Here is a 288,358-nt window from a genome sequence, read left to right as displayed (position 1 = left end):
GGGATGTCGAGCTCCAGTGGTGCCTTGGGGTCGAAGCGGTCTACCACTGTTGACAGAAGGCGCGTCCAGTCGTTTCGAGCGTCTCACCTGCCTTAGAGACAGGCTCTGCTCTCCATAAGGCTATGGGAAATTGTGGGCCAGGACCTGGAAGCCGACCGCGGAACCAATGAGAAAGTTTCCGTCGCCGCCGTCCAGATCTTCGCGTCCACAAGCTCAGTAGGGCCAGCAATGCAGCCAGGTAACTAACAGTGACAACGATGGCTGTAACTGGCTCCCCCCTGGCAGAAGCCCCATTTTCCGTTCCGGACATTGCAAATAACGCAGCAAATGCAGTAATACACAGAACACCAACAGCTTCATACGTAGTCAGTTCTTGCGATCCCACACCTCCTTCCCTTGTCCTAAGTCCACTCCTGCTTGCCAATGCCACCAACAACCTCTCAAACTACATAGCATCCCTGAATAAAGGCAAGCAGACGACCCATCAACTGACCAAAATCCTCCAAAAACACACCACCTCGACCCAGCCCTCCGCCCGATCCAAATACCTAAAATCCCCCCCCACAAGTCCACTTCATCCAAACAGCGGCGAGCAAGGGAGGACTGAAAGGTGAAGCACTCCAAGAGTAAGAAACAGTCCACCACCCCTACCCCAACCACTCCTTCACCCTCTGAGGAACCTGCGCCCCCAACAGCACCTGTTATCGCCCTGGGAGGGGACCAGGAAACCATTGCCCTGGATGAGAACCACATAACTGGGCAGGACTCGGACGGTTTCGTGTTGGCGAAGAAAACCTTTCACCAGCCGAAGCTTCCGGTGGCCCGGGGAGTAGAACCCACGCCGAACAGGTTCCAGGTAGTGACTAATGAGCCAGGGACAGCAACACAAAACAACACAATAGAAACACAAAAACGCGTCACCCACCATCTCCCTCCGATTGTCGCAGAGTTTCCTCCGAACTACGAGGAGCTCTTTGAGCTGTTGAAAACAGAAGTCGAGGGAGACAGTTTTAAGCCAAATCCTGCTGGTGATGACAAGATCAAAATAACACTTCACACATTAGAAGACTACGATACAGTCAAAACACATAGCCCACTACACATTCCCCACAACAAAAACACGAAACAAGAACATAGTTATCAGAGACCTCACAAGACGACTATCCCCCCAGGCATTAAAAACAGACTTGACTGCCCAGGGATACGTCGTCAAGGCTGTTCAGCAGATGGGCAAAGTGGACAGCAAGTGCCTCCTACACTGCGTCACTCTCCCAGATAACCCGCAGAACAAAAGGGAGGTAAAATGGTCCTGGCTGTTCCTGTCACCACCGAGCCACTGCGCCACAAAAACAAGACGACGCAGTGCTACAGGTGTCAGGGCCTAAATCATATCGCCGCCAACTGCACCATGGTGATAAGGTGCAGAAAGTGCACCAAGGCCCATGACTCGAGGTCTTGTACACTAAAACCCTTGGACCCATGACCAAAATGAAGAGGTAGTCCGTCGTCAACTGGCTGTCTTCATCAATGCTGAGAAGGACCCAGAGGATGGACCCACACTTTTCGCCCCAGAAGACATGGCAAACGTAATTAGGTCCCTTCACACAAAAATGGCGCCAGGACACGACAGTGTCACCAACCAGCTAGTTAAAAACCTTCCGACGTCGGCTATCGAACACCTCGCGAATGTCTTCAACGAGATTACTCGTACCCGCAAGTTCCCAGCATACTGGAAACATGCGGAAGTGGTCGCGAGACACAAACCAGGGAAAGACCCTTTATTCCCGCACCACTACAGGCCAATTAGCCTCTTGCCACCTCTCAGCAAGATCTATAAGCTCCTCCTGCTAATACCCATACAAGATCACAACACCAATAAGCAACTACTGCCAGATTTCCAATGCGGATTCCAACAGAAGCACTCCGCTGCACAACGTATCACGAGAGTGGCTGAAGCAGCCACGGCTGGGTTCAACCACAGAGGCTACTGTGGGATAGTGCTACTTGATGTAGCCAAAGCCTTCGACTCAGTATGACATAAAGGGCTATTATACAAGTTACGCACATAGGGGTTCCCCAGGAGCATAGTCAGGCCAATCCAAAGCTATCTCACGAACAGAACTTTCTCTATCAAGGCAGAAACAGCCACCATCACCAAAAGGAGTATTCATGCTGGGGTGCCACAGGGTTCGGTCCTGGTGTCCGTCTGGTACAGTCTGTACACTGTGGACACTCCCACAGCCCCCCTGGTGCACACCGCACAGTATGCTGACGACACAACCTTTTACACACGTAATGCGAATGAGGACCTGGTCATTCGTAGGCTACAAAGGGTTTTAGATAACACAGAAACCTGGGCCCATCACTTGCACAGCACCATCAACCCTGAAAAGACACAGGCTATGCTGATCACCTGGAGGCTCAGGAGATGCAGACCCCCTCAATGCCCTCCCCCCCCTTCAACTGCATCTACATGGATCCTGACTCCCCTGGCACAGATCCACCAAGTATATAGACGTAACCTTGGACTTGAGACTAATGTGGAAACCCCACACAGACGAGGTCAACAGGGAGGTCCGCACCAGAATGTCCATTCTATACCCAGTCCTCAACACAACCAGCTCCCTTCCCTGCTCTGTAAGAGTAAATGTCTATCGGGCCCTTATACAGCCAGTAATCGAATATGCATGTCCTGTCTGGGGATAAGTGGTGAAGCAGCATCTAGACAAACTCCAGAGGCTGCAGAACTGAAGCTCTCAGGAGGGTACTGCATCTACCCATGAGATTCCCCATCAATGATCTGCACGCCACTGCCGAAATCCCCCTCCTCAAAGAACGATTCTAAAATCTGACAAGGACTTTGTACGAGAGCTCTTCCAGATCTGGAAATAGCCGCATCTACTCCCTAGGTCGGTATGACATGTTACGTGATAAGCACAAACGTTCTATGACGATCTTCGATGACTAAGTCAAAGAGAAAAATCCAAAAATCCCCAAGTCCTAATACCAATCCTTAATCCTTAAAATACCCAATGCCTCGTTAACCTCAGGCAAGTACAAGACACCACCACAAGACCACCACAATACACAGAGAGCAACCACAATCAAAGATAATCACACACACACAACATACAATGTGGAGTAAAAGCCAACAGGCTGCAAACTCCTCAATACACTTCCCCAAGGAGGGGAAAGTAAAAGGTTAGAGAAGAGAGAGAGAGAGAGAGAGAGAGAGAGAGACAGAGAGAGGCAGACAGACCATTCCATCAGAACCACCGGATGACAGGGGAAAGGTTATTCGCCAAAATATCGTGGGTCTTCAATGATCGCATCCGGCTGGACACCTGAGAGCCCTGGAAACAAACGTCCATATTTGTTTTGTTTTGTAGCGGATAGAAGATACTTTCCACGCATTGTGACCCTGATTATGGCTTAATTTGCGTATTTCACCTTCTGAATTGCGTTTTGAACATGTTGCTGATATTCTGTTTGAGTTTTGCTCACATCCATAATACTGGTTGGAGTAAATGATTCCATATTTTTGTTTCCTCTAAAACAGTGGCTGGTTTCATCGGATATTGTTCTGTGGACATTTATTCTTGCCTACAAATCCGTATATAAACGGCTGGATTGAGATACATGTGTATAGTGTTAGTGTTGGTTCTTTGTACTTTCTTGCATTTAACGGAGAATCTCACGTTACCAGATTTTGAGGGAATTGGTACACAACTTTATACATCTTGTCAAAGAATGAGTATTATTTTCATTTTAATGATGTTGCTTCTTGCAATTAAGTATTCTTTGTAGTATTAGTGGTGGAGTATGTAGTTATTGTGCCAGGTACTATTGGGCAGCAAAAATATTCTTAATCAGAAGTGCATATTTTTAAATGAGAATGCGTTACTTAGTGTGAACGTAGTTCCATTGTACTGAATGCTACTCCAGTTAGTTTACTTTAGGTATACAGAATTTGCTAGATGGTCCAATGATGAAAGCATAGCAGTGTGTATTATTTGCTTTTAAATTTTCATTGGGGTGGGAGTACAATGATTTCTGCTAAACTTATTGTTTGTAGTACATGTTAACTTGTGAACACATCTGCGTAACTAAGGTTGCAGTTTCAGAATTGGCTAGGAAGAATACCTTAGTCACTAAGACTATTAAATGCGAGACAGTACGAAGAACAGAAGCAAACTAAAATAAAATAGAATAGGAACGATATATTTATAACACATTTAAATCGAGCAGCTAACACGTGGAGTAGCAGGCAAGAACAAATGTCCACAGAAAGCTGTGCGACAAACCCAACTTCTGTTTTATATGAAACAAAAACTAAATGGAATCATTTACTCCACCAAATACTATGGATGCATGCAAAAATAAATCATAATACTAGCAACATATTCACAATGCAAGTCAAAGATTACAATCACACAAGAAATCATAATTGGGAATGCAATGCTGTGAAACCAGCTTTTGTGTCATGTCATGTCATGTCAGATGATTTTTATCTTTTGACACATGCCAAGGCCCAATTACTTCCACTTGATAACAGCCAATTGGTCGAAAATGCAATATTGGGTTTTACAAATAAATAATTTTTCTTTCAAAAGGCGACCACAGTGTTACGTACATGATTTTACATGACTGAACCCCAATTACGAGAAGTTAATCTGACTTTTCAATTAATATTTCTCGAATTTATTACTTTGCAAGGTAACAAAAACCTTCTAGCTCACAAGCATACTCCTTACTACTAAACTGCGAGACCCACCCACTAAACATAAATGAAAAATAATATCATATAAATCGTGTATTTCGAATCAACAATGCGGATTTTCGCGCCATATTTTCCGTATTCAAAGCCCACTGCCACTATAATCCGTTCAACATGAGATTAAACCTGATGTAAACATTGCACTATGTATTCTTCCGGGTTTTGCTGGAACCTCATTTCACGTGGGACTGCAGCCAAGCCGTCTCGAGTACTGTCAAGTACGATAATAAGGGTAGTTTTGTGCTGTCCGACGTAGTGATAATACGGGACAACAGCTTTACCGGTGCATTTAATTTGGACAGCACTGGCCGGTCAGCTGGTACAGCTTGCCTGCAGTGGCGTGGCCAGCTGCAGTTGACACTTAAAAAAAGACGAGCAGAGGAGCAATACAGCTTCGAATGTCATTTAATTTTTAAGCAGAATGAAATAATACACTGCAAATCTCCCACAATACGCTCCTTAGACGACTAGACGAAAACCGCAACACTGTATCGTTTTTAGCTAATGTACTATTGTCATTAAAACAAGAACAGAACAAAAGTTCCTGATTTAACCAAAGGGTAATTTTTCTGCATAAGCTGTGTGTAACATAAGAGAGTATTGAAGAATATCACCATATAGTTAAATATTGATGCCACTGAAGGTATTACTTACAGTCAGATGTCTGGTAATCTCTTAGCTCCTTCCTTATCTGAATCCGAGAAATACGTTTCAGTTCTGGAAGTGTCAGCTGCTACGTTAATGACGAGCCTATCAACAACAGAATCCATGAAGCCAACCAGCCACAGCATTTTCTCTTCTTTATTTTATGAAGAGCCGTTCCATATCCCGCCACCGTTCGGCAGTGACGTGTGAAAAAGCTACGTGCGTTAGTTCCAGTACGTCTGGCACCTTAACAGTATTGTTACTTCGCGGGTCAACTCCCGCAGCTTGGCTCCGGATCAGTTCTGTTGGGTTCAGACTGTAATGGTACAATAGCAAATGTAAAAATTGTAAGATGTGCCCGATGCTGAGAAAATGATTGTTTTTCATGTTTCTACGATCCTTTATCTACCTCTGTGGTATAAAACGATGGACATGTCCAATTAAAGAAGATTTGGTTTTTCATATTTGCCTTAAAAATTAAATTGTTATGTTTTCTTAATTTAAACAACTTTATGAACAGTCTTTCATTAAACATCGAAAATTAAGAATTTGTATTTGTAGTGGAAACAGGAATGTCGCGTCCAATATGTAATTAGAAACAAGAAGACGTGCATTATTCATAAAAAATGATGATGAGTTTTATAATTACGAGGCGTAGATATTTCACATTGAACGAGAAAAAAAAAATTATACTGGGATGATTTGGTTCACGTTTCATTGTGCTACCGACTGCGCTACACGTTCTACGTGGCTTTGCGTATCAACTGCAGTATATACAGTACTGAGAAAAATTAAAAGCCGATTATCTCGATAAATTTATGAGAACATTAACAACAGCCTATTTCTTGGCACATTTTAATTGTGTTCCACGCGCGTGTTTCACTATGGAACAGAAAGCAGTCTCAGCCATTTACATATTGCGCAATAACATTACGACAGTCAGGGCCAAACTCTGCAGAAACTGTGACTGTACACCATTTTTTAAATAAAAACTACGTAGCTAAAGCGTAATTAAGAAAAAAAAGTTGATGGCTGTTAATACATTTGAATATCGTAAAGTTTCATTTAATGTAACTTAGTACTAAGATATCTAATACATAAGTAGTACTCGCTTCCAAGAGCGTAACAACACCAGTGTACGTGTGCTACAGCTTCTGACCAATAATCGCGTTTGTGTTTGTTTACATCAGGTTTATTCTTATGACGAATTTTAGGAGCACAGCTGTCGTTCTCTGTTCATGCATCGTAATATGAGCCTTGCACTTCTGATATTTTGATGTTCTGTGTGTTGGTCTTCTTGTACAAGTAATCACAAAAACGCAGTATTTTTAATTCAAAATTGTTATTTGGAAACTATCTTTTTGTTACAGGACCTATATCACACTCCAGCAACGAAACACCTGAACTCTAGATCTCTTACTTGTACATTTCCAAATGTAATTTGTGTTGGAAAGAAAAATGAAGTTAATACAAATAGCAATTATCTACAGGACTGTAGGCTAAGAATATAAATGTAAACCTACATCATCATCCCCTCAGTTAGTAAGCCAATTACATGGACTTTTTGCTGAATTTCACATCTCGACCACATCAGGTAACTTCCTGTGGTGAAACTGTCGTAGGTTTGGCTAACTCATTCACTGGTGAAGTGCTGTGTAGATCATTCTGTAAACCACTGATGTTTCGAGTTCACAAGGATGTTAGCGGGTTTCAGTCTGTCAAAGGGGAATATTATGAGCAAACGGAGGGAGTCGCAATGGGCAGTCCATTCTCGCCGGTGATCGCGAATTTGTACATGGAGTACTTCGAGGAGGAAGCCTTGGCATCATCCAATTGGAAACCTACTTGTTTCTCCCGTTATGTCGATGAGACATCCGTCATCTGGCCCCATGGTAGGACAAGCTCCTGGATTTCCTTACAAACCTAAACTCCATACATCCAAACATCAAATTCACTATGGAGACCGAAGCAGAAGGAAGATTACCATTCCTGGACGTCATGGTCAAGAGAAGAGCTGATGGTACCCTGAGCCACGGTGTGTACAGGAAAAAAACGCACACTGACCTGTACCTGCATGCAGACAGCTGCCACCACCCCTCTCAAAGGAATGGAGTACTAAAAGCACTAGTACACAGGGCGCGCAGCATCTCAGACGCAGAGAATCTGCCCCAGGAATTGGAACACCTCCAAACCGTGTTACGAAAAAACGGGTACTCGGAATGGCAGATTAGACGCGCTCTCCGTCCCACCACCACTGCACAACCTGTGGAGACGGATGAAGTCAGGGAAAAAGAGGTCGCCACTGCCTCTATTCCGTACAATGGCGCACTATCGGGGAAAATCGGCCGTATATTAAAGAAACACCGAGTTAAAACCGTCTTTTGCCCGCCCAATAAAACACTGGGAAGAGTGAAAGATGACCTCGGTTTGAGGAGGGCCGGCATATACCAAATTCCCTGTGAGTGTGAGAAGACTTATATCGGACAGACAGTACGCACCATCGAAGATCGTTGCCGAGAACATCAAAGGCACACTCGACTGAGATATCCAAATAAGTCGGCGGTAGCAGAGCACTATTTGTCTGAGAAACACGAGATGGATTATGAGCGTACCAAGATCCTGGCTCAGACCTCTAAATACTGGGACAGCGTTATAAGGGAGGCTATCGAAATTCGCACCAGGGAAGATCTTATCAACCGAGATTGCGGCTATAATCACAACAAGGCTTGGGACGCAGCATTGAATGTAATTAAGAGGACTCTCAGCAAGAAGTACGAACTGGTGACCAGGGCGGACGTAGCAAGCACATCGACGCTACGACATATTCCGACGCCCACGTCTTCGCGACCGCAGGCGCGCGGGCGCGGACGGCGAAGAGAGCGGCCCGCGGGGGGGAAGGGATTTAAATCGGCCGCCCGCCCACAGGAGCTCAGCCGGCAGGCAACGCGCAATCCAGCCACAAAGTTCCTAGTAAAACGACTGCAACGAGAAATTAAGGCAGAAGTAGAAAAACACAGGAATCAAGTCTGGGGAGATAAGGTTGCACTGCTACAACTACAAGACCAATCGGCCTGGAAGATGACGAAGTCCATACTACGAAGCGGACAGAAGTTACCCCCACTACATGTGGGCAACTATATAATTAGATGCCAAAGCAAATGTTTTGGCAGATGTATTCGCAAAAAACTTCACACCGATGAATGACCCTGCCGACTCAGACCACATTGGCCTAGTCAACGAGAGACTTCCAAGATTCCTCGCCAATCGAGCCGAAGATGACCATATTCAACCGATCACGACAGCAGAAGTTACAAAACAGCTCGAAGAATTAAACGGAAAGAAGGCTGGAGGACCAAACCTTCTAACAAATGAGCTGTTGAAGCAATTACCACCTACCGCAGTACCATTCTTAGCGGCCGCGTTCAATGAGATCCTGACAACTGGCGACTTCCCCCTCGCATGGAAACATGCAGAGGTCGTCGCCATACCGAAGACAGGAAAGGACCCTCGATCACCTGCTAGCTACAGACCAATCAGTCTTTTACCTGCCATATCGAAACTTTTTGAACGTTTATACATAAAGAGACTTCAACAGCATGTGTAAGCAGAGCATCTGATACCAGACGTCCAGTTCGGCTTTCGCCAAGGCCATTCCACCACCCAGCAGCTACTACGCCTAGTTGAGGAAGCATTCGGCGCCATGGAAAGGAAATAATTCTTCGGGGCTGTATTTCTGGATGTTTCTCGTGGCTTTGATTGCATGTGGCATGAGGGACTCCTGTATAAACTCCTAGATATAGGGGTCCCTGTGTCACACACAACACTCCTGAAGAGCTATCTAGAAAGCCGGACATTTCATGTCCACACTCAAGATGGTACATCGTCCACCAGACCAATCAATGCAGGAGTACCTCAGGGCAGTGTTCTGGGACCACTGTTATAGGTCTTGTATACATCCGACCTACCATCGACGGCCAGAACACACCTATCTTTATACGCCGATGATACAGCCATTTATTCCCGAAGTATGAATGCTGTACACCTCCAAGCAAGACTACATCAAGCATGTAATAAGCTGAGTGAATGGGCAACGAAATGGGGACTGTCTTTTAACGCCACAAAGACGCAGGCAATAGCAATTTGTAGAAGACCACTTCCACCTAACATCCAGCCCATTGAGATAAGGGGCACCCCAGTCCCGTGGTCAAAAACAGCAAAATACTTGGGTGTGACCCTTGATAGGCGATTGACATGGCAACCTCATATAGAAGATATTCAAGAGAAAGCCGGGAGAAGAATGGTATAGCTTTACCCATTATTAAACCCAGCGTCAACACTACCATCAAGACTGGGGGTGATATTGTACCTTACACTGGTGCGACCAATCTTAGACTACGCCGCTGTCGTGTGGGGCAATGCTGCTCCAACCCACATACAACGGCTACAAAGAATTCAGAATCATGCTCTGAAAAGAGCACTCCATCTGCCATACCGGTTCCCAATGAACGAACTTCACCAACTCACAGGGGTACCCTATTTGGAAGACTGATTCAGAACCACTGCAAAAACCTTTTATGAAAACACACAACAGTCAGATAACGAACTTGTACGAGAACTTGAACACAGGGTGCACTACCTGGCCTCCACCAGATGGCCCAATGACCTATGCGAATAACAAGACTACACATCTTGTGTATATATTTTTTATATAATTTTAATAAATTAAAAATTTTTAATAATTTTACTTTTAATTTTAATTTTAATTTTATTTTTATCTTAATTTATTTTATTTTAATTATATTTTAATCTTATTTGATTGTATTTATTATTTTTTTATTATTATTATTTTATACAAAAAAAGGTGAATGAATGAGTGTGAGAATGTGTTAACTGTAATATGTATGTGTGAGTACAATGTATATATTGCGTGAAAGTGTGAGCGAATGAAAAAAAAAACAATAAAAGAAAAAATAAAAAAAATAAAATAAATAAAATAAAATAAAATTTTACCATACAGCTAATGTATTTTTAAATCATTTAAAAGCAGAAAAAATATGACAACCAAAAAAGCTATTGTTTTAATGTCAATTTTTATTATTGAAGGCGTAGCCACATGGCTTGAACTTCTGTTCTCAGACCGGGCAATCCTTGATGCCCCAATGTATTCTGCAGCGCATCTCAGGAGCTCAGTTCGTCAGCGCACCTGACGATGGCGACATGTCTGATCGCCAAAATATTGTGCCCGTTGGACACTATGAACCGGCAGTATACCCATGGACTGTTCGAGCTACTTCCAAATTGTTTTCCGACCTTACAGTGAAATCATCAGGCAATGTTAGAGGTGTGCCATACAGCATCTCCGCAACTGTTGAGTTATTTTCTTCTCTCACATAGCAACGCAGTTCTAGAAGAAATGTTGGAATTTTGTCACTCCATTTATTTTTACAATGTGCTCTGACAGCTGCCTTCAATGTTCGATGGAATCTCTCTATTTTTCCATTTGATTGTGGTGGTACACCACAGTCTGAGTTAATATAGAATCACAAATCTTAGCTAATGTGTGGAACAGCTCTGATTGGAACAGTGCTCCTTAGTCAATCACTATTTGGTTAGGGCTCCAAATCCAGTGATCCAGAAATTATAAAATGCTTGTGTCACCGTTTCTGCTCGAAAATAACGTAATGGAAGTTAAAGAACCGTTGAAACCTGAAGTTGATAGAAGTGAGATTACTGGGGAAATTTAAGTGTATGTCAAAAGAATAGGCAAATGAGAAATGGAGGTGGTTTATTTGTCGCAGTAGACAAGAAACTCAAGTCCACCAAGGTAGAAATTGAAGCTGCATGTGAGATAGTTTGGGCAAGACTTAGTATGAGGTGTGGCCATAAAATGATAATTGCATCCTTCTATCACCCACCAGACTCATCTCTTATGTAACTGAAAACTTTAGAGAAAACCTCAGTTCACTTGTGCATAAGTTTCGTGATCATACTGAAGTCGTTGGTGGAGACTGTAATCATCTAACAGTTAACAGGGAAAATTACAGTTTTGTTAGTGGTGGACATGATAAGACATCCTGTGAAAATTTTTTTAAATGACTTCTCTGAAAGCTTCTTAGACAGATAATTAGGAAAGCCACTCATGATGGAGATATTTTGGATCTAATATCAACAAATAGACCTGACCTCTTTGAGGATGTTCACAGCAAAACTGGTATCAATGACTGTGACACAGTTGTGACGATAATGATTACCAAAGTATAAAGGACAACTAAAACAAGCAGAAAGATATATTCGTTCCGTAAACTAGATAATAAATTACTAGTGTCATAACTCAATCAGGAGCTTGAAACTTACAACATAGGGCAAGTGGGGCAGCTCGTTTCATGTTATCACGCAATAGGGGTGAGTATCACTGACATGATACGCGAGTTGGGGTGGCAGTCACTGAACAAAGATGGTTTTCTTTGCGGCGAGATCTATTTACGAAATTTCAATCACTAACTTTCTCTTCCAAATGCGTAAATATTTTGTTGACACACACCTACCTAGGGAGAAATGATCATCATAATAAAATAAGAGAAATCAGACCTCAAATGGAAAGATTTAGATGTTCCTTTTTCCTACGTGCCATTTGAGGGAGGAATGGTAGAGAAGTAGTATGAAAATGGTTCGATGAACCCTCTGCCAGGCACTTAAGAGTGAATTGCTGAGTAACCATGTAGATGTAGATGTAGATCTCTGGCTCAAGTCTGAAAGAATAGTTGACCACACACTGGATAGATATGTACCCAGTAGACCAGTTCAAAATGGGAGCGAATCTCCATAGTATACAGTCGCAGTAAAGAAACGTGCAAGAAAACAGAGATTATGGCATAATAGGTATAATACAAAGTGTAGGGTTATAGACAGAGAGGCTACAGATAGTCCCCTATGTACATCTCGCATAGGCATCATGAGGTAACGCATTTGGCTGTCAAGAGAACAACGCGTGATGCCTTCAATGACTACTGTAGCAGTCACGTGATCTTTCACAGAACCCAAACAAATTCGGGTCGTATGTAAAGGCTGTTAGTGGCACCAAAGTTAGTGTCCAGCCCCTAGTGAAAGAGACAGGAACTGAAACTGAGGGCAGCAAAGCAAAAGCTGAACTGCTGAACTCTGTGTTCAAATGTTCCTTTACAAAGGAAACTCCGGGAGAATTGCCCCAATTTAATCGTCATACTACTGAAAAGATGAATTAGATATGTGTTAGTGTCAGTGGTGTTGAGAGACAGCTGAAATCGTTAAATTTGAACAAAGCTCTATGTCCCGATGGAATCTGTGTCACATTCTGTACTGAAATTGTGGCTGAGTTAGCCCCTCTTCTAACTACAGTCTAGCGTAGATCCCTCGAACAAAAAACCGTGCCCAATTTTTGGAAAAAGGCACAGGTCACACCCATCCACAAGAAGGGTAGTAGAAGTGATCCACAGAACTACCATCCTGTATCTTTGACACTGATTTGTTGTAGAATCTTATAACACATTCGATTTCGTAAACATCAATCCTGTCAGACCCAACTCGCACTTTTCTCACATGATGTACTGGAAGCTTTCGATCAAGGCAATCAGGTAGATGAAGTATTTCTTGATTTCCAAGAATCTTTTGACCCAGTGGCACACCCACTCTTATTGTCAAAAGTATGATCATGTGGGGGGTATCAAGTGGAATTTGTGACAGGATGGAGAACTTTTTTGTAGGGAGGACACAGCATGTTATCTTGGATGGAGAGTCATCATGAGATGTAGAAATAACTCTGGGTGTGCCCCAGGGAAGTGTGTTGGGATCCTTGCTGTTTCTACTGTATATTAATGACCTTGCAGACAATATTAGCAGTAAACCCAGTTTTTTTGCAGATGGTACAGTTATCTATAATTTAGTACTATCCGAAAGAAGCTACATAAATATTCATTCAGATCTTGATAAGATTTCAGTGTGGTGCAGAGATTGGCAATTTGCTCGAAATTTTCAGAAGTGTAAAATTTTGCACTTCAGATAACGAAAAAACGATCTATATGATAACTATAATATCAATAAGTAACTGTTGGAATCAGCCAATTTATGCAAATAAATGGGTGTAACACTTTGTAGGGATGTTGTTGTTGTTGTGGTTTTCAGTCCTGAGACTGGTTTGATGCAGCTCTCCATGCTACTCCACTCTGTGCAAGCTTCTTCATCTCCCAGTACTTACTGCAACCTACGTCCTTCTGAATCTGCTTAGTGTATTCATCTCTTGGTCTCCCTCTATGATTTTTACCCTCCACACTGCCCTCCAATGCTAAATTTGTGATCCCTTGATGCCTCAGAACATGTCCTACCAACCGGTCCCTTCTTCTTGTCATGTTGTGCCACAAACTCCTCTTCTCCCCAATTCTATTCAATACCTCCTCATTAGTTATGTGATCTACCCATCTTATCTTCAGCATTCTTCTGTACCACCACATTTCGAAAGCTTCTATTCTCTTCTTGTCCAAACTATTTATCGTCCATGTTTCACTTCCATATATGGCTACACTCCATACAAATACTTTCAGAAACGACTTCCTAACACTTAAATCAATACCAGATATTAACAACTTTTTCTTCTTCAGAAACGCTTTCCATCATCAGTTATTTTGCTCCCCAAATAGCAAAACTCCTTTACTACTTTAGGTGTCTCATTTTCTAATCTAATTCCCTCAGCATCACCGTCTTCATTCGACTACATTCCATTATCCTTGTTTTGCTTTTGTTGATGTTCATCTTACACCCTCCTTTCAAGACACTGTCCATTCCATTCAACTGCTCTTCCAAGTCCTTTGCTGTTTCTGACAGAATTACAATATCATCGGCAAACCTCAAAGTTTTTATTTCTTCTCCATGGATTTTAATACCTACTCCGAATTTTTCTTTTGTTTCCTTTACTGCTTGCTCAATATACAGATTGAATAACATCGGGGAGAGGCTACAACCCTGTCTCACTCCCTTCCCAACCGCTGCTTCCCTTTCATGTCCTTCGACTCTTATAACTGCCATCTGATTTCTGTACAAATTGTAAATAGCCTTTCGCTCCCTGTATTTTACCCCTGCCACCTTTAGAATTTGAAAGTGAGTATTCCAGTCAACATTGTCAAAAGCTTTCTCTGAGTCTACAAATGCTAGAAACGTAGGTTTGCCTTTCCTTAATCTTTCTTCTAAGATAAGTCATAAGGTCAGTATTGCCTCACGTGTTCCAATATTTCTACGGAATTCAAACTGATCTTCCCCAAGGTTGGCTTCTACTAGTTTTTCCATTCGTCTGTAAAGAATTCGCGTTAGTATTTTGCAGCTGTGGCTTATTAAACTGATAGTTCGGTAATTTTCACATCTGTCAACACCTGTGTTCTTTGGGATTGTAATTATTATATTCTTCTTGAAGTCTGAGGGTATTTCGCCTGTCTCATACATCTTGCTCACCAGATGGTAGAGTTTTGTCAGGACTGGCTCTCCCGAGGTCGTCAGTAGTTCTAATGAAATGTTGTCTACTCCTGGGGCCTTGTTTCGACTCAGGTCTTTCAGTGCTCTGTCAAACTCTTCATGCAGTATTGTATCTCCCATTTCGTCTTCATCTACATTCTCTTCCATTTCCATAATATTGTCCTCAAGTACGTCGCTCTTGTATAGAGCCTCTATATACTCTTTCCACCTCTCCGCTTTCCCTTCTTTGCTTAGAACTGGGTTTCCATCTGAGCTCTTGATATTCATAGGGATATGAAATGGAATATTAAGTTCAGTTCTTGGTAAAGCAGGTGGTAGACTTTGGTCTGTTGGTAGAATACTGGGGAAGTGCAATCCATCTACAAAGGGGATTGCTTACAAATCACTCTTGCACCTGGTTCTAGAATATTGCTCAGGTGTATGGTACCAATACCAGGTAGGACTTACAGGGTATATTGAACATATACAGAGAAGGGTAGCATGAATAGTTACAGGTTTGTTTAATCTGTGGGAGACTGTCCCAGAGATACTGAAGGAACTGAACTGGCAGACCCTTGGAGAGCGATGTAAACTACCCCAAGAAAATCTTTTAACAATGGTTCAAGAACCGGCTTACTCTAAGAATATACTACAACCTCCTACAATCTCTCACATAGGGTTCATGAGGGTAAGATTTGAATAATTACTGCATGCACAGAGACTTTCAAACAGTCTTTCTTCTTGCACTCCATACGAGAATGGAACAGGAAAAAACCCTAATAACTGATACAATGGGATGTACCCTCTATCATGCACCTCATGGTGGTTTGTAGGGTATAGATGTCGATGTATATGTAGATTGGTGCACTTTAAACAGTATACAAATTCATCTGAGAGACGCAGGGGGCCAATTAGGTCGATGTGCACCACCTTAAATCGTTCATCTGTGCTTGGAAACTGGCCAATAGCAGATTTAGTATGTCTAGTCACTTTCTTCTTTTGGCACACCATGCACGATTTTTCCCAGGTTTGGATACCTCGTTTTATGTTTGACGAAATGAATCTGCATCTGAGTAATTTCACTGAAGACTTAATACCAGGATGTATCATACTATGGTACTGTTGAAAAACGGAATATCTAAATTGTTGAAGAATGTAAGGACGAATGTTACTTGTTGATACATCACAACATAATAATCATCTAGCAGGGGTTTCATGCTGTTTAAACTTCAAAGACATATGAGGACAAGAGTGAAGTTTCTCAAGTTCTTCATCACTCACTTGAGTGTCTGTTGTCTTCTCATAATAAACTGGTACTATTTCTTCAAGGTTGGATAGGTTGTACGCCACACTACTTTCTTTTCGAGAAATGTGTCCGATATCATCCGTAATTCCTGATATGAAATGTAGGTGATGCAGTTGCGTAGGGGTTGCTTTATTGTTTTGTTGTTTAAGAGCATGTGTCAAAAGAAGACAGTTAGTAAGCACTGCAGATGAACGTCCTTCAGGGAGGTACTTAAAATGCCTTATTGCCATGTACATACTGAAAAGTTCCCTATTGTATACCGAATATTTCTTTTGGGATGGCGAAAAGGTTTTGGAGTAGAAACCAACTGGTTTCCATATTATTCTTCTTTCTGTTGAAGCATTGCACCAGTTGCAAAATCTGAAGTGCCTACAAATAATGCAAGATCATTGTATACAATCGGGAATGTTAAAAGAGCTGTGTATGAAAGGTCCATTTTGCACTTCTCAGACTGTTTTATTGTGTCTTCTATCCACTGTATGTTTCTTTTGTCGTTTTTCTCGGTATTCTTCAAGTAATCATTTAGAATAGCTTGATGTTATGCGGCATGTTCCAAATGCCTTCGTTAAAAATTGAGTATGCCAAGGAAATGATGTAATTCTAACACAGTTCCTGTAAGTTTGAAATAAGTGATAACTTGTACTCATTTTGGGTCTGGTTTGGTACCTTCTGTAGTAATCACATGTCCTAAAAAATTAATTTCTTGAACTCCAAATACAGATTTTCCAACACTAATTCTCAAACCAAACTTGTTCAATTGTTCAAACAAGATAGTTAAATATTGAATACGTTCTTCTGGAGAGTTAGAAGCTATCAGTACATCATCCAGATAAGCAAAACAGAAATCTAAATCTCTCAAACGTCATTAATAAACCTCTGAAAGGTACTGGATGCAGTCTTGAGGCATGAAATTGAATTCATAAAGTCCAAAAGGTGTGATAATAGTATTCTTTTCTTTATCACTATCAGCTCATGGGATTTGGTAACATGCTTTGCGGAGATAGACTTTAGAAAATATTTTCTTGCCCACAAGAATGGAATTTGCAAACGTGTATGTGAGGGATTGGACAGCGGCCAGGAATAATCTGGTCATTAAGACGTCGGTAGTCTCCACAAACACCATCTGGCTTTTCTACTATGTGCAGTGGACCAGTCCACTGGGATTTAGATGGGCGAATTATACCGTGATTCATTAGAAACTGGAATTCATGTTTAGCCAACTTTAGTTTATTTGGATTTAACCTGTAGGTTTTTTAGTACACTGGCAGGCCATTGCTGGTTGCAATATAATGTTTAATATCATGGTTAATTTCTCCCAGCGTAAGGGCGGGTTTTGTCAGCTCAGGAAATTTTTTAAGTAGTTCTGAGTATTTACAGTTAGCATGGAGCGAACTGACAGAATCAGACAAATCAATTGCACATTTTAGTGCAGCCATATGTAACTAAGTTTTGCTGACAACTAATAATTTTGTTTCCTGGTCTACCAATAAGCCAAACCGATGAAGTAAGGCTGCTCCGATTATACCTTTTGTTGTATTAGCTAAATGAACGGCCAATAAAAACTGCGTTTTTGAAGGTAAATCAAGATTCAATTACTTTGATCCATAAGTTTTAATCTCAGATACATTTACAACATAAAGTTTGTAGTCTGCTTCTTTTACCTTATTCTTGGGACACACTGATGTAACAGAAAACATCAGCGGCGCTGTCAACCAGTAGTCTTACAAAGAATCGATATTGTCGACCTAGTATAATCGCTGCGACTGAACGCTCAGCCGCTACTGAGTGTGCCGATGGGAATTTCCCTTAGTATTCCATTGGCAAGGGTGGACACACTTCTCGGGAGTGCATTTTGAACCATAGCGAAATTGAAAATACCAGTACTTCCCTGAACTATTATATCTCGGCTCGCTGCGGCCTCTGCTGCGAGAACGTCGTCGCGATTGATACTGTCGCTCTCACGATCTGGATTTTCGGACTTCAGTTTCCAGCTCTTCGATCAGAATTTCTTTCACTGATAAAGAAGAATCACATGTCACAAGGGACACTTCCGTAGAGGATGATTGAAGTTCATGAGTGTTTTGCATTTCCGTCATTCAATCAGCCATTTACGCTAGAGACTATTAAAACATTTCGGACGCTGACAGGAAGCTTGTCTAGCCAGAGCGACTTTAAAATTTTATCTGAAACTTTCGTTCCTCTATAGCTTTTCATTATCCAAAGCAACTGACTGGGTTTCATATCACCAATTTCTAATTTGCTAACCAATTTCTTAATTCGACATTCTTTCCTTTCCATAAAAGTCATGAACTGTCTTTCTTTAGCTAAAGAATATTTGCTGCTTTCGTCAGTGTTCACGAGATCCCATATATTTTCGACAAATCTGTGCTAACAAATAATTGAGTTTGGTTTCTTCAGTCTGTTTTTCTGTGATTGGAAATTGTTAGCCTGATGAAAGCATACATTAGGCTTTTCAGTCCAGAACAGTTTCACACCAACTTTATCCACTTCAGTTTGCATATCACTGTTCCCTCTATCTGCCACCATATTTGTTTCTTCTTTAGATCACGTCGGGGTCACCAGTTGTTGGTCTCCTTGTACAATTAATCACAATATACAGTATTTTAGATTCAGAATTATTATTTGGAAACTTCTTCTTTGTTTTGTATCACACTCCAACAGCAAAACCGCTGAACTCTAGATCTCTTACTCTGTGCATTTCAAAATGTCGTTTGTTTTGAAAAGAAACATAAAGTGAACACAAAGCACAATTGCTTACACAACTGTAAGTTATGAACATAAACATAACCTTACATTGTGCATCTATGCTTGGTAATGGAAGAAATTCTTCTGTAGACTGTGTTCGCAATTTGTCTTGAAAAAAAATGAAGTGCAAAGAGTATCTGAGAGGTGGGAAGAACGACCTAAACACTCAAAACAATGGCTCCTTAAGCGACAGCCATTTGTGCGTATTAATTTACTTTCCTAGCTACATGACTAATCTGAAGACTCAATGTCGAATCCCATGATCAGCGTGTTGGGAGGTTCGCACTTCTGGCCCAGTCAAGACAGGGGCCAGCAATCAGTGACTGGTATCTGTAGATTTTTTACACAGCGATCCCTTGAATCATCGCTTTCTGAAGATGGCCTAATACACTGCCGAAACTAGTTGCTCAATAAAATAACAGTTGGAAATTTAGACGGCTGAAAGATGTTTTGATTCAACATTCTCAACTGAACAGCCGATGTCCCGTAACTATCTGTATAAAAATGGACATACAGAGAATCTGAAGACTGGTAAAATTATTTGCGGATGGACATGGAGATTTACAGATATCGCAACTCCCCACATTCCATTGCCTTTCCAATTTTATCTTAAATGAATACGTTGAATATATATACAAAGAAGGGTCACAGAATTGTTTGACTCATGGGAGAGAATCTCGGAAATACTAAAAACCTGAATTGCCAGACTCATGAAAACAGATGCCAATTATCCCACAAACACTTATTCCAAAGTTTACAAATCTAGTATTAAGTGAAGAATTGCCCTACAAGTGACTGGAACGGGTGGCAACCCTAATATACGCTACCACGCTAAATACCCTCTCCCATGCACTTCACAGTGCTTTGCAGACTATATATGTAGATGTAGATGACTTTTGTTTGTGCAGGGCCTCGGTATTTACCAATCGATCAGAAAGCATAGGGTATCAAAACAGCACAAACTCGGCGCATACATGGCGGTCAGAGACAGTCTAGAGGGCTAGTAATGGTGATCCAGGGTAGGTTGTGCTCAGGAATAATTGTTAAGAAAAAATTTGATACGTTACGCCGCTCCTGAGTTATTTAACATTGAAGTTAGTCGATCAGGCAAATCCAAGCAGCTTGCTAGAGGCAGTGTCTCCAAACGTGTTCTTCTTTTGGTTTCCTGAAACCGAACAAGAAAGCGATACAAAAATTGGACACGGGATGGTAGTAAGGACTGAACGTGAGCCAAAGACTGAGCAGTATCGTGCGCTATCGTCCACGCAATGGGAGCAACTGACACTATTTGTGTCTGGCGGGCCGCTTGAATTTGCGCTCGCAGCGACCTTATTGGCTAACTTCAGTGCTGGTTAATTCGGAAACGGCGCAATGTATCGAATTTTTTTCTTAATAGTTATTTCTCACCACAACCTACCTTTAACATCCTTACAAGCTTTTCAGACTGTTTCTGACTACCCTGTTTATTTGGACGTTGATCGAATAGATTTCGTTACTTTGCTCGATTCTATGTTGTAAAAGGTCAGCGATCTTTTTTTTAACTTTTTATTGCCGTTTGCCTGTTTGCTGCAGTGTCAACTGCTCCTGTTTTATCTATTACATAATTAAAACAGCTGCCTTCTTACACCGAGCGCTCTATCCCTTGCTCTTAGCGTTCTGCGAAGATGTGTCACCTCCTCATATACTTCCATAAATTTATTAATAACACCTCTTGAATACTGACACGTAACAGCCGTTTTAGAATTCGATGTCTACGCAAAGATGGGAAAAACGGTAGATTTAGCAAACAGCTGGCTGAAACATGTTTCACGTGCTAGGTATGCGGTTTTTCCAATCTACGCGCTACTATTTGTCTGCGCAGATGAGATTTACGCCCACAGATTTTAGCCATTCTGCTCAGACTACCAGCTCCAACTTCCAAGTTTGCGTACATCTCACATACTCGCAAATTTCCAATTCTGTGAAACTATGGAACCTCTGCGTAGACGTTTGCGAACAGATCATTGCGTGCGAATCGACACCGAGTTTAATTTGGAATCGACGCATTGCACTCCATAGATAATTCCTACTCTCTTAATACGACATTGGTGAACGGAATAAGAAGAAACCTTAATGTATGGTAAAATGAAAGGAACCCGCTGTTTTATAGTGATTTGCTGGAAATATATATGAAAATACGAAATCAACTCTGTCAGCGATTATGCAGAAAGTTCCAAGTAAAGTATCTTTATAATTACATAGCCTTGACGGGCTAGTGTCACGTGACAGTGACGTTCTACGAGAATTGGTTCTAGAAAGGTGTAACGTAACATCTCTGCCAGTATAAGTGACAGGCGTCTAAAGCTAGCGAAATGAGGGATGCTCAACTACCGGACCTACCGATAGATGGCTCTAGCGCGTGCCGGCAAGACGTTGTATAATTGAGTGTCCGCCATATCTGAATTTGGCAAACAAACCAAGTGTCAAAACACGGATGAAAATGTTTTTCGTTCTGCGCCCTCATAAGTATTTTATATTGGATGTTCTAGATATCTACACATCAACATAATGAAGTGTTTCTAATCTAGCGAGAAAAAACAGTGACAGTTCTGCTATGAAATTCCTAAATTCGAGTGTGTTTTGAAAGTTTGACAAGCGGACCTATAAATTGTTTACCATTTTATGAGTGCTTTACTTATTTGCCCGTTTTAAAACACTATTTAAGATTCAATGGAGGTCAACAAATTACCTTACTTGCCGAAACTTTTAACTACTGGTATAATTCGGAAAATCAAGTGTGGACAACAGTGAAGACGTCTCTTGAAAAAAAGTTGACATCGTTTGCTGAGGGGTATCTTTACTGACAACAGAAATTACAACTGAACTATTAAAGTATTACTTACGTATAAACAGAAAAAATGTTATTTTTCTTTATCTGAAGTGATGCATTGCCATGCTGACACTGTAATTGCAACATGCACTTACGAATTTGGCTCTCCCTTTGAACTAGGCCTAAGCACAATGAGAAACTCAGACAGGAGAGTACTGCAAATGTTAGAATAAGGAAAGGTTCTCATAAAAATATAATTAAAAATAATGTAAGTATATTTCATCAAAATATTGGGAGTTTAAAGAATAAAGTAGATGAGCTTCTGGTTTGTTTGGAAGATTTAGAAGCTGAGAATGAAATAGATATACTATGCCTGTCTGAGCATCACATTGTTACTGATATGGATAAGGTAAATGTAAGTGGTTATAAGCTCTCTGCATATGTAATGAGAGAAAATATGGAGAAAGGAGGAGTTGCCATATATGTCAAAAGTTATCATTGTGCAAAAAGTATAGAAACAAAAAAGTTTTGTGTAGAGAAACATATAGAAGCATGTGCCTGTGAGCTTAAATTAAATAAAGGCACATTTATAATTGTAACTGTATATAGGTCCCCATCAGGAAATTTTCATCTATTTCTGAAAAATTTGGACTCCTTGTTGTGCTATCTGTCAGACAGGGGGAAGCAAATTATTATTTGTGGGGACTTCAATGTAGATTCTCTGAAAGAGGGTAATAGGAAAAATGACCTTGAAGTATTACTCGGTTCTTTCAATTTGACACCCATTATTGATTTTCCTACTCGGGTGGTAAAGGATAGCAGCTCACTGATAGATAACTTCTTTATAGACCAAGATAAGTTTAACCAGATAAATGCTCAGCCTGTTGAGAATGGTCTTTCTGATCATGGTGCACAGCTAGTTACAATATATGACATAGCTCCATTCAGCAATACTAAACAGTCCTCCAAAGTAGTACGTTCAGTCAACAATTTAACAATTGCAAATTTCAGGGAAAGCCTACAGCAGTTAGACTGGGATGAGGTGTACCGTGAACCTGATGCCAATTTAAAATATAATTTATTTCATGACATTTTTGTAAATGCATTTGAAAACTGCTTCCCCAAGAAAATAGTTAAATATACTCGTAAGAAACCCTGTAACAAACCATGGCTTACTAAGGGTATAAAAATATCTTGTAACCGGAAAAGGGAAATGTATCTGACAGCAAGAAAGAGTAGTGACCCAGAAACTATCAAAAATTATAAAAACTACTGTGTTATATTAAGAAAAGTTATTAAAAAATCCAGGAGTATGTGTATCATGTCTGAAATCAGCAACTCTGATAATAAAATTAAAACAATTTGGAATATTATTAAAAGAGAAACAGGTCAACCAAGAGCAGAGGAAGACAGTATTACCATCAAATTGAATGAAAACTTTACGAACAAAAAGTCAGAAGTTGAAAATATTTTTAATAATCATTTTCTAAATGTTGTGGATATAGTAGGATCCAGGTGTTCATTAGAAGATGCTAGGCTGTTAATGGAAGAGGCCATACCTATGCAATTTGATACAATTGAAATCTCACCCACTTCTCCCTCTGAAATTAGGAAAATAATAAACTTGCTTAAAAGCAAAAACACACATGGAATTGATGGCATTTCCAGCAAAATACTAAAAGCTTGTTCTCAACAGATAAGTAAGATTCTCAGCCACCTGTGTAATAGCTCTCTGGAACAGGGCATTTTCCCTGATAGACTGAAATATGCTATTGTTATACCTTTGCATAAAAAGGGGGATAGATCTGATGTCAACAATTACCGTCCAATCTCCCTTCTAACAGCTTTATCCAAAATTTTTGAGAAAGTAATGTATTCAAGAGTAGCTTCACATATCTGTAAAAATGAAGTACTAACAAAATGTCAGTTTGGTTTCCAGAAAGGTTTTTCAACAGAAAATGCCATATATGCTTTCACCAGTCAAATTTTGAATGATCTGAATAACCGAACACCACCCATTGGGATTTTTTGTGATATCTCAAAGGCTTTTGATTGTGTAAATCATGAAATTCTGCTAGACAAGCTCAAGTATTGTGGCATGAGTGGGACAGTGCACAAATGGTTTAATTCGTACCTAACTGGAAGAGTGCAGAAAGTTGAAATAAGTAGTTCTCGTAACATGCAAAGATCAGCACATTCCTCAAACTGGGAAACTATCAAGAATGGGGTTCCACAAGGGTCAGTCTTGGGTCCTTTGTTGTTGTTATTATATATTAATGACTTGCCATTGTATATTCATGAAGAGGCAAAGTTAGTTCTCTTCGCTGATGATACAAGTATAGTAATCACACCTGAGAAACAAGAATTAACTGTTGAAATTGTCAATACTGTCTTTCAGAAAATTACTAAGTGGTTCCTTGTAAACGGACTCTCACTGAATTTTGATAAGACACAGTACATACAGTTCCGTACAGTGAATGGTATGACGCCATTAATAAATATACACCTTAATCAGAAGCATATAGCTAAGGTAGAATATTCCAAATTTTTAGGTATGTCCATTGATGAGAGATTAAATTGGAAGAAACACATTGATGATCTGCTGAAACGTTTGAGTTCAGCTACTTATGCAATAAGGGTCATTGCAAATTTTGGTGATAAACATCTTAGTAAATTAGCTTACTACGCCTATTTTCACTCATTGCTTTCGTATGGCATCATATTTTGGGGTAATTCATCACTGAGGAATAAAGTATTTATTGCACAAAAGCGTGTAATCAGAATAATAGCTGGAGTCCACCCAAGATCATCCTGCAGACATTTATTTAAGGATCTAGGGATATTCACAGTAGCTTCTCAGTATATATACTCTCTTATGAAATTTGTTATTAACAACCAAACCCAATTCAAAAGTAATAGCAGTGTGCATAACTACAATACTAGGAGAAAGGACGATCTTCACTATTCAAGATTAAATCTAACTTTGGCACAGAAAGGGGTGAATTATACTGGCACTAAAGTCTTTGGTCACTTACCAAATAGTATCAAAAGTCTGACAGATAACCAACAAGTATTTAAGAAGACATTAAAAGAATTTCTGAATGACAACTCCTTCTACTCCATAGAGGAATTTTTAGATATAAATTAAGAAAAAAAAGAAAAAAAAAACAAAAATATTAAAAAAAAATAAAAAAAATAAAAAATAAAGGAAAACAAAAAACACAAAAAAATAAAGTTGTTATATTAACTTAAGTATGTTGTTAAATTAACCTAATTATGTCATATATTGGAAAATTCGACTCGTTCCACATCATTACGAAATATCGTATTCATGATCCATGGAACTAGTATTAATCTAATCTAAATGCCATGATTTTATTAACGCCTGTACATGACACGGTGTATTTAAACTGAGTGATATGGTAGAAGCACCAGTATTTAACAGTGCTTCAGTCTTTGATACGAGACAAGTAATACATTTGAATGAGATAAACTCAAAGCCCAACATTAAGGCTCCTCTTAAATGCATGACTTGTATTGGACTGATCCATGATGATGTAGGGAGTGAAGGAAGTTGTTGAAAATAACCTCGATCACAGCTGTTAATTTTAAGGTTGGTGTGTCTTAAAACTGTAATTTTCCAGTCTGACACCCAAACAAATTTAAAATTGAATTCAAAACATGTCAGTGAGCAAAATTAATTACACTTTGACTTGCAACCACAGAATTCTATTTCTGTGAATCTTGGTTCCAGTCTTTGACATGGTGTCAATCACTGGAATGAGTGGTTGTCAGTATACGGCCCAAGCAAAAAACAAACCTGAAAGTGAAAGCTGCAGAAGCTGGCCAGACAGGCACCCCAATGGCTGCTACAATCTGTGTGAGACAAGGGTGACATTATATTGCAAATTTATTGTAAAAAGTTCCATATTGTCTGAGTTTGTCCTATACTGACAGGACAATCTAGTCCAGTCGATTTTCTTATCAGCAAAAGTACACTAGCCAGTACCAGTGGCACAAAGGTAGTGCCACATTACAAACTATCTGGTAACAACAGAAGTATTAGTGGACAATGTACAGTAAATAATATGTAATAATCTGAGAAATTCAAAATTGGTTTAAAGAAATAGGACAGTATTGGGAAAGAGAGTAACATTTTGAAAATAACAAATGACGCAAGTAGAGTTCTCAGTTATGAAAGCTCGCTTAAATTTTTTTTCCCTCTCTCTCTTTTCGATTATCAAGGGAAAAATGTGATAACATAAAAGTGCAAGAAAGTTGTGTACAATGTTGGAAATGATGAAAAAGAAAATCTCACTATGCTTCCTCCTCCATGTGAAGAGTATTCCTGTAATAATAGCTAATAGCATACCAAGAACATGAGGGTGTCACAGTGGAGATCTGTTTTGTGGTACAGACACCTGATACAACTATTCCACAACAAAACGTACTTTCAGTAGGTGTGGTACCAGTGCACTCCCACAGGATAACAGAATATTATGTACTCCAGGAATCACATTGGGTACACCACATACAGCATAAATTGTACAGCAACTACAATGCTTTGTGAGCAAGTAATAATAGTCAGTATCTTTAATTTTAACATAACTCTTGACTCCCATAATTATACGTGTGCTTGTACTACAGGTTATTGGTAAAGCAAATACTAATTGAATACGTCTTCACACTTTTAATACTTAGCAGAAATTCTGAAAAAAGTAAATTGTTTTATTACTGTATCACCTCTATGGCGAATTAAGAGGTACTGACTGGTTTCTTTGAACGTTTAATAGAAGCCTTCTTTTTTACCTGCTATTGATTACGAGCCATTCCAAGTTCTGTACAGAACAATCTCTCGCATTTTTCATGAGGTTTGTTATTCTGTACACTAACATTTTATTCTTCTAAATGGTAAATAATGCATTCAGACAGTGCTGGTATTAAAGGTAATTCATGAAATAAATTATATTTAAGCCAGAAAATTAAAGGTTCCACATGGCACATGAAAAGTACCTTGCTACACACATGTATGTACAGATTCCAAAATGTATGTGAATTTGAGTTACAAACTTTTTTAAATAGAAATATGAAGATCACAATACTTTGGGTCTGCAATAATTCAAACGTAAAATACTTTAGTTCCCTGAGGGAAACTTTGTTCTTTATGTGACTCGTGCAACTGCTTTCACTCTTAATGGAAAACTAAATGGTTTATGTTAAAGTTAACAAGCAAAAAGTGTAACCATTGTTACATAATTTCTGTGAAGTAAGATTCCTTAATGTTATTTCCTTCCTTTGTCATCATAACTCGATAATTTCAGTTCCGTATGGGACATAAGAACTAACAAAATGAAATGCTTTTATTACTATGACCAAACAAAATCTTTTTAACATGTAGTACACAGTTCAAATCAGCAAAAAGTGTAACCGTATAATTAAGGTAAATGTTGATGAAAATTAGGCATGTAACATGAATACTGAAATTTCCTAGATTTCCACGTGTACCTGTAATCACTGTATTCTGTACTTTGTAATGCTAGAAAGATAATTCTATATGATTATTTGCATTCTCTTTCCCCCCCCCCCCCCCCACTCCTTTCCACAGGAAAATATAATAGAAAGACATCCTAACAAAATAAGGACAAAATTCAGAAAAATTAGGTTTTGCCTGACTCAGGTCCCCTTATTCTAGAATGGTTATAAAGTAATAAGAATGCTTATGATCAACTGGAACATTGTGTTCATTATAGGAAGTATTAAAACAAGAATTAACAGAGTAACAATTTTATTGCTCTTATGTTGCAGAGTATCCACAAACATTACTGTTTGAAACATAGGGCCACTGCATACTTCATTAGATCACACCCATCCTGTGATTAAACTGTTTTCTTAAAGTGAAAAATTCAAGTTAACATAGTTATTGAGGGACATATTTTCTCACACTGAAAGCCATCTGTCAAATAAGTCTCAGCACATTTTTTTCATTAATTTCACAAAAATCACCCGTTTTTAATGCAAGTGCATATTTTGTAACACCAAACATCTTAAAATAAGCTTGTATAATAAACAATTATAATTTTGTTACAATATCTACACAGGATGTAAAGACTTAATTTTACTTCAATGTGATTCATCTTTTGAAGTTCATCATTACACAACAACAAATCTATGGACAAAATAGTTTTAAAAAATCTGTCAAAATGCCGCACCCATCTGCATGGAATGTCCCATTACATAATTTTTCCAATTTGAGCACTATACATGATTAAACAATATGAGTTTATTTAACTTCTGCCTTATACTTGATTTGTTGTTTAAAATTTTCTCAGCAGGCTTTTTTTCCACATGTTTTTAAGCGTATGCAGGAGTATAGATGCAATCTTACAAACAAGTTGAGTCTGATGTAAGTCCTCAATCCTAATTTCATAACGGCAATCATGAAGAGCAGGAAATGGGTAATCTACAAATTTATTTTTAACACAATGCAAAATCTTGGCCTGTATATGTTTGTCACATATCCCCAGCAGTCACAATCATCTGAAAGAGTTTCTGAGTATTCTACAACAGAGTACATGCAGTCACCTGTTTTAACCAGTTTTCCCCGTTTAACAAAATTTACAAATGCATTTTTATTGGCCATATTGGGAAAAGCATAGAGAGTTCTAATGCAGATTTAACTACTGGTGGCTTCAGTATGTGAAGACAGTCTTTGCATGTGATCTGCCTTGAAAGGCGCAATGACACATACCCTGCAATATAATTGAGTATGTTTTACTTGTGAAATGAGAACTTAATCTTATCATCAAGAAGTGCACACCACTCCTCTACTTCATTTTCTGCAGCACTTTCATCACTTTCTACTATATGCTTTCTTGCATGAAAATCATAAACAGGTGGCAAACAACACACATTAAAATTTGAGCAATTCCCATTCATTGCAGTGACACTGTTACCCAAGAGCAACTTTCTCATGGCACATTTGAGCTGGTATGCTTTTGGATTGTTGTTCCAACCACATCTGGACCGAATGCAGGGGAAAAAAAGCTCTATGTGGTCTTGTGACAGTTTATATGTTAGCAAATACTTCAAAGGAGATTCAACACGAAGCATACTTGTCAGAGCTATGTGCCTTACTGATTGCACATTGAAAATTATCCCAAAAGCAAAAATATTTCTTGCATGGAGCAGCAATGGAACACCAATGATTTTTAAGCTTTTGATATAATTTTCAGTGTGTCTGAAAATACCGTGTTGACTGGGTGTTGTGTGATGTCCTTAGGTTAGTTAAGTTTAAGTAGTTCTAAGTTCTAGGGGACTGTTGACCATAATTGTTAAGTTCCATAGTGCTCAGAGCCATTTGAACCATTTTTTTTAATTTAATTTTTTTTTTTTTTTTTAAATACCAAGCCAATAAGATTTGTTGTCAAGTCTCAGGGGGCTCTTATACCCTTTACCTAATGGATTTCTGGAGTTCAGAATATCAATAATCCTATCAATATTATACAAAAATTCTACTGTTGCTTCACTTCCTTTAATATTTGGATCACCAACCCTCCTCAAACACTCTATACTATCTGTCACACTAGAACTCAGTCTGTGGAGCTAATGAAACATTCATTTTTCTATTTACATAACTTATATGTTGTCCTGATAGTTTGTTGGCAAATGTCATACCTTCTTCTTGTTGTACCTTGTTCAATTGCTCAACGAAAGGCCATCTAATAGTGCCAGTTGGAGATGATGTACCTTGTTCAATTGCTCAACGAAATGCCATCTAATAATGCCAGTTGGAGACTCAATACCAGATACTTCTGCTTGAGCATTTCTGGCAAACTTAATCATATGACATGCCCAAGATACAATAAACATTGTAGCTCTTAAAATCACCCTTGGAAAATTTTAAAGTACAGCCAAGTGTACGTAAAGTGCTTATATTTACCTTGCAGCCATCACATGTAACACACCAAACCCTAATGCCAGAACTATGCAGCCTCTCTAAAGCGGATTTTATCAGTGTGGCCTGATTATTTGCCTGTACACCGTTGATAAAGAAATATGCAATCGGGCATATAAATTTGCCTTTAATAGAGACAAGCATGAAAACCAGAGCCTCAGATGCCTCTATTACTTCTTTTGACTGAGGCACTTCCCCACCAAACTCTAAAAAACCTGTGTATTGCTTAGTTCCTTGGTCCCAAACTACTTGCTTCCTAAGTGCCACACTGTCTACAATTAGACATGAATTGCTGAACTGGTCCCTTACAATTGGGTTCGAATCAATGTAGGCCTACTTAAAAACATCTTTTAAGAAGCCAGTTTCACAGTCGACACTTGCCCCCCTTTTGGGAATCAATGATTTATGGGTCAGAGGCATTAATTTTTGCAGGTATTCATATGCTGCTGGTGAATAAAAGTACACAGTCATCGCAAACATTTTCACATTTGTTGTGTATCTATTACCCTTTGACGAGAGAGAGTTGTCCACTAAATTGCACACTAATTCCACTTGTGTTCCTTTCTGATGATTGAGGAAGTTATGTAACTATTCAGGAAGATGCCCCTTCTCCTTCAATGAACTTATGATGTCATCCATGGAAAACACTTTCTTCTCTCTTCTTCGAAGTTTTTCACGGACACACTTCAGTTTACGTTTTAATTCGTGCACAATGTCTGAGAAAAAATTGCAAGTTTCGGTCGCTTGTCTTCCATTTCTACTTTCGGCTGTATACCACAATCAATTACTTGAGAACCAACTGCACTCTGAAATAAAGAAACAATTTCGTTATATATGATTGAAATAGCTCAAGGCTTGATGAAAAAATATTATAAGAAAACTTTGGGGGTGTGAAAACATCCTTATACTAACGATTTCGACACAATTCGTAGCTTCTGCATTGGATAAATGGGACATGCTTTCCACGAAAGAATTCTCATTGACAACATTCTCCACGCAATCAGTAGCTTCTGCAGAGGGCAAATCAAGCACGGATTCCAGGACAGAACGCGAAAAACAAAAATATGGAACTGTATTACAACATTGCGTAGACCTATGTAGCCCATCTGTGTCCGTACGAAATAAATTCACAAGAGTCAAAACCACACACATAGCAAGGAAATTAATTAGCTACCTCAAATGGAGAAGCATCGTAGTCACTCAAAATCCTAAAATGTCGTCGTGGCTGCTTATTTGGTGGCATCAAATGTGTCGGAAAGTCAAAAATTGATGGCACTGCTTCGGATCTGAGACGTTTCTTCCACGTTCCAGGGCTCACTACGTAATCATCTTGTGGGAAAAGGTTTCCGCAAAGAAAACTGCAAGACTTAGGTTTAAAATCTTTCCGCTTCACGGAAGTAATCCACTTCTTTAGCAGCTCTGGGTGCTTTAGAGGAAACCTGTTCAAAAACATCGAATTAGCAAACGCACTAAGTTTGTATTGTTGTCGTATTGTATCGGCAGTCTTATCACCTGTGAAATGGTAAGTCACTTTCCTTACTCCATCGCTTCGCACAATTGAAAGCGGAACAAGAAATCACCATTTCGATAATCCTTAATTCCTTATACACCGTACAGACCGAGAGAAACTTCTTGGCAAATTCAAATATGGCGGGCAATACAGACGATAGTAATCAGCTGGTAGAGCCATCTATCGGTAGGTCCGGTAGTTGAGCATCCCTCATTTCGCTAGCTTTAGACGCCTGTGTATAAGTGTGGAGCCGGAGTGGATCGTGGTATATAGTTTCGTTGTGACTTCGCTTAAATTTTTACCAACGTTTTGTTGAAACTTTAAAAATGCCTCGACGTGGACGAAGTTCTCCTCCCCCAAGGTAAATTAAATTTATGTCGCACCTGAGTATAAATTATACTTTTTTTTTTTTTAATCAAAACGTAGTTATTATTCTGTCCCAGAATGGTAAGCGGACAGTATTTTCAGGTGTATCCATTTTGTGATTTAGTAAGATCTTCGGCTGACAAGGAAGCTTAACAGATGAAATGTTTCGATATAGTTTCTGTAGTTTTGGTTAATCCCGAACCAGCAATCAGCCGCGCTGTTTTTTTTTTTTTTTTTTTTTTTAAGAGGCGTATGAAGCTGATGAACAAAAAATGCTTTAGCTTTCTTTAAAAATTAGACGGTACAAGTGACTAATTACTACATATTGCATCAGACTTGTATGTTCCTGTTTTGTCGCCGTCATGAAGATTGCCCAATGAATAGAAAAGTGAGCTTCAGCTGTCGTTACAGTTATTCACAGCGAAATAAAATATTTCATTGAAATGCTTAGGTCAGAAGTACATGTTCAGAACCTCTGTTTATCATTTATATTAGCGCATCTTAGCCTTTTTATTTGTTGGTGCAGGACATTTTTTTCCCCCCACAATTTGTGAAAGGACAAGGAAGAACGTGACAGTACGGCATGTGTGCTATTGGATTTTTGTTACACATACTAACACTTCGTTAATCATATTTACGGTAAAAAAATTTCCGTAATGAGTACGGCAGATTACGTAATCCAGTCCAGTAACTTCTTATATTAGATTAGGTCACATCAGATCTACTATTCGTTCCAGTAAATTTACAGGGCCTAGTGAGGATTTCACACCATGTTAGACAAAGGAGGATACACAATAAATTTTTACAAAGCAACACAAGTATGTTGATGTATTTCCCACAGATCCTTAGTGAAATGGACCTCGTGGATTTTTAATACACTGAGGTGATATAATATTTTAGCTGTTGTCATGCGTCATCAAATAGAAAAATCATTTAAACAACTGACTGCATTATTGCCCTGAGTTTGTACAGAAGTCAGGTGGTATTAATACTATCATTGTTTGTTATTAATAGTCGTATATATACCAGTTGAGTCTACTAATAAATTCATAAATGGAGTAGGAGTTGGTCACCAATAAATCCTTTAGGCACCTCTTAAACTGAACTTTGATAGTAAAACAACTTATGACCTCTGAAAAGTCACAAAAATGTGTGTTCCAGAAAAGTGAACAACAAAGTGACATCAAATATTTGTTAAGATTATTATTCTTATTCCTAGTACTGATTCTATGAATTGAGTTGGTAGTTCGAAAAAGATAAAGAGCTATGTCATTGAGTAATAAGTAATACATTCAAAGCAGTAGCTAGTATCCAAAGTGCCACTGCAGTATGTTCTTGAGTTCACACTGCAAATAATTCTTAATTCCTGTGTTTGGGCCCGGAAAACTTATGCCCATAGAATTCCATCATCAGTGTGTAACATGCAGTGTCTTTGAGTTACATACTATTCATATGTACACTCGGTTCATAGTTATGGCATTCTTTTTTGGGGAACAGATATACAAAATATGAACAGTTTTAAAACCCCAGAAAAGAGCCTTAAGAATAATAACCAAGAATAGTAGTCAAGCTCATTGTAAAGATCTGTTAACAACACTGGGGATTTTAACAGCTCCTTGTGAATACATTTACCACTCATTTGTACACATCAAAAAAAATTAGTAATTACTGCACAAACAGCTCTGTTCATGACCATGGACCAAGAGCTAGACTCGGTTAACATTTACCAAGGAAAAAAAGCATAAAACTCAATACTGCATTCTCTACCAAGGAATAAAACTGTGCAATAAATTACCAGAAGAGATTAAAGAAATTATGAACATACACCTATTTAAAAAGGCAGCTAGAAAGTACCTGTTATGCAATAAATTTTATACATTGAAAGATCACTTAAATGAAACAGAGTAGGGATTTGGTAAAAAAATGTATTACAAATAATAATCCACATAAAACCTTCACACTGTTATTTCCCTTCTCTAGAAAAACGTACCCTAAGCTATGTGTAGCACAATACTAACACCTATTCCTCTTTCTGAGCTCAACATCACACTCATTATAGAGGGATGCTGACTCAGTTTTTCAGTATAGCATATGGAAAGTTGTGGTACAGAAAATGGCCCAGAGAGATGAGAGAGAGAGAGAGAGAGAGAGAGAGAGAGAGAGAGAGTGAGTGAGTGTGCAGTGAATGATAGTGAGATATGAGTGAACAGTGTAGCATTACATTGTTTAATAAGTTATTTGTGTGTGTGTGTGTGTGTGTGTGTGTGTGTGTGTGTGTGTGTGTGAAAAAAAAATAATTACCAGGTGTAAATCTAATGATTATCTCTAAATAGAAGTGCACATGTATGCGAATTAGCTTAAAATAAATTGGTCTAAATTTGTAAATACTTAGACATGTCCTATACCCTTGTAAAAAGAGATCCACAGATGAATAAAGCTGCTGCTGCTGCTACTACTACTACTATGTTGCCCGCTTCCCTCCCCCCCCCCCCCCCCCAAAAAAAAAATAAATAAATAAAAATAAGCAGATACATTAAAAAAAGATGCTGTGATTTACCAAACAGGAAAGCACTGGTAGATACACAGCAAAAACAACAGAATCACATACACAAATATCAAGCTTTCGCAACCCATGGTTGCTTCATCAGGAAAGAGGGAAAGGCGAAGGGATGTGGGTTTTAAGGGAGAGGGTAAGGAGTCATTCCAATCCCGGGAGCGGAAAGAGCAGAAATAAGCAGATAGATAAATAAATAAATCCTGTCTTGCATTAAGGAATAACAATAAGCATAGTATGCCAGCTTTTTATTTTTATATTGTGTGTGTTGACAACATTTGCATTGCATATATAGATTTGTTTGGGTGCTTTAACAATTATGTAGTGTGCACCTTCCAGTTGAATTTAACAAGATGTAATCCTAAAAATTTAAATCAACTTCTTCTCTTATATAAGTTTTAGTTGCCAATAAGTATTTTTACCAAGTTTAATGAAGAAGAGTTGGCTAGGCACTGTTCATGAATGAAATTTTATTAGACAGTCTAAGACTCCACTTGATTTGCTATTTATTGCAATGTTTGTATCATCTGTAAACAAACCAAACTGTGCAACTGGTAATATTACAGATGAAGGGTCATTGATACACACAAGAGAAAGTAAGGCCACTAAGATTGAACGTTCTGGGATAAATGGTAAACAAAATTCTTAAAAGTATCATTGACTGATTTTCTGCGAATGGTCTTGCCCTCAGCTTTAAAAAGACCCAACATATTCAGTGCACATCTAGAGGTACTACACCAATGATAATTTTAATACATGGCGAGGAAATAATAAATTGGATGCAAACTTCAGAATTCTTAAGTGTCCACCTGGATGAGAATTTAAATTGGAAAAAAACACATTTCGGAACTCCTAAAACAACTTAGTTCAGGCGTATTTGCGCTTAGAATTATTGCAAATCTTGGAGAGAGAAATCGGTAAGCTGACATATTTTGCGTATTTTCAATCAATGATGCCATATGGAATAATGTCCTGGGGTAACTTACCATGAAGAAAGAAAGTCTTCATTGTGTAAAAATGTGCAGTAAGAATAATGTGGTGCTCACCCAAGATCATCTTGTAGAAATCTGTTTAAGGAGTTGGGCATTTTGACTTCTGCTTCACTGTATATTTATCCCCTCATGAAATTTGTTGTAAATAATCTACTGAATTTCAAAAGGAACAATGATGTACATATTTACAATACCAGAAGGAAAAATGTTCATTACTCCACATTAAGGTTGTCTTCAGCACTAAAATGGGGCACACAGTGCTGCAACAAAAATTTTTCATCACTTGCCAACTGTCATAAAATGTCTGACAGTAAAGTAAAACTTGAAAACAAAGTGGAAAAAGTTTTTCCTTGACAACTTCTTCTATTCTGGAGAAGAACGTCTATTATTGTAATGTGGTATAAGGCGGTGGGCAAGACCCCCTAACCCACATCATCTGTATGTCTTCTTGTTTTGGAAAAAACCTCAGAAATGTTCAGAATGTACCATATTATGTGCAAATTAATTTGTGATGTGAATCTAAAATGATCCATACACACACATATATTTATGCAAATGCACCTCCTACACACGTGACTACCGTCAATGGCATGTCAGAAGCTGAGGACTGCCAGAGACAGTGGTCGCGTGTGTCATAGTATCATAATTGGTCTAACGTGAGTTAGCTTTGGGGGAAAGACAACAGTGAAATAAAGTAGGACTTTATTATTAAGTGTTACATTTTTCATTCATGTCATGAAAACTGCACATAGAACTCCAGTTCGTATCTTTGAGGTGTTTTCTGAAGTAATCAGTTTTCGGCTTACTGACTAACCTCTTGAAATTACATTTAGTAGTTTTTTGTGTTGTTCATTGTTAACATTTAACAAGACACTGCCTGTCGTGGACTTAGAGGCCGTTGGCTATTGGTTGTGAAATGATTGTGTTCATTAAACCTTTCTTTTAAGATATTGTCAACGGCTGGCTGTCAGCAATTAGCTATCCTAGTTAGAAAATATATGGTAGGAATTAAGTGATAGTGTTACTGTGGTAAATTTGTACTGGAAGAGTTTGTTGCAAAACCTATCTATATTAAAATCACCAGCAACCACTATTTCTTTGCTTCTATTGTTAACTAGTTCAGTACAGCTTCAAGATGATTTATAAACAGATCAGTCACCTGCAGGTGCTCAGTATACACTTCCTGTATGAAGGATTTATTATGACATTCTACTTCTGTTCCACATGCTGCTCGAGGCAAAATTTGTGAATGTCTATGTTCTTAAATTTGACAATTCCTGAGTAATGTGGCAACTCCTTTTTCCATTTCTGCTCTATCAAAGTGAGATGCTAACCTAAATGCTGTAACACTTACTGCGTCTGTACTTGTGATCACTGATATTTAGGAAGGCAGATAAACTGGTTTTCATGACTGTAAGTTAATTCATCAGTGCGGATAAGTAATTCATTAATTTCACCTTTTAGTCATAGAATGTTTTGATGCATTATAGATAGCCAGCAATTCACATTGACTGAGATAATATTGGGTAGAAAAAATTTATGCCGATAGGCTCTCCTTTACCATAAATCACTACCATTTGGTTCGAAATATGTTATCACAATTAAAAATTCCAACGAAGTGGGATGTGTGTTTTAATGACATTTGGGTTAAAGCTGATTGGGATCCTTGGCTTTTTTGTACAAATGAGACTATAACACCTTGCTGATTGAACTTTCACTCTGCAAGGGTCTCTTTGTTATTGCAAATTGCACGGAAGATGGATATTCTACTCTCTTTCTAGAGGAGCAATTATAGGGCAGAAAAGAATATGGCCCAAATAACTGCGTAAGTCACAGTCTAAGAACTATTTCCAAAATGGAATTCCTTTGACAGCATTTTTATGCCATTGACTGTCATATTATGGAAAAATAATGAAAATAAAAATGTTGTCATTGCCAGAAAAATAACAATACTTCATTTTGACTGTGACCCGATGCAACAGAAATCATTCATTGAAATTTCTCCTGCACCGAATTTTACACTGAAAATTAAAATGTTGTAGGCTGAGACTTAATCTGGAGAACAATATTTGTAGGAAATGCTGTGGCCAGTAGGTACTGATTAATTTTTGGCACATTTTTAGTCTCCGAAGAATTTGTGTAACTGTGCTATGCGCAACTACCTTGAAGCGAAATGAAGTAGATTGTCAAGAGGGTTAAGGGATAAGAAAGAAATTACATTGTTTGTCTATACTATCCTAAGAGTTGGAAATAAATTGATGTAATTTGTTTGAACACCCTACAGCAGAAAGTCTCAGGGCAGAGTGCAAACTAGTTAAATTTTATATGGGTGCTACCTTTTTTACGGATTCATACTGATGGGATGGAGGTGAAAATATTGATACTTGCTTCAGACTTTGCTTCCATGATAGGCATCATGTAGAACATGCTCATACATGTTCATCATTTCTAGAAAAGCAGAAGTGTCATGAAGAGGTAGAAGTTGCTTGAATGATTTTGTTTAGTAAGAAGTTATTTTGGGTTACAACAAATTCCAAAATACTAGTATAGCTAATGAATGTTGGCACTTTTATGCTGACTGAAGATAAAGTTAATACTGCCAGATTTCTCTGCTCCAAGCATCCCTGTAAGAAAGACCAAGTTTGGTGCACATGTCTCCTAGAGCCTATATGGGTAAGCTAATCATCACATTGATACAGAAAGAAAGAAAATATGAAATACAGAAATTACTTAATTACTTACAGCTCTGTTTGCGTGCTGCAGCAGGAAAAGATTTACTTGTGTAATTATCAGTAGTCCTGTCCCCACTGGGAAACATAGGCAACATGTTTTGCTGTGTTATACATTTTGCCAAAATAAGGAAATTTTTTGAAGTTTTCATTCTAATGTTTTTAAAGTAAATTGACACTGGGACTTCTTCTTAGGTCCTAGAAATAGCTGCACCTAGATCAATGTTTCCACACAATTTGTTATTGTAGGATTATTTGACAGCTTCCACAAATTTATCTTCTTAGTGTCAAGTGTAATTACACTGTATAGGATACGTCATGTTGATTGATCTGCTTTCTGCTGATTATTCGCATCTTTCCTGCATGATATTTCAACTGTGTGACTTGCAGTCTTCTTCAGGTGCTGTCTGATACCAATTCCAGTATGAAACGAATCCGGTACTTATGCCTATGTTGGGCTAGGCACTCTGTCCATGGTATGCACTGACCAATGCAAGCAGACTAGCATTTTCTTCTAGCCACGGCTTTGCCGACCACTATGCACATACTTTGTGGTTATTATCTGTTGTCAGTCTTGCTGTATTAAGTTCTGAATGACATCCAAGCCATGCTATTTGTTTTATCTTCAAATTATCATTTACATCCTCCTGTGATCTGGGACATTCTGTTACCATGGTATGCCATGTTAGGTGTTCTGTCTGAAGTCCTTGCATGGCAGGAGCAGCTGCAGTGTTATTTTTCAGGCTGATTGCATTGAAATTGCTGCTCGAGACTCTGAAGAATGTCCTCAGGTATTGTCTGTTGCCTGAGGTACCATTTCACGTGTGTTCTTTGCTACATTTACTGGGCAGTTATTTCTAACTCCATCATCATACTTAGGCCCTTTGAGGTCTTCATGCAATTGCTGACCTTGTTGCCTGTCTGGTGTGCCTTTGGTGCACCTTGCACCTGATGTCAATGGTCCTGGTCATCTGGCCAGTGTATGCCATACCACATTCACATGGTATGTGGTAAATGCACGATTTCTGTTGATGTAGGCCATCCTTCACACTTCTTCGTAGGAGAGCCTTAATCTTGGTAGGTGGGTGGAACATGATTTTAATGTTATGTTTGTGGAGAATTCCCCAAGATATGGCAAATAGGCAACCTTCTGCATTTCTTCCTGCACCTCTTCAGGAACCTCTGACAGGGAAACAGAGCGCAGTGCCTTTTGAACATCTTCAGAAGAGTATCAATTTCTGTAGAAAATAGATTGTAGATATTCTGTGCTGGGTGATGGCAACTGCTGGCTTGCCGGTACAAGTCGGTGTGAGTGAGTTCGTGTTACACACTGTCCACTGAAGGTGCATCTGCCTTCCTCTTAACCAATACATCTGGAATGAGAGTAGTCCATCCTTCTCCAGTTTGTTAGGGTGGCATGAGTTTACGTGTTCCAAGAAAGCATCGAACTTTTCCCTCCCGTGCGGCCATATGAGAAAGGTGTCACTCATGTACCTAGAAAAAAAAGTATTCAGTGTAAATGCCTCATCTTCAAATTTTTCTATAAAGGATATCTAAAACATTACAAATGTAGTATCTGCTTAATTGGCTAAGTTATAATTACATTTAAATATTTTCTGTTAAATAAATGTGTACAGAAAGGTCGGAACAAGACTCCTGAGTTAATTTGTTTCCACCACTATTGAGTTCCTGGTCCAGTTAATATTTATTTTCTAAATGAATTTTCCCCCATTTGTAAACACCTTTAATGATAGAACTTTTGAAATGTTGCAGTTTTGTCATTTGAAACGATTGTTCCTTTAACCTGAAATGAAAACTAAATTCCTTTATTTATACGGTGATGCTTCATACTTCAATTCCATTTTAACTTTGATTTTCATGGCTCGTAATAGGATATTGTTTTCTAAAATACCCAATAAACAGAAGTGAGATTACTACTCAATTTATGAATCATTAAGTGGCAGAAATGGCAGCTAACCTTGCTGCTTGATTCATATTGTTAGTGGGGTAAAGTGAGAGCCTGCCTGGCACAGAGTAGTAGGTTCAGTGTATAGCCCTCAGTTGGAATTGTTAGAGCTTTTTGTTGACAACTGTAAGCATATTCAATGCTTATTGATAGTTAATCACCCTGCTGTCTTATGATAACTTATTCTCAATAAAATCTCTTTGGATTTATTGTTGTCAATTCAGTGTCTCTAGCAGTTCAAAAGGCATATTCTACTTGCATTCAATTGGTTTGAATGATTTGGAGTATGAAGATTCCAATCTAAGAACAGTGATATTTAGGAGCACAAACAATATTCTGTTAATTCATCTTTCATCATTCAACACTCAACAGTTTGCAAAAAGCTTTAAACTGTGTACCACTAAGTAGCTTGAAAACTTTGCACACTGAATTTGTAGAATGTGTGTGTTTTTCAGATTTGGAAATGAGCCTTTACAATTAAATCCACTCATTCTCTGAGATGTTAATTAATCAGAATAACATTTTTTTCATGGCTGCACAGTGCTGTGGCTCACAATGAAGTACTGGAAATTTGGGAAGCTCTAAAACTATTTCTGTAGCTCATAGTCAGTTAGTGACATACTTTTATTTTTTTAGACAGCTAGATATTTTTGACCATCCCATTAAAGTTGAACTCTTACATGTTAGGGTACACTGCCCTTCACCGTCTTCTGCAAATTTACACAAGAAGAAACTCTAGGATATTTTATTGCATTGACATGTTCTGAAAGTCTTCATTTGCAACAGTGTTAGCTAATATTTAAATACGAGAAAATGTTATGTCTTGTGAGAAAAAGTAGCAGTTACAAATATTAAAAATAATTGGAAAATAGCTTTAAGTACAGGCCACAATTCTGTTTAACACTGTAATTCACTAATGTTGTCTACCATGATTTGTTTCAGTAATTGCTGCTAATTTTTGTATGGGTCCACCTGAACATGTCCTCTAAGACTTAATTTTTGGCACTCTTGAGCTGCTTTCATTATCCTTAGTTATCCATTACTCAATGCTGTACAGGGTGTCCCAGTAGGAATGGTCAGTATTCAAGGATATGACAGGAAAGATTTGGGGTCTAAAATCCATGCATTAAGAGCTGTGAACGCTTGTTGATGTGTTTCACAGTAACAAAGGTAAGTGCTCATACCTCAAAGGTATGTATTTCAGTGCCTGTGTTTGCTCTCGTATCTCTGAATGTTGATAATTCCTCCTGGGGCACTCTGTACAGGCTGCTGCATTGCTCACATTGTTTTGTAAACTTTCCATCTTTGCCCAGATCTTCTTGGCTTAATTACATAAACAACCATACCTTGAAAATATGTATGTATAGTGGGTACTGGTTCAAACAATTAGCCTTGTTATGTGTTAGTGAGAATCCTATCAAGGACACTGATGATTTTATTCATCCCTTAAGCAGAAAACTCTTGATCATTTTGAACTTAGTACAGGCTTTTACAGCCTTGTAAACACCTGGAATGAAAGAGAAATATCACTGTCAGTCACCTCCATCTGAATTAGAAATTGAATGGGAGTTAAAACAGTTAAGATAATACTAATGGTAATTCAGCTATTGGCAGACTTGATTACATTTGAAACAGGGTTCAATCTCTAACTGTTAAAATACCTATTCATCTGACAAGGCAGCTGGTGGCATGTATAGAGAAATACAAAGTTGCAAAACACAGAAATGTCTTAAAGTACACCATTAAGCCATAGCTTGGGACAGCTGTGCAATATGAATGCAATAGAGGTGTGATGGAGAGGAGAATATAAAATGGAATAATCAGTTTTTATCTTAAAGTTAGTGGCAAACTTTGATTTGCTAGTAGGATGGATTGAAACTGTAATGAGGTCTCACACATTCCATGAAAGTCACTTCTGTGACTTACACTGAATGGCTAATAAAACATGCAGGCTCCAGATGAGGTTTGAACTTGAAGAAACAGTGTATATACAAAACAAGGCATCACAGATGGGCCCAATCTTGACTAACTTTCATAAATCAAAGAAATGCTGAAAACTGTCATTTGGTACACAATACTAAATACATGGTCAAAAATGTTTTTGATCATTTTTACTGTTGAAACCTCCTGCTAGATTAAAACTGTGCTGTACTGCAACTTTAACCTGAGCTTGTAGTATTGTGTAAGCTATGAGACATCTCCTCCCCCTCCTCCAGTTTTGTGTAAGATGTTCTCACCAATTAAGCCATCCAAGCATTCTTCACATTGTCTATCTGCAAAACATGTACTTGTCATGAGGGAGTTTGGTTGCTTGGCTTGGTCCATGTTCTTCATTAATGGATAAAGATGTGAAAGATTTAATTCATCGTAAAATGTAAATACAAAAACATTTTAAAGTAGCTGTGAATGTAATGCTAAGGATGATAGTCTGACAAATTTAGTCACAAATGATTATATAAGGTATCATGTATCAAAAATAGCTTATGTGATATTTATGATGCCGTTGTTAAACTGTGACCTCCGGTTACTAAAATCTTGACAGCAATCAAATTCTAGATTTCCGTAGACTGTATCTTCAATAAAATTGCTCTTTACATTAAAATGAAGATTGCAAAATATTGTAAATTCATGTGCAATGTTGATCCCAGTCAGTAAAATTACTAATGCCCACATTTTGCAGACAATTGACTTACTCCTTGGAAAATATAAGTCTTTATTTTGGCTGTTGTATTTCTACAAAATCATGTGCATTATACCCCATGGGGTGCTACTAACATCTAAAGTATCACAATATAGTATGTTTTTTCCTTCTTTCTAGAGCTGCCCCAGTGCCTGCTCGTGCACCACAGCACAACCAGCCAGCTCATCCTCATCCTCAACAAGCAGCACCTCCAATGATGCAAGCAGAGCAACCGTCTATGTTTAAGCAGATGGCGGCAACGGCTGGTGGAGTAGCTGTTGGTTCTGCAGTGGTAAGTTCTTTCTTATATTTAGTCAAGATTATTCTGCATTATGAAGTGGAAAATATCAAAATCGTTAATAATATTGTATCACATATTTACAGGGTCATACATTGGGACACGGCCTTACTTCAATGTTCAGTGGGGGTGGTGGCTCTAGTGCCGACGCTGTTCCTGAAGCACAAGCACCAGGACCACAACAGAGTTACAGTAACCAGCCAACGGAACCAACCGGACCTTGTGCGTGGGAAATAAAGCAGTTCCTACAGTGCGCTCAGCAGCAGAGTGACCTTTCACTTTGTGAAGGTTTCAATGAAGCTCTGCGGCAGTGCAAAACGTCAAATCGTAAGTGATGAACCTACAGTAAACTAATGATAAATTTGTAGTTACCTGTTTGAGCAGACTTGGATGGGTGACCATCCAGCCCGTCGTGTGCTGTTGTCATTTTTCGGGGTGCACTCAGCCTCGTGACGCCAATTGAGGAGCTACTTGACTGAATAGTAGTGGCTGCAGTCAAGAATACCATCATAACGACCGGGAGAGCGGTGTGCTGACCCCTCCTACCTGCATCCTCTACTGAGGATGACACGGCGGTCGGATGGTCCCAGTAGGCCAATCGTGGCCTGGAGACGGAGTGGGGTGTTTGAGCTGTGAACAAATTAAATGGGTGCATTAGTCAAATTCAATAGCAGGGCTCGATGTGCTACATGAAACACGCACAAGTAGTCATTGTGCATTGAACTTTCAGTTGTAACTACCCCAAATTGTTTTTAAGATGTAAGACTTTGGTGTTTCGGACTACATATATATTTTTGGGGGAGGGATTAAAAAATCAGCACATTACATAAGTGGTGGTTTCATCATCTTCAGTCTGAAGACTGGTATGACGCATTTCTCGACACTGCTCTATCCTGTGATAGCCACTTCAAGTCTGCATTACTACTCCCACATAAATAGATTGGAAGCTGCTTACTGTGGTCAAGTTTTATTCTTGTAATAAAACTGCTTCCACAATTCCTTGGTTCTTGGGATGTGTCCTATCAATCAATCCCTTCCTTTAGTCAGGTTATGCCATAATTTTTTTACCCAGTTTGACTTAGTACCTAATTAGTTACTAGATAAGATCACTCGATAATCTGGATCATCTTTCTGTAGCACCACATCTTAAAAGCTAAACTACTTACTGTGGAAGTTTCGCTTCCACATATGGCTGCACCTGAGCCAAATGCCTTAAGGAAAGGCTTTGTAACACTTAATTTTATCCTTGATTTTAAAATTTTTTTTTCCAGAAACACTTACATTGCTATCGTGAGTTTAAATTTTGTATCCTCTCTACTTCACCCATGGTTGCTTTCTGTGGTGCCCATATAATATAACTTACATTTAGTTTCTCATTTACCTATCTAATTTCCTCAGCACTGCCTGACTTAATCGGATGTTACAACCCCTCAAGACAATCTGTTCCATTCAGCTGACCTTTGTGGGCCATCTATCAGAATTAGTGTCATTGGCAGTCCTAATAGTATTTATTTCTTCTCCAGGAATTATAATATTTTTTCCCCCCAAATTTCTCCTCCTTACTATCAAATTCTAGTATCCTGTCACAGTTAATTGATCGTCCTCAAGGATCTGAATAATTTATTTAATCTTGTCAAATGTTCTTTAAATCTTTTCATTTGTAGAGCTTAGTTGTCATATAAATTTGTACTACTTTATTGGATGGTGGCTTTGTATCTAGATTGGCTATTCACTATACTGTTCATAACAGCTTAGCCATGTTCCTGTTTTCTTATTCATTATTAGACCTACTCCTGCATTACCTCTATCTGATTTTGTAAAACAGTAGTGTCGATTCTCTGAACTAATTGGGGGAAATGGGTGTGTGGAAAATCAGTTCATTCAGATAATCAAACTATGTACTTTAATTTATTGGTAAAGAACAAGATATAATTATAACATGAATTTTTATTACTATAGAGGTAGGTGCAGTAGGAACATTAGTAGTACAGCCTAAACAAAAAATATGTAATACATGTGCACTTTCTGTTGAATTAACACTTAAAAATCCTTCATTTTGATCAGTCCATGCAAAAGTACCTGCTTATGAGTCGTTAAGTCAGTCACTTTTTTCAGGACAAATATCTAATACTGTTTGCTTTCTTTTGAGCATCAAAACCTTGCAAGGCATTATCTAAATATGGAAATACTTGAGAAGCAGCTGGTATGTTTACCTCTTCATTTTCTGGACCACTAGTTGAAGTGCTTTCACTGAAAAGTTTTTACTGCTCCACTATCATGCACAATTGATGCCCTGGATCTGTAGCGTTGACACTGTCGTATATGTGGTGTCCAAAAGACACACTTTTTGATCCTGCAGCCGGTATGAATTAAGATACAAAGGAATTGACATCAGCTGCCAGTGGGCATTGATTTAAGTCAGTGGGAAAAGTTGAAAATTTGTGCCAGACCGGGATTGGTTGGATGTGGGACGATGGCAGCTTTGCCATAATAGTAATAGCGGTCTACCTATGTGTGTCCTTACACTTTTGAATCGTCTGTGATTGGCTCACTTTTCTTTTTCCGGATTTAATCCCCACCTTTTTTATTTTTGCAGTTTCTAATTTCTTTTGAGTCACCGGGGTTTCATGTTTCATATCACAAGGCAATGCTAACTTTTGATGCCTAAAACACAAAGAAGTTATAAAGAACAGATATTAATGTACCAGCACAAACTCCAGCCTTCACTATCAGCATATCACTTTTCCAACTATTTCCTTTCTTGTCAAGGCTGGATAATTAGTACATCATTAAACCCACCTTGGCATACATATCAAAAATAAATTCAGAACTTAAGCATGTCATCTACTCTTAAAATTCTAATTTTCGTATAGACATGATTCAACATGATTCATATAATAGTTTGCATAGTGTTTTAAAATATTTGGCAAAACCAATATTTGTATTAATGGTTTGTTATTTTCTCTTGATTGTAGGAATTGATATGGTGGACTGGGTTTAAGTGCTAAGCAGCTGTCAGAACTAAAGAACAGAAAAATGCATGTGCACTTCTAGTTTTTGGATCCTACAATAACCATTTGACTTTTGTCTCTTATGTTATTTAATTCTGATAATGGCTGCTTAGCAGTTGGAAAAAGTCAACCCTCTTAATTTCTGTGATAAAATTTCAATAAAACAAATTTTGAATAATAGATTGCATACTCCTTAAACAATGTCTAGTTTAACATTAATTTTTAACTTAAGAAAAATTAAAACTTCGAGAAAGTATGCATTTATTTATACTTCCCAATTACATTTTGCAGACTTGCCTCTTTGAGCGGAACTGGACATCAGCGGGATAGTTGAATTTGCTGTTGAAGCATGAAGTAGCAGCATGAAAATTCTAGTCTCAGTGAACAAAAATATCAAAGCCTAGGTGTAAAATTTCCAACTCTTCTTGGAGCTATTATCCAATATTGCTGTGTTAATATTCACTTGACAACTGAGAAAGTTTTCATTATGATGTAAAACAGAGTACTGAGAAATAAAGTTAAAGGTTGTAAAGTTGTTAGTGTTGATCTTGAATGTATATGTTGAAAATAAAATTGACATAAAAGGCTGTATTTTTTACTAAAACCTGAAAATGTTGGATTTGCACTTATCCACCACTAGTACATTGTCAACAATTGCATGGAAAATTCCAAATGTGCTGGCACTTTAAAACTTTGACAATTTTGTGCCATACTTCTGGGTGGTAGCAGGGCCTGAATAAAGTTGCATCCTTAATTCGTTGTGTTAAACTATTTTGTGGAAAACTGCTATGTAATAAACAGTGCTTAGAAGTGTAGCCATTGAGTTGAGCCATTTGTAGACAAAGTGCAGCTGTCTCACATAGTTGTGTGCAAAAACAATGTATTGGGGTAATTTGATTTGCCATTGTTCTAAACTTTTTCAGACATACAAACAAAGTTGAAGCAAGTTTTCGCTTTTTTGTCAGTAAGATCAAACAAAATAATTTTTAATGCGAGAAGTTTGAAAAAGTGAGTTTCCTGTATATCTTGTACATGGAGCGCGCGCACGCGCGCGCACACACACACACACACACACACACACACACACACACACACACACACACACACACACACACACACACACACACCTAACATTGGAGCTCCCAACTACTAATAATCCCACCCTCTGCAATTTCCCGGATCTTGTAGGCTCTGAAACAGTACAGGCGACGGCATCTGGCTCATTGACAGTGTCAGCCACAGACAGCACTTGGAACCTGTTTGTCTGACAAACTGGGGAGGCCTTAGGTGCGGCTGTCTGGGAAGTTTTTCGCTGCCTGCTTTGCCCCGGGGCGACCTCCCACTCGACCACAGGTGAGGGGTCAAGCTCAGTGCGAGCACTAACTGGGTTGGCCTCTGGTGAGGACCGATCGGAGGACTCTGACGTACTGGACGTCAGTTGGATCCCCACGGCCGGCCCACAACAGTGGTGCCCATCCACTGCAGCCTCAAGCTGTGTAACTGAAGCCATCACAGCCTGAAGCTGAGAGCGAAGTGTCAACAACTCGGCTCGCATCCGCACACAACAATCGCAGTCCCTGTCCATACTAAAGACCATGGAAAACTAAACTATGCAGATAAACGGATTATCAGCATGTGCCGCACAACTCTACTGTAGACCCTGACGACAACGCACGATCTGTGTCTAGTAATTCACAGATATTCAAAGACCTAAGTACCAAAGCACTCAGGTGAAACTAAATAATTTGACACAGATTTGGAATTTGTAATATGTCACAAAATCGGTTTACTTTCCGACACAAACGAAAAACGCGACAACTGTTGCTATTAGATATTAAATTTACACGCAGAAACTCAAGAAACTGAACTATTAAAGCATACAGATGATGAAAAAATTCGCTCCTGTTTAGGAACTCGTAAATGACACAAAAGCGGTTACTTGCCTGTTGCTGGGTCTGTCTTGGTCTGCTGCTGCTACCTGATTGATTTATTTATGAAATTACAATGAAATGAACACCCTTAGCTGCTTACAGGCGTTGACATACATCAACGGGGACAAATGAAAATGTGTGCCCCGACCGGGACTCGAACCCGGGATCTCCTGCTTACATGGCAGACACTCTATCCTGCTGAATATTCCATCCCTCACCCTCCTCCTTCTCCACGTCGCGTACCGGTCCCCTGGTGGACCGCAGCATGTAGAGACGCTTTACGTGCTCGTCGACGTGCTTTACGCACTTTTAAACGCCACCCTACAGTGGCGAATTGTATCAATTATAAACGATTACGTGCTCAGTGTTGTCGTATTATCAAAGAAAGCAAGAAAGCCAGCTGGGCTGCTTTCACAAGCACCTTCAACAGTTTTACTCCTTCTTCTATTGTCTGGGGTAGCCTGCGCCGGCTATCTGGCACTAAGGTCCACTCACCAGTTTCTGGCTTGAAGGTCGCGAATGACGTCCTTGTGGCCCCTGAGGCTGTCTCCAATGCCTTCGGCCGCTTTTTCGCAGAGGTTTCGAGCTCCGCTCATTACCACCCTGCCTTCCTCCCCCGCAAACAGGCAGAGGAGGCTAGGCCACCTAACTTCCGCTCCTCGAATTGTGAAAGTTATAATGCCCCATTCACCATGTGGGAACTCGAAAACGCACTTGGCCGATCACGGTCCTCTGCTCCAGGGCCAGATTCTATTCATATTCAGATGCTGAAGAACCTTTCTCCTGCGGGTAAAGGTTTTCTTCTTCGTACATACAATCGCATCTGGATTGAGGGACATGTTCCCGCATGCTGGCGCGAGTCTATTGTCGTCCCGATTCCTAAGCCGGGGAAGGACAAGCACTTGCCTTCCAGTTATCGACCTATCTCGCTTACCAGCTGTGTCTGTAAAGTGATGGAGCGAATGGTTAACTCTCGATTGGTTTGGCTGCTCGAGTCTCGACGCCTACTTACCAATGTACAATGTGGATTTCGTAGGCGCCGCTCTGCTGTTGACCATCTGGTTACCTTGTCGACCTTCATTATGAATAACTTCTTGCGGAAGCGCCCGACCGCGGCTGTGTTCTTTGATTTGGAGAAGGCGTACGACACCTGTTGGAAGGCGGGCATCCTCCGCACCATGCATACATGGGGCCTTCGCGGTCGCCTCCCTCTTTTTATTCGTTCCTTTTTAATGGATCGACAGTTCAGGGTACGTGTGGGTTCTGTCCTGTCCGACACCTTTCGCCAGGAGAATGGGGTGCCACAGGGCTCAGTTTTGAGCGTCGCTCTCTTCGCCATCGCGATCAATCCAATAATGGATTGCCTCCCAGCTGATGTATCAGGCTCCCTTTTCGTGGACGATTTTACCATCTATTGCAGCGCGCAGTGTACACGTGTCCTGGAGCGCTGTCTTCAGCGTTCTCTTGACCGTCTTTACTCCTGGAGTGTCGCCAATGACTTCCGTTTTTCTGCCGAGAAGACGGTCTGTATTAACTTCTGGCGATACAAAGAGTTTCTCCCACCGTCCTTAAGACTCGGTCCCGTTGCTCTCCCAATCGTGGAGACAACCAAATTTTTAGGCCTTACATTTGACAGGAAACTTAGCTGGTCTCCACATGTGTCATATTTGGCCGCCCGTTGTACCCGTTCTTTAAATGTCCTCCGTGTTCTCAGTGGTCTGTCGTGGGGAGCGGATCGAACCGTCCTACTTCGTCTATATCGGTCGATCGTCCGCTCCAAGCTGGATTATGGGAGCTTCGTATACTCCTCTGCACGGCCATCCATCTTACGCCTCCTCAACTCCATACAACATCGGGGTTTACGACTTGCGATCGGAGCATTTTATACCAGTCCCGTAGAGAGTCTTCATGCTGACGCTGGCGAATTGCCACTCACCTACCGGCGCGATATACTGCTTTGTCGGTATGTCTGTCGGCTACTGTCAATGCCCGACCATCCGTCTTATCGTTCCTTTTTTGACGACTCTCTTGACCGTCAATACGGGTTGTATGTCTCTGCCCTGCTACCCCCTGGCGTTCGCTTTCGTCGCCTCCTTCAACACCTTACTTTTTCCCTCCCTGCAACCTTTCAAGTGGGCGAGAGCCGCACGCCACCTTGGCTCCAGGCTTAGGTCCGCGTTCACCTTGACCTCAGCTCGCTCCCAAAAGAGGTCACCCCCGGTTCGGTCTACCACTCCCGTTTTTTGGAACTTCGTTCGAAGTTCATCGACATGACTTTCATTTATACAGATGGCTCTAAGACCAATCACGGGGTCGGGTGTTCCTTTATTGTCGAGGCACAAAGTTTCAAATACCGGCTCCATGGCCATTGTTCGGTCTTCACAGCTGAGCTCTTTGCCCTCTACCAGGCTGTTCTTTACATCTGCCGCCACCGACATTCTGCTTATGTCATCTGCTCAGATTCCCTGAGCGCCATCCAGAGCCTCAGTGATCCGTACCCGGTTCACCCTTTCGTACACCGGATCCAACGCTCTCTTCAGCAGCTGGTGGACGTCGGTTCTCCAGTTAGCTTTATGTGGGTTCCGGGCCATGTCGGTATCCCTGGGAACGAAGCTGCAGATGCCGCGGCCAAGGCTGCGGTCCTCCAGCCTCGAACAGCTTCTTGTTGCATCCCTTCGTCCGATTTTAGCAGGGTGATTTGTCGGCGCATCTTATCTCTGTGGCATGCCGATTGGGCTGCACTTACCGACAACAAGCTTCGGGCCTTAAAACCTCTTCCCGTGGCTTGGACGTCCTCCTCACGCCCTTCTCGGCGGGAGGAGGTCGTTTTAGCCCGGTTAAGAATTGGACACTGCCGGTTCAGCCATCGCCATCTGCTGACGGCTGCGCCGGCGCCGTTCTGCCCATGTGGGCACTTGCTGACGGTTAGACACATTTTAATGTCCTGTCCAGATCTTAACACACTGCGCCTCGATCTTAACCTGCCAAATACTTTCGATGCCATTTTAGCGGATGACCCACGAGCAGCTGCTAGTGTTCTTCGTTTTATCAATTTGACACACCTCGCTAAGGACATTTGATGATGCTGTTTTTTAATCCTATGCCTGTCAGTCTGTCTTTTATCGTGTTTTCCCTTTTAGTTGTTGTGGTCAACTTGTGCCTCGCGGTGCATTCTTAGAGTAGTCAGGGCGCTAATGACCATTGAAGTTGTGCGCCCTAAAACCACAAAAAAAAAAAAAAAAAAAAAAAAAAACACTCTATCCATCTGAGCCATCGAGGACACAGAGGATATCGTGACTGCAGGGATTTATCTCTGGCTCGCCTCCTGCGAAACCCACATTCTCAACGTATTGTCCCGCACTACATTCGTAGTGCCCCCGCCCATTATACTCATTACTCGCAGCGAGTTGCCGATTCCCGTAAGAGTTCGGGCACTGTTTGTGCATTCGCACAGAAGTGAAGATGGTCAAGTGGCCGTTGAGCCGTAACTATATATATACTAAGATGGTATTTCTTCTTTCGGACATGTCAGAAAGAACAGATACCATCGGTGACCATGCAGCTCGTTAGAATGAAATTACAATGAAATGAACACCCTTAGCTGCTTATGGGCGTTGACATACATCAACGGGGACAGATGAAAATGTGTGCCCCAACCGGGACTCGAACCCGGGATCTCCTGCTTACATGGCAGACACTCTATCCATCTGAGCCATCGAGGACACAGACGATATCGTGACTGTAGGGATTTATCTCTGGCTCGCCTCCTGCGAAACCCACATTCTCAACGTATTGTCCCGCACTACATTCGTAGTGCCCCCACCCATTATACTCATTACTCGTGGAGCATTGCCGATTCCCGTAAGAGTTCGGGCACTGTTTGTGCATTCGTACAGAAGAAGAAGATGGTCAAGTGGCCGGTGAGCCTTAACTACATATATATACTAAGATGGTATCTGTTCTTTCAGACATGTCCAAATGAACAGATACCATCTTAGTATATATGATTTGTTTATTTTGGAAGGATAATTTAGGATGTAACCATGTTTTATCTTCATTTGTATTTGAATGTTTATCTGGAGGGACATGCCACATACCTACCCCTATGATAGGTAACGTAAATAAAGTAAATCACGCTCACAGAACGAGCAATCTTTGGCCATATACCTAATCTGTTGCATGAACAAGAGAACCAACCTGCGAGGGCACGTACCTGACATGGCGTGGCTGGCACCCTCGCAGACTCTTAGTTGTCTAAAGTCGTTCCTTCACATTTCGGTTTCGCGGCCTACACCATCCTACCTACTTTCATCTGTCAACTTTCAACAGTACAACACCTTTTGGAGTCTATTATCTGGGCGTATTCCAACACAAAACTATTCAATCCATGTGGACTAACACAGTTAGGCCTTAATCTGCGCAGATCTTTAGCAAACGGTTGCTGTTGGAACACCGATTACAATGTTTCACGCCACCATGGCTTACTTAGTGTTCACACCCATTTACCTACATTTTTTCTATCCAAAAGTTCTTTCGTGGTCCCTCTGTCAGCTAACTTGCCGGTTCCGTATAATGTATCAAATTGCCACCTCTTAGCGTCTATTGATGACCTCTTAAAATATGAAAAAGGGCAAATTTCTTATGATCGTCTCTTAGCACACTTAAATGAATGGCAAACAGCCACTATACTATACACAACCATTATACCCAGCGCCACAGGAACCCCAGAATCAGGGCGAATATTGCCCATAACTCAAAAACACTAAGCAACTAAGCAGAAAACCTATCAGGCATGTGCTCTCCCTTAGTTGTAAGAGTGCAATTGTGATATCAACTAATGTGGAAAAACTAGTGTAGCATAGTGAAGTGTTCCCTTAGTGATAACTCCTTTTTTAAATGTGTTTGGAATGTGTGAATCTCCCCTCAAACCCCCCTGTGCTGCTACGCCCCTTCCCGCCGGCAGCTTGCGCACTGCCTGCTAAGGACAACACACCACACCACCTCATGCCACTCACTCCCGTAATGACTCATCAGTGGTGATATGTTCAAATTTCCAACTTATTTAAGCAAACAAGGCACTTTTACTTCATCCTAACAACAAGAACACTTGGCATGTTTGCCTCATTCCAGCTATTACGTTTTGTTCTCATGTATTTCATTAATGTAATTTTGTTTTGATGTTTTATGATGTTTTGATGTTTTATGATGATTCTTGTAAACACATAATATTGTTGACATGCGTAAGTCCTTTTGTGACCCCTAGGAGGTCTTTAGAGTCTCTACACTCTCCCATAGTTTAAGGCTCCTGCTGTCTTCTGTGGGAACCATTAAGTCAAATAACATCTACTACGTTTTGTGAACTAAAATTGTTTACATTTAAATAATAATTACATTGAGCAAATTCACATACATTATCCACTCCTACAGACGGAGGAGAAGTGCAAAGGATGAGCCAATCAGTAGGAAAATTTTAATTTATTTTATTAGCTCCCAGTGGTAACTTCAATTTTCCATTATGGCCAAGCCACGGCCAGCATTGTCAGCTGCCTGTAAATTCTTTCATCCCACAGTCTAGCAACAGGAAGTCAGCACCAAGGAAGGGCACCTTGACTACACGCCTCCCTTGTGTGCTGACAAGGGTACGCTATGCGCTCTCGAAAGTTCTATGCCGCCCACACGGTTTTCTTGAACCTGACCAATCAGGGTGGAGGAAGCTGCGTGGCGTGTCGAATATACCCGGCCGTCCATTGCTGGGCCCACTCTCTTGTTTTTCTTGCTCTTCTGCGAGTCGAATGCGCGCCCTGTAGTTGTGAACATCTGCTTCTCCCAGTGCTGTGGCACTGTGGACTTAGTTTTCGCAGACACCAACCTTCGCCATACTTTACCTTCTGGCTCATGCTCACCTCCCTTGGCCCAACAATGTATTCCCTATAGCATAGCTTTTGCCAATAAATGGCCTGACAGAAGAAACTTTGTCCTGCTCTTTCCAAAATGCCCACCGCTGTCCCATCCGCCCATCTTGTACAGGGCACTCCATTATTGAGGAGGCAGAGTTCAAGTCCTGCCAGCATGTCTTCAACTACCCTGCCCCGTCAGCGGTCGCAGTAGCACCCCACAGAGGGTAATGAGCGTTTAAATCCCCTAGGAGAAGGAACACGGGAGGGAGATGTCAAATTAGGGCAAGAAGAGCAGGAAGTGTAGGAGCCCAATCTGGGAGCAGATATAGACTGCATATTGTTACTGTGGAGACTAAATGGATCCAAATGGCCACTGCTTCCAGTAAAGTCCATTTGGACCAACGTAAAGTCACCACCAGAGGCTTGCAAAGGGCTGACCTGGTTCCAGCAGAAGGCTTGGAAATCATGAAGGGTTGGAGAAAGGGTATCCATAAAACAAGATACCTGCAATGCAACACAAGCTACAGAGTAGAGGGCAAGAAGAGACTGCTATTCCAGAAGGTGACAATAGCAACCATTACATTTCCATTGGTGGGAATTAGTACAAGAGGCTGGATGGAAGGTCGAACAGGCCAGAATGAGTAATTGGTCATTGTGCTGAGACAGTTTCTGTCACCGGTAAGGACAGATTGACATCCATGAATGTAAGATCAGATCCTGATTGATAGGGAGTGAGTGCACTCTCTGGGATGTCAGGGGAGTCTCATCCCAAGACTTATGCATCCTCTTTGTGTCTTTCAGAGGACGAGAGGAGGTGTGGTTGTGAAGAGAGCAAGCCGCAGGAATATTGGGATCCAAAAGAGAACAACCAGCCTCAAAGCCACAATGCATGGGTCCCATATCCAACTCAAAGTAACAGGCTTCTTGTCCTGGACACATAGGAGAGGAGAGTTCCTAGAGAGAGATCTATGACGGGTGGGTGGTGGAGAAGAGAATTTATTCTCTGGCTGAGGAGAAGGGGTAGTTCCATGAGGTTAGGGTATGGGGACCACCAGGGAAGAGGAAAGGGAAGGGGCAGGACAGGAGTAAGGATGAAAAAGGAGGAGGTGGAGGAGGAGGAGGATGAAAGGATGCAATAGAAGCAAAGACAGATATTGATGCTGGGTAGAGATAGTCAAATTTTTGTTGGACCTCACAGCAGGATAGACAGTCAAGGGTTTTGAATTCCTGAATCTTCCTTTCCTTTTTATAGATAGAGCAATCTGGCAAGAGAGGAGAATGTGGAGTGGGCTAGAACAGTTCATGCACTTGCCCGATGGGATGCAAGGACGCCCCATGTGGAGAGGGCAGCCACAGTCATCACAAACAGGATTCGTCTCACACTGTGAAGGCATGTAAAATGGAGACACTGCAAACAGCACATGGGAGGTGGCACATAGGGCTTCATGTCACAGTGATAGACCATACCTTGACTTTTTGTGGAAGGTTACCCCCTCAAAAGGCAGGAGAAAGTGCCGATGTCAATGGAATCGTCTTTAGGATCTCTCGACTCGCTGAACAAAATGAACACCGCACTGTTCCAGATTAGTTCCTCATCATACTAAAGGAGGAGTCTTTATGAGAAATAATACCCTGTGTCATATTTAAGGAGTGGTGAGAAGTAAATCTCACTGGGATGTCTCCAAAGTGCTCACAAGCATGAAGGGAAGCCGATTATCTGGTAGAAGGGTTTCTAAGTTCTAATCAGATCACACCTTTCGAAGTGAGTCAACTTCACCAAACTTGTCTTCAATATGTTCTACAAAACTGAGAGGTTTGGTAGTGGCGAAAGTCTTGTCATCTGCCCTAGAACAAACCAAGCTGTTGGGCCTGACACTCCTCTCAGGGGGTGGCCAGGGAGGGAAAGACCAAGGAAGCAAAAGTAGAAGCAGAGAGAGAGAACAGTTCCTGTCTGAAGAAGTGGCCGCAGAAGAGTAGCCAGAAGTATGGACCTCAGCATATTTCTTGTGCAGAGCATCTGCCCAGGTACAACCCAGCCACAGCAAGAGCAAAGGGCCACTTGGTCAAATGGTTCCTGCCATGAGGTACAAAGCCCAAAAAAGATGAGCAACCACTCCAAGGCATACAAGAGATGGTGACAGTTCATATACTTTAACTGTGATCCCTGCTGTGTTGTCAGGGGAATTAGCCAGATGGGTATACAACAGCTCCACCACACAGACTGCCTACACGTGCTGGTGATGTGGGTGGGGGGGCTGTGGTGGGGAAGGAATGGGGGAGGAGGAGACAGGAGAGGAACCCTCACTTCAGATGCTAGGAATGAGCTCTTCCCCAAATGGCTCACACTATGGAAACAGAATTTAGAAAGGGAGGTCAAAACTCCAGGGCTGGGGGGGGGGGGGGGGGGGGGGGGAAGTAGGGAGAGTGGAAACACAAGACCAAAAAGGAATAGCGTAGCTGAAGGAACAGCAAGGTCATCATAAAGGGAAACATCAAGGGAGAAAGAGGGGGAGAGGAGGGGGAGGCACTAGGATGGGAAGCAGTGGATATTGGGGAGGGAATGCAGCCTAGGAGAGAAGAAAGGCTGCAATAGCTAGGGGTGCTCTTGCACACTACACACACACACCCACAAAAGAGCTGTGGGTCCCACTAGGAGCAGTCAGGAGGCTTGGGGCTCAGGGACTGTAAAGGAGAGAAGTTGAAATAGGAAGAAAGACTAGTGAGTGTGTTGGTGAAAAAAAATAATGCACCACAAAGGAGTTATGCAAATTGGTCACAAACTGATATTCATACAGGTATCGGCAGAAAATACAAAATTGTAGACTTTGGCAGCTGATAGTTGAATGTGTGACACTGCAACACAATTTCACTGTGCAGCTGACAAGAATAGTAAACCGGGGACATTCTGATACTGGGGCATAAAGTATTTACAAATTTAATTCCATGCATTCAGCTAGACAGTAAATGTGCCTCACAGATAGGTGCGTAAACAATACATACAGATGTCCGCATTTGAGAGAGGACGTGTAGTTTAACTCAAACAAGCCGGATGGAGTAGTCGGTGAATCACTCAACATTTGAATAGGATTAATGCCACCATTCTATGATGTTGGTGGGAATGGGTGAATCACGGCCGAAAACAGCATCAAGAAGGAAGGGAGGGACCTACAGAGATGACACAATGTCAGGGCTGAGCTATCATCAGAGAGGCACTCAGAGCCCCAGATTTTTCATTATTGTCAAACCGATGTGCATGTGGAGCTTCAGTGACCATGGAGCAATAATAGGTGGCTCACAGAAAGAGGGCTGAACTCAAGGTGTCCCTTGCGCTGACTGCAATTGACCTCAGTACTCTGACAAGCCCATTTGCAAATGGTGTCTGGCACATTCAGCCTGAAATCACATTGACTGGATTAGAATTGTCTTCATTGCTGAGTCCCACTTCAAACTGAGCCCTGATGACCAGCGAAGATGTATGGGAACACTCTGGACAGCAATGGAATACCAATCTATGATCCAAGGCACCATTTCATTTCATAGCAGGATCCCTTTGTTTGTCATCCACAGCATTCTTACAGCACACCAGTACATCGACAATATTCTGTGCCCCATTTTGTTTCCCTTCATGGCAAGCCATCCTGGGCTTACATTTAAGCAAGATAATGCCCATCCACACACAGCGAGAGTTTCCACTGATTGTGTTTGTACTTGCCAATCTCCAGACCTCTCTCCAACTGAGAAGGTTTGGAGCGTTTTGACAGTGCCCTCCAGCCAGCTGAGGATTTTCATGATCTAACATGTTCACTGGGCAGAATTTGGCATGATATCTCTCAGGAAGACATCCAACAATTCTATCAATCAATGCTCAGGTGAATAACTACTTGCATGAGGGCCAGAGGTCGGCCAACATGTTATTGACTTGCTCAATTTGTGAAGCTCTTTCTCTTGATTAAATCACCCAGATTGGCAGAAACTGTAATCATTTGTTTGTCTGTACATGTAATTCAACTGATTTCTGTACCCTTCAGATAATTCCTTTGTGGTGCTTCATTTTTTTTGTCTTAGAGTGTAGAACATTGCACTCTACTTTTTTCATAATTTTGTTGTCCTTCTATCCTAGGCTTTTCATTGTTTGGTCTTAAAGGAGACTGTTGGAAAATAAAGGTTTCTGATAACATTAATTCTCATTGTTCCTATCAGGCAAAGAACTCTTTAGACAACCCTAGTATGAAGTTCAGAGAAGAAGGTATGAGGGGAGAGGATCCAGATGCATGGTCTGTGAAGCAGTCATTGAAGTGGAAACCATTCATTAAAATGGACAGCTGGTTGGTGGTCATGCCCACATGGCAGTGAAATAAAATACAGTGGAGCTGGTGTATGATATTACTGCACCCATAGGAGGCACTACCTATGGCACGACAGATATGACTGACGGGACAGGAAAAGCGTGTGCTTGGTGGGTGAGTCAGGTCTTGCACCTGGCTCTTCCACGGAGATATGGCCCATGTGGCAACAGATAAGAAGCATGTGTGGCATAAGGATGATCCAGGATATTTCGTAGATGGGGTGGGTGGCAGAACACTACTTTGGGAGACATTGGAAGGATTGTGGGTAGAATGTACCTCATTTATGGTTACGATAAGAAGTAAAAACCCTGGTGAAGTATATGGTTAAACTGTTCCAGTCTGGGATGATATTGGGTAATGGGTAATGAGAGGTTACTCCTTTGCAGCTGGTTCACAGAGGTGCTTGTCGGAGGAATATAGGTGGGTGTGGAAATGTTAGGAGAGATTTGCTTGCAGACTAAGTTTGAAGAATAATGCCAGTCTGTCAAGGGATTATTAAAATATCCAGCATACTGGGCAATGGACTGCTCACTAAGCACCTGCTATTTCAGTCCCCAGGCATATATTATCTGACCAGAGGCAGGACCATTTGTGAAGCCAGTCATATCATTAACAAGCTCCAACTTTTGCACAGTCTTTTATGTGGTAATGACCACCAACCAGTTGTCCACCCGAATGAATAGCCACTGTGGCGGAGAACACTGTTGGCCACTGAGAAAGCTGGTTAAAACCTGAGGTTGACAGCAGTGAGATTCTTAGAGAAAATTTAAGCACATATCAAAAGAATAGGTTAATTGAAAATGGTGGTGGAGTATTTACCATATAGGCAAGACACTCAAATCTACCGAGAAGGGAATTCAAGCCGCATGTGAGATTGTTTGGTAAAGACTCAATGTCAGGGATGGGCATCAAATTATAACAGGATTCTTCTATCGACCACCAGACTCACCTCCTGATGTAACCAACAACTTTTATAGAAAACAACAGTACAGTAGTGTGCAAGTTCCCAAATTATACTGTAATCATCGGTGGAGATTTTAACACATTGGCTGCCACTTGGCCACAGTAGAGCCTCAAACCTAACACTGTAACCTGGCCTGCACAGGCGGTGAAACATCCATCACTAAGCATATGGCAGTAAAAGTCTTAATCAACCAACCATCAAATGGGATAGCTGCAGTTTTGTTTGTGGTATGGTAGCTGTGACAAGAAATCCTGTGGAACATAAACTACCCAGAATTGATGGTTCAGAACCCCATTCATGATAGAGCTAACCCCTTTGAGGATGTCTGCATTGAAGCTGGTAACCATTAGACAGTTGTAGCAACAATGATTACCAAAGTACAAAGGGCAACTAAAACAAGTAGGAATATTTCGTAAACTAGATAAAGAAGCAATAATGCCATATCTCGAGGAGCAACTCTTGAACTTTTAGCTCAGGACAGTAGCATATAGAGGAACTAGGCTCAAGTTTAAAAGAATAGTTGATCATGTTCAGGATAGCTATGTACCCAGTAGAACAGTTTGTGGTAGGAGGGACCCTCCATGATAGACAATCAATGTAAAGAAACTCCTAAAGAAACAGAGACTTCTGCATAACAGGTGTGAAAGAAAGCAGGAGGCTATAGATAGATAGATGCTGAATAAAATGCATCTAGCTATCAAGAGAGTATGCTTCAACCCTCAGTAACTACTGTAGCAGAATATTGTGGAAACATCTTTCACAAAACTCAAAGAAATGCTGTTAGAGACACCAATGTTAGCACCTGGTCACTCATGGATGAGACAGGAACTGAAACTGAAGAAAGCAAAGTAAAAGCAGAAATGCTTAACTTCATTTTCAAATGTTACTTTACAAAGGAAAACTCAGGAGTATTGCTCAATTTTAATTCCCACATCACTGAAAACATGAGTGTAATAGATATTAGTGTCAGTGGTATTGAGAAAGATCTGAAATTGTTAAAATTTAAACCCTCATAGCATCCAAACCTATCTTGCCAACCTTGAATGAAGTTCCGCTCTGCAGAAGAGTGCGTGCTGATATGAAACTTACTGGCAGATTAAAACTGTGTACCGGACCGAGACTTGAACTCAAGACCTTTGTCTTTCGCAGGCAAGTGCTCTACCACTTGCCCGCAAAAGGCAAAGGTCCCGAGTTCGAGTCTCAGTCCGGCACACAGTTTTAATCTTGCTGATCTTATACATCTGTCATATCCCCAAAATTCTCTCCCAATATCCCACAAAACTCAGAACCTAAACAAACACAAAACACTGTTATCAAGTGATCTGCCACAAACCTCAATCCTCTCCAAAGACTTCACCTTAAGCCCCACCCACAAGTTCAATCATGTGAGATTCGTCAAAGATCTGTTCTCCATATACTGATTCCTACAGTGGAAACACTATTTTGCTACCAATTTGTCTAACCAAAGCTATCACAATCACAACATCGAACATGGTCTCTACCAGTAACACAATCCAACTTTGACTGCCACCCTCTCTCACCTAACATACTGGAAGTCTAGCATGATCTCCAATCCATACTCAAATCTTTAGGCCCATCCCAGCATCTTTCCACTGAATCAGTCTCCTTATCCAAAGACCCTCCACACACACACTTGCTACATACTTCCCAAAACCCAAAAACCTAACAATGCTGGACACCCCGTTATAGCAGGTTTTACCACCAACCGAAAAAGGGTATAGTCATGGGAACAACTGAATGAAAATAATTGTTTCAAGTGGTTGTAGTTTTATTACCAGTTGGATTATCATTCTTTCATTTGTTACAAGTGAAACCAGTCAGTGGGAGCAACCATATGAAAACAATTGACAGTCCATTGTAGTTTTGCACACTGACTAAGTTATTCAATCTTTCTTTTCACATGAAACCAGTCTGCAGTACTTCCATTACTTGAACTAAGGTAGTGGTATACAACTGGGATAGCCCTATCCCTGGGGATACGTGAAGTGAAGATATCTCACATATGCCGAAGTTGAAGTACGGATTACACATATATCTTCATTTAAATATGTACTGAATAAAGTAATTCTTGTTGTCATCATTCTAAACTGACTAAAATATTGTTGGATTTAAGTTGTACCAGATGCAATTAACATATAATTAATGAAGCTTGGAGGTACCAAGTTGAGCATTAAAGTTCCCTTAGGGGTACAGGAAGAAGAAAGGAACATTGCTATATTTTAGCAACTGTTTACATTATGTTTTACTGTAAAGATGTGACAATGTCCATTAATTCAAACAATTCGAATCTAGCCCCCTCAGACTGTGTGTTCTCGTACACTCCATTTCAGCCCCATGTTGCCGCAGTCACCAAGAGCGCAGCTGGCATGACGGCATGGCCTGTGACAGCTGGCTGTTGCACTGCTCCACAGCCATGCTTTCTCCTTGCAATGGCTGTGCTTCTGGCTGCAGCAGGAGACTGCCGGTGGTTCTCCCACATGTCCAGCCCCTAGCATGTTGCCTTACCGCAGGATAAAATGTTGTGAATATATGTAAGTGAAATCACTCAAACCCAGAGACTGAGTAAAAAAAATTCATCTAATGTACATAACTGTTGAAGACTTGTGTCAGTTGGTTGTCTCACATTAAGTGAAGCCTCTCAAACCAGTAGATTGAAAAACATTTATATAGCTGACATGGCTGCAGAACCTAGTTCATTTGGTTGTTTCATTAAACTGAAAACTAATAGAAAGAAAAGCTATGGACTGGCATATTGTTCATTAAAACCTGTTGATTGTCCAGGCACTAAAAGACTCTCCACTATGTCGACCGACCAATTGCCCATAGCCTAACCTCTCATATTAACACTTTTGTGGTTGATGGGACATGTATGTCCCACTAAAGTAATGTAAAGTTCTGACCACTGGGATGTCTATATCACATATCTGTCTGGTGCTAGCATGTAATGAAGTGCTTTCGAAATTTGGAGCAAAATACTGTGGATTATGGTGTGGCTATATAGAAGGCTGTGGGCTATCAGACAGGGTGGCACGTGTTGACAGTGTTTCTGTTTCATGTAAATCTGATCAAATCGCCATCTTATCCATTCCAAGAATGCCTGAAGTAACTAATTGTGTTTTCTTATATATCAAAGACATTGTTTTGAAAAATTACTACACATCTCAGTAATTCTACATCTACATCCATACTCCGCAAGCCACCTGATGGTGTGTGGCGAAGGGTGCCTTGAGTACCTCTATCGGTTCTCCCTTATATTCCAATCTCGTATTGTTCATGGAAAGAAAGATTGTCGGTATGCCTCTGTCTGGGCTCTAATCTCTCTGATTTTATCCTCATGGTCTCTTTGCGAGATATATGTAGGAGGGAGCAATATACTGCTTGACTCCTCGGTGAAGGTATGCTCTTGAAACTTCAACAAAAGCCCGTACTGAGCTACTGAGCGTCTCTCTTGCAGAGTCTTCCACTGGAGCTTATCTATCATCTCTGGAACGCTTTTGTGATTACTAAATGATCCTGTAACGAAGCGCACTGCTCTCCGTTGGATCTTCTCTATCCCTTCTATCAGCCCTATCTGGTACGGATCCCACAAGGATGAACAGCATTCAAGCAGTGGGTGAACAAGTGTACTGTAACCTACTTCCTTTGTTTTCAGACTGCATTTGCCTTAGGATTCTTCCAATGAATCTCAGTCTGGCATCTGCTTTACCAACAATTAATTTTATATGCTCATTCCATTTTAAATCACTCTTAATGCCTACTCTCAGATAATTTATGGAATTAACTGCTTCCAGTTGCTGACCTGCTATATTGTAGCTAAATGATAAGGGATCTTTCTTTCTGTGTATTCGCAGCACATTACAGTTGTCTACATTGAGATTCAGTTGCCATTCCCTGCGCCAAACGTCAATTCGTTGCAGATCCTCCTGCATTTCAGTACAATTTTCCATTGTTAAAACCTCTCGATATACTACAGCATCACTGTGACACTCCCCTGTGGCACACCTGAAATCACCCTTACTTCGGAAGAATTCTCTCCATTGAGAATGACTCTAATTCTGCTAATCTGTACAAAATTTATTTATGGTGGGACATATATGCCCCAGAAAACGTCATAGAATGAAGAAAACAATAGTGTGTGATATGTCAGAGCCATCTTCAAATGTTATGTTGAAAACTTCTGTGTGATCTTTCATGTTTTTCATTGTCAGGAGAATAAACGTGTTTTGGTACTGACATGTTATACTTTTTTTCATAATTTCCAGCCTATTATAATCATTCTAAAATTAAATATTTAGCCCTACAAACCCTAGCCACACACAAGAACATGGATCTAGTTAGTTTAATGGGTAATATGTGTCCCACTTCGCCGATTTTCAAAATTGGTCATCTTAAATTTATTTGGTAGTGTAAGTGTATTATTTATAAAAAAGGAAGATAGGTTTTGACCTTTTATTTTTGAAATATATGCTAAATATGTTTTAATTATTAAAGGATTAAAGGTACATACCAGTCTCTTCACTGACTCTCAGTCAGCCTCGCCTATTTCACATGCATCCCCCCACCCCCATGTCACCTCCCTATATGCACGCATCTCCAATGCCGAAGAACATTACCTCTTCCAACACCCTCTGCCTTCTAATCCACCTCATTCCTTGTGCATTAACTAATTACATTTTCACACAAACAACTTTTACTTTCACAGAAAGATATACAAACAAATCCCTGATACAGTCATGGGAAATCAAATGGAACCCTCTTATACCAATCTCTTTATGGGGCACCTAGAGGAAACCTCCCAAGAATTCCAAAAACCCAAACTTCTTGTCTGGATCAGATTCACTGATGTTATCTTCATAATCTGTAATGAGGGCTAAGGCACCTTATGCTCATTCCTCAAGAGCCTCAACACACTTTCTCATTCACTTCACTTGGTCCTCCTCAGCTCAAAAGGAAGGAAGGAAGATACGGTTAATGTCATATCGACATTGAAATCATTAGAGATGGAGAACAAGTTTGGATTGTTTCACGGATAGGGAAGGAAGTCAGCTGTACCCCTTCAAAGGAACACCCCTTTACTTGCCTGGAGCGATTTAGGGAAATCATGGAAAATCTAAATTTGGATAGCTGAACATGGATTTGAACCATAATCCTCCCACATATGAGCCCAGTGTCTAACCACTGCACACCTTGCTAAATCCCTCAGGTCAACATGCCACCTTCCTGGATGTTGACCACCTCTCCAATGGCTCCATCGCACTTCCATCAATGTAAAGTACACTCATCATCAACAGTACCCACATTTTGACAGCTGTCATTCCTTCCACAACAAAAAAAGTCTCAATATTGTCTGACTACCCATGGACAGCACATCTGCAGTGATAAGAATTCCTTTGCCCAATATGCTGATGGTCACAGTAAGTCCTTCACAAACATGGATTACCCCCATCTCCCACCAAGGTTCTGCCTATTGTAATGAACCGAAATGAGGAAAATCCTATCTTATAATACTTCCCACTCCTCCTGAAGCATTATTCTGCTGCCCACAAATCTATGGAATATCCTGGTTCATCCATAAGCCAAACTCACTCCCAACCTCTTGCCATGTAATTCATATCCCTGTGGAAGCTCCGATGCAAGACCTGTCCATTTTACCCATCCAACATATCTTCCTCCAGTCCCATCACAGGTTTATCCTACTCATCAGAGGCAGGCCACCAGTGAAAGCAGCTATCATATACTAACTCTGCTGCAACTTCTGTGCAGCATTTTATGTGGGCATGACCACCAACAACTGTCCAACTGAACGAATAGCCACAGCCAAACTATGGCCATGAGCAGAGTTGACCACCCAGTGGTGGAAAACGCTGTTCAGTGCAATGTGTTCAATTTCAGTGGCTGCTTCACAACCTGTGCCACATGGACCCTTTCTCCCAGCGCCAACTTTTCTGAACTAAGTAGGTGGGCATCACCCTTGCAACACATCCTTCCTGCCAATAATCCTTCTAGTCTCAGTCTCAACTAACCCCCTGCCTCACACCTACCTCCAGCCTGTCCAAGGACCCAACTTCACTCATCCTGCACCACCCACTCTCATCACCTGGTCTCCTATTTCTGTGTTCTGTCACCCCTTCCCAAAGCACTATTCCTCATCATCATCACTCTCAGGTGCCAATATGTCAGATTCCCATCTCATGCACTTTCTGCTTCTCCCTCACGCATCTCTATTCTGAATACCTGCTGCCTCCCTCCGAGTTATTAGTTATTCTTCCCAAGTCTTCCCTCCACTCCTCATCTCTTGCCCACTCCCTTCACCACACCACTCACCCCTTTCTATCTGCAATCCAGGTATTATATATTCATCCAGCATAATGTAAAAGTAGTAAAAGTAGAGGTGTGTGTGCACTCCAGCTTGGAAAACGATTCGCCCAAATGCTACTGAAGATTTCAGTCTTGTTTATGTGCCTGTCAACAACTTGACTATTCTGTGAGTTGTTACCTTAACCTGAGTTATTAACATAAAAAAGGTAGGACAAAACTAATTTCTTTTATCAATGTATTTATTGGAATATCAATGGGGTCTACTTCTGCCAATGAATTTATTGGAATATTAAAAGAAATTTGTGAGGCAATTTACTTTGTCAGATGGTGATAATGAATGGAAAATTCTAAAAGTGAAAATAATAATGAATCTCTTAACTCAATTAGCAATGGATAAAGAAAGTTCAAATAATGTCTAAAAGTAATATTAGGAATGACTTGTTTTCTATCTACTGGGAAAGATCTTTACATGGAATGTAACCAGGTGCTGACTTACAATTATCATGTTGTAAACTGATTGCTACAATTAATTATCAATCACATTAATGGACTGCCGGGGCCTTCAGTGCTATTTGTAAACATTGCAGACGTAATTTACAATTTCATACATTTTTATATACACCAGTAATTGGGAAAGTGTCACAAACTTAACTGTACAGTGCTGTAATAAAATTACTTTCCTTGTTGCTTCTGCAGTGGTACCATTTCCACAAAACTTCCTTTGATGATTTGGGGCATACATTCATAATATTATTTTCATTTTTAAAGTGAAGTTTTGTGATAATGTCTCAGTGAATCCATTTTAAAATAAAATTATTTAACTTACAATTTTCCTAGTTTGGGAACAATGTGCTTACAGTAAATTTGTGCAGGTGTTTTTAATTATTTTTGTACACTTCCTACTGTACCCACAGAAAAGAAAAAAAGCAAGATCCCAATGACTTTGCTTTCAGTATGGTACGATGGAGAGTGTAATCTCCTTAAACTAGTTTCTCTTACAATTTTTAGCTGCTATAATTAGCAAATCAAAAAACTTCTCTCTTATAAATAACGCCATGTTTCACAAATGACATTTCTTTCTTCATTACGCTCTTGAATTTTGTAAGTTTATCAACTAATTATGGTAATTAGTTAATCAAAAATGTCATGATTTGTAATATATAAAACAGAAGCAGTTGCTTCAGTGTTTCCAAATCTCTTTCTATCCATTATTTTTTTGATAACAGATGAAACTGAAGGTTTTGTTACAGCATGACATTCGCCTGCTTTATTTCATCGTTGATTGTCCTTGGTGTCGATGTACTGCGTTGCTATACTGGCTGAAAAATGGGGATGGAAGTTCAACATTGACTACTTTAAAGGATGTAGCCGACAGGTGCACATTTGTGTTTTACAGTTCTTTACTTTCACTGCTCACAACCCCCCAAATAATACACAGTTATATGGCCAGTGCACTGTTGTTTAATTTTCTATAAGCCTCATTAATAGTTTGTAGGCAAACATCCACATACTGCTACAATAGTTTACTGTTGAAAATCTCCGGGCAGTAAAAACCTAACCACACAGTTCTTGCCATGTAATATTGTACGTATTGAACAGACACTGTCATTGTTTCAGCACACAGCGTAATACACTTATTTCACAGTGGATGCATTGTTGTTGAACTAACCAATACGGGTTCCTTGTCTGAAACTCAGCCATGGACTGACTGTCTCAGGATCAAAAATCTGGCCCTTATATATCATCACAATAACAGGCACTGAAACTATATATTGTTTGATGTTTAATTTACAGAAATTACAATTAAAACATGAATCATTAAATTAACTGAATACATCAAAAACTTCCTCGTTTTTAACAGTTTCTTCTACTTTGAGGGTTAAGCCGAATTACTTGTTTAAATGATGAAATTAACAGATATTGTTACGCAAACAATACTTTTGACAAAACTGTTAATTAGTTTGGAATTAATTAAGGGCTGGCTTTGCTAACATGTTTTTGAACAGAGCCAGATAGATCCTTTAAGAATACTATTAATTATTCCTCCAGACGTTAATAATTAGTACAGAATTTATATCTGTTAATAAGTCAACAACAGAATTTAAGTTACAAAATAATTACTGATCTCACTCTATAATAAAAGATACTAACTAGGCATCACCCAAATAAATTAGGAAATTGATGACATACATAAAACTAAGCACAAAATTATACCTGGTGTTATATTCCTTAAAACTGAGGGCCAACTTTTCTCTTTTATGAAAATGCAGGTTACACTCACATATGTTAATGGTAATTAGTCAAGAAAAAAGTGAATTTTAAGGAGGCAGATGCCATAACAAGGGGGGAAGTAAGAATATCTCAGCTTGCTTCGCCACAAGCAGGGCTGTTGCTCAGAGCTGCACACAGGATGTGCTACCCAGATGCCTTCAACATTTTGTACATTTTTTTGTTTAACATAGTTGAATGTAGTTTTTAATAGTTGTTTACCGTTCAAAATTATTTTTAACTATTCTTCTTTCCTCTAAGTCTGCAAAGTCTGTCATTAACACATACCTTTTTAAAAAAGTTTGTAGTGATTCCTGCAGCTGAATGATTGTCACAAGATGAACTGTTCTTGATTAGTGGAATGTAGCTTTATTTCTCCATCTGTGTCTTTTTAACTTGTTTAACCCGCCAAATTTCTTTCATTTCTTCATAAATCACAGCAGACTTTTTACAAACCACCTCTATCTTTGTTGACATATGCTCATCCAGAATTTAATAATATGATCAAATTTCCCTAAAAATTGCTACACACACTTCATTAACAACGAATTAACTAGGTAGACGACATAACTTTAATCAGATTTTAGTTTCCTTTACAATTCTTTCACATCCAAATAATAACCTTTTGGCTTTGTGCATGGTGGGTGAAGAGTCTTGCACCTATACTGAATGACCTGAAGAAATTATGCTGGTTAGTTGTCATAATATCTAAGGTAATCCCATATTGCGCCACATGTCTAGAATTCTGTTCAAGACCTTTTCCAAACATTCTTTCCATAATTCTGAGACATCCCATATGTACCCCTCCAATAAAAAGTAAAATTCACCTCATCATTAGCTAGCAAATTGAAGTTACTCCTAATTGAATCAGGCATTTTGAAAAGGTCATGTATTCATGTATCCACAAAAGGAAAATTTTCAGGAGAAATAAAAAACCATTAGGATTGCAAACGTGAAGAGTAGAAGTGTTTGTTTATATTTACACTATATGTAGGATATTTAACAGAATGTAGCTATAAAATACTCTGCCAGAACACCACATGACCTATGTTATGGTCAAGCAGCTGATGCGAAGATGTGGCCTTTTTGAGTGAAATTGTTTTCATTAAAAATAATATTCTATGATTCGTTGATACCTTGCAGCTGTGTCAAGTTAATAAGTGTTAAAAAAAGGTGAGTAATAAAGACTGCAGCAGGATCCTTATGTTGGTATGTTTTTTTCTTTTAAGTTTAGAATGGTACAAAACAGAAAAGCTGTTAATCATCAAAAGTCTTCTTCATGCTCATTCAGGGCATTTGTAGGCCATTCACAAAGATCATTGTAGAAGTCCAATTTATTGTCTGGAACGTACTTAAACAGTTTCCTAATGTCACGTTGATTGGACATTTGGCCGGCCACTGTGGCCAAGCAGTTCTAGGCGCTCCAGTCTGGAACTGCGCTGCTGCTACGGTCGCAGGTTCAAATCCTGCCTCGGGCATGGATGTGTGTGATGTCCTTAGGTTAGTTAGGTTTAAGTAGTTCTAAGTCTAGGGGACTGATGACATCAGATGTTAAGTCCCATAGTGATTAGAGCCATTTGAACCATTTGATTGGTTTTCCTTTTTATGCAGAAGTGTTTGGTAGTTCTGGCATTCAGGTATGGCTCCCACAGGCTTCCCTAATAAAAAAATCTTCTTGCTGCAAGTCTTCTATCCACTGGTATGCTTTCAACAAGCCAGGTCACTTGCACAATATTCACACACCATTTGCTGCAACAGTTGTGAGGTCACTTTCTGTTCACGTGGAATTTAGCCAGTGATTTCCTGGGTAAGACAAGTTTTTTATAATGTTTAGGCCACCATGCCTTAAAATCAATTATGTCACTAGTTTGCAATGGATGAACTTTGACAGTGGAACTTGTTCTCTGTATTAGTGTGTTGACTTCATCTGGACTGTATATTGAATCAGTCTTGTGAGTAAGTCTCTTTGCTGCAGAAAAAGCCCTATCACAAAGCAGCAGTAACTGTCCTCTGGAAATTAAAGAATAATCTTCTCAAATTGTCCAGACAATGCTGCAGCTAAGAAATATCTGATCACAGAGTTGTTTTTATTTTGACAGGGAATTCATTTGAGAAGATATGTAGCTCTTTTGCCTCTTTGAGAACATTTTCCTGAAAATACTTGTTTAGCAATGAGCAGACTTCATTGGGTCTTTATAAGCCTGCCCTTCATGGTATGAGAAAAATGTTGCCTTATGATCCCGTAAATTGGCAAGGTGAAATTCTAAAACACACAATTATCTGTAATAAAACACTTCCTACACTGGAATATTCAGTAGTGGATTGTTCTGCATCTAGTGGATAGTAATGACACCTACACTATTGTTTTCCTGGGCCTTCTTGATTACATTAATTTTCTTGGTAAAATTTCTTGGCTCTGTTTTTATGTACCTTAACTATGAGTTCCACTTTAGCCACTCTTTTCACATTGTCATTCAAATACAGGTTTTTATTTTTTTGGTTCAGTTCCTCACATGTCAAGCATGTATCAACCTGCAGTTTTCCAAATTTGTAATCAAAATTTTTCTTCAAGAATTTCAAACAAAATTTGTAGTTCACTTTAGCATCAAGATATCGTAGTTTAAACAATGCATGCATTTGCTTCATATCCAACTTTTTTTGTGTGTGGTTCGAACAATGGACTTAAAGAACAGGAAATGAGTCAATATGACCTTTAATCAGGCAACGTACTTCTACAGGGATTACGTTACCGTCTTGAACCCTCCGACTTGCCCTGCATGTCAACCAGTGAGCTGTCTAGCAGTAGCAGATGATTTAAACAAGAAACATGTTTCTCAGTTATTCCATGGAGACTCAAGAACACATTTTTAGAAATGTGTGTTTGTCTTCCATCACTGCTCACATGATAATGAAAATTAGCCATTCGCAGTTTGGGATTTGTATTACTTGACTTTCTTTCTCTTTTTACCAGATTTACATCAATTTGACCTTGTAAATAACCATTCTGTGTATCTTTATCAGCAAAGCTATTCATAGGTGTGAATATTTGCATTTATGATTGCTCTGACAGAGACCTGAAATGCTTTCTTGGGCATCTGAAAACACCGAGCATCTGAAAACACCAACATATTCAACCAACTTGTGATCAAACAGCCTATTTTTCAAGGAACAGTTACAAACTTATTAAGATAGAATTTCTATGATTATCGCCCAATAAGGCAATTATCACCTAAGGTAGTTAGTTCATAAAATCTTCAGATGTGAATTGATAATTCCTACCTAACACCTTTTACACATTCCAGTAATAGAAATTCTTCTACAGAATAGATGGAGTTGTCAAAGAGAATTTTTTTTAGTTTGTTTTCAATTTTTACTCTGGTGACTGTCAGACATTTTATATCACTGGGTAGGCTATCAAAGGTTTTTGTTGCAGCATTATGCACTGTGTTCTAGGCTCGACATCAGTAACCACACCTACCTGCAGTGAGGTCCTATTTTGCTTGCTGATACATTTCCACTGTAGCTCACATGCTGTTCCCCTTGGACTTTTGCTCCTTTTATTCCATCACATTGACTTGAACTACCCTTTTTCGTTTTCTTTACATCCTCACAATCACCGACACTATCACTTTCACTCATTGTAAACAAAAGTGTAACACAAACCTACAATGAAGCACTGTCAACTGTCGACACAAACATATCCTCAGCACGCAGCACTTGCTGTGGTCAATATGCGACATAAAAGCTAGTGACTCCAAAGAGGCCATATAGCAGGAGATTGAGGTTTGGTTTTTTTTTTTTTTTTTTTTTTTTTTTTTTAATGACTTACTATCACTCACATAGGACTGAGGATGATATGACCTTTTCACAGGGAATGCGAATTTCTTCAAGTATTTCCAGATTTCGAACTAAACTGGAAACGTGGTAGGGATAGACATTTTTGAAATGGCTGATTCAATTACTTTCAGGTGATCAATAATCATACTGAGAAAAGCAGCTTCATGAATCTACTGAAAGGGAGAAAAGATGGAGTAGCATGGCATTACTGGGCAATGGCTGTTCGGCTGCCTGGTACAAGTCTTTCTATTTGATGCCATGTTGGCAACTTGCACATGTTTATGATGAAGACGAGAGAAAATGATTAGGACTACACAAACACTCAGTATACAAACGAAGAAAATCTCTGACCCAGCCAGCAATTGATTCTGGGACACTGCGATCTACAGCCAGTGATACTAACGATTAACACCATGAGCTGTGGGCAGAGAGACAAATGTACAAACACACATACAAATCACCACAGTATCTCATCAATGAGTAGAAATAGTCAATGCAGCTTTTTTACAAAATTTCATGAACCTGATTTCCAGTCTGAAATGTAAATTTCCCACTGTCTCATCAATGTAGATATCATAACATGTCAGAGTAAAATTTTTTAATACCGTTTTACCTGTGATATCGCCAATTTTGTATACAGTCTTCCAAAGTGGCAAAAACTACTCAACGTGTGTGTGTGTGTGTGTGTGTGTGTGTGTGTGTGTGTGTGTGTGTGTGTTAGTTTTGTGTTCCTTTGCACCTGAAATTGTAATTATATGGAACAAATCATTTTACATACGTATTGCAACTTAATTTTTAATACTGAACATTTGTTAAGTTAGTTAGTTCACAAAATCTTCAGATGTGAATTGATAATTCCTACCTAACACCTTTTACACATTCCAGTAATAGAAATTCTTCTACAGAATAGATGGAGTTGTCAAAGAGAATTTTTTTTAGTTTGTTTTCAATTTTTACTCTGGTGACTGTCAGACATTTTATATCACTGGGTAGGCTATCAAAGGTTTTTGTTGCAGCATTATGCACCACTTTTTGTGCTAAAGACAACCTTAATGTAGAGTAATAAATATATCTTTCCTTCTGGTATTTTAATTAGGTACATCACTGTTCCTAAGTAAATAGCATTATTTATAATGGTTGGCTGCAGTTTTCTTCTTTGGGAGAATTGAATTGTATTTTACATACAGCCATGGGCTCAAAATATCAGTTTTCAATGAAACAGCACGAATTCCATAGACTTTAATTGATAAATATTCATCATCTTTGATTTTGTGCCCAACACCCCACGCACGTTTCTTACGCGTGCTAATGGATAAGACTCGAATTACACTGAAGACATCATTAACTGAGAATAAGGAAGAACTCCTGACACTGATTAAGCACTTAAACCGTGAGACATGAGGCAATGTTTAAAAGTTGAACTCCATAAAATGGACACAGTAAATAAAAATTAAACACAGCATTCAATACCAATACATTCCCTGCATAATTTGGCTCAATTTTCAGTTAAGTTTATCTCCTGTCCTCACATTCCTCTGACACAATAGAAATTTAAATAAAGACAGGACCTGTTAAATAAACCACTGAAGTGTTGTAAGAAATGAAGGAGATCAGAGCCAGGATTAGAGATCCTCACATTTGCAAGTCCTGCAATCTGGCACATCCTTAAATTTTCTCATATACCGTAGGAATTTATGACAGAATTGGTAGTAAAATGCATAACTACACATACCAATAAAAAAGTTTATTTACACGAAATCCCTTTGTCTGCGCAATAATATCATTTCTACGAAACAATTTCATAAACATATCGAACTATATCAACTTCATTATAAACTTCCATTAAACAAGAATGATCATTTAATATTTACAAGAAAATCAGAAGAAACAAGTTACACACTATTATTACAATGGGCGGAACATGTTCACCATACTTTATTTAATTTTAGAATACTTTATTGTACTGCAATTGCATGTTTTTTACATTGTTATCCTCTGTAAAATGCCCATTGTGTTAAAAATACCATTCATCTACATGCATTTCTTTTATATGGTTTAAGACATTTGAGTTTTTATTTCCTAAAATATGTCTTTGAATTGTAGATGTGTCAAACTGCTTTAGGTTACATCAGCCCATTACCATACCCCGTCAAAGTGTTACAAACAAGCACCATCATCAAAAAGAAATATATTTATCACATACTGAGTAAAAGACTCCACTTTTATAAGGAACTCTTAACAGTGACTAGAAAAGTAATGAGACAATCATAGTACAGAATATAAAGTGGATAATAAAGAGATGTATGTAAAGGAACATTACATGCATGCATGTATGTATGTATAGGGCAAATGGGATTTACAGTGTTATGTCAAAAATAATCTTGCAACAGACAACAGGACATGTAATATATACAATGTACAAAATTGTTAACATCTAAAATACACCAGGAATAATATTTTCCAAAGTTAATCTGGAGTATGTGGTGGCTCTGTACTGAAATAGGGTGCAGTATCCTTCACAAGCAAAGTATGGCACACATCACAAACTCTAGATGGTCGGTTGTTAGGTCCACTTGACACAGTATGTGTTAAACATGAAGGACAGAAGATGCGTCCACAATGTCGACAATGTTGCTGAAATAAAAATGGGATTAATTAATACAGATTTTCACTAACAATTCATTACATGGCGAGACATATTTTACGCCATAAATGGAATTTAGTCTTGCATCTGCCATTATACTACTGCCAGAAAAATCACTCATTTTTCACCCTCTCCATTTTCCATTTCAATGTCACACTATCAAGTGATTGGTTGAACTGACAAGAAAAGGATTAAGTCCTGCCTCATAGATGATTATCTTAATAACACTGTTGACAATGTTTTTTTATATGTATAAAACACCTGTTGTTAACAAGAATTTGTACTGGAAATTTGTCTGCCTGAAACCAGTCATATGATTAAAAATAAATTATACAGCAGTTCTATGGGTTACAATGTGTTATTTCTATGATTTATCAAAGTTGTGCAACACAACCTATAAAAACTAAAGTGGATAGTTGGACAGGGATTTGAACTGCTGTCCTCCCAAATACGAGCCCAGCATCGTACCACTGTGCCATCTCACTTCTGTTTCATAAAAATTTAAGCCATTTTCACTCTACCATTCAACAACATGAGCTTTTATTTGGGTGGTGGGTGCTACAGCTTGCCCACACAATCCATGAAAAAGAAAACTGTGGCCATACTGTCAGTCATAATGAGACAGAATGATTTATTTATTTATTTACTGGTTCTGTGAATCTAGGACTGAACAGAGTACAAAAGATACTGGACCATCCCTTAATTACCACACACATTTCTTGAAATTTTACACATGTCAATTAAGCAAAATGTAACACACAATATTTTAATACTCTATATGCTTAACAGAAATAGTCTTAATTGTTGCTTAAGCAAGTCATCGTTCACTGTTGACTGGAAATGGTTTCTATCTATTATTTTTTTCTGTAGATTCTGGTAATGCATTGTTGTACATGTCAGCATTTATTTGCTTCTTTGGTTTGAAGAGAAAGGGAGCAAACTACAGGATCACCAGTCCATTTTTCCACAATCAAACGCACCGGAGTGTAAAACCATTCCCCAAAAAAGGCTGGGAAGTAAAAAGGGTGGAAAAGTAATTGGGAAACACAATGAAAGAGAAAACAAAAGAGGAAGGACAAAAGGGGAGAACATGCATTAAAAGGAAGAAAGCTGGTGAAAGTATTGAATGAACATAGCAGATGGCCTGGGCTGGCCGTTGCAAGAAGAAATATGGGTGAGCCAGGCAACCTGAAACACACTAAAATCTCCAGCCTACAAGACAAGGCTAGAGGAACACACATAGGAAAAAGATGAACACCAAGGTGAACAAACAGCAAAGAAAGCATGAGGAAGAGTTAAAATGGAAGGAGGGTGGAGGCCTGGGAGAGAAGGCCAGACACTCACACTTAGATCGTGAGATAAAATCGTCCCTCACAAATAAAAAGTAAAACTATACAGCTGTTGAGGCACTGTCTCCCAATACCATTGGCAGTGTGGTGTGAAAGTTAAAAGTCTGCCACAGAGTGGCTAAAATTGGGCAGCCCAATAAGATGTGAACGATAGTCAAGGGTGAACCACAACTGTTCTGAGGTGGGTCCTCATGACAGAGGAGGCTATCATGAGTCCACCAAATATGTCCGATGGGGAGCCAGCAAAAGACAATGGAGTCCTTGCGAGTAGCTTGCATGGATGAGTGCCACACATTCATTGTCTCCTTCATAACACGTAGTTTATTGGTTTACTGAGGGTAAGCCATTCAATATCCCATATTCCGAAAAATTTACGGCATAAGACCCATTGGAGATCAGTTTCCGGCAGGCCGACCTCCAGAGTTGGTTGACTGGTACCCTGTTTGGCCAGCTGGTAAGCAAGGTCACTGCCTAGAGTCCTGGCCTGTCCTGGGGTCCAAATGAAGGACACTGAATGTACACCATTTCCAGGGGCATAAAGAGACTCCTGGATAGTCATTACCAAAGGATGGCGAGAGAAGCAGTGGTCGAGAGTTTGTAGGCTGCTTAAGGAGATGATGATAGACTCATCTGCACAGGAGCAGATACACTCAAGAGCGTGTCAGATGGCTACCAACTACGCAGTGAAAACACTGCAGCCATCTGGCAAGAAGCACTGTTCAGTACGTCCAATTTGAGGGTAAGCGAAGCCAACATGACAATCGAGCCATCAGTGTAGACTATTTATAAGCCCTGGAACTCGCTGGGAGTAGAGAAAAATTGCCAGTGGAGGACCTCAATTGGAACTGAGCCTTTTTGGCGTTCAATAGGTCCAGGAAAGTTGTGGCCGAGGCACGGACCATAGATTTGCACGTGAGTGGACCTGCAGGAAACGTGGCAGAGGGAATGTTTTGAGTTCAGTAAGAAGTGACCGGACACAAATTGCAATTGGAATCACCGATCTGGGCTGGTGATGCAGGAGATGGATCGCTGTGTTAGGGAAAAGGATGTGTGTGCAGTATAATTCACAATCAGTTGTTGTCGCCTGATCCACAATGAAGGAATGCCAGCTTCCACAAGGGGCTGTTCACTGGGCTCGTTCGGAAAGCTCTTGTCGCAAGTCGGAATAGTATTAAGATGCTGCCAGCACTTTTCCTTATGCCAACGAAGATGGAAAAGCAAGTTAAGTGGGTGTTGAAAACTACTCCCAAAAAACGGTAAGTCTCCACTACATTAAGTACATCAGCGAGGTCAAGTTCGGATGTGGGTGCACAGTACGATGACAACAGAAGTGCATGGCGCAAGTCCTGGCAGCTGAAAACTGAAAGCCATGAGGGTGGGCCCATGACTATGACTTTTGTATGGCTCCCTGCAGTCGATGAGCAGAAGGAAGTACAAAAGTCATCAGCATATAAGAAGGGGGATACTGAGGACCCCACTGCTACTGCAAGACCATTAATGGCAATTAAAATGAGTGGGACGCTCAGTACAGAGCCCTGCGGGACCCTATTCTCTTGGATGTGGGACAAACTGAGTGAATCACTGACTTGAACTCTGAATGTGAGGAGTGACAAAAAGTACTGTATAAAAATTGGGAGCGGGCCCCGGAGACCCCCTCATGCAAAGTAGCGAGGACTTGGCATCACCAGGTGGTATCGTAGGCTATTGTCAGGTCGAAAAAGATGGCAACATGGTGGTGTTGCCGGGAAAAAGACCATTCGGATTGGCAGACTCCAGGTACACCAAGCAGTCAGTGGTGGAACCACAATGCCCCGAGACTCAAGCAGCCAACACAACTGCTGGCTCACCATACATTCCAACAGCTTGCACAGAACGTTGGTGAGACTGATAGGATGATAGCCAGTGCGATGAGAATTTGCCATCACTCCAGATGCGAATTGAAGATGGCAAGGAGGTGGCACTGACAATCTGCCAACAGATGTGTAATTATCTGGGAATGGATGCAGTCTGTTCCAGGGGATGTGTCAGGGCAATCGGCATGGGCACTGATAAATTCCCACTCCCTAAAGGGATCATTATACGCCTCAAGGTGGCATGGAGTAAAAGATATGTGGTGGTGTTCCACCCTCTGTTTCAGGAGATGAAAGACAAGTCAGTAATTCTCAGATGCAGAGGTATGAGCATAATGCTCGGCAAGATGCTCTGCGATTATGTCTGGATAGGCATATACAGCACCAAGTGTGAAAATTCCAGATATATCTGCAGGTCTGATATCTATAAAGGAACCTGAGCTAGGTCCAAACCTGGTAAGGAGAGGTTGGTGTTCCACTAGCAGAGGCATATCGTTCCCAACACTCCTGCTTCCGTCGTTTGATGAGTTGACGGACCCGGGCACAGAGCCATTTTAAGGCAACGAGGTGCTCCATGGGTGGGTGGCACTTATGGCGTTGGAGGGCCCACCTATGGTTGGTTGGTTTAGAAGAGGGGTGAAGGGACCATACTGCTAGGTCATCGGTCCCTTGTTCTGAATAAAACAATACCGCAAGGATGAGAGTAACACAAATAAGCCTTTCAGCACAAAACAGAAAGAAAGGAAAAACCCCAAGAACGACATAAGGGCAATAAACAAAAGAGGACAAGAAAAACAAAGAGACACGCAAAAAAAGGTAGAAGAGATTAAAACAAGAAAGCAGATTACCATGGCTAGCTGACCATGAGAATAAAAACACATTAAAACCTCCACCCTAAAAGCACAGACACAGAGGGACAATGGACGTGCGCTAAAACTTAGATAAAATGATAAAACCCACCATCACAAATAAAACATGAAACTAATTCAGCCGATGAGGTGCTGTCAGATAAAATTAGTGTCAACGAGTCCGGTAACCGAATAGTTCGTTTCAGGGCAGTCAAAGTAGGACAGTGTACCAGAATATGGGCCACTGTCAACCGAGTGCCGTACCGACACTGAGGTGGGCCTTCACGGTGCAGGAGGTAGCCGTGGGTCGCCCAAGTGTGGCCGCTGTGGAGCCGGCAGAGAACCACAGAGTCCTTGCGAGAGGCCCTCATAGAGGCCTTCCACACATTCGTAGTCTCCTAGTCTCCTTAATGGCAAACAGTTTGTTGTGTGTACTGAGATTATGCCCATTCTGTCTCCCAAAGGTGAAAAACCTTGCAACGTAATCACAGTGCGGGAGGTGAACCGCAGTGGTTGGGAAAAGGTGACGGTAATTCAGATGCACAGGAGAACTATGAATGTGTGCAAAATAACTGGTGAGCAGTTGTGCATGCCTAACCTTCAATGGAGGGACTCCGGCCTCCACCAGGACGCTGGTCACCGGACTCTTCCTAAAAGCTCCTGTCGCTAGGCGAACACCACAGTGGTGCACTGTGTCGAGTAAATGCAATGCTGAGGGTGCCGACGAACCATAAACCACACTCCCATAATCAAGGTGGGATTGAACAAGGACTGTGTAGAGCTGCAGCAGCGTAGTGTGATCTACACCCCCAGTTCGTACTGCTCAGGCAACAGAGGGCATTGAAGTGCTGCCAGCACTTCTGCCACTAATATAATGTGGCAAGGATGTGATGTTGCCAGGTCGTATCGTAAGCTTTTCATAGATAAAAAAAGATGGCAACAAGGTGTTGGCATCTGGAAAAGGCTTTTCAGATGGCAGACTCGAGGGACACAAGATTATCAGTAGTAGAGCCACCCTTGTAGAAACCGCCCTAGCATGGAACCAGTAGCCCACATGACTCTAGGACCCAACACGAGCTCCGGTTCACCTTAAGTTCTAGCAGCTTACAAAGAATGTTGGTGAGGCTGATGGGTCGATAGCTATCCACATCAAGCAGGTTTTTACCTGGTTTGAGCATGGGAATGATGGTGTTCTCCTACCATTGCAATGGAAAGACGTTGTTGCACCAGATCCAGTTGACGACGATGAAATGTTGCTTGTAGTCAGACGAGAGATGTTTAATTGGGGAAATGTGCAAGGCACTGAGGAGCTCCACTTTGTAAATAGGGCATTATAGGGTTCACTGTGGCATGTAGCAAACAAGAGGACTTCCCTTCCATCTGCCGTTTGAGGGTGCGAAAGGCTGGGGGGTAATTCTCCAATGTAGAAGCACGAGCATAGTGCTCAGTAAAATGCTCGGCATTAGCATTTGTGTCGGTAGATAACAAGCCATCGATGTTGACGCCAGGGACATCTGTTTGCGTCTGGTACCTAAAAACACACCTGATATTTGTCCAGACTTGGGAAAGTGACGTATGGCACCCAATGGTTGAGACGTACCCTCCTGTTTCCGTCTTTCTATAATCTGGCGAACGCAGGCATGGATTCGTTTAAAGGCTATTAGCTGCTCAAGGCAAGGGTGCCACTTATGTTGCTGTAGAGTTTGCCGATGCTCTTTAATTGCCCCAGCGACTTCTGGCGACCACCAACGGACTGTCTTTCTCCGGGGCCACCCTAAATAACAAGGGATCTCTTTTTTCACCACAGAAATGATCGTTGTAATGACCTGCTCAACCACAACATCGATGGCACCACGTGGGGGAGATTCAACGGTGACAGCAGAGGTGAAGGCTTACCAGTCTGCCTTGTTTAAAGCCCATCTGGGTAGGCATCCATGGGCATGATGCCTGGGGAGTGACAGGAAGATAGGGAAGTGGTCACTACCAAACAGGTCATCATGAGCTCTCCAGTGGATAGATGGGAGAAGGCCAGGACTGCAGACCGAGAGACCAATGGCTGAATATGTGCCATGTGCAACACTGAAATGATTGGGGTCATCTGTATTTAAGAGGCACAGGTCGAGCTGGTCAGTAAATTTTCGACATCTCTACCTCACCCAGTAAGCACAGTGCCACCCCGCAAGGTGTTATGGGATTTAAAATCTCCCAAAAGTAGGAAAGATTTAGGGAGCTGATCAATCAGTGCAGCCAATAGGTTCAGGGGTAAGGCACCATCTGGAGGAAGACATACATTGCAGACAGTTATTTCTTGTTGCTGGCACCGCTGAATGTCCCGCACATGGAGCCATCGATGTTGTGGTTGAGCAGGTCACTACAACGATCGTTTCTGTGGTGAAAAAAAGAGATCCCTTGTTCTTTAGGGTGCCCCCAGCGAAAGACAGTCCGTTGGTGGTCGCCAGAAGTTGCTGGGGCAATTAAAGAACATCGGCAAGCTCTACAGCAACAGCCACAGCTTCAAGAGGGGTTTGAAGGGGCACAGTTTTACTACAGACTGAGTTTAGGACATAAACGCATACTCCACTCATGGTTCCTGTAATATCCCTTATAGCCGCGGAAGGCAGGGGTCCACATTGCTGGGAACCAGGTTTCCTGGGAGGCAATGCAGAAAGTAGGTGCAAAGCTTAAAAGTTGTCGTAGCTCAGCTAGGCGGTGGAAAAATCCGCCGCAATTCCAATGGAGGATGACATCATGAGGCTGGGAAGGCATGGAACATTCAATGAGGCAGTTTACGCCTCAGGGTCACCTGCTGCCACCAACTTTTTGCGTCATCCAAACAGCCAAAAACATTCTCCTTTCGATTTCTAATAGAAACAGTGCTTCAAGACCTGATGAATGAGCTAAACATCACTAAACTGCTAGAGAGAGTTAATGGATACCCTGAAAACATTGTGAATCAATTCATACGCAAGAATTCATGCACGGATGTAAAGGACAGTGACAGTGACACAGTGTGCCAAATTCCATACTACGGTAATCTCTCAGAGAAACTCTAAAATCATTTAAAGTCAATGCCACATTTAAGCCCAACAATATATTGTGATTTATGCTAAGAAACAATTTACAACATTAAATGATGCAGACAAGAGGATTGATATCTATAAAATTCAGTGTACGCGTGTAATGCAAGCTATGTAGGCCAAAGTGGTAGATCATTTAAGTTAGAGTACAAGGAACATAGGGATGCTGTTCAGCTTAACAATTTAACACATGAGGATCTCACAATTTTATGTATACAATATAATCAAGAAACTATGTCTATTAGAACAACTTGAGATTACTATACATATGTGGGAGAATGAAAAAAATGAACAGCTCACATGTGGCACTAGTAACTTTTTCAGAAACTTTTCAGATCTTTTTTAATATCCATTAATTACTGACTTCACAGCTATCTGTTCAGGACAAGATATAAATTTCTAGGATACCCAACATATTTATACATCTTTGTTTCTTCAGTATTCTCTTTCGATTTCATGTTTACATTCACAAAGTGCTCACTCATGTTAATTCAGTTTCTGCCTGCAGGATGTGGCATTCAGGAAGATACATGAGCCGTGTATGCATACAGTTATGTGCCGCTGCCAACAGCCAGGGTACCATATTTTATCAGTTGATGATGATGTGAACACTCATCTTAAGATAGCCACATTATATTACTATTACTTTTATTGTTTTTGCTTGTGTCTTATTTTGCTCACTTTTAGAGACACCTGTATTGTTATTTTGATGATGATGGCTTCACCTTCAAAACATGTAAATTATAGTGGTTTTTTACACTAAGTAGGTAGTTGAGCTGACATTTTAACATTGAAATATAATAACTTATTTGTAATGACAAAGATAATTTGGATATTCAAAAACCAAAAGCTGAACACCTAGAAGCATACCGCTAACCTACTGTCCTTAGAGAACCAAAGAGATCAGATCTTTTATTACCTGTCTGTTGTTTGGCAGACTATAATTACAATTAATACTTCATACAAGTAGTTTATATGTTACAGAAGTATGTACCTTTTTCCGCGCAATAGTAAAATTCTGTCTGCATCCTGGACAGACTTCAACATCATCTTCATGTTGCCATCTGACTTCAGTGTCTGAACCACGAATTTTTTCCAGTTGTACTTGTAATGACTGCGAAAGGCGTACAAAGTCTTTCTGGACAGTTTCTGCTTCAGTCAGTTCCCGCTGCAATGAACTTATACGCCCCTTCAGTTCACTGATAGTACCTTCCATTTTCTCCTGACAATCAAATAAAACAAACAATTTAATTAATGATATGAATATAACAGGGGGAAGCTTTACACGTGGGAAAAATATATCTAAAAACAAAGATGATGTGACTTACCAAACGAAAGCGCAGGCACGTCGATAGACACACAAACAAACACAAACATACACACAAAATTCAAGCTTTTGCAACCAACGGTTGCTTCGTCAGGGAAGAGGGAAGGAGAGGGAAAGATGAAAGGATGTGGGTTTTAAGGGAAAGGGTAAGGAGTCATTCCAATCCCGGGAGCAGAAAGACTTACCTTAGGGGGGAAAAAGGGACAGGTATACACTCACGTGCGCACCCCCCCCCCTCCCCCCCCCACCCCCCCCCCCCACACACACACATATCCATCCGCTCATACACAGACACAAGCAGACATTTGTAAAGGCAAAGAGTTTTAATTTATTATAATTTAATTACATACGTAATATCAGTTACGTAACATATGAATTTTAGTATACATACACGTTCAAGATAAGAATTTTAACCTCTAGTGGAATTCTCAATATGTACGTAATATACAATACAGCTGATGTATGTCTGTAATAAAAATTTTCAGCTAATATCGCATAACTGCAATCATAATAACAACAAAAATAAATATTATCTCCCCCCGCCCCAGACATACAATACCTCAGAGTTTTGTCATTTAATGACACCATCAAGAGAAAATTAAATCCAATTCGGAATAATGAAGTTCAACTCCGATTAAATTCAGAAAAGATGATCATCTTTTCGGTTAAGTTCGTAACAGATTCTTATTGGAAAAATTCATGATTCAACAGGAGACCACCAATGAAAGTATGCAGATTACTAGAGGAATCTTCATCCTGTATGAAAGGAATGGCACTCACATAAATGTAAATGTTTGTAGTCAACCAGATACATTTTTACAACGTATTGCAGTACAACACCTGGTAACGCTGTATCACAATCTGTCAGGTAACAAAATATCATGCAGCAAAAAAGGTTCCAGTAAGTGCTGATGTAAAATTGCTCTCATATTATAAGACTGCTGTTCTACATTCAAGAAAAAAAGACATTTTGTGCAAAATTAACTTAAATTCTTCTTTTTCCAAACAAGACTAAGAAAAAATCACATTGTGAAACTAAAAAAACTGATGATTCTATCCTATTTGCTGATGGCCGACATACCACTTCCTTCAGGTTTGTAAAAGAAAACTTTTCACAGGAGATAGCCTTGGTTCACCCATCATCAATGTGCGATGGTAGTACTGCTGTTTAAAAATACCACTGACGTTTTCCAACACATCAAATTCCTGATCGCAGAGTGTTTACCAGAGTTTTCACCACAACGCATGAAACATGTATTCTTCCAAGTTCACACTTTTGTTCTGAACGTGTAGTTTAATAAATTGTGCAGGAACAGCGACACACTATGAAATGGTGCCTCCAAGTCCTATAATCTTCACAATGGTGACAATGCCAAACAATTAGAATTTTGTCACTGGTTACATGACTATCATCACTTGCATCCACCATTAATACTATTCACAAATGAAACCACATTTACACAGAATGTAGTCAACAACAACTGTAATAATCATCAATGGTAGCAGGAAAATCCACACACTACAGTGGAAACCAATTTCCAAGTTTGTTTTCCGATCAGTGTTTAGCGCAGCGTGATCTGTAATAGGTTGATAAGTCCAGTCATTTTAGAAAAGTGAATGACAGGAAAGAATTACTTGCAGATTTTGGAAAATTCATTTGTTGGACACCCTGAGAACGTGCCTTTAGCCACATGGATTGCAATGTACTTCCAGTGTGACGGAGCCCCTCCATATTTTACCAGAAGTGTGAGGGAAACCCTCAACCGCACATACTCTGATCACTGGATTGGTTGTAACAGTACAATTAGCTGGTCATCTAGATCACCAGACCTGATGCCATTAGATGTTTGTTTATGGGGCTGAATGAAGTCTGACACGTACAAATGGAAGGAGTAAATTCGAAACGAACCACTTGGTCATATCATGGACGCTGCTGCCCTTATTAAGGAATGTGTAGAGGCATTCAGAGAAGCAACACAAGACATTTTCCAAAGAGGACACAAATGCACTGAAGATGACAGTGGGATATTCTAACATTTATTATGAACCGTACAACAACTGTAATGTGATGTGTACGATAATCCTTACATGTGAATGTGTTAAAAATACTTATTTTTCTGTCAATACTTTGTAAAATGCATGTCATAATGTTTACCAAGTGTTGTACGTGTGAAAACCTGACAAAGTAATTAAATAATACAGAAAATAAATACCAATGTATCTCAGGAACATTTCAGACTAGGGCATATGTCCACATGAAATATTTGCTTCAAATGATGGTTACTATCATATCCCTGAATACTGACCATTCTTCCCGGTACACCCATGTAAATGTACAACAATTATAAAGCCAACATCTCTTTTCCAACACACTGGCAAATATTCCAGGAGTACAATTCAGAGTTCTGTAGACCAAAGAAAAGATCAGTTTTACAAATGCAACACATTTAATTCACTGAGCAAGAACAAGAAGCTATTGAAGCAAAGATGACCATGGCAAACATTGCAGAGGAGAAACCTGGCTCAAAAGAAGTGTAGGGAAGACAAAATACCAGCACAAAGCAACCCAAGTGTTGTAGCTGCAAAAATTTTATCTACACTCCCTGTTTAACATTGCAAAGGGTCTCTGTGGCCAAATATCCCACCTGAGAAAACGGACATTGTCAAATTTGATTATATACAATCTGGGGAATCAAGACAGCACTTATTACTTGTGTAATAGGATGGAGATGGTGTGTACGGTAACATCACTGCGCCACTAGAAGTTATACAAGTGTTGATTTTGTCAGATAGACGTGGAGTTCAGCAGCAGAAGTCTCCATTTGTGTCTAAATGTATCACTCTGTGCAAGAACCAGCTAAACTAATAGTCCATTTGTCATTCTAATATAGAAAACAAAAGTCAATATAACCATACAAAGTTGCATGATGAATCCTCGTCCTTTTATCTCCTGAACTATGCTGCACAACGATTTTGTGAACTCTAGAAATGACCAGAAAGGTATCCCCAAAATTGCAATACACAATGAAAGAAATAAACCTCTTTCAGTGTTTTATTAGACAGAATTTGAAAGGGCCTTCAGTAAAGTAACCTCAGGAAGAAAGGGACAACTTTCAGAAAACATGTCTGTTGACATGGCAAACTTCTCATAGCAGCAGCAAATCTCAAGTATCCTGCTCATAATGTATGAGAAACAGACAAATATGTGGAAATATCAGTAATATTACAACCCTTTCCTGTGTGTTGAAACGGTGCATGACATACACCTGAACCAGACAGTGAAGAGGTTTCTGTGGATCAGATTGTTGCCTTACAGTTTTACTGTCGATTTAATCTCTTTGTTTATTTTGAAGTAATAAAATTGGAACTGGTATCCAGTATAACTGATTTACTTCTAGTAAATACAGCACACTTTGATAATTGCAGAACAATCAATTTACAATTATCCCACCACCTCCCAAGGGGAGAAAGGAATAATTATTAATCTCTTATCTCACCATCTGTGAAAATGGTACCAATAAATCAGATTCAAATCAATATCTTAAATCACCAACATTGATTTTTAAGACTGAAACATTCAGTCACTTTTATGTCAAAACTAGATCAATGCTCATTCATTCTTTTGGCATAAAGGGTGTGATATTTTGTAGATATGAATATGAAAGTACTCATTACTTTTTCCAAAGTTTAATGTGTTATTGAACATCTTGGAATCTGCATAAGTAATATACTGTGTATGTCATAATTGTGCTTTCTGAAAGTTCTTGGCGTCTATTAGTTCATTAACTACTGAGTAAAATCTTTAAACGACAAAAGACATCAGCTGAAATTTTTGTGACCTCTATAACCCATTTGACTGTGCTAATTATACCACTCAGTTGAAAAAAATTGAAAATATGGTAACTTTAAAGCTTCATCATCATCAGGATTTTCTTCCCGCAAGGCGGATAGGAACTTTGTGAACGATGTGCCTCTATTGATTTCTATTCTGGTATAACTTTTCCCTTTTCACTGAATCCCACGTTAATCCTCTCCTCCAGTGGCGGCACAATCACATGTGGTAAAGTACCACAGTTTTTTAGGGTAGGGAGGGCAGAAACAAAAGATGTTCAGAGGCAGATTGAAAATTACATTTACACTGATAAAAGGGGTAGCCAAAAAGCTAATTTTAATATACAATACGAGAGAAGGAAAGTTGCTACTCACCATATAGAGGAGATGCTGAGCCGCGATAGACATAACAAAAAGATTCACACAATCATAGCTTTCGGCCATTAAGGCCTTTGTCAAAAGGGCCCTAATGGCCGAAAGCTATGATTGTGTGAATCCTTTTATTGTGTCTATCACAGCTCAGCATCTCCGCTATATGGTGAGTAACAACTTTCCTTATCTCGCATTGTTACATTCCATCCTAGATTTTCCATTGTTTGATTTTAATATACACAATTAATGCAAACAGCCTTTAATTGAAACTGAATATGTTCAGAAATTGGTAGAAAAATTATGTTTATTCAGTTTTAATTCAGTCAATGCACAAGATCAGCTACACTTACTGCATCAGAATATCTGAAGAGTGAGTAAGAATTCGAGTTGAGCAAGCCAGTTGATATAAACTGTCTCTCTGAACATCAAGTGACAACTGGTATAGATATGTTAAATGTTTCAGGATTTAAGTTAGCCTCTTACTTCTGTACAGGGAATATGGAGAAAGGAGGAGTTGCCACATTTGTCATAAATTGTTTCAATTTCAAGAATACCGATAATAAATTTCTCTCAGAGCAGCACTTAGAAGCTTGTGCAACTGAAGTAGTAGGTGTCTGTATGTGTGGATGGATATGTGCATGTGTGCGAGTGTATACCTGTCCTTTTTTCCCCCTAAGGTAAGTCTTTCCGCTCCCGGGATTGGAATGACTCCTTACCCTCTCCCTTAAAACCCACTTCCTTTCGTCTTTCCCTCTCCTTCCCTCTTTCCTGATGAGGCAACAGTTTGTTGCGAAAGCTTGAATTTTGTGTGTATGTTTGTGTTTGTTTGTTTGTCTATCGACCTGCCAGCGCTTTTGTTCGGTAAGTCACCTCATCTTTGTTTTTATATATAATTTTTCCCACGTGGAATGTTTCCTTCCATTATACTGAAGTAGTATTTCTTAATAAGTCCTTTATAATAGTATGTACGTGCAGAACACCTTCGAAAACTTTAACCTGTTCGTAAACAAACTGGAAGCTCTGTTGCCCATATCATAATAAAAAACAAGGAAACAGTGGCTGCTGGTGATTTTAATGCAGATTTATTGAAGAGCTCTGACAATGAACAATTACTAAAATCAGCAACACTGTCATACAATTTAATTCCGACTGTGAACTTTGCAACTAGGGTATGTAAATGTTCTGGGACTGTTATTGATAATATCTTTGTAGACAAATCTAGGGAAGAAAGCCAAATCACAAAACCAATAGTAAATGGGTTATGTAGTCATGACATACAGCATCATGTGTTAAATGTTGAAACTTGTAAGGATATTAAAGCTATTAAATCTGATTACAGGAGGGTAATAAATCAGCCAAAAATTTAGAATTTTAGGAAATTGCTCAAAGACATGAACTGAATATATGTTTACAATACTTCTGACTAAAACGGAAAATACAAAGCATTCATTTTAATAAAGTTACTTCCTCATTTGAAAACTGTTTTCCCCTAAACATAACTCAAATCAAACAGAACTCTCAAAACAAACCATATATTACACAAGGAATAAAGGTATCATGTGGGACAAAAACGAAACTATAATTACTATCTAGGAACAGCTCTGATGTTAACACTGTAATGCATTACCAAGACTACAGCAAAATAGTGAAACAAGTACTCCAGAAATCCAAGCCGCTTTAAAATGAGAAAAAGATAATTATAACAGGGAACAAAATAAAAACCATATGGGATATAGTGAGGAAGCAGACTGAAGGGGCCAGAAAGGAACAGGAACAGATAGCTCTAAAAATAAATGAGGTATTGGTAAAAAGTGCATGTAGTGTTGCAAACCTCTTAAAAAAAGTTCTTTGTTTCTGTTACTGACAGCTTGGGTTTATTAGGTTCAGGACATAGTGCAATGGAATATCTGAAACCAGTCTCTATACATAACTTCAGTAGTAGTAGTAGTAGTAGTTCCCAGAATGAGATTTTCACTCTGCAGCGGAGTGTGCACTGATATGAAACTTCCTGGCAGATTAAAACTGTGTGCCCGACCGAGACTCGAACTCGGACCTTTGCCTTTCCCGGGCAAGTGCTCTACCAACTGAGCTACCGAAGCACGACTCACGCCCGGTACTCACAGCTTTACTTCTGCCAGTACCTCGTCTCCTACCTTCCAAACTTTACAGAAGCTCTCCTGCGAACCTTGCAGAACTAGCACTCCTGAAAGAAAGGATATTGTGGAGACATGGCTTAGCCACAGCCTGGGGGATGTTTCCAGAATGAGATTTTCACTCTGCAGTGGAGTGTGCGCTGATATGAAACTTCCTGGCAGATTAAAACTGTGTGCCCGACCGAGTCTCGGTCGGGCACACAGTTTTAATCTGCCAGGAAGTTTCAGTAGTAGTAGTTGTTCTTGTTGTTGATTTGTGGGGAGGGGACCAAACAGCGAGGTCATCAGTCCCATCAGATTAGGAAGGAAGTCAGCAGTGCCCTTTCAAAGGAACCATCACATCATTTGCATGAAGTGATTTAGGGAAATTATGGAAAATCTAAACGAGGATGGCCGGATGAGGGTTTGAACTGCTGTCCTGCTGAATGCGAGTCCAGTGTGCTAATCATTGCACCACCTCGCTCAGTAATTTCGGTAAAATGGAACTGATACTTACTTCTCCCAAAGAAGTATCATCCATCATAAAATCTTTACAATCAAAGTACTCTAGTGGTTATCATGACATAGCAACACAGTTAACCAGTGTGCTCATATGAGTTGGTTCTATCTTAAGTTATCTGTGTAGTCAATCTCTTTTCAGCAGAACATTTCGAGACTGGCTAAAATATGCTGAAGTTAACTCTTTTTACAAGACGGGGGATAAAGAGGTGCCATTAAACTATTGACTAATTTCACTTTTGCTGGCTTTTTAAAAATATTTGGAAAGGTTGTGTTCAAGCATCTTCTTAAGCATCTGACTGTGAATAACATATTGTCAAAGTCACAGTTAGGGTACCTTACAGGTTCTGGTACAGAGAAGGCTACTTACAAATACAGTGAGAATGTACTTAGTTCATTAGATAAGAAATTGAGGCTACCGGCATTTTCTGTGACCTGTCAAAAGCCTTTGACTGTATGACTGATTGGAAATTAATCACATATGGTATTCATCAAGGTACTGTCTTGGGTCCATTGCTTTTTCTTGTCTAAATTAATGATCTCTTATCTGTTAAAGTGCCAGATGCTAATTTTGTTTTGTCTGCAGATGATGCAAAAATATTGCAATAAGTAGAAAGTAAAGTATAGACTTCAAAATGGCTGCTAATCAATTTTCACCAATATTAATAAATGATTGAAAGCTAATTCACCGTCATTAAACTTTGAAAAGACCTACTATATGCAGTTCATAACCTGTAAGAGATTTCCTTCCAGCTTGTGTATAACATACAAAGACATGCAGATCGAAGAGGTTGACAGTGTTAAATTTCTGGGATTACAACTCGATAATAAATTCAGTTGGGGAAGGCATACCACAGAATTGCTAAAGCACCTAAACAAGTCTGTATTTGTAATGCAAATGATGTTAGATGTAGGAGATATAAATATAAAAAAAGCCTTGCATACTTTACTTACTTTCATTCTATTACGTCATATGGGATCACAGCCTGGGATAACTAATAAAGCCAAGAAAAAGTTTTTAGAGTGCAGGAGCATTTAATAAGACTCGTGTGGTGCAAATTCAAGATCATCATGTAGAAACCTGTTCAAGGAACTGGGTATTATAACCACTACTTCTCAGTATATTTATTCCTTAAAAAATTTCTTACAAATAATATGTCTCTATTTCCAATCAATAGCTCAATACATAGTATCAATACTAGGAATAAGAACACTCTACATAAGACCTTAAGTCAAATTACTTTGATTCAAAATGGGGTCCAATAGTCAGGAACACACATTTTCAATCAATTGCCAGCAACCATCAAAAACTTTGTTTCAGATAAAGCACAATTTGAATTGAGTCTGAAAGACTTTTTGATAGGCAACTCCTCCTACTCTATGGATGAATGTCTTAGCAGGGACTGTTGGACCAGCGTAAGTAAAAATGTTTCTTAGATTTCAGTTTTGACAGCACTTGGTCACAACAGTCAAAATTAGGTATTTTGTGTACGATAAATTAATTAAAAGTGGATAACTATGTATCATTCTGACAGTGTATTAATCCTGTAAGTATTAGCAGTTCCAGTTTACTGCAATGTATTCACATGTCTCGACAATATCCTGACAAATGATCAGGGAAGTGCGTATTATATTAAAAATTTCTATGTTTTTGTGTTACACTTTCTGAAATGTTCCACACCCATGAGAAGCATCTCCTTTTTTGAGTCTATGGAATGAAAACTGAACTGAACCTCCTCTAATCTAGTGTAATTTATAATTTTAATTCATTTTCAACATTTTTTGTAAAATTAAAGGTGAAATATGGTGCTGTTCTAACAAGAAGCAAAAGAAGAATTCATTATCAGCATATTTAATAAAATAGGAACCAGAAGTCAGTTTTGTCAGCTTCATGATCTTGGATAAGGATTTTTTTTGTAATAAGGCCCTGCAAGCATTTAAGCTGCATTGTATAAACAAATGCTTTTATGGGAGGACATCTAGAGCTAGTAAAAATTTTGAAAGGAATACCAGTAAAGTGACTGAAATATTTGTTTTTGACAGAAATTAACATATACCTGCATAATCATTGACAGTGCTTCCCTCAGAAAGAGGTGAAACAATAGGCATAGAAATCATGAATAAAACCATAGACTAAAAACAAAATCTTACGATACAAATGCCAGCTTTTATAAGTAGGCCTAGAGGTTCCCTAATCTAACCAAATACCCATATGTTGGCAAAAACAAGACTACTACCACTATAAAAGATCCAGGATTTCCAAAGAAACTGAGAGGAGATGATGATTATGATGATGATTACAACTGACAAAATTCCATGTAATAAATGTTACTGAAAGACTAAGTGATTACAATTTCCAAAGGTGGTTTTCACGAGGTCAAAAATAAGGGAACTGCAGACTGAATCATGAACATAAATGAGGCACAAATAGGAGCACTACAGTTTACCCTCTCATATTATACTGCAGTATCTCCCCAGACACAATGTATTGGATGTATCTCCCAACTGCATATAGTCTTGTAGCGAAATATCATTGTCATCCGCCATGTGATGGTCGTCACACAGTCAAGTGAAACTGCACACACTGCCACAGATGATTCTACAGCAACAGTGTTTGCCTTTCTTTCATTCTCTGTGTAATTGTACATAGTTACAATTTCAGCTCTACTACTTAATCTCTGTTAGCCTTCCCAGTGTGTAAAGGGTGACATTACACTTACGTAAGACATCATCTCACTAATGTAAGTGATTGGACATATTTATTTTACTCTTCAATAAATGGAGTTTTGTTCCGAGTTAACAGAGAGTGGATCATTTTTAGAAGCACACTTAACAAAATCAAGTAGCTCTAATCTCAGCTGCACCAGACAGTCTTGTTGCTTTGAACATTCCCCTCCCCCCTCTACAAAATTTTGAGATAGCTTCCTTTATTCTTTTGCAGGATGAAGATACATCTATTTCTGAAAGTTAGAAGACAGATTTTACCTGGAAAGTGTAAGTGGAATACATATCTGACAGAATGTCATTTCACTTTCTTACAGAAATGATTTAGTCAATTCAGCTTCATGACGGAATTATGCAAGGAAAGTACCATAGTTGAGCTTAACATTCATATATTCTATAATGAGCTACACAAGAAATATGAAACCTACTCAACATGAGCACCAAACTCACCAATATCTGACAAAGTTTCACCTAGGAAAATATTAAGATAACAACACACACATCGTAAGCATCATAACAGGCAAAAATTTGTAATATACCATGTGAATAAATCATTGCACTTATTACACCAAGTCTACTGTACAGCAACATTAACTCCTCATATTTCATAAATGGAGACAATACACTAAAATTTGTTAGTATTTATAACAACCTTATCTTTTTCCAATTCTGCCACTTTTTTCTTCAGATCTGTCACCATACGCTGGCTTCCAGTCAAAGCAGTTTCCAGTTTCCCTTGTTTTTCATGATTATGTTGTCTTTCTTTTTCATAATGCTCCAATTTTTTTCTGGAACAAATATGGTTTCACATTTATGATGAATTTAAACTTTGAAATTTAACTCCATTAATGACTACATGTTCCAAATAAATATTTCAATTCCATTACATCTATGGTTATAACTATTTTGTGGTGAATAAGACCGTCGCCTACTGTGTTCCATAACCATGAATGAGTTCACAGACCAGCCACCAGAAGCCATATTTGTTTGATGTTGGCAGTTATTTAGTTATCAACTCTCCATGAGGAGTAGAGAGTGATAACTTCTTTGTTAAAAGGCACACATCATGCCTAGCATTAATTTATTGCATTTTATAAGCCTCAATGTCTTGCTTAATTTTCACATGTATTTGTTAGTAAATGTTTGTTGTTTACAGTTACAGAAGTGCTGATAATTTGTGTGCTATCAAGGCTGATTTACCTGAACACATCCATGTAAGTAGTTTCGACAGCTGTTGCCATAGCCGCTCTGACAGTGGTGATCCCAACATGATTAAGCCTTCATATACTAGAAGAAGTAGTGCAAACTGTTGTGACTGACCACAGAATTTTTAACCTACTAAAATACAAAACTCCGTGGGCACTTTAAGACAAAGTTGAAGACCTAATCACAACACCTCCTATACAAGATTTATATGGTAAACTGAAGACAGAGCTGATATGCTGAGTGTCTGGATCACAAGAGGAGTGTGGGCATCAAGTGTTAACATGAGAGTTCTGCAATAAATTTCAGTTAGTAATCGTGAATACTTCCTTCAAGAATCACATGAGGAGATATCCAAAGATTCCAATTAGATAACATCATGGTCAGATAGATATTCCAAAATCATATATTGGATTGTAAGATGTACCCAGGAGCAGATATCCAACACAGAGCATAATTTAGTAATGATGAAGAGTAGTGTGAACTTTAATAGACTAGTCAGGACGATTCAATGTGCGAAGCAGTGGAAGGCGGAAATACTATGGAATGAAGATGTATGCGTGAAATTCTCTGATGTTATAGATTCTGCAATAATGAATAGCTCAGTAGGCAATTCAGCTGAAGAAGGGACATCTCTAAAAATGGGATTAATGGAAGTTAGAAAGAAAAAGCTTACGAAAAAGGAAGCTAACTGCAAGGAAATCATGGCTGATCAACAAAAGAAGGAAGCACAAAAATGTACAGGGAAATTCAGAAATACAAGTCCTCTGGAACGAAATAAATAAGATGTGCAGGGAAGCTAAGTTGAAATGGCTGCACAAAATATGTGAAGAACCCGAAAAAGAAATGATTGTCAGAAGGAGGACTCGGCATACAGAAAAATTAATATGAACTTTGGTGAAATTAAAAACAACTGTGTAACATTAAGAGTGCAATGGGCATTCTCTGTTAAATGCAGAGCAGAGAGTGGATGGCTGGAATGAGAACACTGAAGGCCTCTAAGAAGAGGAGTACTTGTCTAATAATGTGATGGAAAAAGAAACAGGAGTCAATAGGGAAAAGATAGGGGGGATCCTGTATTAGGACCAAAATTTAAAAGAGCTTTGGAAGACTTAAGACTTAATAAGGCAGAAGGGATAGACAACTTTCCACCAGAATTTCTAAAATCATAGGGGAAAAATTAACAAAACAACTACTCACTTTGGTTTTTAGAATGTATGAGCCTCCCAATTATCATCAGACTTTCTGAAAAAACATTATTAATACAATTCCAAGAATTGCAAGGGCCGACAAGTGCAAGAATCATAACACAGCTCATGCCAAGTTGATGACAAGAATAATACACAGAAGAATGGGAAAGAAAACTGAAGATCTCTTATGTGACTGTCAGTTTGGCTTTAGGAAAGGTATGCCCAGGCACCAGAGAGGCAGTTCTAACGTTACAGTTGATAATGGAAGCAAGACTGAAGCAAAATCAAGAAAGTTCGTAGGATTTGTCGACCTGGAAAAGCAGTCAACAATGTAAAATGGTACAAGATGTTCAAACTCTTAAGAAAAATAAGGGTAAGCTATAACGAAAGATGGGTGATAAACAATATGTACACGAACCAACAGCAAACAATAACACTGGAAGAGAAGAACAAAGTGCTGAGATTAAAAAATGTGTATGACAGGGATGTAGTCTTTCACCATTGCTACTAAATTTTACATCAAAGAAGCAATGACAAAGGGTTCAAGAGTGGGATTAAAATTCAACTTGAAAGGATATCAGTGATAAGATCCACTGATGGCATTGCTATCCTTATTGAAAATGCAGAAAAATTACACGATCTGTTGACTGGAACAAACAGTCCAATGAGTACAGAATACGGATGGGGAAATAAAGAACAAATGAAGTAATGAGAAGTAGGAGAAATGAAAAGAACAAGAAACTTACCATCAACATAGGTGATTGCGAAGTAGCTGAAGTTAAGGACTTCTGCTATCTACGCAGCAAAATAACCCATGAGACACAGAGAAAGGAGGGCAAAAAAAGCAGACTTTGTCTGGCAAAAAGGACATTCCTGGTCAAAAGAAGTTTACTAGTATCTAACGTAGGCATCAATTTGAGGAAGAAATTGCTCAGAATGTACATTTGGAGCACAGCACCGTATGGTAGTGAAACAAGGACTGTGAAAACTGAAACACCGGTGGGTGGCTGGAGGAGTATAAATGTAGAAGAATGTTGAAAATTAGGTGGACTGATGAAGTAAGAATGAGGAGGTCCTCCGCAGAATGGGCAAGGAAAGGAAAATATGGAAAACAATGACAAGAAGAAGGGACAGGGTGATATGACATCTGTTAAGACATCAGGGAATAGCTTTGATGGTACTAGAGGGAGCTGTAGAGGGTAAAAAGTGTACAGGAAGGCAGAGATTGGAAGATTGGATGGCACAGGAGAGGAATTCGTAGCAGGCTGCATCAAACCAATCAGGAGACAGAGAGAGAGAGAGAGAGAGAGAGAGAGAGAGAGAGAGAGAGAGAGGAGAAGAAGAAGAAGAAGAAGAAGAAATAGAAGATGAAAGGAAGGAGACACAGCTACCAGTATGTATCAAAGTTTGACAGCATCTGCCTGTGCCCTTCTGAGGCATTTGTCAGGATCCCATGATAGGCCAAGAAAACCGGTGTTCTGTCCTCCAAAAATTAGTGGAACTCTGGAAACTGTTTTTATGATTCAAGCAGGTCTCTGATATGAATAATCTGAATTTGTCCTGTTTTCTGAGTGGAGCTTCATCTCTGGAGGAGAAAAAAAGGACCCCCCCCTCCCCCCCGCCCCACACACACAAATTTCAGACTTCCCCCTTCACCAAACTAAGCTTTTACCTACAAAAAATCTAAGGTTACCAGAAATGTGGGGCATTAAGTTCTGCATTGATTGGGTACACGAACTCTACTATTTGATCAACTTTTCATACAGAAAAGACATGCCAGAAAACAGCAATTTTTCCCATGTTTCATAAAACCTGTTTCATTGCTTAAACATATGCAGTATCTGAGAAATGATGGAATTGATGCAAAATTTTAAATGGTTGTAGAGCATCAAACTGTGAAATATCAAAGAAGAAACAGAATCAAACAACGGAAACTCCGTATAGGAATATCAACAATGGAGGAAAAGATAGATTGCTACTTACCATAAAGAAGTCACATCAAGTTGCAGACATGCACGATTAAAAGACACTCCCATGTAGCTTTTGGCCACAGCCTTTGCCAGTAAAACACACACACACACACACACACACACACACACACACACACACACACACACACACACACACACGACAACTCCATTATCTCGGGCCAGAATGCAACACCACATGGGATGCAGGCAGCAATCTGGAAGGTGTGGGGATAGTAGCGTACAATTGGGGAGAGAGATGAATGTTGTCTGGTGGAATGTGCAGGGACTACACTGCCAACAGACACAGCATCAGGAGGTTGAGAGGCAAGGAGGTGGGGGGAAAAAGGAGCAAAAAACAAGAGGATGCGGGAAAAACGGGTGGATGGGTCGGCAGAAGGCGCAAATATACACGGTGGAAGGTGAGAATGAAGGGAAGATGGCAGGACAGGACAGGACAGGACAGGACAGGACAGGACAGAAGGGGTGGAAACTGTTGGGTGGAGGGTGTGGGGACAGTATGTTATTGAAGGTTGAAGCTGGGATAATTAAGGATGAGGAGTATGTGTTGTAAGGATAACTTCCATCTGCGCAGTTCGGAAAAGCTTGTTCTGGAGGAAAGTATCCAGACGGTTTGGCTAGTGAAGCAGCCACTGAAATCAAGTGTTTTATGTTCAGCTGCATGTTGTGCCACAGAATAATCTTTTGTCTTTCATCCTGGTGGTCAGCCGGTTAGTATTCATACCAATATGAAAAGCTATGCAGCGATTGCAGCAGAAATGTTAATGACATGGCTGCTTTCATAGTTGGCCTGGTCCCTGATGGGGTAGGATAAACCTGTGACCGGATTGGAATAGGAAGTGCTGGGTGGTTGGACTGGGCAGATTTTGCACCTGGGTCTTCCACAGGTATATGGTCCTTGTGGCAAGGGGTTGGGATTGGGACTGGTTTAGTGATGGATTACAATATTGCTGAAGTTGGGTGGCTGACAGAACACCACTTTAGGAGGGATGGGAAGTATATCAGGTAGGATATCCCTCAATACAGGGCATAATAGGTAATCAATTACCATGGCCAAACTGCGGCTAAGAGCAAAGTAGACCATCCAATGGCACAACATGCAGCTGAACATAACACACTTTGATTTCAATGGCTGCTTCACTAGTCGAGTCATCTGGATCCTTCCCTCCACCACCAGCTTTTCTGAACTGCACAGGTGGGAGTTATCTTTACAACACATTCTTTGCTCCCTTAATTATCCCGGCCTCAACCTAGGGTAATGTGTCTTTACAACACATTCTTTGCTCCCTTAATTATCCTGGCCTCAACCTAGGGTAATATACTATCAACCCAACAGCTTCCACCCCCTCTATCCTATCATCTCCTCCCCATTCCCATCTCCCACCCTGTTAATTTGTAGCCCTCTGCCAACCCATCCACCTGTCTTTCCCTGGCTCCTCTCAGTCCCCCCCCCCCCCCCACCCCCCATTCACACACCACCTTGCCCCACAACCTTTTCACACTGCACCTGTTGGCAGTCCAGTGCCTGCACATTCCACTAGACAGCATTCAACTATCTCCCCAATCATACACTACTATCCTTTCCTGTTTCCCACGCCTTCCAGATTGCTGCCTGCATCCCATGTGACGTTGTATTTTAGCCCAAGATGCTGGAGTTGGCTGTTGTGTGTGCATGAGCACTTCAACATTAAGCAAGCTGCTGAGGATGTGAATACTCTAATTGTAGCTACTGCTGTTGACATTACTCAGCACGCTGTGTTGTTGCCGTTTGGGAGGACACCAACCTTCTTGTGATTATGACTACTTCAACTCTACTGTCCTCCAACTTTTTTCTACTGAAGCCAGGCAAAGGCAGACATGGCAATGTAGTCTACAGCCATCTAAAGTTCAAGTTGTCTCAAGTATTGAATAGCATTATGTTCCTACATGCCTTCAGTGGGTGCAACACGACTTTTGCCCCCCCCCCCCTTTTTTTTTTTTTTGTGTGTAATGGAAAACAAACTTCTCAAGGCACTGCAGACGAACAACCACCTACAGAAAGCAGCCGAGTTATTCAGCAATTCTGGTGCTACTGATGATGAGACCAATGAGGCTGGGCAGAAGTTCATAGCAGCATGGTACTGCAAAGATGAAACAAAGCCATTAAATGTGCCTCAGTATCAAACTGTTGAAAAACGTACACCAAATAAATCATTCAACCTTGCCTCTTTGCCTCCTCTAGAAGCAGCTCCTTGACAGCATTACCTGAGGACATATTTGCAGGTACAAAATAGGAAAAACTATCCACCAAATTCACTGCAATAGGGCTGGAAGGTTTCAAATTTCAGCCTCTTGCCAGTTCCCACTATTAAAGAAGCAGCAACTGTGCATCTGTTGAAAATCATTTAGGTGTGCACATGCGACATAGGATGCCATGGAGATTGTTCTGAGAAGAAAAACAACATTAAGTATTCCATCATTTGCAAACTATGAAAAAGCCAATCCTGTACCAATGTTGCAACTGACATTCCAATTGATGAATGTGATATAGATAGTGAAATAATGGAAGGAAGAAGAGATCCCACTGAGAATATTAAAACAGAAGAACCAGAGTTAATATCATTAGGAGCCGCATTCTCCAAGCATGTAAAGAAGTAACATTGTATTACTGTAACACTAATTTGTATAAACATATGTAACTCAATTTACTGTTAAATGATTTAAGTTTCTTTAATCATAAATCAACAATTAATAAACCAAACATTTTTCTTTTCACTAATACCCTTGTAAACAATTTTTTTGTACTTAAATAACATTATTCTGCTAATTTCATAGTTTTCAAAACTACTGTTATGATAACAAGTAGATTAGGGATTATGTACCAATAACAAAAATAAAAAACTGAATACTCAAAAATTCATTGAATTTAAAGCAGAAAGTTCATGTTGGTCATTAGTAATGTGATTTCCATATAACTGACTAATGGAAATATTTATTTACGAGCTAGGTTTCTAGTCACTGTCTTTCTGAAGACACAATTTGTTGCTCTGCAACTATTCTCCTATAAAATTTTGTGTAACACTGGCCAATTTTCAGATGCTGTGTGTTTTATAGTGACAAAACGGTTGTTTTTTGAAAAGTGTGAAAGATTTCCGTTTTTTGACATAACTTTCCTACAGGAGAAATTAACCAAATAGCAAAGTTTTAGAACTCACGCAATATGGAATTTATTGCTCAACATTTTTGGTATTATAAAATAAAATAAATAAAAAACTGGAAAAGGCTGAAATCTTTATTTTCTTATCATCACCGCTGGAGCTCCACACAGAAATTGGCGCAAATTCAAATTATTCATATCAGAAGCCTCTTTGAGTGATTAAATCAGAATTCCAGTAAGTTTTGGAAGTTAATTTTACAAGCCTAATGACTGTCTTTTGAACAGGAAAGTGATGGGTTCTACAGAGCCACACTCAATGCCAGTTACATCATTTATCCTGAGTCACAAAATAGGCTCATTTGCAGCCAAACATAGATCCACACAGACAGTGTAACAACGTCTGGAGCATCACGCAGTGTCAGTGGGGTAACCAATGTTGTGATTTCCCCTGATGCAGAGAAGACGAAGATACACCAATACTGTTGCCCCTGTTGCCACGATCAATCTTGATACAGAGGGCGTTCTTTGTTGCTCTTTGTAAACATTCTGTCATGGGTAGCTGAGAGACTGGACTGGACTGTTGATGACTGGAAACAAGTTGCCTGGTATCGAACAGATGGACGTGTCAGGAATGGAGACAACCTCATTAATCCACAAACCCTGCTTGTCAGCAGGGGACTGTTCAAGCTGGTAGAGGTTCTGTACTGGTGTGGGGCGTGTGCAATTGGTGTTTGATATGGGACCCCTAATACGTCTAGATACTACTCTGACAGGTGACACGTATGTAAGCATCCTGTCTGATCATCTGCATCCATTCATGTCCATCGCTCATTTCAATGTACTTGTGCCATCCAGCAGGACAATGTGACACCCCACACATTCAGAATTGTTACAGAGTGTTTCTAGGAACAGTCTTCTGAGTTTAAACACTTCTGCTGGACACCTAAATCCCAAAACATGAACAGTATTGAGCAAATCTGGGATGCCTTGCAATGTGCTGTTCAGAAGAAATCACCACCCTCTCATACTCTTACACATTTATGGCCAGCCCGCAGCGTTCATTGTGTCAATTTCCACCAGCACTACTTCAGACATTAATCGAGTCCATTCCAAGTCATGCTATGGCACTTCTGCATTCTTGTGGGGGCCCTACACGATATTAGGCAGGTGTACCAGTTTCTTTGGCTCTTCAGTGAATATGTACTCTGAATACCAAAGTGTTCCTGAATCTGGCAGCAGTCTGAATTTGGTCTTATTTTGCATGTCACTGCAGGGGATAGCTAATACACTGTCTTTGATGCAACATCCCAAATACAATCCCCATAAATATGTCTGTTCCTTGACCTCCCTCACCCAACTTATCAACCATAAAATTTTAAATCCCAGGTAAAACTGGTTACCTAGAGACAATTTACTGAACACCCAGTGCTGAAAACAGGCAAATATAATTCTTTATAATAAATTACAAACAGAAACTTAGTTATGTATACACTTTAACATTTTTAAGTTTTAGAATGGTAAACGGAATATTTATAAAACTGAAGAGTCTGAGCAAAATATTTATCCTCCTCTCTACCATCTAAACAATAAATTTAAAGTACAAACATAATCCTACAAAAATTTTGTATTTTATATCAAGTTCTGTCTAACCAATATCAGGAACACTTTTATAAACTATATTATCAAATCAGTGCAATATAAAATACATATTACTCAACAAATGATGGTTTGAGACACATGTTCAATTGCACTAATTTTGTACCCTCAACTCATTTGAAATTCTGAAGCTTACTTTGCTTCCTACAGTTAACAAATAATCCCAGGCACAGAGGTGCTGCATTTGTAAGGGCGAGAGGACCCTGGTCCCACCAAAAATTTTCAAATATATTTTTATGCCGTGTATTTTTTCAGTATTATATCAAACAGTTTGACTATGACATGATTTCGATGTAGTAAGAGTGACAGACCATAGGTAATCAGACCTGTTTCCACTGCAAAGAGACAGTGTTACTTTAAGCTGCCAGAAGCCAGGCCTAGCCCTGCCACTACCCATCTCTCACCCCTCATATCAGCGTATGCTTCCACAGTGACAAATGTGATTTCCTTTCTCCACCCAGCACTGAGGGGCAAGTGTCAGGTGCCCCTTGCTTCCTCCACGCCCTTAGCTCCTGGAGCTGCAATCACAGTGACATGACCAAGCTGTTTCCCTGTCTCCATCTTGCCCCTTAACAAAACATAGCTTAGGGCCAGCTCTCACAGGCTCCCTGGACAGACATTTCCCTGCACCCCAGTGAGTCCTGTTGCCTCTCTCCCTTCCTTGCCCAACTGTCTGCAGATCTACACAATGTTTAGGACCAGAGAGTTTGGGCCCATAGCCAGAGCAATACCACTGTGGTCATGTGCCCCTGCCAGAATTGCCAAGGCTATGTGCCTCACTCTCCTCACCCCTTCTTCTTGCAGGCAAAAGATAGGAACACATGCGGCAACAGAACTCACAAGCCTCTCCTGGGTAATTCTTAAATTGTCTTCTCATTGCACCCTTCATTAATTAAATAAAAATAAAACCTAGGCAGTTTTTGCACCCCCTCTGCACCTGTGGTCTTGATGGGGGTCTATCTCACCATGGCCTTGGTAGAGCCTAGCACATAGCCCGAGTTTTAACTCGCATCAGTTTCCGTATTCTGGAGCTGCGCGTTTGAAACTCTAGTATTCTTACAGTGATTTTAAAATGAATAAAGTACATTGTTTGCTAAAAATACCCTTTAATTTATTAAGCATAGGAGAGAAGTTAGAAATCAAGTGGTTAGGTGCATATCAACCAGCTGTAATATTCCACACGCAAACACATGTGTCCACGTGCTCACACACAAGCACACCATCATCTTGCAAATAAATCAGCACATAAAATATGTAGCTTTAATATGAAAAGAAAAGTGGCCACACATTGTATACCTCATGTCACCTAGGTCTTGTTTCAATGTGTTCTCAACATCTTCTCGTCTTCCTTGTTCCTCCTGCAACAACTGTATCTCACAACGGAGAACATTTTCCTTGGCTTCTATTGCCTCCTTTGCTACTTTAGCTGAAATGAGTTCCTCACGGAATTTTAGCAGGAGTTCCTGAAGATCCTGTAACAATGATAGCAGAAATTTAAAATAGAAAACCAACATTCTTCATAAATAATCCAAGTTTACTGATGACAACAAATTTACTGCCAGCGATCACTAATTTGGGGTTAAACATGTCTTTCCCATTATTTTATCTGAAATGTTGCAGACAATGAGGGATCATTGTTACCTGGCTTGTGGAGATTTGCAGAGCAGGTAATAGATAGTTGTAGTATGGACTAATGATTTAAGAATACACAAGGAAAAGGTAGTTAACAATCCTAACACGAACACGCGTAATGTAAGACAACGCTATTGAAGAGTAAGTAAAATTGATAAAGTTGCCTTAAACCAATCTAGGTATTAAAAAGGAAAATTTATGAGATGATGAAAGCTCCAAGGTATTAATGGGAGGAACCGGATAAGAGGAAACAATAGTGGTGGTGATCACCTGAATTGGCCCATAATTCTGTTATTGGCAAATAATTCTATTAATAAAAATCATTTTGCAGGAGTCTTTGGAGACACTTCAATAGTATGGAATGTGACAAGCCCTCACACAACACTGTGAGACACTTAAGTGAGAGAGAGAGAGAGAGAGAGAGAGAGAGAGAGAGAGAGAGAGAGAGAGAGAGAGGTGTATACGCAGACAAGGAAAAAAAATCCCGAATTTTTCCCGGATATCCCAGCTAAAAAATGTACTTTGTCCTGGGGGAAAATACACTTTTTCTGTGCTAAGTGACAATAGGTTTTCTGCAGACTTTCCCTCAGAACTGCAAAACTTATCTATCTTTTGAATGATTCACGTTTTATATGCTGACGGAGAACTTCCCATCACTGGCACTTCAGGGGGAGGGGGAGGGGGAAGAGAGAAGCTTTGAAAAGACCTTCGATGCAAAAAAAAGGAGAGAAGTTTTAGAAAGACCTTTGATGTGCAGCAACATATACACTGCATATTTTTGTATTACAAAAGTATAAATTCAAATTCCACCAAACACAGCATGTCAGGTTCCGGGGTGTTGAATTCGCGATTGCGATGCCCTTCTGTAAGCCTATCACTTCTCATGCCACGTGATCTCGCCAGCCGATGGCAGCAGATATTCAGAGCATAGGATGGTTGGTTGTGTTGGGGAAGGAGACCAGACAGCGAGGTCATCGGTCTCATCGGATTAGGGAAGGACGGGGAAGGAAGTCGGCCGTGCCCATTGAAAGGAACCATCCTGGCGTTTGCCTCGAGCGATTTAGGGAAATCACGGAAAACCTAAATCAGGATGGCCGGACGCGGGATTGAACCGTCGACCTCCCAGAGCATAGGACACGTGTTATAGTCAGCCAATAGCAAGATTACAGTTAAGTAGCATGAACACACAAAGAGGAAAAGTTAATGGTTTACATTAATATACTTAGTGTACCTACAAGAAAAAATAAAGTTTCACATAATATAATATTGGTCTCTAAGATTAATAAGCTACATGAGAGGCTAAGATTTCACATGCAATATTGGTCTCTCTCTCTCTTTTTTTTTTTTTTTTTTTTTTTTTTTGCATGTGTTATACTTTAAGATACATCACACAAATGTGCCTGTAAATTTAAAATAATGACGTAAATATCTGATCTTCTGGGCTCGAAATTCTTCTAAGTGGCTGGTCCTTCAAGTGATAAGTTTTAAACAAGTCAAATGCCCTGTGATTTAAGAAATTCTCAGGATTTTCCCGCGTCATTTACAACCTGGAGAGAGAAGGGTTGCATGCCTGGCACATGGCCAAAGCAATGTAAACATGGAGATGGGAGGGGGGGGGGGTTTGACACGAGAGGGATGGGCCCTCTGAGCTACCTCTTGCTAATGCACCCATAGCCAGGAGTTAAATGTAACTCAAGATGGCCAGTGGGTAAAATTCTGCTGGTACATGACAGCGCCAATGGCTACCACTGAACAAACCACAGAAATTGTGGCAACTCAAACTCGGGAATACTGTGGATGCACCAGCAGATTCATTTAATATGCAAAACCAGTGTTATGTGAAGCATTTTAACCTGAATCACATGAAATAGGTGCCCAACAGCACCACAGCATAGACAATTAGTTATAGTTAATAGAAGATCACTAAATTCATTCAAATTATGAAAATTAATAGTGCCTAAAATAAAATTAATTAGTTAGTTAGTTCCATGTTCCATGGATCATTTTGTACGATAAATCATCATGATGTGGAACCAGTCATGTTACATTCATATTGCAAATTAATTTCACCCCAAAACAAACCACTAGATCTAGATGAGCAAGCAATATTTAATTATACCATGTAATTTAATTTAATTGTTTTACTCCAGACACCAGTCATGATTAATTAAAATCCATCAATAAAATATAATACACTAATTACATCTTATCCGAACAAGCAAATGCATTAGCCTATGCTTGTTATACTGTAAAATGACCTTATACGAGGTGTGTGAGAAAAGCAATGAGACTGACTTTTCATCTACCAAAGTTTTTATTTTTTTCAAACAACGATATTGTCCCCTTTGGCAGCTGTGCACTGGTGGAGTTGTCATTCCCAGTCTTGGCAGCAGTGCTGAAAGGCTTAACTGGTATGACATTTAAAATGTCAGTCACATTCTTTTATATGTTCTCCAGAATCCCAAATTGATGTACTTTTAAGACTTTTTCGATTTCAATAAGAAAAGAAAGTCACAAGGACTCATATCAGGTGAACAGGAGGGCTATGGACCACCAGGAATGCCTTTCAAGGTAAAAAATTTCATGACGGAAATGGTCATGTGACATGGGGCATCGTCATAATGCAGCATCCACTTGTCTGTGATGCCTGGTCTCACTCAGTTCACCCTTTTTCTTTCAAGGACATCTCTGTAAAACACTTGTCAGCAGGATTTGTTCCAGGGAGAAATTTATCCTCAAAGGAATGTTTCCCATAGGAATGTTTCAAACTTTAGAAATGTCACACTCACTCAAGGATTCCCCAAATTTAACACAAAACGTAATGGCCATTGCTCTAAATTCCACTGTTCCTTTTTCGCAACACACAACAAAAACACAAATTCACTGATGGCACTCTCAAAAATTAAGTGATGGCAGTATGGAGGTGAAACTTGGACTGAGCATCTGGAAGGGGTGAAAACACTGGCCTACACAACTAGAACAACACAGCATTGCCAGATCGCTCACAATATCGTTAGTCTCATTACTTTCCTGACACACCTCATAGCATTTATTTATATGTATGAGGTATATTCCAAAACTACCGAAACTAAGGTCTGTTTGGTCATTATAAAAAATAATAATAATAATAAATAAATTAAAAAAATAAATAAAAATTAAAAAGTTCTGCCTTGACTTGTATCAGCTGGTAATGCCTGTGTTCAGTTCATCCTCATTATGAAATCATTGTCCACCCAGGCACTTTTTCAAGTGCATGTTTCCAACAAAAAGTCTGAATCTTCTCCTTGGTTTCAGCAGCAGTGTGAGGGCGTGTGTTGTTGTGAAGGAGGATTGTGCCAGATGAAAGTTTCCTGTGGCGTCGATTTATGATCGGTCATCTCAGTCTGATTAGCGTTTCACAGTACAAGACACTTGTACTTGTTGACCAATGGTCCATGAAATCTATCGGAAAGACGTCTTTTCCACCCCTAAAAATGCTGGCCATCATTTTTCAGTTTAAAAATGGAGATTGTTTAAACTTTTTTGGTTTGGAAGAACTTGAATGGCACCAATGCATGACCTGTTGTTTTGATTCTGCATTTGTGTACGATAGCCATACCTTGTAACCCATTACAATGTGGGGAAAACAAATCATCTTCATTTTGTCTACAGCACTCCGCTCCAAAAACTGTCGTCCACTATGCATTATTTGCTCTTTGTGCTGATCAATGACCATTTTTGGAACCCATCTTGCACACACTTGTGATATCCAAGTTGTTCAGTGACAATCCTGTACATTGAGGCTCAAGTGACATTTTCGGATTATCAAGTTTACGGTTCATGTGACTGACAATGTTCCTGGTTCAATTACTGTGCCTACCAGCCCACTGACAGTTCATTGTAAACATCTGTGCAGCCATTTTGAAATTCTTGACACCATTTTTGAACTTGTTTATCACTCAATATTTCAGTTTCTTGCACTAGGCGTGACTGACGATGGATTTCAGCAGCTGAAGATCCTTTTGCCAGCAAAATCTAATCACAAAGCACACTTCAAAACTGGCATGATGTATGATTGTCTCAGCCATTGCGATCTGCTCTCATTGACTGGTAAACAATTGTTGAATCAAACCAAAAATGCAAAAGTTTCCTAAAGAGTTGGTAGACAGCACTGCATGGGTGAAGCTTCATTCAGGCCTTACTTGGAACACATCTCATATTTTTCAGTAGTGTTACAAGCACTTGAAGTCAAAAGCAGAAGAATATTAATAATGGTTGCAATGGTTCAAGAGATACAGGCTAATCACAAATATGCTGATAGTTTCAATTTTTCTGTATGGGTTACATTTTAAGAATTATTTCAATTTATGTGGTTAAAGCTCAAAATTGCTTATTTACTAACGTGTAGGATGTACACACCCAATATAATGCCCAAGCATGGAAGCATGCAACACACTTGTTCCAGCAGTGCGGTGACATACTTGTATTAGCGGTGCAGGGATATGATGCAATTGTCAATTACGTGTGACTAGTTTCTCTGGTAGTCTTGGTAGCATGTGGCTGAATGTTTCAGTTACACAACACTTTCTTTGATTTCCAGTACTTAGAAAAATTTAGTGTGAGTACAGTTGTAATACTTACAAAACTTCACAAAGTTGCAGGTTGAGATACAGTAAGACAGAAATAATTCAGCGCTCGATAATCCGGCAAACCTGGAAGTCCAGGACAAATCAGAAATTTTCCCATATTTTTAGCTAAGTGCACGTGGCAGTACAGTTGGATGCGTTAGAGAAATGTCAGAATCATGTGCTACCATCAACAACTCTTCATTCACTAGACCTATGGTATGTTTACAGTGCATTAGTGCTGTGCAGTTTTATTTAACAGTTACTTAATGAAGTCATTATACTGCATCAATATTTAGTTACTTGTACAACTGTCAAATAGACTACAGCAATATAAAAAATTTATACTGACAGTGAAGGTGTTTTCCAAACACATTAAAGTTCTCCTAAAAGAAGAAAAAACAAACACGTGAAAAATACAATAATGTACAGAGCCACCGATCAAAAAAACCGAGATGGAAAGCATTGTAAATGACGACGTGTCAACAACTGATCACTCTGAAATTGTATTTGTGATAAATTCTGCAAACACTAATGAACTGGGAGCGTTCGGGAGAAGTTAACGAAGGATTGACACTGACAGAAATTTAGCTATCAAAGAAGAGCTGACTGACTGACATTACAAACTGTTCTCAACCCACAGGAGGCACCATAAACTGAGGGTGATGACGAAGAAACACTTAAAACTTGCATCTCTTGGGCTGAGGCTTCAGAAGTCTTAAGCACTTTTGAGAAGTTCACTGGAATAGCCAACAATACAACACTTCTAAATTTATAAATTTACACAACATATAAAGTAATTTTTGTCAAAAACAAGCTCAATCCAAGAAACAAGTTAGTAGATCTGAAATGTTCCCCAACTAAATCATCAGTGGTAGATTCCAGTCTGACTTATTCCACACCCTCGACGTCAGATGTGTGTCGTATGGTATCCTAAAGACAGCAGTTCTAATTAAACTGCACCAAATCCAGGGTAACTATTTTTATTAATTAGCTTGTTCCTGATATTTTCAAACCAATGGAGCCTCAGCGGCCAGAGACTATTGTCATGTTTGTTGTGTGAGTTGCATTCGCGTGGTGTGTGTGTGTGTGGGGGGGGGGGGTTCCAATTCCGACGAATGCTTTTTTGGCTGAAAGCTTACTTGTTTGACAGTCTTTTCATTGTGCCTATCTGCGACTCAACATCTCCACTATAATGTGAGTAACAATCTATCCTTCTCATAATACTGCCATTATTCCATCCTGGATTTTCCATTGTCTGACATTTGATAATCTGGCATTGACAGCTCAACAAGCATATTGGATTATCAAGGTCCCATTGTACCCTCAAATTTTCTATGTACATCAAACTGATCACAGAAAAACTTAGTCACAGTTGCGACTTTCAGAATTCAGTGAGTTGCTGCGCCAAACTTTGACTGTTTGACGACCTTTCTTGAAGAACTTTGCATCCATTTTGAGATTTGTTGGGACTTGTGTAGTTTTAGCTGGTCAACTGACACACAAAATGTGTGAATTTGCAGGGACAGACTGACTTTGTTGATAATCTGTCCACTTCAACACTCCGGTTAAACATGCTTCCACACTTTTGGGCTTTTATTATTATTGTGTTGTGTACCACCAATACTGTTGAGAGCTTCAATCTGACTGAATAAGCTGAACTATCCATTTAGACCCCAAACCTTTCAGTATCGGCTACAGTCATTAACAATATCCCACCACTTTCCTAATAATTATTATTGGATGTCATAAAACTGGACCATACTGCACTGGTGTATGGTCACCCTGAGACAGAGCTAAATGACGTTGATGACACAGGGTGGTACGTCATTAGTAATAAGCATTTACTAAACAGGACTTCTCTAGAGATGAGAACAGGACCTCGATCTGAACAGGAATCTCTACAAGTAAGGAAAATAGGTTTGCACCCTAAATTTACCCGGGTTTGTGAGAGGATTGTGCACTTTTCAACGGGCAGAATGCAGCAAGCTATCCTAGATAGAGTCATTAACATAAATAGAATTAATTTTGGGTGTGGCCCATGAAAGTGTGACATAGGATCTTATATATTGTATATAACTGATTCCGCCCTTAAAAATGTTTAGTACAACAGTGAATTAAGGTGAATTTGCTGAATATTTTGGCATATTAGATGACGAAAAAAATTGTAAAAAATTTTCTCACTAAAAATTTTACGGGAGAAGCACTAGCAGATCATGCTGATCAGGTTTTATTTCAGCTGCTGCACCATATTTGATATTACAAAGAACAGTGACGAATAAAATATTGTTCTTATTTTACTTTTGTCTGATAGAAATGGTAGTAAATTATTACACAGTTTAGAACTCATATTTCATGGCATAAAAATGCAAGGATAACAACAAATTTATAACTCTGAAATACAAAGGCATAGTGCAGACTGCTTCACTTATTGTGGAAGAGTTTGAAACAATCCTGTCCCTTTGCAACACTGAGGTTCTGGTTGCATTTCAAACACTTTCTTTTAGTTCTGCTATTGCAGTGCTCATACTAAAATGTTCATGGTGACAAAATGTCACTGACTGTGAGTCAGTTATCACATGCAATATATTACTGTCCAGACCTGGTTATGGATGAGGTTTTAATAGCATTGCTTTTTATGTACCTAACTCATCTTCTAACAGTGCTCTCACTCCTCTGCCATCATTTTTCTTTCTGGACAAGCCAGAAGTTGCCTTCTTTGGTTTATGATTTCTTTATTTCTGCAGTCACTGTATTACAAGTTGTAGCTAGGGACAAGAAAATTTTGCAGAAATGGTAATGCAAAAAACAAAGCAAAAGTTCTGAATATGAGTGAAGTGATGCGAAACTGGCAATTTTTATGAGACATCACGAAATCTGTAGTTTTTCCATATACAAAAGTTATAAATCTGAAGACAGTAGTTCACTACTTCTTGTAACTGACAGTTATTGGGTATTAAAACTGCATTTTTGCTTCTTATCCTCTCAAGGCTGACGTTCGTTTATAATCTTAACTGTCAATTAATTTTCTGCGCAAGCAACTTCGATGTCATGACATAAATAGCACCAATATTAGCAAAAATAGCCCAGAATTTGACAAAAGATGTGGGAAATTTGCCAAATATTGACCTCAAATTTGATTAAAAAAATAAAATTAAATTAAAAAAGTGAACTGAACAGACTCTAAAATTGGCAAAATAAATAACACCAAATACGGCAAAAAACAACATTGAATTTGGTTAAAAAGCACCAAACATGGCAAAAAAGAGACACACAATTCAGTTGGGAGGGAGGGTGGGGGGATGACACCAAATTTGGTAAAAAATAGCGACAAATATGGCAGACAATAACACCAAATCTGTCAGACTATAACACCTACCTAGGCAACAAAATTACACAGTACTTGCCAAAAACATCACTTACTTTGGCTGAAAATGATACCAACTGAGGCAAAAATGACAGAATTTGAGAAATAAATACACCAAACTTATTTGGCAAAGGTATTAGCTAATTTGCAAAAACAAAAATGAATATAGCAAAAAATAATACTAGATGTTTCAAAAAATAGCACTGAATGTGGTAAAAAAAAAATACCAAATGTGGTAAAAAATAACAATGAATGTGACAATAAAACAAAACTATTTTTTTCTGTCCCCAGTTATAACATATTTTACAACTGTGATAAAAGTCTTCTTAAGACAAGAAACATTTTGCTTTATTCTACAGCATCTCCAATAGTCAAGATTTTTTTGTTCCCTACTTCATTCTTTATGTTCTTCTACAAATATGTGGTAGATATTAGCACACAGCACTTTCACTAACTACTTTTACAATTTTTTTGTTGTGAAGGTACATTGTCATCTCTTGTGGTGTGGACTTTCAAAATTAAAAAAGTTTTATTTGAAACACATTATTATTATTATTATTATTATTATTATTATTATTATTATTTAAATGTCTGACACCCGAATTTAAGAACTATCCCACGTTAGTTTTACAGTTATATTTGCAAAGTTTTACGACATGTTGCAAAGATAGTGAAGAAAACCATATTTTCACTCTTACTGCCTGGTCTACAGGAAGTACTTTTGTTTTACAAATATCAATAAAACTGGAAAAAATATGCAAATGATGTTCTGCCATTGTAAAATACAACAAGAGTTTTTAAATCTATGACAAACAACTGCTAGCAAGTAACTTACTTCAACTTTATCAGGCAGATTGATTATTTCATTCTGAAGTTGTTCTGAGTGGGCTGTGTGTTTGCCCACTAAATTATCATTTTCTGCTTGAAGCCTGTTGATGAAAATATTGAATTAACATTTTTTTAAACTGCTATATTTATATCAATAATCAATATGGAAAAAAAAAAAAAAAAAAAAAAAAAAAAAAAAAAAAAAAAAAAAAAAAACAAAAAAAAAAAAAAAACATACAATTTACATTCCAAGCAAATAAATCGCCTGAAGCTTTTCCATACCTACTCATTCGTAGAGGAGGCAGATAAGTATAGATGAAGATGATCATGTGTAGCTTTAAATGGTGTAACCACATAATGTGTTTTCTCAAAACATTATAGGATATCTTCAACTTTTTGTAGTCCTGTCTTCCTCAGTTGCATGCAATATTACTGTATATTGATAATTTTTACTTATGGACCGTCTGACAGCAACTGAATAAAACACAATTTTAGTGCCATACACATTTCGCCTTTATTTTCTGCAAGGCATCATCAGTGGCAGGTTGCGTGGACAATTTCTTACATATTACGCTCCTGTTGCATTTTATGTGTTGTTCTTCTTCTTATGAATGCCAATTTGCGTTTTTTTTCCACATTCGACAGCACTGTGAACCGAACGCTTGTTTTAATGCAATGTTTTGGTTTCTGTTGCCGACTGTCAAATGTTTTTGCCATTATAGGATAATTTTTCACAGCTGCCATGTTGTTGTCATACAGGGGCCATGAGCTCATTAGCTCTGAATGTAAACGTTGACAGCCAATGCTCTTATAAATTTTGTTTATTGGCTATAGTCTTTTTCCATAGCTGATGATACCACTTAGCCAATGTCTGTATCAGAACTTAGTAGGAAAAGTGAGCAACTCCTCAAGTCTACTTCAGGAGCCCTGTGGTAGGACCAGAGTGTCAAAACCAGTACAGCCAATAAATTAATGTATGTAAGCACTGACTGATAACATTTATGTCCACAGGAAGAATGTGGTCAAAACAATATACTGTTTTGTATATAATACAGATTAATAAGAACAAATATATATCACACACAGTAATCGAATAAGTATGGCAAGACACGGATTCAAACTGTGTTTCAGATATGACACAAATGCCTTAACAGCTGCACCAGTTACTCAAAAGACGACCACATGGCAATTGGATTTTTATAATTTTTTAAAATATTTATGCTCAGCATTCAAATATCACTCCCACAAAACAGTTTTGACACAAATCTCAAACATTCTTGAGGAAACCAACTCTGAAATTTTCTGACCACATTTAATACACTAAAATGAAATAGATCTTTCGACAAGAAGTTTGGCTCTGTGATAAGAGTGCTCAATAGGCACATGGGGACGTGGAAGGTGGGGAGGGGGTGGGGTAGGGGGTATGAGTGGGGAAGGGAGGCAGGGTTAAGTCCCCAGCAAAGTTAAATATTTAAACGAAGGTGCATATTCCACAAGCATTTCCATGAAGCACAGAATACATAAAGATTGGGGGGGGAGGGGGCGGACCATAGTCAGTAGTGCTTGAGAGTGGTAAATGCTGGATCAAGTCTTACTTCAGTTGTCATCATTTTATTTCCCCTCCCTTGCCCAGGGAAGTTGCTCACAAAGTTGGCTGGCGGTCAGTTCCTTTTGAAAATCAACTTGGCCGAAGAATACCTTCAAATTCCAATGGACTAGGCATCAAAACAGTTGCTTATACTAATAAGTATTTCGGCCTTTGACAGTTGGCAGTGCAACACCGTGTCAAATGCTTTAGGGAAATCTAGGAATATACAATCCACCTGTTGCCCTTCATCCATATAACTCACAAGATGTCATGTGAGAAAATGGCAAGCTGAGCTTCGCAAGAGCAATCCTTTCTAAAATCGTGCTGATACATGTCCAGAAATTTTTTCCTCTCAAGGAAATTTATTATATTTGAACTGTGAGTACGTTCAAGGATTCTGCAGCAAACCGATGTTAAGCGCGTAGGTCTGTAATTCTGCAGGTCTGCTCTTTCACCCTTCTTATATACAGGAGTCACCTGCACTTTCTTCCAGTCGCTTGGGATTTTGCGCTGGGTGAGAGATTCACAATAAATGCAAGCTAAGTAGAGTACCAATGCAATAGAGTACACTGTAAAAACCAATTGGGTTTCCATCATGACCTGATGACTTATTTGCTTTCAACTCTTTCAGTTATTTCTCTACACCAGAGATGCTTATTACTATGTCCTCCATAGGGGATTCGGTGCAAAGGTCAAATGATGGTATGTTTGTACAGTTGTCCTGCTTGAACGATTTCTTAAATGTGAAATTTAAAACTTACTTTTGGTATCTTCCCTGCCACACCAGATTGGTTAACAGGAGACTGGATAGAAGCTTTAGACCAACTTAGCGATTCTCCCACTCACAAGGCAGACGTGCTAACCACTACGCCACCCTGACACCGTGACTACGCGCAGTTACACAGACTACCCTATGATGCCTCCTGCTCAATCCAAATTCTCACTCATGCCTCAGTCTGCTTGGTATTCCCCTTGAACTAGAACAGTATTGTAGAGGCTCTCCTACTGTATTGGAATAGCACCTCACCTCAGCATGGAATGGAACTGGGGATACTGCCTGAAACACAGGATTAGAGGCTTTAATCAAATGAAATTATATTGTTCCAGAGACCTTTTCAAGTCTCAAACACCTATGATTTCAGACTAAAGCAAAGCATGAATATTTGTACCGAAGTCGGGTTTTGAACCCAGGGTTGGTGGGTCTACTAGGGTAGTCAATGCAGTTGTGCAAAGTCACAGTGGTTGGTAGTTAGTGCACCTGCCTAGTGACCTGGAGACTCAGGTTCAAATCCCATTCTTGACAAAAATTTTCAATTGTCTCTTCAAAGTCTGCATATATACATCACATTTAACATTAATCTTCTGTTAAACATGTTTTATGCCCCATATCACAGTTGTAAATTTGCATGCCCCTATTTATAATTTTAATTTCTTGTCTCACTATCACAATGGGACGTGGCATCAACGGTGATAAAAATTAAACTAGTACATAAATATTATGAAAAGGATAGATTGCTACTCACCATATAGCAGAGATTTTGATTCCCGGACAGGCACAACAAAAAGACTACTAAAACCCTTAAGCCAAACTCTGGTCTCAGCAGCCACAGACACTGTGTGTGTGTGTGTGTGTGTGTGTGTGTGTGTGTGTGTGTGTGTGTGTGTGAACGCGCGCGCGCGCGCGCGCGGTTATCTACATCAGAAGAAGGCCTTCTGGCCAAAAGCTGACATGCGTGCCTGTCTGTGACTCAACACCTCCACTATATAGCGAGTGTGGTGAGAATGACTGCAGTAATTATTCTAATCTTATCCTCATGATCCTTTGTGACTGATATGTAGGGAGTTGTTGTATATTCCTAGAATAATCTTTTAAAGCAAGATCTTTAAACTTTGTCAGCAGATTTTCTCGAGACAGTTTAAGTCAAGCTTCAAGAGTTTTCCAATTCAGTTCCTTCAGTATCTCTGTGACACTCTCCCACAGATTAAACAAACCTGTGACCATTCATGATGCCCTTCCCTATACATGTTCAATATCCCCTGTCAGTCCTATTTGATATGGATCCCAACACTTGAGGAATATCCCAGAACAGGCTGCATGAATGATTTGTAAGCAATCTCTTTTGTAGAAGGGTTGCACTTCCCCAGTATCCTACCAATAAGCCAAAGTCAACCACCTGCTTTATCCATGAATGAGCTTTTGTGATCATTCCATTTCATATCGCTACAAAGTGTTAACTCAGGTATTTTATGAGTTGGCCAATTCCAATAGTGACTCTAAGATATAATCATAGGATACTACATTTTTTCGTATTGTGAAGTGCCAATTTTACATTTCTGAATTTTAAAACAGGTTGCCAATCTCAGCACCACATTGAAATCTTACTGACAAATTTATGCAGCTTCTTTCAGATAGTACTTCATTATAGAAGTATGATCTGCAAAAAGCCTGATTTTACTATTAGTATTGACTGCAAGGTCATTCACATACAACATGAATAACAATGGTCCCAACACACCTCCCTGGGGCACAACCAAAGTTACTTGTACATCTGACGATAACTCTACATCCAAGATAACACACTGTATCCCCCCTCTCAAAAAGTCCTCCATCCAGTCACAAATTCCACTTGCACCACACATGATCATACTTTTGACAATAAGCGTAGGAGTGCTACTGAGTTAAATGCTTTTCGGAAATCAAGAAATACTTCGCCTACCTGGCTGCCTTGATGTCATGTGAGAAAAGTGAGAGTTGGGTTTCAAATCATCAATTTTTTCAAAATCCATGCTATTTGGCACTGAGGTGGTCATTCTGTTCAAGTATGTCTCATTATGTCTGAGCTCAGAATATGCTTTAACACTCTACAATGAAACAATTTCAAGGATACTGGGTGGTAGTTGTGTATCACTTCTACTACCCTTCTTGTAGACGGTGTGACCTGTGCCTTTTTCCAAGAACTGGGCATGGTTTTTTGTTCAAGGGATACAGGATAGATTACAGTAAGAAGAGGGGCTAAATCAGCCACATATTCAATGTATAATCTGATAGGCATTCCATTGGGCCCTGGAAATCGTTAAATTTTAACAATTTCAGCTGATTCCCAACACCACTGACCTAATACTTATTTCATTCAACTTTTCAGTGGTATGAGGATTAAATTGGTGCAATTCTCCTGGGTTTCCCCTTGTAAAGAGACATTTGAAAACTGAGTTAAGCATTTCGGCTTTTGTTTTACTACTATCAATTTCAGTTCCTGTCTCATTCGCTACGGACTGGATACTAACTTTGGTCCCTTGAATGGCCTTTCACATGACCAGAATTTCTTTGGGTTCTGTGAAAGATCACTTGACAATATTCTGCTATGGTAGTCATAGAATACATCATGCATTGCTCTCTTGACAGCCAAATGTGTTTCATTCAGCATTTCTCTCTCTATAGCCCTACACTTTGTTTTGCACCTATTACACAGTAATCTCCGTTTCTTTAGAAGTATCTTTACAGTGATTGTATTCCATGGAGGTTCCCTCTCATTATGAACTGTTCTACTCAGTATATATCTATCCAGTGCATGGTCAACTATTCTTTTAAACTTGAGCCAGAGTTGCTCTGCATGCTCCTGCGCTGTGCTGAAAGTTTCTAGTTCCTCATTGAGATATGACACTAGTAATTTTTTTATCTAGTTTACTGAACATATATATCTTTCTGCTTGATTTAGTTGTCCTCTATACTTTGGTAATCATTGTTGCCACAATCACTTCATGCTCACCAATATAAGCTTTGATGTGGACATCCTCAAAGAGGTCAGGCCTATTTTTTGCCATTAGATCCAATATATTTCCATCATGAAAGGGGTTCCTATCTGTTCATGGTTAAAACTATCATACTTTTACAAGTTGTTCCTGTTTCACTATATCTATTGTTATGATTCTACAGGCGTTGTTCTGCATAATGAAAACCCTTTTCATATTCCAGAATGACTTTCCACTATGCAGCGTAGTAGGTATTGACCTGGAACTTCCTGGAAGATTAGAACTGTGTGCCAGACTGGACTCAAGCTTGGAATCTTTGCCTTTCGCAAGCGAGTGTTCTGCCAACTGAGCTATCCAAGCACAATTCATGACCCGGACTCACAATTTCACATTAGTTTGGCAGGTCCCACCACCACAGTTCTATTCCATAAGCCCAGAAAGCATATAATAATCCAAAATACATAGTCCTTGGGATTTCACAATTAAGCTTTCCTGATAATGGTAACATACATGGACCAGATGTTATTTTTTAGCAGACATGAGCAACCTGCTACTTCCATGAAAGTCTATATCTACATATACGAGCGAGAACTTAATCCCAGGTAGGCTCTTGACAGAATATCATCATTCACAACATTTTATCTATTTGGGGCACTTTGTTCAAGGTGAATAATATTTGGTTTATCTGTGTTAAATTTTAAGTTGTCTCAAAGGGAGCTGTCACCTTTTCCAAAAAGTTTTGAACCTCTTCAATAAGTCTAGTTTTTCTATCTGTTTAATTGACACCAGAAGTGTCCTTGGGATATACAGTGATCAGATGCTTATTATCTATAGAATTCCAAAAATCATTTATATAACATATCAACAGGAATAGGTCTAAATGTATTCCTGAGGGACATCAAAATATATACTTCTTGTTCCTGACTGCCTCCTCTCTAGTACTTCTACAGTGTGGTAATCACATTGTACGCTTTCTATAAAATAAGTTATTCTACAGTTTCCAGTAAAAGAAAAGGAAATGACAATGTAGGATTCAAACCTTTCAAGTTCATTTTGAGCTTTCTCTCTGTCCTTTGCCAGCCGTGCCAGCTGGTCCGAAATTGCAGCAATTGTTTCTGTATAAACTTTGTTTAGATCATTAAGAGCAGCTTCAGATGATTCCATCATTGATTTCAATTCTGCTACCTGTAATCAAAAGCAATATTAAAATAATCACTAAAAATTCTGTGGGAACACTTAAAAATATTAAGTTTAAACAACATTGGAGAAAATTATAACTACTATGCAGCCAGTTTTTAAGAATTAGGCTGCTATCATGATTCTGACTACACTCCATTCTTAATACAATTACTGAGTTACAATTTGAATTTCATTACATACTACCAATGCAAAGATTTTATTGCACTAATCCCAACATTCAATGCCCACAGCATTATCAACTACTGCTTCCCACTCGGAAACAGAATATTTCATTGAACATAGAGACCTTGTAAAGCTCACACAAGGTACATCTACTTTTATGCGTATTATTAATTTTGTATACACATCATTACACTAAAGCCTTAGGAAAAATCACAATGTTGTCTCCAACACTCCTCCAAGTACAGACTAAAATGTTGCTTGCTATACTACCTGTCTATCTGAATTCTACAACACACACTCAAAGTTCTGTTAACTTCTTAATATTTTTTAACTGAATGAATACATTCTACCATTATTTCTATGGTTTCTACAGGATAAACTTTCAACAGCACACTCAAGTGCTACCAATGACAGTTTAAAATCTTTCATATGTCAATGGCGAAAACAATGAGTACCTAACAAAAGTACTTGGCACGTTACCTGTATATAGAAAGTAAGAGGGTAATTACGGTCTGTGAAGGTCTCAGTGAGAACCTTGGCATATTGAGAGAGGGACTGCTCATCACTAACATGCAACATCCATGGATGCCCAGGCTGTATGCAAGAGACTTGTTGGTACGGGACCGGTGGCAGCTGTCGAAGTGGAGATATTGCTGGTGGTTGGTAGGTTTGATATGGACATTCATTTCAACAGCTGCCACCCATTCCATACCAAGAAGTCTCTTCCATACAGCCTAACAATCCATGGCTATCTCATCTGTAGTGACTAGTGACATGCAGTTCCTCTTGAAATATACCAACTGGAGGCCATCCCTTGTGTGGCAGCCCACTCAAAAGCATTGTAGCAATTCTGTGCTGTAACAACAAAAGTGTAACAACATGGCGTCAAGGTCAGAGTGAAGTTATTTGATTGGGGACTGACTGTATTTGTATATTTGATCAATTCTATGCACTGGTGTAGCTTCTGTGTACAATTCATATAAAAAATGCATTTAATGAAAAGAAAGGCAAACCGTAAAGTTAAGAAAAGGTCCTCGTGGAAGCTAACCACTACTTGTTAGTTAGCACATTGCATGGCTTCCTTCTTCGAAGCCCTAGCCTTACCATTTGCACTCCAGAAATGCTGGTCCAGGGAGAACAACTGTAACAGGTGTAACAACTGAATCAAAGAGACAGCCGGAAAATAGCAAGTAAACAGCAACCAGGCTGTCATAGATGGAACTTCCCTGTGGTCCAAAGCAGATGGCAGCCAAATATGTAAGCTGAAATTGCTACATGTTTCTGAAGGAATTTAGTTGGTGAATGAACAACATGACACAAACAGGACTTTGTGGAACCCCCAAGTGTATGGGTAACGCAGATGGTAGACTTCAATTTACTGGTAGAATACTGGGAAAATGCTATAAGTCTACAAAGGAGGCTGCTTACAAATCACTTGTGCAACCCATTCTGGAATACTGCTCAAGTGTGTGAGACCTATGCCAAATAGGACTAACAGGGAATATTTTACGTATACAGAGAAGGGTGGTATGAATGGTCACAGATTTGCTTGACCCATGAGAAGGTGTCACAGAGATGCTGAAGAAACTGAACGGACAGATTCTTGAAGATTTACATAAACTAGCCCGAGAAAGTCCATTAACGAAGTTTCAAGAACCAGCTTTAAATTACGACTCTAGGAATATATTACAATCCCCTAATTAATGAATTAATGAGATGAAATAATGCGAGAAGAATATTACGTGAAACAGTTTTGTTCAGCAGGAGCCTTGCGGAAGAACAGGTGACAACAAAGAGCTGTTGTTGTAGTCTTGGCAAAGTTAAGCTGCTTCACTAGCCACTACTGTTTTAAGATGGTAGCCTGCCAATGTCTTCCTTTGCCACCTGGTACACACACTGGTATTGACAGGATCATGGGTAATCCCCTCCAGATGATCCAGAATTTGCCACACCAGTCAATGACACAAGGCACATGAGCTACACTGGGCCAAGTCCTTGTCACTTCCTGCAACACAGTGTTAGACCAGTCCCAAGCCCTTTTTGAACTTCACCCCACAGTACAGAACTTTTAACAGAATAAAGCATGTTTGTCTAGGCAAGACCCATGACAATCTTGCTTGTAAAGATCTTGCCTTACATTGTTAATGCTCACTTCCAATGGAGGTGCTAGAGCTGTCTTAAGCACCCACCCAGCACATTCTAATCCAGTTCCAAAAGACTAATCCTATCCCAGTTACAGCAAACACCATTTACACTTTAACTTCTGCACTACATTTTGTGTGGTCATCGCCACCAACCGGCTGTCAATCCAATTGAATGACCACCCACCAAACTTTGGTCAAGAATGGAACTGACTGCCCCATGGTGAAACATATTACAGAGCAACCACTGTTAATTACATTAGCTGTTTCACAAAAATGGCATCTGGATCCTACCCCCAATACCAGCTTCCCTGAGTTACAATGATGGGAATTGTCATTGCAGCACATTGTTCAATCCTATACATTTCTATTCCATATGCCCATTGTCTTCCCCTCTAAGCAGCTGGTCACCCTTCCCCAACTTCTCTCCTGTTCTCTGCCTTCTTTCTTCCCCCACCCACTTCACGCTTCAAAACCCATCACAATTAAAGTGCTGACACACTGTAGCTAGCTGTGACAATGTATCCATGAAGGTCTACTTGAATTTTGTAGTTAACTCTGAAGGAGGTCACTGTTTTAAAGCCAGCAAATTTATCAATCTTCTTCTGTGCCTATCCTCAACTTATCAACTCATCTATTCGGTGCGCTATTACTGCTACTCTGGCCAATATTTATTTTGCACCAATGACTTTCCAGTACTACATCTGTCCCATAAATGTATGTCTGTACTTTAGCACAAACATTTCACATAAACTAGTTTAATACGTTACTACACTGTGTCTGAATCTTTTTCCACACATAATGTGCCTTTTACTAGTAATACTATGATTAGACATTTGGGTAACTAAACTGAAAACTAACTTATCCTCCTCTGACATGTTTTGATTACCAACCTATCAGCAATAACTAATCAGCATTGCTGTTACTAATACGTAAATGTGTAAAAAAAGAACAAATATAAATAATATTAAAGCTTTAATCTTATGATAAAATGCGAACAAATCATGTTATACCGAAGTCACTTGACAAACCTGATCTGATGTTGGTGACACACCCAATACACTATGCTCACTCTGTAGGTAAACCTACTGTATTCATGAGCCATAACATTTTGGTACCCAGCATGGAGCAGACCTTTCAGCTTCCTAGAATAGCATCCATTGCCCCAAGTCCCAACGTTCCATGCATGACAGACAGGTTAATGTACAGCATAAAGAGGGAGTTCACAGCTCAAGTACCAACAGTGCAATATCTCCATTGCAGATTGCAACTTTAAAGATACATACTACAGATATGACAACATCCCCCTCACCACCTTACCCAAGAGAGACTATTTCCCATACTGTGTAATGTTGGATGGTGTGATGCTGCTGTTACTCCATTTATTGAGGGGCCTCAGGGCTCTGCACACAATAGATACATTTTGTGCCGCTTGAGGTACTTTTCTCCAGATGGTCCACACTTCTGTGAAATTCACAAAAGTAACAATATATTTTTGTCTCCCACAATCTCACAACATCCAACTCTGATCTTGGGGTACACGTGGCCTGCTCTTTCTTTTAAACCTCCCCAACCGATCACTATCCTCCCCAAGGATAGAACTTTTCGTTCCTGAAACTGTGATAGTTCTGTATACTTTTATACCTGTATCAGCAGTACTTATTTTCTTGCCTCCTTTACAGACAATATTTCTTTCTACAATGCCCTGTTGTTAGTTGAATTCATCTATATTTAATTTCCATTAAGCCAAAATTAAATGAGATACAACTACATAAAAAGCATGCAGAAGGAGAATACTTCTTAATAATACTGTACTGTGAAGAGTTTTGATTGACTAGTAAGTGCCGTAAGAAGAAAAATTAAATAATACTGAACTTTCCGACGATACATACTTGTGTTTTATGTTCTTCTTTCTTTTCATTCCACTTTTCTTCCATTTCTTTTCTGAATTCAGACTCCTTAGAAAGGTCTTCTCGGTAGCGCTGTAAAGAACGTTCATGAACAGCAACTTTCTTCTCCAATTCCCTTGCTTCTTGTTGAGATCGCACTAATTGTGCTTCATAATTAGCACACATATCACAGGTATGTTTTGGTTTTTCTTCAGATTGAGCATCTGAAAGCATTTGGTTTAATAGTATATAAGAAATAAATTGAACAGGATGGTTATGCAAGTAAGTTTCTTATACGAACAAAAGGAAAGAAGACTGTACTCACCCATGCTAAAGCCCATAAAAACAAGGATAGTAAACAGTGAAACAAATAGAATTTTCTGTGTCGGAGAAAAAGCTCCTAACTAAAAAAAAAAAAAAAAAATGTTTGTGGGTAATAACAGAAAGAAGATAAATGTTTAAAGTTAATACTGGAAAGAAGAGAGGACATGCAGTTTTGTGTGTGCACATACATGTGTGTGGGCCTGCAAGGTGAATTTCAATCAGCAAACATGACAGCATAAATTTGATCTATATGTTGCTGCTTCTTTGAATGGCTTTCAAAATCTGGTTCATTTTTCCATTCTTCATTTCACTGACTACCATATGTACTAATAAAGCCAGCACAGAGGGCATCATGATCATATTATTTAGTGTCACACTGTTTATGCTGGTGTGAGCCTAGATGTGATTTCAATTGGGCAGAAAATTTAATACTTTACATGAACTGTCTGCTTAAACACTGCATAGATTGGCTGCAAATGTGAAGGACAACATCACTGCCAGAATTAAATTATAATATTTTCTGCAATGCTCTCAAACAAGAATCCTGCACAAATAATGACTTTCTAAGAGTTAATGCACAAAAAGAATCTGTTCTTTGAAGACAACTGCAGGACATGGAAACAAACATGATTTTTTAAGTTGGACCAACCACACGAAGAACATCTTTTTACATATTCTGATAGCATTCGAAATAAAAATCAGTTTCATGATAACTAGACCTCCGTTATTTGCAGAAATAACTTCTGGGTTGTAGACAACAACTTACTGTAAAAAGTCAACCAACATTTTGGTCTCTTTGGCAAAAGCTTGCATAAGGGTATGTAATATTACTGGAGATTTTAACTTGAATGGTCGTGCCTCTATAATATTACAAAGTAAGCAGTAAGAATATCTGACATATGATTGGTTTTTGAAGTGGGGAGGAGAGGAACTGAGGTTCTTTGCCGATTGTAATTTTAGTGACACACATCAACCAAACAGTAGGAATCTGCTTTTGTGATGGATGTTGTTCCACAGTGTCCAGTGGCAGCTCTGACCAGTCATTGTCAAGTGTGTCTTCTGCAGAAGTGTTTACAGCTGCGCATGTTAGGGGAGCCAAGACAATTTTTCATGTGGACAGATGGCTTAACCACCCTATTGCCTCTTGTATCTTTCTTTTGAATGTTAAGTGGCTGCCTAGTTAACATGGATTTCCTTAAACAGTCTATTTAGTGCATTCATTTAAAAGCTCTGCCAACAAAGATTTGTTTTGTTGTGTGAGATGTACATGGCAAATGTTTCACTGATCTTAACTACATTGCACTCATGGCTGATCAAAGTCCTAGCAAGTGCACTATACTGACAATATAGTGGGATCTGTATGTTTCTAACTCTTTTGCTACTGCAATAAAAAAGGTTAATGGCCAGTTGGCAAAAAGTACTCCCCACATGGTAGAAGAGAAGCATTTAACTTACTTACCTGTCACTTCTGTTCTTACTTTAGGAGTAAAGGAGATTGCTCACCACAGTGCTGAGTCATCAAGAGGCACGTAGGAATGAGGGAGGGGGGGAGAAAGGGGGGGGGAGAAAGGGGGGGAGAAAGGGGGGGAGAAAGGGGGGGAGAAAGGGGGGGGGGAGAAAGGTGGGGGAGAAAGGGGGGGACTTGCTAGCTTTCACAATAACTCCTTTGTTGAGCTCCAAACAACGAAACTACACACACACACACACACACACGCACGCACGCATGCACACACACACACACACACACACACACACACACACACACACACACAAAACCACGATTTATTCCAAAGTACAAAGCGTTTATTTTCTGAAAGCTAGCAAAGTTTTCTCTGTATTCTGTGTGCACCTGTCAAAGATTCAACACTTTGTTGTTTGGTGTGTAGTCTCCTTTTTCTCCTTAAATATGTAAACTGGTCCACAGAAATTTCCTCACTTTTATTTTTGATGGATACAATTTTACTGTTTTTCTTTTATCCCCCCCCCCCCCCCCCCCCTCCAATGGTTGATTCTAAAAGTGGTGTAGCTCCTGCAATTCAGTCTTTATATTGTCATTGTCATCAATTTGGCCAGTCAGCTTAAAAGTATTCTGCTGTGGGTGGTGGTAAGACATAGCATGCAGTTACCTATCACTGTAAGTGGTGGAAGCTACACCACATCATGAAAGCAGCTCCCTCCTAATTCACCAAGGTAGGCTAACAAAATTCAAACAAAAATGACATTCAATGAGAAGCACTGTCATTCATTTGCCTTGTGGTAATAAATAAAAAAGTCTTTGTATTTACTGTAGTGTTTCCCACAGATATTAACACAAATGTTCCCTTGTTTAACTGTAATTCCGTTGAATTTCACACTTTTAGCTACAGAGCAACTGTCCACAAACCATAATTTCATTTCATATTGTTCTTTGTTAACAACAATATCAAGTCACTGGATCTACAGAAATCTAAAACAATATGGAGACTAAAAGCAAACCTGACATCTTTCACACGAGTGCCAGAAAAGTATACATTTTACCCCCACTGTCATTTGATTGCTGACTAATTCTTGAATACTTTTCCCCCTCTCTACAAACAAAAGAAGGCCTCTTCTCTATTCTTTAACTTGGACAGTCAACAGCAACAAAATTAACCAATGTGCCCATTAAAGCTATTATGTGACTTAGTGTGTAAAATTAGTAGACATAAAGCAAACTGCCAGCCATGAGATTTTGCAACTATTCAGAAAACTCAGCATGCTAACAAATTACAAGAAGGTTTACCTGTAATAGATTTCGTCAGTTCATCATGTGCTGGAGAATGTGAATCTGGGCTCTGTTTGGTTAAGCTGCAGTGGGACTCATTTAAACTCAGCAGAGATGACATAGAGCTGTTCATTTTATTTGTCTCTTTAATGAAATAAGAAAAGTTAGATAATTTGTTAAATATATTCTTTGTAAGTCAACATATAATTACTGCATTTTATAATTACAAAGTAGAATTCATAAATAACCATAAAAGTAGATGGTTGATGACATCATCTATTATTTATGTTCCACTTACAAGGCCAGCATCTCATAAGTAGATACTTACATTATCCAGTTCCCTAAGTTCACTGGCATTAAATAATGTGCAAGGTTTGAAGAATTCATTTTTGCCTTGAAAGAATTACAAGGATAGATTCTGAGGCCACTGCCAATCTTATATCTGTTTTCGAGACCATTTGCCATTTCAATGAAAGTGCCCTGTGCAGGTACAAATGTAACTGATTTATCTGCAATGTCATTCCCATTTTAAGGACAAGGTGTCTACATCACTCTTCTAAGGTAGAGTTCCTGTATCTCCATAAAACGGTTGAAAAGTGTTACAAAATTCTGATGAACATCTGTGTGTTAAAGAACTCTTTTTCAATTACAAAACTAAATAAATCAAAATTAATTCACAATCTGAGTGTGAAAATCTGTCAAATTGTCTACACCTGACGATATGCAAACAGTTTGTACGAGACAAAAATTGTACTCTCTCTTCAGTGCACCAAAATTAATTAAATAATACTGAAAATCTGTTTCATTTGTGATCTATGTTGTTTAGTAATACAAAACAAAGTCATATGCAGAGCAACTGTGTGCCATCTAAATACACTGCATTCGCTGTCTCCCCCTCCCCCCCTCCCCCTTCCCACTCAGGTAGTGTGGTGTGGTGGTGTAGGATGTGTGCAGCCAGGCTGAACACTATGGCATACGAACCAGGGCATGGCTCGCATGCCGAATCCTAGGTTATCTGTTGCAGTGACTCGTAAACAAATACATATACCATAACAAAATTTGTTGATATCAATTTTTTTCTTTCATTCTGAATAAATGCAACAGCCAGGGACAAAATGCTGCTATTCAACAATGCTATCTGGACTGCCAGAGCCATCTGTAGAGGTCTGCGCGGATGCGGATATCCGCAGATATATCCGCGGTATTTGTTACTTGGCGGATAAAATCGCGACCGGTGCGGATATCCGCGGGTCATCTGCGGATAATGAGCAAGGCATCTGCCCAGTACGTATGTTGCAATGTTAGTTGAAAACTTCAAGTCTGTTGACATCCTTGTAATCTTGCAGGTCCCGGGTAGAGCGGATGTCTGTTGTCCTCAGCCCCTGCCTACGACCGACGTAGCTGTACCCAAGAGACCTCCGCCTAATCCGTTTCCGCGACCGTGTCTTTTGTGTGGCCTGTGAAGTGCTCTCTGGGTGGCAAACCTGCTCACTGTCTACCATCAGATGGATAGAGCGTCTGCCATGTAAGCAGGAGATCCCGGGTTCGACTCCCGGTCGGGGCTCACATTTTCACCTGTCCCTGTTGGCGTGTGTCAACGCCTGTAAGCAACTAAGGGTATTCATTTCATTGTAATTTCATTCTAACGAGCTGCATGGTCACTGATGGTATCTGTTCTTTCGAACATGTCCGAATGAACAGATACAATCTTAGTATATATAAAAAGTAGTTAAGTTGTCGCAGAAATGGCACCCTAACAATAACTATGTCATTACATACGATAATTCTAAGTACTACTGTCTATTACTATTAATTACTCATTCAAAACTTAAATATATGCGGATGCAGATAAGGAACTTGCGGATGCGGATTAATTGCTGCGGATGCGGTTGCGGATTAGAACCTTGCGGATTGCACTTTTCTTATCCGCACAGACCTCTAGCCATCTGTAGGGCTCACTTCAGTTGCGTCAGCAAGCTGACCCCTGATAGTTTAAGTGGGTTGAGCATAACAGCAGTGCACGCCTATCCCAACTAATAACCTTTGTAAACATCTATGGGAAAGCCTCAGTTTTTACAGTTCTCACAGATGGCTACTGCCTTCACCTGCATTCGTTAGCACTTAGCAACTGAAAGCTCCAAACATGAAAAAATTGGAAATATTTCCTATTAGCCACTCCTCCTACAAATTGTCTGATTATCTAGACTCTATCAATGTGTTCATTTAAAAATTATTTATTTACTGATAATTTAGCCTGATCAGATTAGGGCCTTAAGGCCATCTCTCATATCTGACCAGAAATTTTATTTACAACAACAATAAAAAGTTGGAAACCTTTAATTGGTTCACCTTACCAATTTCAACAGTTTAAACTGTCACTTCAAAAAGTGAAAAATCCAGTTTTGCACAATGACAGATTGCTACTCCTCATATAGCGGAGATGCTGAGTCATCGACAGGCACACCAAAAGGCTAATAAACTTGTAAGCTTTCAGCCAGAAGGCTTTCTTCTGAAATAGCCAAAACACACACACACACACACACACACACACACACACACACACACTCTCTCTCTTTCATGCAAATGCAGCTGTATGTATGTTGGCTATTTCAGAAGAAGGCCTTTTGGCTGAAAGCTTATATGTTTACTAGTCTTTTTGTTGTGCCTGTCTGCGACTCAGCATCTGTGCTATCCGGTGAGTAGCAATCTATCCTTTTCATAATGATACAGTGGGGCTCGGAAGTCAAGAGCATGTGCAGTTTGGAAGGCAACAGAAAAACATAGGAAGGAAGAGAGAGAATGGACACTAAGAAGAAGAATTTGTTAGAGAATGGGAACAAAGGAAAACAACACAGAGTTGTGGGATGGAAGAAAAGGCATTACATTAAATCATACAGGGGAAACTCGAGGTGGAAATACCAGCAATATTAGAAAATGATACTTGCTATTCACTGTAAAGGTGACCCACTGACTTTACAGGGAGGCACAATGAAGAGACTGTTGTACATTATAGCTTTCAGCTAAAGCCTTCTTCAGCAAAGAAAACATCACCGGGAGCTGCAACTGGAATGGAATTTCACACGAGTAGTAGTCTGGAGTTGGATGGAGAAGGGGGAGGAATAGCGGTGTATGTGGGGAGAGAGAATAGAGTTGCCTGGTGGGGCATGCAGTGACTAGATCGCAGCCTGACAAGATGGCTATATGCAACATCGGGAGGTGGGGTGTGGGGGAAAAATGGGGAGTGGGTACAAAGAGGGGGTGGAAGGGGGAAAGGATGGATGTGTGCATTGACAGAGGGGGACACACAGTGAGGGTGGGGGACATGAAGAAGAAGGTTGTGATTGGACAGAAGGGGCAGAAACTGTTGGGGGGAAGGCATGGTGACAGTAGGTTAATGTAGGTTGAGGTTGGGATTATTTCAGCAGCACAGAGTGTGTTACAAGGAAAACCCATTTGTGCAATCCAGAAAAGCGGGAGGTTCCAAATGGCCTGCATTGTAAAGCAGCCATTGAAATAGCCATTGAAATCAAGCATGTCGCGTTCAGCTCCATTTTGTGCCACAAGGTGATCTACTTTTCTCTTGTCCTCAACCTACAGTAACCTACTGTCCCCAAACTCTCCACCCAACAGTTCCTGCCCCCCTCTGTCCTGTAACATCCTCTCAATTCTCATCCCCTCATCCTAATTGTGTTTGCTCTGTGACAATGCAGCCGCCTTTCGATTGCCCTTCCCCCCTCCCCTCCTTTTCTGTTCCCTGCCTTTCCTACCACACCCCACCTCCCGACACAGTTCCTGGCAGTCTCATCAGGCTACCATCTAGTCCCTGCATGCCCGACCAGACAGCACTCTTGTCTCTCTCCACTGCTATCCCCTGCTATCCCTCCCCATTTTCCACCCCAGTCCAGATTGCTATTCACACAACAGTCGCATTCTGGTGGAGCTGCAGGTGGTAGCCGTCATGTGTGAAGTGCTTGCTTGTGTGTGTGTGTTTTTCCTTTGCTGAAGAAGGCTTAGGCCGAAAGCTATATTGTGTGACAATCTTTACACTGTGCCTGTCTGCAACTCATCAGTCATTTTTATATGGTGAGTAGCAATGGAAATCTATCTACTTCCTAATATTGTGATATTACAATCTGGAGTTTCCACTGTTTGATTTGTTCTACTTAGCATGATCTTAATCCACTTTTATATGGTGATCTCAATGCCATGCATTTCTGCAGCACTAACCATGGATTTGAACGTCTTACTGCTAAAAGCTCACTTGATATCCAGGAAGGTGGAGGGGGAAATTCCTGAAAGTGTCGAGCTTTTTCCGCCTTCATAACAAGTTTGTGAAATGTTCAGCCTCCAGGGGGCCAGCAATTCTTTTGTGGGTACATGTGGGGCTCGCACAGGTCCCCGAGCTATTGGAGTCTTGATTCTTTTCTGGACTGCTTTACCTTCCTCTTCTTTTTCCCTCCCTGTCCTTATTCCTTTTCATTTTCCCCTTCCTTTCCCTCTATTGGTGTTCATCTTTATATCAGACCGGCTATCCTCCTGACTGTTTCGTCTTGTGGTTTTGGTTTGTGTGCTTTTCCTCCTCCTTTTCAACTTTTCTTTTTTGGTCCCCATTGGCGGTTTGACTTCCATCTCTAAATTTTAAAACTTAATTATGATCCAGATGGGGAAGAACTCCCTCCCTAGCATCTTTGATGTGGGTTTCCCCCCCCTCCTCCTCGTCCTCCTCCTCCTCCTCTCCCTCTTCCACCTTCCCTCGCTCCCCCCCCCCCCCCCCCCTCCCATCGCCATAGCCCTTCAGCCCTTCTGCCTCTCTGCTTGATCACCAGCTTGGTAGCCAGTCCTTGTGTAGGGCTGTTATGTAGCCATCTGGGCCACACCACAGGGATCACACTGTTAGTACCTGCGCTGTGAATGCCTCGTGAAAGCCTAGAATGGGGCATTGGAACTCTGGGCAATGAGTCACTGATCAGAGTGGGTGGTACCAGGGTGGACATTTGTCTCATGAAATGTGTTACACTCTCTGGCCACTCTTCTGCAGATGCATCTCTTCCTAGGAATAGTTCTGCCTCAGTTCTTGATCCTGGCTTCCCAGCCTGTGTCCAGTGAATACACAGGGAGTGGAAAAATAAAAATCTTTCACCATCTCAGCAATGTTGAGGCCTCGAAGAAGTTTGACAAACTTCCCTCTGAATCTTTCACCTACCTTTGCCCCAGTTACATCTTCCCTTCCTCCCACTTCCTCCTTACCCCCACTGCCCCCCCCCCCCCCTCTGCCAATGGCTCCTATCTCTTCCCCTCAAGCAACTGCTCTTCCTGCTGCTCCTCCTCCTCCTCCTCCTCCTCTTCAGACAGAGGAGAAATCCTCTTCTCTGGCTCGTGCTAGGGACAGAGCCCCGTCTCTGAACGCCCCGCCCCAGAGACCTCAAGATAAGGAACCTGCACCTTTGTGTTGGACAAGGGGCCTATGCTCTGAGAGGCCCAAAACTGCTCGCGGTCTATTCAATCCCGACATCACTGCCACCTGTTACCTTAATGATAACACCTCCTCCATCCCTCCGATGGAGAAGAAGTAGCAGCGCAAGTCCAAGGATGAGGCTTCACTGGTATCCTGGGGGACTTCGTCACCCTTCTTCTGACTCCAAATCAGACCCAGTTTTTATGGTTATCACCCCATCCTCATCAGTGACTACCACTTGGGCTCCTTTATGTCTAACCTGGACTCCAACCAAACGATAATCTAGTGGAATTGCAACAGATATTACTGTCACCTACTGGAAATACAACTTGTTTCCTCTTATTCTGTGTTCTATCTTGCTATTCAAAAATACACTTCTGTGATGACTACTCTCCTAATTTTGTTGCTACTGAGTGTTCTGTCAGAACTGTGCCAGACCCAAGATAGCATCTGGTGCAATCTGCACCTTGGTTTACCACCAATGTCATTAGTGACTGGATCTCCATACGTACCAACCCAAAAGCAATAGCAGTACACGTGTGAATGACCCCAGCAGTCACCATTTGCAATGTCTACATCTATCGAGGTAGGCCACTTAGTCATGTTGAACAGGCTATCTTAATACAAAAACTCCCAGCCACATACCTCCTCCAAGGGGATTTCAATGCACACCACCCCTTGCGAGTGAGTGCCACTTTGACAGGTAGTGGTCTTCTAATTGACCAACTTATTGCAGACTTCAAATTTGTGTTTCCTCAACAACAGTGTTGCTTATGGCACCTTTTTTTTGCTGTTGATCTCATGATCTCCTCTCATACTCTCATGGATTCACTACATTGGTCACCCCATGATGAACTTGGTGACAGTGGAGACTGTGATGGACCAAGGATGTAGTAGTTGCTATCCAGGACCACCTATGGGCACAGCAATGATTTAAATAACACCCTTCACAAACCAACCTTACTGCTTTTAAGTGCCTCCATGCTAAGGCTCACTGTCTTATAAAGCAGGTTATAAAGGAATGATGGGAGCGCTGTTTCCTAGCTAGAGGCATTTGCCTCTTCATCTCAGGTGTGATCCAAGATCTGTACCTCTTCTGGGCCACCAGCAATAATCAACCGCCCGGGGTTTTATCCATCAGGGTGCTCCGTGTACTAACCGATCGGTCCTTGCAGAACACTTCATGGCACACTTTGTGACAGCATCGGCATCGCCTTCATATTCTGATACCTTTCTCTGGCAGAGATGATGAGTTGAAGAAACTCCCCTCTGTTTCAACCTCCATCAAGTTGAAGAATATAATGAATCCTTCACTGAACGGGAATTCTTGCAGGCTCTTTCCTCTTCAGATAAGGCCCCAGGCCTGGATTCCATACACAATCCAGATGATTCAACATTTGGATGTTACCCAGAGGCAACATCTACTCTGGGTCTTCAACCACATTTGGCCCATGGATATCTTCTCCTAGCAATGGCAAGACAGCATAGTTATCCTTGTACATAAGCCCGGGAAGAACCCAAGGTTTCTCGACAGCTACCGACTGATTAGCCTGACCAATGTACTTCGTAAATTGCTCAAGATGATGGTTAGATTCCAGTTATCTTGGGCACTTTAACCTCAGAGCCTTCCGTCCCCATACCAGAGTGGCTTCTGGGAAGAATGATCTATAACTGACCATGTACTCAGATTGGAAATAGCAATCTGACAGGCTTTTTCTAATTGCAGACACCTTGTCGAAGTCTTCTTAGACCTATATAAGGCATATGACACGACCTGATGCCATTACATTTAGTTACCCTTTATGACTGGGGCTTTTGTGGCCCACATCAACAGCGTTCTGTGTTAAGTGTCACACTCTTCCTTGTCACCATCAATGGGCTTGTAACGTCTGTTGGGCCTCTGGTTGCCCCACCATTGTTATGTATCAATTTTTGCATCTGATGCAGCTCCCACTCTGTAGCATTTGCTGACACCACCTCTAAGGCACCATCTGATGGGCCGTCTCCCATGGCTTCCAGTTTTCTCTCTCCAAAATTCAGGCTATGCATTTTTGGCATTGGTCCACAGTACACCCTGACCCACTACTTTATTTAGGCAACCAGGGCCTCGATTTTGTAGCACAGTCCCGTTTCGTGGGCCTTATTTTTGATAAAAAGCTTATGTGGCTGTCCCATATTCACCACGTGAAGACTACCTGCATGCAGAAGCTTAATGCTGTCTGCCTCGTTGCCCCCACATCTTGAGGTGCAGACAATGCCATTCTTCCCCATCTTTAGCATGCTCTGGTTATGCCCAGACTAGATCATGGTTGTTAGGTTTTTGTCTCGGCAGCTCCTTCACTATGAAACCACTTCACCCTCTCATTTTTACTAGGTGCGTCTGGCTATCTGTGTCTTTTTCACTAATCCTGTCCACAGCCTCCTTGTGGAAATGGGGTTCCTCCCTCTACAAATACGACGGAGCCACCTCCAGATGTCTTATGCAGTCGCCATTTGGCGATTCCCTGAAATCCAATGTACCCTGCCCTCTTTACAATCGAGGGACGTCTCACTCCTGAGACCCGCCCTCCAGTGGGATTGCCGATTGGAATGCATCTCTCTCCCCCTGTCGGGATCTCCATCTCCATTCGCTGGAATGTGCCCTGTGTATTCCCTCCCACCTATACCATGGATTAGAACCAACCTGTTCCAGGGTCCTAAGTTCTCTGTCGGCCCTATGATATTCTGGCATCTTGTTCATACCATCCTTGAAGAGTTGCAGGATGCTACCATGTTCTAAAATGATAGATAACATGGGATTTGCTTTTATGTCTCCTACTGGCATGGAACACCATTTACTGCCGTGATCATGTAGTGTGTTCACAGCAGAGCTGCTATCCATTAACAGGGGCCTCCATTTTGTTACTCAGGCCTCCCTCCACAGTGTTTTAATATGTATCAACTCAATGAGCAGCCTGCAGGCTGTAGGCTGTAGATTGATGCTACTCTTGTGACCTTTTGGTCTCTGCTATCCATGACCTCCTCTCTGCCCATGGCCGTGCCAACAGCTCATTTGTTTTTCTCTGGCTCCCAAGTCATGGGCATCCCAGGGAATAAACAGGCTGACCATTTGGCTAGAGAGGCAGATACTTGCTCCCCATTCCCTTTCACAATTCCAGGTGCAGCTATGCAGATACACATCAAATCTCTCTTTGCCCAAAAGTAAATTTACATCTGATGCACTACTGCTCTCAGTAATAAACTCCACACAATCAAGCAGACTACTGCAGTTTGACGCTCTTCCTTCCATTCCTCTTGGAAGGAGTCCACTGCCTACGTATTGGTCATACTAGGCTTACCAATTGTTTTCTCTTGCCTAACGATGCCCCCTCTCCCCCCATTGTGGCTGTGGAGTCAGACAGACGGTAGACCGTAAGTTGGTGGAATGTCCCCTTATTTTCGCCCTTCACACTAAGTATAGCCTTCCAGGTTCCTTGTCTTTAATGTTAGCAGATGATTCACAGATAGTTGGACTGGTCCTCAATTTCCTCTATGAAAGTGGTTTTTGTTTTCAGTTATAAGGTTTTGCTCTACTCCTGGAGTAGGGGCAGGGTGGCTGTGTTGGAGCCTCTCCTCATGTTTCTGGCCTGGGACTCTTGACCACTCCCCCTTTCAAAGACCCCTCCTTTACCCCTCCCCTCTGTTTACCCAATTTTTAGATTTGGCCTACCCTTTTATGGCTTCTACTGTGTTTGTTTTTAGCTTCCTAGCTTTATAGTTTGACCCCTCTGACAGGATCTGCCCACTTTTAGCAGATACCTTTATCTTACATGGGTAACTTTTGAATGGCAGGACTGATAACCTCACTGTTAGTCCCATACCCCCCCCCCTTCCCCCCCCCCAAAAAAAAAAGGAGAAAGAAAGAAGTCAATCAAGTTATTCATGTGATTTGCCTGGTTGGCGTGTGTGTTGGTTTACATGCTGAGGAACCTCAGTTAACCTCTCTTCCCTAACGTGTACATTAACCAGTTTTTCTAATGTGTTTGGAAGAAAGGAGGGCAGATTGACCAGCCTCACAGTCTTAAGCCATGTCCTACGTGAGCGACAGAAGCGAGCGAATTCTGGATACGTGACAAGCAGCAGCATTGGGTGAAAAGCTTGGGTGTCCTGCGTGTGAGCAACCATGTCGCGCTACCAGATGCCTGCTTAGAGCCAACCAGCTGTTTCTATAAAACGGCGTCCCTAATATGTAGAATACTGCAGCTGGAGAGTAGGCTACAGAATTAGGTTGATTTAAGAAAAGAAAGCGAAAAGGAATGCTGTGCACGAAATTTACAAAGGGATGAATCTCCATGGAGAATTTCATAATTATCATCAACTACAAAGATTACCAGACAAATTCTTCGAATAGACGTGAATGAGCAGAGGAGCATTCGACTATCTCATCAATAAATTAAATACGAATGTCTTATTACATGATCAAGAACTTTTAACAGCCAATAAATGCGGAGGAATGACTACCACATGACTAACTACGCAAAATACCATCACAAGTATACAGATTGATGCAAATGAATGAAAGCTAGTTGTGGTGTATGGGTAGCGTGTACAGTTCATGAGTGTTAGGAAAACATCTGGGGTTCGATTCTGGGACATCCTTATATTTTTACTGGCTCAGTTACAATTCTGTATATTATGTTTCATGTATACTTTTACACTGCATCAATAAGTATATTTTTAAGGTCTTGCCAAAGAACTTGATCTTCACACCTATCCCAGTACATCACACACATTTAATTTCTAATGATTACAATGAACCATGAAATTTTACATATATTTGATGTTGCGAGCGTAATTCATCAGCAGTCAACGTTAAGGCCAAGCGTTTCAATTACTCTAAATAGGCTGTAAAGTAAAGCTTACAAAATTTTTAAAAAGGATGTCTAACTTTCATGTAATGATTTGTCTAAAAGTATGAAACAAAAAATATTAGGGAAACATTTGGTGCACCTCATTTTCTGTTTGTGATTTCGAGCATCATTCAAAGGCACATAGAACGTTTCTCAGATCTACTTATTTCTTTTACACAAATCATTTCATAAAATATTTGACTGATTTCTTTCATTTTTTTAATTTCAAGTTTTATTCAGAAAGCATGATCTTATTGACTTCTCGTTTGCCTAACTAACGTACTTGATTCGAAGGAAGCCTTTTTGAAACTTAAATACCGCACCAATGTATCTTTTGCTAGTTATGAAAGTTCCGAAAGAGAGCTTCTGTGAAGTTTGGAAGGTAAGATACAAGGTACTGGCAGAAGTAAAGCTGTGAGGACGGGGTGTGAGTTGTGCTTGAATAGCACAGATGGTAGAGCACTTGCCTGCAAAAGGCAAAGATCCCAAGATTGAGTCTCGGTCTGGCACACAGTTTTAATCTGCCAGGAAGTTTTATATCAGCACACACTCCGCTGCAGAGTGAAAATTTCATTCTGTCTCCTGCACGTTGTAGTAAAGCTAAAGTCTACAAAGGCCAGCTTTTCCATATGGTGCTACATACTACTTGCGCTTACATGAGCTAAACATAACTTAGTAAAATTAACAGGAAAGATGCTTTGTTGCAGGATCTTATTCCCTAATTTCTTCCTGCCAATAATTATAATTATTCCTATTGATCATTGCACACCCAACGAAAAGTATTTCAGCCCTCAATGACCAACAACTCCAACCAACTGCCCATAATCCAGACTCTCACGTCAAAGAAACCAATGATTTCCTTCAGTGACTCTCCAACAAACACACCCCTTTACCTCCTGGTTGCCTACTGGTCACTGTTGACACCACTTTCCTATACACCAACATCCCTCATGCCCACGGTTTTCCGCAATGTAACACTACCTCTCCCAATGTCCTTAAGACTTCAAAGCCACTATCTTATTCCTTATACAACTAAATAACTTTAACCTAGCACATAACTACTACTCCTTTGATAAGAAGGTATACAAACAAATCAGCAGCACAGCAACGAGCATCCACATGGCACCCAACTTGTTTATGGACCATCTAGAGGAAACCTTCTTAGCCTCCATAAGCCCCTGGTCTGGTTCAGATTCAATTATGGTTCCTTCATGATCTGGACTCAGGGCCAACACACCCTACCTTCATTCCTCCACAACCTCAACACCTTCTCTCCCATCAGCTTCACCTAGTCCTTCTCAAACCAGTGTGCCAACTTTCTTGGCATTGACCTTCTCCTCTCTGATGGTTCCATCCACACCTCTGCCCACATTAACGCCATCAACCACCAACAGTGCTCGCATTTTGGCAGCTGCCAGGCCTTCACACCAAAAAATTCCTCCCTTAGAGCCTGGCAACCCAGGGACAGCGTATGTTCAGTGACAAGTACTCTCTTTCCCACTATGCTGGAAGTCTCACCAAGGCCTTCACAGACAGGCACTAACCCCTGGACTAGTTCGCAAACAGTTTTCCCATGCCATTTAACCACTCACTCTAAATCCTTCTATCACCCCCAAGAACCAGCTAAGAAAGAGTGCCCCCTTCATCACCTAACACTACCTTGGAGCCGATGAACCATATCCTTCGTCAGGGCTTTGATTAAATATCCTCATGCCCTGAAATATGAGGGACAGCCAAGTCAAGATCCCACCCCTCCTAAAGAGATGTTCTGTCACCCACGCAATCTCCGCAACATCCTAGTCCATCCTTACAGCACTCCCAATAGCAACCCTTTGCCACAGGGATCATACGCATGTGGAAGACCCAGGAGGAAGACCTGTCCAATCCACTCACCCAGCACTTCCTATTTCGGTCCTGTCACAGGCTTATCTTAAACCATCACAGGCCAGAGCCACCTGTGAAAGCAGTCACATCGTATAGCAGCTCTGCTGCAAACATAGCACAGCTTTTTATTTTGGTATGGCTACCAATCAACTGTCCACCAGGATGAACAGTCACCAACAAACTGAGGATACGAGTGAAGTAGATCACCCTGTTCAACAAAATGCAGCTAAATATAGCACGCTTGGTTTCAATGGCTGCTTCACAAAACTTTCCACTTGCAAAATTATCCTGGCCCCTCCCTATGGTAACCTACTATCCTCACACCTTCCACCCAATAGTTTCCACCCCCCTTTGCCTTATCACTTCCGGTCCTTTCATGTCCCCAACAATCATTGTGTGCTGCCCAATGCACCCACCCATCTTTCCCCTTCCCTGGTCCTCTCCTTCTCTACTTCTCATTTTTCCCCACACACCACACCTCCCAACACTGCATCTTGCAGCCTCATTGGGCCGCGATCTACCCTTAAACATTCGGTCAGACAGCACTCTTCTCTCCCTCCATCTGTAAACTGCTATCCCTCCTCCTTTCCTGCCCCATCCCAGATTGCTATTCACGTGACAGTCACATTCCAGCTGGAGCTGCCTTTGGTAGTGGCCTTCATGAGATGTCTGTGTCTGTGTGTGTGTGTGTGTGTGTGTGTGTGTGTGTGTGTGTGTGTGTGTGTGTGTCTGAAGAACGCTTTGGCCAAAAAATTGTGTTATGTAACAGTCTTTCATTGTGCCTATCTGAAACTCAATGGGTCGTCTTCTGGTGAGTAGCCATCTATCCTTTTTCTAATATTGCTGGTATGTAGAAGAAAGGTAGAAGCCACCGGTGATCAACATCACCATAAGGTTTCCACAAGGATGGGTTTTTTGTTCCCGCTACTTTGGAACCTAGTGATGAATGAACTCACTGAGGGGTGAAATACTAGATGCTGCTTTTGCAAAGGATACATAGGCCATTTAGTCATAGTAATACTGGGCAAATTTATTAGAACAATGGTACACTGTGCTCTGAACACTGTGCAAAACTGGTGCAGAAAACAGGATATAGGTGTCAGTCCCAACAAAACTGTTGTTGTATATATCCAGCACATGTACTAAAATCTCCAAGTTTCTCAATGACACTCTTCCAGTAGAGGTGGTAGTGAGGTATCTAAGGGTAACCTCAAATGCAAAATTATTACGGACACTTCACATGAAGAATGTGTGTTCCAAGGCAAAAGGTATTCTTGGGGTCGAAACCCCAAGATTATGTACTGATATACACCACTGTAATAATACTTGTGATAATTTATGAGCCTACAGTATGATGGAATGAAGTTGAACAGAAGGAGCTTGGTAAAGTAGTAGCTTGGCCTCCTTACCCATAATGAGTGGAATTAGCAGCTGGGATGGAGACTATGCTGGACATTTCCCCATTACACCTTTTAGTTACAATGGAAGCACTGGCAGGGGCAGAGAGGTTAAAAACTGGAAATAACTGATACCTTTAAGATATCCAGAATCTCACACCGATGTAATGAGTGTGATAAATGTACGGATGGCCAGGGAAATACTAGCTGTCCATACAATAACTTCCAGTTGCTTCAATGAATCTTTCAATGTAACAACTGAAAGAAGGGAGCAGTGGAAGAATTAACAATGGCACAGTTCAGGAGAGTCTGAAACAGACAAATGGCATTGGAGTTGGGCTATACGGGGTACAGCTTAGACTACAGAGAGCAATCTCTCAAGGTAAGCTGGCCACAGCATTCCAGGCAGCAATATCCACTTTCAGAGTGCGTGTGGAGGAGGATTTGCATAGGTGGTACAAGAGTCATAACATATACAATTGTTCAGAGCCAAGCACTTGTGAAATCACTATCAGCCCCTGCAATGAGATCAAAGATTGTTGGAAAAAGTCATGACACCCTTGTGAGATTAGAGGAAAGGAACAGTGTAAACCCGCTGTGGGTCTCTGGCCACTCAGGAATTGGTGGCAATGACTAGCTGGATGGCCAAGATAGGTGGTGTGACTCCATTTAATGGACTGGAACCTGTTCTAACCATCATTAAGATGATGATAAAATCAAAACTATGTAACTGGATCAGGAGGTTGCACATAGAATATTGGCATATGATCCAAAACCAAACACATGCAAGCTAATGATGCTGAAGTCATGTTTCAAGAGAAGTTCTGTAATCATGTAGTTGTACAAGAGACAGATTAAACTTATGGTAGGACTTACAAATAGCCATGGGAACTTTAAGAAACATCTACACATGATAAGAGGCCCATAAGTTTAGGCTATGCAGTGAGGAGGATGAAACCAAACCACACTTAATCTTCCAATGCAAAGCGTTGGAGAGCAAAAGACAGAATATTCGGGTCATTAACTCCAAAAGGAATCTTGTCTAACAAGGAACTAATTACGGTCTCTTACTACTTTTTCAGGGTACCACTTGGCTTTACAAGAAACACAGGGAGTGAAACCTCAAAATAAACTCAGTTTCTGTGAGGGCAAGACCACTGTTGTTTTCATCTCCCTCCACAAATCACATCAAATTGAAGCACCATAATGATAGTATCTTGTTAATACAGCATATAGATTTAGTTTATAAAATCTGCTTCTCTTCTGTTATTGTATATCTAATTTATTCCACATCCCTAAACAGAGTAAAAGTGAAGAATTTGAAAAAGGTAGGAAATTAAAAGAATGGGACCTAATAATTTGAAAGAAACATAGGTGGTTCTGAGCTTCAAAGAGAGCATTAGGCAATGATTGACTGAAGCAGGAGAAAGGGATACAATAAATTATGAATTTGAGAGGTGAGATTGTGAAGGCAGTAGAAGATAAAACAGATAAAAAGATTAGGGATAGTAAAATGTCTTTTATAACATAAGAGGTATTGAATTTAACTGATGAAAGGAGAAAATATAAAAATTCCGGTAAATGAAACTGGCAAAAGGCAGTACAGGTGTCTAAAAAGCAAGATTTAAGGTGAAGTGCAAAATGGCTAAGCAGTTATGGCTAGAGGACAAACACAAGGCTGTAGAAGCATGGGTAACTATGGGAAAGACAGAGGCTACTTATAGGAAAATTAGAGAGACATTTAGAGAAGAAAGAAGCAGCTCTCTGATATCACAAGCTCATACGGCAAGCCAGCACTAAGCAAAGAAAGAAAATGTGAAAGGTGGAAGAAATATACAGAGGTCCTACATAAGGGAAATAAACCTGAGGACAATATTACAGAGAAGGAAGAGGAAGCAGATGAACATGAAATGGGAGACATGATACAGTGACAGTGCACTGAGAGACCTACATACTGTATAAAAATGGCCCTTGGTGTAAAAGACATTCTCTTAGAATTATTGAGATCCTTGGGTGAGCAAGTATGACACAATTATTCCATCATATGTGCAAGATATACGAGACAGGCAAAATGACCCCACACTTCAGGAGAAATGTAATAATTCCATTTCCAAAGAAGGCAGATGCTGACCTTGGGGAAGATCAATTTGTGTTGCGTAGAAATGTAGGAGCACCCGAGATAATATTGACACTATGATTTGTCCTGTAACGATTGGCTGGAGAAAAACAAACCTATGTTTGCCAGTAAACTCCATATTCTTTAAAGAATCAGACTACCACACATAAAGCCGCTTCAAACATCCAATTACTTTACAAACAAGTTAATGTGTTAAATACTTGACATCAAGAATGTAAGCAAAAAAAGTTTAGAAAAGATTCGAAATTATACTTGAAGTTTGTTGTAAGTCACTAAGTGCTCTCATTATGAAACACTGGATGATTATAATTTAGATAATTTTAAGCAAAGCAAGTTTTTCACACTTATAAAAGTGACATAAAATCCCTTGAACTGTAGGTCATATAATGACATAATTTTGTAGGTACATTTAGTGATATATGTGGATACTGCCTACAAATGGTTGTGAATAGGGCTGATAGTAAAGAAGTGATAAATTGAAGCATTATGCCTGGTGCTGAAGTTTTACTGTATGAAAACCAAAAAGGTAGTAAGTGATAAACTTTTTTCCTTTCATCATTTTGTGGAGGGGTTGGTTTCAAAGAGGAAATTTTCATAAAGGTTTGAAATTGTGTGTGATGACTGCTCAAGTCACGCTGAGTGCGCTCACTCTCAAATACTGAGTCAATGAATTCTGCATATTTGCGTGTCATCAGTTACGCTAACTCAAGGCAAACACACAGCTTGTAATATTTGCCTTATTGTGGTGAACTTTTATCATAAGATTATTCATCCTAATAAGGAGATTATGACAGAATTTTAATTTTTAAATTTGATCAATAATAATGAAAAATATTGAATATCACATGTTTGTTGCCCCTTGAAGCCATTACTTAGGGAAGCTGCATTTGGTACCGTGGTCCAGAGCAATCACTCAGTAATACAGACAGCATTTGCAGATTTAGTCGAAGCTTCTGACAATGGACTATGCTCTTTGAAAACACAGGGAGTGAAAGATTATTTACCAGACTGCAGCTATACGAGTCTAAGGGCAACAAAGGGAAGCCACAGTTGAAAAGGGAATGAAATAGCATTGCAGCTTTTCTTGATTTTGTTTTTCCTGTATACTGAACAAGCTGTGAAGGAAACCAAGAAGAAATTTGGAAACACAATTAAAGTTCAAGGATAAGAAATAAAAATAGTAAGATTTGTTGAGGACACTGTAATTCTGTCACAGACAGTAAAGGACATGGAAGAGCACCTGAACGGAACAGATAGTTGCACTGTAGGAAATACAATGAAACCCCACTTTTACACTTTTCAAGGGATTTTAAAGAAACTATGTAAAATGTGGGAAAATGTAAAATGTGGGAAATAACATTTTAAGTGGTGGTAGTTACATATAGGACCCCCTTTGCATTTTCGCATTCTATGTATGATACATGTGCATAACAGGCAACAAAATACTTGTCAGGGTCTTGTTTATTATCTAATAATGGTTCATCATCTAATAAAAAACACTGGTGCAACAGGAACTGTTCACTGCCTGTGAAGTAGAAACATTTGACTTAATTTCACACATCATAATCTATGTTCTTGGAAAGCCTGCAGCTGTAATTCATTATTTAAACATGAAACCTGCACAGGTTACACATTTTTCATGCTTAGCATCATGCGTTTTGACAATTTTTTCTTGTTGTCAGGTGCAAATATTTATAAATTATTTTGTATGATATATATGAGGGAAACATTCCACGCGGGAAAAATATATTTCAAAACAAAGATGATGTGACTTACCATACGAAAGCGCTGGCAGGTCGATAGAAACACAAACAGACACATACATGCACACAAAATTCAAGCTTTCGCAACAAACTGTTGCCTCATCAGGAAAGAGGGAAGGAGAGGGAAAGACGAAGGAAGTGGGTTTTAAGGGAGAGGGTAAGGAGTCATTCCAATCCCGGGAGCGGAAAGACTTACCTTAGGGGGAAAAAAAGGACGGGTATACACTCGCACATACACACATATCCATCCACACATATACAGACACAATATACAGACATATACAGAGGCAAAGAGTTTGGGCAGAGATGTCAGTCGAGGCGGAAGTGCAGAGGCAAAGATGATGTTGAATGACAGGTGAGGTATGAGTGGCGGCAACTTGAAATTAGCGGAGATTGAGGCCTGGTGGATAACGGGAAGAGAGGATATATTGAAGAGCAAGTTCCCATCTCCCGAGTTCTGACGGGTTGGTGTGAGTGGGAAGTATCCAGATAACCCGGACGGTGTAACACTGTGCCAAGATGTGCTGGCCGTGCACCAAGGCATGTTTAGCCACAGGGTGATCCTCATTACCAACAAACACTGTCTGCCTGTGTCCATTCATGCGAATGGACAGTTTGTTGCTGGTCATTCCCACATAGAATGCGTCACAGTGTAGGCAGGTCAGTTGGTAGATCACGTGGGTGCTTTCACACGTGGCTCTGCCTTTGATCGTGTACACCTTCCGGGTTACAGGACTGGAGTAGGTGGTGGTGGGAGGGTGCATGGGACAGGTTTTACAACGGGGGCAGTTACAAGGGTAGGAGCCAGAGGGTAGGGAAGGTGATTTGGGGATTTCATAGGGATGAACTAAGAGGTTACGAAGGTTAGGTGGACGGCGGAAAGACACTCTTGGTGGAGTGGGGAGGATTTCATGAAGGATGGATCTCATTTCAGGGCAGGATTTGAGGAAGTAATATCCCTGCTGGAGAGCCACATTCAGAGTCTGATCCAGTCCCGGAAAGTATCCTGTCACAAGTGGGAGACTTTTGTGGTTCTTCTGTGGGAGGTTCTGGGTTTGAGAGGATGAGGAAATGGCTCTGGTTATTTGCTTCTGTACCAGGTCGGGAGGGCAGTTGCGGGATGCGAAAGCTGTTGTCAGGTTGTTGGTGTAATGGTTCAGGGATTCCGGACTGGAGCAGATTCATTTGCCACGAAGACCTAGGCTGTAGGGAAGGCACCGTTTGATGTGGAATGGGTGGCAGCTGTCATAATGGAGGTACTGTTGCTTGTTGGTGGGTTTGATGTGGACGGACGTGTTAAGCTGGCCATTGGACAGGTGGAGGTCAACATCAAGGGAAGTGGCATGGGATTTGGAGTAGGACCAGGTGAATCTGATGGAACCAAAGGAGTTGAGGTTGGAGAGGAAATTCTGGAGTTCTTCTTCACTGTGAGTCCAGATCATGAAGATGTCATCAATAAATCTGTACCAAACTTTGGGTTGGCAGGCCTGGGTAACCAAGAAGGCTTCCTCTAAGCGACCCATGAATAGGTTGGCGTACGAAGGGGCCATCCTGGTACCCATGGCTGTTCCCTTTAATTGTTGGTATGTCTGGTCTTCAAAAGTGAAGAAGTTGTGGGTCAGGATGACGCTGGCTATGGTAATGAGGAAAGAGGTTTTAGGTAGGGTGGCAGGTGATCGGCGTGAAAGGAAGTGCTCCATCGCAGCGAGGCCCTGGACGTGCGGGATATTTGTGTATAAGGAAGTGGCATCAATGGTTACAAGGATGGTTTCCGGGGGTAATGGATTGGGTAAGGATTCCAGGGGTTCGAGAAAGTGGTTGGTGTCTTTGATGAAGGATGGGAGACTGCATGTAATGGGTTGAACGTGTTAATCTATGTAGGCAGAGATACGTTCTGTGGGGGCTTGGTAACCAGCTACAATGGGGCGGCTGGGATGATTGGGTTTGTGAATTTTAGGAAGAAGGTAGAAGGTAGGGGTGCGGGGTGTTGGTGGGGTCAGGAGGTTGATGGAGTCAGGTGAAAGGTTTTGTAGGGGGCCTAAGGTTCTGAGGATTCCTTGAAGCTCCGCCTGGACATCAGGAATGGGATTACCTTGGCAAACATTGTATGTGGTGTTGTCTGAAAGCTGACGTAGTCCCTCAGCCACATACTCCCGACGATCAAGTACCACGGTCGTGGAACCCTTGTCCGCCGGAAGAATGATGATGGACCGGTCAGCCTTCAGATCACGGATAGCCTGGGCTTCAGCAGTGGTGATGTTGGGAGTAGGATTAAGGTTTTTTAAGAAGGATTGAGAGGCAAGGCTGGAAGTCAGAAATTCCTGGAAGGTAATGTCCCATGCACCCTCCCACCACCACCTACTCCAGTCCTGTAACCCGGAAGGTGTACACGATCAAAGGCAGAGCTACGTGTGAAAGCACCCACGTGATCTACCAACTGACCTGCCTACACTGTGACGCATTCTATGTGGGAATGACCAGCAACAAACTGTCCATTCGCATGAATGGACACAGGCAGACAGTGTTTGTTGGTAATGAGGATCACCCTGTGGCTAAACATGCCTTGGTGCACGGCCAGCACATCTTGGCACAGTGTTACACCGTCCGGGTTATCTGGATACTTCCCACTAACACCAATCTATCCGAACTCCGGAGATGGGAACTTGCTCTTCAATATATCCTCTCTTCCCGTTATCCACCAGGCCTCAATCTCCGCTAATTTCAAGTTGCCGCCACTCATACCTCACCTGTCATTCAACAACATCTTTGCCTCTGCACTTCCGCCTCGACTGACATCTCTGCCCAAACTCTTTGCCTCTGTATATGTCTGCTTGTGTCTGCATATGTGTGGATGGATAAGTGTGTGTGTGTGCGAGTGTATACCCGTCCTTTTTTTCCCCCTAAGATAAGTCTTTCCGCTCCCGGGATTGGAATGACTCCTTACCCTCTCCCTTAAAACCCACTTCCTTCGTCTTTCCCTCTCCTTCCCTCTTTCCTGACGAGGCAACCGTTGGTTGCGAAAGCTAGAATTTTGTATGTATGTTTGTGTGTCTGTCGACCTGCCAGCACTTTCATTTGGTAAGTCACATCATCTTTGTTTTTTTATATATATATATATATATATATATATATATATATATATATATATATATATATGTTTGTGTTTGTTTGTGTGTCTATCGACCTGCCAGCGTTTTTGTTCGGTAAGTCACCTCATCTTTGTTTTTATATATAATTTTTCCCACGTGGAATGTTTCCTTCCATTATATTGATATCATTAATTTGAATCCAACAATTACGTTTGTTATTGTCACTGTTGCATTTCGAAATCTTTTCTGTCGTCTTATTTTCCTCTTTCTGTTTTTGCCAGTAGTTTCACTTTGTATTCACCTTCTCCTTTTTACCGTAATCTGCTATACTATTTTATCCCGCCTATATATATACTCAATAATACGTAACCCACTTCCAAACCATAACCAAAAAAATTTTTTGCCGCTTTCAGCACTACCGCCGCTATAATATCCACCGTTTCTAGTTCACAAACAGCTCCTTTCACGTTTTAAACAACCATTTCGGCCAGTTCTAATAACTTTCGCTTTATTTCCATTTCCGTTTTTCCCACACCACTGATCATTTTTAGCCGCTTCCCACAGGTTTTAACGCGATTATTTCTTCGTCAGACAATTGTTAGTCTCATTTTCATAATCTGCCACCACAATACCACTCCTTTTAATATACTACACGCAGTTTTTTCGAAATTTTCCCAAATTTCTGCGTCCTTTAACGTGTTTTGGCGGCAACACAACCACCTAACCTTTATGCACATCGTTGTCTACCAACCCAAGTCCAACATAGCCCAGCTGTAACCAACACCTTTTCGCCTTTTTTCATTCCAGATCTCCTGTTTCTTTCCGGTTCACCTTTATCTCTCCCCATATATTTTTATTTTCATTTCACCTCATGTTAACACTTTCCACCTTCTAATACCATGTCACCCTCACAACACCCCCACAATGACCCCATTAAGTTTTATTTACATTCCCTCCGCAAACATGCCTTCGCCCTAGCCAGATTACACTCCCATATTCTATTTTCTCAGGCTTGTCTGACATTTGGCATCACCCCCAAAGGCCTCACACTCAAAGTTCCCATCTCTGGCTGCTAGGTCTTTAAATATGTCTGCTTGTGTCTGTATGTGTGGATGGATATGTGCGTGTGTGCGAGTGTATACCTGTCCTTTTTTCCCCCTAAGGTAAGTCTTTCCGCTCCCGGGATTGGAATGACTCCTTACCCTCTCCTTTAAAACCCACTTCCTTTCGTCTTCCCCTCTCCTTCCCTCTTTCCTGATGAGGCAACAATTGGTTGCGAAAGCTTGAATTTTGTGTGTATGTTTGTGTTTGTTTGTGTGTCTATCGACCTGCCAGCGTTTTTGTTCGGTAAGTCACCTCATCTTTGTTTTTATATATAATTTTTCCCACGTGGAATGTTTCCTTCCATTATATATATATATATATATATATATATATATATATATATATATATATATATATATATATATATATATATATATATATATATATATATATATATATATATCACTGTAGCCATTTTTGTAGTTATTGGGTACTGTGCATCTTCAGTTATGTAGAAAACCACATATATGCAAACTATCACTCGCATTGTTTTTGTGTTTGTGAAACATCACAAAAAAAAGTATGTAAATATTGCACTTGGCAATGGAGTAAATTCTCAAAACTCATTTTGCTACACATGAAAAAATATGTAGCTGGCTTGTCCCTCCTATGCATGTGTAGGAAAAGCAGTAGAGTTATAACTGTCCGCCACACTGAAGTTTCAATTCCTGTCTGAAGAGATGGCCAGATCAGAACGGCCACTGCTCTACTGTAATTTAATATGTTTCATGTCCAAAATGTCAGCTCTGATGCCAACTACTCCAATTAAGAGCTCTTTAAACCAAACACATTTGAGTAACGCAAAATCAGTGGCAGTATCAACTAGCGCTACATGTGGCCAAATGATGAAATATGCTAGATGTGGTTCGACAAAGGTGTCATGATGATCACAACAATCATGAAGCTATGCATGGGCAGTAGAGACAGTTTGGAAATGGTTGTGATATCTTATTTGAATGAACCTAGTCCGTTTCATCAGCCACTACACCGGTTAGAGCTTGGGAGCGGCAGGAAATGTGGCATGAACTGTCCAAACTTTAACACATTTACCGGTTCGGATCCGCTGAGTCGAGTGCCCTGATGACAAGAAATTTAACTATGTAACATTTTAAACATTACTTGATGACCAACATCATGCCAGCATCATTTTACATCAATTACGTCAGTTTTTTCTCCACGAACATTTTTTCATAAAGCATAAATCGTGGAAAAAGTATAAATATTTTAATGCAAAATCGGGTGCAAATTAACGTTGTGGGCATAGGAAATGTGATGGGAGTGATGAAAAAAATGTCAAACAGTGGGAAAATGTTAACCCCAGTAAAGTAAAAGCAGAGTTATACTGTATTGCAACCAGCCAATTGTGGCTGTGTAATTTACGAAGAGTGTGTACACAGTGTAATTTACAAAGAGAGCTGCAGTGCTCTCCAACCAAAATGGATAAAAGGAATGGACAGTGTTTCTAAAGATTCTCAAGTGAACATCAACACAAATAAAAGAAGGGTAATAGAATGAAGTTGAATTAAATGAGGTGTTGATGAGTGAATTAGATCAGTAAATGAGACACTAAATGTGGTAGATGAGGTTTGCTGTTTGGGCATCAAAATAACTGATGAAGGTTGAAGTAGAGATGATATAAAATGTAGACTGGCAGCATAAAAAATATATCACTGCTGAAAGAGAGTAATTTATCAGAATCTAGTATCAATTTAATTGTTAGAAAGTGCTCTTGGAAGGTAAGTGTGTCACTTGTAGCATTGTTGTTGTTGTTGTTGTTGTTGTGGTCTTCAGTCCTGAGACTGGTTTGATGCAGCTCTCCATCCTACTCTATCCTGTGCAAGCTTCTTCATCTCCCAGTACCTACTGCAACCTACATCCTTCTGAATCTGCTTAGTGTATTCATCTCTTGGTCTCCCCCTATGATTTTTACCCTCCACGCTGCCCTCCAATACTAAATTGGTGATCCCTTGATGCCTCAGAACATGTCCTACCAACCGATCCCTTCCTCTGGTCAAGTTGTGCCACAAACTTCTCTTCTCCCCAATCCTATTCAATACTTCATCATTGGTTATGTGCTCTACCCATCTAATCTTCAGCATTCTTCTGTAGCACCACATTTCAAAAGCTTCTATTCTCTTCTTGTCCAAACTATTTACCGTCCATGTTTCACTTCCATACATGGCTACACTCCATACAAATACTTTCAGAAATAACTTCCTGACACTTAAATCTATACTCGATGTTAACAAATTTCTCTTCTTCAGAAACGCTTTCCTTGCCATTGCCAGTCTACATTTTATATCCTCTCTACTTCGTCCATCATCAGTTATTTTGCTCCCCAAATAGTGAAACTCCTTTACTACTTTAAGTGTCTCCTTTCCTAATCTAATACCCTCAGCATCACCCGACTTAACTCGACTACATTCCATTATCCCCGTTTTGCTTTTGTTGATGTTCATCTTATATCCTCCCTTCAAGACACCATCCATTCCGTTCAACTGCTCTTCCAAGTCCTTTGCTGTCTCTGACAGAATTACAATGTCATCGGCGAACCTCAAAGTTTTTATTTCTTCTCCATGGATTTTAATACCTACTCCAAATTTTTCTTTTGTTTCCTTTACTGCTTGCTCAATATAGAGATTGAATAACATCGGGGAGAGGCTACAACCCTGTCTTACTCCCTTCCCAACCACTGCTTCCCTTTCATGTCCCTCAACTCTTATAACTGCCATCTGGTTTCTGTACAAGTTGTAAATAGCCTTTCGGTCCCTGTATTTTACCCCTGCCACCTTTAGAATTTGAAAGAGAGTATTCCAGTCAACATTGTCAAAAGCTTTCTCTAAGTCTACAAATGCTAGAAACGTAGGTTTGCCTTTCCTTAATCTTTCTTCTAAGATAAGTCGTAAGGTCAGTATTGCCTCACGTGTTCCAGTATTTCTACGGAATCCAAACTGATCTTCCCCGAGGTCGGCTTCTACTAGTTTTTCCACTCGTCTGTAAAGAATTCGTGTTAGTACTTTGCAGCTGTGGCTTATTAAACTGATGGTTCGGTAATTTTCACATCTGTCAACACCTGCTTTCTTTGGGATTGGAATTATTATATTCTTCTTGAAGTCTGAGGGTATTTCGCCTGTTTCGTACATCTTGCTCACCAGATGGTAGAGTTTTGTCAGGACTGGCTCTCCCAAGGCCGTCAGTAGTTCCAATGGAATTTTGTCTACTCCGGGGGCCTTGTTTCGACTCAGGTCCTTCAGTGCTCTGTCAAACTCTTCACGCAGTATCGTAACTCCCATTTCATCTTCATCTACATCCTCTTCCATTTCCATAATATTGTCCTCAAGTGCATCGCCCTTGTATAGACTCTCTATATACTCCTTCCACCTTTCTGCTTTCCCTTCTTTGCTTAGAACTGGGTTTCCATCTGAGCTCTTGATGTTCATACATGTGGTTCTCTTATCTCCAAAGGTCTCTTTAATTTTCCTGTAGGCAGTATCTATCTTACCCCTAGTGAGATAAGCCTCTACATCCTTATATTTGTCCTCTAGCCATCCCTGCTTAGCCATTTTGCACTTCCTGTCGATCTCATTTTTGAGACGTTTGTATTCCTTTTTGCCTGCTTCATTTACTGCATTTTTATATTTTCTCCTTTCATCAATTAAATTCACTATCTCTTCTGTTACCCAAGGATTTCTACTAGCCCTCGTCTTTTTACCTACTTGATCGTCTGCTGCCTTCACTACTTCATCCCTCAGAGCTACCCATTCTTCTTCTACTGTATTTCTTTCCCCCATTCCTTTCAATTGTTCCCTTATGCTCTCCCTGAAGCTCTGTACAACCTCTGGTTCTTTCAGTTTATCCAGGTCCCATCTCCTTAAATTCCCACCTTTTTGCAGTTTCTTCAGTTTTACTCTACAGGTCATAACCAACAGATTGTGGTCAGAGTCCACATCTGCCCCAGGAAATGTCTTACAATTTAAAACCTGGTTCCTAAATCTCTGTCTTACCATTATATAATCTATCTGATACCTTTTAGTATCTCCAGGATTCTCCCATGTATACAACCTTCTATCATTGTATGGAACTGAAACTGTAACAAAAAACAGTTCAGACAAGAACAGAAGCATTTGAAATATGGCACTACAGAAGAATGCTGATGATTAGATGGGTGGATCGAGTATCTAATGAGGAGTTACTGAATCAAAATGAGGAAAAAAGAAATATGGCTCGACTTGACTAAAAGAAGGGATCGGTTGATAGGACACATCCTGAGGCCTGAAGTTGTTATCAATTTGATATGGAGGGAGGTGTGGGGAGTTGATAAAAACAACGAAGAATAATTACAAAAGATGTCTAATGCAAAATACTAACACTAAAGTTCTATAATTCAATGACACATGGTTCCAGACAACAGACATCAGTTAAACAGCTTTAATCTGTCATGTGTATTAAAAAATGTACATACATTTTGAATTTTAATACAAAACAAACTAGCAGCATGCTAAGTGAAAAATAGGTCTGCAACTTGTCTTATGATTGAAATAATTTATTACTCTAGGGCAGTCTCTGTATGTGGGCCATTACCTGTATTTGTCACACAACACTGATGTTTTAAAAATGGACACGTGTCCAAAATTAGTCACCATCGAGAAATAAAAAATAAATACTTCTCAATGCCACTTATTATGAACCACTTATTTCAATTGTAATATAAAATTAATAATTTTTTAATCTTTATTTTTATTAAAAGACTTTTGATCTTCTGATAGTTTGCTTTTATCATAAATAAGAACACACAAATTAATTTATTTTATTAAGTCTATTACACTATCTATTCTTGCGTAACACTTACTTGGAGATTCTGCAGGAAAATTCTGGTGCCCTCCTGTGTCACCACTAGGACTTTCAACACCTGACAGGTTAACAAGTGAGGTCGTCCTGTTTGGTGATTTAACCTTCAAACAAAATGCCACAAAAATGAACAGAAATGACAAAAATAAATAAAAAAGGGAAAAGAAATCTTACTGAAATACTCACTTGAAATGAAGGTGTGTCTTTGAGTATGGGAGTGCCAAGATCATCATGGAAGCTTATAGAATCTTCCTGAAACAAACAAGATACTACATCAATAAGTGGAGTAATAGTTTCATCAGATAAACAGTGGTGACTACAAAACCAGAAAATGGCACCTAGATATCCATGTCAAGTCCAGCCTACACAAGGACCCACAGTATAGGAGAGAATTTTCCAAAACAAGGGAGAAACCCATATCATAAGCACAGTCTTGTGCAGATATCCAAACAACATAATACGTTCTCTGTATCCACTTTTGCTTGCACTACTCATATTCAGCCAGGGAAACAGTACTAGAAAGCCCAAGAAACTCTACTTATAATGGGTATGACCTGAGGAAAGTCCAAAGCATTCATATGAAACTGTGAAGGGAACCCATATAACAAGTGAAACCTGGTGGATATTTGAACAATATTCTACCAAATAGGACTCAACGTACTTAATCATTACTCCACTTCATTAAAGAAAACTGAACTTATTCTTTCAAACTGAAAGAAGTGTATTATCTACATCTACATCCATACTTCACAAGCCACCTGACGGTGTGTGGCGGAGGGTACCTTGAGTATCTCAATCGGTTCTCCCTTCTATTCCAGTCTTGTATTGTTCGTGGAAAGAAGCATTGTCGGTATGCTTCTGTGGGGGCTCTAATCTCTCTGATTTTATCCTCATGGTCTCTTCGCGAGATATATGTAGGAGGGAGCAATATACTGCTCGACTCTTCGGTGAAGGTATATTCTCGAAACTTTAACAAAAGCCTGTACCAAGCTACTGAGCATCTCTCCTGCAGAGTCTTCCACTGGAGTTTATCTGTCATCTCCGTAACGCTTTCGCAATTACTAGATGATCAAGTAACGAAGCGCGCTGCTCTCCGTTGGAACTTCTCTCTCTCTTCTATGAACCCTATCTGGTACGGATCCCACACTGCTGAGCAGTATTCAAGCAGTGGGTGAACAAGCAAGCGTACTGTAACCTACTTCCTTTGTTTTCGGATTGCATTTCCTTAGGATTCTTCCAATGAATCTCAGTCTGGCATCTGCTTTACCAACAATCAAATTTATATGATCATTCCATTTTAAATCACTCCTAATGCGTACTCCCAGATAATTTATGGAATTAACTGCTTCCAGTTGCTGACCTGCTACTTTGTAGCTAAATGATAAGGGATCTGTCTTTCTATGTATTCGCAGCAAATTACACTTGTCTACATTGAGATTCAATTGCAATTCCCTGCACCATGCGTCAATTCGCTGCAGATCCTCCTGCATTTCAGTACAATTTTCCATTGTTACAACCTCTCGATATACCACAGCATCATCCGCAAAAAGCCTCGGTGAACTTCCGATGTCATCCACTAGGTCATTTATGTATATTGTGAATAGCAGCGGTCCTACAACACTCCCCTGCGTCACACCTGAAATCACTCTTACTTCGGAAGACTTCTCTCCATTGAGAATGACATGCTGCGTTCTGTTATCTAGGAACTCTTCAATCCAATCACACAATTGGTCTGATAGTCCATATACTCTTACTTTGTTCATTAAACAACTGTGGAGAACTGTATCGAACGCCTTGTGGAAGTCAAGAAACACAGCATCTACCTGTGAACCCGTGTCTATGGCCCTCTGAGTCTCGTGGACGAATAGCGCAAGCTGGGTTTCACACGACCGTCTTTTTCGAAACCCATGCTGATTCCTACAGAGTAGATTTCTAGTCTCCAGAAAAGCCATTATACTCTAACATAATACGTGTTCCAAAATTCTACAACTGATCGACGTTAGAGATATAGGTCTATAGTTTTGCACATCTGTTCGATGTCCCTTCTTGAAAACGGGGATGACCTGTGCCCTTTTCCAAGCCTTTGGAATGCTACGCTCTTCTAGAGACCTACGGTACACTGCTGCAAGAAGGGGGGCAAGTAAATTGATGTACCAGAAGTATGTATTGAGAGAGAGAGAGAGAGAGAGAGAGAGAGAGAGAGAGAGAGAGAGAGAGAGAGAGAGATACACAATGACAGAAAGTTAACAAAAAATTCAGACTTTATACACTATGTTTAATATTGTTTAACTATAATGGAAAATGCAGGATTTAATGATCACAATATTATGAATACTTGCTACTCACCATATAGAGGAGACACTGAGTCACAGACAGGCACATCGCGAAGACTGCTATACATTAGGCTTTTGGCCAAAAGACTTCCTTCTGAAGTCAAAAATAAACACACATTCACACAAGCATTACTCAAACACACATGACCACAGCCTCTGGCAGCTGAGACTGGACTGAGTACAGCAAAAGTGACTGATGGGAGAAGCAATCTGTGGGTGGTGGGGGTAACGAGGAGGCTGGGGTTGGAAGGGGGAGAAATATCACTAGTGGGGTGGGGAAAGTACAGTACTGCTTGAGGAGCTTGCAAACAAGAGGCATGGGGTAGTGGACTGGAAATGGTGAAATGTAGAAGAGGATAAAGAGAGATTAGTGGGTGCACTGGTGAAATAGAACGATCTGTAGCACTGGAATGAGAGGAGGAGATAACTAGATGAAGGACAAGTGCTAACTACTCCCTGTTTTTCCATCTACCTATTCCATTCCCTACTTCCACTCCAGCACTACACTGCCTTCTACTTCACCAACGCAACCACAGTCTTTTTCCGCTCCTCTACTTACCCTCTAAAACCTCCCAATTGCACCTAACAGCCTCACCCTATCACAACCACGGCCCTACAGGCTCCCACAAGCAGCTCTACACATTCCCTCACCTCTACCCTGCGATAACACTCCCTCCCCACCCAAGTCTCCTATATAACCCCGCTGTATGCAGTCTGGCCTCAGAGACAGTGGTTGTGATTGTGTGAATTTTCTACTTTAGAAGAAGGCCTTTTAGCCACAAGCTTAAATGTATAGCAGTCTTTTTGTTTCTCCTGTCTGCAACTCAATGTCTCCTCTATATGGTGAGTAGCACGCTATCCTTTTCAGAATATTGTCAATATGAAACTATACTTTTGTTGACAGGTTCTACAAGCATGAGTAGCATGTTTGTAGGGAATCTGTCAACAAAAACAAAGTGTGAAGCACATCATGGGGCTGGAACATGAGACTGACCTTCTGCAGAAGGGCACTAGGTGCCTGAAAGAAGTTGAGAAATTAAATTTTTTTATTTGCAACTGATTCTTATTATTTCATTATGTTGGTACATCATTATTTAAAAATAAAAATGGTCAATGTCACATCTCAGTACATACCACACACCCTTACTACTGTAATGTAGACACACACACACACACACACACACACACACACACACACACACACACACACAAACAAACTTACCATATTACTTTGATATCGCATGAGTTGTTCATCTGCCTTTCGTAATTTCTGCTTCAAAACTTTTATTTCTTCTTCCAGTGGTATTACAACTGAACGTAGGACTTCTGCATCTTCTTGAGCCTTAAAATACAAGGAAAAATATTTTACTTTCAATAGTAGGATCATTTCATGCTAATTAACCAAATCTTTAAAATCAACTTACTTTCACAATCTTCGTCTTAATGACATAGAACAGAAATTTTAAACAGAACTAAAATTAAACCTGCTGTGCGCAACAGCTCCTACACATGCTTGGAATGTCACTTCTGGAGCACCATGTTCAGTCACAATGCTTTCCAAAGTTACTTAAATTTTACTAGGTGTTCCACAGTTACATCTGATTTAATTAAGAGTTTTTAGTTTTCTCCTTCTGAAATATTCATATAACCAAATCAGCTTTGTTATGGAATAAATACATTCCTTACAAAGATTGGGGAGGGGCATAAAAAGCACTGTCAGTCCTGCCTTGTATATAAGCTGCAATGACATGTTTTCAGGACTTATAAATATATTGCTTATTATGGAGTAAACATATCTCTTACACAGATGAACAAAAAAATGGAAAGCACTGTCAGCTCCACCTAGTATACAAGCTGCAATGACAGTTTCTGGACTAACAAGCATACTGTTTCTGTTTTGTTTACTTGAACAGTATGATGTTTACATTTAAATTTCTCTGTTATTCTTTTCTGAGTTGAAAGAGCCAGAGGAAATAAAGGTAGCCTGATATAACAACAAAAAGCCTTCTTACAGAGTGGCTACAAGTACTGTCATTCATCACTGCTGCTCCAAGGCCTGAGTGACAGAAGGATGACAACACTGGCAGCACCACGTGCAGAAAAGAGGAGTTTACTGAAGTACAAGTGAGATTTTCATGTGCGGGGTTTAGAAACATGAACATGTTGAGGTAGAACATATGTGACTGAATAAGACACCAAGAAAGAGTCCAATTGTGGTACAGGTGTAAGGGAAGCAATTGTAAAAAGTGGAGATGCTTCTTAAATATTAAAATGCACACAGTACACAATTTAAATTTTTTTTATTTACAGAGCCAAAAGGGTGTGCTTGTCCACACACACACAAATGTGCAAATAAGGAGCTAAGCTGTAATCTAGACTGCCAGAAACACTTCTTTGACCTATGTGTTTAGCAAAACAAAAATAAAATACAAACATGCTACACATGACGTATCCACAACATATTCATATATGAGTGAGAACAGCAAAGCACGATTATGCAAGAATAAATGACTAAGTAACTTAATAAATGTCGAAGATGAATTATTTATTTATAATTTCATCATAAATATTGTTCCCATAGTACGAAATAGACATTTAGGTCATGGTAAAATACGTTGTCTATGTGATACTTACTGCCATCTTTAAATGTGTGTATTACTATCACATGACCTTTGCCAGTTCAGCGTATACATAGTATTTTAAGTGTCGGCAAAAGCATACTAAAATGTCAATTAAAATGAAATACGAAAACAAATTTTGCATTAAATAGTTTGCCTACAATCTAGATTAGAGTTACTACACATTTCAAATGATGAGAATAATATTTAGTTTTTGTTAGCTGTGCCTCTAACATTTACATTATACACAGAAGAGGCTCATCAGTCTTTTACAAAATGATCATCCCTTTCCACTTTTGAAGCAAATGTCTGCATATTTAATGAAATTTGAATCATGGGCAAAACCATGAGAAATTTTAATTAAAACCAGCAACTGTACACAGGAAACTTACAATTTAAATTGTGTTCATGAGGTGTGAGTATGTTTACCAACACATACTGTCATGCTGTCGGTGCGTCTGTCTCAAGTAATTAACTGTGTTCACTTTAATTAAAGATCTGATTCCATTGCCTCTCATTGTCTAATTAAGGATGTAAATAAACGTGTAAGCAGCTCACTCGACATGCCTTGACGAGTGCTTTTACACAGTAGGTAAGAATCGTACTCAGCTGTTAGGTTTACTGGTATATGCAGCATATGTACAAACATGTTCAAAGCTCTCTACTCTTTGTGCGAAACCCAAACACTCTCATGCTGTCACATTTGGACTCTAGAGGGTTTGACAGCACCAGCCGCTGTTACCTGGCCCTGCCTCAGTATCTCCTTAAAGACTTTTGTCAAATGTCAGAACGTATTGGCCAAGCAGCCACACACTCAAGTTGCCGCGTTTAATCAAAACAGATCACATAGGTTTCTTTACTATCTGTTGTAATCACAACATCTGTAGTTTGGGTCCTCGGGACTCTGTTATGAGGTGTTCATGTACTCATTCACAATAAGTCGTACTGGGGAAACCACTGGTTTCTGGACCTGGATTATTTGCTTGTTTCATAGGTAACAGTCGAGTACCATGTATATCTATACAGCACTACTTTATATCAAAAGCAACTCGAGTGACACCAGGAAGAACATGCACTATGACAACACTACATGCAAATTGGCCTGCGATATCCCAAGAGACAGACTGACAAAAATACGATACTCACACATGACAACATGTTTAAAGTTTTTAATAAATTTCCAAAACCTGCCCAGTCCTCACACTATACTATCTTTAAAGTTCAGATTTTGCACTCATTGAAATAAAAAATGTTAATATTGGTCAGTCCAGCCATACTCGTCCTGTAAGGTAACGAAAATTTTTGAAATAAAAAAATTTATTATTAGTCAGTCTGTTCACAGTGGCCAGACACAACGGTCATGTATGTGCGAGTTGTGAATGTGTGTGTTTTCTACTTCAGAAGAAGGCCTTTGGCCGAAAGCTAAAATGTATAGCAGTCTTTCCAGTACGCCTGTCTGATAGTCAGTGTCTCCCTATACGGTGATTAGCAATCTGCCATTTCTATTACATTGTTATTTATATTAGTTAAATATTGTGAAAAAGTAGCATTAAATGTTAAATCAATGTGACACTTTTTCCCCACTCCGGCTGTTTTTTATTTAAACTTTTTCTTTGTTTCACAATTGGTTTCAACCTTTTCAACCATTTTCCAGTGATTAGCTGTACAGAAAAGCACTCTTTATTATGGTACTAACATATTGGTAACAATAAAAGACTTAACACAACTCAAACAGGAGACAGGACAAGAAACACACGCAATAAAGGGATTGTATGGCAAGAGACAGACATCAGAACATGAGATGTAGTGGATCGCTTGTAAGAAGCTGAACTGCACAAGTCAGTTACTGAATGGAAACACTATGAATAACAAAAAGTAAATGAAAGACATGAAAATAATTATGAAAGTTGCTAAAAAAATTAATGTAGCAAGTATGCGGTATTTGTTCCTGTGTGTTGTCTTGCAGCTGGCACAGTTTTTTATCAGAATTTCTGCCAGTAATGGTTTGAAAAGAGAGCACCCAGATGGCTCCACTGACGAAACGAACAGCAGTCAATTTAGTGACAAGTGGCAAGAGTATGGTTTCTCGATATTTTTAAAAATATCAACAGTTCTACCATCATATCCAACCAGAATGCATTGTCACATGAATAGCAATCTGGAGTGGGGCAAGCTAACGGGAGGGGAGGAATAGCAGGGGGAGGGGGTGGACGACAACAGCACTCCCTGGTGGGGCATTGGGGGACTACAGGGTGAGACTGCCATCTGCATCATCGGGCGGGAGGAGGGGAGGGGGGAGGAAAAAACAGGGAGCATGAAAGGAGAGGAGTACGCAAGGGGAAAGGATGAGTGGGTCATTGGCAGAGGGTGGCACACAACTAGGGTGATGGGACATGAAAAGGGAAGAGGTGACTGGACAGGGGGAGAAACTGCTGCATGGAGAGTATGGGGACAATAGGTTATCGGAAGTTGAGGCTGGGGTAATTTCGGGAGTGGAGAACTCTTTGTAAGGATAAATCCCACCTACGCAGTTCAGGGCAGGACCCAGACCCAAGCTACATGTTGTGGCACAGGGTGGTCTCCTATTCTCTTGGCCACAGTTTGGCAGTGGCCATTCATCCTGTTGGACAACTGGCTGATAGTCATACAAATATAAACAGCTGTGTAATGGCTGCAGCAGAACTGGAATACGACACTGTTGCTTTCACAGGTGGCTCAGCCTTTGGTGGGGCAATGGGGCAAAGATAACCCTGTGACAGGATGGAAAGAGTTAAGTGCTGAATGGGTGGATTGGACAGGTCTCGCATCCCTGTGGCAAGGGGCCGTGACTGGCAGTGGCATAGGGATGGACTAGGATGTTGTGGCTGTTGGGTGGGCAACAGAACAACACTACAGAAAGGGTGGAAAGGATATTGTGGGAAAGATCTTGGGTGTCCCTCATTTCAGGTCATGATAGTAGACAATCAAAAGCCCTGGTGACTGATGTGGTTCAGTTATTATACCATCATGCCCTGAAATGAGGGACATCCTATCCAAGATACTCCCCATTCCTCCTAAAGAGGTGTTGCGTTGCCAACAAAACCTCCACAACATCCTTGTCCATGCTCGTGTCACTCCTAATTCCAACACTTTGCCAAAAGAATCATATCCCTTTGGAAGACACAGGTGCAAGACCTGCTCAACCCACCCACCCAGCACTTCCTACTCCAGTCATGTCACAGTGTTATCTTATCCCATCAAAGGCTGAGCCACCGTGAAGGCAACTGTGTAATATTCCAGCTCTGACGCAGCCCTATTCACCAGCTTTCCAAACTGCTCAGATGGACATTACCCTTACAACACTTTCTCAACTCCCGAAATTATCCCAGCCTCAACCTACAGTAACCTATAACCTACTGTTGACACACATTCCACTCAACAATTTCCACCCCCTCTATCCTATCACCTCCTCCCTTTTCATGTCCCCTCACCCTCATTGTGTCCATGCTCTGCCAATGCATCTGTCCATCTCTTCCCCTTCCCTGCTTCTCTCCTTTCAAGCGCAGTCACCCCCCCCCCCCCCCACACACACACACACCACCTGACACTGCACTTGGCAGTCTCATCAGGTCACCACCTAATCCCTGCAAGCCCTGTCATACAGCACACTTGTCTCTCCACACTCGTATCCTGCTATCCTCCACCTTCCCCTGCCCATTCCACACTGCTGTTCATGTGACAGTTGCATTCTGGTCGGAGCTACTGGCGGTAGCAGCCACGTGTCCATGAGGTGTTCTTATTTGTGTGAATGTGTGTTGGTTTGATTTTGGCCAAAGCCTTCTCCAAAAAAAGAAAAACTGGCTCTGACTGAAGTTATGTGGACCTTAGTACCAAGCCTAAGTGAACTCAAGTTAACGGTTGCTTTTATGGGCCACCTGATTCCATTGTAACAATTTCAGAATCATTCATGAAAAGTCTGTACTCAGTAGTGCTGAAATACCCAGATCATTCAGTATTGGTTGAAGGTGACTTTAATCAACAGAGTATAGACTGGGACAGCTATGGATTCATTGCAGGTGGTATGGGCAGCAGCCTTGTAAAGTACTTTCGAACACGTTTTCAAAAAACGTGCTCTGAAAGACTAGTTAGACAACCCACAAGCAATTGACATATTTTAGACCTTACAGGCAAAATACAGGCTGACCTTATCAACAGTGTCAACATACTTACTCTGCAAGCCACTGTATGGTACATGGCACAGGGTGCCCTGTGCAACAACTAGTCATTTCCTTTCTTGTTCCCCTTGCAAATAGAGCGAGGGAATAACGATCGTCTAAAAGCCTGTGTATGAGCCCTAATATCTCACACTTTATCTCCATGGTCCTGATATGAAATGTACTTTGGCGACAGTAGAATCGTTCTGTGGTCTGCTTCAAATGTCAGTTCTCTACATTTACTCGATCATGTTTCTCGCAAAGAATGTTGCCTTTCCTCCGGGAATTTCCATTTAAGATTTCAAAGCATCTCCCTAACACTTGCGTGTTTTTTTAACCTACCAATAACAAATCTAGCAGCCCACCTCTGAATTGCCTCGACTCTTTCCTTTAATCTGATCAAGTGCTGATCCCAAACACTCGAGCAGTACTCAGAAATGGGTCAAATTAGAGTTATATCCAGTCTCCTTTATAGATTAACCGCATTTCCTTGAAATTCTTCCAATAATCCGAAGTTGACCATTCACCTTAACTACTACAATTTTTACATGTTCGTTCCATTTCATATTGCTTTGAACTGTTATGCCTAGATATTTGATAAATGTCTTTGTCAAGCAGCACACTACTAATGCTGTATTCACATCTTCCCAGTCATCTGCATTAACTCACAGTTTTCTATATTCTGAGCTAGCTGCTATTAATCACACCAAGTAGAAATTGTCTACATTATCTTGTATCCTAGTACAGTGACTTGACAATGACACCTTCCCGTACACCCCAGCATCATCAGCAAAGAGTTGCAGATGGCTGCTCACCCTGTCTGCCATATCATTATGTACACATACAATAACAGCAGTCCTATCACACTTCCATAAGGCACTCCTGATGATGAAGATTGAGACAGTAATTAGTCATTATGATATCATCATGACAATGGTCACTAAAAATAGTAACTCCATCAAGAAGGCTAGGAGAGTATTTATGCTAGAAAAACCAGCTAAGCAGTTGATAGCATCCTACTTAGACAATGGGTGGCTATCATTCAGCTCCATTATGACAGACACATAGGAACGATAGCCAATGTGCCAAGTAAGTGGATTAAGGATGGAAAGGACCCTCCTTGACTTAATAACCAAATCTGGGGAATGCTGCGGTCTCAGAGATTATTACAATACCAGTTAAAAAAGAATGTGTAAATGTCAACAGGCAAAGGTTAACAGAAATTTGTGTGTCTGTAAGATAATAGCGCAAAGCAAATCAACAACTTCCACCACCATAGCTGGGTGGAAGAAGTTGAAGAGAGCCCGAGAAAATTTTGGTCACCTTTAAAATCACAAAGCATCAAAGGCTTCTATCCAGTCACTCATTGACCAGTCTGGAATGGATATAGAACATGGATAGCTGAAGTTTTGAATTTCATGTTTAAGAACTCATTCATGCTGGAGAACCGTACGTACATACCATTGTTTGACTGTCCCACAGACTTCCAAATTGTGCACATAGAAATAGGCATCTCTGTAATAGAGAAGCAACTGAAAGGGTTCAAAACAAATAAGTTGCCAGGTGCAAATGGAATCCCAATTTTATTTTACTTCACTTGCATTTATCGAAAATCACTTGCCTGGCCCAAAGTTCCAAGTGACTGGAAAAAGCACAGGTGAACTCCTGTGTATGAAAATGGTAGAAGAACGGACCTGCAAAATTGCAGGCCAATATCATTAACATTGGTTTGCTGTAGAATGCTTGAACATATCCCGAGTTTGAATGTAATAAATTTCCTGGGGGACAGAAAGGTTCCTCTCCACAAATCAGCAAGGATTTAGAAAGCATCACTCATGTAGAACTCAGCGTGCCCTTTCCTCTCATAATATCCTACAAACCATGGATGGAGGGGAACAGGAAGATTCCATACTTCTAGATTTCTGTAGGACCTGGATAAACTGAAAAACCAGAGGTTGTACAGAGTTTCAGTGAGAGCATAAGGGAACAATTGACAGGAATGGGGGAAAGAAGTATAGTAGAAGAAGAATGGGTAGCTATGAGGAATGAAGTAGTGAAGGCAGCAGACGATCATGTAGGTAAAAAGACGAGGGCTAGTAGAAATCCTTGAGTAACAGAAGAAATATTGAATTTAATTGATGAAAGGAGAAAACATAAAAATGCAGTAAATGAAGCAGGCAAAAAGGAATACAAACGTCTCAAAAATGAGATCGACAGGGAGTGCAAAATGGCTAAGCAGGGATGGCTAGAGGACAAATGCAAGGATGTAGAGGCTTATCTCACTAGGGGTAAGATAGATACTGCCTACAGGAAAATTAAAGATACCTTTGGAGGAAAGAGAGCCACTTGAATGAATATCAAGAGCTCAGATGGAAACCCAGTTCTAAGCAAAGGAGGGAAAGCACAAAGGTGGAAGGAGTATATAGAGGGTCTATACAAGGGCGACGTACTTGAGGACAATATTATGGAGATGGAAGAGGATGTAGATGAAGATGAAATGGGAGATATGATACTGCGTGAAGAGTTTGACAGAGCACTGAAAGACCTGAGTCGAAACAAGGCCCCGGGAGTAGACAACATTCCATTAGAACTACTGACGGCCTTGGTAGAGCCAGTCCTGACAAAACTCTACCACCTGGTGAGCAAGATGTATGAGACAGGCGAAATACCCTCAGACTTCAAGAAGAATATAATAATTCCAATCCCAAAGAGAGCAGGTGTTGACAGATGTGAAAGTTACCGAACTATCAGTTTAATAAGTCACAGCTGCAAAATACTAACACAAATTCTTTACAGATGAATGGAAAAACTGGTAGAAGCCAACCTCGGGGAAGGTCAGTTTGGATTCCGTAGAAATATTGGAACACGTGAGGCAATACTGACCTTACGATTTATCTTAGAAGAAAGATTAAGGAAAGGCAAACCTACGTTTCTAGCATTAGTAGACTTAGAGAAAGCTTTTGACAATGTTGACTGGAATACTCTCTTTCAAATTCTGAAGGTAGCAGGGATAAAATACAGGGAGCGAAAGACTATTTACAATTTGTACAGAAACCAGATGGCAGTTATAAGAGTCGAGGGGCATGAAAGGGAAGCAGTGTTTGGGAAGGGAGTGAGACAGGCTTGTAGTCTCTCCCCGATGTTATTCAATCTGTATATTGAGCAAGCAGTAAAGGAAACAAAAGAAAAATTCGGAGTAGGTATTAAAATCCATGGAGAAGAAATAAAAACTATGAGGTTCGCCGATGACATTGTAATTCTGTCAGAGACAGTAAAGGACTTGGAAGAGCAGAATGGACAGTGTGTTGAAAGGAGGATATAAGATGAACACCAACAAAAGCAAAATGAGGATAATGGAATGTAGTCGAATTAAGTCGGGTGATGCTGAGAGAATTAGACTAGGAAATGAGACACTTAAAGTAGTAAAGGAGTTTTGCTATTTGGGGAGCAAAATAACTGATGATGGTCAAAGTAGAGGAGATATAAAATGTAGACTGGCAATGGCAAGAAAGCCTTTCTGAAGAAGAGAAATTTGTTAACATCGAGTATAGATTTAAGTGTCAGGAAGGCACTTCTGAAAGTATTTGTATGGAGTGTAGCCATGTATGAAAGTGAAACATGGACAATAAATAGTTTAGACAAGAAGAGAATAGAAGCTTTCGAAATGTGGTGCTACAGAAGAATGCTGAAGATTAGATGGGTAGATCACATAACTAATGATGAGGTATTGAATAGGATTGGGTAGAAGAGAAATTTGTGGCACAACTTGACTAGAAGAAGGTATCGGTTGGTAGGACATGTTCTGAGGCATCAAGGGATCACCAATTTAGTATTGGAAGGCAGTGTGGAGGGTAAAAATCATAGAGGGAGACCAAGAGATGAATACACCGAGCAGATTCAGAAGGATGTAGGTTGCAATAAGTACTGGGAGATGAAGAAGCTTGCACAGGATAGGGTAGCATGGAGAGCTGCATCAAACCAGTCTCAGGACTGAAGACAAAAATTTGAGAAGCAATCAGTGGCTGTTTCTTGATGATGGTGATGTGTATGAGGTGTCATCACTGAGTGACTGTAGGATGATACAAGATGACTTGGACAAAATTTCCAGTTGGTTTAACAAATAGCAGCTTGCTCTAAATGAAGAAAAATTTAAGTTAAAGTAAACAAGTGAAAAAAACAAACCCATAATGTTCTAATACAGCGTTAGTAGGGTACCACGGTCGCAGGTTTGAATCCTGCCTCCGGCATGGATGTGTGTAAGGTCCTTAGGTTAGTTAGGTTTAAGTAGTTCTAAGTTCTACGGAACTGATGACCTCAGAAGTTAAGTCCCATAGTGCTCAGAGCCATTTGAACCATTTTTGAACATAAATTAAATATTTAGGCCTAATGTTGAAAAGTGATACGAAATGGAACGAGCATGTGAGGAATATAGAAGGGAAGCAGATTGGTTAACTTCGGTTTATTGGGAGAATATCAGGGAAGTGTTATTCATCGGTAAATGAGACCATGTGTACAACAGTAGTGTGACCCATCCTTGAGTACTGCTACAGTGTTTGAAATCCGCAGCAGATTGGATTAAAGGAAGACATCGAAGCAATTCACACGTGGGCTGTCAGATTTGTCACCGGTAGGTTAGAACAACATGCGAGTATTGTGGACATGCTTCGTGAACTCATGTTGATATCCCTGTAGGGAAAATGACATTCTTTTCGTAGAACATCAGTGAATAAATTTAGAAAACTGGTATTTGCAGCTTACTGCAGAACGATTATACTGCCATCAACATATATTTCATGTAAGCACCATAGAGATAAGATATAAGAAGCGAGGGCTCGTACAGAGGCTTTCAGACAGTCTTCATTCTCTTGTTCTATTTGCAAGAAGAACAGGAAAGGCAATGACTGGTAATGCCACATGGTACTACCCTCCACCATGCACTGTTGCTGTAACGTGCAGCAACAGGATGGAGTTGCAAGTTTAGACGATCTGTGAAATTCTGTAGATTCATGTTGCACATTAAAAGGAATGTGTAAACAAGCACTAACTCCTACAGTAACTTTAAAATTTTCATGTACGCCTTTGTAATCATTCTGAGTTACACTTGACTTCATACCCATAATTAAAACACACACACACGCGCACGCGCACGCACACACACACACACACACACACACACACACACACACACACACACACACACACACACACACACACACACACACACACCCCAGAAAGACCCTCTTATAAAATCATTTGAGCAGTTTATTAGCTTATATACCATACTTACCTGAGTATAAGAAGACCTCCCTTTTTCTAAGAGGCCACCTTCAGAAAAATTAATGTTTAGCATACTCTGACTAATCAAAATTACAAGCTCTTTTATTGATAAACAGTACCTGCCAAAAAGTTAACATTATACTTATTCTAAACTTACACCCTTTATTGATTGTCTACATTTTGATGATAAGATGTACAACAAATAAAAACAAATGTTTAAAATTAATTTTCAGACTTTTCTTTTCCACCTTTTTTGCTTACTAACCCTGCAGTCTGTGGTATCACTATTTTTAATCATCATCATCATCATCCTAATAACAGCACTGTAAAATTTATATCCTCATTGTCACAAATATCTGGCCATTTCTTTCGAATATGTTGCTATCCCTGAGGTGACCCCACCCCACCCCCAAAGACATATCGGATTTTGTTTCTATACTGACATGATAAGGTTAGTATGTCTCTTGCTTCCAAACATATCATCTCACTGCCACTTTCTTACTGGCTGTGTAGAACCAGCTGTCACATCTCCTTTCATTCCCACCATACGTCAAAGCAAGCATTACAACAAGAAACACCTTAGTACGCCACTAGCCCATATCTAGATTTCTACCGTCTCATGCAGAAATGCATACTATTGTTGGGTATTTGCTCGATTTTGAAGTCTGTTCAATTCAGAGTACAAATGGATTCAGGCAAACTGCATGATAAAGTTGGTTCTATTCATAAAAAGCCAAAGTACATGGTATACATTCCCATGATTGGCAACACAACGAAATTTGCTGCATGCTCACAGCTTCTCTCAATCATCTTAGCCAAGCTGGTGTCATTGTTCCCCTTCCATATTGCTGAGCTTGAGCAACTGTGAAAATTAGACTGCAATGTCTTCTAGTGTGGTGGTTATATGTAACAACAACAACAACAACGATCTAAATAAATGATCACATTTACAATTCAGTCCCATCCTTGAACTTCCACTCATTCTGTGGTCTAGTAACACCTGTTGGTACTATCTCCACAACTGGTCCTACCACTGTAATTTATTCTTGAGATAACAGTTACAGTCAGTTTAGTATGATTTACTTCCTTTGTTAGAAGGTTCATTCTGGATTAATTTTCGTTTTTTGTTTCAACTGAATGTCACCATGTTCTACAGCTGAGCTGTATTCTAATATGTGAACAGTGACCGAATTTCTTATTTGCAACCCCTTAGTAAATCATTACAGTCTTTCATAACCAAATAAAATACTGGTCTGGGTTCTGAATCAACTAATACATTACTAAGCCTGCCTTGTGCAAATCCCAAATAGCCTTGTCATAAATGATTTACTTATGAAATTTCATTCCACTGGAGGATGAGCAACAGTATGGTGTTCCTGTGACTGCATACCCAATCCAAATAAGCAGTCACTGATTGATGGTAAGTGATGATTCTCTGAGCTGAAGGGAGAGGTGGCTGAACCTTAAACTGGAAATCCATGAAATTGGAGCAGTTGTGATGGACCAAAGTCCTAAGACCTATACCTGAGGCATCTAACAATATAAAATGCCACGAGTGCTTCAGTCTTGTGGCTTTTTTTTCATTAATGATAAAGTCCAGAAACCTATCCACACTTTTAAAAGGAACAACAATGTCTCTCAACCACAATATTTGAAAGTTAAAAAATACATTGTGAGTGGGGGTAAAAATCAACACAATCAAAACACACTAAATTTTTTTTTTTATGTCTGCCCCACCCTGTCAATCGTCAGCTGTAGCAGATGACTGATCTTCAAGAATTTGAAACAGGAGCAGAAGAATGCAAAATTAGCAATATGTGAAGAAAACTGAATAGAATCGTCACAAATGTTAAATTTCTTGACAGATAAAAAAATAAATAAATAAATAAATAAAAAAATCAAAACTCTGTCATTGGGGACATCATACTCTTGCTTAAAACAACCCGACAGAATGTAGCCCTACCAATATCCAAATAAAATGGGATGGAAAGATAAGACCACAGAAACAATTGGAATAAAAACAAGCATAAGCCCATTTTTGCAGCTGCTTTAAAATATAATGCCTCCATATGTTATTTTACACTAAAGTAAAAAAATATGTATGCTAGGTGATGTAGGCTTACGAACACTAGCTGTATAGTGGCTTTGAACAGGGTGTGATTATCATAGCACCTCAACATATACTGAAGGTGGAAATGAAGCTGTCAAGAGTCAAACCTATGTAAGGAACCGGTTGACCATGAACTCAATATTTTTCCCTGATCAACTGGTTAACCAAGCTAATACCACAATATTATGAGAAGGAAAGTTGCCACTCACCATATAGTTGAGATGCTGAGTCCTTCATTTCTTTGCCTGATAATAGATAGTCGAAATCATGGCAAAGGAGGTAGTTCAGGTGCTCTAGTCCAGTATGATACTTAGTTATGAGGTGGATGCACCTTCATAGTTGGTGCTTGTGGTGACCGAAGGATTAGGTGTGTACGAGGACATGGCACAAGAAATCAGTTTCCAGACTAGGTTTGCGGGACAGTGCATGCTTGTGAAGGTCTTTTGAAGACTTTCAGAATACTGGGCAAGGGAATTCCTGTCACAGCAAATAATACACTGTCCACAGGTGGCCAGGCTAAATGGGAATAATATTTAGGTGTGGAAGGGGCAAGAGCTGCCAAAATGTGGGAACTGAGTTGTTAATGGGCCTGAAATGGCTAGTAATATGGATAAGCCATCATAGCGGTGGAGGGTAAAACCAGGAAGGTGGGACACTGGGCTGAGGGGTACCAGGTGAAGCAGGTAAGAGAGAAGGTATTGTGGTTTTGGAGGAATGAGGATAGGATGTCTGGTCCTGAGTCCAGATCACGAATACATCATCAGTGAACCTGAACCAGACGCGAGGTTGGAATTTTGGGAGGCTATGAAGGTTTCCTCTAGATGACCTATAAACGGACTGGCATAGGAGGGTGCCATTTGAAGTGTCCATAGCTCTTACCTTCTTGCATTCCTACACCCAACATTTGCTGCCTCCCTCCAGGCCAGCAGCTACCCCTTATCAAGCCCTCCCCCGTCTTTTCCTCCTCCTGCCCACCCCATCCACCATAAGGCCTCACACTAGTCCACGTGGCAAACCCCAGTCCCAGCACTGTTCAGCCACCACACACACCACAGGGTATGTCCACTGTGTGTGTGTGTGTGTGTGTGTGTGTGTGTGTGTGTGTGTGTGTGTGTGTGTGTGTGTTTGTTTTTGTCTGGCTGTAATTCGAGTCACAACTAATAAAAATAAGTACTTATCATTCTTATTACTACTATTCATCTGTTATGCACATTTTCTTGGTAAAATCTCTCTTAAAAAAAAAAAAAAAAAGTAAAATGCAATGGCTTGGATTAGAATATGAGAAAAACTGACTGTTTATGAATGGAGCAATTAAATGAGCCAAACAGCAAGTATGTATTGCTAGACATCACACAAAAATTTAAAACTTTTGTCACATGTTCTATTGGCCAAAATGGAGAGCAGGTCAGATCATAGATTGAGACCTGGTGTTGTATTTGGGAAGACAACTTTACTATAAGTTAGAGAATATATTTCTGACACCTTACACTTACATATATGCCACAGAGGAACTTTCAAAGCATTTTTCTTATATGTTACAGAGATTACATTGTTAATATTTGTGTGACGTGTTAATTTTATGTACACTGAGTTGCCATCTTTAATTCTGGCCTTGTTGGCTATGGATTAACAATGCAAGTAATTGTTTGTATTGCTCTTGATTTTCCAGTGAGGTGCAGTCCTTGGGCCGGCCGCAGTGGTCTAGCGGTTCTAGGCGCGCAGTCTGGAACCGCGCGACTGCTACGGTCGCAGGTTCGAATCCTGCCTCGGGCATGGATGTGTGTGATGTCCTTAGGTTAGTTAGGTTTAAGTAGTTCTAAGTTCTAGGGGACTGATGACCACAGTAGTTAAGTCCCATAGTGCTCAGAGCCACTTGAACCATTTTGCAGTCCTTGATGAACATAACCAACATGGATTCAGAAAATATCGTCCTTGTGCAACACAGCTAGCTCTTTTTTCCCATGAAATAATGAGTGCTGTCGACAAGGGTTCTCCGATCGACTCCACATTCCTGGACTTCCAGATGGCTTTTGATACCGTTCCTCACAAGCGACTATTAATCAAATTGTGTGCATATGGAGTATCGTCTCAGTTGTGTGACTGGAGTCACGATTTCCTCTCAGAGAGGTCACAGTTCATAATGACAGACGGTAAATCATCGAGTAGAACAGAAGTGATATCTGACGTTCCCCAAGGTAGTGTCATAGGCCCTCTGCTGTTCATGGTTTACATAAATGATCTAGGTGCTAATCTGAGCAGCCCCCTTAGATTGTTTGCAGATGATGCTGCAATTTATCGTCTAGTAAAATCATCAGACGATCAATTCCAATTACAAAATGATCTACAGAGAATTTCTGTATGGTGCGAAAAGTGGCAATTGGCACTAAACAAAGAAAAGTGCAAGGTCATCCACATGTGTACTAAAAGAAATCCGGTAAATTTTGGGTATACGATAAATCACACAAATCTAAGGGCTGTCAATTTGACTAAATATCTAGGAATTACAATTACGAGCAACTTAAATTGGAAAGACCACATAGATAATATTGTGGGGAAGGCGAAACAAAGACTGCGCTCTGTTGGCAGAAAACTTAGATGATGCGACAGACCCACTAAAGAGACAGCCTACATTACACTTGTCCGTCCTCTGCTGGAATATTGCTGCATGGTGTGGGATCCTTCCCAGGTAGGATTGACCAAGGACATCCAAAAAGTGCAAAGAAGGGCAGCCCGTTTCATGTTATCGCACAATAGGGGTGAGAGTGTCACTGATATGATATGCGAGTTGAGGTGGCAGTCACTGAAGAAAAGGCAGTTTTCTTTGTGGCAAGATCTATTTGCGAAATTTCAGTCACCAACTTTCTTTTCCGAATGCGAAAATATTTTGTTGACACCCACCTACGTAGGGAGAAATGGTCGTCATAATACAATAAGAGAAATCAGAGCGCGAATGGAAAGATTTAGGTGTTCCTTTTCCCACACGCCATTTGAGAGTGGAATGGTAGAAAAGTAGTACGAAAATGGTTCGATGAACCCTCTGCCAGGCACTTAAGTGTGAATTGCAGAGTAACCATGAAGATGTAGATGTAGAAACACAATATTATGGCACCACACCTTGCTGTCACCTTCAGGTATTGAGTAGGAGGGGGGGGGGGGGGGGGGGTCACGACCACTGGATGCTGCGCATGAACTCTGGTCCCTCAGTGTTTCTGCCAGCACTATCTGGCACAGATGTCACTTTCAGTCGCCATTGTACCTTCAGTCAGCTGAGTGCTGTGTCCCGCACTTACTGAGAGTGAACCTACTACACCCATTGATCAGGCAGCTGCACACTATTACCCCAATACCACCCTTTAAGACACAACCCCTAATGACAAAGTTTGTCTTAGAACTTCAGTTTGTTGATATTTCATGGAGTCTCCTGCAGCTATCCAGTGGTATATAATGGTGGAATGTTTGGTATGGTTGAATTCAGTGGCTCTCCAGTGCTCCTGGCAATCCTTGATTCAACCGTCTACTGTCTGTCCGATATGTGCCTTACCACATTTTCACAGAATAAAAAATACATTTAATGTTAAGTTGAGGAAGGATTCTGGCTATTTTATTTGATACTTAGCCAGCACTTGATGGTCTTCCTTTTTACCCTGTTGGGAGGGTTCCCTTTTAATTATTGTCTGCTGGATTGCCACAAAAATTTTACATTTTGCAATTATACTCTGACAGTAGAAGTAGTAACCTTCTGCCAGGCACTTTATTGTGAGTAGCAGAGTAATCGTGTAGCTGTAGATGTGGACACCATAAACTCTGTACATTTCACTCAACAGATGCAAGAATTATGCCCTTGTAACTCCGACCTTGTAGTGAGCTTTGATGTAGTCTCCCTCTCTGCCAAGATGTCACTTTCTGACTGCCTCAATGTGATCAGGGAGAGTTCAGCACACTGTGACTAAATTCTTTGAATTTGTCCTAACATCTATATTATCTCTTTTCAATGGCAGCTGTTGTTAACTAACAAATTGTGCCTTTGTTGGGTGCATTCTTTCACCATTACTGTCGAACTTAGTCATAGAAGATTTAGAAGACAAAGCTCTGGAAAAAGCTGCACTGAACCCTACATGCTTCGTTAGATGTTGATGACATTTCTTGTGTGTCTACATTGGTGTTAAAAGGTTCAAGACTTCTCCACCATTTTAAGATTCTCCACCCCAGCATCAAGCGCACCACTGGAAGAGAATTGTGCACTCACATTTTTGGTCATCCTGGTCAAATGCAAGTTCCCAGCTACCATCATCCCTCATAGTGTGATGGTATCTTATGTACACTGATCTCATATGAAGAAAGCCTAGAAATTAAAATCTACCTCCTTAAAAGGGTGTATTCAAGAAAGAATAAAGTAAGATTCACATCAAGTAAGAGACAAGTTTGCATGCCTTAAAACAGAAGGTATAGGCCTGCAAACACAACACGAGGAGAATAAAACAATGGCATACCTGCCATATGATGGCAAAGTATTGAATAAAATCAGCTGAATGCTGACTTGGTATGACATTAGATGTGTTACCAACACACCTCTGAAAATGAGAGTACTATTAGGTATTGAGATAGGAGACTCAGGGCTCTGTAAATCAACTGGCCATCACATTCTGTGTAAATATGATAAGACATACATTGAGCAAACTATACAGACAATTGAAGAAAAGTGTGATGAGCACAGAAAACATACCAAATTTAACAAATCCATAAAAATCTTCCAATGAACAAACTGAAGTGCCAAGACAAACCCTATCACTACAAATTATGTCTTAATGGAGGATGTCTGTATACCAGTGACCAACAACTCGATAAATACGGACAGTGGTTAAGTCTCAGTGAAACGTGGGAACCAGCACTCAGCCAACTGAGGTCAAAACAACCCACCATCAACACTCTATCCAGCAGATTGGCAGCAAGGGAAGAGATTGATGGTAATAAGAGTATAAATGAGGAAAAACCTGAAGATTACAACAAGATACACTATCAAAATATAAAGTAGGTAAGTTCAGTCAGCACCTAAGTATTACAAATATGCTTCACAAACTCTAATGGGAATCCCTGTAGCAAAAACGACATTCTTTTTGCGAGGTATTGTTTAGGAAATTTAGAGAAACAGCATTTGAGGTCAAGTGCAGAAAGATTTTATTGCTGGCAACATACATTTCACATAAGGACCATAAAGATGAGAAAAATTAGGGCTAGTAAGGAGGCTTATCAACAGTTATTTTTCTCCTTGCTCAATTTGCCCCCCCCCCCCCAAACCCCCCACCCCCACTCGACCACCACCATTTGTAAGCGGAACTGGAAAGGATGGCTTGTGGAGTATGTATGTAGGTGTAGATACCTGTTTCTGACACACACACACACACACACACACACACACACACACACACACACACACACACACTTCGACAGAAAATTAAACACTGAAAGACACAAAAAAGTTTACCTAATTACTACATACAATTAATAACACTAAATGTCACATTCAGACACATGAATAGCTCTAAAACTCTTATTTCAAGGAATAGTGTGTGCTGTTCACAATTTTAAGACTTCAAAGAAAAATTATTACATCATGCAGAGAAACAGCCCAAAAGAAATGTAACAAGAAAACATTTTCAAAGTGGTGAGAGTATAGTTTTAAATAGATTTTTTAAATTCTGTAAAAGCACTAATTTAACAGCCTTAAAGATCTAGTAAAAGGAGAAATGTAAGATGCAACAGTACAGTTAAGGCTAGAGCCCATTCTTGGCTGGTATGAAAGACATACTTTTCTGTACGTGTGAATTCTTTAAAGCAGTAATACAAATCAAGTGAGAAACTTAACATAAATAAAGAGCATGCTTCACAAACAGAACAAAGTTGGGCCACAGAACATATAAACTTCAAAAAAGGAACAGACCCTTTGCAAAGAGTATCTTAATCATTATAAATTTAATCTACTCAAATAAAAAGTACTGTGGCAACATCTGTTAAAATGGATACATATGCAACACAGTCTAAAAAAAGCATGCAGTCACATGTTTGTACAAACACATATATATGTAGGTAGGCAACAAACTACCAGATCATAGCCTTGTTTTCTTTTTCTGATACTGTTACTGGCTCCAGTGTGATACTAATCCATAAATCCTTCACCAAAGAAGATGGAGTAAATATTCCAGGATTCAAATCAAGAACCACTGCCAATGTAAGTAACTTAGATACCCTCAGTGTAGCGAAGCTGCTTAAATCACTTAGTAAAGGCAAGGCCTCCAATCCAAACCATATACCAATCAGGTTCCTTTCAGAGTATGCTGATACAACAGCCCCATACTTTAGCAATCATATACTACCACTCGCTAGTCAAAGATCCTTACTTAAAGACTGGAATTCTCAGAGGTCATATCAATACCAAAGAAAGGAAATAGGAGTAATTTACAGGCCCTTACTGCTACCATCCTCCCCCCCCATTAACCATGGACCTTGCCGTTGGTGGGGAGGCTTGCATGCCTCAGCGATACAGATAGCCATACCGTAGGTGTAACCACAACGGAGGGGTATCTGTTGAGAGACCAGACAAACGTGTAGTTCCTGAAGAGGGGCAGCAGCCTTTTCAGTAGTTGCAAGGGCAACAGTCTGGTGATTGACTGATCTGGCCTTGTTACACTAACCAAAACGGCCTTGCTGTGCTGGTACTGCGAACGGCTCAAAGCAAGGGGAACCTACAGCCGTAATTTTTCCCGAGGGCATGCAGCTTTACAGTATGGTTAAATGATGATGGCGTACTCTTGGGTAAAATATTTCGGAGGTAAAATAGTCCCCAATTCGGATCTCCGGGCGGGGACTACTCAAGAGGATGTCGTTATCAGGAGAAAGAAAACTGGCTTTCTACGGATCGGAGTGTGGAATGTCAGATCCCTTAATTGGGCAGGTAGGTTAGAAAATTTAAAAAGGGAAATGGATAGGTTAAAGTTAGATATAGTGGGAATTAGTGAAGTTCGGTGGCAGGAGGAACAAGACTTTTGGTCAGGTGAATACAAGGTTATAAATACAAAATTAAATAGGGGTAATACAGGAGTAGGTTTAATAATGATTAAAAATAGGAGTACGGGTAAGCTACTACAAACAGCATAGTGAACGCATTATTGTGGCCAAGATAGATATGAAGCCCACGCCTACAACAGTAGTACAAGTTTATATGCCAACTAGCTCTGCAGATGACAAAGAAATTGAAGAAATGTATGATGTATAAAAGAAATTATTCAGATAGTGAAGGGTGACGAAAATTTAATAGTCACGGGTGACTGGAATTCGGTAGTAGGAAAAGGGAGAGAAGGAAACATAGTAGGTGAATATGGATTGGGGCTAAGAAATGAAAGAGGAAGCCGCCTGGTAGAATTTTGCACAGGGCACAACTTAGTCATATCTAACACTTGGTTCAAGAATCATAAAAGAAGGCTGTATACATGGAAGAAGCCTGGAGATACTAAAAGGTATCAGATAGATTATATAATGGTAAGACAGAGATTTAGGAACAAGGTTTTAAATTGTAAGACATTTCCAGGGGCAGATGTGGACTCTGACCACAATCTATTGGTTATGACCTGTAGATCAAAACTGAAGAAACTGCAAAAAGGTGGGAATTTAAGGAGATGGGACCTGGATAAACTGAAAGAACCAGAGATTGTACAGAGTTTCAGGGAGAGCATAAGGGAACAACTGACAGGAATGGGGGACAGAAATACAATAGAAGAAGAATGGGTAGCTTTGAGGGATGAAGTAGTGAAGGCAGCAGAGGATCATGTAGGTAAAAAGATGAGGGCTAGTAGAAATCCTTGGGTGACAGAAGATCTATTGAATTTAATTGATGAAAGGAGAAAATATAAAAATGCAGTAAATGAACAGACAAAAAGGAATACAAACGTCTCAAAAATGATATCGACAGGAAGTGCAAAATGGCTAAGCAGGGGTGGCTAGAGGACAAATGTAAGGATGTAGAGGCTTATCTCACTAGGGGTAAGATTGATACTGCCTACAGGAAAATTAAAGAGACCTTTGGAGATAAGAGAATCACTTGCATGAACATCAAGAGCTCAGATGGAAACCCAGTTCTAAGCAAAGAAGAGAAAGCAGAAAGGTGGAAGGAGTATATAGAAGGTCTATACAAGGGCGATGCACTTGAGGACAATATTATGGAAATGGAAGAGGATGTAGACGAAAATGAAATGGGAGATAAGATACTGTGTGAAGAGTCTGACAGAGCACTGAAAGACCTGAGTTGAAACAAGGCCCCCGGAGTAGACAACATTCCATTGGAACTACTGACAGCCTTGGGAGAGCCAGTCCTGACAAAACTCTACCATCTGGTGAGCAAGATGTATGAAACAGGCGAAATACCCTCAGACTTAAAGAAGAATACAATAATTCCAATCCCAAAGAAAGCAGGTGTTGACAGATGTGAAAATTACTGAACTATCAGTTTAATACGTCACAGCTGCAAAATACTAACGCGAATTCTTTACAGATGAATGGAAAAACTAGTAGAAGCCGACCTTGGGGAAGATCAGTTTGGATTCCGTAGATATGTTTTGAACACATGAGGTAATACTGACCCTACGACTCATCTTAGAAGCTAGATTAAGGAAGGGCAAAGCTACGTTTCTAGCATTTGTAGACGTAGAGAAACTTTTGACAATGTTGACTGGAATACTCTTTTTCAAATTCTGAAGGTGGCAGGGGTAAAATACAGGGAGCGAAAGACTATTTACAATTTGTACAGAAACCAGATGGCAGTTATAAGAATCGAGGAGCATGAAAGGGAAGCGGTGGTTGGGAAGGGAGTGAGACAGGGCTGTAGCCTATCCCCAATGTTATTCAATCTGTATATTGAGCAAGCAGTGAAGGAAACAAAAGAAAAATTCGGAGTAGGTATTAAAATCCATGGAGAAGAAATAAAAACTTTGAGGTTCGCCGATGACATTGTAATTCTGTCAGAGACAGCAAAGGACTTGGAAGAGCAGTTGAAAAGAATGGATAGTGTCTTGAAGGGGGGATATAGGATGAGCATCAACAAAGGCAAAACGAGGATAATGGAATGTAGTCGAATGAAGTCGGGTGATGCTGAGGGAAATAGATTAGGAAATGAGACACTTAATGTAGTAAAGGAGTTTTGCTATTTGGGGAGCAAAATAACTGATATGGTCGAAGTAGAGAGGATATAAAATGTAGACTGGCAATGGCATGGAAAACGTTTCTGAAGAAGAGAAATTTGTTAACATCGAGTATAGATTTAAGTGTCAGGAAGTCGTTTCTGAAAGTATTTGTATGGAGTGTAGCCATGTATGGAAGTGAAACATGGACGATAAATAGTTTGGACAAGAAGAGAATAGAAGCTTTTGAAATGTGGTGCTACAGAAGAATGCTGAAGATTAGATGAGTAGATCACATAACTAATGAGGAAGTATTGAATAGGATTGGGGAGAAGAGAAGTTTGTGGTACAACTTGACTAGAAGAAGGGATCGGTTGGTAGGACATGTTCTGAGACATCGAGGGATCACCAGTTTAGTATTGGAGGGCAACGTGGAGGGTAAAAATCGTAGAGGGAGACCAAGAGATGAATACACTAAGCAGATTCAGAAGGATGTAGGTTGCGGTAGGTATTGGGAGATGAAGAGGCTTGTACAGGATAGAGTAGCATGGAGAGGTGCATCAAACCAGTCTCAGGACTGAAGACCACAACAACAACACTGCTAACATCAATTTGCAGTAGGATTTTGGAACATGTAATGTGTTCGAAAAATTATGTATCACCTCAAAGAAAATTATTTACTGTCAAATAGCCAACACGGATTCAGAAAATATTGTTCTTGTGAAACACAACTAGCTTTTGGCATGGCGTAATGAGTGTTATCAACAGGGGACATCATTCCTCACAAGCAAATTCTAATCAAACTGTGTGGCTATGGAATATCACCTCATATGCGCATCTGTATTTGTGACTTTCATTCCAGAAAGGTCGTAGTTTGCCTGAACTGACAGAAAATCATCGAGTAAAACAGAAGTAATATCTGGTATTCCCCAAGGATGTGTTACAGAACTTCTACTGTTCACGATCTACATAAAAAATTTAACAGAGTATCTGAGCAGCCCTCGTTAGATTGTCTGCAGATGACACTGTCATGTAAAGTCATCAGATGATCAAAACAAATTGCAAATTATTCAGACAAGATATCTGTATGGCACAAAAAGTGGTAATTTACTCTAATAATGAACAGTGTGAAGTCATCCAAATGAGTACTAAAAGGAATTTGCTAATTTTCAGTTAGAGGAGAAAACAAGCAAATATAAAGGCTGTACATTCAACTATATAATTAGGGATTACAGTTACGAATAACAAACTGGAACAATTATGAATAACAAATCGGAGAACTGCTGTGATTTGAAGGTTCCACATCAAATAGGATTGACGGAGGACATAGAAAAAGTTCAAAGAAGGGCAGCAAAATAGGGAAGAGCATACTGTGGATATAATACATGAACTGGGGTGGCAATCATTAAATTAAAGGCAATTTTCATTGCGGCAGGATCTACTCACGAAATTTCTATCACCAACTTTGTCCTATACTGAGTATAGCAATGCTTTTGCGTTATTTAATTGCAGCTGTTGTTTTATAAACATTTGAGTTACAATATTTCAAACTGTTTTACAGGATTTTTTAATATGTTGTGTACCCCTTGACCCCTCCCCTTCCCTTAATTGTGGCATGGTGATCTACAATGTTAGTTATTTACAGAAAACAACTTTATATTCATACAACTACAGAATGTCTTATGTGCGGTATCTTAAGTGTGCCAACTTTAATCAGTTTCCTTACAACCCTCTAGTAATTTATAAAATTTTAACTTTTATTAAATATTTATAATCTTTTACTCATAGTAGCCACTTGCGTGCTGTAAGTTGTAAATAAAACAAAAGATTTGTTTGTTAACTGACAGCTGGCTCCAGTGCCAATCAGTCCGCTTTTCCAGTGGATTAGAAAAAACTAACACATTGTTTTGTAAAGTAAGACCTTTTGCAAAACATTGTAAATAACTCCCATACTGACTAATGAAATTATTTTATACGTAGTAATGATGAAAATTGTTATTGTAAAGAAAAACACATTGCAGTGTGCACCATGCACCCAGTGCCGCCTGGTGGTCTAGTCCACTTGGCTCCCAAAATTATCACTTGGTATCAGTTTGGGCCATCATAACATGCCTCTTATCGATGGTGAAATGAATCATATTTTCACATCACCTGATACCACTGTTATGTCATTTTTTTGCAGCCTTGGAAAATGACGGAAAGTTTAAATGTGTAAGGTTGATGGAAAATAAAAATGTGGTCAAGACATAAGTAAACTCATTATTGTATTTTATCTCCCAGACGCGTCTCGCCTTTTTCACTTTAAGGCATCCTCAGTGGTATCTTTAATGATAGAGTTATGATACACTTTTGCTTTGATATGTATTCTTCATAGATTATATAACAGTTCGCTTCTCGCTTTTTATGTAAATAAGTGATTACTTACAGTCCTTTATGTTTTTAATTGGTATCAGCGTTTCCTCTTGTCTGGTCACATGGAGGTTGCACTATCGCTCTATTTATGAAACATAAGCTTGTTTTTGAGTTTTGAACATTTTTCTTCCCACTTTTCATTTTGTTTGCCCATGTTGTTGTGATGCATAATCAGTCTCCTGTCACTAATATAGACATGTATCTCATCCTGTTTGGTTTGTTTATGTACACACACATGTTGCCAACCAAATGAAGTACATGCTGAAAACTAACATCTACTCATTTCTATTATGTTTATATGTGCTCGCACGCACGTGTGTGTGTGTGTGTGTGTGTGTGTGTGTGTGTGTGTGAGAGAGAGAGAGAGAGAGAGAGAGAGAGAGAGAATTCATGCGTGCGGTTTTTTTCCCAGCATATACTATGTTAGGTTGGCAACATATACATGTACATGTACTTGTACGTAAACAAACTACACAGGATGATATATATCAGTGTTATGTCTCTATTATTGACAGATGACTGATAATGAATCACAACAACAAGGGCAAACTAAATCAAAAGTGGGAAGAAAAAAGTTTGAAACACAAAAACATGCTCAGAGTGTGGGAACAAAAAAGGTTTGAAACACAAAAACATGCTTATGTTTCGTAAACAGAGCAATAGTGCAACCTCCATGTGACCAGACAAGAGGAAACACTGATAGCAACTGAAAACATGAAGAACAGTAAGTAATCACTTGTTGTTGTTGTTGTGGTCTTCAGTGCAGTTCTCCATGCTACTCATCTCCAAGTACCTATTGCAACCTACATCCTTCCGAATCTGCTTAGTGTATTCAACTCTGTTTCCCTCCATGATATTTATCCTCCATGCTGCCCTCCAATACTGAACTGATGATCCTTTGATGCCTCAGAACATGTCCTACCAACCGATCCCTTCTTCTAGTCAAACTGTGTCACAAATTCCCCTTCTCCCCAGTTCTATTCAGTACCTCCTCATTAGTTACGTAATCTACCCATCTAATCTTCAGCATTCTTCTGTAGCACCACATTTCGAAAGATTCTACTCTCTTCTTGTCTAAATTATTTATTAACCATGTTTCACTTCCATACATGGCTACACTCCATGCAAATACTTTCAGAAAAGACTTCCTGATACTTAAATCTATACTCAGTGTTAAACTTCTCTTCTTCAGAAACATTTTCCTTGTCATGGCCAGTCTATATTTTATATCTTTTATATCCTCTCTACTTGGACCATCATCAGTTATTTTGCTCCCCAAATAGCAAAACTCATCTACTACTTTGTTTCATTTCCTAACCTAATTTCTTTAGTTAGCAACATCTGATTTAATTTGACTACGTTCCATTATCCTCATTTTGCTTTTGTTGATATTCAGCTCATATCCTCCTTTCAAGACACTGTCCATTCCGTTCAACTGCTCTTCCAGGTCCTTTGCTGTCTCTGACAGAATTACAATGTCATCGGCAAACCTAAAAGTATTTATTTCTTTTCCATGGATTTTAATTCCTACTCTAAATTTTTCTTTTTTTTCCTGTACTGCTTGCTCAATATAAAGATTGAATAACATCGGGGATAGGCTACAACCTTATCTCACTCCCTTCCCAACCACTGCTTCCCTTTCATGTCCCTCAACTCTTATAACTGCCATCTGGTTTCTGCACAAATTGTAAATAGCCTTTCATTACCTGTATTTGACTTTGGCCACCTTCAGAATTTAAAAGAAAGTATTCCAGTCAACATTGTCAAAAGCTTTCTCTAAGTCTACAAATGCTAGAAATGTAAGTTTGCCTTTCCTTAATCTATCTTCTACGGTAAGTCGTAGGGTCAGTATTGCCTCATGTCTTCCAACATTTCTACAGAATCCAAACTGATCTTCCCTGAGGTTGGCTTCTACCAGTTTTTCCATTCATCTGTAAAGAATTCATGTTAGTATTTTGCAGTTGTGACTTATTAAGCTGACTGTTCGGTAATTTTCACACCTGTCAGCACTTTCACACCTGTCAGCACCTGCTTTCTTTGGAATTTGACTTATTATATTCTTCTTGAAGTCTGAAGGTATTTCATCTGTCTCGTACATCTTGCTCACCAGGTGGTACAGTTTTGTCATGGCTGGCTCTCCCACGGCTATCAGTAGTTCTAGCGGAATGTTGTCTACTCCCAGGACCTCGTTTTGACTTACGTCTTTCAGTGCTCTGTCAAACTCTTCACGCAGTATCATATCTCCCATTTCACCTTCATCTACATCCTCTTCCATCTCCATAATATTGTCCTCAAGTACATCGCCCTTGTATAAACCCTCTATATACTCCTTCCACCTTTCTGCCTTCCCTTCTTTGCTTAGAACTGGTTTTACATCTGAGCTCTTGATATTCTTTCAAGTGGTTCACTTTTCTCCAAAGGTCTGTTTAATTTTCCTGTAGGCAGTATCTATCTTACCCCCTAGTGATATATGCCTCTACATCCTTACATTTGCCCTCTAGCCATCCCTGCTTAGCAATTTTGCACTTCCTGTCGATCTCACTTTTGAGACGTTTGTATTCCTTTTTTCCTGCTTCATTTACTGCATTTTTGTATTTTCTCCTTTCATCAATTAAATTCACTATCTCTTCTGTTACCCAAGGATTTCTACTAGCCCTCGTCTTTTTACCTACTTGATCCCCTGCTGGCTTGACTATTTCATCTCTCAAAGCTACCCATTCTTCTTCTACTGTTCCCCCATTCTTGTCAATTGTTCTCTAATGTGCTCTGTGAAACTCTCTACAACCTCAGGTTCTTTCAGTTTATCCAGGTCCCACCTTAAATTCTCACCTTTTTTTGTTTTTTTGCGGTTTCTTCAGTTTCAATCTACCGTTCATAACTAACAGATTGTGGTCAGAGCCCACATCTGCCACTGTAAATGTCTTACAATTTAAAAATTGGTTCCTAAATCTGTCTTACCATTATATAATTTATCTGAAATCTTCCAGTGTCTCCAGGCCTCTTCCACATATACAACCTTCTTTCACGATTCTTAAATTAACAAGTAATCACTCATTTACATAAAAAATGAAAAGTGAACTGTTTTATAATCTAAAATAATCTAAAAAGAATACATATCAAAACGAAAGTGTATCACAACTCTTATCATCAAAGATCCCACTGAGGATGCCTTAAAATGAAAAAAGGTGAAACGCATCTGTGAGAATAAAATGCAATGCAGCAACAGAACGCATTTTTTATTTACGTAACATATATTTCTGTGCTTGCTGTGGAGGATGGCCAAGCAAACAAACTTGTTAATTGGAGTAAGTTTGCTACTGAGGAAGGGAGAGTGCATTAAATAATAAAATCAGTTAAGTAAATAAACCCACACATAGTTAAGCAAATACTAATCCCACAAAAGAAAGAAGTTTTATCAAGTATTGGCCTACAGATGAGTAGCAAATTCCCAAAACTATACATTTGGAGCACAGTACAAATGTCACTTTACGTGTGGTGGTATAAAAAATATTAAAAAAATGACAGAGTGTATAATGACAAAACACAAGTGGTTATTTGTGCAAAAGATGAAGACAGAAGAGCTATTGACAAATAAGAACAAAGTATAAGTTAGCAAGATATAAAAGGCACTCAAGGTTTGTTGATATGACAAAATTAGGAACAATGAAGCATAGAGCATAAAATATTGCACTATGTGATAGGGTAGTGATGCTGGTTAGTGGAGTATGTGTGTAGATATGAAGAGATTGCTTCAGTAATCAAATTAAGATGATTTCTATGATTTACAGAAGTGGAAGAGTATGTGATGATGTATCATTTAGTTTTCTGTTGACATTATTCTATAATAACATTTAAGAGTACTTTCACTTTAGAGTTTCATTTTGTTATTTTTTTCCATTTTTGCTACTACCACTTAGTACAACTAGTTTCCCATACCAAGTTTTGCCACTCCCTTAAAAAGTTGTCCTTTTATCTACATGTTTTTAACGTTTCCTTTATTCACACTGATTTTCCTTCTAGGACTAAATAGATTCCTTCTGACAATCTTGTTGCTCTGAACTTTACACAATGTAATTTATGAATCAAATCACCTACAGTTAACATTTTGACAGTATTCTAAACTCTTAAATCTTATTCAAATCTACATGGAATTACTTTACGTTTTTCGACAATCTTCATTTCAGGTATATGATACTGGATCAGCTATTAATATCCCTCACTGATCACGCTTCACAGAAACAAATAGTTTGGTCATATGGATTTAAGTTTCCATGATATTTTTACACAAATTTGTTTGGATAAACTGTCAAACTGATGTAAATAAGGAAAAAACAGTTATGGGTTAACCACAGAGAGGGTGGATTTTTCCAGAGAGGAAATATTGTGTAAAAACTGGAAGCTATCTTTTAAAGACCATTGAAGAAAGTAAGATTTGGGTTTAACAACCCCAATTATAGATTAGAATGGAGTGAGATCACAGATTGCAGAAGCACACACAAAAAATCGACTATGTCCTTTTCAAAGGAACCATCCCAGCATTTTCCTTAAGTCTAGTGCCTTAAAACCTTTGTGGATATTTTACAGATACTAGCCTGCTTAACAGCCTTGTAGAATCACATGCATATGTGATGGCTGTATTCTGCTACACGGACGAAGAGTCTAACATTGAGAGTTACAGCTATCGTTACATCTTTTGTTCTACAGGGTGAACATTTATAAATCCAACAAACTGCAAGGACGGATTCCTGACAGGAAAAGGAGGAAAAAAGGTGCTATGAACATGTGTCCGGAAATGGACAGTGTTCACACAATGACAACAAATCATCCTGGGACACAGTGCAGAGCTGCGTCACATCCATGTCACAACAGGTGTTCAAAGGGGATGCAATGCACGCGTTCACAAGTCGCATCATGGGCACTCTTCTGCATGTTCTGGCCTCTCTCCGAATAGTGTCACATGTGCTGTGAACATGCTGTTGAAGGGTTTGCACATCAGGAACTGGTTCAGAATACATATCGCTTTTCAGATGCCCCAAGAGGTAAAATCAACTGGGTTTAATACTTGGTGATCTAGCAGGTCATGCTACAGGGTGTCTGCGTCCTATCCAACACCTGGCAAAGAGGATTTTGAGGTGTCAGCAAACTGCAATGAGGAAGTTTGGTGGTGCTCCATCACGCAGAAACCACAGAACCTATCGTATTGCCAAAGGCACATTCACAAGCTACCCAGGCAGAGTATTCTGCAGAAGTAAAAGTTCGTTCCTCCGTCAAGGCACTGTGGAATAATAAACGGTCCAAGTACGTGGTCGCTAAGAATCCCTGCCCACACACTGATGCTGATGAGATGTCTCAATTATTCCCCAACGACTGTCTGCAGCCCACGGATGACGATTATGCAGACTGATGATGCCAGTTCTGGTAAAAGTTGGTTCGTCGGTAAATAGGACTGATGACAGAAATACTGTAATTGTGATGGTCTGGTACAAAAAAACCATTGACAAAATCCTTCCCTTGGTGGGAAATCAGCTGCTGATAACCCTTTTACTTGTTGCAGGTGACAGGGATGGTAGCAGCTGTCACGCAAGATACACATAATCGTACTTTGGCTTACACCATGTTGGCAGTCCACTTGCCTGGCTTGTACTAGTGTGTATCTCAATATCCTCTAGAGCCCGGTCCTCCACATCTAGTGTATGCACAGTCTGCCTTCTCCCTGCATGTTTATCTGTCTCAAAGAACCCATGATCACATAAGCATCCAAAAAGGACTTGAAAATTTGTGTGACGTGATTGGTGTCTGTGAGGGTACTTGTTTTGATATAGCTGTGATGGCTCTCAACTCTTTCCATCTGCTTGGCCGTATACAAACACCACCTCTGCTTCTTCTCAACATATCGGACCATTCTGATGTTTACAGTATGCTAAATCTATAAAACAGCCTGCAACACACAAGGAACACACAGCACATGATCAGAGGAAGTTTAATTTGTCAGTATCATCTATTGTGGCAACAATGCATTTCTGGACACATGTTCACAGGATCTTTTTTCCTCCATTTTCAGTGAGGAATCCATCCCTGCAGTTTGTTGGTTTTATTAATGATCACCCTGCATAACAATTGCAGTACACTGATCAAGATCAGATATCCTAAACACTTCACATTTGAGTCCATCCAGTTTATTCATGAGCCGTGCCTCATGGTCAATAGGGTACTCATGACAGCATCCTTGTGCTTGTGGTGGTGCTTTGACAGTGTTTGAGACTAGAGCATGGTATGGCAACAATGCAGAAAACATTATCATGATACTAGAGAATGCAATAGGGCTATGGGAACTAGACACTGGCATCGGTCAAGGCTAATGAAAGCCCGCCAGGCTAGCTGCGCGGTCTAACGTGCTGCTTCCCAAGTGGGAAGGTGTGTCTGTCACCAGCACGAACTCACCCGGCAGATTAGTGTTCAGGTCCGGTGTGCCGGCCAGCCTGTGGATGGTTTTTAAGGCAGTTTTCCATCTACCTCGGTGAATGTGGGCCGATTCCCCTTATTCCACCTCAGATACACTGTGTCGACGATTGCTACGCAAACGCCATTTCCACATACGCGTACACCATAATTAGTCTACCACGCAAACATTTGAGGTTACACTCATCTGGTATGAGATGTTACTGGGGGGTCCACTGGGGGCCGAACCACACAATAACCCTGGGTTCGGTATGGGGCAGCGGTGGGGTGGGTGGACTGCTGTGGACCACTGAGGGCTACAGCGGGACGAAGCCCCTCATACTTACATACAAGGATAATGAACAATTAAACACACCACAGGTAAATCAGTTTTTAAATATGGTGCAGATGAAACATATTACTGCATTTCCCAGGTAGCAGAACAAGGTTCATTGCTGGCTTTGGGAGGCCGGACTACAAAGCAAACTTGTGGCAGTCATGAGGAATCCCAATGATGGTTGACTCTAATCATTAGCATTTGCTGAGGAAAATACTTATTGTGGCTGGCAGAATGTAATCTTATTTTGATGTATCAGTATTTTCCACAGTGAACGATGTTTCAGTATTAGGTCTATCAGCTGCATGGTGTCCATTTCAACTCAAAACATATTCACTAGTCATCTCACTGTAGCCATGCCTATTGGGCAATTTGAGGCTGGATGTGTTTCTGTGGACCTGGGATGCTCCACGGGATAGTTATCTGACTTGATGCTGTTATTACATGTAATGTTATGATCTCATCAGTGTAACAACTGTATCTTGAGGAATTAATCTGTTTCCAGCAGGATCAGTCTGTATGTGTCAGCTGTGGTGCAGGAGTGGTTTCCTGAACAGAATAAGATTCCTCTTCTCAAATGGCCTTCTCCTGCACCAGACCTCAGCCCCATTGGAAACTTATGGGCAGAGACTGAATGAACAATGTGAGAAAACTGGCCTACCTGCAGCAAGAACCCACAATTAGCTTCGGAACGTCACTCGAGCAGTCTGGAAGAAGGCGGCAGAATGTGAAAGTGTGATTACTAACCTCATAGACTCCCTTCTTCACAGGATGCAGATGGTCACTGAAGTAGTAGGCCTTTGGACAGGATATTAAGGCTAGTAAGTGGTAAAAAAACACATGCTGTGTCCTTCTGAGAGCCAAATATAACATATGAATTGTGTTCATTCTGTTAATTTTGTGTTTTCTACTGATTTTTCTACACACATTAATGCAATAAAACAAAAATAATTGTTGAAAGTTGGATTCAATCCAAATCTGGATATTGTGCACATGCGTATCAGTCAGGTGATTAGAAAGTCACTAAGTGAGGACTGCAATACTGAACTATTTCTTACTATTGTTCTGCCCCCCAACTTCACCTCATGACTTCAAGTGTTTTTTTCCACATCTGAAATGCTGGGAATGACGGAACGAATTCTCTAGTGTGTTTTTAGAGGGTGCTTGTTAAGTGCTGCGAGTCAATAATGTATAATCTCTTAATTTCAATTAAATCCACAAGTAACAGTATCTCTTATTATCATGATCAGTACTGCATAATCTGTTACGTCACTAGCTCCTGTGCAACATGGCAGGCAATTTCAGCCACTGCCATTTTCTGTGCTTCAAGTGAACCTCCTGGAGCTTGAACTTTGTACTGATGTTCAATTAACTTACTTGCTTTCAATTCCTAGTTTGCATCCTGCAACTTTCCTATAATAGTTCTCAAACAAGAACTAAACAGCTGTGCTTGACTGTTTTGGGTAATATATCAAGGTGTATGTTGACATGCATTTCTGCATATTTGTGTGTGTGTATGTGTGTGTGTGTGTGTGTGTGTGTGTGTGTCACTGTCTTATTTAACATTTACAAAGCAACTCAGTGGATTCCCTTAAGTATGGGGGGTTTGGGATGGTGCATTCTAGGCTACTATACCCTATAAATAATGGACATTATAACTGCAACTCAGATGTACAATATGTGTGACAAGTCATAAGACAAGTGCATACAGCAAATGTTATTCAAATGACTGCAGTCATGAACACTTCATATACAGTTCTCACATTGAACAATCTTAATACTCTTTTCTCTTTATGTGGCAGACGGCAAGTTCACAAAACAAGTATTTCACCCTCTTCATGACATGCACATGTAAGCAATAATAATTATATATAAACATTTGCAAAGCAATTCATAATTATGAATGTATAATTAAGAAAGCTTCTGCATTACTGAAATGTTTTGCCAATATATAGAAAATTAGTACCGGCACTGGGAAAATTGTAGCACAGACATGTGTATGTAATGGTGAAATTACACCATGGAAACAGTTTGCTGATTAGGAAATACTACTGTTTCTAATTTATTATAAAGTGCCAAACAAAAAAAAATATGGACAAGGATATTCACATAAGGGTAGTGAGAAGGACAGTAGGCTCAGTCACAAAAAAATCTAGCCTTAACCACGCAATTTTCAAATAACAGTATTTCATGAACTAACAGACACACGACACCCCAAATTCTTTCGGCTTTCATACCAAATGCCAGTTTCTGTACTGTAACATTTACAACCATCTCTCCTGGGAACTGGTGTGTGGTAGTTGAAAAATGAAGCACATAAAAAGTTACGTACATACTTTTTTACCTTCCTCATACTGTCTTCAAGATTGTTGTCTTGAATCACAGAGGAAGCATCAGCACCTAACTGACTGACAACTTTACGAGCCAGTGTTTTAGTGACTGCAGAAAGCATGACGCTAGGTGCAAGTATAGGTGAATCACGTCCACTTCTGTCTGAAGTGCCTTGGTGCTGTTGCACTTGTGCACGTAACTGATGTACCTCTTGCTCCAAATCTTTGTTGATCTTCTGAAGTTGCTTCACCTCATTCTCATACTCCTGGGTTTCTGATGGACAAAATGTGAAAATCAAACGACTGTATCTCAATATAACATAACAAATATTACAAAACACACACACACACACACACACACACACACACACACACACACACACACACACACACACACACACACACATTACATAGATTTTTTTTGTTCTTTTGAACTAGGATATTATTTGCAAGCTAATTCTGTGGAATGCAAGCTTTTTCTCAGTGAGGAGGTTGGGCATTAGGCACATTAAATTACCAATGGCATTGATAAAATATTAAAGAAGTGAATAGAGACGTTTCATGCATGGCAGTCGAAAAAGGAAGGCATTCATAGTAATCTGTAACTCTGACAGGCAATTAGATGAGAGATGAGAAGAAAGATGCAGTATCTGATTAGAGTGGACAGTGTCTGACAAAAGGATTACTAATTCCTTTGTTGAAATAACAAATTGTCTCCTGTGGATTTAGGAAATTACCAGGAAGCAAATCACTTCTCTAAAATGGACCATCTAAACAAGGAAACCACTCACTCAGTAGAATTCAGAGACTGAATCAGAAACAAAATAAACTCAAAACCAGACAAATTCAGAGCAAACAGCTGGAGAAACAAACTCAATTTTCAAAACAATGTAAATAAAAGACCACAAGATTAAGAGAAGCACTCACAGCTGTACTTGTTAACTTAGCTACAAACTGATGAAACCTTTGATTAATTCCCCACATCATCTGGACGGTGCAAGACATCCCATCAGCGTGAAACTGTTACTCAGTTGGCATGCTAAGAAGAAACTGTCAACAGAATAATCTCTGAACTGATCTGTTGAAGGTGAATGTGCCTGAACTGTAAGTATACGAGTGTTATATAAATTTGACATATCAATATGTAGAGAGTGCATAAGTGCAAATTTTATATCATGAAGGTCAAACTATCATCATCTAACAAAATGTAGTCTACCATATACGTCGAGTGTTTTGCTGCTATGACACTATAATACCACCAACTTAAACTGAAAGGTTCAGGAAACAAAACAGTTTGAGATGTAATGCGAGGTGCTGAGTGAGACAAAAGTTAAAGATCGAGTACCACGTAATTCATCATACCTAGAATTCATTATGAGGAGAACAGAGACAGACTCAGGAAATAGGGACAGGGAATCATGGAATTATTGTAAAGGTCATCTTAGAAAATTGTCTTGAGCACATAAACAAAAAACTGAATTTGGGCAGTAACAGCTTAGATCTCCTGGTCACCAACAGAATAGAAGACTGAAAAATGTTGAGGTATTCTAGCCCAAGCAGACAGTGACAGCAGTCATGTGTGCATGACGTGTTTGCATTTGTGTGTGTGTGTGTGTGTGTGTGTGTGTGTCTGTCTGTCTGTCTGTCTGTCTGTCTGTGTGTGTGTGTGTGTGTGTGTGTGTGTGTGTGTGTGTGTGTGTTTTTGCTGTGCCTGTCTGCTACTCAACGTGTCACCTTACCAGCAAGTAGCAATCTATCCATGTCATAATATTTTAAATATTGAGTATAATGCACAAATATCAAGAGTATTTTACGAGGTTTTAGGGTTGCAGATGGATCATCTTGACTTCTTGCAACAATACTTTGGCTGGCAACGGTCCAGCCGTCTTCACTGGACAGTTGCCAGCCAAAATATTGTTGCAAGAAGTCAACATGATCCAGCTGCAATTCTGAAACCTCATAGAATATTCAGTATGCTGGGAAAACTACAAAAATCATAAATATGAAGAGTATTGGACAATATGCCTATGACAGGCAGGTGCCGAGCAAAGTCACAAGAGATGAGAAAGACCTGTTGTGGTTCAACAGCCATGTTAGAAAGGTACTCTGAAAGCAGAAAAAAGCTTTGCTGCAGATTTAGACATAGCCAAAACCTCACAGGAAAATAAAAATTGAATGAAGCCAAAATTGCCAAAAAGGAAAACCGTACATGAAGTAATATCTATTTACCTATATGACAGAAAATCCTGATAAGTTTTGGACTTACATTAAATCAGTAAACTGATCAAAGTTACCTGTCCATACACCATGAGACCATTAAAATGGAAGATGACAGACAGAAAGATGATATACTGAACTCCTTTTTACAAAACTGTTTCACCGAGGAATATTGTACTGCATTTCCTGCATTAAATTCTCATATGAACATTAACGCAACATACACAGAAATAAGTTGATCAAGGGATAGGAAATCAACTGAAATCTCTCAACACAGGAAAGACCATTGGACCTGTTGAGATGACTATGCAATTCCACAGACTATACGAAAGAACTTATTCCTCTTGTAGCAGCAATGTACTGTAAGTTACAGTAGGAATGAAGCATTCCTAGTAATTGGGGAAGTGCAGCTCATCTTCATTTTCAAAAAGGGTTATCAAGCAGATGCACATAACTAATGGTATTGCTGATATCAAACAGATAAAGAATTTTGGAACTTGTTTCATGCTCATGTACTGTGGCATCTCCTTTGCAGGTATCATCAACATGGATTCTGCAAACACCAATCATGTGAAACCCAGTTTGCTCTGCTTGTCCAGAAGGAAGTAGGTACTGGCACGCATATTGATGCCAAGTTCCAAACAGCCTCCTAATGAATGAAATATGAGTGTACACAATATGACAACATTATGAAAAAGATCATTGTTACTCATCATACAGCAGAGATGCCGAGTTGCAGATGGGCACAACAAAAAGACTGTCAAACGAAGACTGACTCTGGTCTTAGCAGGCAGGGTCTGTGGTGCTTTTGTGTGTGTGTGTGTGTGTGTGTGTGTGTGTGTGTGTGTGTGTGTGTGTGTATTCTGATGAAGGCCTGTTTGCCCAAAAGCTTTGTTCGACAGTCTTTTTATTGTGCTTGTCCATGACTAAGCATCTCCACTATATGGTGAGCAGCAACTATCCTTTTCATAATATTGTCATTATTGCATTTTGAATTTTGCATTGTTTGAGTGTACAGAGTATGTCAGACCAGCTGTGTGTGTGTGCGCGCGCGCGCGGGTGTGTGTGTGTGTGTGTGTGTGTGTGTGTGTGTGTGTGTGTGTGTGTGTGTGTGTGTGTGTGTGTGTGTGCGCGCGCGTGTGTGCGCGTGCGCATATGTGTGTGTATTGTTGACAAAGGCCATTGGCCAAAAGCTTTAAGTGCGAAAATCTTTTTGTTGTGCCCATCTGCGACTCAGTATCTCTGCTATTTGGTGAGTGGCAACTTTCCATCTCATAATATTGTTACATTCCATTCTGGATTTTCCATTGTTTGAAATCATTATCAGTACACCCACTATTCCTTCAGGTGGCATATGCTGTCATCGGATCAAGACCAACGTCATCTATCCACATGTACTAAATTTTCTTTTCCGACAGTGTAGCATATTAAGTTTTGTCAAGAAACCCATGCCCACAAACTTACCATTTGGATGAGAAATAAGTTTGAGGATAGGATTGCTTCTGAATCTCTCACTTCACAGTACACAAACAAACTGATAAGAGGGCATCGTCGGTCCCTGTGGCAGTTATGCCAACATATACCATTTTCAACTGACTAAAAATCCATTGTGAGAAGCTGGTATCCACAACTAGGAGGGCTGACTGTGGAGCTTTACGGACAAGCCACTTTGAAGGGGGTGTCCTCTGTTACATAGAAGAGAACCTAATGATGAATACTCAAAACACTGCCCATGCCATGGGTTCCTGTGAAGCACACAGGTCAGAGTCAATGTCTCCACTGTGTGCATATGGTATGCACAGTGGGAGAGTTAAAAGTAATCCTATCTTCAAATTTTTACATGCAAATGACATTTCCAGACATGGGTTCCTCATAAAAACTTTATCTATTAAGCCCCCCTCCCCCACCCCCCACCACCAACAACAACCCTTAAAAACCTGTTAGGAGAATTGTGAAGTACACTGTACATAGACACTAAAAGTCATCACGCAGGAAAAAGAGAGAATGATATGCAGACAATTGCTCTCAAATAGTTAGCAAGAAAAAGATGAAAAGAAGAGGCGAAACAACCATGTAAAAGAAAAAGGTGTGAACTAAAAATTACAACAACAGAAATGGTTAGATGAATGAGCGGAGAGGTGTACTGGTAAACAAGCTGTAAATCTGGTTTCGGAGCATAGTTTTGCAGTTGAGCTGGTACTCGTAACATTCTTGTGAAATAATCTTGATCATCTTGAGCTCCACAACTCTTCTTGGTAACATTAATACAAAACCACCACAGCTTTTCTAATACATATTTATTATGTCAACAGACAAGGCTATTTTTGGCAACACGATGATCCGTCACGGAATAGTAATTTGCATCAGTACAGTTGTAGCGGTTTGTTAGTAATGTTTCTGTGAAAGACGAAAATTCAGTCTGAATTCCAATTAGGCTCACAGTGCTAATCTTGGACTGTTAGCTGAACACATGATGTGTAGAAGTTCCACCTGACTAACTTATATCAACACCAAAATTTTAAAAACGAAAAAAAGGAAGACAATATATTTGCCACAGTGAATGAAGTAATAATATCCCAGTAACTGTAGTGGGTTACATGCAGCAATGACTAACACTCCAGCTGTGTGGCAGTTTACAAGAGTTGATAAAAATACTACAGTGTAGTAACATGGTTCATGATTTCCGTCGCACTTCACATAGCATAGACCGGGAACTGTCTCCTAGGCATGCCCGATGTGAACTGACTGGGCACGGCCCGTGCTGCCTGAGTTGTTGTTGTCGTTCCACCGGCAGAGGTCGCGGCCGAATTCTCGCGTGCCCTCTGGTGGACGGGACTCTACTTGCGGCAATTACCGTCCGTGACATGCCGTGCCGATGTGCGCCTCCCGCTATCTTTCTGCACTCCTCCTTCGGGGAGTGAAGCCACCGTGATCCACTGCGTCGGGAGGTGGAGCGTCTTGCAGGAGCGATGACCTCCACATCCTTCAGAAGGCTGGAGTCGAGGGGATCTGCCAACCCTCGAGCCATAACCTTCGAATAAGGCTGGAAGTGACCCACACGAAGAGGCCCACGTCGTCCCACCACCAGAGCCCGGGACAGAGCGGGAGACAAGCCGTCGAACTCTGGATCCGTGTCCACCTTGGGAGGGGCAAGCCCCTGTGGCGGGGACGATGGGGAAGGGACGACCACAGGTGAACCAGCCTCCTGAGAAACCGGACCTGCGAGGGGGGCCGGCTCTTGTTGCGGCATCTCTAACGATGGCGATGCTGGTGCTGGAGCTGCTGGAGGCTGCCAAGGCTGAGAACCATTGCAGTGTGGCAGTCACAGGGGGGAGGGGCGGTAGCGTCCTCTGAGAAACCAACAAGGGTGCCGGCAATGGAGAAGGCGGGCCCGAGGGGTCGGAGTTTGGGTGCCCAAACATGAACATAGCTGATTTTGGTGACGACGTACCTCCCGGTCCCCCGCCTGCAAGGTATAGAGCCAGCGGCCATTGCAGCGCAAGACCACCGACAGTATCCAACGTGGATTACGACCAAACCCACGTGCCCAGACCGACATACCCGGTGGAAAGCCGGGTACTCCATTTTGCAAAGACTGGCGAGGACCAGGCCGGACGAGGTGCAGCAGAGTCATAGGTTGGCGCCCGTGGAGGAGCTTTGCAGGGCTGCGTTCTCCCATTGGTGTGGTCCGGTATGCCGTCAGGAAAAATGTCAACGCCTCCTCCACAGGAAATTCGTGCACATACTTTTTCATCTGCGTCTTAAATGTACGCACCATGTGCTTGGCTTCCCCATTCGATTGTGGATGAAAGTGGGGAGAGCAAACGTGCCGAATACCGAAGCGCCTACAAAAATCCTGGAAGGTCTGCAAAATGAACTGAGGTCCATGGTCCAAGACCAGGGTGAATGGCAGACCTTCCACAGAAAAGATTTTTGCTAGTGCCTGGATTGTAACTTCTGAAGTGGTTGAGGAGCAGCGAACCACATACGGGAATTGGGAATAAGCATCAATGACAATGAGCCAAAAGCCATTGAGAAACGGGCCCGCAAAATCGATGTGAACACGTTCCCATGCCAGGGTTGCAGGCGGTCATGAAGAGAACGCTGACCTGGGAGATTCCTGTTGGCTCGCACACTGGGAACAGGCGGCCACCAAGTGCTCAATTTCTCTGTCAATACCGGGCCAGTACACATGGCTGCGAGCCAAGGTTTTAGTACGGGAAACACCCCAGTGCCCCCTCATGTAATAACATGAGGACTTCCCTTCGCAAACTTGCAGGAACAACCACGCGAGGAGCTGTATCATCACTAGCCAGAAGGAGAACTCCTTCCAGGACGGAGAGGCGGTCTCGTAGAACAAAATAATTACGAAGAGGGTCCGAGGCCCGGCCTGGAGGTCGGGATGACCACCCCTGCTGAATGAGGCGAACTACTTGCCGGAGAACCGGGTCAGCTGCAGTTTCCCTGGCAACTCTAGAACTAGTGATCGGGAAGCCATCAACCGCTTGGCGGGATGCCACATCCAAATGAAAACACATAATCTCCTCTCGATCGAACTTAGGATCCGGGCCCACCGGAAGACGGGAAAGAGTGTCTGCGTTGGCATGCTGTCCGGTAGGGCGAAAATGAATGTCATAATGGTACTTAGAGAGGAACAAGGCCCAGCGCTGTAGTCTGTGGGCCGCCCTATCTGGAATCTGAGAGGCGGGGCCAAATAGCGATATTAACGGCTTACGGTCAGTGATTAACTGAAACTTCATGACATACAAGAAAGGGTGAAACTTGGTAACAGCGTAGACAATGGCCAAAGCCTCTTTTTCCACCTGGGAGTAATGGGCCTGCGCGGGACTAAGAGTTTTAGACACAAATGACAGTGGCTGCTCGGAACCATCAGTGTTGCGATGGGCCAGGACCGCCCCCACCCCATACTGCGAAGCATCTGTAGCCAGGACCAACGGCTTATGGGGGTCAAAAGTAGCCAAACAAGGCACTGACATGAGGAGGCCCTTCAATGAGGTGAACACTCGCTCGCATGCAGGCGACCAATCAAAAGGAACACCCTTGCACAGAAGGCAGTACAGGGGGCGGGCTATGGTGGGAGCCCTGGGAATGAACCGGTGGTAATAGGCAATCTTGCCTAAAAAGCTTGTAACTCCTTAAGCAAAGCGGGCCGCGGAAGGTCGACGATACCTTGGACCAAACTTCTTAGTGGCTGGACGCCATGCCGAGAGATGATGTAGCCCACATACTCAATGGACGGTTGGAAGAAGTTTGACTTACGCAGGTTGCAACGCAAGCCCACGGACCTGAATTTGAGAAAGAGGGTGCGAAGGTTGTGCAAGTGTTCCTTTGTGCTGCGGCCTGTGACAATGTCGTCGTCCAGGTAATTAATACAATGAGGTATTGTCGACGTGACGTGCTCAAGATAACGCTGGAATATCGCTGGGGCACTGGATATTCCGAAGGCCAACCGCTGGTATTCGTAAAGGCGAAACGGGGTGTTGACAGCTGCCAGCTGTTTGGAGTCCTCATCAAGTGGTATCTGATAAGCCTCCGAAGGATCGATTTTCGAAAAATATTGGCCTCCCACCACGGCGGAGAACAACTCATCGGCACGAGGCAAAGAATAGGTGTCCACCACCAATTGGGAATTAATGGTGGCCTTGAAATCGCCACAAAGACGTATTTTTCCCGAAGGTTTCCTAACAATAACGAGGGGTGAAGCCCACTCACTACAAGAAATGCGAAGAACGACCCCGAGGGCTGTCAACCGGTCTAGCTCTTCTTTTACCCGAGGGCGGAGAGCCAAGGGGATCTGCCTCACGCGTAAAAAACACGGGCGAACCGACGCCTTCAATGTTAAGTGAGCTACAAAGTCTTAAACACGCACCAGGCCCTCCTCAAAGATATCCGGAAAGTCAGAGATCAAAGATTCCAATGATTGATAGGGAAAGTCCTCTGAGACCAACTGTATGGTGTCAGCGATAGAAAAACCAAAAGCTTGAAAGGCATCCAAGCCAACAATAAAAGTAATAGGCCGAGTGACTGATTTGTAAGTCACATCAATAGTGAATTGACACAGTAGGGGAATGAACTGTTTACCATAACCGCGTAGACGCCGGTAAACTGGCACCAACAGGGGGCGACCCAAGGTCGGAGTAAGTGTGTGCATTCAACAAAGAAACTGCCACACTCGCATCTACTTGCAGTTGTAATCGGCGCAACCAAACCGACACCTCGATAAAGAGTTTGTGTGCCGATGCGTCAGGAGCCTGGCCCGATGAAATTTCCTGAATGTCAACGTCCATGTCCTCTGTACCTGCTTCCTTCAATTCGTTTGAGGCTAAACGGCAAACTTTAGCAATGTGTCCTTTTTTATTACATTTGCGACAAACGGCCCAACGCTGGGGGCACTCTGACCGATCATGATGCATATAGCATGACGCACAGGACGGTAACAGGGGCCGGCGGCCGGAACTCTGTTTACGCGCCGTGCGGGAGCGCAGTGGACGCGGCCATGCCGCCCTGAACCGCCGCGACGTCGCACCACGCTTCCAACTGTTGACCTGTGGCATGAGAGACTTCACACGATTGCGCAATGGACAAGACTTCTTCAAAGGAAGGGTCTTCTAACAGCAGGGCCTGTTGCCGGGCCTCCCTATCAGGGGCCGAACGAACAATGACGTCGCGCACCATAACGTGGGCATACGACTCTCGCGACTGCTCCGTGACAAAATGACACTTGCAACTAAGACCGTGCAGCGTAGCGGCCCACGCCCGGTAAGACTGATGTGGCTGCTTCTTGCATTGATAGAACTCGACCCTAGCCCCACAACATGCGTGCGGCGGCGATCATTTGAGGACAGCAATGAACACAATGCGTCAAAAGACAAGGACAAGTGTTCCTGAAACGGCGCTAGCTGCCGCAAAACTTGATACAGCGAGGGAGATATCCAAGACAAGAAGAGAGCACGACATACCTCCGCATCAGCAACATGAAACGCCTGGAAATGCTGCCGAAGACGATGTTCATATGCGTCCCAATCCTCCGTCGTCTCGTCATACGGGGCAAAGGGAGGAGGGAACGGCGCTGGAGCAGACTGCGTGGAAAGCAACGCCGGAAGCACTTGTTTCGTGGTTGCCATGAGCTCCGTCTGCTGCTAAACCAAAACCCCCACTAAATCCTCCACGCCGTGGATAAGCTGCGAAACCGGAACAATGACGCAACACGCGAAAGAACGACCCTACTCGTCGCCAATTGTGTAGTAACACGGTTCACGTTTTCCGTCGCACTTCACATAGCGTAGACTGGGAACTGTCTCCTAGGCATGCCCGATGTGAACTGACTGGGCACGGCCCGTGCTGCCCGAGTTGTTGTTGTTCCACCAGCAGAGGTCGCGGCTGAATTCTCGCGTGCCCTCTGGTGGACGGGACTCTACTTGCGGCAATTACCGTCCGTGACATGCCGTGCCGATGTGCGCCTCCCGCTATCTTTCTGGTGGCTACTGCATACAGCTTTGTTTGAGGATGGCATTGGTATTAACGGAATTTTATTTTTGTTATGTTGCTCTACACTGCACAATAACAAAAGTTACATAACAACTTGATCTATGGAATCTTTTTCCTTGCAAAATTTATGTGTAATGGTACTCAAATGGATAAACCTGAATATTGTACTGTTATAAAATTCTTGGACTGTCTATATCCAAGGGAATGTTAGAAGGAATCTGCAATTGAATTTTTACTCTTCAGGAATCTGTATATATGGTGCCCGAGGAGGATTGGTCAATATTTAGGGATATGACAGGAATGATCATTCAAAGCAAAAAAGTCTAGTAAACATGGGCTCTAAAATGCGTACCTTAGTAGCTATGAAGACAACTTCATCTTCGATACTGTGAAGCAAAAATATCTTCCACTGCAGGAGGTATTATGGGCCAGCACAATAAAAAACTTGTCTATTAAACTCTCGCTCTAAAATGTATGCCTTACAAGTTATGAGCATTTGTTCAGTAGAAGAGATTTGTTCCACAGTAGCGAAGATGAATGAGTGCTCATCACTCTAGAACCCATTTTTACTAGACTTTTCCTTCGAATGGTTGTTCCTGAATGTTGACCATTCCTCTTGGGACACGTTGTATATTTTCAAATATGCAATACTTCCCTTAATCAAACAATGGAAACTCCAGGTAGGAATATCGACAATGTAGATTGCTACTCACCGTAAGGAAGACACATCAAGTTGCAGACAGGCACAATTAAAAGGTACTCACATTAAGCTTTCAGCCACAGGCCTCTCTCACGCGCACGCGCAAGCACAAGCACCTGTGCAAGCGCACGCGCACCCGCACAAATCAAGCACACCTCATGCACTCACCCAGCATTGCAATGTACGTTCAGCAATTAAAGGAGTATTAAATAACCGACTCCTTATGCATATTAGAAGAAAGAATATTGTACCTTTTTGATAGCAAATTAACTACAGTAAAGCCTTGTGCAAAATGAGTGCCATACTTGTTGAATTCTGACCACAAGCAAAACCAAATTTCTCAGCTATGTTTACACTGTTTTATTTTTAAAAAAAGCTAACTGATTGTGACTATTAATTTGTGCTCCATAATTTTAGAACAGAAATCAAATGGCATCAAAGTAGCAGCAGGGTGCTACACTAAAAAGTGTTAAGTCTATTTCAGCTACTGTAAAGATTACGGCCAGAGTTTACAACATAAAGAGTGGCATCTTTTTTCAGGATAATGCATCTGCCCAAAAACACATGTTGACAACAGAGACACTACAGAGCATTAAATATCCACCCTATTCACCAGATTTGGTATTTTCTACTTTCCACATATACATTTATACAAGAATGTGAAGATGTCATGGTAACCATAGATGCCTATTTTGCATGCCTTCTACAAGTATGTACTTCAAGAATAGTACAGGGCATGCCAAAACTGACTACAAGATTGATATTGCCACCAAATGCAAGTGGTATGCAGACATGATTTTGACCAATACAGACCAAAGCACAGTAGTCAGAATATAGCAGTCCCCAACCACCTCGTCGATGACAATCTGTAGCATTATGTATTAACATTAGAGAGTTACATATGAAATGACTGGTTCATCCATTCAAATTATTGAACTTTACTATCAAGTGATTTAAATAAGGGTGTAATTCTGCACCATTTAATTGGTAATGAACAGTAATAACAATAATTTTTTTCCAAACTTGATAACAGCAGATGATGGCAATGTTCACTCGCACAATTGGGACAATAACAAAAATGTTAGTAACTGAACTGAAGAAAAGCCACTCTTACCAAACCAGGAAGTTCACAGTATGGGGTGGACTTTGTTCATTTGGCATTTCAGGACTACCTTCTTAAGATGCCAACAGGCATGCTCTTACACTAGATTCCAATATTAAATGAAAATTATCAATTAATATCTTCTTCTTGAAAGCACCAATGCCACACTGACAGTGCAACACTCCATACAATGCAAACATCAATGACAAGGTATGTCATACAGAGTGTCTCAGCTGCTCCAACCATTGTCATTTTATACAACCCGCAATTTTAGAGTTGGCCTTCATAAACTGCATGTGAGATTGTCATAGTATCTCACTTGCTATATGCAAACTATTATTCCCACAGAAATAATGAGCAGGACCTTTTTTTTTTTTTTTTTTTTTTTTTTTAGGCAATTTAACGTAGTTAAATTTTATGGTGGGATACGTTTTCTCTGGAGGCCACAGCTTTCAAGTTATTTGAGAAAAACATACAAAAGTGACCTTCAAACGCACCTCCACCCCACATTCACCCCTCACCCTTCAGGATTTCTAGTATGTTGTTGGTGACACTCCCTCCAACCACTGTACAAAAATTTCAGAGTACACAAACTGGTTCCAATATTTGACCTTTTTTGGTCTCTACTGACTGGACTATTTCACCACCAGCACAGTCAGCTACTTTGTTAATGTTATTAATTTAAATGTGTCCATGAGTGTAATGAAAGAAAAACAGCTTTTGTAAATATTGCACTAAAACTAATTACATTGACAATCTGATCCAAAGTCAACACTTACAAGATTAGGAATTTTGTAGCCAGAAGGCCTGATAAATATAACAATACAATTGTTTCTTTTATGCTGTTAAAATTCACAAAGCTATTAAGTAAGATTTACACAAACGTCAATTTCACAATTTGTAAGCACTCGACTAACAAGGAAATGATCCAATACGACATGTCGAAACCTACTCTGAAATTTTTTTACACAGGAAGAAGACAACGAAAGAACTCTACTGTCAAAATTTTAACTGCTGAGAGGCCCTGCAAGTATTACAAAAAATAAATGAAAATTCCCAAATTCTTAGCGCACCAGGCGGCGGTAGTAATGAAACATGACACAATCCAATCATAACTTGTAAAAAACGTTTCACGTTACTGTTCGTTGATAGTTTCTCGACACTACTGTACACAGTTATTATTCTCTCGAATTAGTCACTCAAGTAACATCTATTACAAATTACCAGTTGCTTTTTGCAGTATTGTTAAGTATTGACAATACAAAATAAAGCTGAATTAATATTTATTGTGCTTTCATAAGGCATGCCTGCTAACAGTACCCTTTTTCTTCCAGTTTCACAGTAATGTGGAATCCAATTAATGTTCTCAATTTAGCAATAACGAAATAAGAAGAACATGGTTTCCAGCTGAAATCATCTGCTTCTCCCGAGGACGTACGTATGTGTCATTTGTTAGTTGATTTCCTTCACATTCATTCGAATGATATAGACATTTCGTTTGAAATTGTGGATACATTAGAAGAAATAGGAAATAATTGTGACAATTCCATGAATCATGGTTCGGACAATGTCATTTGTGCCAGTAGCAGTTCTGAAGAAGAATCCCTTCCAAGAGAAAAAAAAAAAAAAAAAGAAGAAGAAGAAAGAAGAAGAGTACTGCAACAGCTTTCAGCAGGAAAGAAAAGGCAGTGAAATATTGGTTAAACAAAGGAGGGGGAAAACACTTGAAGTTATGCAGCATGCAAAGGCATTTTCATTTTGTAAAATCGGAGCCTGAACTGTAAAAATGGAAAAACGAATTATGTGACGTAAGAAATATGTGCCAAACAGAAACACAAAACCATATGAACTGCTTGTGAGAGGTTATGCACCAATACTGATGGAGATCTATGACACTGGGCCCTCCGAATTGTATCTGATATTAACATTGTTAATTTCCAGGCTTCATCGACCTAGCTACACAGGTTCAAGAAATTACAAAGAATAGGAAGTCGCAAAATTATCAAGTTTATGTCATGTAAACGTGTATAGTAGTTGCCAGTGAAAGACAATGCTATAGAGAAATTCATAGCTGACATAAAGACTAAACTTGCCGTTATCCCTGCAACTGCTGTTTATAACGCTGATCAGTCAGGTTTCATGAAAGAACTGCGCGCAAACGACACTTCATCATTTCGGGGTAAAAAAAAAGACGGAGTCAGTTGCCCAATCAATGAATGCAGTGACACATTCATATACGATAATGCCAGTGATAAGTACGAGTGGTTTACTGTTTCCGCAGCTGTACATCTGTCTTCAAGAACTGCAAGGCAAATTAGGACCAAAAACAGAAAATGGGCTGTCTAGTTGCATAAATCTTGTGGTGGCAAGACAGAAGACAATGGAGAGGCTTATGTTCCAAACAAACCCAGTCAGAGGCTGGAAACTGTCCATGATGATGATGATGATGATGATGATGATGAGTTGCAAAAATCTTTTAATTGACGTATCAAAATCTGGAAAAATGGGAAAGAATAATTTTCAACATTTCTTTCAAAACATATTCCTACCAGCTGCAGAAACTAATTCATTGCTTTTGTTGGATACATGGTCTGGACATAACGATGACTCCGTTTCTGTGGAGGACGACGAAAAATCTGTAGATGTAATGTGGATTCTGCCTGGAACTACTACTGCAATTCAACCTCTCGATAAAGAATTTTTTCAACAGTGGAAAGCATTTTTCAAGAAATTATCAGATAACATGATTTCCAATACCTCTCTCTTATTTCAGGTTCGTCAGCAGGACAGTATTCTTAAGCTCCAGTCATTTGTGCATTACCAGTTTTCTTCACCATGCTTTATGAATTTGATCAAGTATGCCTGGTACGCAGCCCAATACATAGAACGATGGCCGGGACCATTTCTGACTCCATCTCAGTTCTGTCTAAATAAAACTGGTGGTTACTGCGAAGTAAGGTGGTACAAGACAAATGTTTGCATTTTTGTGATGACTACAGGGAATAAACAAATAATTGTTTCACTGCTAGTCAAATGTACAACATTCAAACCTAATTACAAGGAATGGCCTACAGGAATTATAGTACTGCCAAGACACATTTCATTTCAACAAATTACAAGTCCTCATTGATGGACATGGTCTGTGACATCAGACACTGCCATAATTTTATTTTCTCTGCTAGCCACTTTTATCAGAATTACATGTGCAAGAATTGAACTGTCGATATGAAGTTATTCAAAAAAATGTTTGTATAGTTTAAGCCAGGTTTTCACCGGAGCCAACACGCATGAGCAAAAGAGAATTCTGTCTGGTGTACACCGTATGCCTCTCGCACATCTGTCAACTGGACACCACCACAGCTATTTTTGTGTCCCTAACCTTCCCCAGTTACCTAATCAGAAAATGGAGACCTGCCATTTAACGTGGAATCTGAACCACATATCTTTCGTGGCCACTCCAATATCTGTGAGAAGTGAATGCTTGGTTAAAAATCATTGTGAAAAAGTTGTGGTCTAAATGGGATTTAATCCCACACTCTCTGAATCAAGAAGCGTGTGCTTTGCCACTAGACCATTTTTGTAAAAAAAAAAAGGAGTATGACTATTAGACCCTACACACGTAGTGGAAATGCTAGCTGTGTCACCTCTTGAGATGACGTTCGACGTCGGTAGTTAGTGTTCTCTTTATAAATTTCCCCTCAATGGTAATGAGAAGCCAGGGAAAAATGGCAGCTGACATACAAGGACATTTTTGGACCAGTGCTAAGGATCTCCATGCATGTCATGCTTACATAGAAATTGAGACAAATTCTTCCTTCCCTGCGCTATTTTGCATACTCCATCAACAACAGTGTGCTCGCCATGCAAAATAATAGCAAAGTTTTGTATTGTGGCCCTAACAAGATACAGTTCTATCCTGTATACCAAATATTAGCTCTAGAAACTAAAAGTAATAACACAGCGTTCATAGGCAATGTTTGCTATCTCGTGTTCTCTTCCATTCCCTCTAGTTTAACGATTCTATCCATATACAAGCAAATGGTAGCGAATTTTCCACAAATGCTCATTCACACATGTTCACTTACATTTGTTCCATTGTAAACCATGGTTTAGATGGTTAAAATTAGTGTCTGTGAACTCCAGATAATTCCACTACGAGGCACTGCACGAGTGATTCACCGAGTTGTGGGCTAGGTGGGCAGGGCTGTATAAACTGCTGTTATAAGCTGATCTTCATGTGGCAAAAATGTGTCAACTTCAACATATTTTACAAAACACTTGCAGTGCCTCTTAGCAGCTAAAATTTTGACAGTGCATTTCTGTTGTTGTCTTCTTCCTGCGTAAAAAATTTCAGAGTAAGTTTCGACATGTCTTATTGGACCATTCCCTCGTAAGCTGGTGGGGTTATAATGCCAGTCAATGAAGACCAAACAAAGTCAAATGTTGGAGATAATTCATGTAGTCAAATATTTTGCACAGTAGTACGAGGGAATGAGTGGGGGCTGATTGTGGGAGTGGGGGCGTGTTTGAAGGTCACTTTTGTACATTTTTCTTGAATGACTAATACTACAGCCTCTATCAAAAATACATGTTTTTGGATAGGGTCTGCCTTTAGCAAAACAAAATCTTGTTTTTTAATCCAAACATGTTTCACTGCAGTTCCAGCATCTTCAGTGGACTTTTATTTTTCATCTGTTAAAGATAAAGCGTGTTCAGTGGAACATGTTTGGGTTAAAAAACAAAATTGTGTTTTGCTAAAGGCAGACCCTATCCAAAAACATATGTATTGTTAAAGCAAACACGGAAGAAAAGCGCTTCAACCCCAAGATGACTCTATTAAAAACTTATTTCAAAATTTAACTACATTAAATTTCCTACAAAAATCCTGTTCATTTTTTCTGTAGGAGTAATATTTTGCACATAGTGAGAGAGAGAATATGAAAATCTCACTTGTTTTATGAAGGCCAGCTGTAGCATTGCAGGTTGCATAAAACAACAATGGTGTGGGCACCTGAATCACAAATGATGATCCTACTTGGTCTCCTCACCTGCAAATTTTGTAGCACTATGATTAATTATTATGATGTCAGACTCTCTAGCAACATGTAAAGGAGTGACTGTGCTGAGAAAGTAACCACCATACAAAACAATTTTGTACAGGCTTCACAAAAGCATACGTATTCAACTGATATAAAAGTTTTCCGAGTATCGTACCATGTCATAATGTAAAAAACTCTGCTGGAGAAACCAATGTTTTGGCCACGGTTACTGTGGTCCTCTTCTGGGTCATCAGTATACCAAGAAGAAGGCCACTGTAATTATGGCTGGAACAATGGTTTCTCCAGCATAGTTTTCAATATTACGACACAGTACAATACTCAGAAAACATATCTGAAGTGACTGACCATGGAAGCCTGCGAAATTATATACACATATCTGTTAAATGACATTAAAACAATTTACTGTTATTACATATATAAGTTGTTGTTCGTTCTGCCACACACTAGCTACATACTGGACAAATGATGGACAACTTCAATAGCCTAGAAGGTTATTCATAAAAAAGTGCCCTTTTTTTAATAGTCTTAGACAATGAATATAGTTGTATTTAACTGATATCAAATTCGGTCATCTCATGATGATACAGTATGTATCACCAATAAGGCAACTGCAGCAGTATGTTGATCCAAACGAATATATTGGCAGATGGGACTGTTACAACTTTGTAAATACAATGGAAAGGAAACTGACTGACAATGGCCATAGGGTCTCACTGGGATGACGCAAAAGCTGAGTATGCAGTAACAAGTACGCTCACCAATAATGAAAGTAAACTGTGTAGGATGGGCTTCATCTCACTGCATGAAAAGGAAATAGAAGACCTGGCATTTCAGAGCAGAATAATGTTTTGAAATGAGAAGAAACCATTCTCTGGTATTTTTAGGATTGTTTTTCAGACTAAACGGAGATGATGCATGAAATCTGTAAACCACACAGATTGGGTAATGATAATTTCACACTACAGTGAGGTCTGCTGCATGTTTGCAAAGGGAATGTGCAACAGAACAAATACAGGTGCGAAAAAATTATGAGAGGGAGCTTTCTCACAGAAGTGATAGTAAACATGTCAAGACGATGACAATGAAATCAGAGTGGTGGAACGTGATGGACTGGTAACGTGTGAAATCCAAGGAAAAGCATCTTTCTCTGACACACAACATATCTGCAATAGAGTAGCTCGTTGCATCTACAAAGTTAAAGAAAAATCAAGAAAATGCAATAAGAGGTAAGTTTTGTTTTATTTGATGGTTATGCAACTTTTGTACTGATTAGTTGCATAAGGGTTACCTGGATAAGCAAAAACAAATACAAATGAATAACAAACTGTGTTGTATAAGGACAATTATTACCATGTACCAACTGCTGTAATGTAGCAATTTCTTCCTGGCATTTCCGCTCGGCCTGCTGCCCACTTTCCACGTGAAACCCTGCCACAAGGAGCTGGCTTTTTGCTTCTCCTAACTCATCACTGAGCTTCTGATTTTCTTCTTTCAATCTCTCTTGTTCTGCTGTACTCCTCTTTAGTTCTTCTGTAAAAATTAAAGATGGTCACAAATCACCACATTATATTGTGCATTAGTTAAAACTGGAAGTATACACATAGAAAGTAACTCCAGAAAAGTTCAGCCATTGTACTGCAGCCATGATGATCAATAATATTCCTAGTGGCATCCACAAAAACCAAGGTAAGCAAGATAACAATATATTTTGATGAGTTGGAATGAAACATTCTTTCTATAGATCTTTGGAGCTTCTGTGACATCATGCGAAGCCAAACTTGCAACTGTAGCCAAAATCCACATACTCTCGGCTGTATGCAGCATGCAAGACAAATTGTGCAATGTACAGCTCTGCAGATTTATTCCAAAGTCAGCAATTTAAGGTGTGTAATCGTATAACTACACTCAGGAAGATTCCAAGGTATGGCCAATGGACTGGAATATGTACACTGCTAACACTTCCTATGCTGCCTCCAGCTGGCTTTTTGGCAACTTCTGCGATGATCTCCACAACAGTGCACGAATACAGTTCAAAGTCTATAGGCAGAAAGTCAAACAAAAACACCTCATTTACATTTCCAACAAATGGAATTTATTGGCTTCAATTAAACCTCACCAAATCCATTTTTTCACTAAACATCACCGTCCAGCTAGCTACTTGCTTCGACAACCTAATTTGAGGCCTCTATCTACAGAGGATGTCCACACTTACTATAAGGCACACAGCCTTAGGAAAATCGGAAAATGACTGACTAGCATTCAACATCTGATCACATAAATGTACTTCTGATTCTTGTGTTCATTGCATATTTGAAGAGCAACTTTGTTGATTGTGAAGGATCACTAAATACCAAAGAAAATAAGGCATTTTAAAACAAACAAAACATAGGTTGGTTACCAATGCTTTTAAAAACAGAACAAAAGTAAGTAAGTACGTAAGTAAGAGTGAGTGAGTCTGTCTTTCTGACATAAGCTCTGGCTGAAAGCTATATGTGAGTGTCTTTTAATCGTGCCTGTCTGCAACTTGACGTGTCTTCTTTACAGTAAGTAGCAACCTAGTTTTTCCTACATTGTCAACGGGAGGAACTGCTGTACATCCACTACACTCCCCCACTACAGATTCATCAGTGTCAACAGCAGTAAATTCATGATGCTCATCTAAACAAGTCACGTGTGTTTAAAAACATAATTCTGGGTACATGTCTTCAAGCAAGGGGAGGCACACAGCAATCGGTCACAATCTCATTAGTTTTTATTACTCTTGCATATCTAGATCTCAGCTATAAATAGCCATGTTGAGTGCTCAAATACAAGAAAATCACAAGAATCAGAATTAATTTACTATACATAGAACAATACGTAAAACACCATGTTACCCAATAGCAGCTATCTATTCCAGTGTACATACCATCCGAGTTACAATCCAACAAACTAGTGATAGTACATGTCACCATACAATCTTATTGATGTATAGACAGAAGGAAACTGAGGTGGTTGTTTATTGTTATGCAGACCCTAATGCCTCATTTGGCAAATCAATACTACTTCTAATACATATGCTAATAAATTTTTCGTTCCCTATTTTATAGCAGAAAAGCACATTCCACTGAAGTATATTTTTTTTTTTTTTTAATTTGTAACCTTTCTTTTCAATTGAACTGAATTCTTCTGGCAAGCTTGCAACTGTTAGTTGGTCTTCTGATTGAACTGGTCCTAAGAAATCAGGTTGTTCAATGTTTTGCTTCTATAAGCTCATCAACTGTCAGCTCCTGACTGTATGAATCCAGCAGTTTTTTACCATCACCACCATACATGTCTGAATTTGTCTGATAAGATCGACCACCTCTTCAATTACATTATCAGGATCTGGTGCCGATTCCTCCTAGGTTTCAATGGTAAAGGGGGCGGGGAATTGGACACGGTTTTTTTCCAGACACCATTAAAAGTTTTTCATGAAATTTCATTCTAAGATCATCCAATAACTCTCTCTCAGGGCATACAAAACATTGAACTGCTTCAAATTTGAAGCTTGTAGAATTGTTTCTCTGTGAGTGTGACAAGCTGAGGCTTGGCAATACCACACTTATGTGGTCAACAAACAAATGATGTGCAAACAATTCTAAGCCTTATATTGCTTAATCCAGCAGTCTTAATCACAATAATTGAAAATCCTCTTTGGTTCCAAACCTGTTAAATATAAATGAGAGCAATTCTCATCAACTGTTTTATGTAATATTCTGCCATGTTCAGGCACCTGATTCACTACGGCAGCCGACACCGTAAGAGCATAATTCAGATATGCACAATAAATCAGTCATCTTTCTTAATTGTGGGTCGCCTGATCTAATTTGTTGTGGGACCAAAGGAAAGGATGAAAACAAATAAATTCTTTTAAATTCTGAGCTTATTTTCTCTAAATTCCCAATGGATATTTTCTTATTTAATGCCCAGATAAGAGAAACTGTCTTTCAAAAAATCTAAGAAATCAAATTCCACAATCGAATGCATATTTATGTGCCCAAAGTACTATAAATGATCTATGGGGTAGAGCTCACTTGGGAAGATTATTCTGTTAACAAGTGTTGGATGTTGTTGTTGTTGTTGTGGTCTTCAGTCCTGAGACTGGTTTGATGCTGCTCTCCATGCTACTCTATCCTATGCAAGATTCTTCATCTCCCAGTACTTACTGCAACCTACATCCTTCTGAATCTGCTTAGTGTATTCATCTCTTGGTCTCCCTCTACGATTTTTACCCTCCACACTGCCCTCCAACGCTAAATTTGTGATCCCCTGATGCCTCAGAACATGTCCTACCAACCGATCCCTTCTTCTAGTCAAGTTGTGCCACAAACTCCTCTTCTCCCCAATTCTATTCAATACCTCCTCATTAGTTATGTGATCTACCCATCAAATCTGCAGCATCCTTCTGTAGCACCACATTTCGAAAGCTTCTATTCTCTTCTTGTCCAAACTATTTATCGTCCATGTTTCACTTCCATACATGGCTACACTCCATACGAATACTTTCAGAAATGACTTCCTGACACTTAAATCAATACTCGATGCCAACAAATTTCTCTTCTTCAGAAACGTTTTCCTTGCCATTGCCAGTCTACATTTTATATCCTCTCTACTTCGACCATCATCAGTTATTTTGCTCCCCCAATAGCAAAACTCCTTTACTACTTTAAGTATCTCATGTGGATACCTATAATTAAACATAAGATTACTGTAGAACTGCAATTGGCTTTCCAAAGACTGTGCATCTCGCAAATGCGAATTAAAGTTGGATCCAAGATCCAAAAAAGTAAAGAAACTGAAAAAAACAACACAAGTTACGGAATTTACCTCACAAACTGTGAGCTGCTCAGAGCAAAAGCAGCAATACAGGACTAAAAGAGTTGAAACTTACTTGATTGATTCGGCGAAAACTGTGCCAGGCTGCCACCAACCTCACAACTCCAGAATGAGATTTTCACTTTGCAGTGGAATGTGCACTGATATGAAACTTCCTGGCAGATTAAAACTGTGTGTCGAACCGAGACTCGAACTCAGGACCTTTGTCTTTCGCAGGCAAGGTCCTGAGTGAGTCTCGGTCCGGCACACAGTTTTAATCTCCCAGGAAGTTTCATATCAGCGCACACTCCGCTGCAGAGTGAAAATCTCATTCTGGAAACATCCCCCAGGCTTTGGCTAAGCCATGTCTCCGCAATATCCTTTCTTCCAGGAGTGCTAGTTCCGCAAGGTTCGCAGGAGAGCTTTTGTGAAGTTTGGAAGGTAGTAGACAAGAAGTAAAGCTGTGAGGGTGGGGCACGAGTCGTACTTGGTAGAGCACTTGCCCACAAAAGGCAAAGGTCCCGAGTTCGAGTCTCGGTCCAGCACACAGTTTTAATCTGCCAGGAAGTTTCAAGTTTTAACCTCACAACTGATTAATTTTCCTCTCCGCTCCCAGAAACCCAGAAAACTATAGCTTGGAGGAGAGGGTATACAACTTTTGCCACAGTGACAAGCAAGACCTTTCTCAAAGTGCTGAAATGCATGAGAAACCTGCAATAACTTCTCCACTATCACTTTCAGTATGACCATTAACTGCCCAGAGTTTAGTACATAGTATACGCTGTGTCACCACTCAGTGGTTCAGAAATTTACACAACAGCGCCAATGTTGATGACCCATCTGATTTGCTGACATCATCTGAATAGTTAGATTCCAGAATTTTCCTGCACTGAACAAGGCACAATGTTGGTGTCATACATTTGCAAACATCAACAGGAAATGCAGATTCATCACACCAGAAATACATAGATGACCTGTGGGTGCTTTACCATCTTCCAAGATAGTTTAACCTCGTGGACACCAGAAATCAGCCAGATTGTGGCCACAACTTTTCTGAGAACAAGCAGGAAGGTAATGAGGTGTTTAAGCTGTCCCCATGTTCATAGCAACAACACAAATCCACCACTAACCTCACAGGCCTGCCTCACCGAAGAAAAATCCGCGAATCTTCACTAGAAGCCACTAACAACGTATTTCCCACCAGCACAGTTAAGAACATTAAGCTGCCAATTTTACTTATTATTACATAGTGATAAATGAGATAGTGGCATCAATTAGCTTAATGTAGATGTGCGAACAATTGTCTCGTACAGCAAGCTTTACATGTTTCAGTGACTCACTGATCCATCGGTTGAAGCAAGCTGATTGTATTCAGTGGCTAAAACACAGCTTCCACACGAGTCGAAATTGATTGATTGATTGATAGTATAATTTTAAATGGGATTTATTTTATTGGCAATAATGTTCAACTTCAGGGATGAAGTGATGACCAAACCGATTTTCAAAAAGGGAAGCTGTCACCTGAGCTTTAGTATTAGACTTCCAAATCACAGGCAACCCAGCTTTAGATGTAATTTTTAAAGCTCTTGGATTTTCTGAGGGACAAACTAAGAGAGGTTTTAACTTACAATTACCCAACGGATTCGCACCACCCATCACTGTCAACTGTTCTTTGGCAGCCTTGAAACCTGGAAAGGTTTTCTCTTGATGCCCAATGAAAGTTCTTTCAGGCAGCTTCTTTAAGAACAGAATAGGTTCATCTATGTTGAATACTGTTTGGTTGGTACAGCCACCTTCTTCTATCATTGCCTGGAGTTTCTCTGGATAGAGCAACACAGTGTCTTTATTAGCGCCCGCCGCTCTCCACTGTCTGCGATGCTAAGCCAATTACAACTTTTGAATCAGCTAAATCAACCAATTGTTACTAGTTTTAAACACCCCATCTTTGGCTGGCCCACAGCTGCTTCTTTCAATCTCTCAAAAATCAGCTTAGCTTGACAGTATACCATGTTCTAATCAGCAGAACAAATTTTCACTCTTACTTGATTATCATGCCATAATTTTAATATTGTTTCCATTGTTGCTGTTGTTGTTGTTGTTGTTGTGGTCTTCAGTCCTGAGACTGGTTTGATGCAGCTCTCCATGCTACTCTACCCTGTACAAGCTTTTTCATCTCCCAGTACCTACTGCAACCTACATCCTTCTGAATCTGCTTAGTGTATTCATCTCTTGGTCTCCCTCGACGATTTTTACCCTCCACGCTGCCCTCCAATACTAAACTGGTGATCCCTCGATGTCTCAGAACATGTCCTGCCAACCGATCCCTTCTTCTAGTCAAGTTGTGCCACAAACTCCTCTTCTCCCCAATCCTATTCAATACTTCCTCATTAGTTACGTGATCTACCCATCTAATCTTCAGCATTCTTCTGTAGCACCACATTTCGAAAGCTTCTATTCTCTTCTTGTCCAAACTATTTATCGTCCGTGTTTCACTTCCATATATGGCTACACTCCATACGAATACTTTCAGAAATGACTTCCTGACACTTAAATCAATACTCGATGCCAACAAATTTCTCTTCTTCAGAAACGTTTTCCTTGCCATTGCCAGTCTACATTTTATATCCTCTCTACTTCGACCATCATCAGTTATTTTGCTCCCCCAATAGCAAAACTCCTTTACTACTTTAAGTATCTCATGTGGATACCTATAATTAAACATAAGATTACTGTAGAACTGCAATTGGCTTTCCAAAGACTACTTTAAGTGCCTCATTTCCTAATCTAATTCCCTCAGCATCACCCGACTTAATTAGATTACATTCCATTATCCTTGTTTTGCTTTTGTTGATGTTCATCTTATATCCTCCTTTCAAAACACTGTCCATTCCATTCAACTGCTCTTCCAAGTCCTTTGCTGTCTCTGACAGAATTACAATGTCATCGGCGAACCTCAAAGTTTTTATTTCTTCTCCATGAATTTTAATACCTACTCCGAATTTTTCTTTTGTTTCCTTCACTGCTTGCTCAATATACAGATTGAACAACATCGGGGAGAGGCTACAACCCTGTCTTACTCCCTTCCCAACCACTGCTTCCCTTTCATGTCCCTCGACTCTTATAACTGCCATCTGGTTTCTGTACAAATTGTAAATAGCCTTTGGCTCCCTGTATTTTACCCCTGCCACCTTTAGAATTTGAAAGAGAGTATTCCAGTCAACATTGTCAAAAGCTTTCTCTAAGTCTACAAATGCTAGAAACGTAGGTTTGCCTTTCCTTAATCTTTCTTCTAAGATAAGTCGTAAGGTCAGTATTGCCTCACGTGTTCCAGTGTTTCTACGGAATCCAAACTGATCTTCCCCGAGGTTGGCTTCTACTAGTTTTTCCATTCATCTGTAAAGAATTCGTGTTAGTATTTTGCAGCTGTGACTTATTAAACTGATAGTTCGGTAATTTTCACATCTGTCAACACCTGCTTTCTTTGGGATTGGAATTATTATATTCTTCTTTAAGTCTGAGGGTATTTCACCTGTTTCATACATCTTGCTCACCAGATGGTAGAGTATTGTCAGGACTGGCTCTCCCAAGGCCGTCAGTAGTTCCAATAGAATGTTGTCTACTCTGGGGGCCTTGTTTCGACTCAGGTCTTTCAGTGCTCTGTCAAACTCTTCACGCAGTATCATATCTCCCATTTCATCTTCATCTACATCCTCTTCCATTTCCATAATATTGTCCTCAAGTACATCACCCTCGTATAGACCCTCTATATACTCCTTCCGCCTTTCTGCTTTTCCTTCTTTGCTTAGAACTGGGTTTCCATCTGAGCTCTTGATGTTCATGCAAGTGATTCTCTTATCTCCAAAGGTCTCTTTAATTTTCCTGTAGGCAGTATCTATCTTACCCCTAGTGACATAGGCCTCTACATCCTTACATTTGTCCTCTAGCCATCCCTGCTTAGCCATTTTGCACTTCCTGTCGATATCATTTTTGAGACGTTTGGATTCCTTTTTGCCTGCTTCATTTACTGCATCTTTATATTTTCTCCTTTCATCAATTAAATTCAATATTTCTTCTGTTACCCAAGGATTTCTACTCGTCTTGTTACCTACTTGATCCTCTGCTGCCTTCGCTACTTCATCCCTCAAAGCTACCCATTCTTCTTCTACTGTATTTCTTTCCCCCATTCCTGTCAACTGTTCCCTTATGCTCTCCCTGAAACTCTGTACAACCTCTGGTTCTTTCAGTTTATCCAGGTCCCATCTCCTTAAATTCCCACCTTTTTGCAGTTTCTTCAGTTTTAATCTACAGGTCATAACCAATAGATTGTGGTCAGAGTCCACATCTGCCCCTGGAAATGTCTTACAATTTAAAACCTAGTTCCTAAATCTCTGTCTTACCATTATATAATCTATCTGATACCTTTTAGTATCTCCAGGGTTCTTCCATGTATACAACCTTCTTTCATGATTCTTAAACCACGTGTTAATTATGATTATGTTGTGCTCTGTGCGAAATTCTACCAGGCGGCTTCCTCTTTCATTTCTTAGCCCCAATCCATATTCACCTACTACGTTTCCTTCTCTCCCTTTTCCTAAACTCGAATTCCAGTCACCCATGACTATTAAATTTTCGTCCCCCTTCACAATCTGAATAATTTCTTTTATTTCATCATACATTTCTTCAATTTCTTCGTCATCTGCAGAGCTAGTTGGCATATAAACTTCTACTCCTGTAGTAGGTGTGGGCTTCGTATCTATCTTGACCACAATAATGCGTTCACTATGCTGTTTGTAGTAGCTTACCCGCCTTCCTATTTTCCTATTCATTATTAAACCTACTCCTGCATTACCCCTATTTGATTTTGTGTTTATAACCCTGTAGTCACCTGACCAAAAGTCTTGTTCCTCCTGCCACCGAACTTCACTAATTCCCACTATATCTAACTTCAACCTATCCATTTCCCTTTTTAAATTTTCTAACCTACCTGCCCGATTAAGGGATCTGACATTCCACGCTCTGATCCGTAGAACGCCAGTTTTCTTTCTCCTGATAACGACATCCTCTTGAGTAGTCCCCGCCCGGAGATCCGAATGGGGGACTATTTTACCTCCGGAATATTTTACCAAAGAGGACGCCATCATCATTTAATCATACAGTAAAGCTGCATGCCCTCAGGAAAAATTATGGCTGTAGTTTCCCCTTGCTTTGAGTCTTTCACAGTACCAGCACAGCAAGGCCGTTTTGGTTATTGTTACAAGTCCAGATCAGTCAATCATCCAGACTGTTGCCCTTGCAACTGCTGAAAAGGCTGTTGCCCCTCTTCAGGAACCACACGTTTGTCTGGCCTCTCAACAGATACCCCTCTGTTGTGGTTGCACCTACAGTACGGCTATCTGTATCGCTGAGGCACGCAAGACTCCCCACCAACGGCAAGGTCCATGGTTCATGGGGGGGGATTGTTTCCATGTGAATGATAAAACCATGATGTCTACAAATGATACCTGAATTCAGAGACTGAGCGTTTTTCACATCTTCAGGAATTTTTTCTTTACCTTTTATAATTGTTTTGACTGTTGATACCAGTAGATCAAACTATTTATCAATTCACATAATTTAATTTTCGCAATGAAGTCTTTGATAATATTACGTTTAGTTCCAAATATTATGATTTTCTTTTCTTGTTTGATGCAGATGAATCAGTTCTGACATAGAAACTATCAATGAAGAGAACTCCATGGATAAAACGATTCCACACGAAACACATCTCAATCTCTCATAAACCACACAGTGTGTGGGCAAAGTGGGGGGAATAGAGGTGAGCGGCGGTCAAACAGATGAATCATTTAACTTCGGACTTGCGTAAAACAGGGTAGTGTAAATAGGGTATCACTGTACTGTTTAAGATTTAACAATAAATTACTTGGTGGCACATTTCGTAAGTGTTGCATACTATGTCGTTACAAGACCATGTCAACATTTTCTCTCTCTCTCTTGTTTGTGGTTTTAGGGCGCAAAACTTCTATGGTCATTAGCGCCCAGCCCGTGACGTAGAAAACAGGAAAAAAACGAAATTTAAAATCAGCAGCAATGGAAACATAGTCAGAAAATTGGAGAAACTAAAGGCAGAAGGAATGCTTAAAAGTCCACTATAGAAAGGGGTTGGTTGTCCACAAAAAAAAAGCTTCAAATGACTGACGTCATTTCACTGTCACTAATAAACTGTAGAACGCGGTCAGCTGAGCGCGTGTCATCTGCTAAAATCGACGATAGATCAGGCGATAGCTGTAGACGGGAGCGTAACGGATTAAAATAGGGGCATTCAATTAAAAGGTGTCTGACCGTCCACAGCTGAGAGCAGTGGGGACAGAGTGGGGGAGGATCACCGCTTAAAAGATGTCGATGACTAAAAAGACAGTGCCCTATCCGGAGTCGAGCTAAAATTACCTCCTCCCGACGACGCGTTCGGGAGGAAGAGGTCCAAGCGCAAGGAACGGCTTTCACTTCCCGCAATTTATTGTGGGGAAGTGTTGACCAATGCGCATGCCATAAATGAGTAACTTGGCGACATAAACCGCTTCGTAGATCGGTAAACGGAAGAGACTGAAGAGCTGGCCGAGGAAGAGAGACTGCAGCCTTGGCCGCTATATCGGCCGCCTCATTTCCACAGATACCAGCGTGTCCCGGGAGCCAGAGGAACGCCACTGAGACGCCCCCCAGGTGGAGCAAGCGCAGACAGTCCTGAATCCGGTGGACCAGAGGGTGCACAGGGTAAAGAGCTTGGAGACTTAGGAGAGAGCTGAGAGAATCTGAGCAGATTACGTACTGTATCCGCTGATGGCGGCGGATGTAGTGGACAGCCTGGAGAACAGCGTAAAGCTCTGCAGTATAAACCGAACACTGGTCGGGAAGCCGAAAGTGATTTGGGGTGTCGCCAACAATATAGGCACTCCCTACACCTAACGATGTTTTCGAGCCATCGGTGTAAATAAATGTGGCTTCCGTCATTTGTGCACATAGAGCAGCAAATGCCCGACGGTAAACAAGTGTAGGGGTACCATCTTTGGGAAATTGACATAGGTCTCTGAGCAAGTCGATCCGGGGACGGTGCCAAGGCGGTGCTGTACCCCAAGTTGTCAAGAAGGTTTTAGGAAAGCGGAAGGAAAGAGAATGGAGCAGTTGACGGAAGCGGACTCCCAGGGGTAGTAGGGAGGAGGAGCGGCCTGCATACCCGACATCAAAGGAGGCGTCGAAAAAAAGGTTATGGGCTGGATTAGCAGGCATGGATGACAGATGGCTAGCATAACGACTCAGAAGGACTGCCCGCCGATTGGACAGCGGAGGTTCAGCAGTCTCAGCATAAAGGCTTTCCACAGGGCTGGTGTAAAAAGCTCCAGACACTAAACGTAATCCACGGTGGTGGATAGAGTCGAGACGCCGAAGAATAGACGGCCGAGCAGAGGAGTAGACTATGCTTCCATAATCCAATTTCGAGCGCACTAAGGCGCGATAGAGGCGGAGAAGGACCACCCGGTCCGCTCCCCAAGAGGTACCATTCAGGACACGGAGGGTGTTAAGGGAACGCAGACAGCGAGCCGAAAGATAGGAAACGTGGGAGGACCAGCACAGTTTTCTGTCAAACATAAGACCCAAGAATTTAGCGACGTCGGAAAACGGAAGGTTGACAGGACCTAGATGTAAGGAGGGCGGAAGAAACTCCTTACGTCGCCAAAAATTAACACAAACGGTCTTACTGGGTGAGAAACGGAAGCCGGTTTCGATGCTCCACGAGTAGAGGCGATCGAGACATCCTTGAAGACGTCTTTCAAGAAGGCTGGTCCTTTGAGAACTGTAGTAGATCGCAAAATCGTCCACAAAGAGGGAGCCCGAGACATCAGGAAGGAGACAATCCATAATTGGATTAATGGCGATGGCAAACAGTACAACACTCAGCACGGAGCCCTGGGGTACCCCGTTTTCTTGGGAGAAAGTACGGGAGAGAGTAGTGTTCACCCGCACCCTAAATGTGCGCTCTGCCATAAATTCGCGAAGAAAAAGGGGCAGCCGGCCTCGAAAGCCCCAAGAGAACAGTGTGCGGAGGATGCCTGTCCTCCAACAGGTATCGTACGCTCTCTCCAGATCAAAAAATATTGCTACCGTTTGGCGTTTCCGGAGAAAATTGTTCATGATATAAGTGGAGAGAGCAACAAGATGGTCAACAGCAGAACGATGCTTTCGGAATCCGCATTGGGCTGGTGTTAAAAGACTGCGGGACTCCAGCCACCAAGCTAAACGGTAATTCACCATACGCTCCAAAACCTTACAGACACTACTCGTGAGAGAAATGGGGCGATAGCTAGAGGGGAGATGTTTGTCCTTTCCAGGTTTCGGAACGGGAACGACAATAGCTTCCCGCCATCGCCTGGGAAAGGTACTGTCGGTCCAAATTCGATTATAAAGGCGAAGGAGGTGACGCAGGCTATGGGTTGATAAATGCAGCAACATTTGGACATGGATACCATCCGGTCCTGGGGCGGAGGAGCGAGAAGTAGAGAGTGCATGTTGGAGTTCGCGCATGGAGAAAACAGTATTGTAGCTTTCGCGATTTTGAGAGGAGAAAGCAAGATGCCGCACTTCTGCTGCACGTTTCTTCGGGAGAAACGCTGGCGGGTAATTTGAAGAGCTCGAAATCTCAGCAAAGTGCTGACCCAATGAGTTAGAAATTGCGACGGGGTCCACTAAGGTATCATGCGCGACAGTGAGCCCAGATACCGGGGAGAAACTAGGCGCGCCTGAGAACCGTCGAAGCCGACTCCAAACTTCCGAGGAGGGAGTGAAGTTGTTAAATGAGCTAGTAAAGAATTTCCAGCTTGCCTTCTTGCTATCGCGGATGACGCGACGGCATCGCGCACGGAGCTGCTTATATCGGATACAGTTGGCCAAAGTTGGATGGTGACGGAAAATGCGAAGAGCACGTCGCCGCTCACGTATTGCGTCACGGCAGGCCTCGTTCCACCAAGGAACTGGAGGGCGCCGGGGCAATTCCGAGGTGCGTAGTATTGAACGTTCCGCAGCTGTGAGAGTAACGTCGGTAAAATGTGTGACCTCATCGTCGACGCTGGGAAAGCGACGGTCATCGAATGTCGCTAGAGACGAAAAAAGTGTCCAATCGGCTTGGGCAAACTTCCAGCGTCGCGAGCGCATATATGGCAGTTGAGGCTGCAGTCGAAGAACACATGGAAAGTGGTCACTCGAGTGTGTATCATCAAGGGCGAACCATTCGAAGCGCCGAGCTAGCGGAACAGTACCGACCGCAAGGTCCAAATGGGATAAATTTGCCGTGGAGGCAGACAAAAATGTAGGGACCCCAGTGTTGAGGCAGACTAGATCCGCTTGGTGGAAGGCGTCTAGCAATAGTGAGCCACGTGGACAAGGATGTGGAGATCCCCAAAGCGGGTGGTGGGCATTGAAGTCCCCAACCAGCAAATAGGGGGGTGGAAGCTGATCAAGAAGATGAAGGAGATCAGCTCGTGCCATTGGTGTAGACGATGGAATGTATACCGTACAAAGAGAGAACGTGTATCCAGAAAGGGAAAGACGGACGGCGACAGCTTGGAAGGAAGTGTTTAAGGGGATTGGGTGATAATGGAGAGTATCATGGAGCAGAACCATGAGTCCTCCATGGGCTGGAGTGCCTTCAACTGAGGGGAGGTCATATCGGACGGACTGAAAATGAGGGAGAACAAAGCGGTCATGGGGACGCAGCTTTGTTTCCTGAAGACAGAAGATGACCGGCGAGTAGGATCGTAAGAGGATCGACAATTCCTCCCGATTGGCGCGAATGCCGCGGATATTCCAGTGGATAATGGACATAGGGTGAACAGAAAATGGAGGAACGGCACCAAGGGTGCTGTCAACTCAACGACTGCTCAGAGCTTGCGACCGACAGCATGGAATGGCATTCAGTCGAAGGCAGAAGATCCTGATCCATAGGTTGGTCAGGAGCAGCTCCTGCCACCAACGATCGGCCAGTTGACCGGCCACCAACAGTGCGCCTCGGCGACACAGAAGATGGCCGAGGGCGATTTCCGCCAGGTGGTGCTGTAGATGGGACACGCCTTGGCGGAGAAGGAGAGGAACTGTGTTTCTTCGTAGCCTTCTTGGAGGTATGTTTAGATGAAGGAGGAACCGATGGTTGTGAAGTTGCAGTACGTAAAAACTCTTCACGAGAATGCTCTTTTTTTGTAGACTTGGCGTCTGACTTTTGGGCTCGAGATTTAGCAGAACCCGACGAAGGGTGAGCCATAGAGTGGGCAGGCGAAAGAGGTGAGGTTGAACGGGCGATCTTTGCGCTGGCCGATCTGACGACCGTGGTACTAAATGTGAGGTCGCAAGTCTGCGTGGCCGCCTCCTTTGTTGGCCGAGAAGAAGCAAGGACAGCGCTGTATTTTCCTTTCTGAGGCACGGTGGGCTGTCGACTGGCGAGTAACTTTCGAGCAGCAAAGGTCGACACCTTTTCCTTCACTCTTATTTCCTGGATCAGCTTTTCGTCCTTAAAAACAGGGCAATCTCGAGAGGAAGCAGCGTGGTCACCCATACAGTTGATGCAGCGAGGGGATGGAGGTGGACAAGCACCCTCATGGGTATCCCTGCCACACGTAACACATTTGGCCGGATTGGAACAGGACTGGCTGGTGTGATTAAACCGCTGACATCGATAGCAACGCGTAGGGTTTGGGACATAAGGGCGAACGGAAATTATCTCATAGCCTGCTTTGATTTTTGATGGGAGTTGAACTTTGTCAAAAGTCAAGAAGACAGTGCGGGTTGGAATGATGTTCGAGTCAACCCTTTTCATAACCCGATGAACAGCGGTGACGCCCTGGTCAGACAGGTAGTGCTGAATTTCTTCGTCAGACAATCCATCGAGGGAGCGTGTATAAACGACTCCACGTGAGGAATTTAAGGTACGGTGCGGTTCCACCCGGACAGGGAAGGTGTGGAGCAGAGAAGTACGCAGCAATTTTTGAGCCTGGAGGGCACTGTGTGTTTCTAACAACAGGGTACCATTCCGTAATCTGGAACAAGACTTTACAGGACCCGCAATTGCGTCGACACCTTTCTGAATAATGAAAGGGTTGACCGTGGAAAAGTCGTGACCTTCGTCAGACCGAGAAACAACAAGGAACTGTGGCAACGATGGAAGAACCGTCTGTGGCTGAGACTCAGTGAACTTACGTTTGTGAGCAGACATAGTGGAAGGTGAGGAAACCATTGCGGAAGAATCCCCCATGATTACCGGCGTCTCCGATGGCGCGCTCCTCCCTTGTGGGGGCCCTCACCGAGGGCACACCCGCCTTAGGTGATTGTTCACACCTCAGGTCACACCTCCCGACATACGGACGGAGGGACCAATCGGCACTTTCGGAAGGTATCAGCTCGGGTAATCACCCCTCCCTGGGCCTGGCCTTTACCAGGGGGTACGTACGTGTCCTACCTGTCTACCCGGGGCGGGGAATTACGCATTACCCCGTCACCGGCTACGCATGGAAGTGCGTGGGTCGGCCTTCAGACACGCACAGGGAGGAAGAAAGAGAAAGGGAAAGGAAAGAAGAGGGGGTCTCAAACGCCGCAGCGGAGAAAAGGGTAAAGAGAAGAGGTAAGGAAAGGAGATGGACAAAGGAAGGAAGAAGACATACAAGCAAGGAAGAAGAAGAATGCGGTACATTTACAAGCGTCCGTCTCCGGACGTAGGCGCAAACCATACTCCCAGAGGGGGAGAAAGTGAAGGAAAGAGCAAGAGGTGAGGGGGGGGGGGGGGGTGAAGACAGGGGATGGGGAAGGATGCGGAAAGGGAAGGTATGCAGCCCGGAAAGGAAGGAAGGCCACATTAGCTCGGGGCCCCGTGCTCGCTACGCACGTATCCACAAAAGAGTTGTGGATCCCCTGGGGGGATGTCAACATTTTGTACAATGTAGCTGCTTGTCACACATTGTCGGTTAACCATCACGAGTTTCTACAGAGAATTGTGGCTTCTCCTCTTAATCGGAGGGTTCAGATTGAGTCTGCTTGTGTGACTCAGCAGTTAAATAATCCCAGGTATATCAAGTGGCTACCTTGAGAAATTATGGTATTTCTGAAACTGCATGATATCTGAACATGCTGTCAACATTATACAACTTGTTTAACTTGCTCATTGTGTCTGGAAGAGAAGTAAATAGACAGTTAATGAGCAAAAGCTGGGCAAAAGAAAGGAAGCTAGAAGAAAAAGTTATGCTCACTTTCATAAATTGACGAGTTATTTTGTCTCCAGCAACACTTTAAGAAATTATCTTTTCAAGTCTGAAAATGTTAATTATTACCATTTTACAGAAGTAATAAATTAAAAGCACATAACCTATGGAGAAAATTTCCCTACAGGAGTTTAGCACAAGGTTTCACTATGGTTGAGAATTTCCTAATCAAATTCCAACATCGTTACTTCACAACAAAATGTCACCACTTACTGAACTTCTCCGGTAGGAGGCTAATGCTTGTATTAGTGCTGCTGAGACTAACGCATTAAAAGGTTTCTGTGGCAATGATAAACGAAATAAAGGTAGACTTCTCCATCATAACAAAATGTCACCATTTACAGAACCAAATTAACGGCAAAGTAAACAAAATTTTCAGCACACCAATAATGGAAATTCCTGGCTGGAAAAATATGTAAAACAGGGCAAAAGTGGTATACCCTCTCCTCCAAGCTATAGTTTTCTGGGTTTCTGGGAGCGGAGAGGAAAATTAATCAGTTGTGAGGTTAAAACTTGAAACTTCCTGGCAGATTAAAACTGTGTGCTGGACCGAGACTCGAACTCGGGACCTTTGCCTTTTGTGGGCAAGTGCTCTACCAAGTACGACTCATGCCCCACCCTCACAGCTTTACTTCTTGTCTACTACCTTCCAAACTTCACAAAAGCTCTCCTGCGAACCTTGCGGAACTAGCACTCCTGGAAGAAAGGATATTGCGGAGACATGGCTTAGCCAAAGCCTGGGGGATGTTTGCAGAATGAGATTTTCACTCTGCAGCGGAGTGTGCGCTGATATGAAACTTCCTGGGAGATTAAAACTGTGTGCCGGACCGAGACTCAAACTCAGGACCTTGCCTGCGAAAGACAAAGGTCCTGAGTTCGAGTCTCGGTTCGACACACAGTTTTAATCTGCCAGGAAGTTTCATATCAGTGCACATTCCACTGCAAAGTGAAAATCTCATTCTGGAGTTGTGAGGTTGGTGGCAGCCTGGCACAGTTTTCGCCGAATCAATCAAGTAAGTTTCAACTCTTTTAGTCCTGTATTGCTGCTTTTGCTCTGAGCAGCTCACAGTTTGTGAGGTAAATTCCGTAACTTGTGTTGTTTTTTTCAGTTTCTTTACTTTTTTGGATCTTGGATCCAACTTTAATTCGCATTTGCGAGATGCACAGTCTTTGGAAAGCCAATTGCAGTTCTACAGCAATCTTATGTTTAATTATAGGTATCCACATGAGATACTTAAACTAGTAAAGGAGTTTTGCTATTGGGGGGAGCAAAATAACTGATGATGCATGGTGCACAGAAACACATTACAGGAAATAGTATTCACACAAGCTTTTGAGCTCTTGGTCTTTCTCTCGTAAAAATAGTTACAGTCACACACAATCACACAGACATCCAAACACACAATCTGGCAGTCACAGCAAGTCAAGTTATTTATTATCAATTATTAACAGGAGTTGCCTGGGAAGCTGGAGATGGGGAACAGATAAGAAAGGATGCACGAGGGAAGGAGGGGATAGTGTGAGGCAGGTCTCTGATACATGACTCAGCAGTTGCGCAACACTAAAGAAGTTCAAACAGTGAGTGTGTGTGTGTGTGTGTGTGTGTGTGTGTGTGTGTGTGTGAACTTTGAGAAATTGGGGCAAAGAAATTGAGACATGTACAAACCCTCTTTCTGCAAGTAAAGCTCCTTCAGTTTGGCTCTCTGTATACCAAATTCTTCTTTTGCTTGCTGCTTCTCTGTTTCAAGCTCTTTTATCCTTTCCATTAATTCTGCAACCCTTGACATCACACCTGTAAAGAGTAATATTTAATTTTAATAAATGTGGGAAATCTAACATCACATGACAATTCAGTTCAATCAGTATTTACCAATATTAAATCAGTCAACATATAACCATTGTATCATCTTGCTTCATGAATTCCACAAGTGGGGCAAGTGCAAGCACAATGCAAAATTCAGAGTGCGGAAAGTAGTACCACAGGAGATCTTAGGCTTCACTGCTAATGCTGTCATTAAACAATCAGAATGATGAACTTCACTATGAATCTAGAATACAGTCCCAAGAACCATGTCAAGTATTATAAGGGTAGACATACTGTCTACAAGGGATGCAGTAACTGTAGGTGAACTGCTGTGGCACGCCATCCACCAAGTGCGGCAGTCCGACCAACTATGAGCCACAGCATTTAAACTCCCACGACTCCACACTACAGCAGCCAACATTCAGACCACAACAAGAAGGCACAGTGTGGGCCGTCAGAGGGAGATACTAGTGAAAACACCAAGCCATCAATCAGTAAGATCTCACTAGGCCCACAACTGGCAGTTCATCCACCAGCTAAAGACTGCTATTCATTTCCAAAGTTGCCACTGCTGCTGCTGCCCTGCCCGCTGCTTGCCGATATCTGACTCTAATGCCACACTTCTGGCGACAAGCCCTACTCAGTGTGACATTTTTGGACTTTAAGAGTTTTTCAGTGGTGACTACTGACATTCTTTGGACCTGGACACCTCAAGAAGAAGTTGACCTCTTGTTTCCTTTTTAAACTCCAGAATCAAATCAATTTTGCTCAAAGTCCTTTCAAATTGTGTGTTAGTAAGATGTTAAATGACAGCACTTCCTGTTCTTATTTTTTGGGAGACGTTTCAGATTTGTAATTGTTAATTTATTTACGTCAGCTTTGAGAAGATGTAAGTGATCATGGCAAATTTCAGTAGTTGCAGGCAACTGACTCTAAATAATGAAAACTGTGAGGTCAGCCAGATGAGCACAAAAAGGAATCCACTGAATTTTGGTTACACAGTAACACACACAAATCCAACAGCCATCAATTCATCAAAATACTTAGGGATTACAATTAAAAATAACTTGAATTGGAACGAACAAATAGGTAATGTTGTGGCAAAAGCAAAGCAAAAACTGCATTTTATTGGTAGAACAGTTCAAGATGCAACACATCCACTAAAGAGACTGCTGCAATATGCTTGCCCGTCCTCTTTAGGGAGTGGGCTTACTGCAGCACAGTATGGGTTCAAAGAAGGGGAGCACATTTTGTATTATCACAAAATACGTGAGAGAGTGTCGTGAATATGATATGTGAGTTGGGGTAACAATCATTAAACTGTGGAGTTTTTCAATGCAATGAGATCTTAAATGCAATTTCAACCACCAACTTTCTGCTCCAAATGCGAAAATATTTTGTTGGCATGCACCCACACAGGGAGAAATGATCATCATAATACACCAAGAGAAATCAGAACTCGTGCAGAAGGATTTAAGTCTGTTTTTCCTTCACACAGCTCATGAGTGAAATGGCAGAGAAATAATCTGAAAGTGCTTCAGCCCGGTACCTAACTGTGAATTGCAGAATAGTCATGTAGGTAGAAGTAGATCTTCAGGTATCAATTGTTTAATCACCACGTAAAACATCACATTCCTTGTCAAAGGGCAGCAACAACGTTTCGTTGCTAAGATAGCACTTGTATCTAAGGAATATGCTTTTTACAAGAAACTAAATGAAACTTTCTAATACAGGCATTTTATAATTGATACAAGTCATAATACTGTAAACAGATGATGAGTCATAAACTAAACTAACAATGTCAACTGTACATATAATTTGGACACTATAAGGAAACGGATAGATTGCCACTCACCATAAAGATAACCCGCTGAGTTGCAGACAGGCACAACAAAAAGATGTTACACATTACAGCTTTCAGCCAACACTTTGATCAGCAAAGAAAATGCACACACCTTCACACACCAAAGCACATCTTGTGCACACATGATCACTACCACTGGAAGTTCTGACCAGAATAACAATCTGAGGTGGTGCAGTAAAGAGAGAGGGAGAATGGGGTACTGGCAGCCTGACAAGACTTACTTGTTCTTGTTTTTGGGTACAAAAAGCAACTTGGGTCATACACACCCATGACAGAATCTTCGAAAACACACACACACACACACACACACACACACACACACACACACACACACACACACACACAAGGAGTTAAAAACGACTACACAGAAAGTTCAGTCAACAGAAGGAAAGCCAGCTTAAAACAGGGACTTTGAGAAAGGTCCATAAAATATGCCATAGAGAAACAGAGGCCCTGAACTAAATATTAAATGTCCTTCATCATATTGCTACGATGGATAAAAAGTAAAGCACAGTCAACAGAAGGCACATCGTTCACTAAAACATCGGACAACTCAGACAGCAAACATAAATGAGAACATTAAGTGGTTAAAAACAGAGTTCCCGTCAGGAAATGGCGAACCGTCAAAGGTTGAGGGCAATGAGCACAAAGTGGTGGGGGAGCATCACTTAACAAATGACGATGGCTAAAAAGACACTGCCCAATATGCTACCTAGCTATAATGATCTCCTCACAGTGAGTGGGCCAAGAGGAGGTCATCCAAGCAGATGGGAGAGGTTTAATTCCCCAGAGCTTGTTTCTTTGAAAGGAAGACCAGTGGTGACGCCAAAGTGACACCACCTGCATGACAACACAGAAATCATCAGAGGGAAAGGAAAAACTAGTGGGCCAAGATATGAGGACTGCAGCCTTGCCAGCATTGTCAGCGGCCTTTTTTCCCATCAGACCTTTGTGAGCAGGAACCCACATAAACAAACATCACAGTGCCTCCATCATGAGTGAGCAATTGACAGCTTTCCTGGACCCATTCCACAAAGGTATGAATGATGTACAGCACAAAAGAGACTCTGAAGGCCACTAAGAGAGTCGGAGCAGATGACATACTTGAAAAGCCTGTGTCGCTGGATGTACTGTGTAATCTGATACAGGGCAAAGAGCTCTGTCGCAAATTCTGAGCAGTGTTCTGGAACATGATACCAAAAAATGTCGGTGCCAACGATAAAGGCACACCCGACACCATGGTCAGTCTGAGAGCCATCAGTGTAAACCAAGATACTACCGTGAAGTTCTGTGCGAAGGTCGTGAAAAAGGCTGGAGTAGTGTCCTTAGCAAATGAAGGTCAAGGTGAACACATGCCGCCGCACAAAGCCAAGGTGGTGAAGAGTTCAAACCCATCGCGGAAATGGCAAGTAGTGTGAAGTTTAGTTGCCGGAGCAAGAGCCAAAAGCAAACTCCAGGAAGTAACAGAAAGAGGGACACACCCCATACTGGCAATCAAAGGGGTAATTGAAGGAGGAGGCATAGTATGGGTGACAAGGCATTGGAGACAAACAGCATGCATATCTGCTGAGGAGAAAGTCACTGTGGTATGACAGCGGTAGTTCGCCAGCTTCTGCACACAGACCCTCAACCGAGCTAGTGTAAAAAACTCCAGTTGCCAAATGGATGCCATGATGGTGGATAGTATTGAGATGGCATAAGAGAGATAGACGTGGACATGCATAAACAGAACACTCATAGTCTAATTTTGAATAGGCAAGGAATCGGTACAAACGGATGAGGGTGGTCCGATCCGCTCCCCAGGAAGTACTGCTGAGAACATGTAGGACACTAAGGGACTGTGTACAGTGAGCGGCCAGGTAAGACACATGAGAAGACCAAGAAAGTTTCATATTGAGCATAAGCCCCATGAATTTCGTAATGTCAACAAATGAAAGAGCAACAGGCCCAAGATGTAAAGCAGAGGAAGAAACCAACTGTGCCGCCAGAAATTCATACAAACAGTTTCGTCAGTGGAAAAGTGAAAGCCACTGTCGATGCTCAATGAGTAAAGACAATTGAGAGATCGCTGAATGCTGCTCAAGGAGACAAATCCGTGGAGAAATGCAACAGATTGCAAAATCATCAACGGCCTTCACTGAATGACTGAGACCAGCAGTATTTTTGTAGAGTTGTCAGTGGTAACAGACAACAAATCTGGATGAAATAATGCAGAAATCAGTGTGGGACGTAAAACAAATATATCCATTAGGACAGTGTGGTGAAATTTGTTGTTAATGGACTAAGGCAACACATGACCAAGACGAGTGCCTTTGCTAAGAGCATGACATCACCTGCAACACCTCTCCTGGACTCATGACCATATTGGTTGGATCCTAGATGACTGGAAAACCATAGCCTGGTGAGATGAGTCCGAATTTCAGTTGCTAAGAGCTAAAGGTAGGGTTCAAGTGTGATGCAGACCCCCCAAAGCCATGGACTCAAGTTGACAATAAGGTACTGTGCAAGCTAGTGTTGGTTCCATAATGGTGTGGGCTGCATTTACATGGAATGGACTGGGTCCTCTGGTTCAACTGAAAAAATAACTTACTTGGAGACCATCTGCTGCCATTCATGCACTTTATGTTCCCAAACAATGGAATTTTTATGGATGACAATGTACCATGTCACCAGGTCACAACTGTTTGTCATCAGTCTGAAGAATATTCTAGACAATTTGAGTTTTGTAGTATAACAGAACAACTGTGCTGTCTGAGACTCAAGACATGCTACTAAAAAATCTGAGGATATTAAGATTCCTCGTGCAATTTGCCTTGAGCTGGTGTACTTATGGTAACTATGTTAACATATTGGCAAAAATGTGAAAGTTTCAATAACTTAAAGAAACTCGTTACAGAGATCAAGTTCTGGGCATGGATGTACAGTTGTGTTCCAACAAAACTGCACAACACGAATTTTCCATTGGTCGGGATCCAGTTATGTACTTTGTGTATGCCCCTCTGAAGTTGGTGCTCTGCAGTTTGCAATAACGTAAAGCTGCAATACAGTCAAAGGTCATCCACATACAATGACTGTCACACACTAAGTCATGATAACATTGACAGTGATGGCGATAGCGAAGAGGGTTACGCCCAAAACTGATCCCTATGGGACTCCAGTTTCCTGTATGTATTGGTTGCTGAAGGATGGAAATTCTGGATAAAAATAGGAAAGCAGCCCCATACGCACCATTCGTGCAGTACAAACAGGATGTGATAATGCTAAGTGGTACTGTACACATTCTGCAGGTCAAGGAACACAGTGATTGGAAATGCACAAAAGCATTGCACACTGCAGATTCCAGATAAATCAGGTGGTCTGCTATGGACAGTAATGATCAAACTCCTTTGAAACTGCAATTAATGTCCTCTGGCTTCCAAGCAACCCCCCCCCCCCCCCCCACACACACACACACACACACACACACACACACACACACACAGTTGTCAGATGATTATTATTTCGATTAAGTTACGTGGCCTATTCATTAGAGAAACTAGTCAATAATTAGCCAAAGTCTGAAGGTTTTTTCCTTGTTTCAGGATAGGAATAATAGTGCCCTCTGCACAATTAGGAGTGGGAGGGGGGGGGGGGGGGGGGGGGGGGAACTCCCCTTCTCACCAAATAATACTGAAAAACCCGAAGATGTATTTTATGCTGTCATTACTAAGGTGTTTCCTAACTCAATTGTCAATTTTATTGGGTCCAGAGGCTGTGTCTTGACACACTGCTGAAGTTGTGAGGAACGCTTATTCAGTAAATGGAATACTGTATGATTCAAGGCTTGTGCATGGAAGATTATGCAGTTTCACTCCACCAGTGTTCTGGGTCCGGAAAATAGTATGGTAGTTATTGCATGCGGGTCCTCCAGTGAAGTGTGCCATGAAACATTCAGCAATGACCTTGAGATCAGTACAAATGTCACCACTAAGGGAGATGCCAGGAACCACTGTAGACATTAGACATTATGTGGCCACAAATGCAGCAGTAATTAGTCCATATTTGAGACAACAGTGTGCTGGCCGTCATAGATGATACATATTGTTCTCAACACTTTTTTTTTAAATTAAAAACCATGCCTTCACTCAAAGTCTCTTGAATGCTAATAAATGTACAATAGAAGGATGGCATTTGTGTCAATGAAGTGCCTTGACTTTGCAGCTGTTTCTTCAGACCACCATGGCATAGGTTTACAAAGGGGAGGTCCTGAACAATAAGATATTGTTGCTTCAGCTGCTTGTATAATCTTGTCAACAGTATCTTCTACCACTGCCTAAATGCCCCCATCTTCAGTGCTTTCTAAAGCTGCTTTGGAGGTGAAAGCTTGCCAATTGGCTTTTCAAAGTAATCAGTGTGGTGCATGTTCCACTGGTTGGTGGTCTGAGAAAGCGGAAGTGACAGGGAAGTGGTCACTATCACAGAGGTTACCATGGACGTACCACTGGACCAAAGATGACATGCTCAGGCTGCAGACTTGTGCTATCTATGGCTGAGTATGTTGCATGGGCCATACTGAAATGTACTGCTACACCAGTATTAAATAGGCAGACTTCCAGTTCTGAAATTAATCGCTCTATTTCTTCCGCTCCATTACATGCAGTTTCTCTGACCCACAGAGGATTGTGAGCACTGAAGTCCCTGAATAGGAAGAAGTGGGGAGACAGCTGTTTCAATAGCTCCACCAGCTTGTGATGTGGGTACAAATCTGTCTGGAGATGAGTCGATATTCATATACTATTACACTAACACAGACACCAACGACCACAGGTTCTAATGCAGTGGTTAGTGGCACCTGTGCAATGGGAGTTTCAGAGCAAATGAGCATGCAGATTCCTCCAAACACCCTATCAACATTAACACAATTTCTACAACTTAATTTTTAATAGAAGGGAGTTGGGTTTCTGAGAACCTTGTCTCCCGAAGTCAACACCAACTGCAGAGTAACAAGCCGTTAATTGACAGAGCTCAGCCCAATGGCAATGGTAGCCATTAAAGTTTCATTGAAGGAATGGCAGACTTGGATATGAAAAAGCAGTGAAGAGGAAAAGAAAATATGAATTACTTTGCTGCTGAATTGTGTCTACTTCCATGTATGATTCTTCTCATCGGTACTTAAAAGACTCAACCTCGGGAGAAGGTGGGGTGGAGGGCAGATCAACCAGAGCAGCAGATTTTGGTTTAACAGTGATTTTAAAATTTTTTTCTAACCCACACCTTTTATACTATAGTCAATTTTAGTGTTAACTGTTGTAATGTTATGAGAACTATGTAATGTATCTATTTATGATGTAATGTCTATCATTTGCCATTAGTGAAACATTTCTTTTAGACTTAAGTTAGAAGTAACAGTAAGTGTACTAAAGTACGGTATTTTGTCTGATATTTTTTCATGTACTGTGGCAGAGAATAACCACCTCCAAGGGAAGTGATACCAGTGCATTTCCTTACTAACTGCCACTTGGACCTATTGAAGGTGTGGACAGCTTAGTGACAGAGAAATTGTGTAAAAGCTCATTAAAAGTGTGAAAATGTTTGTGGAAAATACTAAACTGAGCAAGTGAAATTTTCTGCCTGAAAGTGAACTGCAATGCGCAGTGTAATTAGTTTTTTTTTGCAACCTATGAGGATTTATTTTGTTTAGTCCGGCAGGACTTGTACAAAGTGATATGTATCTTAAAATGTAATCTTCGCTTACCCAAAAAGGACATCACTTATGATGCAGATGCTTAATTTTTTGTTAAAAGTATAACTTGTGGATATTTTGTGCAATTGTACAATATATTGTATGTAAATATGCTGTATGGGGATTTCATATGCCCCGTTCATATTCAGGGTGTACATAAAGTCCAGGAACACTTTCAATTATTTATTGCACAAGAACTAAACACTGTACAGATGTCATACATATTGTGTTTTGAAGGGAAACTCAAAGTTGTTTTTTTTTTTTTTTTTACAAACTTTTGATACTTGAACCATGAGTGGTCCCGTAGACGTCAATACGGTAATGAAATTCTTGCCATACCTGTCCCAGCATGGCATCATCGACTGTGACAGTCACTTCCTGTATTCTCTCCCGTGCAGCTCTACTACATCACGTGGTAGAGGTGGTACATACACTAGTTCTTTAATGTGTCCCCACACGGAGTGAGATCTGGTCATTAGGGAGCCCATTTCATGAACGCCAACACACAGAAAGCTCGTTCTGCACCTGAACTCACCATGTTTGCGAATAGCACTGACTATCGGAAAATCACCTAATTTCGCTGTGGCAGTATACATGAATAAAAACTTTCAAGGTTTATCTTCCAAATGACATATGTATGACATCTGTACAATGTTTGGTTTTTGTGCAATAAATAGTTGAAAGTGTTCCTGGACTTAACGTACACCCTGTATAAATTTGAAAAGTATATGTACTATTTCTTATCTAATATTTTTTTGTGTGTAGATTTTAAACGCAATTTCTGGGGTCACTTGTAGTCACTGAATTGCCCAGTTACCTATTTGTAATATCTATCTGGTCAATCCACTGAGGGGGTGATGTGATGAAGCAAGCTGGGATAATTTTACTTCCCCTCCTGTTTTGCCATCTGCCTCCTTAAAATTCATGTTGTTCTTAACTAATTACCATGAACGTACGTGAGAATAATCTGCATTTCCATAAAAGAGAAAGGTTGGTCCTCAGCTTTAAAGAATATAACACCAGATCTAATTTTGTGCTTAGTTTTATGTGTGTAATTGATTTTCTAATTTATTTTGACTATTCCTCATTAGTACCTTCTGTTATAGAATGAAATCAGTAACGGTTTCATAACTTAAATTCTACCGTTGATGTATAAACAAATATAAATTCTGTAGTAATTATAAACATTTGGAGGAACAACTTGTAGTGTTCTTAAAGTATCTATTTGGCTCTATTGGAAAACATGTTAGCAAAGCCAGCCCTTAATTAATTCCAAAGTAATTAACAGTTTTGCCAAAAGTATTGTTTGTGTAACTATATATGTTACTTTCATGATTTAAACAAATAATTTGGCTTTCTCTCGCAGTAGAAGAAACTGTTAAAAAAGAACCAATTTTTCGACGTATTCAGTTAATTTAATGGGTCAAGTTTTAATTGTAATTCCTGCAAATTTAACTTCAAACAATGTGTAGTTTCAGTATCTATTATTGTGAGGATATATAAGGGCCCAATTTTTGGTACCGAGACAGTCAGTCCATGGCAGAGTTTCAGATGAGAAACCTGTGTTGGTTAGATCAACTACAGCGCATCAACTTAACTGCAAAATACGTGTAACTATTGTAGCAGTATGCGAATGTTTGCCTGCAACCTATTAATGAGGCCTATCGATAGTTAAACGACAGTGCACTGGCCACATAACTATGTATTATTTGGGGGGGGGGGGGGGGGGGGGGGGTGCGAACAGTGAAAGTAAAGTACTGTGAAACGCAAATGTGCACCTGTCGGCTACATCATTTAAAGTAGTCAGTGTTGTACTTCCACAACCCATTTTTCAGCCAGTGTAGCAACGCAGTGCATCAACACTGAGGACAACAAATGAAGAAATAAAGCAGGAGAATACTACAGGCAGAAACAGGGAGAGTAGGGTGCCCCCAGAAATGTTACAGGCGGTGGGATACCAGCACTGCCACTGACCCATCCCAACACCCACACCATACCATTATCACAATAGAACAGAGACAACACCAAGGGAAGAAGACACAAGAAATGGGGAAACAGAATAAATGTAGGGAAAGGGCAGGGAGAAGCTGGCAGGTGTTGAGGCAAGGTCAAGGCTTATATAACTAAAGTCTATGCTAACTGAGGGGCTCAAACTACAGAGAAAAATTCAATGACTTATACCTGAGAGTATAAACCACTTTCGCAGAGAAAACCGAGGAAAGACTTAATCATGCGAGAGTCAGCCGCTAACAGTTGAGACAAGGAAGGTAGGAGGGCATATTTAGTGCAAAGGGCCAAAAGGCAGAGAGAGTCCAGCAAAATGTGGATCACCATGAGGGAAGCTCTGCAACTACAAGGTGGGGGGGGGAGGGGGGGGCGGGGGGGCGAGGTTGTAGGGGGGTGGCAGCTCATTGCAGAGTAAAAACCCATGGGTCAACCTAGTATGCCCAATATGAAGATGGCAGAGAATGGTAGATTCCCACCAGGAGAGGCAGATGGAAGAATGTCCCATGGTGGGAGTCTCATTGATTGAACGAAGTTTATTACACAGGGGAATAGCCTCCCAAGAGTCAGGAGTCAGCCCAGGATTGAGCAAAAAGGCATTTGATTTAAAGCCACAAATCCACCCCCAGAGGGGTAAGGGAGAATGTGGTGACAGGAGGGGTGGTGGTGGTGTTTGCCAACCCCCCCCCCCCCTTTCCCAAAGCCAAGAACCAAAAGGATGTCAACTGAATAAGCATCAGCAGCAGCAGCAGCAAGATTAGGGTTGTCAGAGATGAAGGGGAGGCTGGAAAAACACCGAGCAATAGCCTTAAAGCCATTCATTGAGTCCAACATAACAAAACTCGAGAGAGGGAGGACTGTTTGATAAAACAGATGGCCTGACAGATGGCCATCAATTCCACGGCAAAAACACCCACACATGGCAGGCAAGAGATGGTGTTCAGTGACAAAAGACGACGAACGCATAACCTACATGATCAGAGCCATTGGTGCAAAAACCAACGGCATCCAAAATGGCGTTCAGAACAAACAATGGATCAACATCAGAACAATGGAGGCTTTCAGACCTCGGAAAAGACCCATTCGAAGCCATGGCTGAGGAACTAACCAAGGGGAGGAGGGGGAGGGGGGAGGTGGTGGTCACGAGAGAACATGGGAAAGAGGACAAGGAGTGAAGATGATAGTCATGGTGAACAGAAGTGATGTGGAGCTCAACCAGTAAACCCACCTGGGGGCAGGCAGCAGACGGGCAACAGCCCAAAGCTGCAAAAAGAATAAGAGTAGGAAGGATGAGCAAGAGAAGAGCAGATAGCGATGGCACAGGAATCCAGGAACTGGGACCCCGAATTAAAATGAGAGGGATCCCAGCATCAACCAAAAGACTATCGACAGGGCTAGTGCAAAAGGAATTTGTCACTAAACGGATACCAAGATGGAAAACCGGGCATAAGAAGAGCATTGTAGAAGGGATAGCTGATCCATACTCCAGACGAGACAGAACTAATGACCAGTAAACGCACAAAAGGGTAGAATGATCTGCACCCCAAGAGGTGTGGGAAGGAAATGAAGGACACCGAGTTCATGCAAACAGCCAACCTTCAGATGACAGATATAGGGCAACCAAGTACACTTGATGTCAAAAAGACCACCCAAGAAATGAAACAGGGGGACCATAGAAATGTACTACCCTCAATTTAAGGGGAGAGAAGTGAAAACTGTGCGAGAGTGTCCACGTGGAAGCACACCAGATGGCACCCTGGAGCTGTCGTTCCGCAGAGACCTACGAGTGGGAGCTAGCCTGAATACAGTGGAACCTCGCACAGCAAGCATAATCGTTCCAGAATCTTACTCGTACTGTGAAACACTCACTCAGCGAAACAATTTACCCTGTATAAATTAATGTAATATAGGATAATGTGTTCCATGCAGAAAAAGTACTAAAAGTTTCTTACTCATGTCAATTATTCAAAGAAAATTGTACATGCAGTATTTTGTACTTTGTTATGCATAACTAATTTTTTTTTTACTAAGAAGTTATCTATAGCCATTTGTTTCTGCCGACGTTTCGACGCTTGGCGAAAATGCGACACTGCATTATCATCAATTAAATTTGTACTGCACGTAGCTAAGATTTATTGGGGGCGATGGTTTTCAACATACGATGCAACTGATTCCCATGCTTTCAGCATTTCTCTTACTGTGCCAGAAAAGTGCTGCTTTGCTATTACTGCCCCCTACTCCTCCAAACTCGTCTCCACATTTTCCTGCTGTGAAACACACTGCAACTCCATAAGCTCTTTGGTGGTCACTTCTTGGCTGTGATCTTCCACAAGCTCATCGATATCATTGTTATCTACTTCTTGTCCTATGCTCTTGGCCAAAGAGACAATCTCATTGACTACAGGCTCCACAGGTACTGCCTCAAATGCCTTTGAGTCACATTTGGCAACGCACTCTGGCCAAAGCTTCTTCCAAGCAGAAGTGAGAGTTGTTTTGGTAACCCCTTCCCATGCCTTTTTGATCATCTTGACACAAGCAATGATGTTGAAGTGACATTTCCAAAACTCTGAGAGTTTAGGTAGAGCTTCTTAAAATTAGAAATAATCTGCTGGTCCGTAGGATGGTCTAACAAAATGATGTTGGATCTGGAACTGAAATTCTTCGAGGAGGTGGTCTTAGTAGGCCTGGAGAATGGGTAGGAGAGCTGTCCATAACAAGCAAGACCTGGAGTGGCAGATTCATCTCATGCAAATATTTTTTCACCAAAGGACCAAACACTTCATTGATCCAATCATAAAAAAGATCGCATATCACCCAAGCCTTATTGTTGGACCTCCTCATCACATTTAACCTGCTCTTTTGCACTTTACACTTCTTGAAGGCTTGTGGAGTTTCTGAATGGTAAATAAGCAGCAGTTTAATTTTCAAATCACCGATTGTACTGGCACAGAATAGCGGTGTGAGATGGTCTTTCACTGGCTTGTGACAGGGCAATGCATTCTCCTCTGTTTCTGTAAAGGTACACTTCAGCATCTTTTTCCAAAATAGACCCATATTGTCACAATTAAAAACCTGTTCGGCAGATAACCCTCAGAATCTACAAGCATCTTGAAGTTGCTGATGAAGTTCTCTGCTGCGTTTGTGTCAGAGCTGGTTGCTTCGCCGAGCCTCGCAATGCTATGGATGCCGATTCTTCTCTTAAACTTCTCGTACCACCTACAGCTTCCCTTAAACACTTCTTTGGCCACTGATGATCCTTGCATCTTCTTAACAAGGTCGGTGAAAATCATTCTCGCCTTCTCATAAATTCTCATTAATAGTATCACCTTGCAATTGCTTTTCATTTATCCACATAAGGAGCAACCTTTTGACATTGTCCACAATACAAAACTGTTGTTTAGATACTCTTGCCACTCCCTTTGAAGCATCTATCTCCTTAATCTTGTCTTTGTTCTTGAGGATAGAGCAAATAATTGATCGACAGTATGTGCATGCTAAACCAGCAATGCTCACACCACACTCGCATTTTTCGATGATTTTATATTTCATTTCTGAGGTCATTTTCTTACAGATCCCTGTTGAGCACCATTCCCCTGGGTCTGTGAGAAGCTGAGAACAGTGCCTAACCAGACTCTCAACAACCAATGGAACAGGAATAAAAGTCAGGGTATGGCTCCAAAGACCCCATTCATGGAGCAGAAGGAGGATGTGACGGCACCAAGCTGTGTCGTAGGCCTTACTAAGATTGAAGCAAACAGCGACAAGAAGACAGCACTGAGAAATATCTGTCGAACTGCGGTTTCCAATTGAAGCAGATGATCGATCAGGGATTGTCTCTCCCGAAATCTGTACTCATAAGGTGATAAAAGGTCCCGAGATTCCAAGGATCCAATTGAGTTGATAAGCCACCATCCATTTTAGTAACTTGCAGGGATATTGGTCAGGCTGATGGGCCGGTAACTATCAAGGAACAATAAATCCTTGCCAGGCTTAAGAAAAGGAACAAACCACAACACTGTCCCTCCACTGAGGGGGGAAAATGCCTTGGAGCCAAATACGATTAAACACCTAGAGGAGATAGTGGTGTTGTAGAGGACTGAGATGTGGAATCAATTGGTTTTGGGTGGAATCAGGGCCAGGAGCTGAATCTTGGGAAGAAGGGAGGGCCATAATAAGACCCCATTCAGTAAAAGGTTCATTGTATGATTCCGCTTGACAAGGGGTAAAATGTAAGCAGGAAGCTTCAGCCTGCTGTTTCCGGAAGAGGAAGTGTTCTGTGAGAATTGATGTATCTGTACAAAGGCCACCTGGAAGGGCAAGGCCCTTGACAAAGGGACAGAAAAACCTAGACAGGAGACAAATCATTCCCAACACACCTGTTTGCTCTGTTTGACTAAGTAATGGGCTTTGGGGCGAAGATGTTTATAGGTAACAAGACTGGCGGAGGACAGGTGCCACTTAAGATGTTGCATGGCGCAAGAACAATCACAAATGACAGTGGCAATGGCTGTGCTCCACCACAGAATAGGCTGACAGCAGACAGCAACTGTGAAGTGGAAAATGGTAATACATAGACACCAATCAGCACAATGGAAAGCCCAGTGTGGTATCTTTGTCAGTGGGAGGCAGGAAGGGAATGAGAGAATCAACGGGAAGTAGTCACTATCAGAGAGGTCATTGTGTGGCGATCAGTGTAGGGAAGGAAGAAGGGGAGGGGAAGAGGGCGGAAGATCAATGGCAGAAAAATGCCTTATGCACCAGTAAAATGAGTAGGGGAACCACCATTAAGAAAGCACAAGTCATGGTACGCAAGAAAATGGTCAATGAGGAGTCCCCCAACTAGTAGAAGCACTGTCCACAAAGGGTGATGGGAATTAAAATCTCTGAGGAGGAGGACTGGAAGAGGGAGACGCCGAAGGTGGGCAGTTAGGGCAACAGATGTAGGTGGCCTGTCAGGAGGGATATAAGAGACCAACATGGAAACATCACTGGAAGCCCTCAAAGGGCTGACCCAGTTCTGACAGAAAGCACACAACCCGCGAGGGGTCAGTGAGTGAGCATTAGTAAAATGAGATTCCTGGAGATTGACACAATCTGCCGAGTAAAAGCCAATAAGAGATTGCAACTCAGGGAGGCGATGGCAGTATTGGTTGGTTGGTTGGTTTGTGGGATTAAAGGGACCAGACTGCTACGGTCATCGGTCCCTTTTTCCAAGTACTAAAAACACCCACAGAGAATAAAAACGATTAACAGAATAGAGCACAGACGACACAGAACAAGAGAAACTGAGACAAAGACCAGACAAAACGAACTAAAATCACACAGAGTGTGACGGTGGTTGGCCGAGCATAGAAATAAAAAAGGAAAAGCCAACCACTTAAAACACATTAAAAATCAGTTTAAAACCGGAGGCCAAAGGCCAGAATCAACACAAAACAATAAGATAAAACAGAAACACTTAGATTAAATGATAAAAAAACCCTGCCCGAATAAAACGTAAAACTAAGTCAGCCGTAGCAGAGTCATCTGTTAAAAGGGCAGGGAGCGTGTCAGGCAGTGCGAACGACTGCCTGAGCACAGCTAAAAGCGGACACTCCAATAAAATATGGACCACAGATAAAACGGAGCCGCAGCGACATAGAGGTGCGTACTCACGGCGCAATAAGTGGCCGTGCGTAAGCTGTGTGCGCCCAATGCGCAGCCAGCAGAGGAGAACAGACTCCTCGCGGGAGACCCATATGGACGACCGCCACACAGTCGTCGTCGCCTTGATTGGACGAAGTTTGTTGGGTGTGGGCAGATTGCGCCATTCAGCGTCCCAAACCGAAAGAACTTCGCGGCGTAAGACTGCCCGCAAATCAGTCTCCGGGAGGCCAATCTCCAGAGATGATTTACTAGTGGCCTCTTTCGCCAGGCGGTCAACAGTCTCATTGCCAGGTATCCCAACATGGCCTGGGGTCCACACGAAGACCACAGAGCAGCCACAACGCGCAAGAGTATGCAGGGACTCCTGGATAGCCAGCACCAGACGGGAACGAGGGAAACACTAGTCGAGAGCTCATAAACCGCTCAGGGAATCGCTACAGATAACGAAGGACTCACCTGAGCAGGAGCGGATATACTCTAGGGCACGAAAGATGGCGACTAGCTCAGCAGTGTAAACGCTGCAGCCATCCGGCAAGGAACGTTGTTCGGAATGGTCCCCTAGAGTTAGCGCATAACCGACTCGACCAGCGACCATCGAGCCGTCAGTGTAAACTATGCCAGAGCCCTGATACGTGGCCAGGATGGAATAAAAGCAGCGGCGGAAGGCCTCTGGAGGTACTGAGTCCTTCGGGCCCTGTGCCAAGTTGAGCCAAAGGCAAGGGCGAGGCACACTCCACGGGGTATGCAGAGGTGCCCGGAAAGGAGGTGGAACAGGGAAAAACCCAAGCCCGGAGAGAAGCTCCTTGACGCGTACGGCGATCAGACAACCCGACCGGGGCCGACGGTCTGGCAGATGGACGACTGACTGCGGGAACAGGACACGGTAATTTGGATGCCCGGGCAAGCTAAAAACATGGGCAGCATAAGCAGCCAGTAATTGTTGGCGTCGTAACCGCAGTGGAGGGACACCTGCCTCCACTAGTATGCTGTCCACAGGGCTGGTGCGGAAAGCACCAGTGGCAAGGTGTATCCCGCTATGGAGGATTGGGTCCAGCACCCGCAACGCAGATGGGGATGCTGAGCCATAAGCCAGGCTCCCATAATCCAGGCGAGACTGGATTAACGCCTGGTAGAGCCGTAACAGGGTAGATTGGTCGGCGCCCCAGCAGGTGTGGCTGAAGCATCGCAGAGCATTGAGGTGCCGCCAACACGCCTGTTTGAGCTACCGGATATGAGGCAGCCAAGACAACCGGGCATCGAAAACCACCCCCAAAAACCTGTGTAATTCCACCACTGAAAGAAGTTCGCCGCCAAGATAAAGCCGCGGCTCCGGGTGGACAGTACATCGCCGGCAGAAATGCATAACGCAGGTCTTGGCTGGCGAAAACTGGAACCCATGAGCTACAGCCCAAGACTGCGCCTTGCGGATAGCGCCCTGTAGCTGACGTTCAACAGCTGCAATGCCAGTAGGGCTGTAGTAAAGACAGAAGTCGTCAGCATACAGGGAAGTGGAGACAGAATTTCCCACGGCCGCAGCGAGCCCGTTAATGGCTATTAAAAACAGGCAGACACTTAAAACAGAACCCTGTGGCACACCGGTCTCCTGAACGCGGGAGGAACTATATGAGGCCGCGACTTGCTCGCGGAAGGTACGATACGACAGAAAATTTCTGATAAAGATCGACAGAGGGCCCCGAAGACTCCATCCATGAAGCGTAGAAAGGATGTGATGACGCCATGTCGTATCGTACGCCTTCCGCATGTCGAAAAAGACAGCGACCAGGTGCCGACGGCGGGCAAAGGCAGTACAAATGGCTGACTCCAGGCTCACCAGATTGTTGGTGGCGGAGCGGCCTTTACGAAACCCACCCTGAGACGGAGCCAGAAGGCCCCGAGACTCCAGTACCCAATTCAAGCCCGGCTCACCATCCGTTCAAGCAACTTGCAAAGAACGTTGGTGAGGCTAATGGGACGGTAGCTGTCCACCTCCAGAGGGCTCTTTCCAGGTTTCAAAACGGGGACGACAACGCTTTCCCGCCATCGCGACGGAAACTCCCCTTCGACCCAAAGACGGTTGTAAAGATCGAGGAGGCGCCGCTGGCAGTCCACTTAAAGGTGTTTCAGCATCTGACAGTGGATGCCATCTGGCCCAGGAGCGGTATCAGGACAAGCGGCTAGGGCACTGCGAAATTCCCACTCACTGAATGGAGCATTGTCAGATTCTGGGTGGTGGGTGCGAAACGAAAGGCTCTGACGTTCCATCCGCTCTTTAGTGGAGCTGGTAATTGGAAGAATCGGAACTAAGAGCAAAATGCTCTGCCAAGCTGTTGGCAATTTCGTCGGAGTCTGTACAAACTGCTCCATTCAGTGAGAGCGCAGGGATGCTGACAGGGGTCCGATAGCCATAGAGGCGTCGGATCTTGGCCCAGACCTGCGATGGAGAGACATGGAGGCCAATGGTGGACACATACCGCTCCCAGCACTCCTGCTTGCTTTGGCGGATAAGGCAGCGGGCCCACACTCGCAGCCATTTGAAGGTGATGAGGTGTTCAATGCACGGATGTCGCTTGTGACGCTGTAGTGCCCGCCGGCGATCTTTAATCGCTGCAGCGATCTCAGGCGACCACCAAGGCACAGTCCACCGCCGAGGGGACCCAGAGGAACGGGGAATGGCAGATTCGGCGGCAGTAACGATGCCGATGGTGACCGATTGAACCACCGCATCAATGTCATCATTAGAGACAGGGTCAATAGCGGCAGTGGAGGAGAACAAGTCCCAGTCAGCCTTATTCATAGCCCATCTGCTAGGGCACCCAGAAGAGTGACGCTGTGGTAGTGACAGAAAGATCGGAAAGTGGTCACTACCACACAGGTCGTCATGCACACTCAATTGGACAGACGGGAAGAGGCTAGGGCTACAGATCGAAAAGTCAATGGCGGAGTATGTGCCATGCGCCACACTGAAGTGTGTGAAGGCACCATCATTTAAAATCGAGAGATCGAGCTGCGACAATAAATGCTCAACAGTGGCGCCTCAACCTGTTTCCACTGACCCACCCCACAGAGGGTTATGGGTGTTGAAATCGCCCAATAGCAAGAAAGGTGGCGGCAATTGGGCTATCAGCGCAGCCAGGACATGCTGCGAGACATCACCATCCGGTGGAAGGTAAAGACTGCAGACGGTAACATCCTGTGGCGTCCATACCCGAACAGCGACAGCCTCTAAAGGTGTGTGGAGAGGGACAGACTCGCTGTGCAGAGAGTGAAGGACATAGAGGCAGACGCCACCAGACACCCTTTCATATGCTGCCAGGTTCTTATAATAACCCCGTTGCCACGGAGGGCGGGGGTTCGCATTGCTGGAAACCAAGTTTCCTGAAGAGCAATGCAGAAGAAAGGGTGAAGGCTGATAAGTTGGCGGAGCTCAGCTATATGGTGGAAGAAACCGCTGCAGTTCCACTGGAGGATGGTATTGTCCATGGCGGAGAAAGGCGTGACGGGACTGGGAAGGCAGATTACGCCGCTGGGTCACCTGCTGCCTCCGATGGAGCACCCGTGCAAGTGCTATCCATTGCGTCTGAGGGACCGGCGAGATCGAGGTCCTCAGCGGACGCAAGGATCGCCACCTCATCGTCAGACGCAGAGCTTTTAGGTAGCGGTGGAGTAGGTGCCACCTCAGGGGTCTTGGTCTTACGGGTCTTCAAAGTCGTTTTCTCTCACTGTTCCTTTGATTGCCGTTGTTGAGAGGGCTTATTGGAGTCAGTCTCCGGGACCGAAGAGGATCGCGAAGCCCGTCGACCAGCGACCTGCGGCGTCTTCAGCCACTGGTTGGTGTCTGCTGTGCCGCTGGTAGGAACCTGGGAAGGGAGTGACCCAAGAGATCCCTTCCGAGCGAGAGAAGCCGAAGAAGACTTACGCTTCTCCGGCTTAGAAGTGGGGACTGGTGTCCCCAGTGGTTTATTGGGTGCTGCTCCCGAGGTAGATGGTGTGGGAGCAACAGCGAGAGAAGCGGCCCGCATCGTCAAGGGGGCAGGTGAGGTCCTCTGACTCTGAGAGCTGACGGTATGACGTGCAGCTGAAGGAGCTGGAGCAGGAGTGACAGTGGAGGCATAAGATGACATCATGCGCACGGGATGTAGCCGTTCAAATTCCCGCTTAGCCTCAGTGTAGGGTCTTATATGCGTTCTTTCTGGAAGATGCTGCAGTCTGGCGAGCAAGGTGAATGGTGCTCCCCGCAGTTGACACAGATGGGAGGCGGGGCACATGGAGTATCGGGATGAGATGGGCGTCCACAATCTCGACATGTGAGGCTAGAAGTACAGCAAGAGGACATGTGACCAAACTTCCAGCACTTAAAGCACCGCATAGGGGGAGGGATATAGGGTTTGACGTCACATCGGTAGACCATCACCTTGACCTTCTCTGGTAATGTATCACCTTCGAAGGCCAAGATGAAGGCACCGGTAGCTACCTGATTGTCCCTCGGATCCCGATGAACGCGCCGGACGAAATGTACACCACGGCGCTCTAAATTGGCGCGCAGCTCGTCATCGGACTGCAAAAGTAGGTCCCAATGGAAAATAATACCCTGGACCATATTTAAACTCTTATGTGCGGTGATGGTAACGTTAACATCCCCCAACTTGTCACAAGCAAGTAACCTGCGTGACTGGGCAGAGGATGCCGTTTTTATCAAAACTGACCCAGAGCGCATTTTGGACAAGCCCTCCACCTCCCCAAACTTGTCCTCTAAATGCTCTACAAAGAACTGAGGCTTCACGGATAGAAACGAGGCACCATCAGCTCTGGTACAGACGGGATACCTGGGCAAATACACGTCACTGTCATGCATTGCCTTTCGTTCCTCCCATGGTGTGGCCAGGGATGGGAACGATTTGGGGTCATAAACGTTAGCTTTAAAATGAGCCCTCGAATGCTTAGAGACTGCTGGTGGCTGACCGCCAGCGAGAGATGATGTACCACGCTTCATTGCGGGTCATCCGCCCTGATTCCACCTACTCCGACCAAGGGCCCTCCCCACGGGCACCACCCAGCCACAGCAATAGCCACCTGGTAGGATGGCCATTGCCGGGAGTCCTGATGCCCCAGGGAGATGGGCATCTACTCCTTGGCATACGTGGGGAGTTAACGGCGCAGGCATCAGTAGAGCGATCCCTGTGTTTTCAGGGGGCTACAACGCACAGGGTACATGGTGGCCCCACCACAACGGACTGGCTACTGTGCTGGATCTTAGGTGCAAAAATGTCCAAGGTCGTCGTTGCAGTTAAAAGCAACACTGCAGAGTGCAGTGTGGGAATCGCACCCAGGGACGTATCCTCGCCCAAGAGACGGAAAACGAGCGGGACACCATTGCAACAACGAAAAAGCCGGCTACAGGTCTCAATGCACGACGGATACACTGGACCATGGAAGGCGCCCTTCCCCAATTGGCTCGCTCTTCGGAATAATTTAGAAAGATGGAGGCCAAACCCGAGAGGGGACCATCACATAAGGCCGAAACATGTGAGACTCCTTTTAGTCACCTCTTACGACAGGCAGGAATACCGCGGGCCTATTCTAACCCCCGAACCCGCAGGGGGATGGCAGTATTCATTATAGTTCCACTGAATAACCATAGAGCAGGTATTAAATGGGAGGCGAATGGGCTGGAGTCAATCATGCTGCTAGGTCACCATTCGCCACCAATGACAACGAGGTGACATCCATAAATAAGATGTCTGACTCTGGTTGCGAGGTGGGAGATGGCGCGGCTGGGGACTGGTGGGGGGGATTTATGTTTCTTCTTCTAGTCTTTCAGAAGTTGACATGGGCCAGGCATTGAGGGAGAGCAGACTTCTGAAAGATCCAGACCCAAAAGAGAGCGAGTAATCTTGGGGCACACAGACTGTGTGTCCCATGGCAGAGTTGTGGAAGCAGGCCTCTGACCCTTGAGCCACTGGGCTGGGTGCAGGGATCCCGGGAGGGGGGCCCCATCACTGCCAGGCGCCAAAGAAGCGGAGCACTTCTTCGGCTAGGGAGGGGGAGTGGCACCTAGAGGGGAGGTCTCAGGAGCAGCAGAGGAGGAGAGGAGATGGGGATGGGACTGTGACAAGGAAGAGGGAGGTTGGTTGGTTGGTTTGTGGGATTGAAGGGACCAGACTACTAGGACCATTGGTCCATGAACTTTAAACACCCACAAAGAATAAGAACAAACAATGGAGATGACAAGAGATGACTCAGGACAAGAAAGACACAGACAGAGACTAGAAAAAAGGAATTAAAATCACACCGAATGTGACAGTGGTTGGCCGACCATAGAAACAAAAAAGGAAAAGCCAACCACCAAGAAACACACTAAAAACCCCAGTCTAAAAACATAGGCCACAGGCCAGACTCAACACAAAAAAAAGGACAAACACTTAGATCAAGGAATAAAAACTCCCTGCACGAATAAAACTCAAAACTGTATCTCCCATCGCAACGTCGTCTGATAAAAGTGCAAGAAGCGTATCAGGCAGCGCAAACTTCTGCCTGAGCAGAGTTAAAAGCAGGCAGTCAAAAAAGATCTGGACCTTCGTCAAAGCTGACCCACAGCAACATAAAGGTGGGTCCTTGTGGCGTAATAAATAGCTGTGTGTTATCCAGGTGTGGTCAATGCGTTGCCAGCAGAGGACAACAGAGTACTTGCGAGAGACCCACAAGGAAAGGTGCCATGCACCGATAGCCTCCTTGATGGCCCGAAGTGTGTTGGGTGAAGGAAGGGTCTGCCATTCTTCACCCCAGGTGCGAAGTACCTTCTGCCACAAAACTGACCTGAGATCACTCTCCGAAAGGCCAATCTCCAAAGCTGGTGCACTGACAGCCTCTTTGGCCAACGTGTCAACACGTTCATTTCCCGGGATGCCGACATGACCCAGGGTCGACACAAAGACCACAGAACGGGCAAGAGTTTGGGGGGACTTCTGGATAGCCATCACCAGACGAGAGCGAGGGAAACACTGTTAGATAGCTCATAAACTGCTCAGGGAGTCACTACAGATAACGAAGGACTCACCTGAGCAGGAGCGGATATACTCTAGCGCGCAAGACGTGACAACCAGCTCAGCAGTGAAAGCATTGCAGCCTGCCGGCAATGAGTGTTGTTCATAATGATCCCCTAGAGTAAGAGCATAACCAACATGACCAGCAACCATCGAACCATCAGTATAGACAACGTCAGAGCCTTGAAATGCGGCAAGGATTGAAAGAAAGCAGCGGCAGAGGGCCTAAGGAAGGACCGAGTCCTTCGGGCCCTGTGCCGAATAGAGCTGAAGGCATGGGGGGGGCACACACCACGGGGGTATACACAGAGGGACCTGGAAAAAGAGGTGGAAGAGGGAAAACCTCAAGCCCAGAGAGAAGACACAAACTGCAATCCTACACCCTGACTGGGGCCGCCATTCCAGAAGAAGGACGACCGACTGAGGGAACAGGAGACGATAACTGGGATGCCTGGGCAAGCTACAAACGTGTGTAGCATAAGCAGCCAGTAATCGTTGGTGCTGAAACCGCAATGGAGGGACACCTGCCTCCACAAGTATGCTGTTGACAGGCTTGTCCAGAAAGCTCCAGTGGCGAGTCCGATCCCGCTGTGAACGATGGGGTCAAGCAACTGCAATGCAGAAGGTGATGCCAAACCTTAAGCCAGACTCCCATAATCTAGATGGGACTGAATTAACGCCTGGTACAGCCGTAGAAGGGTAGACCAATCGGCACCCCAGCTGGTGTGCCTCAAGCAACTAAGTGCGCTAAGATGCCGCCAGCACATCCATTTAAGCTGCTGAATATGAGGTAGCCAAGTCAACCGGGTGTCAAAAACCAATCCTAAAAACCGATGCGTCTCTACCACAGCAAGAGGTTTGCCGTCAAGATAAAGCCATGGCTCAGGGTGAACAGTGCGTCGCCGGCAGAAATGCATAACGCAGGTCTTGGCAGCTGAAAACTGGATGCCATGTGCTACAGCCCAAGACTTCACCTTGCGGATAACGCCCTGCAGCTGCCATTCAGCAAAGTATAGGCAGAAGTCGTCAGCATACAAGGAAGCTGAGACAGACGTTCCCACCGCCACAGCGAGCCCATTAATTGCAATTAAAAAGAGGCAGACACTTAAGACAGATCCTTGCGGTACCCCATTCTCCTGAACTTGGGTGGAATTATGGGAGGCCGCAACTTGCATGCGGAAGGAACGAAGTGACAGAAAATTTTGTATGAAAAATCGGGAGTGGACCGGACCCCAAGGACCCCAACCAGAGGCCGCATCTTGCATGCAGAAGGAACGAAGCAACAGAAAATTTTGTATGAAAAATCGCAAGCAGACCGGACCCGAGGACCCCAACCATGAAGCGTAGAGAGGATGTGATGTCGCCATGTCGTGTTGTATGCCTTCCACATGTCAAAAAACAAGGCAACCAGATGCTGACAGCGGGTAAAGGCCATAAGGATGGCAGACTCCAGGCACAACAGATTATCGGTGGCAGAGCGGCCCTTACGGAACCTACCCTGAGATGGTGCCAGAAGGCCCCGAGACTCAAGTAGCCAACTCAACCTCCGGCTCACCATGCATTCGAGCAACTTGCAGAGAACGTTGGTGAGGCTAATGGGGCGGTAGCTGTCCACCTCACGTCGGTTCTTGCCAGGTTTCAACACTGGGATTACAATGCTTTCCCGCCATTGCGACAGGAACTCACCCTCAACCCAGATACGGTTGAAAAGGTCTAGGAGGCATCGCTGGCAGTCCACCGAGAGGTGTTTGAGTACCTGACAGTGGATGCGATCTGGCCCGGGAGCTGTATCAGGGCAAGCGACTAGGGCACTTTGGAATTCCCACTCACTGAATGGAGCACTGTATGATTCAGGGCGGTGCATGTGAAATGAAATACTCCGATGTTCCAACCGCTCTTTCAGGGAGAGGAAGGCCAGTGGGTAATTCACAGAAGCGGAAGTCTGAGCAAAATGCTCCGCTAAGTAGTTCGCAATTGTGTTGGAGTCAGTACAGACTGCTCCATTCAGTGAAAGCGCAGGTATGCTGACAGGGATCCGATAGCCATAGTCACTTAATCTTGGTCCAAACCTGCGACAGAGAGGTACAGAGGCCAATGGTGGAGACATACCTTTCCCAGCACTCCTGCTTGCGTTGGCGAATGAGGCGGCAGGCTCGCGCACGGAGCCGTTTAAAGATGATGAAGTGTGCCAATGAGGGACGCCACTTGTAATGCTGGAGTGCCCGCCTGCGATCTTCAATTGCCTCGGCAATCTCGGGCGACCACCAAGGCATAGTCCTCCGCTGAGGAGACCCAGAAGAACAGGGAAAGGCAGATCCTGCGGCAGTAGTGATGCCGGTGGTGACCGACTGAACCACCCCATCAATGGTGTCATTGGAAAGAGGCTCAATAGTGGCAATGGAGGTGAACAAGTCCCAGTCAGCCTTATTCACAGCCCATCTGCAGCGGCGCCCAGAAGAGTGACGCTGTGGCAGTGACAGAAAGATCGGAAAGTGGTCACTACCGCACACGTTGTCACGCACACTCCATTGGAGTGATGGTAATAGGCTAGGGCTGTAGATCAAAAGGTCAATAGCTGAGTACTTGCAATTGACCACACTGAAATGTGTGGAGGCAACAGTATTTAAAAGCGAAATGTGTGGAGGCAACAGTATTTAAAAGAGAAAGGTCAAGCTGTGCCAATACTTGCTCAATGATGCTGCCTCTGCCTGTTGCCACTGATTCACCCCACAGAGGGTTATGGGCATTGAAGTCTACCAGTAACAGTAAAGGTGGTGGCAATTTTGCTATCAGCACAGCCAGGACATGCTGCGGGACATCACCATCCGGTGGAAGATAGAGCCTCCAGACTGTAACAGCCTGAGGCGTCCACACCCGAACAGCGACAGCCTCTAAAGGTGTTTGTAGAGGGACAGACTCGCTGTAAAGAGAGTGAAGGACGTAGATGCAGACGGCACCAGATACCCTCTCATAAGCTGCCCAGTTCTCATAATAATCCCGATAGCCATGGAGGGCGGAGATTTGCATCACCAGAAACCAAGTTTCCTGAAGAGCAATGCAGAGGAAAGGGTGAAGGCTGAGAAGTTGTCGGAGCTCAGCAATATGGTGGAAAAAACCGCTCAGTTCCACTGTAGGATGACATTGTCCATGGTCGAGAAAGGCGTGAAGGGACCGAAGAGGCAGATTACGCCGCTGGGTCACCTGCTGCCACCAACTGAGTACCGATGGGAGCGACATCCATCATGTCTAAGGGACTGGCGAGATCTAGGTCCTCAGCGGACGCCCGAATCTCCACCGCATCCTCAGACGCAGAGCTTGTAGGTAGCGGTGGAGTGGGTGCCACCACAATTTCCTTGGTCTTAGGGGTCTTCGAAATCGATTTCCCACACTGTTCCTTTGGTTGCCCTTGCTGGGAGGGCTTCTTTGATTCAGTCTCCGGGACTGAAGAGGACCGCAAAGCCCTACGACCAGCTACCTGGGGTTTCTTCAGCCCCTGGCAGGTGTCTGATTTGCCACTGGTAGGAACCTGGGAAGGGAGTGAGCCAAGGGATCCCTTCCTAGCAAGAGAAGCAGAAGAAGACTTACGCTTCTCCGGCTTAGAAGTGGGGACTACTGGTGTCCCCAATGGTTGGCGAGGAGGGGTGGGGGTGGGGGGTGGGGGGTGGGGTGCTGCTTCTGTGGTGAAGGGGGGGGGGGGGGCGCGGTCAGAATAAAGATGCAGTTATCAGTGTGGTTGTCCTAATGGCCTTTCTGCACACACCAAATAAAATGAACACCCTGTCGTTTTAGACTGGCCCAGAGTCAATCACTTTGAAGAATGAGGTCCCTACAAAAAAATGACTCTCTGGACCACATTCAAAGATTGGTGAAGTGTAACGGGCACTGGGACATCGCCAAGATGATGATAAGCATGAAAAGCTGCAGACGGGCAGCAGAAGTAGTTTTCATCAACAGGGAACCTGAGCATATCTTACTGAGAGACTCTTACTTCGCCAAACTTGCCTTTCATATCTTCCACGAAAATAAAGGCTTTGTGGCAGTGAATGTTCCCCAGTCCATTCTAGCAAAGACCAGGTAGCGGGGAAAGTTTTTTGACACAAGCTTGTTCTCCTCCCATGGTGTAGCCAGGGAAGGGAAGACTGCACATTCAAAAGAACCAGCACTGGCAGGCCTGCAGCCAGGCGACTAGTGCGAGTTTTGGTGTTCTAGTAAAAGTAAGTCATTTTAGATTATAAAAACATATAATTTAGTACTGATTATGTGGTAAATAGGTGTATTAGCGTGCCTTTCAAGCATACCATTGAAGGTTTCATTTTTCTTTATGTAATACAGCAGAAAACGCGAAAAGATTGTACAGTCGTATTCTCTGTTTACGTTTTGCCGCAGCAAATCTATAGAATTTCATTTAGTTGTTCTTTACTCTCTCCAGCAATTTAACTATAGTGTACCTCTTCACTATTTAATTCAGATTTCCAGAAAGTAGAGTAAAGTTTAAGTTGTTGTTTCAGAAACTTTGCACTGTTGTTTTTGTTTACACACAGCTGCGTATAGGCCAAATTTGTGGAACCATATTTTCGTGTTTATCTGTATTTTAACTGACTTATTCATAACAAACTATTATGTTTATCATGAGTGAAAAGTGCTTGACCTGCCGCAGAATTGTTAGGTCGGGGCTTTAGTGTGATAGGTGCTGTAGGTTTTTTACATGTGGGTGACTAGTGGCATGGGAATAGGGGAAGTAAATGAGACTCAGCAGTGGTTTTGTAGGATTTGTAGTAGAGATAGGAAGATACTAGAACAGGAGGGGAAAACTGCCGCCCTTCAGGCTGAGTTGGGCAAGGTCAGGGGGGATCTTGACAGGTTAAGGAGAGAGTAGGGTAAAGAGATGTGGGAAGTGGCATCATGCAACAGGAGGATCAGGCCTAGAACTTTGTCTGACAGCTTCGTGGCAAATGTGGAAAAAAATATTTGACCTGTTACTTCAGTTAGAAGCTGGTGAGCCTCAAGCAGTTGCAGGTATAGACAGGGCACAACAAACTTTCAGCAGCAAATTGAAAATTAAGAATGTAGGGAAATCAGTAAAGAGAAAAAGTGTTGTTGTAAGGTAGTTCCCATGGAAGAGGTGTTTGCCAACTTTTGCAGGATGAACTAGGATCATAATACCAGGTTACCAATTTTTTTAAACCTAGTGCTGGTCTGGAGCACATGACAGAGGATTTAGGATCACTTTGCAAAGATTTCACTAAGGAAGACACCGTGGTTATAGTGGGTGGTGCAGGTAATAGTACTGACAGATATCCTGGGTACAGTATAGAGTGTGACATGGCAAAGATTGCATCAGCATCATACTAGTGTTGAGTTTGTATCTGTTCTTGGGCACCATGACCGACCTCATCTGAACTCTTCTGTCAAGAGAGTTAATTTGGAGTTGGAACAGCTGGTTATGTCAGGTACAGCGTCACACATTGGTGTGGTTCCTGTTGATTCTCTCAATAGGTGGGATTATACTACATATGGCCTTCACCTAAACAGGAAAGGCAAGGGTAAATTGGCTGGGAAAATAGCAGGAAAGTTAAAGGGGGAAGCACTGTCAGGAGTGATAAAATACCAGTGGTGATAGGGTTAAGAAAAGACCCTTTTTTACAGTAGAGAGGACAGAAAGAAACCAAATTTTAAGAGAGGTTCGGGCTGAGACAAACCTTCAGTTTGAGAAAGAAACCAAAAAAACATAATTCTAGCTTATTACATCAGCATAAACAGCTATTGGTTAAGAATTTTCAACAGTCATCAGATATTTCAACTCTACCAAATTTTAACTTAGTCAATGTGAAATATCAGCTATCTTTAGTGCATCAAAATATTCGAGGGCTAAGAAATAAAATTAATGAATTAATTATCTGCAGAGATGAATTAGTCCTCAAACCTAGGTGACATAATCTGCATCTCTGAACATCATGTGACTACTGGTATAGAACTTTTAAGTGTTACAGGGTTTATGTTAGCATCTCACTTTTGTAGAGCAGAAATGGAGAAAGGAGGAGTTGCCACAATCATCAGGAACATTCATAAATTTTGCCTAGAACAGCATATGGAAGCATCTGCAAAAGAAGTAGAATTTAACAAAAATCCTTCATAATATAAAGTGTATATCGAGCACCTGCAGGTAACTTTAATCTGTTCATAAACCACCTTGGATCTGTATCGGCCCATTTAACAACAAAAAACAAAGAAATAGTGGTTGCTGGTAATTTCAATGTAGATTTCCTTAAAGACTCTCCCAATAAGAACTTATTTGAGTTAGTAGCACTAGCATTCAACTTAATTCCCACTGTAAAGTTCCCCGCTAGGGTAGCCAACTGCTCACAGCCATTGATAATATCTTTATAGAAAAGTCCAATGAACAACATTATATTACAAAACCAATAGTCAATGGCCTCTCAGACCATGACATGCAGTTCCTTCTGTTAAATGTTAATACTGAACAGGATATAAAGTCTGTTAAATCTGAGCTCAAGAGGGTAATCAATAAGCCAAAAATTGATTATTTTAGGACACTCCTCAGAGACATTCACTGGACTGATGTTTACAGTGCTCATGGCATGAATGAAAAATATAACACTTTTGCTAATAAAGTGCTTACCTTAGGTGAACACTGTTTTCCCCCCAAAACTAACCAAGGCTAGAGCTAAGTCTACAAACAAGCCATGGATTACTCAAAGAATAGGGGTATCTTGTAAGACAAAAAGAAAACTGTATCTGTCAATCCGAAACAGTTCTGATGCTGATGCTACAGCACATTACAAAAAATACTGCAAAATATTAAAGACTGTAATACGTACATCAAAGCAAATATATTACAAGGAAAAGATAGTCATATCTGATAACAAAATAAAGACAATATGGGATATAGTGAGCCGGCCGGTGTGGCCGACGGTTCTAGGTACTAGTCTGGAAACGCGCGACCGCTACGGTCGCAAGTTCGAATCCTGCCTCAGACACGGATGTGTGTGATATCCTTAGGTTAGTTAGGTTTAAGGAGTTCTAAGTTCTAGGAGACTGATGACCTCAGCAGTTAAGTCGCATAGTGCTCAGAGCCATTTGAACCATTTTTTTGGGATATAGTGAAGGAGGAGACCGGCAGAACCAGACATGAAGAGGGGCAATTAGCATTAAGAGTATATGATACATTGGTGACAGATGTGTGTAGTGTTGCATAACTTTTTAACAAACATTTTATAACTGTTACTGAAAAGATGGGGTTGTCAGGTTCTGTAGATGATGCTATGAAATACCTCAGACCAGACATTTCAAGTAACTTTCATAACATGAATTTGACCGTCACTACCCCAGCAGAAATAATGTCAATCATAAAATCTTTAAAATCAAAAACATCTAGTGGGTATGATGAAATATCAACAAAGTTAATTAAAGAATGTGATTCTGAGTTAAGTAACATATTAAGCTATCTGTGTAACCAGTCATTTATCAGTAGATTATTTCCTCAATGGTTGAAATGTGCTGAAGTTAAGCCACTGTTTAAGAAGGTAGATAAAGAAATAGCATCAAATTTCCATCCAATTTTGCTTTTGCCAGCATTCTCAAAAATTTTAGAAAAAGTAATGTACAGTCGGCTTTATAACCATCTCATCTCAAATGACATACTGTCAAAGTCGCACCTCAGATTTCTAAAGGGTTCTGATATTGAGAAGGCTATTCACACTTACAGTGAAAATGTACTTAATTCATTAGACAAAAAATTGCAGGCAACTGGTATATTTTGTGATCTGTCAAAGGCATTTGACTTTGTAAATCACAATATCCTTTTAAGTAAATTAGAATATTGTGGTGTAACAGGAAATGCTGCAAAATGGTTCAAATCTTGTATCTATCTCTGGCAGGAAACAAAGTGTGTTTTTTTGTTTGCCGATGATACAAACACTGCAATAAATAGTAAATGAATTGTAGTCTTAGAAAGATTGGCTAATAAAATATTTGTGGACATTAATCACTGGTTCCTAGCCAATTCTTTGTCACTAAACTTTGAAAAAACACACTACATGCAGTTCAGAACTTGTAAGGTGTCCCCCACGAGTATATGCCTAACATACAATTGCAAGCAGATAGAAGAAGCGGACAGTGTTAAAGTCTTGGGATTACAACCTGATAATAAATTGAACTGAGAGGAGCACACCACAGATCTGCTGAAGCGTCTTAACAAATCTCTATTTGCAATGCAAATTGTGTCAGACATAGGGGATATAAAAATGAAAAAGCTGGCATACTCTGCTTACTTTCATTCCATAATGTCATATGGGATTATTTTTTGGGATAATTCAACAAGCCAAGCTAAAGTTTTCCGGACTCAAAAACGTACAGTAAGAGTTATATGTGGTGTAAACTCAAGAACATCTTGCAGAAGCCTGTTTAGGGAACTATGGATACTAACTACTTCTTCCCAATACATTTATTCCTTAGTGAAATTTGTCATTAAAAATATATCACCTTTTCAAACCAACAGCTCAATTCATGGAATCAATACTAGAAATAAGAATAATCTTCACAAGGATTTAAAGTCTCTTACTCTTGTACAAAAAGGTGTGCATTATTCACGAACAAACTTTTCAAGTTTTACGGCCAGCAGCCGTAAAAAGCTTAACAACTAATGAAATTCAGTTTAAGAGAATCCTAAAGGATTTATTGGTAGTCAACTCCTTCTACTCCATTGATGAATTTCTCAGTAGAATATATATATATGTGTGTGTGTGTGTGTGTGTGTGTGTGTGTGTGTGTGTATACAAGTACAATATACACTACTGGCCATTAAAATTGCTACACCATGAAGATGCCGTGCTGCAGATGTGAAATTTAACCGACAGGAAGAAGATGCTGTGATATGCAAATTATTAGCTTTTCAGAGCCTTCACACAAGGGTGGCGCCGGTGGCGACACCTACAACGTGCTGACATGAGGAAAGTTTCCCACAGATTTCTCATACACAAACAGCAGTTGACTGGTGTTGCCTAGTGAAATGTTGTTGTGATGCCTCGTGTAAGGAGGAGAAATGCGTACCATCATGTTTCCGACTTTGATAAAGGGCAGATTGTAGCCTATCGCGTTTGCGGTTTATCATATTGCGACATTGCTGCTCGCATTGGTCAAGATCCAATGACTGTTAGCAGAATATGGAATCAGTGGGTTCAGAAGGGTAATACGGAGCGCCGTGCTGGATTCCAATGGCCTCATATCACTAGCAGTCGAGATGACAGGCATCTTATCCGCATGACTGTAACGGATAGTGCAGCCACATCTCGATCCCTGAGGCAACAGATGGGAACGTTTGCAAGACAACAACCATCTGCACGAACAGTTTGACGATGTTTGCAGCAGCATGGACTATCAGCTTGGAGACCATGGCTGTGGTTACCCTTGACCCTGCATCACAAACAGGAGTGCCTGCGATGGTGTACTCAACGATGGATCCCTGAGGCAACAGATGGGAACGTTTGCAAGACAACAACTATCTGCACGAACAGTTTGACGATGTTTGCAGCAGCATGGACTATCAGCTTGGAGACCATGGCTGTGGTTACCCTTGACCCTGCATCACAAACAGGAGCGCCTGCGATGGTGTACTCAACGATGAACCTGAGTGCATGAATGGCAAAATGTCATTTTCTTGAATGAATCCAGGTTCTGTTTACATCATCATGATGGTCGCATCCGTGTTTGGCGACGTCGCAGTAAATGCACATTGGAAGCGCGTATCCGTCATCCCCATACTGGCGTATCACCCAGCGTGATGGTATGGGGTGCCATTGGTTACACGTCTTGGTCACCTCTTGTTCGCATTGACTGCACTTTGAACTGTGGACGTTGCATTTCAGATGTGTTACGACCCGTGGCTCTACCCCTCATTCGATCCCTGCGAAACCCTACATTTCAGCAGGATAATGTACGACCGCATGTTGCACGTCCTGTACGGGCCTTTCTGGATACAGAAAATGTTCGATTGCTGCCCTGGCCAGAACATTCTCCAGATCTCTCACCAACTGAAAAGTCTGGTCAATGATGGCCGAGCAACTGGCTCATCACAATACGCCAGTCACTACTCTTGATGAACTGTGGTATCGTGTTGAAGCTGCATGGCAGCTATACCTGTACATGCCATCCAAGCTCTGTCTGACTCAATGCCCAGGCGTATCAAGGCCATTATTATGGCCAGAGTTGGTTGTTCTGGGTACTGATTTCTCAGGATCTATGCACCCAAATTGCATCAAAATGTAATCACCTGTCAGTTCTAGTATAGTATATCTGTCCAATGAATATCCGTTTATCATCTGCATCTCTTCTTGGTGTAGCAATTTTAATGGCCAGTAGTGTAACTTCTGCACAATTTCAGTGCAGTAATGTGTTCATTGTAAATAAGTACTATAGTAGTTCCATTACATTTTTATTACCTTATAAATAAAAAAAACTTTTTTTTTAATTTTAAATTCAGTGCATTAGTGTTTGTAAAATGATTCTTACATATAGTGTTCATTTTAAAAAAATGACGATCATTCCACTTGGGACTTGTGGAATGGTACATTATCTTATTTGTTTGAGTTGCAAATATTTGTCATGTATTATTGTTTTTCTGACATGTTCTACACCCTGGAGGACCTCCTGACTATGGATCAATTGGAATGAAAGTAAATCTTATCTAATCTAATCTAGAGCTTCAAGCTTCTGCCTGCAGCTAGTTTTTTGCTGATTGATATGGGGTAGCCACGCTAGCTATTTATTCCTGCACTGGGTACCACAATAGACTTCTGGGTCAGGACATACTGTGGTAGGACAAAAGAAATGTGCGACTCACTTTTTCACAATAGATAATTGGAAACCACAGTAAATGGTCCAAGCAGAGGCATTTCGAATAGTGCCTTGGAGCTGGTGTGCAGTAAAGGCTCCCGAGTCAGAGCTACATCACATGCAAAAATCTTTATGTAGCAGATTACATACCTGAAAATAATTACATACTTCTTAAAATAAATCAAATATTTAAAGAAAAATGTTTAGTGTCATATGTATGCACTGTAAATAGTCAATAGGTGGCTATATTCAAGTAAGTATTGTGCAAAATGATTAATTCCCCATATGACCAGATGAAGAATGGCCTTTCTACAGATAATGTTGCTTACTTCATCTTCTCCTACAATTTGATGATGAAGAATTAGTCTAGTGAACTATTCATATCTGATGCACAGTTAATAAGCTGCATATACAGCATTGATAAAACTAATCAAGATTACCCTATTATGTAACACAGTTTTTTCCTCCCCCTTCCTTCACAGTTTTAGAAACCAATCTGTTACCACAACCTTTATTTCAATTTAAATTCGTTGGCTTCAGCAACTCACAATCAAATTGTGACCTTCCAACCTAAACTAGACCAGATCTGTCATTTACCAAAAACCGCAATTTTAGTGGGGACTCCCAATTCAAACTAACCAAATCCAATATTAGCAAAAAGTAATACTTTTAGGTCACTCCAAAGATGTCACAGAGGAACGTGCACCTGGCCACATTTCGGAAGGTACTCAACAGATTTAAGTGTAGAATATTCGGCTGCAAGTTGAATAGAGAGCAGTGAGAAAAAAGTAACAGTTGTATCAGAAAGAGTCACCCAATTTCGCAAAACAATCTTCTACAAGAATGAAACAAAAAGTTTACATCAATCTCAAGGTGCCAAGTCCAATGGTTACCAGTACGATCTACCAGGTGCACCTTGCTCACTTGCACATTCATTATACAGTTGCGAAATTCCAATTTCAAGAAGATGGAGAACCACCACACTGGCAACTGCATGTAACAGCATTTCCTAACAATGATCTCCTCTCAAAGATGGATCTGCCAAAAGGGGCGTAGAAATGTCACATCCCACTACTGTCTTCCAATATGACCTGATCTCATGGTATGTGATTCTCTTTGTGGGATTTTGTCAAGGACTCTGCCTCAGAATTGTGAGACCGCATAGCAACAGCAGTGAGTGTAGCACTGCTCAAAAAAGTAAATGAAAACTCTGATCCAAAGCAAGATTGTAAAAAGTACCCAAAGATTGCATAATGTATGTCAGAGATACCTTTGAGAAATCAGATGGTTCTCTCTTAAAAAATAAATAAACAAACACACTAAGTCCTATGCACAAGTAAAAATTTAACCCAAGTTCCCATCTCCATTGATGTAGAAGACATAGTCCTGTGAGATCTGATGAATCTTTTTGAAAATCCCTCTACTTCATGGAAAGATTACATTAGATTAGATTAGTACTTGTTCCATAGATCATGAATACGACACTTCGTAATGATGTCGAACGTGTCAGGTTAATAAAAGGTGTCTATACACGATATTACATTACACAAAATATTACATGACACTTAATATATTTTTTGTGGGGGTGGGGAAATTACTCACTTACTATATCCAAAAATTCATCTAATGAGTAGAAGGAGTTGCCATTCAGAAATTCTTTTAATTTCCTTTTAAATGCTATATGGCTATCTGTCAGACTTTTGATGTTATTAGGTAAGTGACCAAACATTTTTGTGGCGGCGTAATTTACACCTTTCTGAGCCAAAGTTAGATTTAACCTTGAGTAGTGAAGATCATCCTTTCTCCTAGTGTTGTAGCCATGTACGCTGCTATTACTTTTGAATTCGTTCCGATTGTTAATAACAGATTTCATAACTGAATATGTATATTGTGAGACTACAGTGAAGATCCCTAGCTCTTTAAATAAGTGTCTGCAGGATGATCTTGGATGGGCTCTAGCAATTATTCTGATTACACGCTTTTGTGGAATGAACACTCTTTTACTCAATGATGAGTTACCCCAGAACATAACACCATAAGAAAGCAGAGAATGAAAATAGGCGTGGTAAGCTAATTTACTGAGATGTGTATCGCCAAAATTTGCAATGACCCTAATAGGATAAGTTGTTGTTGTTGTGGTCTTCAGTCCCGAGACTGGTTTGATGCAGCTCTCCATGCTACTCTATCCTGTGCAAGCTTCTTCATCTCCCAGTACCTACTGCAACCTACATCCTTCTGAATCTGCTTAGTGTATTCATCTCTTGGTCTCCCTCTACGATTTTTACCCTCCACGTTGCCCTCCAATACTAAACTGGTGATCCCTCGATGTCTCAGAACATGTCCTACCAACCGATCCCTTCTCCTAGTCAAGTTGTGCCACAAACTCCTCTTCTCCCCAATCCTATTCAATACTTCCTCATTAGTTAGGTGATCTACCCATCTAATCTTCAGCATTCTTCTGTAGCACCGCATTTCGAAAGCTTCTATTCTCTTCTTGTCCAAACTATTAACCGTCCATGTTTCACTTACATACATGGCTACACTCCATACAAATACTTTCAGAAATGACTTCCTGACACTTAAATCAATACTGGATGTTAACAAATTTCTCTTCTTCAGAAACGCTTTCCTTGCCATTGCCAGTCTACATTTTATATCCTCTCTATTTCGACCATCATCAGTTATTTTGCTCCCCAAATAGCAAAACTCCTTTACTACATTAAGTGTCTCATTTCCTAATCTAATTCCCTCAGCATCACCTGAATTAATTTGACTACATTCCATTATCCTCGTTTTGCTTTTGTTGATGTTCATCTTATATCCTCCCTTCAAGACACCATCCATTCCGTTCAATTGCTCTTCCAAGTCCTTTGCTGTCTCTGACAGAATTACAATGTCATCGGCGAACCTTAAAGTTTTTATTTCTTCTCCATGGATTTTAATACCTACTCCAAATTTTTCTTTTGTTTCCTTTACTGCTTGCTCAATATACAGATTGAATAACATCAGGGAGAGGCTACAACCCTGTCTTACTTCCTTCCCAACCACTGCTTCCCTTTCATGTCCCTCGATTCTTGTAACTGCCATCTGGTTTCTGTACAAATTGTAAATAGCCTTTCGCTCCCTGTATTTTACCTCTGCCACCTTTAGAATTTGAAAGAGAGTATACCAGTCAACATTGTCAAAAGCTTTCTCTAAGTCTACAAATGCTAGGAACGTAGGTTTTCCTTTCCTTAATCTTTCTTCTAAGATAAGTCGTAAGGTCAGTATTGCCTCACGTGTTCCAGTATTTCTACGGAATCCAAACTGATCTTCCCCGAGGTCGGCTTCTACTAGTTTTTCCATTCTTCTGTAAAGAATTCATGTTAGTATTTTGCAGCTGTGGCTTATTAAACTGATTGTTCGGTAATTTTCACATCTGTCAACACCTACTTTCTTTGGGATTGGATTTATTATATTCTTCTTTAAGTCTGAGGGTATTTCGCCTGTTTCATACATCTTGCTCACTAGATGGTAGAGTTTTGTCAGGACTGGCTCTCCCAAGGCCGTCAGTAGTTCCAATGGAATGTTGTCTACTCCGGGGGCCTTGTTTCGACTCAGGTCTTTCAGTGCTCTGTCAAACTCTTCACGCAGTATCGTATCTCCCATTTCATCTTCATCTACATCCTCTTCCATTTCCATAATATTGTCCTCAAGTACATCGCCCTTGTATAGACCCTCTATATACTCCTTCCACCTTTCTGCTTTCCCTTCTTTGCTTAGAACTGGGTTTCCATCTGAGCTCTTGATGTTCATGCAAGTGATTCTCTTATCTCCAAAGGTATCTTTAATTTTCCTGTAGGCAGTATCTATCTTACCCCTAGCGAGATAAGCCTCTACATCCTTACATTTGTCCTCTAGCCATCCCTGCTTAGCCATTTTGCACTTCCTGTCGATCTCATTTTTGAGACGTTTGTATTCCTTTTTGCCTGTTTCATTTACTGCATTTTTATATTTTCTCCTTTCATCAATTAAATTCAATATTTCTTCTGTTACCCAAGGATTTCTACTAGCCCTCGTCCTTTTTACCTACTTGATCCTCTGCTGCATTCACTGCTTCATCCCTCAAAGCTACCCATTCTTCTTCTACTGTATTTCTTTCCCCCATTTCTGCCAATTGTTCTCTTATGCTCTCCCTGAGACTCTGTACAACCTCTGGTTCTTTCAGTTTATCCAGGTCCCTTCTCCTTAAATTCCCACCTTTTTGCAGTTTCTTCAGTTTTAATCTACAGGTCATAACCAATAGATTGTGGTCAGAGTCCACATCTGCTCCTGGAAATGTCTTACAATTTAAAACCTGGTTCCTTAATCTCTGTCTTACCATTACATAATCTATCTGATACCTTTTAGTATCTCCAGGGTTCTTCCATGTATACAACCTTCTATCATGATTCTTAAACCAAGTGTTAGCTATGAGTAAGTTATGCTCTGTGCAAAATTCTACCAGGCGGCTTCCTCTTTCATTTCTTAGCCCCAATCCATATTCACCTACTACGTTTCCTTCTCTCCCTTTTCCTACACTCTAATTCCAGCCACCCATGACTATTAAATTTTCGTCTCCCTTCACTATCTGAATAATTTCTTTTATTTCAGCATACATTTCTTCAATTTCTTCATCATCTGCAGAGCTAGTTGGCATATAAACTTGTACTACTGTAGTAGCTGTGGGCTTCGTATCTATCTTGGCCACAATAATGCGTTCACTATGCTGTTTGTAGTAGCTTACCCGCATTCCTATTCATTATTAAACCTACTCCTGTATTACCCCTATTTGACTTTGTGTTTATAACCCTGTAGTCACCTGACCAGAAGTCTTGTTCCTCCTGCCACCGAACTTCACTAATTCCCACTATAACTTTAACCTATCCATTTCCCTTTTTAAATTTTCTAACCTACCTGCCCGATAAAGGGATCTGACATTCCACGCTCCGATCCATAGAACGCCAGTTTTCTTTCTCCTGATAACGACATCCTCTTGAGTAGTCCCCGCCCGGAGATCCGAATGGAGGACTATTTTACCCAAGAGGACGCCATCATCATTTAATCATACAGTAAAGCTGCATGCCCTCGGGAAAAATTACGGCCATAGTTTCCCCTTGCTTTCAGCCGTTCGCAGTACCAGAACAGCAAGGCCATTTTGGTTATTGTTACAAGGCCATATCAGTGAATCATCCAGACTGTTGCCCTTGCAACTACTGAAAAGGCTGCTGCCCCTCTTCAGGAACCACAAGTTTGTCTGGCCTCTCAACAGATACCCTCCGTTGTGGTTGTACCTACGGTACGGCTATCTGTATCGCTGAGCCATGCAAGCCTCCCCACCAACGGCAAGGTCCATGGTTCATGGGGGGATAGGATAAGTAGCTGAACTAAAACATTTCAGCAGATCTTCAGTGTGTTTTTTTCCAGTTCAACCCCTCATCAATGCATACACCTAGAAATTTTAAATATTCTACCTTAACTACCGGTTTCTAATCGAAGTCTATATTTATTAATGGTGTCATTCCATTTACTGCGTGGAGCTGTATATACTGTGTTTTGTCAAAGTTTAATGAGAGCCCCAGGACCTAAGGCCAAACCTTGCGGCACCCCATTCTTGATTGTTGCCCAGTTTGAGAAATCACCAGTTTTTTGCATATTATGTGAACTGCTTATTTCAACTTTCTGCACTCTTCCAATTAGGTATGATTTAAACCATTTGAGCACTGTCCCATTCATACCATAGTACTTGAGGTTATCTAGAGGTATTCCATGATTTCCACAATCAAAAGCCTTTGAGAGATCACAATAAATCCCAACAGGTGACTTCCAGTTACTCAGAGCATTTAATATTCCATTAGTGGAAGAGTATATATCATTTTTGGTTGAAAAACCTTTCTGGAAACCAAAATGACATTTTGTTAAAACTTTATTTTTACGAAGGCATGAAGCTACTGTACAATACACTACTTTTTCAAGAATTTTGGATAAGGCACTCAGAAGAGAGATTGGGCGGTAGTTGTTGATATCAGACATAGGTGCTTCATTGCACACACCAGCACAAATTCTTTGCAATGGCTAATCTGTTTAGGAGCTATAGTAACTGAGGAAGTTATTCAATCTGCTAATTTTTGGATTTAAAGAAAGTTGGACGTTTTTGTACGTATACTTAAAACTTCGGTTTGTGCATTTACAACATGTATTAAAATGTAATATGGGCATGAGACTACTACTACTACTACTACTACTACTACTGATAACATCACTGCTCAGAGCTGCTGACACAATCCATCCCTGGACATAAGGTGCACTCATAAAATTCCAATACATGTAAAGTTCTATACCATAACAAGGCTCACAGTTATTCCCACATCATCACATTTGTTGGTTTCACCAATTCACTGCCAACCATCACTTTCTATCTTAACTTAGCTATAACTATATACAGATCAATGTCACCACAATCTATTTTCCAAAACAATTATATACAATGAAAATGAACATTGTCACTATTCTGTTCTACCTCTGTTTCCAACTATACATCACATGTGTGACATTACATATCACACATCAAAACTGAAATACTGTTGCAGCAGGTTCAACCCATCTACTGGGAGGGTGTCTAAGAATTTTTGCATCTGGCAAACTAATGACTAAACATGATAATCTTTTAACACTGTTGTCTGTTTTACAAAGTCTCGTAAAGATATAAGTAGATCTAGGTGATAATTATCTTTCCATGTCAAGTATTTCACTTTTAGCATTAGGCCTACCTGAAAATTTTAAAGTGATATTAATATTGCAGTCAGTCATATTTCTACCAGCTTTCAAGATACTTTGACCCAGATTCCAAACTGCAACTGCATTAACATTATTACTCATTACAAATCCCATACTTTCACACCAGGTGAGAGCAGATCAGTAGTAATTACTGTTTCACATAAACTTAAGTATAATTCAGTGTATTAGTTCATTTAGCAATTAAAACACTAAACAGCTTCAGTAATATTACAATGGATCCTAAGGCACTTTTTTCATTAGAAAAAGCTATACGAACAAAAGACTTATGGAAGTGTCCGTGAAAGGATCAACTGATGTAAACAGCTACAGGATTTTAGTAAGGCAGTGTCACCCCCTCCCTACCCTAAAATGCTGATGTTGTGAAATATGTATTTGAGGTGTGGCTAGAGATCTTGGTTAGGTTGGAAGATAATAATATGGTTGCGAGTTGGAAAAGCAGATTAATAGCAGTAACAGGATCATTTAAGCATACTTCAAGATCAATGTTCCACATTCAACCCATCTTTCATTTAGGAATAACTAAAATTGTGAGGCATATTCAGAAAAAGTTGTATAGGCTAACTATTTACATCCCTGGACAGAACAACAGCCAGATGAAAAGTACAAAACTACCTTCAATATCAATCTTCAAGGTAATTCTGGTGGAATGCAGATCTGAAGCCCAAACAGATGGAAGTAAATTTTTGACATTATTTACCAAGCTGACATTCAACACCCCTAATATCATCTCTCTACACGATATAAAAATAATAATAAAAAAAAAATGCATGAACAGGGCGGACAACAAACTGTAACTGTTTGTGCAAGATAATCCAAGTTTCTAAACCTGTAGCTGGAATCATGGTGTGAGCAAAATGTACAATGTGTGAAGAAAAAACAACTTAGATAGCATAACCATTTCTTTAGTACACTCATTTCATATTCAGTCATTTTATTTCAAGCATCTGAAAGTACATGCACTGCATGATCGATACCATCGAGTACTTACACAAACACTAAAAAACTTAGGTACTGAATAGACAACAATAATAAAAATTAAAGAAAGAAAGACGCCAGTCGCAGTGGTAACACATTACTCATATGTATATTTGGAGAGTCTGACCCAGGTAGTGAATCGTGGGCAACATATAAGATATGGACATGGTTAATGGAATATATGAATCTTTAAATAACACCTTTTTAAATAATAGATCATTTTAGGTATTTCTTGAATGCTGCACACGACGAACTAATTGAGTAGTATTGCAATGGTACCTTGTTCACGCAAATCACTGTGCATTTGTCAAATTAAAAACAATGCTACTTTGCACGGATATCAGATTTGTAAATGTACTGTAAATGTTTTGGTTGCGGTCACACCACATCAACAATAACTCTGGTAATCTACAACTGTGTGAAATACAATCTAATACGAGAGAAATTATACTAATATGCATGTCAGTTCGGCAAACAATGTCAAAAATTTACCTACAAATCTATAACAAAAATATGAAGATGTAAATAATGACATAAAACATTCGATTGTCGATGAGATAATGGGGGAGAGGAAAAAAGGAGGTAAAAATTGTAAAGGATTAAAAACAGTAAGCAGGGGCAAATGGATAGTCATGCTGAGATGATGAGGCTTGCATAGGGTAAACTAACGTTGAGAGAGCTCTATCAAACCTGTATTTGGATTACAATGTTTGACTGCAACTATTTAGGTATCACGTAAGGTATATTAAAAAGCGGGTGATAGTATCATCTGAAACAATTTACCTTCCCCCTCCGGTTTCAGTTCCGGCGAGTCGTCAAAATGGCTAGTATTCTCCATATTCACAACAATGTAAATTGAGACAGTAGTTTTACTCTCGAACAGAGCTACCTCATGTCATTTGCTATGGCTGTGATGCCTCAAGCAACTCAGCAAACACAGGTTTCCAATAAAAACAACGCGTCGTAACACTTGAACAACAACATTCTTTCGCACCGCCACACCTGCAGCAGACGCAAACTAAACTTTATTGCTTGTTTCCGTCTCGACAGCAAATCAGATGTCAGATGGGGACAGAGATTTTCGTATGAAGATATACCCCCACATTTTAGTGCGTCCAACTTCCACATGCCTCTTGCAAAACCTAGTACTATAAATTCTTTGACCTAGAAACATCCCCGACAAGTTCACTTCCTCAGTTCCTCATGTTTCATTAACTTTCACAAATAGCATGCGCAAGTCGCAGGAAACTTTCTTGGGTCTTGCTGCAAGTGTTTCACAGTTGATGGAAAATTTTCTCAACTTGCAAACATTTTTTGCTTCCAATACCAGCACGAAAATGTCGACGCTGTGGAGAAAGGCACAAAGACAGGTGGGTCAAAACAAATGTATCATTCTAACACCTAGAAACGAATTTACCGATTACTTTTGTTTCACAAGAAGGGGCTCAGACTAGCAGTAAAATGCCTTTAAATTTTCGCCGATTTGTTAATGTTAGTGTAAGCATATACACAATCGATTTATAATGAAAGTAGCAAATGCTGTTTGCAAAAATCGAAGAGTAATTGAAAGGCGATCTCTTGGCGATGCAGCATGCCACATTATTGTATCCTGTCTCGAATATTTGATTGTAGATCATCGATAAAGCCGTGTTCACACAAGCATCTACCGTGACGCCACCGCTTGGGGTTTTCTATAGCGTCATCGTGAGTTACCGTTCACACTGGGCGCCACAAATTCTACATACAGTAGCTGCACAGCTTTCAGTATCGCAGCAGTTGAAATCATATGTTATAGTGCAGGTTATGGCATTAGAGCTGTGAAAAGAGTTAAATGCAAGGAAGACGAAACCCAAATTTTGGATCCGTAAATAGATTTTGCACAAGGATAAACTGGGGGCCACAAACACATTTCAATTCAATTCAATCTCTTTATTCATCTGTTAACAATATACATACTATGGATTTAGTCAATTACAATATAGTTTCGTATATTTAATTTGTTTGAAAAACTTGGATAATAAATACAAATATTTTATAATCAGTATATGTAAATAATATTACTTTTACATATTCAGATATTCTTCAATGTTATAAAAACTAGGTGTTAGTAAAAATTGTTTAAGATCCACCTCGAATTTATGAAATACTTTAATTTTCTTTATTGTAGAATGCAATGCACTAAAAAGTATTTTAGGCTGGTAGTTCACACTTTTTTGGTAGAGCGCTCTTTTGTGGGTGTCTCTGTGAAAGTCATCTCTGTTCCTTGTTTCATTGTTATGAAACTGATTATTTAATGTTGAAAATTCCTGGTAAGTTTTCGGAAAGCATACGCATTTATAGATGTATAAGCTAGGAAGAGTCATTATTTTAAATTCTTTAAATATTTCCCTGCATGACACTCTTTCATTATTCTAATAGCCCTTTCTTGAAGTTTGAAAGCTTGTTTTAATACATCTGTATTTCCCCAGAAGATCACACCATATCTAAGCACACTGTTCATATAAGCATCATAGGCACACAGCATTGATTCAGTGTTGCAACATTCTTAGCGCATAACAGCATTTACTTAGTTTTTTACTCAAAACTTCTAGATGCTTTTCCCACCTAGGACTTTGTGTATGGGGCTTGTGCAGTAACATAGCTCCCTAACTCAGCTTTTACTCTTCTTCTAGCTTTACTTTTAATATTACTGAAATTCATCAGTAGTGTTTTATCCTTATTTATGATCAAAGCATTATCGCTAAACCATTTTCCTGTCTCATTTATTGCCAGCCAGGGTGGCCGAGCAGTTCTAGGCGCTACAATCTGGAACCCCGCAACCGCTACGGTCGCAGGTTCGAATCCTGCCTCGGGCATGGGAGTGTGATGTCCTTAGATTAGTTAGGTTTAAGTAGTTCTAAGTTCTAGGGGACTGATGACCTCAGTAGTTAAGTCCCATAGTGCTCAGAGCCATTTGAACCATTTGTTTCATTTATTGTCCTAGAGACAGTGTGCTGTAGATTATCCTTGGTGTATCCTTTCATAAAAATGCTAGTGTCATCATCGAACATCACCGTTTCTGCAACTGTCAGATGATTTTGGTAAATCGTTAATGTACACCAAGAACAACAGAGGGCCTAACACAGAACCCTTCCATAGCTAATTTTTTTTTTAATCTGAAAGATACTCTTTGCCTTCAAGGCATATTCTGTTGTCTATCAGAGAGATAAGATTTAATCCATTTGATGGCAAGTCCCTGGACCTCTTAAAATTCTAGTTTCGTAAGCAATAAGTCATGGTTGATTAGCTCAAACATTTTAGATAAATCTAAGAATATCCCGCAGCTTAATTTGTTCTTGTCCAAGGTATTTAGGACCATTTTCATGAATTGGAAGACTGCCTTTTCTGTGGATCTGTTCTTTCTAAACCCATTTTGATCATTAGTCAGTATTTTATTTTTATTCAGAAAGTCAGCTAGCCTTTCGAACATTACTCTTTCAGTTACTCTAGAGAAACCTGACATTGGAGTATAATTATTTATGTCAGCTGTACTATCATTTTTGTGAAGTGGCTTTATTATGAAGAGTTTTAGCTTTGTTGGGAAGACCCCTGTCTTTGAAAGAAGTATTAATAATGTCAGTTAGGTGAGTATCTAGTCTGGTAGAACTATGTTTGATTACCTTGTCTGGAATTCTGTCAATACCACAAGACATTTTATTTTTTAGTTTATTAATAGCATTTCTAACTTCACATTCCGTTGCTAACTACAGAAACATTGTCTTTTCACAAGTTGGTACCTTTATGTTTTTGTTGTCTGAATTGCACAAACCTTTAATTAGACTCAGTATTATGTTTACATAATGTTCATTGAGTATATTGGCGATCTGTCTAGTATATTCTATTGCTTTACCCTCACTTTTAATTTTGAAATTATGGGTCTAAGTTTTACTTCTTCCTATGCAATTGTTTATAACTTCCCAAATCGATTGTGATTTATTGCTTCCCTTGTTAATGTATAAATAATTGCTCAGCCTTTTTGCTGCCTGTAAAAATTTCCTATAGACCCCTCTATATTTCCTATAGTATGATTTTATTGTTGTATTTATTTTGTTTGCTTAGGTTTCTAAAGGTGTTGGCTTTTTTAATCCCTTGTGTTACCCATGTGTTTGTCTTCTCACTGACTTTAATTCTTTTTAATGGGAACACTACATTGTAGCAATATTTGTAATCAGCGAGAAAACTGTCATACTTTTTGTCTACATCATCAGTTTGTTCTATGCCCCACAGCACCCTTTTTAGCAAATTATTAAATAACCCTATGTTGTTTGCATTAATAAGTCTTCTTTGTACATATTTTTCAGTGACTGTGCCTTTCTTATTGTTCTCATTCCTTATCATCATTTTTAAAGCCATATGGTCAGAAAAGCCTGTATCTGTTACTCCAATATTGTACTCACAGCTTTGTTTGCTGGCAAATATCTGAACAAGATTATAAAAATAATAACACTCAGAGACGAAAATGCTGTCTGCAATGGAAAACTAACATACAGCTGGCACATAATTATCATTTGCAGACACGTCACTCTTCCAGGATTTTAGAATATTATTGTATTCGTTGATGTAGGCATTACTAATAACTAATTTTTAGTTTAAAAGCTGCCACATGACACTGTGGAGCTATTTACTTCATGTAATGCACAATTTATACAATGCTTGGACTCATAAATCACGAAGTTTATATGAATTGCGTTTTTGGTTACCTACATAACTTTATGTATTTATTCATTCAAAAGTATTTTAAGGTTGTGGGATATGTCATTGATTTGCACACACACACACACACACACACACACACACACACACACACACACACGCAGAAAATCAAACATAGGTTGCTCTTCTTGTAGTTGCAGCAGCTGCAACAGTGTACCTGCCAACTAATGTTTCCACTGTTTTCAGAAATAAAACGAAGACACACTCAAATCGTATAGAGTCCAGCATCAATTAGTGTATGAAGCTGCAACAGAAAACATGTGTTCTGAAATACCGACACCAGGTAGCAGCGCTGAAGACCTTGCTGTCGTGTGCCCACAAAACCCCTCTACTACTACTACCCACTACCAGGTAGCAGTGGTGGATAGAAAGTGGTGCAACAAAATACAACCAAGCTGAACTTTTTGTGGCATGACAAAAGGCGCCTCTCTTAAGTTGCGCCACAAAAAGCCGGGAGTTCACATATGCAACTGCAGTATGCCACTGGTTGTGGCGACACTTTTGTTGCATGTGTCAACCAGGGTTTAGGAAAACAGATTGATAATTGCAGGTACCATTTTAGAAAGTCAACCCAGACACTTAACTTTCCAAGTTCTTTACAAAAGTACTAAAAGTGTAAAAGTGGTGGGTAAGAATTACTTATTCTCTGTACGTTCAATAACAATAAACAACTTTTAAACGATTAGCATGTAGCTATATTTAGAAATAAATTTTCGATGTGAATGTAAAATGGCTTGTTGTACGTCATTACAATTTATCGTGCAGGTGATCTGTGGGAATGACACAATCGATAATCTACAATGCATCATGAGTATCAGTATGTATCAGTTGTCCTAATCAAGTCCATTTTTGCTGTGCAGTATCGACATACCGTTTTGTTTATATAGTACGAGTGCACCTACAAATGTGAAGACATTGAAATTAAAGTGGTATGGTAATGGTGTAAAGTGCACAATAGTTACCTATAATAATTATGTGTTATTTATGGTTGTTCAAAGCAGAAAAATACGTAATGTCTCATTATAGGTTAAGTGAACATTTTAGAGACTTTGACACTTTAAACCACAATATTCGGAAGCTGCAGCAGTCGAATAAGAATAGCCAACACGTGTGTCACGTTTCTGCCCAATGTGAGAAGGCCGATGACCAGCGAGTTTGTGCAGCATCAGTCAGCACTTCGACTGATCAATGACTGAACAGACGGGCAATGCTTCCAAGGAAAACAATGACCAGCGTAGTTCGCAAATCAGCAGTCAATGCTCCAGGAACTGTCATCATACTGAACTAACATTCATGACGTATCTTGTGATGCGGAGAAGGGCGACAGGACAAAGCCCGACCACGCCAGCATAGAGGTAAAACAATGGAAAGCCAACATGTGTGTCGACATTGGTCACGTTTCTGCCCAACATAAGAAGAATAGATCAATGACCAAAGAGTCAGTCGCCGCCCTAGAAACTTCGCGACATTGGCTAAAAGACCGAATAAATACCTCTGACAAAAGGGGGTGAGGTGGTCCTCTGATGAAGTCCTTCGGGGGGAGAAAGAAGACACGAAGAAATGTCGCCTGGACAGATGGACTGATGGTTAGACATCAGAAATCATACTTCACTACAACGACTTAGCCACTACGCTGCTCGACTGGCCAATAGGCCAATGCAGAAGATGAAATCCCTTATGTTACCAGAAAGAAGTCCATGTGGCTGGTGAGGAAGAAGGGACAGTGACTTCACCAAATGGGTCACCTGTGAATCTAAAGGTTGATGAAGACGCCGACCTTGAAGGTCGCTCGTTCGATTCTGGGATGGAGCACTCTGCATCACACCTTAGCCACTTGTTAATAATGCAATGAACGAATTCACAAGGAGAAGACCGCGCCACCTCCACAGTGAGTTACGAGTATGCTACGACTCCGCCCTCAACAGCCGTGAGGAATTGAGTGACTTAAAACACATTGTATTACTCTGTTTATTTGAAGGGTCTTATATCTCAAGAAGTTACTGTTAGTGGAACCACCAATGTATCTCTCACACCTCACCCACCGAGCCAAGGAAAGAGCCTTTCCACAGCCCACAAAGTGTCGCTTTCCCTCCCCCCATCCCTGACAAAATAATGACCTTTGCTCCCTGTGTCACTGACCTCAATATCTAGTGTCACAAAACCCCAACCTGCTACATTTTGTGTCAGATAACCTTGGCTCTATTTTGAGGTGTATATGGTAGGGAATTTGTGGTACAAGAAATTGATGACTCCATCACCAGCTATGGGCCGCAAACAACCTACAGACAGTGGACGACTACCTGCAGCTAGTGGACAGTATTTCAGTACATTGGTGAGTGCATATTGGTTCCAGATTTATTTTCTTTTTTTGTAACACTTTTATGGTGTAAAAAAGAAACAACGTAAAGCTCTCCTCCTTTCGAAGAAATTTGACAGCAGAGAATTTCTTTTTGGATGGTGTTAGATGTTGTTATTTTTATCAGAATTGTAATCAAATGTCTAATGTTAATTGTGATATAGCAGATTCTATGTTCTTGTGGTCATAGGAAGTCCATATGTAGGAATAACCATTTGTTTGTTAAGCATTACAATGACAAACAGCGAGACACAAGGAGTTTCCACCCAGGAGGCTATACTTAATCAGGTAGCCCAGTTGAGGTCTGACAATAATGGATTGTTGAATCGATTATCCGATTATAGGACGACATCTAGTGCAACCCCTCTCATACTAGATTCATCAGCAGCTACCCTTGTGACTGCCTTCTCTGGCAAGGGAAGCGAGGGTACAGATCCATTTTTTGGTGAGTTCTTGGCAGCCGCCAAACTTGGTTCCTGGTCAGATGAACACATGTTGCAAACAACAAAATTACGGTTGATTGGGGAAGCTAAGGTGCATGTACTATATCATCTGGAGTTACGAAATGCATTAACTTTTGAAGAATTGAAACAAGGTTCGTTCAAAACGTTTAAAAAACAGAACAGTTGCAGTTCCACATCATGTCCCAAAGACACAACGAAACAATAGAAAGCTTTGTGGATAGAAAACGAAAAGTTAATAGTAACACTTACCAAGTGTCAGCCAGTGACCGTGCGGCTAAAGGCGCTGCAGTCTGGAACCGCAAGACCGCTACGGTCGCAGGTTCGAATCCTGCCTCGGGCATGGATGTTTGTGATGTCCTTAGGTTAGTTAGGTTTAACTAGTTCTAAGTTCTAGGGGACTAATGACCTCAGCAGTTGAGTCCCATAGTGCTCAGAGCCATTTGAACCATTTTTTCAGCCAGTGATGAAGTCAATAAGTATATTCTAATAGAAGCGAATAATAGGGTCTTAGATGCTTTTTTGCGAGGATTATCACTCGAAACATCGCACCGTATTAGGACAGAATTTTCGAAGAATTTAATTAGTCAGCATTGTTATAGCATTAGAGCAAACAGACGCCGCAACGAGGTGCAAGGAAAGGAAAAATGTATTTTTCACAGGGGGTCGTTGCTTCAGATGCGATCGGCAAGGACACATCGCGAAAAACTGTGGCCAACCACAGTGTACAAATTGTCAAGGCCTGGGCCATACATATCGTGAGTGTAGCAGTGCAGGGAAATTTGCAAACAAGGGTCCGTTAAATAGCAACGAGAACTGCGGAATCGCCGTCAGCCGTTCCCATTAAAATTCCCCACCATTAGAGCACATGCAAAGGCGGCGTGCTGATTACCAGACACAATTAATGGTAAAACACGTAAACTATTAGTCGACAATGGGGCTCATGTGTCAGTCAAAAGTAAAAAGTGCAATGAGGTCAGGACATATGACTCTCCAAGATGTAAGTTAAGTGATGTAGGCGGAGGTAACATACATTCAGATGGCTGTACATCACTGACCTTTCACATTGAGGATGTAAGATTCCAGGAGGTTGTGGAAGTCATATCAAGGGTAAGCAATGAGTATGATATCATCCTAGGGTTAGATCTCCTGACTAAACATCACGCCATAATCAACCTTGGGTGCCAAACAGTGGAGCTAAGTGGAACATTATTTTCATTAGGTGACACAGCTTCAAAGGACGCTCTGCTGCAAAATCCCTCTCCCAGTAAAGAACAATCAGCTAAACTGCCTTGAAGATATATTTGTGGGATAAAATACCATCCGGTACAGGACAGCTACTTTGGGTGGACATTAATGCTGCTTCACCCGCAAACACACGATGCATAGTGGAACCGTTAGATGAAAATGATGAATTAGCACAGCACATTGTTTTGTGCACAGGAGTATAGTTCGTGCAGCAACAATTGCTGGAGTACAGAAGATACCGGTGCATATAGATAATTTTGGTACAGAAGACAAGGAGTTAGGAATGGGAATGTTAACAGCTAGAGGAAGATGGTTTTGATTGGTCAGACATTGACAATAGCGGCAAACCAGCTGCCTACAAAACTTCATTGCGCCAGAAGACATCACACTTAAAAGGAAACGAACAGGATATAGAAGCAGTGTTGGACGAGAAACACCCTACGCAACTATTGGCTCCTCAAAATTTGTCTTACCTAAACAACTCCCTTGCCTCCACCATCCCACAGTCGTTATCGCTACACAAGGCAAGATTGATGCCAACACTATGATGCAGCATATTGTACAGTTGAAAGAGCAACGTAAAACACGAATTATGATGTTGGACACAGGTATTTCTGGAACCTTCTTGCTCATAATTACGTGCTGCTTTCCTGTGTATCAGATGAGAACCCAAGACAAACAATAACATAACACTACTTCAAATTCCAGTTGAATGGCTGCAAAAATCCTGACCATATATGTGTACTGCTAAAATGAATGTAGAGATAACTGTTGCTTGCTGCTTCATTGTGTTGTTACTGATCGTCAACTGCCATATTTGTAACATTACTTTCAGAAATTTTCTTAATGCTAATGTATTTCAAGCTGTTACAGAAAGAATGTATTATACAATTTTCCTGACAGGCTAAGGTTACCAGAGTGTTTTTGTTTCTTGTTTGTTAGCCATTTGTAGATGAACATAAGAGAATATTCTAGGACGTATTTTTCCAGATGGGGGAGGAATGTAGGGTGTATAACAATTAAGTATAATAATTATGTATTATTTATGGTTGTTCAAAGCAGAAAAATACGTAATTGTGTATTATAGGTTAAGTGAACAATTTAGAAACTTTGACACGTTAAACCACAATATTCGGAAGCTGCAGCAGTCGAAAAAGGAAAGACGGCACATGTGTCGTGTTTCTGCCCAACGTGAGAAGGCCCATGACCAGCGGAGTTTGTGCAGGAACAGTCAGCACTTCGATGGATCAACGACCGAACAGACAGGCAATGCTTCCAAAGAGAACAATGACCAGTGTAGTTCGCACATCAGCTGTCAATGCTCCAGGAACTGTCGTTATACTGAACAAATGGGCGAGACATATCTGGCGATGTGGAGAAGGACGACAGAACAATTCTCGACCACGCCAGTATAGAGGTAAGACAGTGGAAAGCTGGCATGTGTGTCGACATTGGTCACGTTTCTGCCCGACATGAGAAGCATAGATCGACGACCGAAGAGTCAGTCCCCGCCCTAGAAACTTCGCGACCTTTGCGAAAACACCGAATAAATACTTCCGCCAACCGGGCGTGAGGTGGTCCTTTGAGGAGGTCGTTTGAGGGGAGAAAGAAGATACAAAGAAACGTCGCCTGGACGGATGGACTTATGGTTATTGAGCGAGTTAAAACATATTGTAATACTCTGTTTGTTTAAAGGGTCTTATGTCTCAATAAATTGCTGTTAGTGGAACCACCAATGTTTCTCTTACACCTCACCCACTGAGCCAGGGAAAGAGCCCATTCCATGGCCCAGAAAGTGTCGCTTTCCCTCCCACCATCCCTGATAAAATAATGACCTTTGCTCGCCTCTGACACTGACGCTCAATATCTAAAGTGCGAGTCATTTATGACGGCGGCCGAGTTTAGGTTTGTTCTGCGCATCTAACGTCACAAAACACAGTCAGCCAATGAACAGAGAACGACGTTGGCAGAGCTCGACTGCAGTGCAGAGCACGGACGAGTGTCTTCAGTTTTAGAAACGTTCAGTCATAAATAAAGTAATTGAACAAAAGCAGACTTTCTTTTATAGAAAGTTTGGAAAAAGCATTCTTTATACCAATTGCTCCATATTCTATTAATTAATTAAACCAAGCAAGCAATAAGCCTCCTAATTATGGCGATAACAAGGAAAGGTGTATCATTCTCACTAACCGCTTTTTCGCAACAAAGTACAGCGGTAATTGTTTATTTCCTATTGTACTTCGACGAAACATGAGTAGTTCATAATCATACCAACAGTATTTGTCGGTATTTTGCGTGATATTTTAAAGTCCTCTGGGATATATACTGAATGACGAGCTGCGTTAGTGTAATGGTTAAAGTGTATGGCTGCCATCTGCAAGGTTTTGAGTTCAAACCTTGATAGGTGCTTAACATTTTCTTTATTTTAGAAACAATATCGAAGTGTCTTACTTCATGAATTTTATTCATTTGAATGTAATTTTTTGAAATTTCTAGTGGCAACTAAAATCGACCATTCGGAAAGTATACGCTATGGACTTTTACCTCTGCAAACTCTTCAAAATTTCGTGCAATGGTTTACTACATCTAATGCTGCACAATAACTGCGTTGAACATCGAAACAAAATTAAGTCATTTATGGGGGGAAGGTATCAGTCAAGAAGATGTGTGAAAATCAAATTTTTGGGCCAAATAGTTTTTGTGCAATCGAATGATAAATTGTGTCAAAGCAGTCGAAACACCATGTGTCTGCACAGGCGAACAGTGTTATGATGACAAAATCGCGCACATCGCGGAATGCGGGGGGCACGTCTCTGTAGCAGAGAAAGGGTTAATGCGGCCGTGGTGGCTTTACTTCACAAACACCGCGCTCCCTCCTAAACGTAAGTTTGCGAACTATACTATGGCGCTGCTTCTCTTGGCGCGTACAACTGGCAACGCAGTAATCTCCCGCGTCTGGGCGGGCATGCGCGAACCGCCAAGATAAAAGAATTGAACTATAGTGTCTCTAAACCCCGACCTGCTACAGTGGACACATTATTAATGCGTAAGTCGCTTCAATACATATCGGCATGTCGTTCACATACGACCTATTCCGCGCCATTGACGGTGCAATGCATGACATCATGAATGAAACTGTAGTTCTACACTGGCCCTCTATGTTACCACTGTTATAGGATTCTGCACCTCATGCGCGATATCAACCACGACATCAAGGGATTACCCATAACGGTCATGCCATCAGATTCAGTACCACTAGCACAGGACATTGTTTCGCACAACCATACAGCAGGACTTCGTGACATCAAACCAAATGTGAACATACTCCCGATGCAAGCACTCATGCTAGTGCCATTCTCATAAATTACATACTTTCCATTCAACAGCTCTCATGGCCCAACCACATCATGATTACGAATTCAAGCTTCACTGTTCATACCCGAACAGCCAGATATCTAGTCTGCTATTACAGAGAACATTTCCGTGCAACAGTAAACATGTGATGAATCTGAACAATGTATGTTGGTAACCTGCAACCTCGACCAATGTGCTTTTCAGTAGTGTCAGACATCATTTTATACCTCATTCCCCAGCAAGCTTACAGCACACTCGAGATGGTGTTGATGTCTCACGGCAAAAATCCGACAGATCAGTGACTAACACAGATTCTTTATCGCGGAAAATGCGGCGGCAGGTCGCCTTCCAACTTTTGGAAAAACTTGAGCGCCATGGCTGATTATAGCATTCTTTCAGATGCTCGGCTGTTATACATTTCGCAGCAAAGTTGCCTCTGCAGGCGAATTTAATCTTAACTGCAAACAAGATTCGGCCATTATTTGAGTTTGTGCAAGTGCCAATAGAATGCACGCCTTATTCGATTCAGACACTGTCGTGACCACCGCTGAAAGCACCGTGGTTCACAGAGTAGTAAGTATTGTTGGACCCAGCCGAAGCAGCACTGCTGAGCTGTTCAGCCACGACTGACCACTGAAAGTCACCTATGATCTCTGATCTCTCTGCACAACCGTCAATAAGCTGACTAAACAGCTGTAGGTTTTGAAACTGCAGTACGCAGCAGAAGACAGTTCAGTTGCTCAAACTGACCACCCATAACAACTCTGACGACACGAACCTAACCGGACAGGGTATTGCTCGTTCCACAGGCATTTCAGTTTTCAAGCTACAAAGTGCTTTCCACTGTGTTAGCACCCAAATGCCTCTAACGATCTGTTTTAGGGGTGACAGATCATGGTGACTATAAGCAGCATCTACCTCCATAGGCTGGTGCTAGGATATGCAAGCTGAGTATAAGTAAGGATGATGCTACAACATCCAAGTCAACTTCCTGAGCAACAATCAGACATGCGGCATTTCACAGACTATTCATTTTTTATGACTCTTCCAGGACTGAAGTTTTTAGTCAAGACTAGGTCAGATGTCAACATGCTGCCTGTCAGTGCCTTCCTCTACACCAAATGCAGCAATGCAGCTCCCTTGAAAGCATCAATGACTCTGCCCTATAGACATATGGACTAAAAACAATGGTGTTTGAGAGTGGACTCTCTACCAAGTGCAGGTGGGGTTTTGCGTCATTCTAGGCGCGGATTTCCTTATGAAAAATGCTTTTTTCATGGACTTACACGACGCACACCTCATTCATACTGTCAACAGCTGCATTATCTCCAGAGTCAAGGGACAACTGACATTCTGTGTCTACCATTCTGTGGGCATCCTCAGCAGGACTAACCTGGAGTACAATAGGGACTGCTGGGACCATTATTGCAGCAACCACGAATCAGCTATCTGTAACTTGGAGGAAAAGAGTGAAGAAAAAGGGTATGAATAAAATGAATTACGTAGAGAGGGCAATTTTCTGGAGGCTGCTATTTTGGAAGTAAAGTCTAATTTTCAGTCTACACGAAAACCAACACAACAGCTCAGAGCACAACAACATGGAGTAGTTTCTTCGCCTACTATTGCAGCCTCCAAGTCACTGTGACCTGCTATGGATAGGGGTGGGTCAAGCACAAGAGAGTACACTACATCCAGCCAACACCAGGTCTGCCAATTTCTTCATGCATTCGCTGAATACTATCTGATCATCTACACTAAACTGAGGCCATCTTTGATGAGATGTTACAGTAAATAGTCTTACACTCATCCAATGGCTCATGGTCCTCTCCTCGAAACCTTGTTTGTACGAGAAATTGATCATGACATCCATGTAGTGACTGCCAGGCACTGAACGCCAGAATCCTTCCAGATAAATACTCTATGTCACAAGTCCAGGATTTCACAAAAGTTTCAGTTTGTTAGATTGCCATAAAGCTTGCAGTCAGATAGCTATGGCAAAGATAGACATACTAAAGACCCCAATGATTACCTCATTTGGGCTATTTGAACTTTTGGTTATGCTTTTTGGGCTTAAAAATGCTTCCCAGACATGGCAAAATTTTCTGGATGGTGCACTGAGGGGACTGCTCTGGATGACACACAGAGATTTTCCGAAAATGACCGGAACCATGAGAACCATTTGACAAAGTCAAAGTGGGCTAAATATCCGTGGAGTCCCACTAAATGAGGATATGTGCACTTTTGGTGAAACAGTGGTAACTTTCCTTAACTACAGAGTGTCGACTGAAGGCATCTCGCCGCGTGGGATTAGCCGAGCGGTCTCAGGCGCTGCAGTCATGGACTGTGCGGCTGGTCCTGGCGGAGGTTCGAGTCCTCCCTCGGGCATGGGTGTGTGTTTGTCCTTAGGATAATTTAGGTTAAATAGTGTGTAAGCTTAGGGACTGATGACCTTAGCAATTAAGTCCCATAAGATTTCACACACATGTGAACATGTGTGAAGGCATCTCCCCTCTACTGGAAAAGCTGGGGGTGTTACGTTCTCTTCCTCAACCTCAGAGCTACCGAGAGTTCAGGCGTTTCTCGGATTGGTAAATTTGTATCGCCGCCACCTTCCTGGAACCACTGATGTTCAGATACCTCAAACCAACGCATTAGCTGAAAAGCGGCAAACCCCAGAGAAGAATTTTCTCTTTAAGGAGCTGAAAAATAGCCTAGCTGACACAGTGGCCCTATCATAAACCATCCCTGGAGCACATGTGGCCTTAGTAGTGAATACCAGCCAGTTCGCAAGTGGCACAGCAATCCTTCAAAAAGTGAGGGGACATTGAGAACCATTGAGTTTTTTATCGTAGAAATTACAGCCTGCTCTGCATTGCTTATTACAGGAAACTCTTCACAATGTACGAAAGCATTAAATGCTTCCAACTCTTAAAAATATGGCATTTCAGTCTGTGATCGCTATTTTTTATTTTCAATGACCGGTTTCAGGCTAGCTGCCCATCTTCAGATCTGTTAGACAAAGTTAAAAACATAATTAACAAGTGAGATACAGTTAGTGACAGAAATATGTTAGTTTACAAAAAGATATTTTGGAACGTATTAAATGCCAACATACCATATATTGCAGTTACAGAGTAACTTGTCAGTACAGAACTATCGGTTTAACAGATTAAAATTTACTTTAGTTATGCAAATAAAATGACTTAGTTCAGTCATAAGGAAGATATGGATGTGATGTGGAATACTGCGATAGCTGCAAAGGAAATGAAAGTCATAAGAATGGTACAGATATTTCTATTTCCAGGGCCACAGCCATCAGCAGGAGATGTTTCCGATAAATCACTCGTTGTCAAATGTAGTCCAGTTGAGACCGCAATCATAATATTTAATTGTAATTTTAGTGATCAAATATTTATGTGGCTGGTTTCCAAGGACGATTCTCTTTGGCGTGCGTGGCGCGCGGCGGTGGTGGCCTGCGGTGGGAATGATTCACATTTCAATCTAGCAGCAGGAGGCATCAGAATGGAAAGGCCAGTTGGGACTAAACGTTTTTTCCTCTAGACGGCTGAATAGCGAACTAATACTCAATATGTGTTGGGCAGCTTCCATGATCACGTGTGTTCCCCATGGAAATTTGAGAAGATTCAATATGCACATGTGTTTCCGCTGGACGATTATTCCCTCCCATGTAAATTGTGCAGTTGACTGCTTCTGCACATTTCCCATCTCTATTTGGTTGAGAGAACATCGATTGTGGTGTGTGCATCTAGCAGGTGAAAGTTGGGAGGAAGACATGTTTGATGGTTCCCTAGACATGACAAACACTGTAGTTGATTTTGTATATGATAAGAACGATTTGGAATCTGTTATAACACCGACATCGGTATTCAAGGGTGAAAATATCAGTTTCATCTATTTTTTTCGAGTTTTCACATAAAGGTCTTCGCAGACGAGATAAGTTTCTAGTTACTCAGCGGTATGCACCACGCTTCACCTCGCTAATGTTTCGGGTTTCTAGAGAAATAATTTCCAATCTATATCTTCGGAATTATACAGTTCAAACGATGGGTAGCATACTGCTATGTGCTTGATATCGATTAGGGTTGCTTAAATGGTATGATATCCTGGCGAACCATGTAAAAATGCAAGCAGATTGGGGCCAGAAACAGTAACGCTTCTGTGCCGAGGGAAACCGACACAGCCTTTGTACAACAGCTCGGAGGTTGACCTCTGTCTGCTGAGGGTGCTGTGGTCATGCGTCTGGCCAGTGTATGTGTGGGGGCAGATGACTTGTGACCATGGGCTGCAGTGGATGACCTATCGACCTGATGGGAAATATCTACGGTCCATGTGCTTATGTTGTCTGTCTTTGCGATGTATGTGCGAAAGTCTGATGGTCGATAGCTATATGCAGGGTGCAGGAGTTGTGATTTTGTATGGTGCAGGATAGGAATTGTGTGTTTATTACATCGAAATGGCATGAGGTGATATATAGCCAGATTGGAGATTGGTTTCATGCTGAATTATTCAAGCTTTTGTCGTCAGTGGCCGAGCAGTGTAATTGAGGAAGTGTCTTCCCACTTTTCCTGACCTGTAGACAACTTCTGCAGGATTTAACTGTCTGTGTAATATGGCGATCTGTACAAAATAGTCTTGTTTGCAGAAAAAAAGGCGGACAGCACTGCCACACTGGCAGCATCAGTATTTTGGGGGTAAAATCAGTAAGGGCAAAAAAGAATACTCCATTCATTCACAAAACATACTTTTTGCTGAGGCATAGGAGCCTCTACAGACTGATTCGAACAAGATAGGAGCAAGGTATCTACAGAAAGTTCTGAGAGAAACGTGATGTCTTCTTTGTCCAAGTGTTCAAAGATAAGTTGAAGTAGACCATCCATCTCTGGCAGGATGCTGTCCCTCATCCGCCATTGCGGCATTATGACATCTCTAGACCAGTAGCTGTATGACACCGAAAATTTAAGCCATTTTTCTCTTCTGTAGGACAGTGCTTCGAATTCTGTTTGCATAATTGTATCTGATCTTTCCATCTGCCCTGAGACAGTGCTCTCTTTCTCAAAAACAAGTATGCTTTTCTGATTAATGGTGTTTTTGCAAGCAGGCACAGACACGATGAAGGCTTTTAGAGGTGAGAACGTTTACCACTTCGAAGATGTTTGTTGAAATCAGGAGGTCACAATTTCCAGGAAGGATAACATTGGGCACCTCGTTGGACCATCAGGAAGAATACAATGGATGTTATTCTGGACTGTTTTCGTAAACAGGTTATGTTAGCACAAGAATTTCCATGCAGACAAGCTGAGACATCACGAAAGCTCCTACAACAACAATAAAAGTGACCATTATCTATTTCTGCGGCACTTTACGACTTCTGGGAAGGGTTGATATGTAATGTACTGTATGTCCAATTAGGATAGCTATGAAGAATGCATGCTGTGTTATTGTGGGAAGCCGGCCAGAGTGGCCGAGCGGTTCTACGTGCTACAGTCTGGACCCGTGCGACCGCTACAGTCGCAGGTTCGAATCCTGCCTCGGGCATGGACGTGTGTGTTAGTTAGGTTTAAGTAGTTCTAAGTTCTAGGGGATTGATGACCTCAGATATTAAGTCTCATAGTGCTCAGAGCCTTTTGAGCCATTTTGGAAGGATGTGGAGAGGGGGATGGGGGTTTAACAGAGGGGTAGGGGTTAATAAATCGATCAGTTTAATTAAGTAGTCAACCAAATTGATAAGAGCGAGAGGGGGCTATTCAAATAACTCAGTCCTGAGAGTGAACCTGAATCAGGGGGTGGGGGTGGGTTGGAATTTTCCTGGGTGGTGGGTTAGGGGGAGTGGGAGTGGGAGTGGGAGTGGGAGTGGGAGGGGGAGGGGTAAAGGGAGGAGGAGGGTCAGGGGAGCAATAGGTTAAGTACCTGTCAATCAAAGGAGAACAATCGGTTAATGATGTGTCAATCAAAGGAGATAATAGGTTAATGACTTTTCAATCAAAGGAGAACAATAGGTTTTCCTCTCAGTGCATACCTGCCCCTGATGCAGGCAACTTGCATTAACAAAATGCGCTGATACCCACTTTGCCCTACTACTGGTAACTTATTCTGACCGATGATTGAGAATGAGATCCGCAAAACTCTGTCCGGGCTGCTGTAACGGTAATCACTCCCATGTCGACCAAGAACTTGGTCTTCTACACCACGATGAAACACTCTCTTCCTGGCAGTGCAGATGACACCCCTCAAAAACTCTCCTCATCGCACCAACTCTGGAAAATTAACGCGCCTCAGCCCCTCCACGTTCCAACACTTGGAATTGAGGCTGTGTGTGGGATCATTCACCAATAAACTCTGTACTGTATGTCTCACATGGCCCCTCCAAAAATACCATGCAAAGTACAGCTCCAATTGAGAGACTTGCAGCCAAATTTCAGTGACATTCTCTGATGTCAGCATGAACCATCTTTAATCCTTCAATCATCTCCCATATTTTTTACTGCTCGCTGGAGGACAGAAGCGTGAGAAACTGCACCCAAGCACTACAAAACAACGTCTAAGTGCGGCTTCTATCTGTCAGGCACCTAACAATGGCAGGCATCAAATTCTGAGAACGCCACCGCGAAATTGCACATGCCTGGCGCGTAGACAGCGACCAGCACGCCATACTCGGCGAGGTGCCAGCCAGTACCTCCAAACCTCTACTGCACCACTGGCCTCTACATCCCAGCTGATACAAAATGCTGATCGTTCCCCAGGGGTCGCCTCTGTCAGCACCCTGCTATTGTCACCGACCAGCTGTCTTCTGGGAACTCTCTGGCCCAACCACACATGATTCTCTCAAGCGCACCACTCTTCACAGAATGGTCGCACTCACAGGTTCAGTAGAAAAAATATTGAAATGAGATGAATCAGAGGAAATGAAGTTAGAGCTCTCACTACACGATCACACGTTATTCCAAGTCCTGAATCGACCCGCTCCCACCGATGGCATTTCGACTGAGTGACAGAAATGGAAAGAAATGGAAGAGGACAAGCCAACAAGATCTTGTTGTCTTTCAAATTGAGAAGGAAATCCGCTCATAAGATTGGTTCGCACATGTCTGCAGTCATGAACTACCAAGTGCACTTTGTTGCCAGTCCAAGATCTACTGTTAATTTGACAGTTACGAATAGTCACACTGATGTGTCATTAGCTGCTCTGAGTTGTGTGTGAAGAGCCTACTGTCGATGATGTTGTTGTGCCTGCCATGACACTGACTACCGTTCTTGTATACATCGGGAACTGCTTCTTTGACGTGTGATTAAACACATTGAGTCAGGCTGGTTTGACATTCCTTATTATTGCGTAGGCGTCTTGATTTCATGGGGCGGTCCAGTGCGCCTATCCTGGGCCGTCATTGGAGTTTGGGAACTCGCAAGGTGTTGAGAGTTGTGCACTCTGCTGATAAGGCTTGTGTGAAACTAGCAAAGATGAGACCACGTCCGCATGTCAGCTGTCACACTGTTATTGTTTACAGGAGAAAGGGGTGGGGGGCAGGGTCATGCATGTCTGCGGGTCGGCGTCCTGCGGTCGGTTGTTGTCGGTGATTCTGGCGTTGGCTCGGTGTCCAGTGTCATTGCACGCTCGGGGCTGCTGTGATGAGGTAGCTGGTTTGAAATCCAAGGCATTGTTGTGTCTTGAAATTGCTTCTTGTTATCTCTGTTGGATTTCGTAAAGTATATCTTACAAATTTAGCTCAAAATCATCCGGACCTTGTTCACTAAAAATTAGCCCTGACTGTAATGAGGTAGGTAATCATAGCATCCACATGGTGCACAATGACGCTTCTGGCAAGATGCCAGGATTCTCTATTGCTCACAGATGTCTCCAAAATTGCGAATCAGGACGCTGAAACATCCTAGGTGTGTTCATTAATAAGTGCACTTGCGTGGTATGCTGAAAGCATAATAGTTGCACTGCCTACCACCAGGTGAAAATATGGCGCTGAAAGCAGCCCGCATTTGAAATATTTCCTGTTTTGACGTTGGTATGCTGTTTATCGCTTGACGACACATTTCGGTTTCTTTTGTGAAGCGACATTGGTGTAAAGGTTATCAAGGTTGAAGTTTTCAAAATGAAACACTATGGCTGTTGAGAAGGAAGACCTTGCAATGCTGGTTTAATAGAAGTGCTGCATTGCGGGAATCGTTGACTGACACAGCTGTGAAGGGATCATGCATCAATCAATGGGCTAAAGAATATGCTCAAGAAATTTGAAGATATAGGTGAGTTAGATGATGCAGCAGGGAGAGGAAGGCGGCCGACTCCCGTGGCAGTTGTTGATGAAGTTGCTGTAGCTATAGTCTTCTTGTGCAGCACGTGCCTCAAATTCTGAAGCCAGTGCTTGGGCTGTGTTATGGGGATTGTCTCTCTCCTTGCCAACAGGACAAAAGATTTTGAGGTGCATTTTACATTGGCAACTCTGCAAGACTCAGTGTGTGTACCAAATGAAGCCCCAAGACAAGCTACAACACCAGGACTTTGCCCTCCGTTTTTTGGCACATATGGGAATGGATGACACTAAGCCAGGAAATATTCTTTGGACAGACGAGGCATATTTTTCTCTATGAATGCACAGAACTGCGCAGATGGGGTTCTGCTCCCAAATATGTTGTGCAGGAGCATCCACTGCCTTCAGCTTATCCGACTATGTGGCGTGGTTTCACAAGCTGCCTCATTCTTGTTATGTTTTCTTTGATGAGATGACTTATCAACGACCTGTTAGGCGTACAGTGACATGAGATTGTTTTTGATGGCCCTATAGAAAACAAAATGAAATAAAATTGATTTGGCATCGTCACAGACTAACAATATCTCACGCTTTGCGTGTGACTGTAATTACAGAGTGCATGTTTCCTAGTTTATGTGTGCTACAGAAGACACCATAAATTCTAATGAACAGCATCACTTGGTCGAAAACATGGCTACAAAAAAAAAAAAAAAATAAAAAATAAGAAGCTACAGGAAAACATCCTTCATCACTGTTCATTACAGATGGAGCCTCAAAGTGAAGATATCTTATGCATGTGTAATATGTGTGAAACACTGGTCCGATGTGAGAGAGGACCTGATGGCCCTAATCTGATCATGTTAATTAAATTAATAAAATATAATAAAATAAAATGTCAACTTACTTTGCTCACAGAACTTTTAAATGCATAGTAAGTTTCTATTTTTCTCTCCAACGATTTTGCAACCATTTCGCGTTCCGATTGCCGTTTCTTAGAATTCAGAATAGCTTGATGCCTTTTTGCTGAGTTAAGCCACTTTTATACACTCCTGGAAATGGAAAAAAGAACACATTGACACCGGTGTGTCAGACCCACCATACTTGCTCCGGACACTGCGAGAGGGCTGTACAAGCAATGATCACACGCACGGCACAGCGCACACACCAGGAACCGCGGTTTTGGCCGTCGAATGGCGCTAGCTGCGCAGCATTTGTGCACCGCCGCCGTCAGTGTCAGCCAGTTTGCCGTGGCATACGGAGCTCCATCGCAGTCTTTAACACTGGTAGCATGCCGCGACAGCGTGGACGTGAACCGTATGTGCAGTTGACGGACTTTGAGCGAGGGCGTATAGTGGGCATGCGGGAGGCCGGGTGGACGTACCGCCGAATTGCTCAACACGTGGGGCGTGAGGTCTCCACAGTACATCGATGTTGTCGCCAGTGGTCGGCGGAAGGTGAACGTGCCCGTCGACCTGGGACCGGACCGCAGCGACGCACGGATGCACGCCAAGACCGTAGGATCCTACGCTGTGCCGTAGGGGACCGCACCGCCACTTCCCAGCAAATTAGGGACACTGTTGCTCCTGGGGTATCGGCGAGGACCATTCGCAACCGTCTCCATGAAGCTGGGCTACGGTCCCGCACACCGTTAGGCCGTCTTCCGCTCACGCCCCAACATCGTGCAGCCCGCCTCCAGTGGTGCCGCGACAGGCGTGAATGGAGGGACGAATGGAGACGTGTCGTCTTCAGCGATGAGAGTCGCTTCTGCCTTGGTGCCAATGATGGTCGTATGCGTGTTTGACGCCGTGCAGGTGAGCGCCACAATCAGGACTGCATACGACCGAGCACACGGGGCCAACACCCGGCATCATGGTGTGGGGAGCGATCTCCTACACTGGCCGTACACCACTGGTGATCGTCGAGGGGACACTGAATAGTGCACGGTACATCCACACCGTCATCGAACCCATCATTCTACCATTCCTAGACCAGCAAGGGAACTTGCTGTTCCAACAGGACAATGCACGTCCGCATGTATCCCGTGCCACCCAACGTGCTCTAGAAGGTGTAAGTCAACTACCCTGGCCATCAAGATCTCCGGATCTGTCCCCCATTGAGCATGTTTGGGACTGGATGAAGCGTCGTCTCACGCGGTCTGCACGTCCAGCACGAACGCTGGTCCAACTGAGGCGCCAGGTGGA

At 41.2% G+C, this 288,358-nt stretch overlaps 2 protein-coding genes and 1 non-coding gene across 4 annotated transcripts; 1 reads left to right on the top strand and 2 right to left on the bottom strand.

The window, feature by feature from the left end:
* Positions 1-21,252: 21,252 nt before the first annotated feature.
* On the top strand, positions 21,253-46,424 carry LOC124552005 (coiled-coil-helix-coiled-coil-helix domain-containing protein 10, mitochondrial). The gene is made up of 5 exons (XM_047126484.1): positions 21,253-21,294; positions 31,484-31,602; positions 42,667-42,820; positions 42,913-43,153; positions 46,129-46,424. Exons 2-5 carry the CDS (start codon positions 31,568-31,570, stop codon positions 46,140-46,142), a joined length of 444 nt encoding a protein of 147 aa, XP_046982440.1. The 5' UTR covers positions 21,253-21,294; positions 31,484-31,567; the 3' UTR covers positions 46,143-46,424.
* A 4,992-nt stretch (positions 46,425-51,416) lies between these two features.
* Positions 51,417-51,490, bottom strand: Trnat-ugu. The gene has a single exon. It is a non-coding gene; the product is annotated as a tRNA-Thr (tRNA).
* A 21,667-nt stretch (positions 51,491-73,157) lies between these two features.
* LOC124619738 (rab GTPase-binding effector protein 1) lies at positions 73,158-266,783 on the bottom strand. Of its 2 annotated transcripts, none has more exons than XM_047146314.1 (15): positions 266,494-266,783; positions 224,655-224,780; positions 207,213-207,392; positions 189,277-189,548; positions 155,615-155,734; positions 152,246-152,311; positions 152,061-152,163; positions 125,512-125,637; positions 122,430-122,650; positions 118,074-118,219; positions 111,704-111,797; positions 102,562-102,737; positions 92,745-92,880; positions 82,182-82,409; positions 73,158-74,053 (listed from the first exon to the last, which is right to left on the bottom strand). In XM_047146314.1, exons 1-15 carry the CDS (start codon positions 266,546-266,548, stop codon positions 73,886-73,888), a joined length of 2,217 nt encoding a protein of 738 aa, XP_047002270.1. In that variant the 5' UTR covers positions 266,549-266,783; the 3' UTR covers positions 73,158-73,885. The 2 variants fall into 2 exon arrangements, with proteins under 2 accessions (XP_047002270.1, XP_047002280.1); XM_047146324.1 differs by having other exon boundaries at positions 189,289-189,548.
* Positions 266,784-288,358: the final 21,575 nt, after the last annotated feature.

The sequence above is a fragment of the Schistocerca americana genome, chromosome 1 (assembly GCF_021461395.2).
Source record: "Schistocerca americana isolate TAMUIC-IGC-003095 chromosome 1, iqSchAmer2.1, whole genome shotgun sequence".
Taxonomy (NCBI): Eukaryota; Metazoa; Arthropoda; class Insecta; order Orthoptera; family Acrididae; genus Schistocerca; species Schistocerca americana.
The sequence above is the reverse complement of the archived record's forward strand: the minus strand, read 5'-3'. Positions and strand labels throughout refer to the sequence as shown.

Bases quoted from the DNA above. Each gene is read 5' to 3' on its own strand.
- LOC124619738 (XM_047146314.1), bottom strand. From the start codon at position 266,548: ATGGAGAATACTAGCCATTTTGACGACTCGCCGGAACTGAAACCGGAG. The intron at 102,738-111,703 runs GTAAGTTACTTG...TCATTGTTACAG, and splicing joins ATCTGCCTGATAAAGTTGAA to GATCTTCAGGAACTCCTGCT. The intron at 74,054-82,181 runs GTACATACTTCT...TTTTTATTTCAG, and splicing joins TTACTATTGCGCGGAAAAAG to CAACATTGTCGACATTGTGG.
- LOC124552005 (XM_047126484.1), top strand. From the start codon at position 31,568: ATGCCTCGACGTGGACGAAGTTCTCCTCCCCCAAG. The intron at 31,603-42,666 runs GTAAATTAAATT...CCTTCTTTCTAG, and splicing joins CGAAGTTCTCCTCCCCCAAG to AGCTGCCCCAGTGCCTGCTC. The intron at 42,821-42,912 runs GTAAGTTCTTTC...ACATATTTACAG, and splicing joins TAGCTGTTGGTTCTGCAGTG to GGTCATACATTGGGACACGG.